General features: G+C 38.2%; 12 protein-coding genes and 1 long non-coding RNA gene across 14 annotated transcripts; 5 read left to right on the top strand and 8 right to left on the bottom strand.

The window, feature by feature from the left end:
- Positions 1 to 6949: 6949 nt before the first annotated feature.
- Positions 6950 to 13515, top strand: LOC121376746 (putative protein disulfide-isomerase DDB_G0275025). Its single transcript, XM_041504514.1, has 6 exons — positions 6950 to 7087; positions 7314 to 7464; positions 8746 to 8803; positions 10121 to 10247; positions 11057 to 11142; positions 13347 to 13515. The coding sequence occupies exons 1-6, from the start codon at positions 7075 to 7077 to the stop codon at positions 13365 to 13367; spliced, it is 456 nt and encodes a 151-aa protein (XP_041360448.1). The 5' UTR covers positions 6950 to 7074; the 3' UTR covers positions 13368 to 13515.
- Positions 13516 to 17576: 4061 nt separating this feature from the next.
- LOC121377993 (protein FAM8A1-like) lies at positions 17577 to 26995 on the top strand. The gene is given in 7 exon segments (XM_041506090.1): positions 17577 to 17985; positions 22114 to 22172; positions 22175 to 22236; positions 22583 to 22709; positions 24198 to 24346; positions 25591 to 25677; positions 25679 to 26995. Coding segments are annotated over 7 exon segments (948 nt in total). The 3' UTR covers positions 25734 to 26995.
- A 6512-nt stretch (positions 26996 to 33507) lies between these two features.
- Positions 33508 to 65049, top strand: LOC121376807 (smoothened homolog). The gene is made up of 12 exons (XM_041504581.1): positions 33508 to 34133; positions 34810 to 36242; positions 45063 to 45275; positions 46870 to 47048; positions 49560 to 49779; positions 50755 to 50878; positions 51791 to 51883; positions 52515 to 52623; positions 57892 to 58080; positions 59407 to 59543; positions 61702 to 61839; positions 64338 to 65049. The coding sequence occupies exons 2-12, from the start codon at positions 35784 to 35786 to the stop codon at positions 64970 to 64972; spliced, it is 2496 nt and encodes an 831-aa protein (XP_041360515.1). The 5' UTR covers positions 33508 to 34133; positions 34810 to 35783; the 3' UTR covers positions 64973 to 65049.
- Positions 65050 to 73447: 8398 nt separating this feature from the next.
- On the bottom strand, positions 73448 to 104076 carry LOC121377512. Its single transcript, XM_041505526.1, has 17 exons — positions 103850 to 104076; positions 102081 to 102164; positions 99889 to 100112; positions 97298 to 97372; positions 95002 to 95139; positions 93990 to 94169; positions 92807 to 92916; positions 88774 to 88879; positions 87330 to 87394; positions 86491 to 86652; positions 84583 to 84726; positions 82972 to 83073; positions 82127 to 82240; positions 80910 to 81056; positions 77603 to 77726; positions 77213 to 77287; positions 73448 to 74396 (listed from the first exon to the last, which is right to left on the bottom strand). Exons 1-17 carry the CDS (start codon positions 103872 to 103874, stop codon positions 74298 to 74300), a joined length of 1974 nt encoding a protein of 657 aa, XP_041361460.1. The 5' UTR covers positions 103875 to 104076; the 3' UTR covers positions 73448 to 74297.
- Positions 104077 to 106806: 2730 nt separating this feature from the next.
- LOC121377992 (neuronal acetylcholine receptor subunit beta-2-like) lies at positions 106807 to 115685 on the bottom strand. Its single transcript, XM_041506089.1, has 2 exons — positions 115274 to 115685; positions 106807 to 107240 (listed from the first exon to the last, which is right to left on the bottom strand). The coding sequence occupies exons 1-2, from the start codon at positions 115605 to 115607 to the stop codon at positions 106807 to 106809; spliced, it is 768 nt and encodes a 255-aa protein (XP_041362023.1). The 5' UTR covers positions 115608 to 115685.
- A 1866-nt stretch (positions 115686 to 117551) lies between these two features.
- Positions 117552 to 137046, bottom strand: LOC121377991 (acetylcholine receptor subunit beta-type unc-29-like). Its single transcript, XM_041506088.1, is given in 8 exon segments — positions 117552 to 117759; positions 119014 to 119123; positions 120612 to 120656; positions 121807 to 121877; positions 129889 to 130071; positions 130509 to 130866; positions 134864 to 135041; positions 136892 to 137046. Coding segments are annotated over 8 exon segments (1308 nt in total).
- Positions 137047 to 148907: 11861 nt separating this feature from the next.
- On the bottom strand, positions 148908 to 161041 carry LOC121377747 (protein disulfide-isomerase A6 homolog). 2 transcript variants are annotated; one of them, XM_041505833.1, is made up of 6 exons: positions 160955 to 161041; positions 160239 to 160389; positions 158297 to 158354; positions 157016 to 157142; positions 156285 to 156370; positions 148908 to 149101 (listed from the first exon to the last, which is right to left on the bottom strand). In XM_041505833.1, the coding sequence occupies exons 1-6, from the start codon at positions 160968 to 160970 to the stop codon at positions 149081 to 149083; spliced, it is 459 nt and encodes a 152-aa protein (XP_041361767.1). In that variant the 5' UTR covers positions 160971 to 161041; the 3' UTR covers positions 148908 to 149080. The 2 variants fall into 2 exon arrangements, with proteins under 2 accessions (XP_041361767.1, XP_041361768.1); XM_041505834.1 differs by having other exon boundaries at positions 160263 to 160389.
- Positions 161042 to 168162: 7121 nt separating this feature from the next.
- On the bottom strand, positions 168163 to 176667 carry LOC121377597 (ras-related protein Rab-20-like). The gene is made up of 5 exons (XM_041505656.1): positions 176508 to 176667; positions 174905 to 174998; positions 173255 to 173311; positions 171715 to 171827; positions 168163 to 168586 (listed from the first exon to the last, which is right to left on the bottom strand). Exons 1-5 carry the CDS (start codon positions 176525 to 176527, stop codon positions 168241 to 168243), a joined length of 630 nt encoding a protein of 209 aa, XP_041361590.1. The 5' UTR covers positions 176528 to 176667; the 3' UTR covers positions 168163 to 168240.
- A 512-nt stretch (positions 176668 to 177179) lies between these two features.
- LOC121377990 (peroxisomal acyl-coenzyme A oxidase 1-like) lies at positions 177180 to 206843 on the top strand. The gene is made up of 13 exons (XM_041506087.1): positions 177180 to 177722; positions 179652 to 179814; positions 182738 to 182898; positions 184007 to 184114; positions 190119 to 190138; positions 190741 to 190910; positions 192276 to 192438; positions 195344 to 195534; positions 195990 to 196142; positions 197858 to 197963; positions 201705 to 201851; positions 202799 to 203005; positions 206239 to 206843. The coding sequence occupies exons 1-13, from the start codon at positions 177602 to 177604 to the stop codon at positions 206326 to 206328; spliced, it is 1800 nt and encodes a 599-aa protein (XP_041362021.1). The 5' UTR covers positions 177180 to 177601; the 3' UTR covers positions 206329 to 206843.
- Positions 206844 to 213456: 6613 nt separating this feature from the next.
- Positions 213457 to 216876, bottom strand: LOC121377725. The gene is made up of 3 exons (XR_005958651.1): positions 216511 to 216876; positions 214749 to 214799; positions 213457 to 213514 (listed from the first exon to the last, which is right to left on the bottom strand). It is a non-coding gene; the product is annotated as an uncharacterized LOC121377725 (long non-coding RNA).
- A 10411-nt stretch (positions 216877 to 227287) lies between these two features.
- On the bottom strand, positions 227288 to 227872 carry LOC121377989. The gene has a single exon (XM_041506086.1). The coding sequence runs from the start codon at positions 227870 to 227872 to the stop codon at positions 227288 to 227290; it is 585 nt and encodes a 194-aa protein (XP_041362020.1).
- Positions 227873 to 240193: 12321 nt separating this feature from the next.
- LOC121377310 (peroxisomal acyl-coenzyme A oxidase 1-like) lies at positions 240194 to 267238 on the bottom strand. The gene is made up of 14 exons (XM_041505247.1): positions 267013 to 267238; positions 263328 to 263490; positions 262397 to 262557; positions 260780 to 260887; positions 259982 to 260101; positions 259316 to 259431; positions 258611 to 258780; positions 257311 to 257473; positions 256079 to 256269; positions 253082 to 253237; positions 247332 to 247437; positions 245566 to 245712; positions 242904 to 243110; positions 240194 to 242090 (listed from the first exon to the last, which is right to left on the bottom strand). Exons 1-14 carry the CDS (start codon positions 267128 to 267130, stop codon positions 242004 to 242006), a joined length of 2013 nt encoding a protein of 670 aa, XP_041361181.1. The 5' UTR covers positions 267131 to 267238; the 3' UTR covers positions 240194 to 242003.
- A 162-nt stretch (positions 267239 to 267400) lies between these two features.
- On the top strand, positions 267401 to 284135 carry LOC121377112 (EF-hand domain-containing protein 1-like). The gene is made up of 11 exons (XM_041504996.1): positions 267401 to 267522; positions 269340 to 269561; positions 270463 to 270613; positions 272328 to 272464; positions 273586 to 273813; positions 275179 to 275520; positions 276795 to 276935; positions 279002 to 279296; positions 280086 to 280176; positions 280858 to 281050; positions 282633 to 284135. The coding sequence occupies exons 1-11, from the start codon at positions 267475 to 267477 to the stop codon at positions 282708 to 282710; spliced, it is 1926 nt and encodes a 641-aa protein (XP_041360930.1). The 5' UTR covers positions 267401 to 267474; the 3' UTR covers positions 282711 to 284135.
- Positions 284136 to 288358: the final 4223 nt, after the last annotated feature.

Genomic DNA, 288358 nt, shown 5'->3' with positions numbered 1-288358 from the left:
GAGAGGAAACCCACTATATTTATCCATTAGTAGCAAGTGATCTTTTATATGCACCATCCCACAAGGCATGATAGCACATACCACGGCCTTTTATATACCAGTCGTGATGCACTGGCTGGAATGAGAATAGCCCAATGGGCCCAACGACGGGGGTCGATCCCAAACCGACAGCGCATCAAGCGAGCACTTTACCACCGGACTACATCCCGCCCCATGAAGCTACTTATTGATAATTGTAAAACTCGATAACCTAGCTATTACATGTCTTGCCATATACAGATGTGATATACAACTATAGACTTTCCCTTATTTTGTTCCATGTTGAGGGACATTACTTGTATCTTAGTTCTTGATTTGTTTTATTTTATTCAGTGTTACACATTAAATAAATTTAAAAAGATATAAGGGCTATTTCTTTTTAAAATGGGTGGGGATAAACCTGAAGATTTTTCTAAATGTGCGGAGGGATGTCTTTATACAAATTCTACTATGTTCACAATGATTTTAAAAGTAATGTCCCTAATAAAATTATAAACTGAAAATAGTCCAATATGATGGCAAAACCCCACTTCCTTGGAAGGAAGGAAGAGAAGGATTTTACGTGCACATTCAGAGCAAGCTGTTGTAGCGCACGCCTATACTGGGCACAGGGACCGCTTCCTTTTGCTCCTGCCGCTTTTATATTGCTGTTTTTGGCAGCATCTTCAGAAAATAAGAAATGGTAAATATTAAATACATATATACACCGCGAGCGCCGCAGGTGCGAAGCCCGTGGCGGGTGGTCGGGGGGCGTCCCCCCGAAATTTAAAAAAAATTGACCCCTTCTAGCGCTATTCTGAGGTGTTTTCTGCTGGCTAGCCGAGCTACTTTCTGACCACATTCACAGGAATGTAAAAAATCGGGATATGAAAAAACAAATTCGACCCCAACCCCCCCCCCCCACCCCCCACCCCTGCGCACGCGCCTGGTCTGTATATATATTTGTATTTACATTGTTTGAAAACATAGATGTTATGATCTGTCTGCTACAAATGATTATTAAATATTCGCTATAGTGTCTGTATGTCTGTCCGTCTGTCTCCCCCCCCCCCTCTCTCTCTCTCTCTCTCTCTCTCTCTCTCTCTCTCTCTCTCTCTCTCTCTCTCTCTCTCTCTCATACACACACACGTACATGCATATGTATACACATATTGTTTAATAAGTGCTTTATATACGAGTGTATAGCTTTAATTATGTATCGTTTATGTATATACAATAATACCATGTACAGCAATGATTCAAGGCCCCAACCTTGACCTTGCTTGTGTTTCTGAGGACAATTAAAAAAAAATTGTATGCCAGACACCCTTGTCGAAATAAACATACCTTACAATATCTGTTTGTTTTGTTTTGGAGGTAACATTTCGTTAGTTTCATCAAATCGTCCATTAATAGTGTGGGACTTATTCTCACAGGGGTGAAACTCCCCCTCGCAATGTAAAACAGGCCCCTGACAGGCCCCTCAGATTTGTCCCTTTTATTCTTTACATTTCAATTCTTCTTTCTTTTTAAATCTGGTTATCGAGTATTCTTACACAAGCACAAACACTTTTAATGTACATATATTTTTAACATTCAAGGAGAACCTGGTTAATTGTAAATAGGTAGGATTTTGACAAATAAATGGGGCACCCGGCAAATCGTCCGGAAATGCCCGAAACGTAAAATAAAAAAAATAAAAAATTTTTTTATCTGTCTTTGCTTTATGTTCCTAACTTACTTCTTTTCAGTTTTCCTTATTTTCTTTCCTTTCATTCTATTCTCTGTCACTTTTATTTTCTCTTAATCTTGATTCTTCTATGTACTCTTTCTTTCTCCTATAAGAATAAAACTATCAGAGAATAGGATAAAGGGAAGGAAAACTAAAAAGAAGAAATATGGACAAATAGAAAACAAAGATAATGTAGAAGAGAAAAAGAAAGAGACCAGGACAGTGAAAATAGGAGAAAGAAAATGTATACGAATCAGATAATACAAAGATAGACAGAGACAAAAGGAAATAAGATAAATAAACTACAGGCAGAAAGCGAAGAGAATTTAAGATAAAGAAAATCAAAATAATAAATAGGAATATAAAGCGAAGACAGATATAAAAAGAAAGAAGACAAAGAAATGTAAAGAACAAAAGAGAAAAATCTAAAGGGACTGTCAGGGGCCTGCTTTACATTGCGGTGGTGGGGGGGGGGGGGGGGGGGGAGTTTCACCCCTGGCCGGAGCTGACGTCACTTCGCCCCCAATAGTGCAGCGGATTGGTGAAAATTATAGAAGAATTGTGCCTTTGATGATAAAAGCATGAAAATTGGCATGAAGTAAGAACATACCAAAATAGTTATTTCTAGATATAAGGACATTGCAGATTTTCCCTATAGTTGCCATGGCGGCCATTTTTCAAAATGGCCGACATGGTCACAAAACAACTTGATGCGGGGGTTTGAATTTAGTTTACTTTTTGTTCTTTACACAATTAATTACGTTGATTTATAGATATACCTTTTCACATCATGTAGCGGTGCTGATAGAGGCAAATTCCAAAGACAAATCTAAAGTATGAGCCAAACGGAATTATAATAATTAAGAAACTATGGTGTCTATATGCTCTTTGCCAATAAATAGCTTATATAATTATAGTGCAACTATTTACAAGGTTCATATTAAACTGATTTATAGGTATGCCCATTCCACATACAGAGGTGTAGTTGTTAAACACCCCAGAACATATCCTGAATGAGAGAGAATTGTCTATGGGAAAGGGTAGCGTTTCTCCCCATTTACTATATTATGTGTTCCTTAATTAATCATTTCTGAATTTTAATTATGAATTTATAGTATCACCGAACTCAAATAGACAACAAATTATTATTTTTTAATTGCTTTCATTCACAATATATATGATTTGTTGTTTTATAAGTGGTACAGGACGTACAGTACTAATAAAAAAGAGTCATGACTGTGTCGTAATTTTGCACCTTCTTACAATGTTTCCGAATGAATACCTGTCGGTGAGTCCATTGGTCTATTTCTCGTTCCAGCCAGTGCGCCACGACTTGTATTTCAAAACGATCATTTGCTACTAACTGAAAAATGTAACAGGTGTCCTCTCAATGACTATTTAACAGAATTACCAAATGTTCTACATCCAATAGCCTATCAATGCCCTCTAATGGTGTCGTTAAAAAAAACACCTAACTTTTCTTTAAATTTTTCCATGCATACATCTTAAATCCTGATTAGGTGGCAATAATTACCCTGGATCAACCTTTGTATGCCACTGATAAACGAATTCGTGGTCCCGGCCAGTAAGTCACGATGAAGACAATGCTATTGTGTTCTTTGGTGCATTTCATATTGATATGACAGCCCTTATGGTGGTAAGGGATCTATTTGATGGCAGTGGTTGGACAGATGCCCGTGTACAGGTTGGAGCTGCCTCTGCAGTTATAGCAGATTCTTTCTTAAAATCTACAATGGTAACACATAGTCATAAAGCTCATCAAGTCACAGCTTGTAGCCTGCACATACTCCTACAAAAGGCATATACATGGTGCAGCCGCAGACTTGTAGAAGACAAGCATTTGATGTCTGAGTGGTGAAGTATCAGAGCTAAAGCAAGTCCCCAGTTTTAGTTTTGCTTCATAGTTCTTCAGCTGGAAGTGAAAGTGTTGATCTTTGTTCGAGCAATCCATGTGACAAAGTTTCTTTTGTACATTGATACATTGACCAACATTGTCCCATTCTTCTTTGCCTTACATCACACAAATTATGCCAGATGGATTCCAGTCCATTTGAGAGATTTGGTAACACTTAAAGAATGTCATCTTCTTTTATATTCCGAATTTTAGAAGGCAGGTTGATGGTCAAGAAGACTTTTCCCTGCTATTACCATTGATTAGACCCAACATAACGCTGCTGTGAAAGGTGATGGTGGAGCTATAAGCCTGACAGAGAATCCAACATCTCTTAGGTGCTGGATGGTATGTGGACCAGAGATAACTCGACTAATAGTTTGAGTCATCCATGGAGATGAGTCAGAAGAAGGCAGCAAATTCGGTATATCATGAACAGACCAAGCAAACACAGAAATTATTTCTTTCAGATGTCAAGTCACTGACAAATACCATAGAAGGGATCTATTTTGTGAAAGTAGTGATAATCTCCAGAAACTAGACGGCCTATACATTGCAGACCATTCTATTGTTTATACCATGTGCAGATTTGAGACGTTAGGACAGGATCAGTATGGAATATTTGTGAAAGAACAGCATGTTTTAGAGACAAAGTCCATTCAAGAACCAATCGAGAATTTCTGCCGCTCTTCAAACATCCTCCAGTTCGAAATAAATCCAAAGTACAACAGCAAATGTCTGCTCAGTTTCCCAGACTTGACGTATTTTGTCAGGTAAAGGTTGGCAACTTGGATGAGTTGTTTTAGCATGAGAATCAAGCCTGGCCATCATCACTGCCACATATAGGAAACCTGAGTCTGACCCCTTGTGTACTGCCTAGAGGAGCTTATTACATCAGACTGCAATATTAACAGACCTGTTGAGGTAGGCATCCTTGATGGTGAAGCTGTAAATAACATGTTGAAACCAGGATCTTTCTTATTCTTATGTAATAATTGATATTATTTTTGAAAATATCTCAGTTTCTACTATGCTTGAAGTTTTATACATAATTAGGTGAAACGTCCTGCACACCCAGCTCTAGCCCTGGCACACATCTTCAAAATGTCCTATGCAAACAGCCAAGAGATGTCACCAGTATAGTCCGATGTACCCAAGAGGAGGCAGACACACGAATATTGCTTCATGTAGCTGATGCTGTCATTGAAGAACACACTGGCGTCTTGGCGCCATAGCAACTGTTCAGTATCTTTCATGTCTTGGATTCAGACAGGTGCCTTTCATTGCCCATGTTTCATGGCTTTACTGTCTTCATTCGGTAGTAAGGGCAAGGATGGAAGTTGGGCCATCTGGAAAGTAGCAAATGAAGTCACACTAGTTGTTGGTGCCTTAACAACAACACCAAGCGCCACCTGTGCTTTTCGACCCTCCCAAAAAGAGTACTCGATCAAATACCTCCTACAAAGGCAACCCTTCTACAGTATGTGAAAAGGACAATGTACCAGCCATCACGCTGTTGGGGTCCGATGCTAGTTTGTGCACCAGAACTCCCACCACCAAATGAATAAGGATGGCATCAAGGTAACACAAGCAGCTGGTAACCAATTTGGACAACCTTGCCTAGGGCTACCAATGCATGTAGAGAACTCATTAGATATGGTTGTAGAAAAGGATGTGGAGCGCACTCTGAGTGTTTCAAGGCTGCCATTCCTCATCAGCTTCGGGGAGTGTTCAGTAGTTACTTCTGGCATTGTTAAGAAAGAAAGAAAGAAATGTTTTATATAACGACGCACTCAACACATTTTATTTACGGTTATATGGCGTCAGACATATGGTCAAGGACCACACAGATCTTGAGTGAAAACCCGCTGTCGCCACTACATGGGCTACTCTTTCTGATTAGCAGCAAGGGATCTTTTATTTGCACTTCCCACAGGCAGGATAGCCTTTGTTGAACCAGTTATGGATCACTGGTCGGTGCAAGTGGTTTACACCTACCCATTGAGCCGTGCAGAGCAGTCACTCAGGGTTTGGAGTCGGTATCTGGATTAAAAATCCCATGCCTCGACTGGGATCCGAACCCAGTACCTACCAGCCTGTAGACCGATGACCTAACCACGACGCCACCGAGGCCGGTCAGCATTGCTAAGAGGCACTTGTAACCACCTACTATACACCCCTACTACTGGCGGCTGTACTTAAGTGCACTGCTCTCTACTAGTTTGGTGGACACACTGACCATGAATGACTGCACACGTATGTATGAGGAAAACAAAAATAACGTCGTTTAGCTTATATTCTGGAACTGTCCCTGACATTTGTATAAAATATCACCTCTACATCATGTACAATGGACATAGGTATAAATCAGTGTAATTAGTTCTAAAAAGGACACAAAATATGGTAAATTCAGACACTCGCATTGGATCTTGCGTTAGTCATGGCGGCCTTTTTCAAAATGGCCGCCATGGCTCCCAGGGGACAAATCTGCAATGTCCTTATATCTAATTTTTGTCTCTAGGGTATTTCCTAGCATCATGCAAAGTTGCATGCTTTTATCATAAAAGGCACAATTTTGTCACATATCTGCTGGACTACAAGCTAGAGTACCTGACACGTCGAAAAAGAAAAGAAAATGGCTGCCCCCAGTTAGTAAAGTGTCAGTAGGGCCTATGTATTGGTGTTCCGGGTATACATCTTTCCAACACATAAAGCTCATGTTTGAGTTTACTCTCCCTTTAATGCAAGAGCAGTAGATGGGAAAGAGGCAATATATATAACAAACTGACCCGAAACTGAGAACCTAACTTCCGCTCCTTTGGTAACGCCTCCCAAGAAAATTCGTAGATGTGCTCCTGCATTCTTTCTGGGCCAACCTTTTTAGATCCTCTGTTAATCGAGTATTTTGATTTTGATTTTATTATTATTATTATTATTATTATTATTATTATTATTATTATTTAAATACGTATACGGTTATTCGTGTACAATTATTACTAATTGTTTTGTTTATTCAACTGTGTTATAATAAACTTATCAATTTCTGTAATTATTATTATTTTTAATACAATCTTATCGATTGTATGTGCTGTAACAGTGTATACGTGTAATGCATAAATATACGCATTTTTTCTGATATAATGTTAATATGTGCATATTTTATGCTGATATAATGTTAATATGTGCATATTTTATGCTGATATAATGTTAATATGTGCATATTTTATGTTGGTGTAATATGAATATCTTCGTCTTTTATGCTGGTGTAATGTGAACATGTGCATATTTTATCCTAATTTATTTGATAAATACAAAACTAACCAGTGACAAACGTCCACGGCTGTACGACACTATAATGTGATATGTACCTGAAAACTCGAAATTAGTTTGCGAAATTAGTTATTTGGAGAAAATGTTTTTGTTAAGTAAGTGTTATCCATATAAATTGTATCGAAAGCAAAACTGAGCATTGTCTTACTGATATGAAAAATAGTTGTTTTTGCAAATTAAATATATTATGATTATGATTATGATTATGATATTTTATTATTATTATTATTATTATTATTATTATTATTATTATTGTGAAACTGGCCAACAGGTAAAGCCTATAATATGACGTATATACTCTGTAAACGTTTCTCTTCCCAGTGCTGTGTCTAGGCCTAGGAGCGAGTGTGGCCATGGCAAGCCCCCTGTACCCAAACGAGAGAAACATGGTTCAGTTAACACAAAGCAACTTTGAAGAAGTAATTATCAAAAGTTATCAAAATGTATGGTTTGTGCTGTTCTATAAACCAGAGTAAGTACACACCTATATATATTTATATCTGCCTGTCTGTCTGTCTGTCTGTCATGTTATGTCTATCCATCCATCCATCCATCCATCCATCCATTCATCCATTTATTTATCTATCTATCAATCCATCCATCCATCCATCTGTTTGTCTGACCTACCAAGCCCTGACTCTGACCCCCATGCACACAGGCCCAAGATACAAACTATTTTAAACGTTAGACATGTTTAATTTAATACTACAGTTTGAAATAATTATTATGATGTAAAGCGCCACACATGAGCAACTCAAGGTTCAAACATCGCTGTCAATTAGTATTTTGGATTATTCCGTTTAAACTTAAAAACAACTTTGGTTGTTTGTTGTTGCTATTTTGGTGGTGTTTTATTTGGGGGGGGGGGGGGGGGGGGGGGGGGGGGGGGGGGGGGGGGGGGGGGGGGGGGGGGGGGGGGGGGGGGGGGGGGGTGTCTTTTGTTTTTTTTAGAATGAATATGCAAGTGCAAATTTGATCTGTTCAGTACAGTGGACATTATTTAATGTTTAAAAACACTCTGGAATCCCAGTAGGGATAAAAATCCATCCGAGATCAATAGTCCAATAAGGGTGAATAATTAAAATACTTGAAACATATTTAAAATTAACAATGAAAAGAGAATTAAAACAGATGTCAATCTTGCTGTTGATTCGGAGCTAACGCCCTATGACGTCACGCACCGTGGCCGCCATCTTTATGAGAAGGGTCTATAATCACCTACACCTGTCGCTTAATCAATTTAACAAATAATTCTATTTAGAAATGTATTTTACTCAAACTTTCGTGCCAGTATAAACGTAAACTAATTGCCGGTCCAACGGGACGTCAGGCAAACATTAAACATCTCCCGACCCATGCTGACGTGGACAGCCAAAAAGCGCTCGAGACGGCAGAATTTCGACTCCTGCATGCACATTGATCTCTTACCCTCAAATGAGGACCTGACTGGATGGACCGGCCTCGGTGGCGCAGTGGTTAAGTCATCGGACTACAGGCTGGTAGGTACAGGGTTCGCAGCCCGGTATCGGCTCCAACCCAGAGCAAGTTCTTAAGGGCTCAATGGGTAGATGTAAGGCCACTACGCCCTCTTCTCTCTCACTAACCACTAATCAACTAACAACTAACCCACTGGCGTTGACAGACAGCCCAGGTAGCTTAGGTGTGTGTCCAGGACAGCGTGTTTGAACCTTACTTGAAAATAAGCACGAAAATAAGTTGAAATGAAATGACTGGATGGTTTTGTGTATTTTAGCAATGCAGACTGTATAGATTTGGTACCGAAGTGGGACAGGTTTTCCATACTGATGGAGGTTGGTAGTTAATTAATTTTATTTTATTTTATTTTTCATTTTATTTTACTTTATTTATTTATTTAGGCCTATTTATTTACTACCAATTATTTATTTATTTATTTACTAGCATTTGTTTATATATTTATTTACTAGCATTTATTTATATATTTATTTACTAGCATTTATTTATATATTTATTTACTAGCATTTATATTTGCCATTTCAATTTTATGTTCACTTTTAACATTAATGTCAATTAACTTGTTGATAATCCATCCCATCATCCTACAAATTTTTTTGTGTCGATTGTTTTGTTTGGGGGGGGGGGGGGGGGGTGTTGTAAATAATTTCAGTTTGGTTTGACCTAAAAAGAAACGTAAATATGTTTTGGAAAAAAGTGTATATACACTATTTGTGTGTGCAATTTAGAAAACAATTGGCTCATAAATATATAAATTGTAGTAAAATCCACAGAATGAAACAGGCGTTCGTGTGGGACGGACTATAGATGTGTATTTATGTTTGATTGGTCTGTGTTGCTATTATACAAGTGGCACTATATCACTTGCATAGTACCGGCCTTGGTGGTGTCGTGGTTACGCCATCAGACATAAGGCTGGTAAGTACAGGGTTCGCAACCCGGTATCGGCTCCCACGCAGAGCGAGTTTTAACAACTCAGTGGGTAGGTGTAAGACCACTACACCCTCTTCTCTCTCACTAACCAGTAACAACTAGCAACTAACTCGCTGTCCTGAACAGACAGCCCAGATAGCTGAGGTATGTGCCCAGGACAGCGTGCTTGAAATTGGATATATAAGCACGAAAATAGTTGAAATGAAAATCAGTTAGTACTACATAGAACAAGTAACTTCAAACCGATGGGTTATTTAAATACTACATATAACAAGTAACTTCAAACCGATGAGTTATTTAAATACTACATATAACAAGTAACTTCAAACCGATGAGTTATTTAAATACTACAGAGGTCAACCTACTTGTAATCAACAAAGAAATACTTAGTATTTCAAAAGGCATATCAGAATTATTATTAATTTTATTTTTATTATTATTATTATTATTATTATTATTATTATTGTGGGTTTTTTGTGAGGACCTATTTTCTAACCCGGACTATATTAAGCTGCCCCAATTAACGACACGACAAATGGTGGGGTGGTGCTAAAGAACGTATATACTAGAATCAACTTCCATTGTCTGTACATGTATATAGTACTTGAACCACCATTTTCACATTTATGTTTGTGAAAGCAATGGGAGTGGATGGTAACTTTAGTCAAAAAATATATATTAATCTTGTAATCTTGCTACAGGGTTTTATGAAAACTGCTGTTGTCAATGCGGACGAAGAGAAGAGTTTAGTGGATAAATACAATATAAAAACGTTCCCGTCAATCAAGATATTTACTAATAATGAAGACAAACCACATGATTATAACGGTTAGCTTAATTAGAGTCAGTAAAGTTTTTTTTTTTAATCTCTCTCTCTCTCTCTCTCTCTCTCTCTCTCTCTCTCTCTCTCTCTCTCTCTCTCTCTCTCTCTCTCTCTCTCTCTCTCTGTGTGTGTGTGTGTGTGTGTGTGTGTGTGAGTGTGTTTGTGTGTGTGTTTATCCTGCAGTCATTATATATATTATAAAGATATGATGACTAGATAAATTTCCATATTTTGTCACTGTCCAGAAATATAGCTGTTTGGGACGGAACTACTTTATGATCAGCAAAGTTGATTGTTTTGATTTTAAAAAATCTTTTTGAGAACAATTCTTCATTTAAAAATAAGAAATAAATTGTTGTTATTTAAGAACTATTTTGGCTTGGTGTATAAATGTTGTAGTTGTTGATGATGGTGATGTTATTGATGATGATGTTGTTAAAGTTGTTGTTCATGATGATGATGGTGTTGTTGTTAATGATGATAATGTTGTTGTTAATGATGATGATGATGATGATATTAATGTTGTTGATGTTGATGTCGATGATAATATTGTTGTTGTTGATGTTGTTGTTGATGTTGTTATTGTCGACGATAATGATGATGTTGTTGATGTTGTTGTTTTTGTTGATGTTGTTGATGATGAACGTGATGATGTTGTTGTTGATGATGATATTGTTGTTAATGATGACGTTGTTGTTAATGTTGTTGTTGTTGTTGGTGATGATAATGTTCTTGTTGTTAATGATTATGTTGTTGTTGTTGTTGTTGTAACATCCACTGATACAGACTATGTGCAGACTTTGGTATCTTGCAGGTTATTATAGTACTATGAGCATGATGAAAGAGGTTGAAAACGAGTCGAAAATCGTCATGTATAAAAGAACGCCTGAATTAAACATGGTCAGATTTTTTTTTTAAACCATTAAACACATTTGTGTGATATGTTGTATACCAATTATATATACCATAATACTTGCATCATTACATTATTGAGTTTGTAATACTACTTTCATCAGTGTTATTCATTCCATACTTGTAGTCAGGGGACCAGAGGAAATGAAAAGGTTAAAAGATGCCCAGAAAGATATACATTTGTATCATACATTTTTTCTGAACCGGAAATACGCCCGGTCAATGCTACATTTTCATTTAACATCCTGTTATATAGAAAATAAGCCATGAAATATCTTTACTAAATACATTAGTAAGGTTTAGTATGCATATTTATGGACATAGTTTGGTACGTTAACAATATCACCTATTGTATTCTATTTGACATATTGCAACCTATATCGAATAATACAAAGTGTAAAAACTCTCAAAACATCGTTAATACATTGACGCTTTAAATACATATAGCTGAACTTTCATTTGAACAAATATTTTACAACAACTTTAATGTTTTCTTGTGCAATTTCTAGCTTGAAAGTGTCAATGGTCTTTGTACCTTCCTATCAAGCCTTCTGACCATGAATAAATGTTAGACGTCTTCTTCCTGCACTCCGCCATTCTACATACAAAATAAAAAAATTAATTTAAAAACCTCCCTCCCTACCTGGAAAGATTTAAATGGGCGGACGCTAAACAAGTGTTTTTTTATGTGGCCTAATTATTGCATAAAACTGGACTTAGCATCACAAACCAATTAGTCCTCGGTCCACAATAGCATTTTATCTTACGTAACCCACCACTATGTATTACGGCAATCCGTTTGGGGAGAAAATCTTTGGTTTTCATGCTAACCAATGACAGTACTAATGATATATAGAGGATATTTCTTTCTTTTTTTTCTCTTTTTTTTTGTCAAATATGATTTATATCTCATCTCGTGAAGTTTGCAATCATATCTGACGAGTCGCGCTTGCGCGACGAGTGTGATATGATTGCAAACTTCACGAGACGAAATATAAATCATATTTGACAAGAAACATGAAATTTTCTATTTATTATATAACTTTTGGCAGTTTACCTTTATTTTCAAAATGCCAGTCAGCAAAATAGTTCTGGCTTTCTTACAGTGAAGGTAATACTTTCTACAGTGAAGATAACACATTTTAGAGTGAAATAGTGAAATTTTCACTCTAAAATGTGTTGTCGTCACTGAGTGACTGATAACACTGATATTTTAAGATATTTCACTAAATGTTATATAATAATTTGGGTTTTAAAATGTATATCTTTTGGTGACACGTAAAACCCTTTTTGGCACGATAGCTCGATGTGGCCCCTTGACTATTGTATATGAGAGTTATTCATTCTACAACAATACTTGTATTCGAGTTAATCATTCTCCATGATACTACTTGTATAAATTATTCATTCTATAATAAACGTATTAAGAGTTATTCATTTGATGACAGTACTTATATTTTAGTTATTCACTATATAATAATACTTGTATTAGAATTATCCATTCCATGACAGTACGAGTACTTGTATTTGAGTTATTTATTAAGCAATAATACCCGCTTCTGAATTATATGTATTTATATCATACTAGTTATTATTTGTACATGGCGACGGAAGCGGGGGAGGGGAGGGGACACTGTCCACCTCTACTCTAAAGCTGGAGAGGGCCAGCCCCCCCCCCCCCCCAGTTGAAAGGCAATCTAAATAAGGATTTATCCACTAGAATGTAGCTCATAATCCATGCTTTAATATGAATGGAGTTGATTATAAACATTCTAAATTGGGTTATAATTACTATGTGTATATATTATCTGTGACCTCACATTTTATAACTGGCCCCACCAGTTTGCCCCACCCCTCCCCTTCACGCCACCCAGTTGCCGGCATCTTCTGTCGGCTATGTTAAATCAGTTAAAGAAAACAAGGGCAGATCTAGAGTTCTGACGGGTATTTTCCCCTATTATATTCGCCAATAGTATTTAACATATAATTCTATCGGAGAAGTATTTCGTCCATGCATACGTGTATGGTTCATGTATATATCAAAATAATGTATGCCTACTTGTTCTCATTGTGTGCTCCCTTTTATTTACGGAACGAAACCTTTAAAGGAGTGTCGACCAAGATAAGTATTTATGACTGAAAACATGCAAATTATTTATTGCTAACTGTTTGTTAATGTTCCTTCTTTTCAGTTTCAACATGAAGGCTTGTGATGACATGGCCGTGTGTTCTATGTACAGTATCTGACACCAGGACCAACCGACCAAAACATTGCCATTTTAAACTAAATATTATGAAAAGAAAACTCAAGTCACTGACTTATATCCATGATACATAATTTATAAAAACAATTTAAATTCCTACGTTTTTGTTGTAGCATTATGTAGTTGTATAAAGTCAGCTGAAACGTGCATAGCAATAACTGAACCGACAACATCCCTCCACCCTCTCTCTCTCTCTCTCTCTCTCTCTCTCTCTCTCTCTCTCTCTCTCTCTCTCTCTCTCTCTCTCTCTCTCTCTCTCTCTCTCACACACACACACACAGTCAGAGAGACAGACACAAACAGACAAACTGACATAGAATCTGACGGAAAGAAATAGGGAGAAATTAAGATGGAGAGAGAGAGAGAGAGAGAGAGAGAGAGAGAGAGAGAGAGAGAGAGAGAGAGAGAGAGAGAGAGAGAGAGAGAGAGAGCGAGAAAGACAGAGGTATAGAGAGAACGAATACTATATATATATATACACACAGTTTCAAAAAACCAAAAACGCGCGCGTATTCACCTAAACCTAAATATACACGTACACACATATTATACCAACATACATAACACAAAAGCGTATTCACATACACCTAAATATACACGTACACACATATTATACCAACATACATAACACAAAAACGCGTATTCACCTACACCTAAATATACACGTACACACATTATACCAACATACATAACACAAAAACGTATTCACATACACCTAAATATACACGTACACACATATTATACCAGCATACATAACACAAAAACGCGTATTCACCTACACCTAAATATACATGTACACATATTATACCAACATACATAACACAAAAACGTATTCACCTACACCTAAATATACACGTACACACATATTATACCAACATACATAACACAAAAACGCGTATTCACCTACACCTAAATATACACGTACACACATATTATACGAACATACATAACACAAAAACGTATGCACACACGACACAGGCTGCTCTATGGATTAACACCAAACATCTCTTATATGCATATTTACACAGACAAGACAGTACCAATCTGATTAAAATTGGCTCTACTGGTCTCACCTGTAGATCTAACAGCATTGCGTGGACTCCCATGTCCAGGTGACATTTCACCTATAAATAATAAGTTAAATATCGACCAATTACACTCCATGGGGGGGGGGGGGGGGGCAAATTCTAAATTTTATAAATAATTTTTAACATACTATAAAGATTAAACATTTCTATGCTATTACTGGAGATATATAAAAAAAAAAAAGGACAAGATTCTCAGGGGGGGGGCAGCTGCCCCCCCTGCCCCCCCGGAGGGTACGGCCCTGAATCACTGGCATGATTTTGCAAGTAAGGTTTTGATTGGTCGAATGAAAGGTCAACTGGACATGAGCTCCAACGGGCTGCTGTTAGATGTAATAGTGGAGCTAATTTTAATTAGATTGGGACAGTACATACCATGATCGTCATTGCCTTTGAGTTTTCTGACAACTGATTTTGCCGATCAGTTATATCGACACAAAAATCATAATACAATTTGTCAATTACTCATGGGTGGCCTTAGTGTCAGGAGACTTGGACTGAATTCAGCCAGACCAAATATAAAAGCGTCCGCTAGACTGGTTTATGCGCCTGACATTAAACCTAATGACTACTTCGGGAACCAGTCAAAATAGTTCGCAAACGTTTGCGAAAAACGGCTTGCTGAATAATTACCAGCCAGCCGTTGGTCACTAAAATGGGTTTGTTTAACGACACCACTAGAACACATTGATTTATTAATCATCGGTTATTGGCTGTCAAACATTTGATATTTTTTACATATAGTCTTAAAAAGGAAACCCGCTATATTTTTCCATTAGTAGCAAGGGATCTTTTATATGCACCATCCCACAGACAGGATAGCACATACCACGGCCTTTGATATACCAGTCGTGGCGCACTGGCTGGAACGAGAAATAGCCCGCTAGGCCCGCCGACGGAGATCGATCTCAGACTGACCGCTTAAGCGAGCGCTTTACGACTGGGCTACGTGCCCCCCACCCTCCCCCACTCACCCCCCACCCCCAATTCAGTTATTCAAGTTATTGCACACTATCAAACAATCTGGTGTCAGCAAACAAAGATAAGAAATATACAATATCAATAACAACAACAAATATATATGTATGTGTGTGTGTGTGAGAGAGAGAGAGAGAGAGAGAGAGAGAGAGAGAGAGAGAGAGAGAGAGAGAGAGAGAGAGAGAGAGAGAGAGAGAGAGAGAGAGAGAGAGAGACTATGTCAAAATTACCAAATGTTTGACATCCAATAGCGGATGATTAATAAATCAATGTGCTCTAGTGGTGTCGTTAAACAACAACAACAAAAAACTTTGGTGCTCTGGCTGGGAAGACAAATAGCCTAATGGGTCCACCGACGGGGGATCAATCCAACGCCGCCCGTGCGCCAAGTGAGCAAGACGCTGTACATCCTCGTTTTAGTTTAAGAGTACCGTACACTACTAGACAATATAATTGCAATATGCGGTACACCGTTGTTTGGAGTTTTAGGTTTTATTAACGACGCAATCAACACTTTTATTTACGGTTATATGGCGTCAGACATATGGTTAAGGACCACACAGATACTGAGAGAGGAAACCCGCTGTCGCCACTTCATGGGCTACTCTTTTTCGATTAGCAACAAGGGATATTTTATGTGCACCAACCCACATACAGGGTAGTACATACCACGGTCTTTGATATACCAGTCATGGTGCACTGACTGGAACGAGAAATAAGGAATTTAGACAAATATTTATAAAACTACACAATTTATAGTAGCCTATAACTTACAGCTAATTTTCTTGTGTAGTTATTATCATTCATTATTAGCATACACATCTTTAATTTGTTCACATGCTGTTGTATGTTTCTTTACTGATCACGTAATTTCGTTTACGTAAAACTACATCTAACGGCATCTTAACATGTAGCCAATGCTGTACAACCAACACTTCACATGTTGATTACACGTGTGTATATCCTTAACAATTAAATTAAGCTGAGTACCATGTATGTCCTTTACCAGGACTCATCCGAGCGAGCGAAGTGAGCCCAAACTTCGCTTTGACCAGCTTAACTTCGCCGTGTCAGTCACTTTCAGACGAAATCTGTGTAGCCTTTAAGAAAAATGGTGACCATTTGCATTGTACACAATCATGTCCAAACTTTGATTTTAACGTCTATGTCACTGTAAAAGCAATTGAACATAAACTTATAAAATAGACAAATCATTAAAAACATAAATATAAAACATGAAATAAAGCTTTACAGAGCTTCTACCCCAGTGGTAAAGCGTTCGCTTGGTGCGTGATCGGTCTAGGGTCGATCCCCGCCGGTGGGCCCATATGGCTAGCTATTTCTCGTTCCAGTCAGTGCACCACGACTGGCATATAGCAGGTGGGTATTGGACAAAACTTACAATCCCCTCAGTCGCGTCATCAACTGCACTGCCTACCTTATCTCGAGCGCTCAGGCCGTAGTCAAAGATTCCCCTTTCTAATAAAACAACAGTCCTATGCTTAATCCTCTTCTCTCTCACTAATAACTAACTACTAACAACTAACCCACTGTCCTGGACAGACAGCCCAGATAGCTGAGATGTGTGCCCAGGACAGCGTACTTGAACCTTAATTGGATATAAGCACGAAAATAAGCTGAATTGAAATAGGCCTACATTGATAATTTTCGATTTCACCGATTTATTTAACGTCAAACATAGTTACCAGGGCCGTAGCTAGCAGCTGCCCCCCCCCCCCCCCCCCCCCCCCCGAAAAAAATCCGGAATGCATTATAGAAACTTAAAGAAAATTCTCTTCTTAACTGTTTAAGGAGTTTTAGACTATTAACTACTCAGTTGCCCCCCCCCCCCCCCCAAACAAAAAATCCTAGCTACGGCCCTGGTTACATAGGATTGTTGTTATATTAGTGCGGGAATCTTTTACTACCGTTTGATAGGCACATATTGCGCAGTTTTGATATACGGTTTTATGTGGCCGTAATGAGAGCGTCATAACTGTCCAAATGTCCGTCTTTCGGAATAATCCGGCTATGCCTATCTAATCAAGGTGCTCCTCTAATAGGAGGGAAATCATATAGAATACAACAAAAGAAGATGGCTGCCAATGAGGAAAAAATATCTGTAGACGATTCTGCTAAGGAAACGTCAGCAGAAAATAGGAATTTCGAAGACGTCACTGCCACAGATGTCAACAGCCCATCAATTAGCAACCCGTGCGACATGCTGTACGGAAATCAGGGAGATGTGCGACCAAGATATCGAAATGCCCGAGAGTATGCGCAGGCTCTACAACCGTGGCTGTGGCAGTATCACCAGTACAACATGATGAACACATTTTTCGCGGCTATGCCACTTTACGCGATGAACTGTAACCCACCGACTGTCACGCCTTGGACCCAGACGCCGGGTGTGACGCCCTGGACACAGACACCGGGTGTGACGCAACAACCCGACATACGCAGTGGCTCTGTGAATGCGCAGAATGTTCCGAGGGGACAAGCAGGTACACCATCCCGAGTTCTCTGCCTTTCGAGACATTTGGTCGGTTATGACACTCTCTGGAATTTATAAATTATGTATCATTGATATAAGTCAGCGACTTGAGTTTTCTTCTCTCTCTAAGGAAGGAAGGAAATGTTTTATTTAACGACACATTTAACAGATTTTATTTACAGTTCTATAGCATCAGAGATATGGTTATGGACCACACAGCTATTGAGAGAAAACCCGCTGCTAACACTTCATGGGTATTCTTTTCAATTAGCAGCAATGATCTTTTATATGCACTATTCCACAGACAGGATAGTAGGGGTGCAACGATACGGTCAAAACCGTATTGCGATATATTGCGATATAAGAAACTGTATTGCAATATGTATTGCAATATAATTGATATTATTTATGGGTTGGGTTTTTTTTAATGAAAATAGAAGGCATAACTTTTTAATGATCTTTATTAGTTTCAGCTGTCAGGCTAAATGTTTGAGGCCAAATTTTTATTTTTTAACACAATACTAGTCTACTAGAACACTGGCGTGACGGTGTCAAACTATTGATGATGATGATGATGATAACTAATTTAACGTGTCCATATACCACTAGGGTTTCGAACACGCCCATCCCGAGTCTGGCCACCGGGGGGGGGGGGGGGGGATGAAAATGGGCAGAATTTTGAAAATAGCAATTAGTAAAAAAGTTAATAGAATAAAAAAAGAAAGAAAAAAAGGTTACAATCCAAAAATAAAAAAGAATTGACTGCTCGGCCGAATATTTATATAATTTGGAGCATTTTAGAAGGAAAGTCCAAAATTAAATAAGAGAAAGAAGAGAGGATTGGACTATTTAATAATATTTTTTAAAAAAAAGAAGTAATTTCGACATAAAATTTTGAATGCAGATCTAAAAGTTTAAAGTCCGATCGATATGTCCACGCGAGTGGCCTCGTTAAGGCCGTTTGGGTGCACAGCTTAAAGGGACGAGATAGGTTGCATCCCGTCAAGAAAACCCCTAGATTGACAGTCGATAGACGTTGAAGGTGTACTGCTGTGCTGAAATACAGATCTTGAGAAGCCGGATCTGTCTGAACGAGAGAGAGTATCAGACTAGGGTATAGTCCAGACTCCGGAGAATACGAGATGGTATCACTATAAAGCAAGGTAAAGTCTAGAAAAAGAGTAGTAGGGGCCGACCCCGCTTCCTATTTCTTCTTAGAGTGGGGCGGTCAATCTTCCAGTACTGCTAGGACAGGCTCGGACATGTAGAGACTAAACGCGAACAACCGTGGTGTTCTGCAGAATGGCCGCCATACGAGTCACGAAAAAAACCTGTCGACAGTCAGACGGAGAAATGACGTGGAAGCAAGGAATCTCGCTAAAAAAGAATCCAACCTGGTGGTGCAGGCTGTCGAAATGAGAAGCGTTCCAGCGTTCAATCAGTTCCAATGGCCGCATGCATTCCAGTCGAAAACTTCATTTCGCTGACAAAAACAACGAAACGAGGGACCCCCCTAAGTCGAGCACACGAAAGCACGTGCAGTGTGCACAAGCGAAACAAACACGTCTTACCGCGTGGAGCTCCAGACTGAATGGTCAAACTATTCATAAATTGTCACATTCGGAAATTCTTACTATCAGGCTTTTCCGTTGCTGCTCGCTTAACACGGAAATGTACGTATTGAGTCACAATGTTTCGCCAGATCGACCGAACCAGAGCCGAGGTTATTAGCCGAGGTATTTTGAACGATCGGCCGAAGTATTCCGAGTTCAGTGAAAAACAGCGAAGTGTGATTCTCATTTGTTGGTTTATTTCTTTGAAGATGATAGCCGTAGCCGTATTCCAACGTAAATGAACAACGAATGATAATGTGTAAGTAACAAAACATTTATTTGTAATTATCGTTAACTGGTTATTTTCACTGGACTTTTGACACGTTTTGTTTAGAAGTTAGAACCAAGTATAACCGACCTATCACTTCGTATGCCAACAAGTAAGCCGACTACGCTTGACGTGATTGTTACATTTCCTGTCATCACCAGTTAATAAAATGATGTGGTTTTTGTTTGTTTGTTTGCCTATTTCAAATCAAATAAGTTACAAGGAAAAAAAATCGCGGTACGCAAAACTGTACCGCGGTTCGTATCGAGCTGATCAATTATGCGAATGCTTTACCATTGGGCTACATCCCGCCCCTCTCTGCCATAAGAGATAATTGTATCGTTCAGAGTACTCAGACTAGTATGTACAACACTAGCCTGAGTACTCTGCCATTTGAAGACAGATATTTGGACGGTTATGATCGCTCTCTGCCAGAGTACTCAGACTTGTATCGCTAGAGTACTCAGACTAGTATGTACAACACTAGCCTGAGTACTCTGCCATTTGAGACAGATATTTGGACGGTTATGATCGCTCTCTGCCATCAGAGGTAACTCGTGTAGCAAAAATATGGGATGGCTGCCTACCACTGGGTAAGCAAAGATTCCGACTCTTAATACAACAATAACCCTATGTTTGACATGATTAAATACCATTACATTGATAATTTTCAATTTCACCAATAATACACACACTACAAGAAGAAACCTGACAGTACCTCCTTTGAATAATGTTCCGGTGAAATATGTAGACCTGAGCTGACAGGTTTCTTCCTGTAATTTGTGTATTAATGATTAATATGTAAAATATTTGTTATCAACTAAACAATTATCAGTGTTAATTGGTATTTATTGTCAAACATGGGGTTATGGTATTAGAGCAGAAATCTTTGCCTACCCTGTTGTGGGCAGAATTTCTCTGTTTTTGCTATATAGTTATCTCTGGCTGAGGGAGTGATCATGCCATCCAAATGTCCACTTCTACATGTAGCTCTTGAGGGACCTCCCAACACATCTAGTGATTTCCCTAGAAATTAGGCAAGGCATGGTAGACCAAACACTTTTGGGACATTTTCGGGGCACTTGTTTTTCATTAAAAATACACAAAAATTAATTAAAAATAAACATTAATGTAATTTATGTGCTTGCTTTAATAAATAAATGGCAAAAGATATGAAATGCATATTTTATTAATTAATAATACCTTTTTTGGTGTTTTATTAAGGCAATTTTAGAATTAATTACTGAAAAAGGCTTGTTTAATCTCAGGGCAGCATGGTGCTGATTAAGGCAAGATGGTGCTAGACTATTGAGGCATGGTGCTGCATCATGCTAAAACAAGCTAGGGAAAACACTAACATCCCATGGGTGGGGGGGGGGGGGGGATTAAGTTTATTTTGTTTAACAACACCACTACAGCACATTTATTAATTAATCATCCGCTATTGATTGTCCTGTTGTACATGTATGGCATTGGGTGGGATTAGAAAATCCTCCAATGGGTATTATGATGTTGATCAATCCCACATCCCATTGGACCAAAAGCAAGTTCTCTACTATTGATTCCTGAGAACTCTACATCCAGCTCTGGGTGAATAGAAACTATCACTAATTTACATGCATGTACCTGTATCTGATGGTAATGATACCCCATTCAAGTCTTTGAGCTTTACATGACATTGACTTGCATACATGTACCATTCAAAAGTATTTTTAAAATAAATTATTCAGTACAATTAAATATACATGTATGTACATGTACATGTTGGTCAATACAGTGAAAAATCGGTATTTCATTATTTGCACAAATTATTTTTTGTTTCAAACAAAATCTATTTAGGACATAACCATATGGAGTTTGTAGATTTGTGGGTGTTATTGTCTATTTGATCCCGCAAATGTCATTTTTGACTGAAGGCGTTAGTGGGCATGTCCATTGTAAACTGAATAATTTTTCTACAGAACTAACTGTATATTTGGCATTTCTTGAAAAAATTACCTTGAATCGTCAACTTCGCGTGTTCCAATTGCTAATGACGTCACTTTCTAATGACGTCATTAGCTTTCCGGGTGTTATTGTCTATTTGATCCCGGAAAAAGAATGTAATTAACCAATCACAATACCGAACACACTCCAGTCAGTTTACAATTCTCAATCAAGTTTTATACCTTTTGCAATAAAACTGGTCTTAAATTTATATTATTTTGAGCTACATGTACCACGACAACAACATTCTAATCTGATGTTTTTATTTCAGGTCGAGAATACAACTTGCCATCGTTTTGGAAGAGAGTTGCAGCCGAGTTGATTGATTTCACACACTTCTGTTCTACGTTAAACTTATCGTCACTATCGTAGTCATGAGAGAGATGGGTTACTTGTGAGTATATACTGTATGTTAAACTTATCTTTACTGTCGTAGTCATGAGAGAGATGGGTTACTTGTGAGTATATACTGTATGTTAAACTTGTCAGTAGATGTCAAAAGTTGTTTTCCAGACTCTTTTTTTTTCTTCAGAAGGCCTTGAGATATTGAGCTGAAATTTTGTGTGTCGCTTTATTAGATACAGTTACAGATCAAGTTTGATTTTGATGGAGAACTATGCCCTTGAATTTAGGGGATCTATAGGAAACATTGTGGAGCTCGGTGCGGGACACGTCACACGTATTGCTTTAACACTAGGCAGTACTCTGAGACTCAGAATGCTTGTTGTTTTGTTTTTCAGTAGTGGCACCCAAGTCTCGGAACTGTTCTTTGATCTGAATGAAATGGACTACGACAAGGCCTTTGCCATTTCATCGGAGGTCATTGCCATGGAGATAATAAACAGACTACTCATAACAGTTTTTGAGGTATGTTGTTTTATAGGTATTGCACAGGGCTTACTCTGGAATAAAATACTTCCAGCCAAAACATTAGACAATTTGGATTTTTATTAGCCATATAATGAAAATGTTTTACTTATTGTTTTGTGCAGTACTGTCTAGAGTATTTATATATATATATGAATATGAAAATGCATCTTTTCCAGCTAATTATGTTCAATCTGGAATAAATCTGTATAACAAAATTGTATGACCTGATCAAAATGAAAGACAGCAATGGGGAAAGGAGCAGTTAATACATTACTTTGATTTTTCAGACTGCACTATCTTAGAGTTGGAGGCCAGTACCCCCTGCAACTCTGTGGGATGGTGCATATAAAATATCCCTTGCTACTAATGGAAACATGTAGCAGGTTTCCTCTATAAGACTTTATATGTAAAAATTACCAAATGTTTGACATCCAATAGCGGATGATTAATAAATTAGTGTGCTCTAGTGGTGTCGTTAAACAAAACAAACCTTTTTAATCTAGTTCACCATATACCCTGTACGTTTATAGTGAAAAAATATAACTTTATTAAAATTGTGGTTGCATTATTAAGGAATAAATTGGCCAATTTAACTTTAATTTATATTGTCTTAAATGTCATGCAAATCAGTGTGCACACTGCTTAGTGTTAGTGTTAGAATTCCACCAATATACCCTTTGTGTTTATATTATTTGATGCTGGGTGGGCTCGGTCTTTACCATTCATTTTGATGTAGGCCCTACATGTAGCATTCTTTTACAGAAATCTAGTAAATTTTGGTGTAACATTCTTTTACAGAGATCTAGTACATTTTGGTGTAACGTTCTTTAACAGAGATCTAGTACATTTTGGTGTAACATTCTTTTACAGAGATCTAGTATATTTTGGTGTAACATTCTTTAACAGAGATCTAGTACAACCGCTGGTGTAACTACATGGGCTTCTTTAAGCAGAGGGATCTAGTACATTTCCCACAGGTGTAACATTCCTTTGTTGAACCATTATAGTATCACTTTTTGGTGTAACGTTCTTTAACAGAGATCTAGTACATTTTTGGAGTCGTAACGTTCTTTATACAGAGATCTAGTACATTTTGGTGTAACGTTCTTTTACAGAGATCTAGTACATTTTGGTGTAACGTTCTTTAACAGAGATCTAGTACATTTTGGTGTAACGTTCTTTAACAGAGATCTAGTACATTTTGGTGTAACGTTCTTTAACAGAGATCTAGTACATTTTGGTGTAACGTTCTTTAACAGAGATCTAGTACATTTTGGTGTAACGTGGTTAACGTTCGGTCTACAGGTGGAAAGAACATTTTGGGGTAACGTNCTTTAACAGAGATCTAGTACATTTTGGTGTAACGTTCTTTAACAGAGATCTAGTACATTTTGGTGTAATATTCTTTAACAGAGAAGTAAATTTTGTTCTTACATTCTTTAACAGAGAAGTAAATTGTTTGAAAATCTTTTGGTTTATGTGCAGACACTATGTTTACGGAAAGGGATTGGAACCGTTGGAGCAACACCGGGCAAGAGACTTCTGGGATTGAAGGTCGTTTCATGCACTGATATTTTCGAAGTTGCAAATGGAAGGGTATTTGTTGTTCCTGCTCAAAACATTGGAGTTGTTAAGTAAGTATTTATAATGTTTCTGTTGACAGCATGAATTTATTAAGAATAGAAGTATAGGTGGCTAGTACCATCGGCTATGAACGGCATGTGACCTAAACATACAGGTATTGGTATTAAGCCTCAGAATGCTGCAATTTCATTGATTATTGTCTTGACCTTAGGAAATAAAAAGGTGAGATAGGTATTATTTATTTTTGAGGCAACTGTATCAACTTTTAAGTTTAAATTTTGCATTTAGATCCCATTTCACACAAACTATAAATCCCAGGATAATGAAATTTGGTTTATAGTTTCATCTATGGATGTTCATCACAGTACACTGAAAACATTTACAGTAGGCAGGACATTTAATTCCATAAAATTCTTTTCTTAATTATTAACACCACAGGGCTGAAACTTAACAATTTGTCACCCATGGCAACTTCCCCGTTGGTGGACCCATGGCACTATTTCTCGTTCTAGCCAGTACTCCACAACTGGTGAACAAAGGCCGCTGTATGTACTACCCTGTCTGTAGGATGGTGCATATTAAAGATCCCTTGCTGCTAATCGAAAATAGTAGCCCACGAAGTGGCGACAGCAGGTTTCCTCTCTCAATATCTGTGTGGTCTGATGCCATATAATCATAAATAAAATGTGTTGAATGCGTCCTTTCTTCCTTTCCAAATAAAAGTTGTATAGTCAGTGGTGCGAATAGCTTCTATGCCAGATGGTTTTGACAAGTGATAACTGCATACATACTTGATGATGTGATCAAGATTAAAAAGAAGTTTGTTTTGTTTAATGACACCACTAGAGCACATTGACAGGGTATGCACTTTACAGTCGCCCGATCGCCCATAGCGAGTCAATATAGCGTCGGGCAAGTCAAAACCTTATCACGTGTCGCCCATCTGGCAACTGTAAATTTCCGCATATTGTATTATGTTATCAAAATGCAAATATCTAATGTTTGTAAGAAATCTGAAAGTTATTTTTTATTTATTGTTTTCAACTGGTTTTCTATTAGTATCTGTGCAACCAAACCCATATAGGACATAACAGCGAACAGTCTAAAACCATTCAGAATGCCTCAGCCGGTTTTGATTATATATTCGGAAAACCTCGACCATGTAAATGTATTGGTAGGTTACGGAATATACCGAGTCTACTATACCAAACACCCAATTGTCACTGCAAACGATGTCAACATAGATTGCTGTCAGCTTAGTATCAAATGAGTTTTGTCTTTTATTAAATTTCAGTGCACTTCTTCGCTCAGTGATCAAGAACTTCACAATTGCGTTTTTCTTTCCGGCATGTCTGACGATCTTTTTCTTCAAACACAACCATGTACGATGTCCTCAGCAAAACGATTGTTGTTCAGACTGTTGAAGGAGAACTGTAACAGTTGACTTAAAGAAGTGTATTTAAATATGTGACCAGCAAACCAGTGAATACAGGACACATGCCCGAGTGTGGTAAATATGAAACAGACTGATTAAAATGTGCAGGTTACACACCACCATTAATTACTCCATGCAGTTCATTACAATTTCTGTGTGAGAATATATTCTGTGAAAAATACACCACCATTGAGAGGATCATGGGACTACTAGTTTTAGGGAGTGCTCTCCCTTGATGAGTACTGTGTAACAAAAATCAACAGGTCGACTATAAACATTTTCAGTTAGCAACCCTCATGCCAAAGCACCTCCCCATGTTGCTGTTATACAAGTAGCACTATACCACTTGCACAGTTGTTGTCAGTTAGTACTACATATAACAAAAGTTTGTTAAAGTTTGTTTTGTTTAACAACACCACTAGAGCACATTGATTTATTAATCATCGGCTATTGGATGTAGTGCTAAGATCGCTTCATGGAACGGGACCCAGGTCTTTTTCTTTTGCATCAAAATAATTTTTAAAAAGAACAAGTAGATTGGATCTCATCTGAAATGCTGAAAACTTATTTTTGTTTAACTTTGGTGTGGAGTTTTCAGCTTGGAATGGGAAGGACAGGAAATCATCAGATTGTGTAATGTGTGACCACTGAGCGTGTTTAACTTTGGTGTGGAGTTTTCAGCTTGGAATGGGAAGGACAGGAAGTCATCAGATTGTGTAATGCATTACTACTTGGGGGCAGGATATTCATATGTACAAAATATAGACTTTAAATGCAACATTTGACTCTTCATTTTTTTTTACTAGCTGTTGGGCATGGTAATAGTATCACTAGTCATGGGAGTGGGGCTACCATTATCTAGAAGTCCTGAGATAACTCTCTTTACTAGTGACATAGTTTGTATGGTTTTCTCTTGACTAGTGACGTAATTTGTGTGATTTTCCCCATCTGATCTATAGTGTACATACTGAAAACATTAAAATGACGTCATGTAAATGGCGTCAATATTTTCGTATAAAGTTTGGAATGTTTAGTGTAGGTATTTTGTAAGAACCTTTGCAGCACTTACAAGAAAGCAAAATTAGAAATAATACATGTTGCTCATTTATGGATTATTGGGAATACAAATTGTACAGTAAAATTAATTTAAACTACACCTCATAGTTCATAATTTTATTACGTTAATTACAACACTCAGTCTAGAGATTGACAGAAGAAAAACTCATCCCTATGTAACCTCATCATCCACTGCAGCAAGATCTCTTTTATAATCATAATCTTCCTGTGGACTTCCCCATCTTTATCTATAGTGACGCTAGTACTGGGTAACATCATTAAAGTCATTTATGTCATAATGATGGCGTCTATATTTTCGTAGAAAGTTTGGAATCGTTTAGTATATCTATAGACTTTGTCAAGAAACTTCAATGTTTTAGCTCAATTCATTACATATTTTTTATCGAAAGCAAAAGCTAGGTGTTTTAATACTGTGTTGTTCATTTTTATGGATTATTGGATGAATACCTGTAGATAAGGGAATAACTGTTACTGTAAAATTAATTTAAAACTACACCTCATAGTTCCTAATTTCATTACAACATTAATTACAACACTCAGTCCTAGAGGATTGACGGAAAAAAACCCCATTATTCTATGTTTTGACCTCATCGACTAGCAGTAGCAGAGCTTTTGCTGTATAATCCATTAATACTTCCCTGTGGTGTCTAGCAGAAACAGGCTGGTAGGAACTGCCGTTCCCAGTGAGGCATTTGCATGATCATAATGATTCAAACAAAGGTCCTACCTACTAGCGCAAATAAAAGATAAATTGCTGCCTGTCGTTTATGTGTTTTAGCGGGTTTCCTCTACATGTCACATGACCATATGATCTATAGACTATGCCTATGAAAAATTGTGCTCATCGTCGTAACACGCTCAATGTTGTCAATTAAAACAGTCAAACTCTAATTCATTAAATATTCATATATTTTTTATCTGTGTGACTCATACCAGCAACAGCTCAGTGTTTTAATTCTGTTTTAATGTTTAAAACTTCATTTTATCAATGACGGTAATGAACAGATGAATGTACCTGTAGATATAGACTTACTTGTACACATGTATGTATGAGAGGATACTTTGATAGGGATGGGATGGGAATATAACAGAGCTATCTCAGGCATTTATCCAGGTATTCTGGGGGTCCGAAGATAGACCCCTTCCCAAAAGAAAGTGGCACTGAAAATTCCCAATTTCTATGATAAAAATATTGCCATCCAGCATTTTAATATAGATACACTGCCTGGCCGGATACCATAAATTACAGGCTGGTAATCTACACTGATATCCAAAAGAAGCTTTACAAGGCTTGAAATTGTATTACAGAAAACCAATAAATGGTATGGTGGAATATAAAAGTATCATGAAGTTCAACATCTAAACGTCACAATGCACTTTGTGATACATGCAAAATGTTTGTAAGGTGTTATTATATTGGTTCTTTTCAATTAGCAACAATATTTATCAAATTATTCAAATTTTCATTTGGACATCAGTATATATATATTTTACATTGTAAAGGATATGACACATTTATGAAGTTCACAATTATAGGATATTAAACAAGCTTCCATTTCATATCGGTAAAATAATTTTCAATTGTCATGAGCTTTAGCAAGTGACAATGAAAATTATTTCATGAGGGACATAAACATGATATGAAATGGTAGCGAGTTTAATATTCTATTTATTACCCATATAATCGATCTTATTTTATATCACTTAACTCATTTGGTTGACGTTCTTGTGCGGTTGTAGTGGATGACGTCGAAGTGTTACGTCCCACTTGGCGTTCTAGTGGGACATATCACTTTGATATGAACCAAGATATTTTTAACCATATGGGAAATAATTCCCATTATCATTCCTTGATAAACACACCGATACTTTGTTGGTTATTTCATTGTTCTGCTTGTACTGATACTTGTATGTATTTTATATTTAATCAGCTCACACAATTGGCAAGTTAAGCCCCCCCCACACTATATTGCTGGTCTCTGCATGTTCAGTGTGTGCATCCACTTTGATCGTGCACATCAACATTTTTTATTAGTTCACATTTACCGTGGTGTGCATCCACTTTGATCGTGCACATCAACATTTTTTATTTGTTCACATTACTGGATGTCAAACATTTGGAGCTGTACAGCAAAAGAAAGTTTGTTGTGTTTAACGACACCACAGACAGAACAACAAATACCACGGCCTTTGACCAGTGTTGGTGCACAGGTTGGAATGAGAAACAAAATCAGCTGAATGGATCCACTGAGGTGGTTCGATCCTGCCACACATGCACCTCAACATTTTGTGTCTATATGAAGTCATTTGGAGGCAAATTTGAAATCATTAAAGATGCCTTGCCTATATGGACAATATAAAGGAAAGCATTTAGGATACCAAGGCAAATGAGAGGCACCATGGCTAATGAGGAGAAACTCACACTCATATGGAGGACATAAAAACTAAATATATCCATCTTTTCTGTCCAACCCATGATTTTTAACAAAGTAAAAAAAGAGTGAGAAATGGAAAAAAGAACCAAAAAAACCCTCGCTGCATCAATGTTGGAACTTGTCTGACCAGAGATAAACTTTTCTTTTTTTGGCCTCACAACAATTATGTTTTCTTAATGTTTTAAAATATTTTAATGTTTTTCTCTGTACGGGTGTTGTTACATTGTTGTTTTTTGTTTGTTATATTATGTTATTTTAATAATGATGTAACAAAGTTATTTATATAATATTATAAGAATGTAATTTAATTTTGCCTGTGAAAAAATTTCTTTCTTTCGTACATAACTTTATCTCTGGACTTTGATGCATTTTTTCCTCCTGTTACAATGGACAGAAAAGATGATCACATGATCAGAAGTTAAAGTTTGTTTTGTTTAACGACACCACTAGAGCACATTGATTTATTAACCATTGGCTACTGGATGTCATACATTTGGTAATTTTGCCATATAGTCTTAGAGAAAAAACACTATATTCTTCCACATAAATGACAACACCTATCACAGACTTTGATATACCATAACGGAACATAGCCAAGTGGTAAAGTGCTCACTTGATGCACTGTCGGTCTAGGGTCGATCCCTGTCAGTGGGCCCATTGAACAATTTCTTGTTCTAGCCAGTGCACCACAACTGATATATCAAAGACAGTGGTATGTGCTATCCTGTCTGGGATGGTGCATATAAAAGATCCCCTGCTACTAATGGAAAACTGTAGTGGTTTTCATCTCTAAGACTATATGTCAGAATTACCAAATGTTTGACATCGAATGTTTGACATTAATAAATCAGTGTGCTCTAGTGTTATACCAGTCGTGATGTTCTGGTTGGAACGGGGAATAACAATCGGAGGATAGGACCACGCAGGGCTTTGACACACACACACACACACCCCCCCCAATACTCGAGCCAATGACTGGTTGTTGGGCATTAAGACCAGTCCATTTAGTAGTGAGAAAATGTGAAAACAAGCAACAAGCGAGGTTAAATATTCAAAATGTTGCATCGATGTTGAACAGACATTTATAATTGATTTGTTTATCATGATTTTCTGTGGTGTATATATACATACGTGTATGTTTCATATTGTAGTAATGTGCAATCTTTATAATGAACCAAATCACCCCAGACTGTGAAATAAATATTTATTAATATGTCACAATGTTTGTTTTGTATTTTTCATTTCATTTCATTTCAACTTATTTTCGTGCTTATATCCAATTACGGTTCAAGCACGCTGTCTTGGGCACACCCTCGGTTATCTGGGCTTTCTGTCCAGGACGGTGGGTTAGTCGTTAGTTAGTGGTTAGTGAGAGAGAAGATGGTGTAGTGGCCTTACACTTACCCATTGAGTCGTTAAAACTCGCTCTGGGTGGGATCCAGTACCGGGCTGCGAACCCTGTACCTACCAGCCTTATGACATGGCTTAACCACGACAAAAAATGATGTCATATATATGTTTATACACACAAAAGATGATACTTGTTATCGCATTACTATCTTATATTATGTACCAGGTTTGCACAGGTGTGTGTGTGTGGGGGGGGGGGGGGGGGGGGGGGGGGGAGGGAGTAGGCAGGCTGTTTTTTGCCCACATTAATTGAAAATGCCCGAATCTGGATAACAACATTAATTCATATTAGTATTATTACAACACAGCTATTTTGGGTTGAAAACGAATCACTACGCATTTTTGCATTGGGTTACAACTAATTTTGAGGGTTGATTGTTGGAAATACATGGTAAAAAGGTCTCCGGTGAATACGTTTTGACCGAATATCTGTATCAATTTTGCCCGAATTTTAGGTTTTGCTCCAGCACCACCCACGCCTGCACCCCTGTCTCTTACGCTTATTGGGAAAGGTACGTCTAAAACGAGCGCAGCGTGGTCTGAACCTAAGGGTTGAATGGTGTCTAATAGGAACCTAGCGGACACCTTTGTGGTCATTTTCCCTGGCCACATATGAATACTTTGAATAGCATAAAATTAATTATTAAAAAAAGAAGATTTTTTAGCCTCGGATGGGAAGTTCGTTCGAACCCCTCGACCCCACCCTAGTCTACGCCCCTGTAAGATGTGGATGCTGGGAGTACGAATTCCTTTCAAAATTCCGGCGTCCTAAAACCCCAGTGCTTGACAGTTGGATTTAATGAAATTATTTAATTTTAATGTGGCAGATGTAACATAATGGTCGGCTGACTGTTTTTGAGGAAGATTGCCCAACTGTATTGTATTTCTACATTATGCCCCTTTAAAGAAATGTCAAAACGTCGCACCCTCTTTATAGAAATATCGTACATCCGCTCATGCACGTATCTCGGAAACCAGGGTAAGTGATTAATTTGTAATTTTGTTGCAAGTATTTTATTTTGTTTTGTTTTGTTTAACGACATCACTAGAGCACATTGGTCTATTAATCATACATGTCAAACATTTGGTAATTTTGACATATAGTCTTAGAGAAGAAACCCGCTACATTTTTCCATTAGCAGCAAGGGATCTTTTATATGCACTTTCACACATACAGGACAGTACATACCACGGTCTTTGATATACCAGTCGTGGTGCACTGGCTGTGACGAGAAATAGCCCAATGAGCCCACCGACAGGGATCAATCCCAAACCGACCGCGCATCAAGTGAGCGCTTTAACACAAGGCTATTTCCCGTCCCCTATTTTATTCCGAGTACTAATGCAACTGAAGAACAAGTTTTTGCTTAAATTATTAATTCTGGCAAACCCAACGTGTTTCTTGTTTGTTGTGTGTAGTAGCTATAGATTTGTTTTATGCAAAACAAAAAGGTACGCGTTACAGATGTAGTGACATATAAAAAGTTGGTTTACGCCACCAAATCATTAAGGGAAAATTGTTTATAATGGTAGTGTCATTAGTCCCATGTAGGCTATCTCAATGCGGCCAAACTATCGGACTACCAGTTATGGCAATAGTTGTGAAAGCAAAACAAAATTGTGATACCCCATCCCAAATTGGTCCATAATTGCTGCATATCCTCAAATTCGGGCAAAAATTATATAGATATTCGGGCCAAATGTGCTAATCAGAGACCTTTTTACCATGTATTTCTATCATTCTATTAGTTGTAATCCATGTAAAAAATGTGTAGTGAAACAAACAAGTTATTTATTTAACGACGCACTCAACACATTTTATTTACGGTTATATGGCGTGAGACATATGGTGAAGGACCACACAGATAATGAGAGAGGAAACCCGCTGTCATGGGCTACTCTTTTCGATTAGCAGCAAGGGATCTTTTATATGCACCATCCCAAAGACAGGGTAGTACATACCACGGCCTTTGATACACCAGTCATGGTGCACTGGCTGGAACGAGAAATAGTCCAATAGGCCCAAAATGCGTAGTGATTCGTTAGCAACCCTACATATATATATACCTGTTTGGCAGTAATGCTAATATGAATAAATGTTGTTGTCCAGATTCGGACATTTTCGTTTATGACAACAGGCTTGTACAAAGCAAACAAAGGGGAATCAAATTAAGAAATAAATTAATTATAATTTTATATGCTATATTATTAATTTAATATCACAAATTAATCGATCCAACAAATAATCTTTGAATAGTTAACTCAACAGTGAAACCTTTCCACCCAGGTGATGTAAAAACATAATAAGCTGGTTTTGTGCCATTTTAAAACAAAATATTTTATCGTCTTTGAACTTTAAAAACTTACCTAACGGTAGAATGTACCAATAACATATAAACAAAACACTTTAGATACACATAAAGTAAGTTTATGCACTTCGCACTTCATATCTATTACAAAATCGCCTTGAATTCATAAATAGTATTATGCAGTTATAGGAATTTTATATTCTAATATTATGTACTTAAAAAAAAAATACAAAAAGCGAGAAAGCGTCTTCTGTAATTTTCTTTTTAAATATATACATAAATGATTACTTCTTTACGTGTTCATGTACATACTTTATTTGTTATACTTAAGTCAAGGTGCAGTGTTATGTCGCTATCTATTCACATATATTATACATGTATTAAATTATTTTGTGAAGTCACGCAAAATCAAACCCTTACAGATAATCAAGCGAGACGCAAATTATTCTGCTTCACCTTTTCAAAACGGTAAACTTGAAATTGGGCAGAGAGATTTTTCTGTCCCGGTTTCCCCATTGAATATGTTTGCAAGGTGCGCGGAATTAGACGCCCGCCGTCTTTGTTGGACGAGCCGATTCATTCGTGCGGAAACATGGAGGTATTGTACGGTTCATTCGAGCCAGGTGTAGCACCGCGTTTAAAAGTATCTGAACGCGCTCGCCGCGGGATGGGGAACACCGACCTATTTTTATTACGCACGGCAAAGGAAATCTGATCTCGCTACTCCATCGAAAAACAAAATGGACGATGGGTGAACAAAGTTTTTATCGAGTTGGAAAAGTTATGTTTTAGCGCAGTGTATTTCCGTGCAGTTAGGGTAGTGTTTATGTGTGATGGATAACTGTCGTGTGTGTGAGTTTTTTGAGACAGGTAGATGATATCTGTACAATTAACTGTTTTCCCTCAAGCGGAGTATGAAGGCGTTAGGAGCAGACGACCTAAAGGAATTTAGGACATGTTGGCATCTCAGGAAATAACGTTTAAACTATACTTTCGTGTTCTGTAGGTGTGCTAATTAGACTATTAGTTGGTGCTAATTATGCCTGCGGTGCTGATGGAACTGTTATAATCATATTTTTCATCCGATTTTAAAAGAAAGGTTTAAAACTTTCCTTCGAGTTTCGATTGTCTTTGTGAAGTTGTGTTGAAAGTTTCAAACGTGATCCACATGGTAAATATTTCATTGACACTTGTGAATTAATTGACAGTATTTACTGCTAGTAACAATAACTCATCGCCTTTTATAACTTGATAATAATTAAATTGTTGGATGTGACCATATCATACATAACTCGCCTGTAATGTGAAAATTTATGGAATATTTTAATATATTATATTTAAAACATATTTATACATTCACAAATACTTAACACATTTTGTGACTATAATTATCAAGTCGGTAATAGATTGCAGTTGTTAAAAACGTTATATCTTATATTCTAGGAAATAGTTTTTTGTTTGGATATACAAAACAACTGTAAACAAAAATCAGTAACATAGTATTTACGTCCAGTGGTTAAAACCAACACATGCTTTTAAACATTGTTAGATTGTCTGAACTTCTTTTTTACATAGGCACGTAAATAAAGTAACAGTATACTGTCTAAGACGTTTTCAACAACAGTATAAAGTAACAGTATACTGTCTAAGACGTTTTCAACAACAGTATAAAGTAACAGTATACTGTCTAAGACGTTTTCAACAACAGTATAAAGTAACAGTATACTGTCTAAGACGTTTTCAACAACAGTATAAAGTAACAGTATACTTTCTAAGACGTTTTCAACAACAGTATAAATGTTTGTTCCTACCTTTCTTCTAAAACATTTTTAAAATTATATTTGAAGATAAAGTGGACGAAGCTGAGGAGTGCCCGGTGATCGTATTTCATTGAATACCAGTCGGCTTCTCAGAGACACACTAAACCTGGATTCAACTTGAAGTTGGAGTGTGTAAAACCTCGCCTAGAATTGGACTACTCGAATGTGTTTGATTTTCGGCTATCCAGTGACAGCAGATCTGACTTTGCATTTCATTGCTGGATACTCGAAGGAATAATCCCACTCGGTGTTTGGTGTCCCCTGTGTGTGCCATTGTTTGTGAGAGGTTTCCTGGCCCGTCTCATGTGCAAATCATTTTGTTCCAGTCTATTTTCCTCTCGCATACACGTGATCTCCTGACCTGCCTGTAAAGAATTACCTGATTTACATATGATGGTGATCAGCTGGGTTGCCTATAAGGAATTTCTGTGATTTACATATAATGGTGATTTTGGAACAATTGAAAGCGTAGTTTTTATTCATTGAAATGCAGAATATCATAATATTTAATAGCTTAATATTTAAAGCAACCACTAGTACGTTTTGTCGTTTTTTATCGTTTGTTTCTGTTGACAAATGAAAGAAAGTTGCTACTTTGAAAATCAATGTGAAAAAAAAACATATGTCACTGTCATTATAATTTTAAAATGAGAAGTCATCAGTTTAAAATTAATTCATAAAAGACTTGTCTGTTATCCATGGTGAATATACATCAAATGTAAATAATAACTAGATGTTGATATATTCACTGGAGACAAATATACATTAATGTTTTAATTACAAATCTATAGTGCCAAAATGAAGAAACTCGCAACACGTATTCTGGAAGATTTTTACCATAACTAATTAATCTTGTGTTAGTTCTGAATATTGAAATGACTGCTAGAACAGTGTAGGATTCATTGTACCTTCAACAGTGTTGTTTATAGGATTTACTTTCAACATGAAGTGAAAACAAACAAACTATTCTTTAATCCATCATACATATTTACCAATCCCAAATGCGTGTGATCTTTACCATGGATGGATTACACAATCTAGCATTCCTTCTGCTCCTCCTCACCCTACCACCATTAGCATCATCTGTTGCTAACAGCAACTGCCAAAGACAGAACACCAGCTGCATTGCTTTAAACTCGACTCTGTGCATGGGAGTGAAACTCCCGTTCACCCACACGTCGCTGATGTTCGCCAACGACTCTGCGACTCTCGATGACGTCACGGACAAGCTGTACCTATGGAGCGGGTTGCAGAACGTGCCCCAGTGCTGGGCGGTGGTCCAGCCGTACCTGTGCTCCGTGTACCTGCCTAAGTGCGACGACAACACCATGGTTCTGGAGTACCCCAGCAGAGAGGTGTGTGAGCGCACCAGGGGCCCGTGTAAGATCGTCGACAACTACAACAAGGGCTGGCCGGATTTCCTCCAGTGCGACCAGCCGTACTTCAAAACTAACTGCGAGGTGAGATCTTCTTCATGTGCTTCCCCCTTCTCCCCCCCCCCCCCCCCTCGAGGGGACGGGACGTAGCCCAGTGGTAAAGCACTCACTTGATCAGCGGTCGGTTTTGGATCGATCCCCATCGGTGCGCCCATTGAGCTATTTCTCGTTCCGTCCAGTACACCACGACTGGTATATCAAAGGCCGTGGTATGTGCTATTGCAAGCCTATTCTGTCTGTGGCATGGTGCATATAAAAGATCCCTTGCTACTAATAAAAACATTTAGAGGGTTTCCTCTCTAAGATAATAAGTCAAAATTACCAAATGTTTGACATCCAATAGCCGATGATTAATAATTCAATGTGCTCTAGTCGTGTCGTTAAACCAAACAAACGTTTTGTTTCCTCATCCTGGGTTTTCTCCCGTCCCAAATACTGTGCCACAGCTAACATAGCAAAGGCTATGGTATGTGCTGTCCTATTTGTGGAAAAATTTGTTATTGTTGTCCCAAACAGAATGGATGAATGTACATTCAACAAATAAATCATTGGCCATGGTATGTGCTGTTCTGTTTGTGGGAAAATGTATATTTAAAGATCTTTGCTGCTATTGGAAAAATGTAGCAGGTTTTCTCTGAACTCAGCTGTCCTAGTTACCAAATATTTGACATCCAATAGCCGATGAGTAATTAATCAATGTGCTCTAGTGGTGTCGTGAAACAAAAACATTAATTCTCTCTCTCTCTCTCTCTCTCTCTCTCTCTCTCTCTCTCTCTGTGTGTGTGTGTGTGTGTGTGTTGTGTGTGTGTGTGACATGCATTGCCAGGGCAGGCATTGCCCACCCTTAATGTGGATGTCCCCTTAAATATATTATACTGGCTTCGCCTGTGGTGTGTACACCTCCACTGTAGTAAAGAAATAGCTTTGAAAAGTTATACCCATATCAGTCTGGTCATTTAAGGTCCACCTGTTGCATATAAAAAACACTTCCCTCTCAAACGTTTCCACTTAAATCACTGACCAATGATTTATTTGTCATTCATTCATTCATTCATTGTGCATGGAACAAAGATAGCTTTATGTTTTATTGAAACAAGAAGACGTACAAGTTTGTTTAGTGTTACTGGCGACAATCTGATTGTACTAGTAGCTACATGTATATGATAGTGAGACAGTAACAAGACGAAGGAAATGAAGATAGGTGGAGGAGGGGTGGAGGTGGTGTTGGAGGAGAGAGAGAGAGAGAGAGAGAGAGAGAGAGAGAGAGAGAGAGAGAGAGAGAGAGAGAGAGAGAGAGAGAGAGAGAGAGAGACAGACAGACAGACAGACAGACAGACAGACATCTCAAAATGAGCTATACGCCACCGAATGTGAATATTTCTAGAAATTATTTCTTCTATAGCTACCGCGAAAGTGCCTTCTCATCTCCATTTTGTGATCAAATATAGAATAACATGTAATTGTGGACTTCGGACATTTTACCTGGACCCCGTTCCAAGAAGCGATCTTAGCGCTAAGATCACCGTAAGTGAATAATATAGTATGCACATAAGATGATCTTAGTGCTAAGATTGTTTCGTGGAACGGGGCCCTGGCCTTAAATAATTAAGGGGGTGGGGAACTACAAGACAAACAGGGCACCCGAGGTGGGGGTGTAAAATGTGTCGCGCAAAGCCCGATGCCTAGCAGCAGGATGTCATGGGTCTCCTCTCAACTTAGAACAACAACAAAAACCCTTCTGGTACAATCTAGCTTATTTTTGGAGCTGGTAAGGTGTTCGCATGATGCGCCTTCAGTTTTTGATCTCTCTAGGATTGACCCCCGTCAGCTGGTCCATTGGTCCATTGGGGCATTTCTCGTTTCAGCCAGTGCTCCGCAAAGTTCTGGCCTAAGTTCAGCCAGCGAACATTTCGCTAACATTCGTGAACTATTTGATTGGTTCCCGACATGGCCATTTGATGTAATGTGAAGCGTATAAACCAGTCTAGCAGACGTTAGCGACAAGCGGTTGATTGAACTTACCCTGGTGTAACAAAGGCCATGGTATGTACTATCTTTTCCATGGTATGCTGCATATAAAAATTGCTTGCTTCTAATCGGAAAGACCTGTCTAGGATATCTCTCTGGAGAAGTCCGATATTGTGTCCACGACAAGCGTGCTTGAACAGTTATCTGATGGAAGCATTCTAAAATGTACTCGCACCACACCTAGAGTCGGAATGAGACGCGCATGGCGATGCGGAAGTGGATTTCAACTCATTATCAGTGTGGTCCACCATAACCGTTAATAGAAATATCTGGAGTGCGTTATTAAATAAAACATTTCTTCTTCTAGCTTCTTTTGTGATCAGTGTCCCAGCAGAGATTTTAAAGTTAGTTTGTTTTTGTTTAACGACACCACTAGAGCACATTGATTTATTAATCATCGGCTATTGGATGTCAAATATATATCGTAATTCTGTTTCGTAGTCATCAGAGGAAACCCACTACATTTTTCCCATTAGCAGCTAGGGATCTTTTATATGCACTTTCCCACAGACAGGAAAGCACATACCACGGCCTTTGTCAAGTTGTGGTGCACTGGTTGGAACAAGAAAAAATTAAATCAGTCGAATGGATCCACCGTAATTCGATCCTGCGACTGAAGCACCTCAGGCGATAGCTCAACCGACTGAGTAATCAGACCATAGGCCTATGCGTAGATAAAACTTCTAAACTGAAAAAGGCACCTGGGGGTGGGGGTGGGGGGGGGGGGGGGGGGTAAGTGCCTGTTTCCACCCCACCCCATGGTTACAGCCATGGCCTTGTGTGAAACCTAAAGTTCCGTCGGCAAATCTGAAAGGACGATCTCTCGTCGCGAAATCATTTGTACTAGCACAATGCTGAGAAATCATTCGAGTCCATACTGTCAGAGACACAATGTAGTATGTGTGTTTGATATGCTCTTCTACAACACCGAGGGCTTACTCCATTGTTGTTAATAAGAATCGCAAACACTAATAAAATATCAGGTTAATGCCATCGAGAAGGCGACGCAGAAAGAAAAAGAATTCATTGATCACTGTAAAAATATTGGTTCGAGTTACTTCCCTTTACTTGTCTTGATAGTAAATCAATTCTTTGACAGGCCAAAAATTAACTTATTCGAGTTAGAATTGTGAATAACGCCTGCTTTAGATAGTTATCTCCCTTATAATCGCACACGTTTGGCGTACGGACGTCATAAAATAAATATACTTATAGACAATAGAAGTACACGCTTTCATATGAGTCGAAAGATAACACAATCGGGGTTGGGTGGGTTGGGGGTTAAGGGCGTGACAGCTACATATTTATTTAATTTTTAGCTTGTGGCTATATACATTATTTTGAGATTTGGTCTCTCTCTCTCTCTCTCTCTCTCTCTCTCTCTCTCTCTCTCTCTCTCTCTCTCTCTCTCTCTCTCTCTCTCTCTCTCATGATTAATTAAATCTCGGCTATTAGGCCTAGATGTCAAATATTTGTTAATTCTGACTCGTCATCAGAGGAAACCTGCTACATTTTTCCATTAGCAGCAAGGGATCTTTTATATGCACTTTCCCACATGCCACGGCCTTTCACCAGTTGTGCACTACATTTTTGCATTTACCATTGTTTGACACCAAATAGCCGATGTATTTTTTTTGTGCTGGGGTGTCGTTGAACATTCATTGATTCATTCATTGAACAGTTGTGGTGCACTGGTTGGAACGATAAAAAAAAATCCAATCAGTTGAATTGATCCACCAAGGTGGTTCGATCCTGCGACGCAAGCACCTCAAGCGAGCACTCAACCGACTGAGTTAAATGCCGCCCGATGTTCACGAGATAATGGTCCCGCACCCACATTTTGTTTTAAATAGATGCATTTTCCCCCGTGCATTCTGGGGCATTTTGAATCAGGAATTTATGTTTCAATGACAGCGTTTGTCGATGTTATACTTCGAGTTTGATTAACGACACCATGCAAGGCCTTGTTCGAAGTCTGTCTTCACTTGGTGATTTGACATCCGATAGCCGATGATTAAGTAATCAATGTGCTCCAGTGGTGTCGTTAAATACACGATTATTACCCCTACCCCCCCCCCCCCACTGCACCCCCCCCCCCCATCCCCGCTAATCATCGCGTTATCACTGGTATGGATGGAGTGTTTATTTTTTGTGTTGGTATATTTGTGTCTGACAGATCCTATCATACAGGGGCCAAAACTGTGTGTTTGTGTTGGGGAAGGGAGGTGGGGTGGGGGTTCGTATGCGCCCCCGCACTGAGGTTAAAACAAATTTTAGAGAGCAATATTAGGTTGTTCAAAAAGAGTCCCCAGGGTTCATATTCAACATCTCCCCCATCCCCCCCCCCCCCTTGATCCAAACTACGCTACTCCCTTGCATATAACGATCACGTCCTTGTCTGTGGGTCAAAGAAAACTCGTCTGTTGTTGAATGGGAGGAGAGTGTTTGTACTGACTGTCAGATGCAGCGCGTAATGCCATTCCACGACATGTGCCACACGTTGACCTCTATACAGATTGTTATTAAGTCTAGCTAGCCCGGCATTTATTTACATCAAGAAACGCGTGTTGTGTTATAGCTTATACGAGCTGTGGCAGGGATGTTTTTTTAGGGATGGGGTGGGTGTGCAAATTCATATTAAAAAAAAAAAACGTTCATTCATTCATTCTGCATGGGACAAAGCTAGCTTTGTGTTTTATTGTATGGACAAGAAGGCGTATACGTTTGTTTAGTGTTGCTAAGTTTAACTAGTGGTTACATGTACATGGTAGTGAGACAGTGCCACGACGAAGGAAATGAAGAGAGGACGGGGAGGAAGAAAACACGGAGAAAGTTTTGTTTGTTTTGTTTAACGACACCACTAGAACACATTGATTAATTAAACATCGGCTATTGGATGTCAAACATTTGATAATTCTGACGTGTAGTCATCAGAGGAAACCCGCTACATTTTTTCTAATGCAGCAAGGGATCTTTTATATGTATATTCCCACAGCCAGGAAAGCACATACCACGGCCTTTGACCAGTTGTGGTGCACTGGTTGGAACGCAAGCACCTCAGGCGAGCACAAATTCATATAAGAGCATAGGTCTACAACACAACAACAGCATAATAATAACATGCATTAGAGTCTATATAAGGGCATAGGTCTACAACACAACAACAGCACAATAATAACATGCATTAGAGTCTATATAAGGGCATAGGTCTACAACACAACAACAGCATAATAATAACATGCATTAGAGTCTGTATAAGAGCATAGGTCTACAACACAACAACAGCACAATAATAACATGCATTAGAGTCTATATAAGGGCATAGGTCTACAACACAACAACAGCACAATAATAACATGCATTAGAGTCTATATAAGGGCATAGGTCTACAACACAACAACAGCACAATAATAACATGCATTAGAGTCTATATAAGGGCATAGGTCTACAACACAACAACAGCACAATAATAACATGCATCAGAGTCTATATAAGAGCATAGGTCTACAACACAACAACAGCACAATAATAACATGCATCAGAGTCTATAAAAGAAAGAACAAACTTGATGAGCCCATGAGTTGACCCACGCTTCCGAGGCCTCTGACCTACGTTTATGTCGCGCGTCCCAACGCCATTTACCAGTATGAAATACATATTTAACGACACCACTAGAGCACATTGATGTATTAATCATCGTCTATTGGATGTCATATAGTCTTTGAAGCCCGCTATATCTTTTTCATTAGAAAAAAAGAAATGTTTTATTTAACGACGCACTCAACACATTTTATTTACGGTTATATGGCGTCAGACATATGGTTAAGGACCACACAGATATTGAGGGAGGAAACCCGCTGTCGCCACTTCATGGGCTACTTTTTTTTATTAGCAACAAGGGATATTTTATATGCACCATCCCACAGACAGGATAAAACATACCACGGCCTTTGTTACACCAGTTGTGGAGCACTGGCTGGAGCGAGAAATAGCCCAATGGGTCCACCGATGGGGATCGATCCTAAACCGACCGCGCATCAAGCGAACGCTTTAACACTGGGGTACGTCCCGCCCTTTAGGTGTCAAACGTTTGGTAATTTTTACATAATTTATAGTCTTTAAAGGGACATTCCCGAGTTTGTTGCAATTTTTAAGATGTTATCGACCAACAGAGACATTTTGACGACTATAATTACATGTAAAATATATTTTTCTGCATAAAATGTTAGTGGTTGTATATTAAAGGTGTTTCTGATCGTTCTAATATTTGTACTTGGTTAAATTTTATTGTATTTCCTAAAAAATATTTGTTCGTACGTACGAAATTATTTGAAGACAAAATCCAGTTTGGGCTTCTTACAAATATTATAACGATCAGAAATACATTGAATATACAGACACTGATATTCTAAACAAGAAAATATATTTAATATGTAAGTTTAATCGTAGAAATATATCATCGTACAATGCAGCAAACTCGGGAATGTCCCTTTAAGAGGAAACCCACTACATGTTTTCGTTAGTAGCAAGGGATCTTTTATACGCACCATCACACAGACAGGATAGTACATACCACGGCGTTTTTGGTATACCAATCAAGGTGTACTGGCTGTGACGAGAAATAGCCTAATGGGCTCACCGACGGGGATCGAGCCCATACCGACCGCGCATCAAGTGAGCGCTTAACAACTGGGCTATATCCCGTCCCCATAGATGTGTTAAAGAAATGTAGTCTTCAGGTGGTGAATTTCTAGGTTTGTAAAGTATATTACACTTTGTTTAAAAAATAAAATAAAAATAAAAACATCCTGCCCGCCAACATTTTTTGGGAAAACAAGGACGCTCACTAATTTTTTTCTTTCTATTACTTTTCTATTTTTAATGCTTTGTTTTTTTGTTGTTGTTGTTGTTGTTGTTTTGTTTTTTTGTTTTTTTTGTTTTGTTTTTTTATCTTAGGCCTGTATTATATCAAGTACGTAGAAACCGGAAGGTGGGGGTTGGGGAGGAGGAATGTACCATGACTCCCAACATTATGTCCAGGGTCTCGTTCCACGAAGCGATCTTAGCACTAAGATCACCTTAGTGCATAAGGTAGCTGTGTACTTAAGGTGATCTTAGGGCTAAGATCGCTTTGTGGCACGGGGCCCTGAACATTACTTTGTTATTGTCTAACTATATAAACCCAAGCAATTGTGCTTATGTCCTCCATAACAGCGTGCGCACACCCAATTGATATATCGTTTCTACGGACTTGGTAGAGCAGTTGACTGTGGTGGGTGGGTCAAACAATAGAACCCTGTAGGCCTACCTATGATTATAAATATAATCTTTCTCCAGAACCATCCATCTGGCTTGGTTAATAGACAAAGGACAAGTTATTAAAACTGTAAGGTCAAAACATTTTTTGTTTCTTTTTTTATAACGACACCACTAGAGCACATTGATTTATTAATCATCGGCTATTTAATTGGTAATTCAAGTCAACAAGTTTATTTATTGCCTTAAGTTTTACAACTCATCAGCATACATGATAAATGCATATATATAATGGATGTCAAACATTTGGTATTTTGACATGTAGTGTTAGAGAAGAAACCCGCTACATTTTTCCATTAGTAACAAGGGATCTTCTATATGTACCATCCCACAGACAGGATAGCACATACCACGGCCTTTGATATACCAGTCCTGCCCCCTCAAGACTTTATGTCTTGGTGTTATTTTTTGCACACGTCACAGTTTTGACGATACCAACGGTTTGTAAACTTGTAGTTTTTCGAAGAAATGCACAATAATTTGTGAATGACCACTGGTCAACAGAAGCATTTAGTTGTCTCCAACTTAATGCCAAACGAACGTGTAAAAACTTATATATTCAAAGATGAAATGTCTGTAGATCCGGTAGAGCAGTGGACTGTGGTGCGTGGGTCAAACGATAGAACCCTGTACCAATGTTCTCTGATTGCTTTTTCTCATCACAGCAGTGCCCTATGACCGGTGTGTGAAATGCCGTGATATGTGCTTCGTTTTTTTTGTGTGGGAAAATGCATACAAAAGATTCCTTGCTGCTGATGTAAAAATACAGAAGATGAAATCTTGTTCCATTCAATAGCCAAAATTTAATTATTCTAGTAGTGTCGTTAAACAAACCAATAATAACTTTAACACATAACTATATAGTAGAATGCGCGTATGCAGACAATTTGTGCAGCCCTGGGTGGGGGTCTAGTGTTCAATGATCGAAGTTTATAAAGGTGTCGAGTCATGCTTCCCCTCAAAAAATATATTTTTAAAAAGAAAATTAGTTTTGAGCAAGAGGGGTGATCGGGATTCAACGGGCACGGCGGAAGCAAGTAGATATTGCGTGGGGTGGGGACTGAGATGGAGGGCGCAAAGCAAAGTTTCTAGGGGGTTCGGGGGTATGCTCCCCCGTAAAAGTTGAAAAATAGATGTTTTGAAATGCAGTTTCCTGCATTCCATAACTAAAATTCATCCCTGCCTTAAGATTTACTACCAATAATATTTTTGATTCAGAATTATTTGGGGGGGGGGGTCGGGGGGGGTCGGGGGGGTCGGGGGGGGTCTAGATCCCCGCTGCTCCGCCGTGCCTGTTCAACCCCTTCCCTTGAACACGCGCCTGAGTAGATGTGGTGAAAGATTCTAAACAGAAATTTTATACCAAACAAATTACAATGCTGTAAGAGGTCAGGTCAGGTCATAGGGCTTTACGTGCACATTCAGAGTACGCTGTTTAGCGAATGCCGTAAGAGGTCCAAATACTAGTGTCTTTATAATTATCTCTGTTTTGTGTTTTAGACGGACACCTACGAGAAGATAACGTTTAACACGACGGGTCGGTGTGAACCGCCGCTGATCGCCACCCGGAACAAGGAGAGTTGGTACGAGGATGTCGACGGGTGTGGGCTGCAGTGTCAGAACCCCCTGTTCACCGACTCGGAACATCGCCAGGTCCACATCTTCGTTGCATTCTGGGGATCAGTCTGTCTCATTACGACATGCTTTACTGTGGTAAGTCTTTGGTATAAACTAGTCATCCTGGCTACAGTCATACATGTAGGTGTAGGCGTCAGGCGTAAGTGTGTGTGTGAGAGAGAGAGAGAGAGAGAGAGAGAGAGAGAGAGAGAGAGAGAGAGAGAGAGAGAGAGAGAGAGAGAGAGAGAGAGAGAGAGAGAGAGAGAGAGACAGACAGAGAGAGAGAGAGAGAGAGAGAGAGAGAGAGAGAGAGAGAGAGAGAGAGAGAGAGAGAGAGAGATGGGTTTGAAGAAGTGAGCTAATGTATGTTGGGAAGGACGTAATAGTCGTTTAGCTGAGGGAGTTCTCGTATGCATGAAAGGTCCATAAAGTAAAAAAATGTGAGGGTAGACATTTGTCATGATGTGGTAACCCGCCAGTAAGTGTAACTTGTCAAATGACACCATTAGCCACATCCTCTGCAGACAAATTAGAACAATAATTTAGGGGTAAGGGAAAGTAAATCGACTGTATCTTCTAAACTACATTTAATATAACAGACATCACTCTTGCTCCCCATCACTTGCCTGAGTCAAGGAGAGTAATTTTTGGCATCCCTTTAGCAAGTGAATTTTAAAAAAAGAATTACAAAATTATTAAATATCAATGCACAATATCAAACGGCTCCCATACATGTAATCCAAGTTAGGGCAGAAACTGAAATAATGAAAGTTTGTTTTGTTTAACGACACCACTGGAGCACATTGATTTATTAATCATCAGCTATTGGATGTCAAACATTTGATAATTTTGACATATAGTGTTAGAAAGGAAACCCGAAACATTTTTCCACTAATAGCAAGGTATCTGTTATATGCACCATCCCACAGACAGAATAAAATATACCACGGCCTTTGATATACCATTCGTGATGCACTGGCTGGGAGTGAGAAATAGCCCAATGGGCCCACTGACAGGGATCAATCCTAGACCGACCGCGCATCGAGCAGCCACTTTACCACTGGGCTGCGTTCTACCCTCATGAAACAATGATGCCAAGATATGCGTTTTCAGAGCAATTTAGTTTTGAACATTGTGGATGATGAATTTAAAACCCCTTCCAAGTCATTAAAAAGGGCACTTTATTGGGGATGTACCTGTGGAATTCATCACTCCCCGAAAGTCTTTTTTCATGAGAAGGCCTGCTATAAATCACAAAATACCACTGAAAGTGTTGGTACTGAACTAATCTCTAATATTGTACATAATGTTTTCCCTAGACATTTGGACAAAGCATGGTAAACTAAGCACTTTTGGGGAATTTTCAAAAAAAAAAATGTTTTAGTTCATTAAAGAGAACAAAAATTAATTGAAATTAAAAATAAATGTTTATTAATATGCTTGCTTTAATAAATAAATGGCAAAATATATAACAGGCATATTTTATTAATTAATAATACATTTTCTGAACGTTCTATAATGGCAATTTTAGAATTAATATTAATTATTGAAAAAGGATTAATTGTTTAATCTCAGGGCAGCATGGCACTGATTAAGGCAAGATGGTGACTATTGGGGCATGGTGCCACACCATGCTAAAACTATCTAGGAAAAACACTATATACATTTCCGTTTTTTCTTTCTCTCTCAGCTGACGTTTGTGATAGACTGGAAGAACGCGAGTCGGTATCCCGCGCTGATCCTCTTCTTCATCAATGGGTGTTTCTTCATCGGGAGCATCGGCTGGCTGGCACAGTTCGCCGGCGACGCAAGGAACGACATCGTGTGTCGGTCCGACGGAACGGTCCGTAGCGGAGAGCCACAGCTGGGGTTAGTCTTCAAACTCAGATGTCGTTAAACGTTTGTTAGTCTTCAAACTCAGATGTCGTTAAACGTTTGTTAGTCTTCAAACTCAGATGTCGTTAAACGTTTGTTTGTCTTCAAACTCAGATGTCGTTAAACGTTTGTTTGTCTTCAAACTCAGATGTCGTTAAACGTTTGTTTGTCTTCAAACTCAGATGTCGTTAAACGTTTGTTTTGTTTAACGACACCACTAGAGCACATTCATTTATTACTCGTCGGCTACTGGATGTTAAATATTTGGTAATGTTTTGGCATATAGTCTTAGAGAGAAAACCTGCTACATTTTTCCATTAGTAGCAAGGAATCTTTTATATGCATCATCCCACATACAGGATAGCACATACCACAGCCATTGATATACCAGTTGTGGTGCACTGGCTGGAACGAGAAATAGTAAATGGGTCCACCGATGGGAATCGATCCCAGGCCGACAGGTGAGCGATTTACCTCTGGACTAAGTCCCACCCCTCAGATGTCATTAAGTCATCGGACATAATGCTGGTAGGTATAGGGTTCGCAGCCCGGTACCAGCTCCCAGTTTTAATGACTCAATGGGTAGGTGTAAGACCACTACATCCTCTTCTCTCTCACTAACCACTAACAACTAACCCACTGTCCTGGACAGACAGCCCAGATAGCTGAGGTGTGTGCCCAGGACAGTGTGCTTGAACCTTAATTGGATATAAGCACTAAAATAAGTTAAAATGAATTAATTAAGTGATTGAGTTTATCGTTATTTCATTTGTAGTATATGTATTACACATATCCATATATACAGTGAAACCTCTCAAAACCGGACCCTCTATAAACTGGAATTCAATCAAAACGGGATGTTTTTCACGGTCCCTTTTAAAATCTCTGTACATAAGAGAACCTCTCTAAACCGCATACCTCTTAAAACTGGACATTTTAGTTAGCCCTAGGGTGTCCGGTTTGGAGGAGTTTCACTGTAGTACTACTAGTTCAGTGAAACATGCTAAAGGGATAATAAACTCAGATATTATGTAACCACCGGTTCGCCAGAGGGCGTATTCACTGGGATGGTACAAAATGGCTGCACCCAGTATATATAACAGCCATCACATTTAACCATTTTACTAATTAAATATAATGATTTACTTGTTGATATTAAACAATAATGTGCATAATATATTGTTGAATATGCATACCAGTCCAAAAGCCTTGCGCGAGCATTCCTTTCAGCAGCCCTCAAAGGGAATATCAAAAAGTGTCCTTTTAAGACAGGTGGCCGCTAGAGCAGGTTTGAGTGTTATTTACATGACAGGTCTGACTATATGGTAATAGTACAAGTACATAATTATGTTATTCACATTACAAGTCAGAATGTATATATAATAAATTATATTACAGACTGGATCATATGTAATATTACTAATAATGTACAGATCGGATTGAATGTAATATTGTATTTATATTACCAATCAGACTATATCTAATATTTTAATTATTACCTATTATCTATGTGTAATATACTATTTATATTAAGCATACAGATCTTATATTACAGGTCAGACTACAAAATGTTGTTAATAAATACAGATTGAATTGTACAAAGTATGTTACTTATACTCAGTGGCAGATCCAAGGTGGGGGTTCAAGTGTTGACCCCCTCCCTTAGCTGAAAAGTAAAAAAGATGAGTCTATCTTCACCTGGCATCAGTACATGGCCCTTCCTTACTGACTGCACACAGTACAATACAACATTCTCAAGTGTGCTTGGTATTCTTTGTAGGTTTGATGCTGATGCCTAATTCAGTTTGACAGCCTAACTTACCAAACTTAGACCCCCTTATTAAAATCCTAGATCTGCCCCTGACACCATATACATGTTATTTATGTTACAGATATGACTTGCTTCTGCACAGAATCAGAACTACTAAAGTCGATATGATATTATTTTAATTATTATCTATTACAAGTAGCTGTTTAATATTACATGTATCAGTTACTTGAGTAATATTTTATTTATGCCATATGTAACATTCTATATGTACTATATGAACTATGTGTATAACTATGATATTACGTTACAGATCAGGTGAGACGGCCTCGTATACGGTGATCTTTCTGCTCGTCTACTACTATATATACTATATGTACTATATGAACTATGTGTATAACTATGATATTACGTTACAGATCAGGTGAGACGGCCTCGTATACGGTGATCTTTCTGCTCGTCTACTACTATATATACTATATGTACTATATGAACTATGTGTATAACTATGATATTATGTTACAGATCGGGTGAGACGGCCTCGTATACGGTGATCTTTCTGCTCGTCTACTACTATATATACTATATGTACTATATGAACTATGTGTATAACTATGATATTATGTTACAGATCAGGTGAGACGGCCTCGTATACGGTGATCTTTCTGCTCGTCTACTACTATATATACTATATGTACTATATGAACTATGTGTATAACTATGATATTACGTTACAGATCGGGTGAGACGGCCTCGTGTACGGTGATCTTTCTGCTCGTCTACTACTTCATGATGGCAGGGATCACGTGGTTTGTGATGCTGGCGTACGCATGGCACGTGACATTCAAGGCGCTGGGCACACCACGCGACGACCTCACCAGCAAGACAGCCTACTTCCATCTCATCAGCTGGTGTCTGCCGCTCGTGCTGTCCATCATCTGTCTCGCTATTTCAGAGGTTAGTCCATAGATGTGACAGGTTAGTCCATAGATGTGAGAGGTTAGTCCATAGATGTGAGAGGTTAGTCCATAGATGTTGAATGTAGGTCCATAAATGTTGGAGATTAGTCCATAGATGTAGGTTAGTCTGTAGATGTAGCAGGTTAGTCCATATATGTTGTATATTAATCCATAGATGTGGGAGGTTAGTCCATAGATGTGGGAGGTTAGTCCATAGATGTTGAATGTAGGTCCATAAATGTTGGAGATTAGTCCATAGATGTAGGTTAGTCTGTAGATGTAGCAGGTTAGTCCATAGATGTTGTATATTAATCCATAGATGTGGGAGGTTAGTCCATAGATGTGGGAGGTTAGTCCATAGATGTTGGATGTAGGTCCATAAATGTTGGAGATTAGTCCATAGATGTAGGTTAGTCCATAGATGTAGGAGGTTAGTCTATATATGTAGCAGATTAGTCCATAGACATTGGAGGTTAGTCCATAGATGTTGGATGTTAGTCCATAGATGTAACAGGTCAGTCCATAGATGTAATAGGTTAGTCCATAGATGTAGCAGGATAGTTCATTGATGTAGGCTAGTCCATAGATGTAGGAGGTTAGTCCATAGATGTAGGAGGTTAGTCCATAGATGTAGTAGGTTAATCGATATATGTTGAAGGTTAGTTCATAGATGTAAGAGGTTAGTCCATAGATGTTCAAGGTTACTCCGTAAATGTTGAAGATTAGTCAATAGACATTAAAGATTAATCCATAGATGTTAGAGGTCCATATATATGAGATTACCGGTAGTTCATAGATGTGGGAGGTTAGACTATAGACATTAACAGTTAGACCACAGACATTAGGTTAGTCCATATATGATAGAGGTTGTCCATGGACATGAGGGTAGTCCATATGTGTAAGAGGTTAGTCCATTATGACGGTTGCTATTGACAGCGCACTGTACAATACTCTCAGTAACTTTTTTTCCCAGATTGACGGGGACTCTCTGAGTGGAATTTGTTTTGTTGGCTACACGAAGAATGGCGTGCGAGCTGGATTTGTGCTAGGACCAGTGGCAGTGGTTCTAGTTTGTGGGATGTTCTTTCTTATCAGAGGTGAGTCGGTCAGGTCAGGGCTAGCCTAAAGTAACTAGGGGTGCACTTAAAAAACAAACAGGGGCTCCCTAATATAGGTCTTCTCAAGCCTTTGGCCGCAAGTCAGACCACCGGCCATCCATTGGGATAGATGTGCTGATCCTCTTGTGGGCACGTTAATAGATTCTGTGTCTGTGTCCAGCCTTTGATTGTCTGGGTCACAGGTGTTAGTGAAATTCAGAAAACTCACTGTGGGTTGGGATTATATGAAGCCAGAACTAACCAGCCTTTGACTGCCAGGGTTGAACTTGAAGATGAAGAAAACTCATGCCAACATATAAGAAATGTTTAGCACCCCGTTTTAGTATCAGGTCCTTGCTATCATTGATATATATTGAAGATAAAATTATTTATCCTGTAATTACCCATAATATCCACGTCATAAACCCATTTGATATTTTCCATTATTAACTCTGTTAATAATGTTTTGCTGTCAAAGTGTGTTACGTCATGTTACTGATGAAGCAACTTCAGAACTTTAATTTACTAAATATTGAATTAATATGTTATTTTAGAAGTGTTATAGGATAAATTGAATTTGCTACTCGTGTTTTTTAATATGTAAAATATTAACCTCGTCTAGTTAATTGATATTTTTCTGGGCAGAGCCTCAACAAATACCAGTTAACATAGACTTGCTTGATATTTTCCATATTAAAAAAGCACTCATGACGAATCCTCTGTATGCAATGACAGAAGTATTTGGACTAATACTGGGATATGTGAATACAGAACTTACCAGCTTGCATTTGCAATTTGTCCATAGTCTTCAAGAATATCAAAATATGAAAATATTTTTTTATTTGCACAATTTATTATTAATATCCTTCCCCAAATAGCAGAGATTAAGAAAAAAACCTGTATCCATTTCAGGTTTGATGACGTTAATTAAGATAAGGAAGGATGTCCCAATGTCCGTCAGTGCCAAAGCTACCTCCAAAATACGAGAAACAATTCTGAGACTAGGTAAGTACATTTATATGTAACAGAAAAATTAACCTCCACTTAGGGGATTTGATCCATGGACTCTCAGTACGAAGGTCCAGCGCTCTACCAACTGAGCTAATAGGGAAATTCCCACTAGCTACTGCCAGTAGGAGCACTTTATACCAACACTACTACATACTCCCTGCTCGAGTGAAGCTTTGTCCCAGAGCTGTGGGGCAGTTGAACTGTTATGGGTCCTGACTGTGTTATAATTGTATTCTTGTGTTAAGAACACACCCAGTACCTATGTCAACCTCCACTGAGGGGATTCGAACCACAGACTCCAGAGTCCAGCACTCTACCAACTGAGCTAATAGGGAAATTCCCACTAGCTACTGCTAGTTGGAGCACTTTATACCAACACTACTACATATAGTTACATATACACACCGACTGCGATCCACAGCAAGTATTGTTACTGTCAGAATGATATCTGAAGGGGGGCACACAATATCTAGTGGAGGGTGGCACACGCTCTAGTGTGCTTTATATGGTGTATGTGCAATACTAAAATTAAATAATGTTTTGCTGTCAGAACTGTCTATGATGATGGATGCAAGATGACTGAATTGATCTTGTATTAATGATAAACATTCTTCTTCACTTTCAGGTATTTTTGCATGTTTGGCATTTTCGTTTGTCATCATGACCTTTGTGGTTCACGTTTATACATTTGCTAATGAGGAGAAATGGAGAGAGAGTTTCCGAGACTACATGTAGTAAGTATGATCTGTAAAGTAAAACATTTCCTGTAGGGCCTTCATGAGGCCAAAATATTGGACTCGAATACTTGAGGGTCAAACTCAACTTGGACCCGAGTACCAGACACTTGCACTAGACGATGATGAGACTAAGGAATAAAGTAAAATAGTATTATGCATCTTAATTCCAGCACTCAACATGGATGCCAAATCATGCCATTGTATTGCATTCCACACACTGTCATAGCCTTATAAGGTAATCGGTGATAAGCATATGGCAAAATGACATAAAAAAATATATAATTAAATGAGAGTGCTCTTCCTTGTATGGGTACTCGAGTCCTGAGAATGGACTCAAGTCTAGCAGACTCTGCTCGTACCCAAGTACTCGAGTACCTGTGGAGACCCTAATTTCATGATATTTGGTCTCTTTTACATCCTATGGAATTGTTTCTCATAATTTTAGGACCCAGTAAATTTTAATTGTATTAAGATGTAAATTGAATAATAATGTTACCATATAGTACTGACCTAGCATATCATTAAGTAAAGTTTGTTTCGTTTAACGACACCACTAAAGCACATTGATTTATTAATCATCGGCTATTGGATGTAAAATATTTTGTAATTTTGACAAATAGTCTTGGAAAGAAAACCCGCTACATTTTTCCATTAGCAGCAAGGGCTCTTTTATATGCACTTTCCCACAGACAGGACAGCACATACCATGGCCTCTGATATACCATTTGTGATGCACTGGCTGGGACGAGAAATAGCCCAGAATGCACATCAAGCGAGTGCTTTACCACTGGGCTACATCCTGCCCCTAGCATATAATTAAATCAGAATAGTGTCTCTAGTCAACAAACTAGATTACAAGATTACAAGATACATGTTTATGTTATGATGGTTGACTTGTCCTGTAAGACTAATGTCATTCCGATTAAGGTGTTCTCACAGTAGGTGAGCCATATAATTAAATCAGAATAGTGTCTCTGGTCAACAAACCAGATTACAAGATTACAAGATACATGTTTATGTTATGATGGTTGACTTGTCCTGTAAGACTAATGTCATTCCGATTAAGGTGTTCTCACAGTAGGTGAGCCATATAATTAAATCAGAATAGTGTCTCTAGTCAACAAACCAGATTACAAGATTACAAGATACATGTTTATGTTATGATGGTTGACTTGTCCTGTAAGACTAATGTCATTCCGATTAAGGTGTTCTCACAGTAGGTGAGCCATATAATTAAATCAGAATAGTGTCTCTGGTCAACAAACCAGATTACAAGATTACAAGATACATGTTTATGTTATGATGGTTGACTTGTCCTGTAAGACTAATGTCATTCCCATTAAGGTGTTCTCACAGTAGGTGAGCCATATAATTAAATCAGAATAGTGTCTCTAGTCAACAAACCAGATTACAAGATTACAAGATACATGTTTATGTTATGATGGTTGACTTGTCCTGTAAGACTAATGTCATTCCGATTAAGGTGTTCTCACAGTAGGTGAGCCATATAATTAAATCAGAATAGTGTCTCTAGTCAACAAACCAGATTACAAGATTACAAGATACATGTTTATGTTATGATGGTTGACTTGTCCTGTAAGACTAATGTCATTCCGATTAAGCTGTTCTCACAGTAGGTGAGCCATATAATTAAATCAGAATAGTCTCTCTAGTCAACAAACCAGATTACAAGATTACAAGATACATGTTTATGTTATGATGGTTGACTTGTCCTGTAAGACTAATGTCATTCCGATTAAGCTGTTCTCACAGTAGGTGAGCCATATAATTAAATCAGAATAGTGTCTCTAGTCAACAAACCAGATTACAAGATTACAAGATACATGTTTATGTTATGATGGTTGACTTGTCCTGTAAGACTAATGTCATTCCGATTAAGGTGTTCTCACAGTAGGTGAGCCATATAATTAAATCAGAATAGTGTCTCTGGTCAACAAACCAGATTACAAGATTACAAGATACATGTTTATGTTATGATGGTTGACTTGTCCTGTAAGACTAATGTCATTCCGATTAAGGTGTTCTCACAGTAGGTGAGCCATATAATTAAATCAGAATAGTGTCTCTGGTCAACAAACCAGATTACAAGATTACAAGATACATGTTTATGTTATGATGGTTGACTTGTCCTGTAAGACTAATGTCATTCCGATTAAGGTGTTCTCACAGTAGGTGAGCCATATAATTAAATCAGAATAGTGTCTCTGGTCAACAAACCAGATTACAAGATTACAAGATACATGTTTATGTTATGATGGTTGACTTGTCCTGTAAGACTAATGTCATTCCGATTAAGGTGTTCTCACAGTAGGTGAGCCATATAATTAAATCAGAATAGTCTCTGTAGTCAACAAACCAGATTACAAGATTACAAGATACATGTTTATGTTATGATGGTTGACTTGTCCTGTAAGACTAATGTCATTCCGATTAAGGTGTTATCACAGTAGGTGAGCCATATAATTAAATCAGAATAGTGTCTCTAGTCAACAAACCAGATTACAAGATTACAAGATACATGTTTATGTTATGATGGTTGACTTGTCCTGTAAGACTAATGTCATTCCGATTAAGGTGTTCTCACAGTAGGTGAGCCATATAATTAAATCAGAATAGTGTCTCTAGTCAACAAACCAGATTACAAGATTACAAGATACATGTTTATGTTATGATGGTTGACTTGTCCTGTAAGACTAATGTCATTCCGATTAAGGTGTTCTCACAGTATGATTCAGCAAGGCTTCTAGAATTTGTATAAAATCCACTAGCCCTGGGATCAGTGATTTTAAACATTTACTAGCCACAATTAAAACTTCACTAGCCCTACTTTACTTTAAAGTTAATACCATTTTACTAAATAATAATCAAATATGTCACCTAAAGAGGGAGATAGAGTTTAAAAACACTAACATTGGTGGGATTGGGTGGGTGCAGGATATTCATATTTACAAAATAGACTTCATAGCAACATTTTACAAAAACAATTCACTAGCCATCGGACATAACAATAGTAGTTACTAGCCCAACATTGAATATCACTAGCCATGGGAGTGGGGCTACCATAATCTAGAAGCCCTGGATTCAGTATGCAACAAGTTGATGTAACAAACAAATTGCATAATGAAAACGCTGCAGTTTTAGTGTTTAGCTCTGTTTCTCACCAAAGTCCTACGTAAAAGATCCCTTGCTGTGAGAGTTGCCGATATAGCAGCAGCAGGTTTCTCTCAGTTTCTAGATCAAATGTTGAATCAAATATTCGATTTAATTCTACAGAATATAGATCAGGAAAATGTACTCAGTCTTTTAAGACATTTGTTTTTTCTAAATATTTATTCTTTCAACTATGCTGCTGTCAACTGTTTTATCAGTATTATCAAACAGTCGATCAAATGACAAGGATTAATTAGGAATATGTAATGTTATAAACTGTTGTTTTAAAAATATTCAGCTCTTGAGTAAAACAAAGATAAACAAACAATTGACTCAGTCTGTTATGGCTTTTGATTTTGGGTGAGAAAAGAAATGAGCTTACTTGTTTCATTGGTTTTATTCAGTTGGGATCTGCTTGTTTGAGTATATTTCAGTTACTTATAATACTTTCAGTACTAATTATTAAATAAATATGATCAAGTATTTGATTCTTAAAATATTTTTGTATTGTGTTTTGTGATGTTGATATGACAAAATTTATTTTAGCTAATAGTTCTAATTAACATTCTTTTTTTCTTTTTTGACTTATATCAGCTTAGTTTTTGAGTCCCTACCTAATGGGTTAACCTTTGTGTTGATTATATACTGCATTTCCAATGAAAGTCCTCCAATTTACACATGTATGGAAATTGGGTCACACTATACTCAGTATCAGTGCTAGTACTGAAATGTATTTCACATTTTAAGCCATTCACACTCAAATTATTACAAAGTGACATCATTGTGATGTCATCATTACACTGAAGTTAAAGGTTAAAGGTTAAAGTTTGTTTTGTTTACTGCACCATTAGAGCACACTGATTTAAACATTTAACAGTAATGCAATGTTTTGTTACATATTGTTGTAAAGTGTTCACACAGCAAATAAGATCCACACATTTTCATTGTATCATTATTAAAATGGTTCACTTATCATTGTAGCTGTAGTGGAGTCTAACCAATGTAGGAGCTCTTTAGTGTGAACAACTATATGGCTATTTCATTTTATTTCAACTTATGTTCGTGCTTATATCCAATTAAGGTTGGAGCACATTGTCCTGGGCACACACCTCAGCTATCTGGGCTGTCTGTCCAGAACAGTGGGTTGGTTGTTAGTGAATAGTGAGAAAAAAGAGAGTGTAGTGGTCTTACACCTACCCACTGAGTCATTAAAACTCGCTCTGGGTGGGAGCCAGTACCAGGTTGCGAACCCAGTACCTACCAGTCTTATGTCCGATGGCTTAACCACAACACCACCGAGGCCGATTATATGGCTATAAGGAGCTGGATCAGTTCCATATCAATTATATATAATTACAAACTTCCCACTGTTACTCTCTTCTCTTCTCATTGGGGCAGGACATACATGTACATGTAGCTCAGTGGTACAGCGCTCGCCCGAAGAGCAGTCAATCTAGGATCAATCCCTGTTGGTGGGCCCATTAGGCTATTTCTCGTTCCAGCCAGTGCCCCACAACTGGTGTAATAAAGGCTGTGGTATATACTATCCTGTCTGTGGGATGTTATATATAAAAGATCCCTTGCTGCTAATCAAAAAGAGTATCCCATGAAGTTGTGACAGCGGGTTTCCTCTCTCAATATCTGTGTGGTCCGTAACCATATGTCCGACACCATATAACCGTAAATAAAATGTGTTGAGTGCGTCGTTAAATAAAACATTTCCTTCCTTCCTTCTATTCTCATTGGACAACATCACTAAAACAATGAATGTTATCCTTCGATAAACCTCAGAAGATGGTCATTACGTCGAATGGGACGTCATTATGTAAAACAGGTCATGGAAATGACGTTAGAAACTGATTTATTTGTTAATTTATTGATGTATAACAGTCGCAAATTTAGTGACTTATACATCAATAAATTCTTTATATTTCTATATACTTACCTTTTCTGACACCCAATAGCCGATGTGTATTATTATGCTGGGGTGTCATTCAACATTCATTCATTTGATAAATTCACAAAATATTACAAATTATTGTCATATAAACTGTGTTGTGAAGACAGTATATCGTATGTTTGTTTGTTTTCCAGCTGTGAAGCGAACGTCACTCTCCTCCAGTCGACCACCAACGCCACCGCCCAGACCTGCGTGGTGACAAACCGACCCAGCCTCATCGCCGCACAGATTCATGTCTTCGCGTTCTTCGGGGCAGGCATCGCCATGAGTTCATGGTCCTGGAACAAAGCCTCGCTTTCTTCATGGGAAAGATTCCTTAGAAAGTAGGTCATGTAGAAAATTAACGATAGTCCGTCCCACAGGGAACGCCTTTTTTCATACTATAGAATTTACTACAAGTTATTTATATATGAACCAATTGTCTTCTAAATTGTACACAAAAATAGTATTATTTTGTTATTTCTAAAACAATTTTTCTTTTCTTCTTATGTCAAACCTAACTGAAATTATTTACAAAAAACATATTTATCAAGATACTAAATGTTGTAGCCTCCTTTGTATAGCAATTGGCCAGTTTGGAAATGGGCCGGGTGAACCCTGTAGTATTACATTCATATAGGTTAGTTTCAAGATTGGAGTAGAACCAGATGATGAACCTAAAGTTTGTTTTGTTTAATGACACCACTAGAGCACATTGATTTATTAACCATCGTCTATTGGATGTCAAACATTTGGCAGTTCTGACTCATAGTCATCAGAGAAAACCCGCTACATTTTTCCATTAGCAGCAAGGGATCTTTTATATGCACTTTCCCCCAGACAGGACAGCACATACCACGGCCTTTGACCAGTTGTATTTCTCATTTCAGCCAGTGCACCACAACTGGTATATCAAGGGCCATGGTATGTGCTATCCTCTGTGGGATGGTGCATATAAAAGATCCCTTGCTACTAATGAACAAAATGTAGCAGGTTTCGTCTCTATGACTGTCAAAATGACCATGTGTTTGACATCCAATAGCCGATGATTAATAAATGATTAATAAATCAAATGATTAATAAATCAATGTGCTCTAGCGGTGTTGTTAAACAAAACAAATTTTAACATCATCCAGATACCATATGTTCCATTTTATCCTTTAAAAAACATTATACAGTAAAAACTAGCAAGTATTTTAAGTTCTATTTCAAGCATTGAATTTGCAACTGATATTTGTTTGCCAGAACTCATTACTGATGACTGTATATCCTCTATACAAACTGGGGCAGGGCGTAGCCCAGTGGTAAAGCGCTCACTCGATTCGCGGCCGGTCTGGGATCGATCCCCGTCGGTGGGCCAGTTGGGTTATTTCTCGTTCCAGCCAGTGCACCACAACTGGTATATCAAAGGCTGTGGTATAATATGCTACCCTGTCTGTGGGATGGTGCATATAAAAGATTCCTTGCTCCTTATCGAAACAAGTAGTCCATGAAGTGGCGACATCAGGTTTCCTCTCTCAATATCTGTGTGGACCGTAACCATATGCTGATGCCATATAACCATAAATAAAATGTGTTGAGTGCATCATTAAATAAAACATTTCCTTCCTTCCTTCCTTCCTATATACAAACTAGAAATAAACAAAATGTTGTTTTTATTTTTACTTCAGGGTATTTAGAAAGCCGTCCAACAAACCAGTGAAACTGAAAAAACACAAAATGATAGCGAGAGCGTTTGAGAAAAGAAAAGACATCAACAATGGAAGAATGTCCATCAGTTTTCACAGCACACACGATGATCCCCTTGGTAAGGGAGCATTCATTGTAAAGTTAAATCCATTAAAGAGCTCTAGGTGCATGCTTCTTCATTTTATTTGCTTTTATTCCTGTAATTCAGTTACAGTTCAAACACACCGTTTCCTGGCATGCAGGCCATCTACATGTATCTGGGAGTCTATCCAAGACGAAGGATAATTTTGTTTTAAACAATATTTATTCAACTAAATGAAATGGATCGTCAAACAGAATCATAATGATTAGGTGTTAGTGAGAGAGATGTTGGTGTTGCAATTCACATCAAGTTGTTAAATCTCACTCTGGGTTGGAGTGGTTAAATTTCCTCCCAAAAGGCAGACAACCCATTTGGAAGACGAAATGCTTATACGTTACATAACCAACGTCAGTGTTTTGTTCTGCTTTAATGCTAGACTCAGACTACCAACTGCCAGCAGAAAGTTGGTCAACGTTCTGCTGTCGCGACCTCTACGACTATCCATTTGCTAGTCTGAGCGATTTTACAACTTGATTCTCGTCATATAACCCATTAGTTAATCTGAGTGCATCCATCTTAAGCCGGGAGTTTGAGAAATTACAATGTAACCATCGAGTTGGTCAACTTTCTGCTGGCAGTTGGTAGTCTGATCCTAGCATTAGAGAAAACACAACACTGAATTGGGTTATGTAATGTATTCTGTACACCCATGCCTCTTGTGTTGTACACTTAAACAGTCAGTCTGTTCGGTCAGCATTGTTCATCTGATGAATTTCCCACATTAATGATTAATTGCACATTATTGGTACTTGTTTACACTCTTTTTCTTGTACCGTATATCGCTGTGTATTAGCCGACTTTTCAAGTCTCTAAATACCAACAAGAGAAGAGGGGTTAGCTAATACATGGAATCAACAAAAAATGTCTAAAAAAATACAACAAAATATTGGCATGTACGGAAATACGATACTAACGAAAATGCGTCTGTCAATCTAGGCTTCGAAAACGTAGCGTTGCATTATTTAACCAGAATTTTTAACAGCCTCTATTAAGTCTCATACCAGTGTCTATTTGATTGTTTGATACACACAATAAAAGTTATATTTTATTTGAGACATAAAATAAAATTTATTTTATTTTTATTGTGTCGACAATTTCCGGCAAAGATTTAAGCCACTGACAAGTAGTACCAGTATTTGTCACCAAATGTGTCTTCTTACACACCCATCGGTGAGAACATCATACATTATTTTGATAACATATAGTTGTTTACACACACGTGTTAACAATTTTAAAACATACGACTTGCTGCTCCTAGGTGATGGTCACCAATGCTATACATCCAATAAAAAAACAGCAGGGTGGAAATCGATTACACTGTGATGTATAGTTAACCTGACAATCATGGGTCTGTGACGCATAAGTCAGCTACAAGTGCAACAGCTGTAAATAACTTTTAGTAAAAACAGATGTTAAAATTTGCGTAAAACTAAAATTTTTTTAGGATATGTAAGAAATAGAATAATACATTCATGTCCGTTAGATACCATTTATCTCACAATTAGTTGTTTAAAAATGTATCAAACACACGTTTGCTCATTAGATACATTTTGAAACAACTCGTGAGATAAATAGTATCTAACGGCCTCTCATGTATTATTGTCTATACAAACAACTCGTTGTGAGATAAACGGTATCTAACGGCCACTCATGTAGTATTCTCTATATAAACAACTCGTTGTGAGATAAATAGTATCTAACGGCCACTCATGTATTATTCTCTATCTAAACAACTCGTTGTGAGATAAATAGTATCTAACGGCCACTCATGTATTATTCTCTATCTAAACAATTCGTTGTGAGATAAATGGTATCTAATGGCCACTCATGTATTATTGTCTATACAAACAACTCGTTGTGAGATAAATGGTATCTAACGGCCACTCATGTATTATTGTCTATACAAACAACTCGTTGTGAGATAAATGGTATCTAACGGCCTCTCATGTATTATTGTCTATACAAACAACTCGTTGTGAGATAAATGGTATCTAATGGCCTCTCATGTATTATTGTCTATATGTGATATCGGAATGGTCACTAAGTCTTTTCATGACCGCTGTATTTCTGTCCTCAGTTGCAGATTGTAATATGTTATACCAACCAATTCCTACATGTGTTTTGTTTTTCACAGGGATGAAACTTGATCTCAACAGTGTAAGTTCACACAGTGTCTCATCAACCTTTGCCGCAGCAATGCCAAAACTAATCAGACGGAGAGGTGGGGTCACTGCACCAGTTGCCGGAACGCTGAGGAGATACTCGGACTCGGGTACCCAAATATAAAACACTAAATCTTTATATTTAATCAACTTCTTCATCACTACCATGACATCATCATCAGATCTCCAATCCATAAATCCACCCTCTGACTCGGGTACCCAACTAGTACAACACTAAATCTATATACAATGTATTTAATAAACGTCTTCATCACTACAATACACCTCTTGAATTTAACAGAGGCCATGCATCAAATTGCCATAATGCCCTAGTCGTATACCCCAATGCTCTCAGAATTAAACATTGTCTCATGGCCAAACTGGCCACGCCTTATTTTACATGGTACTAACTGGCAATCATACTCAAAAACGACTCCTGAAAGTTGTTTTATTATGAAACATGAAACCATTCACACTTCTTTATTTTAAATGTGTGCTGTTGTGTTATATTTAGATATTTGTTGAAGTTTTCCTTGTTGGCCTGCTTTCTGGCCGTAATGCCCTCAAACAATCTCCATTGGTCTAGAACAAATGGCCTTGCCCCCTAATTTGAGTCCTGATTAGGTTGCCACATCCACCCTCCATAGCACTAGGTTGTTAGTTTAATTATTTCCAAATCCAAGTACTTTGACCATTTTGTAGTTATAATACATGTAAAGGCAGTTTATTTCCAAATCCAAGTACTTTGACCATTTTGTAGTTATAATACATGTAAAGGCAGTTTATTTCCAAATCCAAGTACTTTGACCATTTTGTAGTTATAATACATGTAAAGGCAGTTTATTTCCAAATCCAAGTACTTTGACCATTTTGTAGTTATAATACACGTAAAGGCAGTTTATTTCCAAATCCAAGTACTTTGACCATTTTGTAGTTATAATACACGTAAAGGCAGTTTATATCCAAGTACTTTGACCATTTTGTAGTTATAATACACGTAAAGGCAGTTTATTTCCAAATCCAAGTACTTTGACCATTTTGTAGTTATAATACACGTAAAGGCAGTTTATTTCCAAATCCAAGTACTTTGACCATTTTGTAGTTATAATACACGTAAAGGCAGTTTATTTCCAAATCCAAGTACTTTGACCATTTTGTAGTTATAATACACGTAAAGGCAGTTTATTTCCAAATCCAAGTACTTTGACCATTTTGTAGTTATAATACACGTAAAGGCAGTTTATTTCCAAATCCAAGTACTTTGACCATTTTGTAGTTATAATACACGTAAAGGCAGTTTATTTCCAAATCCAAGTACTTTGACCATTTTGTAGTTATAATACACGTAAAGGCAGTTTATTTCCAAATCCAAGTACTTTGACCATTTTGTAGTTATAATACACGTAAAGGCAGTTTATTTCCAAATCCAAGTACTTTGACCATTTTGTAGTTATAATACACGTAAAGGCAGTTTATTTCCAAATCCAAGTACTTTGACCATTTTGTAGTTATAATACACGTAAAGGCAGTTTATTTCCAAATCCAAGTACTTTGACCATTTTGTAGTTATAATACACGTAAAGGCAGTTTATTTCCAAATCCAAGTACTTTGACCATTTTGTAGTTATAATACACGTAAAGGCAGTTTATTTCCAAATCCAAGTACTTTGACCATTTTGTAGTTATAATACACGTAAAGGCAGTTTATTTCCAAATCCAAGTACTTTGACCATTTTGTAGTTATAATACACGTAAAGGCAGTTTATTTCCAAATCCAAGTACTTTGACCATTTTGTAGTTATAATACACGTAAAGGCAGTTTATTTCCAAATCCAAGTACTTTGACCATTTTGTAGTTATAATACACGTAAAGGCAGTTTATTTCCAAATCCAAGTACTTTGACCATTTTGTAGTTATAATACACGTAAAGGCAGTTTATTTCCAAATCCAAGTACTTTGACCATTTTGTAGTTATAATACACGTAAAGGCAGTTTATTTCCAAATCCAAGTACTTTGACCATTTTGTAGTTATAATACACGTAAAGGCAGTTTATTTCCAAATCCAAGTACTTTGACCATTTTGTAGTTATAATACACGTAAAGGCAGTTTATTTCCAAATCCAAGTACTTTGACCATTTTGTAGTTATAATACACGTAAAGGCAGTTTATTTCCAAATCCAAGTACTTTGACCATTTTGTAGTTATAATACACGTAAAGGCAGTTTATTTCCAAATCCAAGTACTTTGACCATTTTGTAGTTATAATACACGTAAAGGCAGTTTATTTCCAAATCCAAGTACTTTGACCATTTTGTAGTGGTGTCATTAAACTACACAATCTTTTAACTTATCTAATTCTAAATAATGTAAAATGCTCAACGGTAATAACCTGTTCATCCTCTTTACCTTTTCTTCCTTCTATTTTCCCCGTCTTTGTTAGTAAATTTCGAACAAGTTATAATAATGTTTTATTTTATTGCTTGTAATTCATATTGTAAAATGTTGGGAGAGACCTTTATACAGGCTAACACCTGTTGGTCAATCCCCAGACCACTGCTGTTTTCGAACGGCAATAAATATTGTTTAAACCAACTTGTTATTTCAGACATCCAGTCTCTCAAGTCCCACAACTCTCAGCTAGGCTTCGCTATCGGTCAGGTTGGGATATCGGACAGTGAGGAATCCCGCGAGCCGGTGAAGAAACGGAAGAAGAAGAGGAAGAAGAGGAGAAGGAACAAGATCCAGCCGATCATCGCGCCGGTCCTCAATGCCCTGCGAGCTCCGCGCGGTGGCCTCATCCGCCGGGGAAGCAACGGGTCGATGATCAGCCGCGCCTCTGCCCACAGTGTCCGGGTGTCCGTGGAGCGACAGAGCGTGGAGGCCGTGTCTGTGTCGTCCATGCACAACCATTCCGGGATAGAAACCATCGACCTGGGTCAGGAGCAGCAGACGGCCGCGGCAGACAGGCCAAAACCCGATTTTTCATTATTTACAGCTAGTGCATTCCTTCCCGAGAATAACGGGAAAAAAGACAAGTCCGGAGGAAATAGCCGAACGTATCACGTGTCATCGAGGCGAAGCCGCAGGTCAGAGATCACCATTGAGATGGAGACCGCGCGATTCTTCCCCGCACGGATGCTGCACGGGATGGGGTCTCGGCACGGGCGGCGACGCTTTAATCAAAACATGGACTCGACAATAGTTCAGATAAATCCTGAGAAAGGATCACAGTCAGAATAACTGTTATATGGTTTAATCAAAACATGGACTCAGCAATAGTTCAGATTGATCCCGAGAAAGGGTCACAGTCAGAATAACTGTTATACGGTTTCAGGAGCAGCAGACATGGACTCGACAATACCCGATTTTTCATTATTTACAGCTATCATTCCTTCCCGAGAATAATGGGTCAAAAGACAGTCCGGAGGAAATAGCCGAACGTATCACGTGTCATCGAGGCGAAGCCGCAGGTCAGAGATCACATGGACTCGAGACCGCGCGATAGTTCCCCGATTGATGCTGCACGAGATGGGGTCACAGTCAGAATAACTGTTACACGGTTTAATCAAAACATGGACTCGACAATAGTTCAGATAAATCCTGAGAAAGGATCACAGTCAGAATAACTGTTATACGGTTTAATCAAAACATGGACTCGACAATAGTTCAGATTGATCCCGAGAAAGGGTCACAGTCAGAATAACTGTTACACGGTTTAATCAAAACATGGACTCGACAATAGTTCAGATTGATCCCGAGATAGGGTCACAGTCAGAATAACTGTTACACGGTTTAATCAAAACATGGACTCGACAATAGTTCAGATTGATCCCGAGATAGGGTCACAGTCAGAATAACTGTTACACGGTTTAATCAAAGCATGGACTCGACAATAGTTCAGATTGATCCCGAGATAGGGTCACAGTCAGAATAACTGTTACACGGTTTAATCAAAGCATGGACTCGACAATAGTTCAGATTGATCCCGAGATAGGGTCACAGTCAGAATAACTGTTACACGGTTTAATCAAAGCATGGACTCGACAATAGTTCAGATTGATCTTGTACACTGAGAATAGAGTTACAGGTGCAGATCCAGGTGACCTCATACCTCTTATGTTAAATGTCTCATCTATTACAGTGAAGCGTGTGTTTAACAGTTACTTATTCACTGTGTAGACTACAAATAACTTAATACACATTTGCACGTATATGAATTCACTTGTGGATTATGGGGGATGCCTTTATATTTTGTACAAAATATAATGACAATGTACTATGCATTTATTTTTGTGCTTATATCCAATTAAGGTTCAAGTATGAGGTCCTGGGTGCACACCTCAGCTATCTGAGCTGTCTGTTCAGAACAGTAGGTTAGTAGTTAGAAAGAGAGCAAAGGCAGTGTAGTGGTTTGCACCTACCTACTGAGTCGTTAAAATTGGCTATGACTCATGAGTGGGAGCCAGTACTGGACCCATCTTTTTGATGCAGTCATATTAGTGATGTCATAACCTATGATGGTTTTACGATTTGGTAGTGCTAAGATCGCTTCGAAAATATGTGCCCTGGAAGCAATACCATGTACACCAGAGGGTGCACCAATATCAGTTAAAGTTATTATCTTTTCGAGTTTGACATACTGTGCTTTGTTTTAAGTGCTATTTGTATTGGAGGGAAATACTGATGGTCTTTCTTGCAATTTTAATCTGTGTTTGCCTCATGAACATTAAGTTACACAAAAATAAAAGAAGAAAAAACACAAGAAAACAGATGTGATGACATAAAAAGTTTTATAAGCATGAGATCCTGCATTATGTTTGTTAACTTCAGCCAAGTGAGCTAAATGTTTGTGGGTTTCATGTTATTTTATACTGGTGTATTTTAGACTCCATATTTGAGCCAGGGGTTGGTTTTAACATTAATTACCTTAACCAGTGATTAAGAGGAATTTTCAAAACAAACGACTGAATCAGTACAAATAATAAATGGAGGCATAAAGTTGAAGCTTGATTTAGGACAACCAAAGGTACTAATACATAATCACATCTAAAATTTATTTTGTATTTTATGCAAAATAATTAAAAGGAAAATATTAGACTAACCCAGGATTAATTTAACAATGCTTTGAACAACTGAGCTCTGAATTTTAATACTTAAAAAAAGGGGCCAGTTATTTTGCATAATACTCTAGGACAAATGTTTCAATATAACAATTTGCATAATAGGTTATTTCTGTACTGCCACCAATAATAGTTTATGATCTTTGTTTCCTGTTCATTTAATATTTGGTGCTGCTGGAAATCACAAAGACACTACAAAGAATGTTTACGTATAATGTTCATATGCATAATACATGTACTTAATTTCTATGAAATTCAGCTTGTCATACATCAACAGTACTTTGTAATGTGTATGGAAATTTAAACAAAACAAGCATATTACGAAATGTTTTGTTTCCATCAATATTTATGAATCATTTACAGATGGATTCAGGAACAAAGTTTAATCTGTATTTAACACCGTCCAATTTGAGTCCAGACAAAGATTTTATAACCATGGACCTTTAAGTGATTATATATGCATAATAGTTCAGTTTCTACTTGGTGTTTTTTTATATGAATTACTCGGTTTTTAATGTGCTTGTACATGTACTTCGTAGTGTTAGAAATTTAATAATTACATTGGTATTTTCTTACCACCAAGTGCCTGGTGTTTGTATACATGTGTGCATAATAGTTCTAGCTTTCTATCTTAAATTATATGATTACTATATAGTGGTTTTGTTTTAATCTGTCAAGAAAAATTATACTATGTATATTTTCTCATCAAGTGCTTACAGTTATTCTAAGAATGAATGCATAATGTTTCAGTTTATACCATTTCCCATCTCAAGTTACATCTATATTTTTTTTTTTGGTGCATATATTTGTGTAATATTGAGATTTTTCTCAGTTGTACACATAATACACTGCAATGTAATTATCATAGCATGTGGGCTGGAAACAAAACCCCAACATAGCCTGGTGTATATATATATACAATGTATATACAAGTAATTGTAGATTATTTAATAAGTATTTGTACATTTAATGTTCAAATAGGGATGTTTCTGGAATTTAATAATTATTTGTACATTTAATGTTCAAATAGGCATGTTTCTGTATTTCAAAAGACCATTGCTCCAAAGGTTTCAGAACATGCCTATACCATAGTTTGAAGTCCACTATAGTAGGTGGATCTAAGGGGAGGCCCCAGGAGTTTGGGGTCCCCCTAAATTTTGTGACAGTTATTTTTTTATTTACGGTTTTAATTTTTTACATTGAAGAATCCAAGGAATCCCTTTGGGAATGTTTGTAGCCTTCCACCACGTTATTGGGGCCCCCTATTGGGATTTTCTGGATTTGCCACTGTTTATGTTTTGGAGCAATGGGCTTTTGAAATAACAAATGTTCTGAATTGAGTAAACACCTTCAAATATGTCAGTATATGCCTTTTACATTTAATACTATTCTATGAAATTTATGCTTTTATCAGTGTAGTACTTTTATTATCAACTTGGTTTGGTAACAGTGTATGTCATATGAGATCCATTGTAACATCATAACATGCATTGTACTCCATAACATCATCTTCACACCATGTTTTAATTTCACTCTTCAGTTTTTATCTTGATGTTGATCATCAATTCACGGATTCATTTACATTAGTTCGACACCTAATAGCCAATGCATTTTTCGTGCTGGGGCGTCATTGAACATTCATTCATTCATTCTGTAGTTCATGCTGGGGTGTTGTTAAACATCCATTCATTCATTCATTCATTCTGTAGTTCATGCTGGGGTGTTGTTAAACATCCATTCATTCATTCATTCATTCATTCATTCATTCTGTAGTTCATGCTGGGGTGTTGTTAAACATCCATTCATTCATTCATTCATTCATTCATTCATTCTGTAGTTCATGCTGGGGTGTTGTTAAACATTCATTCTGTAGTTCATGCTGGGGTGTTGTTAAACATTCATTCATTCATTCTGTAGTTCATGCTGGGGTGTTGTTAAACATTCATTCATTCATTCATTCTGTAGTTCATGCTGGGGTGTCGTTAAACATTCATTCATTCATTCATTCTGTAGTTCATGCTGGGGTGTCGTTAAACATTCATTCATTCATTCATTCTGTAGTTCATGCTGGGGTGTTGTTAAACATTCATTCATTCATTCATTCTGTAGTTCATGCTGGGGTGTTGTTAAACATTCATTCATTCATGCTGCAATGTGAGCCACTGCAGTAAATAAACTCTTTATAAAAAAAACCCACATTAAAAAGAACTGTAGAAGTTTGAAAAAATTAATATGTTAAGAAAAACATGGTAGTGAACTATGCAAAGTTTTTTCTTTGTGTTGCCTTATTGGCGACCATCGCAAGTCACATTACACAAACTTCACATCAGTTTACTGTACAGTAAATAACAATAAATAAAAAGTAGTGATAATTAAGAAGTGAAATGTTTTAACTGATTCAACATAATCAATATACCCGGTATGTAACTATTGGTATATACAATTCACATCAGTTTACCGTACAGTAAATAACAATAATAAATAAAAAGAATTAAGAAGTGAAATGTTTTAACTGATTCAACATAATCAATATACCCGGTATGTAACTATTGGTATATACAATTCACATCAGTTTACCGTACAGTAAATAACAATAATAAATAAAAAGAATTAAGAAGTGAAATGTTTTAACCGATTTAACATAGTGATTTATACTAATGCCGTCTACAATTCCATCTTAATTTATTTTTGACTGCTTCTGCCTCTTGTGTGAATACATTTTACTTTCTCTTTAAATCTTGCATGTACCACAAAGTTTGTTACCAGTATTTTATTTTCTATATATTACTTGGATGTTTTCTAATGTGTGAAGAGGAAAGCACTTTTTTCACAGATCTCGTTAGCATGCGTGAAAACTGAAAACACAAACAAAAGTCATGCATTGTTAATAAAATTATGATTGTGTTTTAAAATTTTCATTTTCCTTAGATTTTTATACATTTATGGTTTAATATCATAACTTTAATCATACAGTTCTATATAATATACATGTAGATGTAGATATATAATTATGCTTGTACCTGACAAGTGCATTCTGAAAGTTTGCTATGCAACAATGTTTTTATTATATCATTCAAATTATTGAGTGAATGTGTGTATTCTTTGTCACTTAGATTACATGTATATGTGTTTCAAAAATTTACATTTCTTTATTATCAATATTTAGATCTTTTTAAACTCCCAAAGTGCATACAGTTTATTTTTCTAAAATAAATTAAAATGCTATCATTTTATGTTTTATTATTATTTTTATTACTGTTCAATTTCCTAATTAAAGTAGGAGCATTTTGGCTGTTCTTTTATTTTTAGTTGATGGATTTTAGAACAGTTAAATTTTGGTTTCAAGAACATTTTGATTTATAGTGGTTTCAGTTATTTTTGTTTTTCCTTTTTCTGCAAAGTAATTAATATAAAAAAACTAAATACATACTCACCACAAAGTTATATTTGTTATATTACCCGTTTATCAAGCAGTAAAATGTTTGACAGTGAACAGAGTGACAGCCCTTCCTGTGTCACATGACATATTATAACCAATGAGATGACAGATTCTCTGTGACCTTGACTCGACCCCCACAAAAATGATACAACATATCACTGTTACAAACTAGGTATGATTATTTTGTCAAATAGAATTCCAGGCCTCGAATCTGGCAAATTAGAGGGCAAGGCCATTTGACTTAGACTGTTCAAATTAGAGGGCAAGGCCATTTAACTTAGACTGTTCAAATTAGTGGGCAAGGCCATTTGACTTAGACTGTTCAAATTAGAGGGCAAGGCCATTTGACTTGCGACTGATCAGATTAGAGGGCAAGGCCATTTGACTTAGACTGATCAGATTAGAGGGCAATGCCATTTGACTTAGACTGTTCAAATTAGAGGGCAAGGCCATTTGACGTAGACTGTTCAGATTAGAGGGCAAGGCCATTTGACTTAGACAGATCAGATTAGAGGGCAAGGCCATTTGACTTAGACTGATTAGATTAGAGGGCAAGGCCATTTGACTTAGACTGATCAGATTAGAGGGCAAGGCCATTTGACTTAGACTGTTCAGATTAGAGGGCAAGGCCATTTGACTTAGACTGATAAGATTAGAGGGCAAGGCCATTTGACTTAGACTGATCAGATTAGAGGGCAAGGCCATTTGACTTAGACTGATAAGATTAGAGGGCAAGGCCATTTGACTTAGACTGTTCAGATTAGAGGGCAAGGCCATTTGACTTAGACTGATAAGATTAGAGGGCAAGGCCATTTGACTTAGACTGATCAGATTAGAGGGCAAGGCCATTTGACTGTTCAAATTAGAGGGCAAGGCCATTTGACTGTTCAGATTAGAGGGCAAGGCCATTTGACTGTTCAGATTAGAGGGCAAGGCCATTTGACTGTTCAGATTAGAGGACAAGGCCATTTGACTTAAGACTAATCAAATTAGAGGGCAAGACCATTGATTTGGACTGTTCAAATTAGAAGGCAAGGACATTTGACTTGGACTGTTCAGATTAGAGGGCCAGACCATTTGACTTAGTCTGTTCAAATTAGAAGGCAAGGACATTTGACTTGGACTGTTCAGATTAGAGGGCAAGAGCATTTGACTTAGTCTGTTCAAATTAGAAGGCAAGGACATTTGACTTGGACTGTTCAGATTAGAGGGCAAGAGCATTTGACTTAGTCTGTTCAGATTAGAAGGCAAGGACATTTGACTTGGACTGTTCAGATTAGAGGGCAAGACCATTGATTTGGACTGTTCAGATTAGAAGGCAAGGACATTTGACTTGGACTGTTCAGATTAGAGGGCAAGGACATTTGACTTGGACTGTTCAAATTAGAAGGCAAGGACATTTGACTTGGACTTCAGATTAGAGGGCAAGACCATTTGCTTAGTCTGTTCAAATTAGAGGGCAAAGTTATTTGACTGATCAAATTAGAGGGCAAGGCCATTTGACTTAGACTGTTCAGATTATAGGGCAAGGCCATTTGACTGTTCAGATTAGAGTGCAAGGCCATTTGACTGTTCAGATTAGAGTGCAAGACCATTTGACTAAGACTGATCAGATTAAAGGGCAAGGCCATTTGACTTAGACTGTTCAGATTAGAGGGCAAGGCCATTTGACTGTTCAAATTAAAAGGACAAGGCCATTTGACTTGGGGCACACAACTAGAGCATTGCGGCAATTTGCTGCATGGCCGCCATTAAATTTGAATCCTGAACTACAAACATAAAGGGTATTCACTGTTACGAGATCTTCATAAAAAATTAAGTGCTCTAAAAAGAAGATATTTTTAACATAAATGAAATCCAGGGTTGCCACCAGTTTTAGCTGGGCCACAATGTTGCCATCCGTTCATATTTCATATATACATGCTATTTAGCCATGAAAATCCTACTCTTACAAGTGCTGTATCAATGTTTACAACATGTACATGTGTATATGTTAATTGTGTTATTGTTTATTTTTATATATTTTTTGTAACTAAGATTTAAAACTTGTAAATCTTTCAGATCTGGATGTAGACATTTTATATTTGCATTTGTAGGGTTTTGTCTTCAGTTTTCAGTGATAGATTAAAACCCTCAAACTATTACTGCAGTTTGTTGTTTGTTACTTGTTACTAGGGCCTCCGTGAGTCCAAAACATTGGACTGTAGTACTAGAGAGTTAAACTCGACCCGGACCAAAGTACCAGTCTTACATTAGATCATAATGAGACTAAGGAACAAAGTAAAATAGCATTACACATCTTAATTCCAGCACTGAACATGGATGCCGAATCATGGCATTGTATTGCATTCTACACATTCCACTTTTTGTTATAATTCCCTCCATATCTTATAACCATATAATGTAACCGGTGGCAAGCACATGGCAAAATGACGTAAAAAAAATAGAATTAAATGAGAGTGCTCTTTCTTGCACGGGTACTCAAGTCAAGTCTTGCTAGACTCGGCCCACGCCCGAGTACTTGTTACAGATATATTTGTTTGTTCATTCAGTCTATAATGTAGTCACTGTGTTGCCAAATGTTTTCCAAAACATGTTGGTGACATGGGCAATTTCTTGTTTTCATTTTACTTGCAGCTAGTAAAGTAAAGTAAAGTTTGTTTTATTTAACGACGCCGCTAGAGCACATTGATTTTTAATCTTATCATCGGCTATTGGACGTCAAACATATGGTCATTCTGACACTGGTTTTAGAGGAAACCCACTGTCGCCACATAGGATACTCTTTTTTACGACAGGCAGCAAGGGATATTTTATTTGCGCTTCCCACAGGCAGGATAGCACAAACCATGGCCTTTGTTGAACCAGTTATGGATCACTGGTCGGTGCAAGTGGTTTACACCTACCCATTGAGCCTTGCGGAGCACTCACTCAGGGTTTGGAGTTGGTATCTCGATTAAAAATCCCATGCCTCGACTGGGATCCGAACCCAGTACCTACCAGCCTGTAGACCCATGGCCTGCCACGACGCCACTGAGGCCGGTTTACTTAAAGCTAGAAACAATAGCTCAGTATTCTTTTAGACAACTATTCCTTGAAACTGTTCCGATCATGTGTGGCTGTGTGTCGAGACCATTTTCAAAAACAAAAACGAGGTACAGTCGAATCCACTTTATTGTATATCAGTTTATAGAATAAATCAGTTATTTGCATATTATTAAATGTATAATGTTTATTCATATTTGAAAAAATAAAATTCAATACTATTATGCATTAAAATTTCATGGTCAAAAGCAATGTCAGCATGTAGTATAACAGGACTGTAGATGTAAATTTTGATAGAAAGCACATGGTATCACAAAATGTGTGATGATAATTACCTGAAATAAAATATCAAATATGAGATGCATGTACATAAGGCAGTTCTAGCATGCAATGAAATCTTAAATTCTCTAAGGAAGAACATTAAATATTAGACACAAGTAAGGCCCAATTCTAATAGTACATGAAGTATTAAATATTAGACACAAGTAAGGCACAATTCTAATGCAACATTAAGTATTAAATGCTAGACGCATACATGTGTACTGTGGAATAATCACTGCTATTAAATATGGAAAGATTTCTTCCCACACCCATACATTATGTTTTACACAAATTAACAATCTAAGCTGGGATTTGAACCCATAGCCCTTGGCATGATGCACAGGTGTTTTCTGGAATGGGTTGGGGTGAAGATTTACCTAAAATATTCATTACATAATCAAATAGTTCTAGTCGAATAGGATTTCTAATAGTTATAAAATATAAGCTCCTACTGTAAATGTCGGGAAGTATTAAGTGTTGAACATAAAAAACAGTTCTGGGAGGGGCACAATTCAATATTGGTTTACAAATATTTAAGGCATTGATCTGGTATTGAAACGAGTAAACATTACACATGTTTAAGTTATAATTATGACATCACATAAACCTTAAAACCCGTCTTCAAAAAACCCGTTTACGATTACAAATGGTGCTGTATGATAACAAATGGGAGTTTACGTAACATTATCCACTGCACTAACTGTTTCGCTTCACCCAGCAGTATCTTTTCCAACACAAACTGAAATAAAACAAAGAAAATTACATAAATAAATTATCTGTACAGCTGTATATTTGGTCCATGTGCCAATCTGATATCTGTACAATAAACAGTAATTATACTACAGTGATCCCCCCACCCCTAAATTTAGGGACGCCTTAATTTCAGGATCTACAGTATTCAACACTCGTAACAATGTTCTGCTGTTCTATAGTATGATGTTTCGATACAGATTGTATCCGAGGCACTAAAAACTTCCCACAGTAGCACCCCCCTACCCCCCTAGGGCCTCCATGAGTCGAAAATATTGGACTCGAGTACTCGAGGGTGAAACTCGACCCGGATCCGAGTACCCGACACTTCTACTAGATGGTAATGAGACTAAGGAATAAAGTAAAATAGCATTATGCTTCTTAATTCCTACACTGAACATGGATGCCAAAACAAGCCATAGTATTGTATTCCACACATTCCACTTTTATTTATCCTCCATGTCTCTTAGCTTTAGCCCTATAATGTAACCGGCAGCAAGCCTATGGCAAAAATGACCTAAAAAAGATAATTAAATAAGAGTGCTCTTCCTTAAACGGGTACTCTTAGTCCTGTGAACAGACTTCAATCTTGTTAGACTTGGCCCGTGCCCAAGTACTCGTGGAGACCCTACCCACCCCCCCCCCCCCACCCCCATCAATTGAAAGTTATACGTCTTCTATTTATGTACAGTAAAGTACTCTTATAACAAACCAGATAGTTCGTTATAGTAGTAGTTCGTTGTAAACATCTGCATAAATCGGTTATCAATATATGGGGAGATAAAACAGGACTTTACAATCAGTTCATTCTATGCAGTAGTTCGTTCTAAGCATGTTTGTTATAAGTGTACTTTACTTAGTTGCATTTTGCAAAAAGTCCTGGATCTGCACATTCATTTGCACACTTGAATCCTGACTAGTGTAAGGTCACTCCAATCAGTGTGCACATATTAGTATTTTATATATAGAAGGAAGAAAAACATGGAGAAAATATATTTGAAAGAAACTGACAATTTTTCTTAAAAAACAAAACAAAACATTATGCCTAAAAACCCACCAAAAGTAACAACATGCATGTTACAGTGATCTGAAAGGTAAAAAATATTTCTTTGACATCCCAGCACATTTAAACTGTGTCTATTTGGAGTCTAACACATGGTTATTTGAACACTTTGTGAGAAGAGTTAAAGAAGGAAGAAACCTGCTGCCATCACATTCATGTAGACTTACTTTGATGGCATAATGAGTATAGTGGGCTCAGATATTGGACTTACTTTGATGGCAGTGAGTATAATGTGCGAAGATATTGAACTTACATTGATGACAGTGAGTATAGTGTGTGAAGATATTGAACTTACATTGATAGCAGTGAGTATAGTGTGCAAAGATATTGGACTTACTACAATGGCAGTGAGTATAGTGTGCGAAGATATTGGACTTACTACAATGGCAGTGAGTATAGTGTGTGAAGATATTGAACTTACTTTAATCGCAGTGAGTATAGTGTGCAAAGATATTGGACTTACTTTAATCGCAGTGAGTATAGTGTGCGAAGATATTGAACTTACTTTGATCGCAGTGAGTATAGTGTGCGAAGATATTGGACTTACTTTGATCGCAGTGAGTATAGTGTGCGAAGATATTGGACTTACTTTGATCGCAGTGAGTATAGTGTGCAAAGATATTGAACTTACTTTGATCGCAGTGAGTATAGTGTGTGAAGATATTGGACTTACTTTGATCGCAGTGAGTATAGTGTGCGAAGATATTGGACTTACTTTGATCGCAGTGAGTACAGTGTGTGAAGATATTGGACTTAATTTAATCGCAGTGAGTATAATGTGTGAAGATATTGGACTTACTTTGATCACAGTGAGTATAGTGTGTGAAGATATTGAACTTACATTGATAGCAGTGAGTATAGTGTGCAAAGATATTGGACTTACTACAATGACAGTGAGTATAGTGTGCGAAGATATTGGACTTACTACAATGGCAGTGAGTATAGTGTGCGAAGATATTGAACTTACTTTAATCGCAGTGAGTATAGTGTGCGAAGATATTGGACTTACTTTAATCGCAGTGAGTATAGTGTGCGAAGATATTGGACTTACTTTAATCGCAGTGAGTATAGTGTGCGAAGATATTGGACTTACTTTGATCGCAGTGAGTATAGTGTGCGAAGATATTGGACTTACTTTGATCGCAGTGAGTACAGTGTGCGAAGATATTGGACTTACTTTGATCGCAGTGAGTACAGTGTGCGAAGATATTGGACTTACTTTGATCGCAGTGAGTACAGTGTGCGAAGATATTGGACTTACTTTGATCGCAGTGAGTACAGTGTGCGAAGATATTGGACTTACTTTGATCGCAGTGAGTATAGTGTGCGAAGATATTGGACTTACTTTGATCGCAGTGAGTATAATGTGCGAAGATATTGGACTTACTTTGATCGCAGTGAGTATAATGTGGGAAGATATTGGACTTACTTTGATCGCAGTGAGTATAGTGTGTGAAGATATTGAACTTACTTTGATCGCAGTGAGTATAGTGTGTGAAGATATTGAACTTACATTGATGGCAGTGAGTATAGTGTGTGAAGATATTGGACTTACTTTGATCGCAGTGAGTATAGTGTGTGAAGATATTGGACTTACATTGATCGCAGTGAGTATAGTGTGTGAAGATATTGGACTTACTTTGATCGCAGTGAGTATAGTGTGTGAAGATATTGGACTTACTTTGATCGCAGCAAGTATACTTTAGAACTTAAAACATGAACGTATCCGAGATTGCACTTACTTTGAGAGCTAATTGCATTGAGATACACAGTAATTCATAAGCAGGAAGTGACATCACCAGAAGACAAAGTTTAGCCTGTGAGAGAGTAGGAAGAAAGTAAAAAGACAAAAGTTGAAAAGTAATGAAATGAGCAGAAAAAGATAAGTGGAACATTAAGCAGAACAGAATAGGGTTAAAACTGACATTGTAGGAGAAATACGAGAGAGAAATACGAGAGAGAGAGAGAGAGAGAGAGAGAGAGAGAGAGAGAGAGAGAGAGAGACAGACAGACAGAGAGAGAGATTGAGAGTGGTTTTCATTAATTATAATTTTGATAATTATAAAATATTATTATGTAAGATGTTTTGAAACATGACCCAGTTTAATGACTACAATAATGTTTGTGTCTACCTTGCAGTAGTTGACAGTTTTGGGTGACATCGCAGAGTAACCTCCGACTTTAGCAAGCTGTGCATTAACTTCACTGTCATCTTTGCCAACAATTGCGAGGGTGCGCTCCTTCAGTTCCTCAAACCTAAACAAGACACCACAATTATACCTGTCTATGGGGTAGGGGCTATTAGTGATGTTCCAATCATCGATTCTAATCACAAGACGATTGGTTTACTAATGTGATCTATTAAAAATCCATAATCGATTGTCATGCAAAATGTTAGCCAATGATGGAATTGACGTTAACATAGGCGTATGGGCTCCCATTTTTGTAGAGGGGAGTAGACTGGTTTTTCCCCGAATAAAAAAAAAGAGCCCAAATCTGGATAACAGCATTTATTCATATTAGCATTACTACCAAACAGCTATAGAGAGTTGTGTTATGAAGCACTGCACATTTCTACATTTCTCATATGATTATGGATGTTAATATTAATATTGTTATTACCATGCAGCTTCAACCTACAAAGTTTCAGAGTTCTCCATTTAGAAATATTGGTGAGAAATTTCGAAGAAAAAGAGCATTTCCACACATTTAAAAGGTCGAACAAGCATTGTAACGACACATATCAACATAACATGATGAACTGCCAATAAAAACATGTATCAGGTTCCCCCTCAACAATAAGCATCACAGTTGCCAAATGGCCGACACCCAATAGTTGATGATTAATAAATCAATGTGCTGCTGTAAATACTCACTATTTTCCATCTTTGGGTGAGTATGTTAAAGTTTGTTTAGTTTGTTTCGTTTAATGATGATGTGACACCCAATAGCCAATATATATTTTTGTGCTGGGGTGTCGCTAAACATTCATTCATTCATTAATTCTTGTTTAGCGACGCCACCAGAGCACATTGATTAATTAATCACCAGCTATTGGATGTCAAACATTTGGTAATTCTTACAAGTATAGTATAGTCATCAGAGAAAACCCGCTACATTTTTCCTAATGCAGCAAGGGATCTTTTATATGCACTTTCCCACAGACAGGAAAGCACATACCACAGCTTTTGACCACTTGTGGTGCACTGGTTGGAATGAGAAAAAACACAATCAGTTGAATGTATCACCAGCTATTGGATGTCAAACATTTGGTAATTCTTACAAGTATAGTATAGTCATCAGAGAAAACCCGCTACATTTTTCCTAATGCAGCAAGGGATCTTTTATATGCACTTTCCCACAGACAGGAAAGCACATACCACAGCTTTTGACCAGTTGTGGTGCACTGGTTGGAATGAGAAAAAACACAATCAGTTGAATGTATCCACCCAGGTGGTTCGATCCTGCAATGCAAGAATCTCAAGTAAGCATTCAACCGACGTAGCTAAATCCCACCCAGTAGGTATGAATGAATGAATGAATGAATGAATGAATGAATGAATGAATGAATGAATGTTTAACGACACCCCAGCACAAAAATACACATCGGCTATTGGGCGTCATAAAAGGTAAGTACCCGGTATATGAAAATATTCCTAGGTGAATATGAGACTAGGATGAGCAACGCTCTTTATCATGGAGAGGCCCCCGTTCAATGAGTCAGTGGGGAGGTTAAAACTAACAACTGTATGTCTTTGTACCTAACTATTAACAAACAGCTCAGTTTAAAGCAATGAAATGTATGCCCAGGCCTGTGCATGCGCATACTTGAGTTTTAGAAAACAAATTGACATGCACAAAAATAATACACTACAGTGACACAGCTACATGTAGTGTGTTCTTCAAACCATAATCCATTCCTGTCGCTGTGTAGTTTAGTTTTTAACAATCTACAGCTGATGTGAACAATGTAAATAAAATTTTCTTTGCGTTCATGTAGTTAAAAATGTTATCCTATAACTTGCCCATAATATTCACGTCATAAAGCCATTTGATATTTACCATTATTAACTCGGTTAATGTTTTGCTGTCAATGGGCCAATTGTTTACGGCAGAGAGTGACGTCAAACTACATTTACACTAATCGTGATGACGTCATATTACCAGTCAGGTGACTTCAAAACTTTGATTTACTAAATATCATATTAAGATGTTATTTTAGAAGTGTTATAGGATAAATAGAATTCGCTACTTGTGTTTTTTAATATATAAAATATCAACCTTGTCTAGTTAATTGGTAATTGTCTCGGCAGAACCTCAACAAATACCGATTAACATAGACTCGGTTGATATATACATGTATGTGATGAATCCTCTTTTTATCTACATATATATGAAACAAAAAAAAGAAGAAAAAAGAAAAAAATATTAAAGAGAAATTAAGGCAAAATATTTTATCAGCATGCAGTATTGGATGCTTGCAGATTTCTATCATGAACATAAAACTTTTTTTTCTTCAGAATTTAATTACTACATGTATTCTTAAATATTCCAGTAATTTTGTGGTCATGACAAGCTTTTGGTAATTTTAACATATAATCTTAGACAGGAAACCCACTCCATTTTTCCATTAGCAGCAAGGAATCTTTTATATGCACTATCCCATAGACAGGATAGCACAAACCACAGCCTTTGACATACCAGTTGTGGTGCACTGGCTGGAACGAGATATAACCCAATGGGCTCACTGTCAGAAATTGATTTCAGACCGATCGTGCATCAGTTGAGTGCTCTACCACTGGGCTACATCCCACCCCTCCACAATCGTAAATTTAAGATGAGTGTAGAAAACTATAAACTATACCATTTTGAAGGTGGAATTTAAGATGTGTGTAGAAAACTATACCATTTTGAAGGTGGAATTTAAGATGTGTGTAGAAAACTATAAACTATACCATTTTGAAGGTGGAATTTAAGATGTGTGTAGAAAACTATAAACTATACCATTTTGAAGGTGGAATTTAAGATGTGTGTAGAAAACCATACCATTTTGAAGGTGGAATTTAAGATGTGTGTAGAAAACTATACCATTTTGAAGGTGGAATTTAAGATGTGTGTAGAAAACTATACCATTTTGAAGGTGGAATTTAAGATGTGTGTAGAAAACTATAAACTATACCATTTTGAAGGTGGAATTTAAGATGTGTGTAGAAAACTATAAACTATACCATTTTGAAGGTGGAATTTAAGATGTGTGTAGAAAACTATACCATTTTGAAGGTGGAATTTAAGATTTGTGTAGAAAACTATACCATTTTGAAGGTGGAATTTAAGATGTGTGTAGAAAACTATACCATTTTGAAGGTGGAATTTAAGATGTGTGTAGGAAACTATACCATTTTGAAGGTGGAATTTTAAGATGTGTGCAGAAAACTATACCATTTTGAAGGTGGAATTTCCGCATCTGGACACGAGGTGATGAAATTAGCTTCTTCTTCCATTTTCTGTTGCCGCTGTGCAAGGAGTTCTCCAGAGTGGAGGTAATCGAAGCATTGCAGCTTGACCTTGAACTTCATAAACCTCTCTCTGAAATTAATGGTTACGTGTCACCACTCAAGTTACAAAGACATGAAATAATCAAAGACAAGTCCACAGAAAGAAGACATATATATGTCCTTTGTCATCCATTAAAGCTTTTGTAGGAGATATCTCTGGCACTATAATTTGTGATATCTCCTGCGATATTCTCCTAGGAGATATCGCTTCTTTTTGTTACATCACTGTGTATGCTAAACCTTAGTGTCCTTAGTGACATCATGCCACTGTCGTTCTACTAGTTAACGAGTCTACCGTTGCCAAATATAGTGGCATTCAACCCACATTTTCGCAAATGAAAAGAATGATAATGGATGATAAAAAGAATACCCCCTTGTGTCTTGTGATACCATAATTTATCAGCACTTGTTGATAAAAGTATAAAAATCCTCGCCAAACCTTGGATTTCATACTTTTATCAACACTCTTGTTCACCTCATATGTTTTCACTCAGTGAGATATAACCATAAGCATACAAGATGAGGGCAGGACAAATCCTCAAATTAGCGCAAAAACGATAGAGATATTCGAGAGAAATGTGCTAACCTGAGACCTTTTTACCATGTATTTCCATCATTCTACCCCAAAAAAATTTGTAATCCATATAACAATCAGTAGTAATTCTTTTTTACCCCTATATATAGCTATTTGGCAGTAATGGTAATAATTTAGAATAAGTGTTGTTATCAAGATTCATGCATTTTCATTTAACTCGGGCAAAATCCAGCCCCCGCCACCATTATATAAATGGGAGCCTGCATGTATGACTATGGATATAATTCATATCTGACACACACAAAAAAAAAATTCTCTTAATATATATATACATATACGTGTATGTTTATGTACATGTATATGAATGGGGCTGTAGCTAGGATTTTTGTGTTGGGGGGGGGGGGGGGGGGGGGGAGCAACTGAGTAGTTAATAGTCTAAAACTTAACAGTTAAGTAGAGAATTTTCTTTAAGTTTCTATAATTCCCCCCTCTCCACCCCCCCACCCCACCCCCCACCCCCCTCCGCTATCTACGGCCTTGTACTGTATGTATACATGCATACATACCTTTCCAGGCTTGACAGTTCATTTTCAACTTCTCTCGCTTCGTTCTGCTTAATTTTGTTGAAGTTAATTTGAGCATTCTCAACTATTCTTATCCTATTGTCTGGTTTGGGTTTTCTGTGAAAATAAAAGTCAATTATTGCACAGTGCACATAAACACTGAAAAAAACCCAACAAAATATGAATTTATATAGGTAAAAAAAAAAAAAAATCTTGAACATCAAATGTTTGTCATCTGCTAGCGTGTTCAGCACAATAAAAATGGCAAACACAAGCTGTTAATATTTGTGTTAATGACTGTGTCAAAATTGATGGTCAAGATGGAATCAAGTTGTCTAGTACTGATTGACCATGATATACAATTGAAAACACACTCGTTGTAATGTAAATGGTCTCACATGGGAACTCGTTTAGTAGTCTATAAATGTATTGTTTCTGGTCTAACTAGAAAACAGAGCCATTCCATTGTAATATACTGCAGTGCTTGCTTGATTAATAAACAGTTGTTTGGTACATGTATGCTATATATTATTGTTATGAATAAGAAAAAAAGAAGTGTGGTTTATATGCACGGCAGTTACCATACAATTCATAAATAAAGTACACCGTTTTATAAACCGCATCTTGCAACTGACAGTAAAATAGTAGCGGCCTAAAAATACAGAAATACAAGATGTGCACAGCCTAGGTCACCAGACATATTAAACTGAGATATTTCAAGTCATGAAATTATCCATTAGATGGCATGATTACAGGTATGTATAACTGTATGTAAATATGTAAATATTATAGTATAGTATATGACGCAATATTTTTGTTCTTGAAAACAAATGATGAAAATACCTTACCCTTTGTCGACGACACTTGTGGATTTTTCACTGGCTATTTTCAACCAGATAGGCAAACCTTTTTCCTCAGGTGATTCTGAGATATTTCGATGCATACTCCCTCTTTTAATAAAAAAAGAAAAAAAAAGAAAAGGCATAAAAAAGAAATAAATCAATAGATACAAAAGGAATATTCAGATTCACTGGGGAAGGGGCAGGAAGCATATTAACAACCAATTCACTTATTCAAGTCCAGATTCAATGGGGTAGGGGCAGGAAGTGCTGGTGCTGTGTTAACAAACAATTCATTTATTCAAGCCTATATATGGTATCCTGTTTGCCAATTAAACCCTAATTTTTGGCTGAACCTTGCAGTTCGGCACCGACAATTGTTTTTTGTGGTGTTTTGACCGTGCTGATGGAGAATCTGAAAGGTGCAAACTTGGCACCCTGGAGCATTTTGAAATATTCAAGATTGCTGCCATAATTTCACACAACTAGCAATATCTCAGATTATTTATGACCTGTGACAAAACAATTGATGTCTGTTATGGTGTTTTAGGGATCACGGCATTCATTTAGAATGGACCACACAGAAACTGAGAGAGGAAACCTGCTGTTGCCACTTCATGGGTTACTCTTTTCGATTAGCAGCAAGGGATCTTTTATATGCACCATCCCACAAACAGGATATTAGACACCACTGCCTTTAATTGCTACACCAGTTGTGGAGCACTGGTTGGAATGTAAAATAGCCCAATGGGCCCACCGATGGAAATCGATCCTCGATCTATCGAGCATCAGGCGAGCGCTGTACCACTGAGCTACATCTGTCCTATTTTGATGTATAGCAATTGAATTTTATGGTCCAAGGAATGCATTTAATATAAGACTCCATCATATGTGGTCGAACTAAACTTGATAAAAGTAAAACACTGATTAAACATAGTTTTAACGTAGAAATATCACATTATAGACATATTGACATAAGGAGGCACTGTCTTTTTTAAACAAAATAAATTGTCAATAGGTACACACTAGTACAAATTGGTGTTAACAAATTAATTAAATATGAGTTAATATAGGAATCGATACATGGTCAAAATAGGAATCGATACATAAGCAAGGGTATCGTATGTCATATTGTCAGCAGTAGTATCGTGTTGTCAGCAGTAGTATCGTGTTGTCAGCAGTAGTATGGTATTGTCAGCAGTAGTATCGTGTTGTCAGCAGTAGTATCGTGTTGTCAGCAGTAGTATCGTGTTGTCAGCAGTAGTATCGTGTTGTCAGCAGTAGTATCGTGTTGTCAGCAGTAGTATGGTATTGTCAGCAGTAGTATCGTGTTGTCAGCAGTAGTATCGTGTTGTCAGCAGTAGTATCGTGTTGCATCGATGCATCGTGACATCCCTATTGCCTAATGAGTGAGTCATTAAATAAAACATTTCCATCCTTCCTTCCCTATTGCCTAGGATAGTTTGCTTGAACCTTAATAGGATATACGCACAAAAGTAAGTTGAAATGAAATGACTAGATTAAGTAAAAAATGTATGAATGATTGAAACAGAGAAAAATATGTTTACGTAGAGAAATAAACTAATTATATGTGTGTTAAAAATCCACCACTGTAATTACCTTGCCATTGCTCTCAAAGTCGAGTACTGTATCTGGGTTTGTGACTGTCCAACGGTGAGATCAGACTGCACGGATGTAGACACCAAGTCATCCCAGGTTTCTATCTTAACGGGCTGATCAGCTGAACATGACTTATGAGACTGTCTGAAAGAAAAGAAAGAAAGAAATGTTTTATTTAATGACGCACTCAACACACTTTATTTACGGTTACATGGCGTCAGACATATGGTTAAGGACCACACAGATTTTGAGAGGAAACCTGCTGTCGCCACTTCATGGGCTACTCTTTCCGATTAGCAGCAAGGGATCTTTTATTTGTGCTTCCCACAGACAGGATAGCACATACCATGGCTTTTGTTGAACCAGTTATGGATCACTAGTCGGTGCAAGTGGTTTACACATACCCACTGAGCCTTGCGGAGCACTCACTCAGGGTTTGGAGTCTGTATCTGGATTAAAAATCCCATGCCTTGACTGGGATCCGAACCCAGTACCTACCAGCCTGTAGACCGATGGCCTAAATACGACGCCACTTAGGCCAGTGAGACTGTGTGAAATGCAGGTGCTTAATAATGACTAATAGTATGATTTCACAATTATATGTAGTCGTTTAGTGATTACTTAAAGGATTTCACATTTATTTAAGGTGGATTAGTGATTACTTACAGCAGAATTTCACATTTATCTATGTTTATAGTGGATTAGTGATTATTAAACATGTGGTAATTTTGACATATAGTCTTAAAGAGGAAACATGTTTCCATTAGAAGCAAGGAATCTTTTATATGCACTTTCTTCTCACAGACAAAACAGCACATACCATGGCCTTTGATATACCAGTCGTGGTGCTCTGGATGTGACGGGAAGAAACTCAATTAGATAATGGATGCACCGAGGTGTTTTAAATTGATCCTATGACACTAGTACCTCGGGGGTAATATGAGTCCTTTTTGTCAGTTAATTAATTGATCTCGTCATTTAGTAGGTAGATGACTATTAATTAATTGCTATTATATCTATACATGTACATGTACCTATTGATTACATCATTCTGTAGAACACATACAATGCAATGAATTATATAATAATTATGCTAAACTTATAGGACTGATTTTAACTAGAAATATTTCTGGCCCTCATCCTTTCGTAGATGGGTTTTCTCGACACTCATCTCCTGAAACTCTATCTTTGCGGCTCACTAAAGCTCACTCCTAAGAGAGATTTTCTTGAGATGTGCATCTTCTACAAAAAGACTCGAGCCAGAAACTATGAGGGGTCCAGATTATGAGGGGTCCAGATTATGAGGGGTCCAGATTATGAGGGTTCCAGATTGCATCAAAGTCGATGCGATAAACATTGTATCCAAAACAATCATGCACAAATTGCGTACAAACACGCTGACCTCGAAATATTTCACTTCAAAACCACGGAAATCTTTAGTTAATTTAATTACATTAAAATAACATGTCTGAACACTGACAACTCTCCAGAAGAGCTGAACTATAAAACAACCTCCGTGTGCTCAGACCAGACAATCGTCCCGTTGTGGCCAAATTAGTGAGACCTATAAAGTCCTATTACTGAGGAGGCAACCAACCCAACCCCCCACTGCCCTTACTAACACAAACTGGCTACTGGAGCTGGTTATACTATTTTATTTAACATAATTAAACCCTTTAACAAACCTCTAGACCCACTCTGCACAAGACGTCCTCAACAGAATTAATACAATTTCAAATGATTTATAATAAAATGGTGTGGCATACATTGGACAACATACTAAGAACATTAAAATGGTTAAATCAGATATATAGTAATAGTAATGTTGGTAATGGTTGGAAGAATGAATACTACACTGAAGACTAAAACCTGTGGACGATTAAAGGCCCGGATTATAGCCGTCCTCACTTTTCTTTGCTTCCTGCACCGATGAAGTGAATGGATCGCCTGCACTTGGGGGGTCCACAGAAGACCGAGGGGCGTGCATTGTCGCGCCGCGAGTTGTCCAGGGTGGACGATGATGACGGGTCTCCACCAGATAACCGCTGGGACTGCATCTTAGAAAAACGACTGCAAATCAAAACGAAACATTTCCTTACTATGTTAGTCACAACCCCTGCAGTTGCCCACGGCAATCGACAATGCCGTGGAGTTTTTAATTCTCTACGGCATTTTTTTGCCTTGAACTATATTCAGGTGTTTTTTCCATAGACATTTTCTTAATTGCAGGGGTTGTATTCATCAGACACGTGTGCAAATTAAGGCATGGGGTCGACACCACCCCCTCAAATTTTATTTTTTTTAAATATATTTTGTAACAAAAAGATTTTCAGTGTAAATAAAAAGTTTCTTACCAAATGTATAGATTAAATCACATTAAATTTTATAATACAGGGATGCACTTGAATTGTTGTGTAACAGTGGCTGTTCCAGCAGCTGCCTTCATATCCCTGTATCAAACATTATATTTGTTGGTAATCTGTTAACAAACTTTTTATTTGCACTGAGTGTTTTTTGGTAAAATATTATACATATATATATATGCATTATAAACTTAATAATTTTTTTATATGCGTTTTAGCATTACTCGTAACAGTTTCATGACAATTCATTTGTTCCTTTTTGACAAACAACTGCTCCGTATACAGAACCATTAATAATTATTCTGAGGTTGAGAAATGACACAATCATGCATAATGAGTCGTATATAAACAGAAGCTTGTCTTGTGAATGACAGTTGTATTTACATTTGAGTGTGACGAGACATGTAAGTCTTTTTCAGTTCTCTCAGTATCCTGCGGGGAATGGGTTTCTGAAAAAAAAATAACCACAATCATAAACATTTGAAAAAAGCATTTATCCCATAAACACATTAAAAGCTAATTAGTGTTGAATTCTGGCTGATGCAGGGAACATTTTGTTCAGTATCACGTTGCAATTCGCTACACAAATTTCAGAGATCGCTACACAATTTTATACACTAAACAGTAGTTTGTAATCAATTTTCAGTTGACTAGGAATATCGCTTATCAAGATTTTCAAAACAAAATGTTTGCTAGCTGTGACGTATGAAATGAAATGAAAGGAATGTTTGTTTAACGACACCTCAGCACATTTTAAAGGCATGCATACTGTCACAAATTTAAGAACCTTATTTTTCTAAAAATGGATAATAAATCAAAATTACATTAATTTTTGCAGACCAAATCTAGCTATTGCATCACTTTAACTACACCATGATGGAGTGAAATCCATGTCAACCCTCTCAGCAATGTTAGTTTTTGAACCATATTGTGGTTACGTAGATGATTGAATAAAGTAAATTTAGGGACAAATCAAATATATATATTTTCAGGTAATACTTTGCTAGGCCATGTAATAGGTCAGTGGTCTGTGACAATATGCCTTTAATCTAGGGCTATCTGGTGCTTATAACATGGTTATTTTGACACCTGATCAATAGAAAAGCCCAGAAACCAACTGCATGCTGTCACATGGGCTACTAGCTCCCACCTAATAAGCAGAAAGGGATCTTTTATATAAACTTTCCCATATACATGTACAAGACACTACATGCCCTCTTATCAAAGTGGGGCGGCAGGTAGCTAGCCTAGTGGTAAACGGCTCACTTAATGTAATGTGTGGTCGGTTTGAGATCGATCCCTGTCGGTGGGCCCATTGGGCTATTTCTCGTTCCAGCCAGTGCACCACGACTGGTATATCAAAGGCCGTGATATATGCTACCCTGTCTGTGGGATGGTGCATAGAAAAGATCGTTTGCTAATAATGCAAAAATGTAACGGGATTGATTCCTCTCTAAGACTATGTGTCAAAATTATCAAATGTTTGACATCCAATAGCCGATGATTAATAAATCAATGTGCTCTAGTTGTGTTGTTAAACAAAACAAACTTTTTCATATTTATTGAGTCATAATAATTTATTTGGTTCATATATATTGCATGTATAGTATTTTTAGCTACAAATATATGTTAACATTATCATATACGATGTTTATTTCTTCTTCTCTTAAGGTTTGAAAGAACTATAGCCCCAAACTGGATTTTTACCTCGATCCCAATAATTATGTATGAATGAAATTTAAAAAAATTAATTAGGCAGTAAACTAATTTCTAGATGTCTATTGTTAATGTTTCTCATTTTGACGTATGTCGACTACAACATACATACCTTATTTCTGAGATGTCTATTGTTAATATTTCTCAAGAGAATTATGATGTCGTATATACACTGTAGAAAGTGCATCTGGTCTCGTTTTAATCGTTCTTTCATTGCTCTAGAAGGTAAGGAACATTTGTTTAATATTTTAAATCAAAGCTAATTGGTCTTCATTGAGAGAGAGAGAGAGAGAGAGAGAGAGAGAGAGAGAGAGAGAGAGAGAGAGAGAGAGAGAGAGAGAGAGAGACAGAGAGACAGAGAGAGAGACAGAGAGAGAGAGACAGACAGACAGACAGAGAGAGAGAGAGAGAGAGAGAGAGAGACAGAGAGAGACAGAGAGAGAGAGAGAGAGAGAGAGAGACAGACAGACAGAGAGAGACAGGACAGACAGAGAGAGAGAGAGAGAGAGAGAGAGAGAGAGAGACAGACAGAGAGAGAGAGCATTTAAAATGTATAATATGGTTTAGAAGATTTTTCTAAAAATAATTTCCCTAATTAAACAGGAATTCATTAAACTTTAAATGACTATAATTAACTAATAAAGAAGTCACCTTCATAACATTATTGGGTGGGGAGGAGGGTTGGAGTGGAATCTTTTCTGCATGAAACATATATTCATATATTATAAAGTTTCCTTCATTTTTTTTCTCCCTACCCCCACCTACACACCATGCAAGCCTATGTTGAGCCAGCTGTGTTTACTAAACATTTCCAGACTGTTTTCACTGCTTTAAAATGCAGGCCTGTGACAATTGCGAGAGCGATATAGTTTCGTTCGTGCATCGCTCACGTAACTGTATAGTTTGCATAACTCACTTTTCATTCGCACAATGAATTTATGACATCAATTACATGATCATAATGGGTTTAGTAAAAACGAAATGGGTTACCTGAATTTTGTTTTGCGTAACCGATAAATGGTTTATGCAAATATTCAATGCTCAGAGACCTGAATATGTAGCGTGAAGGTCAGTCTAGCAAGTGTCACTGACGAACAGCTGGCTGTCCTGAATATGTAGCGTGAAGGTCAGTCTAGCAAGTGTCACTGACGAACAACTGGCTGGCCTGAATATGTAACGTGAAGGTCAGTCTAGCAGGTGTCACTGACGAACAGCTGGCTGGCCTGAATATGTAGCGTGAAGGTCAGTCTAGCAGGTGTCACTGACGAACAGCTGGCTGGCCTGAATATGTAGCGTGAAGGTCAGTCTAGCAGGTGTCACTGACGAACAGCTGGCTGGCCTGAATATGTAACGTGAAGGTCAGTCTAGCAGGTGTCACTGACGAACAACTGGCTGGCCTGAATATGTAACGTGAAGGTCAGTCTAGCAGGTGTCACTGACGAACAGCTGGCTGGCCTGAATATGTAACGTGAAGGTCAGTCTAGCAGGTGTCACTGACGAACAGCTGGCTGGCCTGAATATGTAACGTGAAGGTCAGTCTAGCAGGTGTCACTGACGAACAGCTGGCTGGCCTGAATATGTAGCGTGAAGGTCAGTCTAGCAGGTGTCACTGACGAACAGCTGGCTGGCCTGAATATGTAGCGTGAAGGTCAGTCTAGCAGGTGTCACTGACGAACAGCTGGCTGGCCTGAATATGTAGCGTGAAGGTCAGTCTAGCAGGTGTCACTGACGAACAGCTGGCTGGCCTGAATATGTAACGTGAAGGTCAGTCTAGCAGGTGTCACTGACGAACAGCTGGCTGGCCTGAATATGTAACGTGAAGGTCAGTCTAGCAGGTGTCACTGACGAACAGCTGGCTGGCCTGAATATGTAACGTGAAGGTCAGTCTAGCAGGTGTCACTGACGAACAACTGGCTGGCCTGAATATGTAACGTGAAGGTCAGTCTAGCAGGTGTCACTGACGAACAACTGGCTGGCCTGAATATGTAGCGTGAAGGTCAGTCTAGCAGGTGTCACTGACGAACAGCTGGCTGGCCTGAATATGTAACGTGAAGGTCAGTCTAGCAAGTGTCACTGACGAACAACTGGCTGGCCTGAATATGTAACGAGAAGGTCAGTCTAGCAGGTGTCACTGACGAACAGCTGGCTGGCCTGAATATGTAGCGTGAAGGTCAGTCTAGCAGGTGTCACTGACGAACAGCTGGCTGGCCTGAATATGTAGCTTGAAGGTCAGTCTAGCAGGTGTCACTGACGAACAACTGGCTGGCCTGAATATGTAGCGTGAAGGTCAGTCTAGCAGGTGTCACTGACGAACAGCTGGCTGGCCTGAATATGTAGCGTGAAGGTCAGTCTAGCAGGTGTCACTGACGAACAGCTGGCTGGCCTGAATATGTAGCGTGAAGGTCAGTCTAGCAGGTGTCACTGACGAACAGCTGGCTGGCCTGAATATGTAACGTGAAGGTCAGTCTAGCAGGTGTCACTGACGAACAGCTGGCTGGCCTGAATATGTAACGTGAAGGTCAGTCTAGCAGGTGTCACTGACGAACAGCTGGCTGGCCTGAATATGTAACGTGAAGGTCAGTCTAGCAGGTGTCACTGACGAACAACTGGCTGGCCTGAATATGTAACGTGAAGGTCAGTCTAGCAGGTGTCACTGACGAACAACTGGCTGGCCTGAATATGTAGCGTGAAGGTCAGTCTAGCAGGTGTCACTGACGAACAGCTGGCTGGCCTGAATATGTAACGTGAAGGTCAGTCTAGCAAGTGTCACTGACGAACAACTGGCTGGCCTGAATATGTAACGAGAAGGTCAGTCTAGCAGGTGTCACTGACGAACAGCTGGCTGGCCTGAATATGTAGCGTGAAGGTCAGTCTAGCAGGTGTCACTGACGAACAGCTGGCTGGCCTGAATATGTAGCTTGAAGGTCAGTCTAGCAGGTGTCACTGACGAACAACTGGCTGGCCTGAATATGTAGCGTGAAGGTCAGTCTAGCAGGTGTCACTGACGAACAGCTGGCTGGCCTGAATATGTAGCGTGAAGGTCAGTCTAGCAGGTGTCACTGACGAACAGCTGGCTGGCCTGAATATGTAGCGTGAAGGTCAGTCTAGCAGGTGTCACTGACGAACAGCTGGCTGGCCTGAATATGTAACGTGAAGGTCAGTCTAGCAAGTGTCACTGACGAACAACTGGCTGGCCTGAATATGTAACGTGAAGGTCAGTCTAGCAGGTGTCACTGACGAACAACTGGCTGGCCTGAATATGTAGCGTGAAGGTCAGTCTAGCAGGTGTCACTGACGAACAGCTGGCTGGCCTGAATATGTAACGTGAAGGTCAGTCTAGCAAGTGTCACTGACGAACAGCTGGCTGGCCTGAATATGTAACGTGAAGGTCAGTCTAGCAAGTGTCACTGACGAACAACTGGCTGGCCTGAATATGTAGCGTGAAGGTCAGTCTAGCAAGTGTCACTGACGAACAGCTGGCTGGCCTGAATATGTAACGTGAAGGTCAGTCTAGCAAGTGTCACTGACGAACAGCTGGCCGGCCTGAATATGTAACGTGAAGGTCAGTCTAGCAAGTGTCACTGACGAACAGCTGGCCGGCCTGAATATGTAACGTGAAGGTCAGTCTAGCAAGTGTCACTGACGAACAGCTGGCCGGCCTGAATATGTAACGTGAAGGTCAGTCTAGCAAGTGTCACTGACGAACAGCTGGCCGGCCTGAATATGTAACGTGAAGGTCAGTCTAGCAAGTGTCACTGACGAACAGCTGGCCGGCCTGAATATGTAACGTGAAGGTCAGTCTAGCAAGTGTCACTGACGAACAGCTGGCCGGCCTGAATATGTAGCGTGAAGGTCAGTCTAGCAGGTGTCACTGACGAACAGCTGGCTGGCCTGAATATGTAACGTGAAGGTCAGTCTAGCAGGTGTCACTGACGAACAGCTGGCTGAACGTATCCCAGCTGTGACTGATTTGTTAAATGGGAATGAATGAATGAATGAATGAATGAAAGAATGAATGAAAGAATGAACAAATGAACAAACAAATGAATGAATGAAAGAATGAACAAATGAACAATTGAATGAATGAATGAATGATTTCCCCGACACACCAGCACAAAAATACACATGGGCTATTGTGTTCTTACAAAGTTTCAAAAGCAGGGTCAAACTGCTTCAATGTCGGGATGGCCAGATCCGTCTCATCAAATTGAACTGTGAGATTTGCTTCATCTGGTGACGTCTCATCCGAAGCATTCTGAAAAGACAACTAACATATCAAGTAAACTAATGAATGAAGTTATACTTGACAAAGTAAAACAATGAGTTATAACCCTGCATGGCACTACCTTATTTGTTTCTGGTGTTAATTAAACTTTATTATTTAACAAGAGTACTGGTGAGATACATGATACGCCCGTCAGGAGTTTGATGGAAAATCATAGATATTAAGGAATATGTTACGGGTATGATTCATTTCTAATTATATGTGAAATTTTTGCAATGGGATGGATGAACAGTTTATTTTGAACCAACTACTGATGATACTGTATCCATTGGAGAAGGTGCTGTCTGATTAATGAAGTTATTTGTTCTTTATTAGAAAGGGAAATTTTATTTAGTATGAGACACCCCGCCATCCCAAGTTGTTCCTACATACGAGGTTTGATGGTCCTATATGCAAGATATAGCCCAGACAAGGATTTATTGCCATGTGCAGTAGACCGTGAAAAGTAGGTCACAGTGACCTAGTAATTGTATGTAACACACCACCATCCCAATTTGTTCCTACATGTGAGGTTTGATGGTCCTTTATGCATCCGTATGCAAGATATGATCCGGACAAGAAAAAGTTAACAAACAGATGTACGGACAAAGGGACGTCATACAATAATACGACCCATCATTGACAGGCGTATAAAAACAGATATTATTTTGCCAAATCCAATGTGTTTTTAGTCATTCTGGTGTCTGTGGTACCTCAACATTAACTTCATAATAAACAGATTATTACTATTATTAAGTTAATGTTGAGCTGCTACAGACACCAGAACAACTAAAAACACATTGGATTTGGTAAAATAAAAAAGTTATAAATAATGTATAAGTTAAGGGTAAAAACAAATGGGTGGAGTATTCTGAAATATTTTGCTCTATACATCAGCCCTCTATGTAAGCTAGATGGCGCCTACTTGTATTTTTATATAGATATAGTATGAAATGATTTAGTCACCAAATGAAAACAAAGGTCGCATATATGTGACCAAATCGGTGGCAATGTTGAGGGCCATTGTACATCATAACTAGGGTGAGCAGTTTCAACTGAAATACCTCTTCACTCTGTTCTTGGCTGGAGACTGACTCTTTGGATGAAGAGGCCCCCGCCATCTCTACTGCCGCCTCTCCCTGTTCCAGGGGCTCCAGCTGAGTGTGTATGGTGCACAACAGGTCCAGGTCAGACAGTGAAATCAGCACCATTGTCGGCTCAAGCTCCTCCACTGGTTTCTTCTCCTGCCCATCGAAAAAATATAACAAGAACATAACATATCTTAAAAACAATGGGCAAATACAAGTCCATGCACACACAAACACGCATGCGCACACACACACACACACAAGAAAAACATGTAAGACACACACTGAATGAGAGAGAGAGAGAGAGAGAGAGAGAGAGAGAGAGAGAGAGAGAGAATTTTTATTTATGGTTATATATGGCGTCGGAACATATGGTTAAGGACCATACAGATAATGAGAGAGGAAACCCGCTGCCGCCACTTCATGGGCTACTCTTTGCGATTAGCAGCAAGGGATCTTTTATATGCACCATCCCACAGACAGGATAGTACATACAGGTACCATGGCCTTTGTTACACCAGTTGTGGAGCACTGGCTGGAACAAGAAATAGCCCAATGAACCCACCAACGGGGATTGATCCTAGATGAATCACGCATCAGGCAAGCGTTGTACCACTGAGCTATGTCCCGTCCCACAGATAGAGAGAGACACAAAGGTATGGAGAGAAATCAGTCAAAAATCACAATGAGGTGTGCTGGCCAGAGGATGTGCCATACATTAGGGGTGATCTATAGTCTAAGTGTTTTCCGTATGCCTACATGTATATCAGGGAATATTGTGTTTTCTAAATGTTGATTATATATAGCAACAGTTACTAACCAACTGAAAATTGATTAGCAACTACTATTTAAAATTTTAAAACTGCGTAGTGACCTCTGAAATAATAATTGTGTAGTGAATCGCAACGCGATACTGAACAAAATGTTGCCTTGATATTGTGCAGTGGAGATGACTAAACCTCGAACCCCACGTCAAGTTGTCACTTACTTCAAAGAACGTACTGTCGTAGATTTTGCCAGCCTTCACGTCGCGAATCCTGTTCCTTGATCTCTTGATGGCCTGCTGTATTTTCTCCATTCCCCCATCGGAACGTTCATCGTTGTCAGCAATGTCAATTAACTCAGGCTGGAATTAAAGGGATAATTCTCATTATAATATAATGATTATTACATAGGCATTAAGAAGAAGTTTGTTTGGTTTAACAACACCTTTGAGCACATTGATTTATTAATCATCAGCTATCGGATGTCAAACATTTGGTATTTTTGACATATACATTTTAGAGCGCACGCACTCCTTTCACTCTCCTGGAGAGCCAGAGTACTCTGCACAGCAATGGAGTGAACGGGCACACTGTCCAGGACTTACTCCACCTCTGCCAGTCGATGACGTGGTGGAACGGGCACACTGTCCAGGACTTACTCCACCTCTGCCAGTCGATGACTTGGTGGAACGGGCACACTGTCCAGGACTTACTCCACCTCTGCCAGTCGATGACATGGTGGAACGGGCACACTGTCCAGGACTTACTCCACCTCTGCCAGTCGATGACTTGGTGGAACGGGCACACTGTCCAGGACTTACTCCACCTCTGCCAGTCGATGACGTGGTGGAACGGGCACACTGTCCAGGACTTACTCCACCTCTGCCAGTCGATGACGTGGTGGAACGGTCACACTGTCCAGGACTTACTCCACCTCTGCCAGTCGATGACTTGGTGGAACGGGCACTGTCCAGGACTTACTCCACCTCTGCCAGTCGATGACTCGGTGGAACGGGCACACTGTCCAGGACTTACTCCACCTCTGCCAGTCGATGACGTGGTGGAACGGGCACACTGTCCAGGACTTACTCCACCTCTGCCAGTCGATGACTTGGTGGAACGGTCACACTGTCCAGGACTTACTCCACCTCTGCCAGTCGATGACGTGGTGGAACGGGCACACTGTCCAGGACTTACTCCACCTCTGCCAGTCGATGACTCGGTGGAACGGGCACACTGTCCAGGACTTACTCCGCCTCTGCCAGTCGATGACGTGGTGGAACGGTCACACTGTCCAGGACTTACTCCACCTCTGCCAGTCGATGACGTGGTGGACCGGTCACACTGTCCAGGACTTACTCCACCTCTGCCAGTCGATGACTCGGTGGAACGGGCACACTGTCCAGGACTTACTCCACCTCTGCCAGTCGATGACGTGGTGGACCGGTCACACTGTCCAGGACTTACTCCACCTCTGCCAGTCGATGACGTGGTGGAACGGGCACACTGTCCAGGACTTACTCCACCTCTGCCAGTCGATGACGTGGTGGAACGGGCACACTGTCCAGGACTTACTCCACCTCTGCCAGTCGATGACTTGGTGGAACGGGCACGCTGTCCAGGACTTACTCCACCTCTGCCAGTCGATGACTTGGTGGAACGGTCACACTGTCCAGGACTTACTCCACCTCTGCCAGTCGATGACGTGGTGGAACGGTCACACTGTCCAGGACTTACTCCACCTCTGCCAGTCGATGACATGGTGCAGCCAGAAGATAAGATGGCGCGCAATTCAAGTTTTGTTTTTCAGGGAAGCAGAAATTAATAATTAGCTAACCAAATGAGAGTAAAAAAATCAAAAGGACTAGTTAAACAATATAACCACCAGTCCAACAGGCGACATCATTGTTCTGATTGACTGTAGACTGCAGTTTAAAGCGATTATTTTATGTTGAATACTTGAAACAAATGCGTTCAGCCAGACCGAGCGGAAAAACGTCAGTTAGACTGGTTTATGCGCTTCGCAGAAAACCAAATGGCCAAGTTGGGAACCAATCAATTAGTTCGTGACCATTAGCCAAACGTTTGCTGGCTGAACTTGGGGCTAGTAAGACACCTAAACAAACTTGACTGTAAAGAGAAAATGGAACCAACAACTAAACAAACTGTTAGTAAAAAAAAACATTTTTGTTTGCTTGTGTTTTTTTGTTTTAAACTTGGACACACTGTTACTGGCAAATTGGTTATTCTTTCCAGTAAATAGTAAGGGTTGTTTTATATACACTAATCCATATACACTTAGTAGCATATGACACATAAATCTATATTCTAACAGTGTTGATAAAGATAAATCCACATTTTTCTGGCTCAGCCTGTGAAATATGGCATTTTAAAACGTGTATTGGTCAGGTTTCCTTTAGCATTCGGTTTATATGTTATAACCGTACATAATAATTTCCTGATTGTCGATCAGTATAATTTCCTGATTGTCGATCAGTATGGTTTCCTGACAGTACTCACAAACTTTGAAGGTTCTTCAACAGGAGGCACAGCTTCTTGCTCACTTTCTGGTATGAACGAATGTATCTGATATTTCTGAAACATAGTAGCATTTATTACATACATAACCATTAAACACACACATGTAAACACATACATGTAAACAAACACATGTAAACACATACATGTAAACACATTAAAGGGACATTCCTGAGTTCGTTGCATCGTAAGAGGTTTCCAACTAATAAAATATTTCTACGATAAAACTTAAATATTAAATATATTTTCTTGTTTAGAATATCAGTGTCTGTTTATTCAATGTTTCTGGTCGTCTTAATATTTGTAAGAAGCCCAAACCGGATTTTGTCTTCCAAAATATATTTTAGGAAATAAAATGAAATTTAACCTAGTACAAATATTATAACGATCAGAAACACGTTTAATATACAGCCACTAATATATTATGCAGAAAAATATATTTGATATGTAATTACAATCCTTAAATAGTCTCTGTTAGTCGATAACATAATTGCAGCAAACTCAGGAATGTCCCTTTAACAGAAGATAAATTAACATAAAACGACAGGTGTGGGGTAGAGATGCATGGTCACAAGACAGAAAAAACAAAAGTTGTCAGAATGAGAGAAAAAAAAGAGGAAAAACTGTTTTATTTAACAACATTTTTAATCACAGTACACAAAAAAACACTGTTTTGTTTAACAACACCACTACAGCACATTGATTAATTATCGGTTATTGGATGTTAAACATTTGGTAATTCTGACTCATAGTCAATTAACTGAGGAAACCCGCTACATTTTTCCTTATATCCAGCAAGGGATCTTTTATATGCACTTACCCACAGACAGGATAGCACATGAGTCGGCCTTTGATATACCAGGTGTGGTGCACTGGCTGGAACAAGAAATAGCACAATGGGCCCACCGACAGGGATCGATCCCGCACTGACCGTGCATCAAGCGAACACTTTACCACTAGGCTACGTCCCTCCCCATATTACGGTAATTATAATGAGATATGAAACTCACTGCTGCAGAGCATAAAATACTCTTTCCAATTAACAGCTAAGGATCTTTTATATCCAGCTTCCCACAGACAGGATAGTACATACTATGGCCTTTGTTACACCAGTCGTGGAGCACTGGCTGGAATAATTTTAGACTGACTGCACAGCATATTGACTGCATACTGCATTCAGCTAACCCTAAACAGTAGATAACATAGAGCTGACCCCCTGCAGAACTACCTGTACATTTTGTAAATGCATGTGCAGCCTGCATTTTTGTAAATGTGTAGCCTGCATTTTTTTTAAAATGTGTAGCCTGCATTTTTGTAAATGTGTAGCCTGTGCATTTTGTAAATGTGTAGCCTGCATTTTTAAAACAATGTGTAGCATGCAGTTTTGTAAATGTGTAGCCTGCATTTTTGTAAATGTGCAGTCTACATTTTTGTTAATGTGTAGCCTGCAGCTTTGTAAATGTGTAACCTGCTGTTCTACAGTTTTGTAAATGTGTAGCCTGCAGTGTTGTGAATGTGTAGTCTGTAGTTTTGTAAATGTGTAGCCTGTAGTTTTGCAAATGTGTAGCCTGTAGTTTTGCAAATGTGTAGCCTGTAGTCTTGTAAATGTGTAGCTTGCAGTGTTGTAAATGTGTAGCCTGCAGTGTTGTAAATGTGTAGCCCATAGTGTAGCCTGTAGTTTTGCAAATGTGTAGCCTGCAGTTTTGCAAATGTGTAGCCTGCAGTGTTGTAAATGTGTAGCCTGCAGTGTTGTAAATGTGTAGCCTGCAGTGTTGTAAATGTGTAGCCTGTAGTTTTGTAAATGTGTAGCCTGCAGCTTTGTAAATGTGTCACCTGGTGTTCTGCAGTTCTGCAAATGTGTAGCCTGTAGTCTTGTAAATGTGTAGCCTGCAGTGTTGTAAATGTGTAGCCTGCAGTGTTGTAAATGTGTAGCCTGCACTGTTGTAAATGTGTAGCCTGTAGTTTTGCAAATGTGTAGCCTGCAGTGTTGTAAATAATGTGTAGCCTGCAGTGTTGTAAATGTGTAGCCTGTAGTTTTGTAAATGTGTAGCCTGTAGCTTTGTAAATGTGTAGTCTGCAGTTTTGTAAATGTGTAGCCTGTAGTTTTGCAAATGTGTAGTCTTGTAAATGTGTAGCTTGCAGTGTTGTAAATGTGTAGCCTGCAGTGTTGTAAATGTGTAGCCCATAGTGTAGCCTGTAGTTTTGTATATGTGTAGCCTGTAATTTTGCAAATGTGTAGCCTGCAATGTTGTAAATGTGTAGCCTGCAGTTTTCTAAATGTGTAGCCTGCAGTTTTGTAAATGTGTAGCCTGCAGCTTTGTAAATGTGTAGCCTGTAGTTTTGTAAATGTGTAGCCTGCAGTTTTGTAAATGTGTCACCTGGTGTTCTGCAGTTTTGTAAATGTGCAACCTGCAGTTTTGTAAATGTGTAGTCTGCAGTTTTGTAACTGTGTAGCCTGTAGTTTTGTAAATGTGTAACCTGCAGTGTTGTAAATGTGTAGCCTGCAGTTTTGTAAATGTATACCCTGCATTTTTGTAAATGTGTAAATTTGTAATCGGTTGAAACCAGCTGACCTTTGTGACCATGGAGTTCTCGAGTGTCTGAAAGAGGAGCTCCTTGGTGTCGAGGATGACCTCTCCGGTGGCCCGGTACTGGTGGGCGAACGGCGTGAAGAAGCCTCTAGACAGGTTGTCTTGGTGCCGAGTGTACAGTTCCTGCCACAGGTTCGCGTGTCGCCACTCTTCCACCCTCCCGCCATCCTCACGCCACACCTTCCTACACTTGTAAATAGGCTTGTCTGCAAATAAACAAGCAAGTTTAAAGTTGTTTTTGGTTTAACGACATCACTAGAGCTCATTGATTAGCTACTATCGGATGTCAAACAATCGGTAATTCTGACATGTAGTCATCAGAGGAAACCTGCTACATTTTTCCTAATGCATAAAAGTGATCTTTTATAATGCTTTTCCCACAGACAGTACAACACATACCACAACCTTTGACCAGGTGCACTGGTTGGAACAAGAAAAACCCCAATTAGTAGAATGGTTCCACCAACTGAGCCAAATTAATCCCTCTCCCTAAAAAGTAAGAGAACAGTGTTTCATGAATTCTGTCTTGTCACCCACGCATGGCATGATCAACACTGTCAAATTGAACTATTATATATTTCCAATGTACAATAAATTAATGGAAGGTATATACTTATGGGTGGTTATGGGTTTGAAATACTTCGAAATTGAACGCTTCTTTTCAAGTGCTTTGATGAAGTTTAAATAGCAGTGAACTGTTTTCTTACTATAATCTTTCTTAAAATTATTAAAATGTGTACATTAATTCACAAGATTTTAGAGTATGTAATTTTACCCTTCGTACCCTCTGGCAGAAAGCCTCCTTACATGTATGACTTTAGATCAAATACAAATTTTATTATCAAGAACAACAGAATAAGTTTTTTTCCTAAATCTCATGCCAGAGAGCTTTTGTTTGATTATTCTCTCGAGTCCAGTCTTGATATTAAAGTTAAATGTCATTAACCAGTACCAACGTGTCTCGTGGGCACACCCTTTGCTATATGTCACCACAAGAATGTAAAGTGCATGTTCGTTTCGCATAGGGGCGTCGGGTTTCTTCGTCTAGCGTTGGTACTGATTAACAACATGTAAGTTTAATGTCATGACTGGACTCGAGAATAATCAAACTAAAGCGCTGTTGTATCAGATTTCGGAAACAATGTGTATTTTAGACACAGTAGTTTGCAACTATGTGGTTGTTGATGATTGCCAAAGCATTACATAGAGTTTCCTCTAGCCTTCCCCTACATATCAATATCAATAAGGGGAGGGCTGGAGGCGACTCGAGCTAATTACTAATATGGGCATTATCGATGGCCAGTTTGGCCGTGAGACTGTTAGACTAGTTAAACTACGGCATTGCAGCAATTTGCGCATGACTGCCATTAAATTCGAGCCCTGCGGTAGCAGGTACATGCAGTAGTCCGAGTACTCTGACAGTAACAACGGTAGATGAACATTGGGACAGCTAAAGAGCGTGATAACTGTCCAAATGTCCGTCTAGCTCCAAGTCGTTCACTGTCAGAGTACTCGAGCTAGTACATGCAGTAGTTCGAGTACTCTGTGCATGCCAATCTGATTAAAATTAGCTCTACTGGTCTACCAGTAGATCTAACAGCATTGCGTGGACTCCAATGTCCAGTTGACATTTCATCTATAAATAACAATTTAAATATCGACCAATTACACTTCGCTGAACACACTCCAACCACCAGGACAAGTTCTCTGTCATTCGAGAGCTAAACAGACAGCATCCCCTTTAAATAATGTTCCGTTTAAATACATAGGTGCTGACGGGTTTCTTCCTGTAGTGTGTGTATTAGTGGTGAATAACCAAAATATCTGTTATCGGCGAACTCCAAAATTATCAATGTAAAGGCATTTAGCGTGAAACTTAGAATTTTTGTTGTACTAGAGTGGGAATCTTTGTCTACCGTGTGGTAGTCTGCCAGTCCACCTTTTCACTATAAAATGACCGAGAGAGTGATTTTTGACGGAGAGAGTGATCTTTGACCGAGAGAGTGATCTTTGACCGAGAGAGCGATCGCACATAACCGTACAAATGTCCATCTAGCTCTCGAACAGCAGAGTACTCAGGCTAGTACATGCAGGTGCTGTTGGGATGGACAGAAAACAGATAAATTTCGAAGGAAACAAAAGCAGGAAAGTTAGAATAAAACAAAAATACTTACTGTCCTGAGAAAAGACTTTCTTTTTGATGAACTTGCCAATGGTGGGCCTGCAGTGATGTGGGGGTTGATAAACAGTCATACTGCCTAAAAAGAAGGAAGTGAAATATTTGTTTAATAACTTATCGGAACATTCTTAAAGTACGGCTATTTGGGACATTCATTAATGAGGTTATTTTGACACTAAGTCTATTCAGCGAGATGAAACCCGCTGTTCTTACATACTCCTAAAAATAGGATCAAAGGATGTTTTGAACATGCATTTTTACACTGACAACTTTGCGTTGAGGACATGTACTAAAATAAGATCTATCTCACATTCAGCATAATTTGGTTAATTATTTGTGGTTATTAGCAACTTTTGCAAAATTAAAAGCCTTTAGGCTATATTTCTCGTTCCAGTCAGTGTGTCACTACTGGTGGGGAGAGATGACAAGTTTTACATGTCATTTGTTTAAAACTAGTAACAGCTCTAGTTTCTCATGTTGTCATGCAGCTACAACAGGCATCAATTAATGTGTGCTAACTTGTGTACAGAAGAAGTTTGTTTTGTTTAACGACACCACTAGAGAACATTGATTTATTAATCATCGGCTATTGGATGTCAAACATATTGTCGTTTTGACACAGTCACAGAGAGGAAACCCGCCACATTTTTCCATTAGTAGTAAGGAATCTTTTATATGCACTTTAATATACCAGTCATGGTGCACTGACTGAAATGAGAAATAGCCCAGTGGATCGATCCTAGACTGACTGCACATCAGGCATGGGCTTTCTCACTGGGCTATACGCCCCCGCACCTCCCCCGTGTACAGATTAACATGAACTAAAGGCTTGGTAACTAATACCAGTATATATAGGTTGCAACACATTAAAATGTACAATTCCCATTGTTATTACCATAAAATGCCTTCACAGACAGTAATTGTGTTTTAATCATGTACATCACTGTTCTTGTGGTTCTGATACCTGTATGTGTATTTTATATTTAAATAATCAAATTATACAAAAATAAAATTCTGTTCTGAATCTTGGGGGTACAAGTGCCCCTCACCTCCCCACCCCCCCCCCCCACCCCCCATTGCTGACGCTCCATATGTGATGCTGTACAAATTCATATATTCACTCTGTCTCCGTCTGTTATGTCCATACATGTAGGTATATGGGCTCCCATTTGTATAGCTCTAGTCACCGCCAGCCCTCCCCTTATTGATATTGATACATGTATGTTTTTGCCCAAATATGGGTAACAACATTTAATATTCGTCTTAGCATTAACCTACTCTATTGGAGTAGCAAACGAATCACTACGCATTTTCACTAATTTTGTGCATAGAATAATGGAAATACATGGTAAAAAGGTCTCAGGTTAGCACATTTTGTTCGAATATCTGTATCGTTTTTGCCCCAATTTGAAGATTTTCTCTATCACTGGGGTGGGGAGGCAGTCCCTCCCCCCAACGTCTCGTATACTTATGCTCATATCTATTAGGCTAATGTCCACAATTAGCCTAATCAGGGCCGTACCCTCCGGAGGAAGGGGACAAGGGGGATGGGGGGGGGGGAGTTGCCCCCCTGAGAATCTCACTTCTTTTTTTTTTACTCCAGAAAATAGCATACACACCTCAGGGTTTAATTTGTATTGTTTCATTTGTTTATAAAAGTAGTGCCCCCCCCCCCCCCCTTTCCAGGATTTTGATCAGGGCACGGTCCTGTTAATTCACCAAAAGGAAGAGAGTTGTGGGTGAATATAAAACTGTTAAACTTACAACCCAACGCAGAATCGGAAGCCATCACTGTCGGAAAATGTAAACTTATCCCACTGACAAGATTTAAAAGTTAAAAGAAACACACAAAAAAAAGAGTGGGCTGGGTTAAAATCTGTTGAACCTGAAGGCAGACCAATCTGTACAGATTCTTGGCAAAACAAGATAATAAAAAAAATCTTAATGAAACCCACTGAAAAAATGTATTGCTTTAAATTATGGATGTAAATCACGTGACTAGTTTTGACGTCATATATTCTTTTTGACAGGAAATGACGATAGGAGTGGGTCGCGATTCAATACGTATCTCGACATCGCAATTTACATAGTATCACACACGCACACGCACACAACACACACACAACACACACACATACAAACACACACACACACATTTTATAATTTTATAAAAGGACACATTTTGTAAATGATTTCATAGCAATATAGGCCTAGAATGAATGAATGTTTAAGGACACACCAGCACGAAATACACACCGTCTGTTAGGTGTCAAACAAAGGTAAATATATGAATGAATGCATGAATGAATGTTTAACGAAACACAGCACATAAATACACCTCGGCTAATGGGACGAAAGAAAAAAAGAAAAGAAAAAAAGAAAAAACCCGAGACTATAAGTAGGCCTATTGATTATGAATGACAGCGTGCGTTGCAACAGCTTGCTCTGAATGTGCACGTAAAGCCCTAGGACCTGATGAATGAGCTTCCATGCAAAACGTTTCAATTCTGACAAGATAATCTCCTTTCTCTACCCCCACCCGCAATTTTATATAATAGGTATTTTCGTGCTTATAGCCAATAAAGAGCCAAGCACACCTCGGCTATCTGGGATGTCAGTTCAGGAAAAGTAAGTTTTTAATTTTTGGTGGTTAGTGAGAGAGAAGTCGGTGTAGTGGTCTTACACCAGACCCGTAGGACGGATTTTCAAAGGGGAAGGGGGGTAGGAGGTGGGGGGCTAATTTTTATGATTGTTCTATCGTCAGGTTTTCGTTTTAGCATTATAAGACATTTTAAAGTCCCGAAATAAAAACTGGTGAAAAAAGTGGGAGGCTCCCCGGCTCCTACGGGCCTGTACACTACTTGTCAGCCTTACGTCCGATGGCTTAATTGACACCCAATAGCCCGTGATTAATAAATCAATCTGCTCTAGTGGTGTCGTTAAACAAAACAAATGTTTTCCCGATGGTTTAACCGCTACACCTCGACACAGGTACAAGACGATGAACCGTGCTACGTCTAAATCTAAATCCACATTGCACGTAATTAGTACTTAAGCAATTTGTGGGAAGGAGATGTTTTATTTAACGACGCACTCAACACATTTTATTTACGGTTATATAGCGTCGGACATATGGTTAAGGACCACACATATAATGAGAGAGGAAACCAGCTGTCACCAATTCATGGGCTACTCTTTTCGATTAGCAGCAATTAAGGGATCTTTTATATGCCCTATCCCACAGAGAGAATAGTACATACCACGACCTTTGTTACTATTTTCAATTAGCAGCAAGTGATCTTTTATATGCACCATCCCACAGACATGATAGTACACACCACAGCCTTTGTTACACCAGTTGTGGAGCACTGGCTGGAACGAGAAATAGCCCAATGGGTCCACCGACGGGAATCGATCCTAGATCGATCGCGCATCAGGCGAGCGCTGTACCACTGAGCTACGTCTCTCCCCCAATTTGTGGGATTCAACGTTCATTCTTAGATAAGTGAACAATCTCCCACACGAGTTGACGAGTTGAATATAAAATCAACCTTCATGGATGGAACCATTATATTTTAAATCAAATAGAAACATAAAATTATTGTGGCTTCATGAATCATTCATTGGCTGACCCAGATATGACTTTATATTTCAAATACGCTGATAAGAAGAACATCAGTCTGTTTTTTTAAGGACAATCCAAAAATTAGAGAAAGAAGTGAGGATTGGTCTATTTAATAATATAGAAATAGAGAGCAATTTTGACGTAACATTTTGAACAAAGGTCTATAAGTTTAAAGTTCGATCTATATGTCCACGTGTGTGGCCTCGTTAAGGCCGTTAAGGTGCACAGCTTGTAGAGACGAGATGGGTTGCATCCCGTCAAGAAAACCGCTAGAGTGACGGTCATTAGATGTGGAAGGTATAGTGCTATGCATTTATACCAACTTTTACAAAGTGTACTGGTCATACAAACATAAAAAAATATATATATATATATAATTATGCGAGTGCGTAAAAAAATATTATAGCCTACGTAAAATATAGACTTGGGGAGTGCATATTATTTAGAGGAGTGCATATTATACATATACTATAGACTGGAGGAGTGTATATTACATGTATAATATACATTGGGGAGTGCTTATTCTACGTATAATGTTGACTGTGCAATTTATATATGACACCTGATTCGTCTGAACAAGAGAATATCCGACTAAGGTATAGTTTAGTCGTCACGGTTGGTATAGTGATGTAGACTGGCCCGGCTCCGGAGGATACGAGATAGTAGTAATATAAAACAAAACAAAGTGGACCCCACTTCCTATTTCTCATTAGAGTGGGTCAGTCAATCTCCCAGTGCTGCTAGACAGGTGGAGGCTTAACGTGAACAACTAAACGACTAAAACCAGCCGAAAAAATGACGTACAGGCAAGGAATCGTGTTAAAACAGAATGAACCCTGGTGTCGCAGACTGTCGAAACGAGTAGCGTTCAGTCAGTTCCAGTTGCCGCATACATTCCAGTAGTAAACTGCATTTCGTTGACAAAAACAACAAAAATGGAGGATTTTAAGGAGACACTTTATACATTTTATAAATAACATTAAACACCCTCAAAAAGGTTTGTTTTTTTCTTCAAATTACATCCGTTCGTGAAACACTTGTGTTTACATGGCTGTTTTTCTAAATGAGCAAGAAGAAAGAAATATCCTTCATTTGTTTAGCTATGGACATAAAAGAATATCAGAGTACTGGACGTAAGAATGCACAAGCCCAACACAGACATCCTAAAGAGAAATGAATTGAGGACGACGGCGAATTCTCTGTAAGACAACTTCTTGACCTCGATAAACCCGCTATGCCTGGACAATGACCGTGACACCGGCCTTGAACTTGAAGAACCTCCAGTCTGGATCATCATGTTTTGTACATTCAGGTTTTCTCTCACTGTGACGTCACTGGGTGGATCTTTTTGCAACCTGTTTTTTATTCGACAGGGATTGAAAGTTGCTACAGGTGCTATGAAGTACTTTGTAAACGTATGTAACGCAAATGAGATGTGGTCGGTTTCCTCCGTGTTGTGAAGTGATAAAAGCCCAATGCTAAAAATAGTTACCACAGTTCCAAGGACCATCAGGCTTGAAAGATAAATATCTGAAAAATATCAAAATCAAATTAAAAAATTTATTCAAATGCAAGACATGTTCCAAATGATATTTAGCCGTGGTACTGCAAATACGAACAACGAAGGAATGGCATGTTTTATTTAACGACGCATTCAACACATTTTATTTACGGTTATATGGCGTCAGACATATAGTTAAGATATTGAGAGAGAAAACCCGCTGTTGCCACTTCATGGGCTACTATTTTCGATTAGCAGCAAGGGATCTTTTATATGCACCATCCCACAGACAGGATAGTACATACCACAGCCTTTGTTACACCAGTTGTGGAGCACTGGCTGAAACGAGACGAACAACAAATGCAGAATACTCATCTAGAATACATCGCCACAAATTATCTTAACGCAGAAATGTATAAAATGCTGCAATTAAAGAGACATTCCTGAGTTTGCTGCAATTTTAAAGATGTTATTGACTAAAGGAGACTTTTTAACGCTTGTAATTACATATCAAATATATTTGTCTGCATAAAATATTAGTGGCTGTATATTAAACGTGTTTCTGATCGTTCTAATATTTGTACTAGGCTAAATTTCATTTAGTTTTTTCGTACGTACGAGATTATTTGAAGACAAAATCCAGTTTGGGCTTCTTACAAATATTAAGACGACTAGAGACACATTGAATATACAGACACTGATATTCTAAACACTAAAATATATTTAATATGTAAGTTTAATCGTAGAAATATTTTATTAGTCGGAAACATTTCACAATGCAGCAAACTCAGGAATGTCCCTTTAATGATAGACAATCACTTAAAAATATTCATATAGATAATAAATGAAAAGCATACATGAACGGGGAAGTTAAAACGTTCAGCATCCATCTTTATAAATATACCGTATTTAGCAGCTTTAAACAAAATTAAAATGTGAATTTTACGAATGATCACAAACTGCCTTCAGTTACTATGGGATGACCAACACAAATCTATATTTATAATTTATATTTAAAAAAATGCACGTCCAATGAGGTAGCCAATTATATACTGAGAGACATAAATAACGCAATGTGTTTTTTCTGATATTTTTTTTATAGAAATGTTATGTCATCTATATTAAGCATGCAGACAAATGAGATATTGGTAACAACTGTAACTGAAAGAAGATATTGTTCAAATCGGGAAAAATATTGATTAAAATGTGTATTGACACAAAAAACGTAACTTTTTTTCAGTAACAGAATGTTTTTTAAAGCATTACTTATCGTGGCGTATAAAAAAAAGCCAGAAAAAAACTAACCATAGTCGCTTTTATAGGGAGACGAGAGCAGGCAATGCACGTGCAAAACGATTTTATAAGCTGCTGTGCTGTTGCAATAAACATCCAATTATGCTTTTTCGCTGCAAACTAATTTAATTCCATATTTTTCTGATTTCGAACAAAATCATCTTTCACTTACAGTTGTTACCAATATATAATTTGTCCGCATAGGCTACTCAGTATATATGTTTTGACATTTCTATAAAAGATTATTCAGGAAAATACCCATTGCGTTATTTATGCCTCTCGTTATATATAAAACACAGGATGGAATCATTGCTTTTGTCATCAATGGCGTGCGAATTACTCTTTTATTTATGAAACACATTTGTCAAAATAGTTCCAGTGGTTCAAAACAAGAAGTCAAGGAATATTTTTGTTAAATTGTATGTCTATTTATAAAGACCGAACATCTAAAAATCGGATAATATATCTAATATTATTTGTACAATCACGGATCCAGATTTTGTTTTGTTATTTTTAAGTATTATTTTTTAAAAGCAGAATTGCTTCTCAAGAAAGGCACTAACAATTTTCGGTAAACCGGTAGTAAATTCTCTGGGGTTGTATTTGGACACATGCAGAACTAAGTAGCGGGTATATCCCCAGTTTAATTTATCATGATAATCGATATGTCGATATTTTTTTTTTTTAATACAGTAAACCGCCATTCCCAACCACAAGCGTGCGATCCGGGGGCGGGGGAGGGGGTAGGGGAGAACGGGGGTGGGTGGAAATATTTAACTACTAGATGTTATATCATATTTGGTCAAATTAACCACAAATTTGCAGTTTCTGTTTTAAAAAATGGTACATGTATTTAGTGTCTGTCAAAAAGAGTCTGTTCAGTGTAACTCAAACGTAGTGGTGCACATACCGTTCTGGTAGTGTGTACAACGTGGGCATCGACTAAGCATAGCTAAGTTTGCTCATAGATGTGTGCAATATTTTCACTATAAAATACCTAGTAGGGCATTCATACTACTAACTGGAGACCATCCATAAAGTAATTATTTTATCAAAATCAATTATTGTTTTATCACCTCTCCTCAGGTACATGTTTTGTACATTTGATCATTATAACCTTCTAGCTCTTAGTGGGGTGGGATCTAGCTCAGTCAGTAGAGGATTCACTTGGGGTGCTTGAGTTGAAGGATTGAATTCCTTAAGTTAACTCAAGCTATGCTTGTTTGTGTTTTCCCGTCTTAACCAGTGCCCCATGCCTAGTACACCAAAGGAAAGCTATTGCGGTTTCCTCTTATATTATATGACAAAATTTTTGACATCCAATAGCCGATGATTAATAAATCAATGTGCTCTAGTGGTGTCGTTAAACTTTAAAAACTTTTTATATTATTTGTGCACAAAGCTTGTCATTTGTATTTATTTCAACTTATTTCCGTGCTTATATTTCAATTAAGGTTCAAGCACGCTGTCCTGGACAATCATCGGCTATCTGTGGCTATCCAGTGAAAAGGTTGCGTGGTGACCAGTTGATATCCGGATACGAACCCCGAGAACCTACCAGTCTTAAGTCTTAACCACCGACTACAGCAATGATTCGGGCATGTCTTGTGACGTCACACACCCCGACATTCATAGCGTCCCCACGCTATCTCGAGGACAAGAAGTGTCTGAACACATTCTGGGATGACTCATGGCCATCGCCGGGCACGTTTAAAACACCGTGGAATTTTCCACTCCCCGTTGACTCACATCTGGTTGACACACACACACACGTCAAAACGATTAAACGCACGCTATCTTGCCATCCGATAGTCATTAACGACATCCATGGGCGTCATTTGCAAGGAAAAAGTAGGGGGGGGGGGGGGGACAGTTGGGTTCTAACAATATTTCGTGCGACTAATCGCGAGCGCCCTAGGCGTGAAGCGACTCTAAGGAGGTCTGGGGGCATGCCCCCCCCCCCCGAAAATGTTGAAAAATGAAGGTCATTGTGGCTGTCTGAGAACATTATTTAGAGTAAAGTGGGGGAACATCAGATATTCTGTCCCCCCCACTGCTAAAAGTGGGGGGACATGTCCCCCCCCTGTCCCCCACCAAATGACGCCCATGACGACATCCGTACCATCTGTTTAGACCCCCGACAGCTACCAAACCCATTAAACACATGCTATCTTGCCATCTGATAGCCATAAACTTCCGCACCGTCTGTTTCTGTACATCAAAGGCCCCTGCGTGTGCTGTAACCTGACCGTGGTGCAGGGATGTAACATTCTCTTTGAGGATGGCCAATACAGCACAAATTGAAATTTTGAATAAAAGCCAGTATCTATCTGTGATATTTGTATTTTTGCACAGTTCTTTACACTGTTTTTATTTAAATCTTGAATTGTTATATTGATGTTGTTGCATTACCGTAGTTCGACACCCAATAGCCGATGTATTTTTCGTGCTGGGGTGTCGTTAAACATTCATTCATTCATTCATTCATTCATTCATTGTACATCAAAGGAACCCCGACAGCTAACTCTATTAAACCCACACTATTTTGCCATCTGATAGCCATTAACGACTTCCTCATCATCTGTTTCCTGTACATCAAAAGACCCCCGACGGTTAACACACCCATAAATCTGGCCAATATCCGGTGTTTCCTGACACAGAGGTCAGGTTCCCACGCCCAAGTCATTAACCCAGAGGTCTAAGTACTCGAAGCAGGTCAAGGTTAGCGTCTCCGTGTCGTCACACCCACGCTTAGAGGTCAGCCAATCAGAAGAGGCCACGCCCAGGTCACGTGACCTAGCTCATTTGCATACATGCCGGTCAAGTGCCGGAGGTACTACTAGCATACAAGAAAATGTATACTACTCGAAAGAATTTAAGGGTCAGACGATATTTCGACATTATTTTCTGAATGTCAATTATATTAGCTAGACCATAATGTCACGCATGGTATTGTTCCATTTTGACGAAAGTGGGTCTAAGCAACCCATAAATGAATTAAAATCCACTGTCATTGACACTGTCGACTAGTTCTAATGGCGAAAACATGCTTACATTTGCACGTAAATTAGGGCGAAAGCGAAAGGTCTGCTAAGTGCCCATAACTTGCTTTTTCACAAAGCGCTTTATTTGCACGCTTTGCACGTGTATTCCATGTTCCCAATGCTGAATTTCCGTATAATTGGAGCTTGCGTTCGTGTACGGTGCACACTCCAAATTCGACAATGGTACGACTTCAACTGACTATCGAAGATCGAGGAAGGGCTATTGCTTGGCTTCAGGATGGCAATACGCAAAGAAATGTTGCTCTGAGCCTTGGTGTTAGTCAGAGTGTCGTTGGCCGACTGTGGCAACGGTACCAAGCAACGAATTCTGTTCGAAATCGTCCACGTTCGGGAAGACCCCGAAGCACTACAAATAGAGAGGACCGCTACATCACCAATATGGCTCTACGTCAACGCACAACCACTGCACGCCGATTACGTGACAATCTGCGGACTTCGACTGGAACTCGAGTGTCTGATCAAACCATACGCAATCGTCTGAGAGCCAATAATCTACGCTGCCGTCGCCAGGCTGTTCGACCACCACTCCTACCACGTCACAGAACGGCCAGACGTCACTGGTGCACACTTCATCTGCGGTGGCAACGTGTTCAGTGGGGTCGAGTGATGTTCACTGATGAGTCCAGGTTTAGTCTCCAGTTCAACGACGGTCGAGTTCGTGTCTACAGACGTCCTGGGGAGCGCTTCGCTGACGTTAACGTTAGACAACGTCACCGGTTCGGTGGTGGCAGCGTCATGGTGTGGGGCGGCATCTCTGTCCACCACAGGACCCCCCTCTATGTGGTGGATGGCAATCTGAATGGAATCCGCTATCTGAATGAGATTATCCGGCCGTTGGTTCTCCCAGGCCTTCAGCAGATTGGTGGCGGGGCAGTTCTGCAGGATGACAATGCCAGACCCCACCGCGCCAGGGTGGTAACGGACTTTCTCAGACAACAAGGTATCGCCAGGATGAATTGGCCAGCATATTCGCCTGACTTGGCCCCAATAGAGAACGCCTGGAACGAATTAGGCAGGAGAGTTCGGGATAACCATGCCCCTCCGGCCAACCTTCATGATCTGGGTCAACTTCTTATGGCAGAGTGGCAGGCCATTCCCCAAGAGTTCTTCAGACGTCTGATCAACAGCATGAGGCAACGATGTGTCGAGTGTATTCGCGCCAGGGGTGGATTCACACACTATTAAACGAATGTTCTAATGTGTAAAATCCATGTTTGATTGATTGAACTAAATCCCACCCCACTGAGAGCTAGAAGTCAGTGTGGAAAAGTCTACCGTAGGTCATTAATGCATGCAGAAAATTCCATTCATGTCGCTGCAAAAAATGGTGTTGAAATGTTTCAAGGCTTTTCTATCATGCAGATACATGTCAGTATGTTAAACAGGCAGATCCTGGGGTACAAGGGGTAATACTCTTTATATGGCATACTAGTATTTCCTGTATTGTGACAGGCTGTCAAAAACTACTTTTTTAAAATGCAGCAAGGGGCCATCATTAACGTACATTTGCCCATTTGGGGAGGGATTTGGGCATTACAAGGGGAGGGAGTACATACGCCAAAATACATTATTTTATTGGTGTAAGATGGAAAGAAAGAAGTGTTTTATTTAACGACGCACTCAACACATTTTATTTACGGTTATATGGCATCAGACATATGGTTCAGGACCACACAGGTTTTGAGAGGAACCCCGCTGTCGCCACTACATGGGCTACTCTTCCGATAGGCAGCAAGGGATCTTTTATTTGCGCTTCCCACAGGCAGGATAGCACAAACCATGGCCTTTGTTGAACCAGTTATGGATCACTGGTCGGTGCAAGTGGTTTACACCTACCCATTGAGCCTTGCTGAGCACTCACTCAGGGTTTGGAGTCAGTATCTGGATTAAAAATCCCATGCCTCGACTGGGATCCGAACCCAGTACCTACCAGCCTGTAGACCGATGGCCTGCCACGACGCACCGAGGCCGGTGGTGGTGTAAGATGGATGCGATCAATGCTCCTAATTGTATCTGATGTACTTTTCAGCGTGGAAGATCAACGTAGTCATCAACATGCGTGTGTGTGTGTGTGTAGTGTGTGTGTGTGTGTGTAGTGTGTGTGTGTGTGTGTAGTGTGTGTGTGTGTGTGTGTGTGTGTGTGTGTCTTTTCAAATGTACAAAACATTTTCCTGTAGAGGGATGATAAAACAATACTTGATTTTGAAAAATAATTACTTTATGGATGGTCTCCATTTAGTAGTATGAATGCCCTACTACCTATTTTATAGTGAAAATATTGCACACATCTATGAGCAAACTTAGCTATGCTTAGTCGATGCCCACGTTGTACACACTACCAGAACGGTATGTGCACCACTACGTTTGAATTACACTGAACAGACTCTTTTTGACAGACACTAAATACATGTACCATTTTTTAAAACAGAAACTGCAAATGTGTGGTTAATTTGACCAAATATGATATAACATCTAGTAGTTATATTTCACACCCACCCTCCTTTTCAAATTTATATATCCGCCCCAACAACAATGAAACAAATATTTACTGACGTTTTAATGTAGTTTACATGGCTTCCTTTCTTTTAACATGCTACTAGCCAGTATTTTAAAGACAGTATACAGTGACACATTATTTCAATTAGCGCCTTGAACAGATTTATACTGGTGACCTTTAGTGACCTCAAAATTACCTTGATATTCGTTAGAAAAAATGGCATCATATTTTTTTCTGAATTTGTATACAATAATGATTATTAATATCATTGGTTCCAAAAATTAACATGAAATTCCCACGGGATCTATTTTAGCTACATATGCCCCTACACTATTATTGCGAATTAACGCCGTAAATTATGGCGTTAATATGCCGTAAAATAGGGCGTTATAATGCAGTAATAGTGCGTTATAACGCCATTTAGAGGGCATTATAACGCTGTAATACGGCGTTATAATGCCCTATTACGGCATTAAAACGCCATACTAAAAGTAGTGATTTATTTGTTTTGGCGGAAATCAGCCACCGTAGTAATCCTCCAATTCAGGAAAAAACAATAGAGAAATTTGGGCAAAATGACCTGGCCTGAACACTTTTCACCATGTATTTTTATTATTTTACTCTATATTAGGCTAGTTGTAACCCAAGTAAAATGCGTAGCGATTCGTTTGCAACCCTATACAGCTGTTTGGCAGTAATGCTAATATGAATACACGTAATTCAGATTCGAACACTTTTGTTTAACATTCAGGCAAAAATCAGCCTACTCCCCCCCCCCCCCCCCCACCACTACAATAATTGGAGCCCGTACGTCTAAGATTCGAATCACAAATAGTAGTTGTAATCCCTGTAAAATGTGTCGTGTTTTGTTTGCAGCCTTATATAACTGTTTGGCATTTTATTGGGGTGAAAATCAGTCTGCCCCTCTTCTCTACAAAAATGGGAGCTCGTTCGCCTATGCCCCCAACCCGAACCACCTCTGGATCTGCCACTGTACATACATTACAATTATCGACTATTGGACAAAAGATGCTTGAATTATCTATAACGAAGTTTGTTGACAACGATCCCCCCCCCCCCCCTAAAAAAACACAAAAAAACCCAAAAAAAAACACCAAAACAACAAAAACAACAACAAAACCCCAAAACAAACAAAAAACAAAAACAAACAAAAACAACCCCAGAACAACAACCCCGCATTTCTTACGTAACACGGATGTTCTTGTGGAGATCGGAGGCAGGTTGTTGGTCACTATGGTGAGTAGAACCACGTAGGCGAGTAGGACCGTCAGTGAGAAGGTGAGCCGCTCGCCGGAATCTATGGGCAGGAGAAAGGCGGAGATCATGAGAATCGAGTTGAGTATGATGGGCAGTAGCAGGTACTGACTGTAGAACTGCCAGCGACGTCTGAACGTCAGAGAGAACATCAGCGTGCGGAACGTGCTGATGTCGTCCGTGTCGTTGTGGAGGTAGACCGAGGACGAAACGAAGCTCCACTCACCGTGGCGAGCATAAAACTTTCTGTTGACGGACACCGGCATTTGTGGCAGAAGTTCAACCTCTTTCTGCAAAGATAAACACCACTGTTGTACTCTACTCTAATCTAATCTCTTTTAGCGTGCCCCTTTAGGAACACACCACCATCTGTCATGTCGTTACTTGATGTAGCAGCTTAATGAAGTCCGGTTTACGAAATAGTTCCTCATGAATTATTTTTTTAAATACTACAAATTCTGATATGCTATTTGAAATCTTTGTTTGATGATCACACGTAGGATGACCTCTGTAGTATTGAAATAACCCATTGGTTTGAAGTAACTTGTTATATGTAGTACTAACTGATAACAACTGTGCAAGTGGTATGGTGCCACTTGTGTAACAGCAACACGAGGCGGTGGTCGCGCATAAGGGCCATTAATTGAAACATTCCCTGGTCGACCTATGTTGATCTTTTAAGCGGGACATATCAATTGAGAGCACTCCCTAAAATTAGTAGTCACGTGACCCTCTCGACAGTGTTGTATTTTTCACAGAATATATTCTCACATAAAAATTGTATTGAAGTTGAACTGCATGGAGTAATTAATGGTGGTGTGTAACCTTTACCTCTATGGTTTTAGGCACGTTCTTTCCAGGCCATATCTCTGGCAAGGTCAGTGAGCTGGCATAGGACGGATAAATTTATTTTAATGGGCAAATTTTGATAATTGGCCCAGTGGTTTAGAATCGATCTCTGTCTGTGGGCCTATTGGGCTATTTCTCGTATATCAAAGGTCGTGGTATGTGCTGTTCTATCTATGGGATGGTGAACTAAAAGATCCCTATCTACTAATGAATGAATGAATGAATGAATGAATGTTTAACGACACCCCAGCACGAAAAATACATCGGCTATTGGGTGTCAAACTATGGTAATGCAAATAAATAAAGTGATGATTAACATCAATATAAAAATTCAAGACTTAAACAAAAACAGTGTAAAGAACTGTGCAAAAACACAAATATCACAGAATTTTACGGATACTGAATTTTACTCAAAACTCAATTTTGTGCTGTATTGGCCATTCTCAAAGAGAATGTTACACCCCTGCACCACGGTGAGGTTACAGCACACGCAGGGGCTATCTACTAATGAAAACATCAAGCGGGTTTCCTCTCTAAGACTATATATCAGAATTACCAAATGTTTGACACCATATAGCCGATGATTAATAAATCAGTATGTTCTAGTGGTGTCGTTCATCAAAAACAATCTTTAATGTGTTACAGTTAGGCCAAAGAAAATAATAGTTGTACCGATTTTCCTACCGTCCCTAGGAACTATCAGGGACACGTTTTCGTATTTTCTGAAAGATCACCTGCTATTTTACAGCTCTTTACACGTGTTATAGTTCCTGTCCCAACCAGTGTCCCTCTACTGGTATATCAAAAGTTGTGGTATGTGATGTCCTGTCTGTGAGAAAATGCATCACAAAGATCCCTTGCTGCTAATGGGACAATGTAGCGGGCTCCCTCTTAAGATTATACGTCAGAATTACCATATGGCTTACACCCATAGCCAATTAGGCCAAACAAAATATTAGTTGTGGTTCCGATTTTCCTACCGTCCCAAGAAAAACCGTGCTACCCTAACGTTTTCAAAGAAAAAAAAATTGCCGACCGATCGAATCTAAATTTATATCAGCAACATGCAGTTTTGTTTTGTTTAACTTTTGCACAATATTCAACTGAGAATTAAATTACGTTCAGTTTGCTCTCTTTCTACATATATCTTAATAATAAAATAGTTCAGTCTTTAAAAAAAATAAAAAAATACAATGCCTACCTACCCTAAATAATTTGCTTCAAAAAATAAAATTAAAATAATAAAAAAATAATAAATAGTAACAATGTTTTTTAAAATTGAGTCTACATACTTATTCTATTTTTTCTGGCTTATGTAATCAGAACCACATACATGTATATTATTCTGTTTGGCCTTAATTTTAGAGACCCACAAAAGCACCATGACTGACCGTTGAATATCCCCACCCACTGAGCTGTACCGTACAACTCTGGGTGTCGAACGGGTAGTTCTGAACGTCGATATCGCACATCGTGTTCATGGTGATGGGTAACGACCACAGCACGAACCCATCGAAGAACACTCGAGCTCGCCCTTCAGTGTTGTCGATCAAACCAGACGCTTGGATTCTGTAATTATCGAACCCCTCCCCCAGTTAAAAAAAAACAAAAAACAACAACAACAACAAAACAACAACTTTTTAAATCAATCATAAAACTTACATAGATTAATATCCGTTGGTACTTATTAAACTAATGTATTAAAATATACAGTTACAGTTTGTTTGTTTAACAACACCACTAGAGCACATGGATTTATTAATCATTGGCTGTTGGATGTCAACCATTTGGTAATTCTGACATATAGTCTTAATGATGAAACCCACTACATTTTTCCATTAGTAGCATTGGATCTTTTATATGCACCATCCCACAGACAGGTAGCACATACCACGGCCTTTAATATACCAGTCATGGTGTCCTGACTATAACGACAAATAGCCCAATAGGCCCACCGACAGGGATCGATCCTAGACGGACCGCGCATCAAGCATTAGGCGAACATAAAGTATCAAGCGAGCATTTTACCCCCTGGCTACGTATTAAAACTCACTATACTCATCTACTTAACTTTGTACTTAGCTTTGTTTAACATCCAACTGACGATGTATTCATCCATCCAACCATCCACCCATCCATTCATGCATTTATTTATTCATTAAAGCATAAACTGGAATACAGTTTTCTAAGGATTGACCTCGCCGTTCAATGTCAGTTTTTAAAAATCTCACAGATGCATGTGTGTTTGTGTGTGTGTGTGTGTGTGTGTGTGTGTGTGTGTTATGCTATATCTACCGGTACTAGATGTTATGTCAAATTTGGTAAAATTCACCACAAAGTTAAAAAGGGGTATTTAGTGTTTGTCAAAGAGCGTCTGTTCAGTGTAACTCAAAACCTTTCTGCTAGTGTATGCAATGTGGACATTGACTAAGGCGCAAGTAAGTTTGCTAAGAGATTAAGAGATATGCGCCATCTTGTATATACTTAATTAGAAATAGCTGATAACATGTTTTATGACCCTGTATACCATATTCATACATAATAATGACTTATTTGTACAATACTCGCAACAAGCTATCCATTGATATACTACATGGCCATGTTGTAAAGAAAAAGCACCTTTCACATCGATGCTTTAAGTCGATTTTGGGTACTGACCTCGAACAACGTCAAAATTACCTTGACCTTCACTAGAAAAAAAATGGAACCATATTTTTGTGTGATTTACACACTATAACAATTACAATCATGGATGGTTCCAAAAATGAACATTCAAGTCCCACGGAATTAAATATTATGTCCCTACACTAATATGGCACGTACTCGTTTTTTACGATGAGGGACGGCTTCCAGATCTTTTTGTGGCTGAGAATGATTTCTTCGATGTAACTGTAGTTGTTTGGATCCCATTGCAGACGACTGTCAAACCAGTTCTATAACACCAAGAGTATTAAATTACAAAATGATTGTTCATTCATAGACTGGAGAATCAAAAAAAGAAGAAAAAAAAATGATGATAAAGAAGGAGCCGTATCTAATACAAAACTACTAGGACCGGCCTCGTTGATGTTGTGGTTAAGCCATCGGAACATAAGGCTGGTAGGTACTGGGTTCGCAGCCCGCTACCGGCTCTCACCCAAAGCGAGTTTTAACGACTTAATGAGTAGGTGTAAGACCACTACACCCTCTTTTTCTCTCACTTTACCACTAACAACTAACAACTAACCCACTGTCCTGGACAGACATCCCATATAGCTGAAGTGTGTGCCCAGGACACCGTGCTTGAACCTTAATTGGATATAAGCACGAAAATAAGTTTAAATAAATAAATAAATGTAAATAATGACTCACCGTATACCAGATAGCCGTCAGTGACACGGAAGAACGTGACAGACTGACTCACCGTATACCAGATAGCCGTCAGTGACATGGAAGAAAGTGACAGGCTGAGTCACCGTATACCAGATAGCCGTCAGTAATATGGAACAGACTGACTCATCGTATACCAGATAGCCGTCAGTGACATGGAAGAATGTGACAGACTGACTCACCGTATACCAGATAGCCGTCAGTGACATGGAAGAATGTGACAGACTGACTCACCGTATACCAGATAGCCGTCAGTGACATGGAAGAAAGTGGCAGACTGACTCACCGTATACCAGATAGCCGTCAGTGACATGGAAGAAAGTGACAGGCTGACTCACCGTATACCAGATAACTGTCAGTGACATGGAAGAAAGTGACAGACTGACTCACCGTATACCAGATAGCCGTCAGTGACATGGAAGAAAGTGGCAGACTGACTCAACGTATACCAGATCCGTTAGTGACATGGAAGAAAGTGACAGGCTGACTCAACGTATACCAGATCCGTTAGTGACATGGAAGAAAGTGGCAGACTGACTCAACGTATACCAGATCCGTTAGTGACATGGAAGAAAGTGACAGACTGACTCACCGTATACCAGATAGCCGTCAGTGACATGGAAGAATGTGACAGACTGACTCAACGTATACCAGATAGCCGTCAGTGACATGGAAGAAAGTGACAGGCTGACTCACCGTATACCAGATAGCCGTCAGTGACATGGAAGAAAGTGGCAGACTGACTCACCGTATACCAGATAGCCGTCAGTGACATGGAAGAATGTGACAGACTGACTCACCGTATACCAGATAGCCGTCAGTGACATGGAAGAAAGTGACAGGCTGACTCACCGTATACCAGATAGCCGTCAGTGATATGGAACAGACTGACTCATCGTATACCAGACTGCCGTCAGTGACATGGAAGAATGTGACAGACTGACTCACCGTATACCAGATAGCCGTCAGTGACATGGAAGAAAGTGACAGACTGACTCACCGTATACCAGATAGCCGTTAGTGACATGGAAGAAAGTGACCGACTAACTCACCGTATACCAGATAGCCGTCAGTGACAGGATCTGCGTGCTGATGTCCTACAAAACACAAGAGAGTGTTACTCGGAGTTGTCCAGTGTGTTAAAGATGCACATGCTAGGAAGAGTAATTTTGTAGGTGCTTCAACAAGTAAACATTCAAAGTGAAATATACCTAAATTATCATATTAAATATGTATCTAGGTCATATCAGGATCATACTCTTTTTTTTTCTGTATGATAATCGACCAAATATATATATATATATATATATATATATATATATATATATATATATATATATATATATATATTCGTCCCTGGGTCACTTTTAACATTTGTCGTCATATCGAAATTGCTGTTATAAAATTTTGTTTTATTTAATAATACCACAAGAGCACATTGATTTTTTAATCATCGGCTATTGTGTGTCAATAGTAGCAAGGGATATTTTATATGCACCCTCCCACAGACAGGGTAGCACATACCACAACATTTAATATACCAGTCATGGTGCACTGGCCCCTGCGTTTGCTGTAACCTCACCGTGGTGTAGGGGTGTAACATTCTCTTTGAGAATGGCCAATACAGCACAAATCCCCTTGTTTTCTTCGAGATACAATTGAAATTTTGAGTAAAGGTCAGTATCTATCTATGATATTTGTATTTTCTGCACAGTTCTTTACACTGTGTTTTTATTTAAATCTTGAATTTTTATACTGATGTTGATCATCACTTTATTTGTTTGCATTACCATAGTTTGACACCAAATAGCCGATGTATTTTTCGTGCTAGGGTGTCGTTAAATATTCATTCATTCCATTTCATTCATTCCATTGGTGCACTGGCTGGAATGAGAAATAGCCAACGGTGGGGATGGATCAGAGAATATATATATATATATATATATATATATATATATATATATATATATATATATATATAGTGAAACCCCTCTAAACCGGACACCCTCGGGACCAAGTAAAATGTCCGGTTTTAAGAGGTATCCGGTTTAAAAAGGTTAATTTATTTTTGTACTGAGTTTTAAAAAAGAAAAGTGAAAAATGTCCGGGTTTTGGAGAATTCCGGTTTATGAGGGTCCGGTTTTGAGAGGTATATATATTATTATATTCTTACATTTTACTCACAAGTTTGTTCAAAGATATCATCACCATTGTGGCATTAACTATTGTTTTTGTGGATGGACGTACATCGATCTCGTACCCAGCGAGGATGGCAGAGCGCACTGCCATTTCATCTGTGGAATATTGGCACCACACCCCTGTAATGACGAATGAACAGTCTCCATATAATGTATGCTCCTCAAAAAGAGGTTTAAATATCGTCATTGATTTTGTTTTAATAACAAAACAAAACAAAAAAAGAAGAAAAAGAAAAAAAGAAAAGAAAAAAGACCAACAAAAAACAACAATCAAACAAATAAAACAAACAAAAAACAGTTATCTCACCGGCATCGGTGGTGTAGTGGTTAAGCCATCGAACATAAGGCTGGTAGGTATTGGGTTCGTCTACCGGTACCGGCTCTCACACAGAGTGAATATACGACTACGTGGGTAGGTGTAAGTTCACTACACCAACTTCTCTCTCACTAACCATAACCCACTGTCCTGGGCTGACAGTCTAGAAAGCTGAAGTGTGTGCCCATGACAGCGTGCTTGAACCTTAATTGCACAGAAGCACGAAAATAAGTATAAATGAAAACAATTCCACCCAAAAAACCCAATTAGCATTGGTGCTTTTTTTGATAGGGAGTAAAGACAGTAATTGGATCATATCCAGCGATGGAAGGTTGTAGTTGCCCCTCTGAAAAATACAAAACAAAAAAACAAAACAAAAAAACAAAAACCTGTATCCGTTTTAGTTCAGAAGAATACTTTTAGTCTAGCCGGAGAAGACCCTATATTACTATTCCCGAATTGTTATTACAGCTTCCCCACCCAATGTATTGTAGCTCAGATACTTCCACGGTAGTTTACAACAGTAAAATTGACAAAGAGAGCATTGATACTGGTCATTTCGCACCTTGGTCGTTTAGTACCTAAACTTTATACAATTTTGTACCATATTATTGTGACATACCTGTCTGAAGCAACACACACGAAAGTAACAGCCACAAAACCTCTGCCTTAAGCATGTCCGACTTCTGCATAAACGTAAGTATTCGTCAAAATGAGACAAAACTACTTGACATATGTCAGAACAACTGGCATCACTTTGCTAGTATGTTCAAGTGTTTACCAATAATAGCAGGTAATAAAGCAATACACAAATCGCTGCAATGTTCCATGTACTTGAACTGTTGTGACGAGAGAATTGGCCGACGGTTCATGCATAGCTAAACTTGTTTACCGGCGTTTCATTAAATGGCAGCTACACCGGTTCACTGCTTTCGTATCAGCAATTTCAGCATATGCGATGCCTTACACTTGACTTGTATCATACGCCATCAGACTACAGGCTGGTAGGTACAGGGTTCGCAGCCCGGTACCGGCTCCAACCCGAGTTCTTAAGGGCTCAATGGGTAGGTGTAAGGCTACTACACCCTCTTCTCTTTCACTAACCAACTAACAACTAACCCACTGTCCTGGACAAACAGCTCAGATAGCTGAGGTGTGTGCCCAGGACAGCTAGTTTGGACCTTAATTGGATATAAGCACGAAAATAAGTTGAAATGAATAAAAAATGAGACAAAATGTTTTTTTGTTTTGTTGTTTCTTTGGGGCTTTTTAAAAAATATTTTTAGGTTAGATAGTGATTAAAATAAACATGTTTGTGCCTACTGAAAGTGTGTGTGCGTGTGCTCGCGCGTGTCAATTTAAAGTTATGAATGTGCTACATTTCGTAGAATAATAATAAACTATCTATACAATCTTATAATCGATTTATACCATATACAATAACCATGTCATATAACATGCATTGAGTCAGTTTTAATCATTTTACCTACCACAAACTCTGTTCTATGCAGAATATTAAAATCGACGTCTGTCTAGATTTTTGCATTATATACTGTATTTAATAGAGGCGTCATTTGTCAGTATAAGTAACAGGAGATTTTCAATACAAAATGAAACGTGTGACTGTCACGTCGTGATATGGTGCTTGGGGGTCCATACACAAACATCTGAAATGTTTTAGTAAAGTGTCTGAGCACCTTGGGCATTGCATGTTGACAACGGTAGAACGTCGGCTCATGTTTATGATGAGACGGTGGATCTCTGGAATAGTGATAGAGATCCATTCATGAGTTAAAGCATGTTTAAGGTTGTGGACGTTGTCAATATGCGGGTGGGAAGTTATTTCGTTTAGTACTACCTGAAAGAGTTTAGTGCATCGCTATTGTTCCTGTGAAGAAGTGCAGGTCATTAGTCTGGCTGAATTGTCCTGTTGACACAGAACGCCTGGATGCTGCTACATGAACGGAATGACAACTGGTGTGATGATTTCGCCACTGTAACGTTGAGCATTCAGATTCCCGTGAATTATGAAAATGAGGTTGTTTTGTCCGATGTCATGCATTCCTGCCCAAGCCATGACGCTACCACCACCACATCGGTCACGTTCAGTGTTTGAGGCGACATTGTACCACTGTCAATACACAATGTGCTCACACACGCTACTGACAATTTTCATAACCTAGCGAACCATTTTGTCTTCATTTTTCCTGGACACATGTATATGAATAGATAAATATTACCACTGTAAGCCTCAGCGGGTAGTGTGGGTTTGTCCGACCTGCCCCCTCCCCCCTCCAGCTTACTCCCATGATAACAGCTCCATTGACGAATGTCATACTGAAGCTAGAAAGATGTATTGTATGTAGGTGTCATATGACGAAAACATTAAGGCAGGCGCGTGTGCAGGAATTGTAGGAGGGGAGGGGTCTATACTGTGGCAAGCGAAGTTTATAGAGGGGTCGAGACATACTCCCCTGGAAAATATATTGGAAAAAAAAAGACAAAAATATGCTTGAGCAAGGTGTGGGAGGTGGTCGACCCCCAAAATCCACCCCTTCACACGCGTCTGTAAGGGCTCTTAGTAAATGATCAACACCACGTGACAAACGAAATCAAACCTCCAACCTTGATTCACAAATCAATAAATTTGTAAATATTCTGGTGAAGACAAACGTTTATCACATTTTATTCATATATGTTTACAAAATTCAAATGACATACCGCAAGTATTTCACCAAAATATATTTCTTATTTACAGAACAATCTATTTTAAAGTCACCGGCTACGTACTTTCAACGTAATCAAGCCATTTCTAGACAGCATTGACCTTTGGCCGGATGTGTTTCCGCAATGTCGCAGTTTCCGGTCTATTGCTAACTTTTTTGACTAAGTATATAATTATCCAAAGGCTACATACATATAGCTGGGGACGGGATCTAACTCAGTCGGAAGAGCGCTTGCTCGAAGTGCTTGGGTCGGAGGATTAAATCCAATTGTGGACCCATTCTCTGACGAAATCCCCCCTCCCGCCTGTCCCAAGTGCTATATCAAGGGCCGTGGTATGTGCTGTCATGTCTGTGGGGAAGTGCATACAAAAATAGTTTGCTAGTAATGAAAAATTGTAGCGGGTTTCTTCCAAGTTCACATGTCAGAATTACCAAAAGTTTGACATCCAAAAAACGATTATTAATGAATGAATGTGTTCTAGTGGTATCGTTAAACAAAACCAACCAACATATAGTTGTGGCTGTATAAATTGCCACCTACATAAATACATACAATACCAATTTTTAGTCCCTCCCCCCCCCCCCCCCCCCCTCCACCTCCCCATCTCATACGACCACCCCAATTAGTATTTTAGCTTGTAGATTTTGCATGCGTTCAATTGATCAACATTTTAATGATGGTACACCGCCTTTCACCATCCCAATCGTACACTGTAGGCTACACAAATACGTCGAAAAAGGTGACTCCCCATTATTGCTGTACATCGTTATCCAACATCAGGATATATTGTTACCGAAAACAAAGGAACAAGTGGTTACCATTCAACAGTAATGACTGGTCTAAGGCCAGGGGAACAGTTACTGCTATATTAATGCCAAACCACTGATTTCTTTGTGAATAATTTATCAAAGTGTGTGATGAGAAAAATCAACTGTATCTAGTGATGTGCAACATCATTTATAGGTACGAATAGGACGAAACATGAACCTATTAGAATTTCCCCATTGTTACCAACCACAGGACGAAACCAATTTATAAAACGTTTATTAAAGTTTGTTATGTTTAACGACTCCACAAAAGCACATTGATTTATTAATCATCAGTTATTGGATGTCAAACATTTGGTAATTTTAATATATAGTCTTCGTAGAGGAAGCCCGATACATTTTTCATGAGCAACAAGGGATCTTTTATATGCACCATCTCAAAGACTGGATAGCACATACCTTTGATATACCAGTCGTGGTGCACTGTTTGGAACGAAAAACAACAAAAAAACAACAATTAAAAGTCAAGTATAGATTTATTGGTTGGATGATATATCTTATATTTATGCAAGATAGCTGCCAGGTAATATGTTTACAAATGACATCCCATACATTTGATCAAATAAACTACCAGTATATCAAGTGACATTGGTTTAAATTTCACAACAAACTCAATTAAATACTATTAAAAAGAAGACTTGGGTCATTTCTGATGAAGAAAAAAAAGAGAGAGAACATAACAGCTAAACGTTCTTGACATTGGTAAAGAAGTTACTATTGTCAACAAAACAAAATAAATTAGAATTAAAACGCAACAACAACATAATCTTGACATTTGTAAACATGTTGCCATTGTGAACAGAACCAATTAAAATAAAAAAAGCAAACGAAAAAAAAAACCACACAAAAAAACCCACAAAAAAACAACAACAAAAAACAACCCCACAATGTATGTTTAAAACGTATATATTTTACATATTAAACAATTCGGTGAACAAAACAGTCCGTCTTCACTATAAATTCAGAACAGCTATAATATTTTGCTTAAACCTTTTTTAATTTCATTTCATTTCGACTTCTTTTCGTGCTTATATCCGATTAAGGTTCAAGCACGCTGTCCTGGGGACACACTTCAGCTATCTGGGTTGTCTGTCCAGGACAGTGGGTTAATTGTTAGTTGTTCGTGGTTAGTGAGAGAGAAGAGGGTGCAGTGGTCGTACACCTATCCATTGAGTTGTTAAAATTCACTCTGGGTTGGAGCCGGTACCGAACTTTATGTCAGATGACATTAATCACACCACCGAGGCCGGTACCGTTTTTAAATGACGCGACTGATGATGCATAAAACATTCATACACGTTCTCTAATTGCAAACATGAATGCTAACACAAAACAGTAAAAGATATAAGCGTCATTTTTCACTAGTCCACCAGATAAGTACATCTAGACATCTACTTGTCCACCCATAGTTTCACTTGATCAAATAAGCTGTTAAAGGGACACACCCTAGTTACGGCTAGTTGTTAACCATTACGGCGTTGATTTTCGCTATTAAACCCATTTTTTCACAAATAAAATTGCACTTTACTTACCGTTTATTATTTAGAATATACATTTCCATTCACCTGAAGTGTTTTTTGGTAATCCTGGTAATCCTGGTGTTTGTACTACCACAAAATGCATTTTTCGTATTTCTGAAAAACGGACGCACGTTTGAGAAAAAACCGTCGAGCAGACAAGGTCTAATCTATTTTTAGACGGGATATTTCCATTTCAATGTCACAGACGTTGGTATACCACGTGACCGTTATCATTTTGGTTCGGTTTGTTTTCTCGTGCACGGTTCGCGCAATCAACATCCGATTTGTTGTTGTTCATTTGTGAGATTTTTCTACACAGTTCGTGAACATTTTCAGTAACAATAAAGTTCAGACAAGTAAGTATCTCAATACAAAACGTTACAAACCCTTAAAACCAAAGTCTTACGATATCTGGAGAGGGGATATAACCAGGACAGAACAGTTGGAACATGTCCAGGAGAGGTGAAAAGAACGCACCCCAAGTCTGTGAAATTTGTCGTGACGTAGGCATTGTTGTGCTTCGAGCGACATCTACCGGTGACATCAGAATACAAACTTTCACAATTATTTCAAGCAATTGGGACATGGGGATTCCCATGGTATTTATCGATATAAAACCTGCTTTTTCACTCCATTTGATAAAAACGTGATCTAAGTGTGTTACAGGTTTGTAGATTAACCAAATTATAATTTATTTTCGCTGGATGGAACTAGTGTGTGCGGCTTTAATTTTATTCAAATGCAAGGACAAAGTATTTTATTGCTCAAAATAAAACAGCATTATAAATGTTTAATTGTGTTCTGGACAACCACTGAGGCACAGTTTGCTTGTCAGAGCAAATTATCACTTGTCAGGACAATCGTACAAGTGCTTATTTCGAACGCTGCATAAAACTGTTCTGAATAGTCAAAATAGAACTGAAGCCAAAGTTGATCGTAATACACCAGATATGACTGCCTCGGTAGATAATCCGGACGTCTTTTCATCTCAAACTTTAAAAAACTGAGTGACACCCCTCCCCGTCTACATGACAGTCGCGTGACAAAGAGTGACACCCCTCCCCGACTACCTGACAGTGGCGTGACAAAGAGTGACACCCCTCCCCGTCTACCTGACAGTCGCGTGACAAAGAGTGACACCCCTCCCCGACTACCTGACAGTGGCGTGACAAAGAGTGACACCACTCCCCGACTACCTGACAGTCGCGTGACACCCCTCCCTGACTACCTGACAGTCGCGTGACAAAGAGTGACACCCCTCCCCGTCTACCTGACAGTGGCGTGACAAAGAGTGACACCACTCCCCGACTACCTGACAGTCGCGTGACACCCCTCCCTGACTACCTGACAGTCGCGTGACAAAGAGTGACACCCCGTCTACCTGACAGTCGCGTGACAAAGAGTGACACCCCTCCTCGACTACCTGACAGTCGCGTGATAAAGAGTGACACCCCTCCCCGACTACCTGACAGTGGCGTGACAAAGACAAACACAGGGTCCCGGGAATGCCACAGTAATAACATTAATTTTCTACTTTAACCTGGTCATCGCTTATAGTATATCAAGTGGACAACCATAATAAAGTAGCAACTGAATGATAAACACATATTTCAATAAACTCTTTGCAAAATCAAACTTGATATGATAAGTGGATAATGTGAAATGTCTACAGAAATCCACACTCTTTTCCAAACAGTTCATCAAGCACACACACACACACACACACACACACACACACACGCACGCACACGCACACAGAGAGAGAGAGAGAGAGAGAGAGAGAGAGAGAGAGAGAGAGAGAGAGAGAGAGAGAGAGAGAGAGGAGTGTCCTGGAAAATAGAGTAAAAATAAATTGTTTTTGTAGTTGGTATCTCATAGTTGTAAAATCATAGAAATTGATGCAAATGTCCTATAACAATAACAACAAGTCTTAAAGGAACAGATCCTAGTTTTTAAACACTAAGGCATATTATTCACTATTAAAGCCGTTTATGATCATTGAAATCAAACAGGTCATCCTGGTGTTTCTAATATCATAAAATGCATTTTTCATATTTAAAAAAAAAAAAAAAAAAAAAGCACGTGCGTCTGAGAAGTAACGTTTATGGAGACGCATTTTAGTCTATTTTCAAAGGTATGTCAACGTCATAGACTCTTGTTTCACTCTGTTGTATCCAAAAAATTTAAAGGTTTGTAAATTAACCAAACTAAATGTCCACTTTTAGTGTTTAAAAACTAGAGTCTGCCCCTTTAACACTGCGCTTGAATACCTCACCGAATGTCAACATTCATTCCGTAGAGCCTAACGGCGAGAGTGCCTGGAATCGGTCTACATTAGAGTGCCTGGAATCTGTCTACATTAGCTGATGACATCTCTGGGGCCCTAAAAGGACGACTAATTTAGATATATAAAATAATACTGTATTCATTTACTTGGATACCGCTAAATGGACAAATTCAGAAGAATCCATCGCATGCTGCGAAATGCTCCTAGGTTTTAACTACAAAGAATAAGATGGTAGTTAGTGTAAGAACAAACAAGCCAAACAAAGACACTCTGAAGAGGAATATGTCGAGGACAATGGCAAATTGTTTGCACGATAGAGTCTTGTCTTTTTGTGGAGCCCAAGCATCCTTTTTTAACGGGGGGATTACTTGCGGAGTTTCATATTCAAACTTCATGTTTTTCTTATCATCGATTCTGATAACATTGTCTTGCGGTTTTAAATCGTTAGGCGTACGATTTCTCACACTAATTTTGCTTTGACAAGACGTGCAAGTGATGGGTCCAATAACGTAGTCTGTAAATTTCTGTAAACAGAACGATATTCGCTGTGTTTCATCTTTGTTGTAGAGAGTCAAGACCCAAATACTTAGCAGTGTTGTAACTGTGCCCAGAATCATCAGGATTGAGAGGTAGATCTCTGAAAAACAGTGAAGTTTGATACTATTAATTTCTAGCTAAATACAACAGAAATGTTTACACAGAGCATTTTAAAAATTATATTAATTCAGCAGTATGCCTGCCCGAAGATTTAAAAAAAAAAAAACTTTTCTGGAAGTCTTCACTTGATATGAACACAAAATGTAATTCAAATTGCCACAATCCCAGTTTTGAAATGAGAAAAGGTGGGGGTTTTGGGTTTTTTTTTAAATAATCTAGTATGTCACGTAATAATAATAATAATAATAATAATAATAATAATAAAAATAAAATAAATATGAATAATATGCATAGTTATTAATATGAACAGTATAATATAAATAATCCTTTCTACATAGGTTGTGTATGTAAATGAGACTGAAAAAAAAAACACCAGAAGAAGAAGAAAATAATTTAAATAATTATACTACTTCTTACGCAGTACTGATGTCTTGGTAGAGATGGGAGGCAGGTTGTTTGTTACTATGGTGAGGAGAACCACGTAGGACAACAGGACGGTCAAGGAGAATCCCAGCTTCTCCCCGGAGTCTAGCGGCACGAGAAACACGGAGATCATCAGCACGGAGTTCATCATGATGGGTAGCAGAAGGTACTGGCTGTAGAACAACCAGCGACGCTCGAACTTGAGCCTGAACTGCAGGGTGCGGTATGTGTTCACTGGATCCGAAATGTTGTTCAGAAGGACGGAGTACGACACATAGCTCCATTCCCCCTGTGGAACATACAGCAATGGATTGACAGCCAACCCATCTAGTGGAAGAAGATCCATTTCATCCTGGGGGGAAAAAACGGGAATGAATACAACTTGTCGTGTAGAATAACCAGCTATTAGCACAGACAAATAATGCTATTTTAAAAGTGTCATTTGGGTTTAATGGCACAGATAAAGGCCAGTAACGCGGTTAACCTTCTAACACTAAGCATAAGGATTTTGATTGAAGTCACTGTTTGCCGTCATTTCATTTCAACAGATTTTCGTGATTATATCCAATTAAGGTTCAAGCACGCTGTCCTGGGCACACACCTCAGCTATCTGGGATGTCTGTCCAGAACAGTGGGTTAGTTGTTAGTTGTTTAGTGAGAGAGAAGAGGGTGTAGTGGCCTTACACCTACCCATTGATCCCTTAAGATCTCCTCTGTGTTGGAGCTGGTACCGGGCTGCGAACCCTGTACATAAGCACTACACCACAGAGACCGGTGCGTTCTATCAATGAGCTCCATCCCACTCGGAAATAAACAAACTGATGCCGAACGATAGTTTGTCAGGAATCATATTTAATATATGTCGTAAAAGTAGCACAGGATATGGGCAATGTAATAAAAATATATGGAACAAATAAAATGATAAAAAAATATCTCGACCCCAAGCTGACTTGAATTTATAATCATATAAACTAGTAAATGCTTTGATAAGATGGTGGAACTATGTACAAATTGTATTATCTTTAGGTTCAGTTCGGACAGACAGGGCTCACTCTGAAACAATTTTTAGTTTAGCCAATTTTCAGAAATGTAGAATATTTCCTTGAAATTTATTACAATGTGGTTAATTTGGGGAATACTTATTAGCCAAAGACTAAATTCTGTAGCCATTTTCCATAAAAATTAGCAATTGGCTAAATTGGCAATGCACAGGGTGAGCCCTGACAGATAATCCTTCCAAATAACACTGATTTAATATCTAAACTACTACTGTAAAAGAACATGGTTGGGCTACTGTAATGGTACAAAACAGAAACAAAGGTGGAGAGTGCCTTTAAAAGAGTGGTCACAGCTACAATAAGGATTATCACAATTATGTCTTGTGTATCAGTGCAATCTAAATTAAGTCTACAATGGATTATTTGATTTGAGCGTGATCAAAATTCTAGAAAATGTTTATATGGAACACATGTATGGGCCATATTGCCTTTTTCAATTGGTTATGAACGTTTAACTTTCTAATACTAAATAACAAATGCCTTCTAGTCATGAATTGCTGATGGCAAGACTAATTTCTTATACATTTCGAACTGGATACTTTGTCACTAAAGATGACAGAATTAAGAATGTTTAATGACATCCCAGCACAAAATTACATCAGTCATTGAATGAATGAATGAATGAATGTTTAACGACACCCCAGCACGAAAAATACATCGGCTACCGGGTGTCAAACTATGGTAAAGGCAAAACTTAGTGATGGTCAACCTCAATATAAAAATTCAACAGTTAAATAAAAACACAGTATAAAGAACTGTGCAAAAATACAAATATCACAGATAGGTAATATTAAAATTTAGAATAAAAGTCAGTATCTCGAAGAAATTGTAATACAAGTTCTGGATGGAATCGAAAGGATTCCATCACAGTTCTTTGTCCAAATATATCTTTTAGAATTTCTGTGAGATAAGGACACTACACCAAAAAATGGCGTACCGTCAGAGTACACTGACAGTGCTCACACTGAGGTGGAGGACGTTTCTTCAAAATAAATGAATGGATCAAGTAGGTATGACCGATGCGAGCATGACACAAGACTATTTCATCCTTCCTGCACTGCTTATAGGAGGACTGCCACTCTCCAAAGACTGGCTTGATAGCATGAAGCTTATTCACAACCACACCGTCCAAATCATGTTGCCAAGTCGAAAAGATAAATTGGTTGATGTTATGTTTAAAATTAGTATAAGGTACACCAACTCTGGCATGAGGCAAAACCAAAGCAGACTTGGCAGCTGAATCTGCCTTTTCATTACCCCTGATGCCAACATGGCTGGGCACCCAACAATAATACACTATCTTTATTGGCAAGCAATAAAAAGACACTCTTTCGTAGCACTTCCCAATTAAAGGACTGCCCAGGTTCATATTTCATAAAGCTTGAAGACACATAAAAAAAGTGTTTGTATACAACAGCATCTGTACGATCTTTCTCCAGATGCGCAAGATCAAACACAATTTTATGTGGTGTAATACACCAAGGTAGTAAAACAAAATATGAAGGAGTTTCGAAAGTCAGTTATTTTAATGTTGGAAAGCGATAAAAAACACTGAATGCGAAAACCAAATCGTGTAGGATGTTTTGGTAATGATTTAATCTTGGTGGCATAGTGCAGAGAACGCTTTGCACGTCTAGCACCCAAACAAGGTTCATGTGCATCAACATACAAGCTCTCTACAGGAGACATTCTAAATGCACCAAGACAATGCCTAAGTCACGAGAGATCTATACAGACGGAGCATAACCTTTCGGTCTGCTCCCCATTCCGTATTGAGCTGTTGAGTTCCTTATGTCCGATGGCTTAACCACGACACCACCGAGACCGGTCAACATTTTAAACTAATTGTTCATAATAATAATGCCATTGCCCATCATTCTGAAACGTTATACCAAGATTTTTGATACCCAAATATTCGTATTTGACCTCTTATTTTTGAACAACTTAAATACACATCTGATCAGATTTGAGTTTGAAGTTTCCTTGAAAAGGTAATTGATTCTGTTTTACCAGATGAGGAAATTAATCTGCCATTTGTCTACCTAACAGGAGTTGAGCCATAACGAAAATTAGGGTATTACTGACACATAATTATCCGTATCTTGGCAGAGAGAAGTGGGGAAAGAAAAATGATCTTTCCCAGGGAAAGAATAAACATTTCTCCCCCTAGATACGTGTTGACGTCATAATCAGTGCTTAAATATAGGCTTTGACGTCACAACTGTTAGGCAACAACAAACAACCATAACTATTTTTTTTATCTTAGGTCTCACTACACAGATGTCATCTGCCATTGAAACCCATGTTAAATTGCCCAACTTCAAATTAAGATTGCCAATAGAACGGGTTCTCGTTGGCACTAACAACATACACCATTGTGAACATACACTATATAAGCATTTATTTTTACTCTAACATTGAGAACCTTTCCGTCTCAATGTTTTGCTATATAACCGCATCTGGGTGTAGTACCAGTCCAAACAGGCGGTTCATTAACTGATTCACTCCGGCTGTCTCTTGCACTATACTCCCATGTCCCAAAAGGTCAATGCACAATATCATTATGGGCAAAATACAGCCAGAAGGCTTACCATTAAACACACATATTGCTTAATTCTTCACCATTTTCTACAAGTGAATATGTGAACCATAACTTGTGTCACAATTAGGAACTATAGTGGATCAATCAACTCTCACCCGGAAATGTGTCTGTGTAGTGAGACCTTAAGTCATCAGCGATAGGTGTGTCACAGCTATAACGCAACGCTGTTTCTTGTTCTCAACTTGCAAAGTTGTTTTCAATAACAGTATGGTTTGAAAATCTTTCATATATATAATCAATGGGTAATAAATAGAATACGCAACTCGCTACTCGTGATTTGATGTTATCCTTCTAGAGCCTTTGGCTCGGGAAGGACAACATCAATTAACTCGTGCAAGATAAACGGTATTGCCTCGTAGCTCGTTGAGTATTCTCTAAGTCACACAGTGGCATCAAAACCATATTTTATTTTGCACAAGGCAGTCTAAAGGACAGTAGAGAAGGAAATCCGAGAGGGCAGTCTGAGCTGGGGGCTGCTGGAGAAGCTGGAAAAAGACAGGCAACAGTGGCGATCTCTGGTTACAGCCTTATGTGCTTCTTAGCACGAAGGTGATTAAGTAAGTAAGTAAGTAAGTCTAAAGGACGTTTTAATAAAGTCGTCTTTGCTATCGGGATCCATTGCCACTTCCTGTCAACAAGAGGACGGTCACACTAAAACATAACGTAATGGATTGAACGTTAGACGTTACCGTAGAGTATCCCCACGGAGCGAGTTCCACCAAGCACTCCTGACTGTCGAACGGGTAACTCTGGACATTCACCTCGCATACCGTGTTCATCGTGATGGGAGAAATCCAAATAACAGCGCCGCTGCTGAAAATTCTAAGAGGTACCACGGCTTCCGATAGCATACCAATCTTGTTCATTCTGATAGAAAAATTAATTACTAGTATTATATACATAGCAATGAAATATATAGATCTACAAAAAAACAACATAAAAGTGATATCCGGTGAAAAATCATAATTATGTTCACTGTATTTTAGTTTTAATGAAAATATAGAAATCGTAATTACTTTTTTTCTTACACACTCGTTGGTGAGAACATCATGCGTTATTTTTGATAACACATGGGTTGTTTACACACGTGTTTGTGTTAACAATTTCAAGTCATATGACTGGCTGCTCCTAGGTGATGGCCAGGTCACCAGTGCCATGCATCCAATGAAAAACAACACGGTGGAAATAGAATACACTGTGACGTATAGTTAAGCTGACAACCACGTGTCTGTGACGCGTAAATTAGCTACAAGTACAACAGCTGTATATAACATATACTAGTTTTAGTCGAAAAAGATGTTAAAATTTGCTTGATACCTCGTTTTTGAGGATATGTAAGAAATAGAAAAATACATTCGTGTCCGTTAGATACCATTTATCTCACAACTCGTTGGTTAAAAACGTATCAAACTCGCTTTCGCTCGTTAGATACATTTTAAAACAACTCGTTTTGAGATAAATGGCCACTCATGTATTATTCTCTATGTAAAATTTCAGGATTAAATTATCTCCCTTTGTATCGTTTCTTCATATATGTCTGATGATTACTAATGCATCTGATCGTATTTAAAAAAAAAAAAATGTAATTTGAACACATATACCTATACAAAAAGGGATATGAAGTGTAATTACGATAAACTATCTAGAACAAATTGAATACGAAGCTAAGTAATGATGACACAATTTCCTGTCATTGAGTGTAAGTTAAAGGGGCATTCATGAGTATCACATGTATCACATTACATATCAAATATATTTTTCTGTATAAAATATTAGTGGCTGTTTATTAAACGTGTTTCTGATCGTTCTAATATTGTACTAGGTTAAATTTCATTTTATTATATTTTTCGTACGTACGAAATTATTTGAAGACAAAATCCAGTTTGGGCTTCTTACAAATATTAAGACGACCAGAAACACATTGAATATACACACACTGATATTCTAAAAAAGAAAATATATTTAATATGTAAGTTTAATCGTAGAAATGTTTTATTATTTGGAAACATCTTACAATGCAGCAAACTCAGGAATGTCCTTTTAAAATTTAACGGCGTTCGATTCCGGTTTTTGGGGCGGTGTTTTTTTTGTGGGTTTGTTGTTATTGTTTTTTTTTTTTTTGGGGGGGGGGTTGTTGTTTTTGTTTTTTGTTGTTGTTTTCTTCTTTTTTTTCTTCTTTTTTTTTGGGGGTGGGGGTTGGAGGATCGCTTTGGCAGCTCGTTGACATAAAAATCGTATATATATATATATATATATATATATATGTACGGGCTCCCATTTTATGTGTGTGTGTGTGTGTGTGTGTGTGTGTGTGTGTGTGTGTGTGTGTGTGTGTGTGTGTGATTGTGTGTGTGTGTGTAGGGTAGTGTGTGTGTGTGGGGGGGGGGGGGGCTGAATTTTGCCGGAATTAAAAAAAAAAGTTCAAATCCAGATAACAACATTTATTCATATTTGCATTATTACCAAACAAGCTATATAAGGTTGGGAACGAACTATATGAATTAAAATTCATTTGGAGGTGGGGTGGGGGTGGAATGACGGAAGTACACACTATGTTGTATGAACATTGATACTGAATGAATGAATGAATAAATGAATGAATGTTTAGCGACACCCCAACACACAAATACATTGGTACCACTGAGTCACAAAGTTAGTAAAGACAAGACAAAATATTCAACTCGGTCTTATACAGGGACATTAGATGTGATACGTACTCGTTTTTGACAATAAGTGGTGGTTTCCAAATCTTGTTATGGCTGAGGACGAGTTGCGTGATGCCACCGTAGACTGCTGGGTCCCAGATTAGACGAGTATCATGCCATACCTACAACAGAGCGGTCAGTGGCGAACTAATTCCATTGTAATGCATATCATAACGTCACTTAGCGCACAAACAACAGTGTACACGGAATAAATACATTAATGTTTGATGTTGTTTTGTTTTAGTTTTGTTTAGTGCAGTAACACTGGCGTAGGAAGCGGGGGGGGGGGGGGGGGGGGGGGGTAGGCAGGGGTATGTGATCGCCACTTTTTAGCAACAGCGATGGTGTTTATATATTTATACATACATACATACATACATATACATACATACATACATACATACATACATACATACATACATACATACATATACATACATACATATACATACATACATACATACATACATATGCATATATATGTGTGTGTGTGTGTGTGTGTGTTACTTACGTACGTACATATATACATATATACATATACATATAGATACAGATACAGATACAGATACAAATACAGATACATATACATATAGATACAGATACAGATACAGATACAGATACATATACATATAGATACAGATACAGATACAGATACAGATACATATACACACACACACACACACACACACACACATATATATATATATATATATATATATATATATGTATGTATGTATGTATGTATGTATGTATATATGTATATATATATATATATATATATATATATATATATATATATATGTATATATATATGTATATATATATGTATATATGTATATATATATGTATATATATATATCTATATCTATATATCTATATATATATATATATATGGTTTTACGTCGGACATTAGGAAACCAAATTAAGGGTTTTTAGATTATTGAAAAATTACATATTGTTTGTTAGTTAGATTTTGTTTTATCTGCCACAAAATATGAAACAATGGGGTATGAAGAGAAAAGTTATCTCTGGATCCATTAATTTGGCGAAATGTTTTGAAAACATAAGAATCAACTTTTAAAGAATCAACACGCATCTTGAAAGTTCTATTACAAATAATATTATAAAGTTAAAGTTTGTTTTGTTTAACGACACCAATAGAACACATTCATTTTTAATGATCGGCTATTGGATGTCAAACATTTGGTAATTGTGCTTATATTATTATATATTGTTATATGTTATAGTCTCAAAGAGGAGACCCGCTACATTTTTCTATTAGATCAGGTCAAGTCAGGTGATAGGTTTAACATGCACCTTCAAAACAAGTTGTTGTAGCGCACGTCTGTCATGAGTGCAGGTGTCGACCTTTTTCATTAGTGGCAAGTAATATTTTTATATGCACCATCCCACAGACAGGATATCACATACTACGGCCTTTGATATACTAGTCGTGGTGGACTGGCTGGAACGAGAAATATCTCAATGGGCCCGTCTACAAGGCTCTATCACAGACTGACAGTGCATCAGGCGAGCGCTTTACCACTGGGCTACGTAGTATCATAACTACCACTCCCACTTACCGTGTACCAGAACGCTGTCAGTGACATCGATTGTGCACTCATGTCCTAAAACGATTGAGAAAGAACACATACTTATTTATTCCACATTTCCTTATCTCACATAAAAAAAACATCACGATTAGAAGTTCTCGTTTTTTAACACCATAATAACACAAGCGCCTATGCAGGAGGTGGGTGTTGGGGGTCAAAACATCTTTCTTCTGAAGCAAATTTTCTTTTTTTTTCTCTCAATATTTTCTACGGAGGAGCATGACTCGACCCTCTCCCCAAACACAAAGTTCTGTCGCCACAGCCTAGACCCCACCCTTGCTAAATTCCCTGCATGCACGCCTGTTACAGCTTCGATTGTTGATAATATTAATATGTTAGTTATATAAGAACAGTTTTATTTTCGAAAACCAGTGTTTTCATTAAATTATGAGTGTTGCTCAAAATGTTTTACCAGTTTGTTTAGTGCCATCAAACCCAAAAATGTCGTCACCGTCGTTACTGCATACGGGCGAATATCGGTGTCGTATCCAGTGAGAATTGCAGCTCGCAGGCTGGTTTCGCTTGTCACATACTGGCACCGTACCTCTGTGGAAGTAGAGAGATTATTAGCCTGAATTCGTAGCATTAGTGACGTTACAATAATTTATCTCAACCGTCAGATAAAAATTTGAAATAAATGAGTCAAAGGGAATTCTCAATGCATTTATCGAATATAACACTTCGTAGTTCAAACTGTTAATGGGCTCTACAACCCAAACGTGATACATACCTACATACTTACATACATACATACATACCTACATACCTACATACCTACTACATACCTACCTACATACCTACCTACATACCTACATACTTACATAAAGGATTTAATTATCCCTTGCGCCAGTGCGTTAATATCTATGTCGACCGGCCTCGGTGGCATAGTGGTTAGGCCATCGGTCTACAGGCTGGTAGGTACTGGGTTCGGATCCCAGTCGAGACATGGGATTTTTAATCCAGATACCGACTCCAAACCCTGAGTGAGTGTTCAGCAAGGCTCAATGGGTAGGTGTAAACGACTGGCACCGACCAGTGTTCCATAACTGGTTCAACAAAGGCCATGGTTTGTGCTATCCTGTCTGTGGGTAGCGTAAATAAAAGATCCCTTGCTGCTAATTGGAAAGAGTAGCCCATGTAGTGGCGACAGTGGGTTTCCTCTCCAAATCTGTGTGGTCCTTAACCATATGTCTGACGCCATATAACCGTAAATAAAATGTTTTGAGTGCGTCGTTAAATAAAACATTTCTTTCTCTCTTTCTTTCTTTAATATCTATGTATGTAACAGTCAACCTCGACATACATACAGTATATAGATATTCATACATCAATACATACTAGCCAGTGCCAGGTTTGCCCACTGTTTCATGCACGTAAGCGGGATCGACCGCGTAGATTGTAGGCCCTATGCATGTGGTTGAGTTAAAGAGCATCCTTTTTATGGATGACGCGATAGCTCAGAGCGCATCGTGGTTAGTCTGCAATTTGCGGGCGAGTCGGTGCCACAGGTTCGAGTCCCAACAACGGCATGGGACAATTTATGAGGCCAGAAAGGATTTAATTATCCCCTGCGCCAGTGCGTTAATATCTATGTATGTAACATTGTAAAATGACGGCGAGTGCGTTCTGTATTGTGATTAGTTAATTACATTATTTGTCCGGAATCAATTAGACAATAACACCCGGAAAGCTAATGACGTCATTAAAGGTGACATCATTAGCAATTGGAACAGGCGAAGTTGACGATTCAAGGGTCTACAGTTAGATTGTATCCAGGTATTTTTTTCAAGAAATACCAAATATACAGTCAGTTATGTAGAAAAACGATTCAGTTTACAATGGACATGACAATATTGAATTTTTAGATTTGCGGGTGTTATTATTGTCTATTTGATCCCGCAAATGTTTAATTTTTTACCTCAGGCTAACGCCTTCGGTCAAAACTAACATTTGCGGGATCAAATAGACAATAACACCCGCAAATCTAAAAACTCAATATGGTTATCTCCTAAGTCATCCTCGACATACATACAATATATAGATATTCATACATCAATACATACATATTAGTATATACATATACAATGTATAATATATATAAAAGTTAGTAAGATTACAGTACCGTTTTGAATCAGTGTCAGTAAAAATATCAACCACAAAAACATCGCCATGTATACACCGCTGTATATGGAATGCTAACTCTAGACATAAGTTGGCAAAGTTCTCGGTTTTTTCATACCAGCTGAACGACTTTGTGTGCGGATGTTACCCATTGGTCAATGGTCGTTAGTGGACTGGACACAATGGCTATTTTGACTTGGACGTGCCGGCACCCACACCTGCTGACCTTGTTTACAGCGGGGCAGTCGTTAGCGTGTATTCAGTTGTCATAATAGGTATTGTCACAACAAGGTATTGATCTATTAAAGAAAGACGATTGTTAGTGGTATAATAACTTTCAACTTTTAACCTTCACTTTGATAATACATATAATATATCGTATTCATTTAGGTTGTTTTTCCTTCTCCGCATTCACCGTTCATAGTGTCCACAATAATTTATGTAGGTGCAAGGTTTTTTTTTAATTTATCCCTTCATAAGAAAACTACTGTAAAGCCACTGAACCCAGTACGTTTCCTGTTTCGCATACAATGTATTTTGAGCTAACACACACACTAGGTCAACCAAAAACACAATCGAATTGCCAAAATCGATCATTTATGCCAGAAGTTGTAAATAATGTATAATTTAAAATGTAAAAAAAAAACCCCACCCTTTCTAATAGCCGAAGCTATGTTACCTTTCCTTTTATAATGTTTTTAAAAGTAATACATGATGTGAAATGGTATATGTGCTATCCTGTCTGTAGGAAAGAGCATACTATAAAATACCCCTTGCTACTAATGGAAACATGTAGCTGGCTTCCTCTGAAGACTACAAGTCTTGTCAGAATGACCAAATGTTTAACATCCTATAGCCGATGATTAATAAAGCAATATTATCTAGTGGTGTCGTTAAACAAAAAACAAACTTTAATGTGTTTATATATCGCATCAAATACGCGGAAAAATGCACATTCAGTGCCAGCTCCATACTAACCAACAATGCCAGCTCCATACTAACCAACAATACCAGCTCCATACTAACCAACAATGCCAGCTCCATACTAACCAACAATACCAGCTCCATACTAACCAACAATGCCAGCTCCATACTAACCAACAATGCCAGCTCCATACTAACCACAATGCCAGCTCCATACTAACCAACAATACCAGCTCCATATTAACCAACAATGCCAGCTCCATACTAACCAACAATGCCAGCATATGCTGCAAGGGGCGGAAAGTAGCCCAGTGGTAAAGCGCTCGCTTGACGCGCGGTCGGTTTGGGATCGATCCCCATCAGTGGGCCCATTCGGCTATTTCTCGATCCAGCCAATGCACCACGACTGGTACATGAAAGGCCGTGGTATGTGCTATCCTGTTTGGGATGGTGCATATAAAAGATCCCTTGCTGCTAATCGAAAAGAGTATCCCATGAAATGGCGACAGCGGGTTTCCTCCTTCAATATATGTGTGGTCCTTAACGATGTCCGACGGCGTATAACCGTAAATAAAATGTGTTGAGGGCGTCGATAAATAAAACATTTCCTTTCCTTTCCTATGCTGCAACAACAGGTATCTTCGCTGTGTTTAACATGGACTGAAGCAAAAGTGCGCTCGCTTGAAGTGCTTGGGTCGAAGGATCAAATCTCCTCGGTGGATCGTTTCTCTTATTAGATTTTCCCAATCCCAGTTTTGCTCCACTGGCTTATGTGGTGTCCTGCCTACGGAAAAGTCCATATGAAAGATCCCTGACTACTAATGGAAACCTTATACCGTGTCGTGGTTAAGCAGTCTGGCATAAGGCTGGTAGGTACAGGGTTCACAGCCCGGTAACAGCTCCCACCCATAGCGAGTTTTAACGACTCAATGGGTAGGTGTAATACCACTACACCCTCTTCTGTCTCACTAACAACTAACCCACTGTCCTAGACAGACAGCCCAGATAGCTGAGGTATGTGCCCATGGCAGCGTGCTTGAACCTTAATTGGATATAAGCACGAAAATAAGTTGAAATGAAAAAGGTATATATTCAAATTTTATCCAAATGTAATCAGGACGAAATGGCCTTTGCCGCGTGTCTTCTCCAAAAATTTTACCTTTGCATCGTATTTGGCGTCATCAACTTCTAGAACTTTCCCAATAAACCAATCACTTTCATATACTACTGCAAGGTATTCATTGATGGTAGGTATCAAGGCAGATCTTGGGGCATTTCTGGTTGTCAACCGTGTCTCTATCGGTGCCTTTCTCCTTGAGGTAATTTGATGACGCCGCCAGTCCACGCATAGGTTCTTCTCGTGAAGACAACCGGCGCAGTAACAGGAAACGTCTCTTTAGTATAGAGCACCGTCTTTGGCAAAAATTAAATGAAATTTCATCGTACCTGGTGTGACCTTTGCAATGGAAGCTGATTGCTGCTGTGATGTTTCATTAATGCTATTGGAAGAATAAAACCGATAGTTGATGGATTTCTGGATGTCTATTGCCCATTCGCAGAAATCGTGAGCATCTTGGATGCTTACTAACCTGGTTTCACTGCATCAGATGCTTGGCGTTTGCATTCCCCCCGAGTCCATCGCACGGGCCTTTTCCATGTCCGCTTTCAAAATAATTTTTGCGAGCTTCTATACCAAATAGCTCGGTGTGGAAAATGTGCCGAAGATGGACTATCAGTCCAATAGTGCACATACAGCATGTCAGGAAATGTAGCCGCCTTCAGTTCAGGTAGCAACTTTTTCAAATTGTAAAAACTGCGATTGCATTGTGTTGGTTGTCATGGGATCCGGAAATTATCAAATACAACCATTTTCTAGTAAGTCGACACATTGCTACTATCAGTGCAAACAATATATGGCTAGTGTGAAATCAAATTACATTATTAGCTGATTTCTCGTCAGATACATTAACTAGTATTTCAGATACGTTTACTGCCATATTATAATTTATGCTGTAGCTAGGGTCATGATCATGTTGGTTGAATGTAAAATAAAAAAGTATGTTCATTGCCAGAAGATGTTTTAACATTGTTGAGTTGTTTCTATACACAGATTATGTCATCCTATTTCATGGCAACCATTGAAGTAATAAACATTAAAATACACTATGTGAGCAATGTCAGACACAGTGTCAGAACAAAACGGGATAGATATGATGTTACACACCATCAGATTTTCTTACTTGAATTAAATCTTCAAACCTCTGCATGTGCTCCAAACAGAAACAGCTCGTATCTATACTGGTCATGTGTGGTAAGTTTTAATTTTGGTGCCAATATTCCATATGTATTAGAAGTGGTTATCGTATCTGATGAATACGTATTTGACGACAAATGTGCAAATTTCAGACACAATAATCCAATATTCTCCTATTTTTATAAACGGCGACGTGTTTTGTCCATATGTGTATTGATGTCTTCATACCGCCATCAAAGGGGACACATCTGATGTTTTACACGCGTTACATGATGTTTAACGTTAACGAATCTGATAGAAATTAAACATACCTTAGCTATGAGTATCGTAACCGTAGATCTTTTTTGGATATTGACACTGCACACTGACATGACGGAGGCATCTAGCACATGGTCTATGTATACGCCAATTGTAATATATACTAGTATGTTTTATGTACACTGTTTTTCGGACAATATATAGAGCTGATAACATTATTTAACGTATCTGATAGAAGGTTTGGTGTCTTCACACAGCTTAAGCCCATAGAGAGTCAACATAACCTAGCCAGAACCACCCAGATGCTTTCTCTTTAGTCCGGACATAGTTCCATTGACCCAAAAACCACAATCCCCCCAGATTTTAAATAATATGCCCAAACATGATCCACGGGACTAAATTATTTGCAAATGTTCATTTATCTGAGAATGAGCGTCAAGTTACCAGACTAGTAGACGGTTATCATTCGTTTCATAGTTTAACAGATCTATGAAACTAGTCACAGCAATAGGGCGATAACGGATATGATTTGTTGGATCTTTAATATGCTTCAGAGTAGGAAATACAATTGCTTTCCTGCAATCAGAAGGAACGTCTCCAGATTGAGAAATCCAGATTTGATTAAACACATTTAAACGAACAAAGGTTATTGAGGTAAGCCAGTGCAACACGACTGGTACATCAAAGGCCGTGATATGTGCTATCCTGTCGCTTGCTGCTAGTCGAAAATAGTAGCCCATGAAGTAGCTACAGCGGGTTTTCTCCCTCAATATCTGTGTGGTCCTTAAGCATATGTCCGACGCCATATAACCGTAAATAAAATGTGTTGAGTGCGTCGTTAAATAAAACATTTCCTTCCATTATCTGAAACAACTGGAACGTGGTCCCTGCTACAACAGTTTGGGCCTACTTACTGAAAGAAATCAACAAAACTTGATGGATTACAAAGAATTAAATGAATGAATAGGAAAGAACCATTTGGAGAATGAAAGTATGTACGACATATCATGAAGTAGAATGAAATAATGCTTGACAATTAAATATTGTAAACTTGTTTACCTCTGATATTGACGACCTCGCAACTCCACAGTGTGTGGCGACCATTAAATTCTCCCACGAGAATAAAAAAAAAAAAAAAAATGGTAACGACGTACTCATTTTATTTATGGTTATATGGCGTCAGACATATGGTTAAGGACCACACAGATATTGAGAGAGAAAAACCGTTGTCACCACTTCATGGGCTAGTCTTTTCGATTAGCAGCAAGGGATATTTTATATGCACCAAACCCTGACAGGGTAGTACATACCACGGCCTTTGGTATACCAGTTGTGGGTCCAAAGGATAATACCTTTTGATATGGGGCGGGACGTAGCTCCATGGTACAACGCTCGCCTGATGCGCGATTGATCTAGGATCGATTCCCGTCGGTGCGCCCTTTGGGCTATTTCTGATTCCAGCCAATGCTCCACAACTGGTATACCAAAGGCCGTGGTATGTACTTCCCTGTCTGTGGGATGGTGCATATAAAATATCCCTTGCTGCTAATCGAAAAAAGTAAAATGTGTTGAAGTTTGTTTGTTTTGTTTAACGACACCACTAGAGAACATTTATTTATTTATTATTGGATGTCAAACATTTGGTCATTTTGACATAGTCTCACTGAGGAAACCCGCTTAATTAAAAAAAAATCCATTAGTAGCAAGGGATCTTTTATATGCACCATCCCACAGACAGGATAGCACATACCACGGCCTTTGGTATACCAGTCGTGGTGCACTGGCTGGAGCGAGAAATAGCCCAATGAGCCCACCGACGGGGATCGATCCTAGACTGACCGCGCATAAAGCGAGCGCTTTCCCACTGGGCTACGTCCCGCCCCTTCAAAACGTGATGGATTACAAAGTATTAAATCAATGGACAGCAAAGAACGATTTGCAGAACGAAAGTATGTACGACTGAAATCATTTCTGACAATTAAATATTGTAAACTTGTTTACCTCGGATATTTACGTCCACGCAACTCCACAGTGTGTGGCGACCATTAAAATCTCCCACGAGAATAAAAGGTGTTGGGAATTAAACAAAAACATTATACAAAGACGGAGTGGGAGGGGTGGTCCTGAATGGCCGCACCCCCCATCAGTACATAGGGTGCATTGACTAATGATAACAATGCACCCGCCCCCATTTAATGGCCCAGCACGTACTCTAAACAAGGAATACCGGTTCCGAGTACCCAGGGGAAGCTGGACAAAAGAATACCAGCCTACCCTATCCAACACCCAAATACTTGCTGCTGGTAGTCTAACTTGGTACTTGGTGACACTGAAGAGGAGGACGCCGTGGACCACTTCATCAACACCTAGACAAAACCCGGGTTGTCATGCCACGACCAGAAGAGGTCAGGCCCTTTCTAAAGGGCTCTATGGGCAACCTAGGGAGACACCACAGCATCATAGAGGTCTAAGTAACGAGCTACTCTCGATTCACTAATGTCAAAACCTATATTAGCTCTGCCATTTTCCTTTTGACCGACCGTTCAAAATTGCGCCCAAATTCCTCAATCAAAATTGCGCACCTTTTCTCTTTGGCATATTAACTACTCCATTCAAAATTCCATAGCACCACCACCACCCTCCCCCGCCTGCTACCGACCTTGGTCGGGCTGCTGGTGCTCTCTTGCACCTGCCAGTGCAGGCGGTCCCTCCTCTCCCCCCCCCCCCCCCCCCACACCTTTCCTGTCATGGGCGGAGGAGCCGGCTCTTGTGCCCATGACAGGCGTGCGCTACAACAGCTTGTTCTGAATGTGCACGTAAAACCCTATGACATGACATGACACAAGACAAAAACATCCTGGAGATCTCTAGGATTAAAATTGGATGTCAAACATTTGGTCATTTTGACATAGTCTCACAGAGGAAACCCGCTTATTTTTTTTCCATTAGTAGCAATGGATCTTTTATATGCACCATCCCACAGACAGGATAGCACATGTCACGGTCTTTGATATACAAAGTGGTGCACTGGCTGGAACGAGAAATGGCCTAAATGGGCCCACCGACGGAGATCGATCCCAAACCGACCGTGCATCAAGCGAAAGCTTTACCACTGGGCTACGTCCCGCCCCTAAAATGTGTTGAGTGCGTCGTTAAATAAAACATTTCTTTCCTTTTGTTCGCCCACGTAGTGAACACATACGATACATGCATTTGTGTTTACATGTACATCTTGTATTTGGAGGGGTTGTTGGATATGGAAGTCAAAGCACCAATATATTCTGGGATGGATGGCGTTATTTTAATGCTGACATTGCAAAACGCAGTTTCTTTGAGCAAGCACTTCGAGTTGTCCCGGTGCAGCATGGCCTATCGTTTAATTCGTTAACGCTTTTTGGATCGTCGTCCACACCAATGAGCCCGTTTTGCACAGTGGGGCGGGACGTAGCTTAGTGATAAAGTGCTCGCTCATGCGCGGTCAGTTTGGGATCGGTCCCCGTCAATGGGACCATAGAGCTATTTCTCGTTCCAGCCAGTGCACCACGACTGGTATAACAAAAGCCGTGATATGTGCTATCCTGTTTGTAGATGCCTTGCTATTAATGGAAAAAAATGTAACGGGTTTCCTCTCTAACGACTGTATATCCAAATTACCAGATGTTTGACAATACTTAATAAACCATTGTCCTCTATTGGTGACGTCAAACAACAACCAAAAAAATCTTTGTTTACAGTTGTGTGCACGTTTACGTGCAAAACTAGGTTTAAGATGTTTGCTGAAATTGGGCCCTGAACTTTATTACACTGGCATCAGATTACAGTTATCTTCCCATTTGGTTGTCCAAAATCCGGAAATTTGTCCGCACAAGTAGTCTGCTGTTTGACTGTGATTATTTCATGGCAGACAGCTATGAAGTGGCAACTATTTGACTGAAGTTGACAGGGGAGAGCATGTAGTTTGTAAACATGTGTAACTTGTTGACACTGAAGACTTGTTTGTGGTAATTCTGGCACATGCAAAAGTAGTGCTTTTTGTTTAAAGTTGGTGTACTCCGGCCTGGTTTAGAGGGTGCGTTTGTTTAAACCAATATGCTGGGAGAAAGAGCTGGACAACAGGAGTTGCCCTTTCCAGAGTATGTGTCCATAGAAACATATAGCGAAATTAATTGTGGTCTGTGGCCCACTCCTGAAGGCCGTTCTGAAACGGCGTTAGAGGAACATACATAATCTGATTTCAAGTTGTTTGTTTTGTTTAACGACACCACTGGAGCACATTGATTAATTAATCATCGGCTATTGGATGTCAAACATTTGGTAATTCCGTTACGTGTTTCCTAATGCAGCAAGATTTAGCTCAGTGGGTTGAGTGCTCGCCCGAGGTGCTTGCGTAGCAGGATGGAATCACCTCGGTGGATCCATTCAACTGACTGGGATTTTTCTTGTTAAACCAGTGCACAACAACTGGTCAAAGGTTGTAGTATATGCTTTCCTGTCTTTGGGAAAGTGCATATAAAAGATCCCTTGCTGTTAATGAAAAAAATGTAGTGAGTTTCCTTTGATGATTAAGTCAGATTTACTAAATGTTTGACATCCAATTGCCGATGATTAATTAATTAATGTGCTTTAGTGGTGTCGTTAATCAAAACAAACTTTAACTGATATTCTAAATAAGATAAATAGTTAACGTATAAGTTTAACCTATGGAATTTGGCGCATTCTGTGTCAACCACTTCGTAACGTCGTTATGTGAGGCGGATGTTGCAGACAAGTTTGTTTCCAATAACACTTTCTTCCAACTGATAAATACAATTTGAAATGTTTATATGTACTCAAAAAGAATCCGAAATGATTTTACTAATGTAATGCTTTATATTTAAAACTTTAAAAAAAAAATTTATTTTAATAGCTATAGACTTAATGTAAACCGATCCTTGAACAATCAATATGTTGTTATTGTATAATGTTCATTTCGAAATGATGATGTTTTGATGTGCCAGTGTCGCTGCCGTCGGCTGTAAATGATTATTATAATCACAATTCGACACGAGGAACCTAAAAAAGAAATACTATTAATTAGCATCAACATAAATGGTGCGTTCAATCATAAGTACATGTACTAGTTTTACAGTAAAAGAAATGTAAACAGGCTGACAAGTAGAGACCGACAGACAGACCGACAGACTGACAGACAGACAGACAGACAGACTGGCAGACAGACAAGTAGAGACCGACAGACAGACCGACAGACAAGTAGAGACTGACCGACCGACATGCAGGCAGACTGGCTGACAAGTAGAAACAGACTGGCTGACAAGTAGAAACAGACCGACGGACAGGCTGAGAAGCACAGCCAGACAAACAGACATACATACTGACAAGTAGAGACAAACAGACATACTAGCTGACAAGTAAAGGCAGATTGACAGACATGCCGACAAGTAGAGACAGACTGACATACTGGCTGACAAGTAGAGACGGACAAACAGACATACAGGGTGACAAGTAGAGACCGACAGGCAGACTGCTAGACAAGTAGAGACAGACTGACAAGTAGAGACAGACATACTGACAAGTATAGACAGACAGTCTGACAAGTAAAGACAGACAGACAGGCTAACAAGTAAAGACCGACAGACAGACAGGCTGACAAGTAGAGACAGACATGCTGACAAGTAGAGACAGACAGACAGACAGGCTGACAAGTAGAGACAGACAGACAGACAGACTGACAAGTAGAGACAGACTGACATACATGCTGACAAGTAGAGACAGACAGGCTGACAAGTAGAGACCGACAAACAGACTGGCTGACAAGTAGAAACAGACCTACGGACAGGCTGAGAAGCAAAGATAGACAAGCAGACATACTGACAAGTAGAGACATATAGACAGACAAGCTGATAGTAGAAACAAGACAGACAGATATGCTGACAAATAGAGACAGACAGACAGACAAGTAGAGGCATACATACTAGATGCCTAGCAGAGACAGACTGAAAGACATACATAATGACAGACTAACTGGCTGACAAGTAGAGACACACAGACCGGCTGACAAGTAGAGACAGACAGACATACCGACTGACAAGTAGACACAGACAGACAGACTGGCAAGTAGACACAGACAGACAGACTGGCTGGCTGACAAGTAAAGACAGACAGACTGGCTGACAAGTAGAGACAGACACACAGACTGGCTGACAAGTATAGACAGACAGACAGACCGACTGACAAGTAGACACAGACAGACAGACTGGCAAGTAGACACAGACAGACAGACAGACCGGCTGACAAGTAGAGACAGACACACAGACTGGCTGACAAATAGAGACAGACAGACATACAGATATGCTGACAAATAGAGACAGACAGACAGACAAGTAGAGGCAGACATACTAGATGTCAAGCAGAGACAGACTGAAAGACATATATAATGACAGACTAACTGGCTGATAAGTAGAGACACACAGACCGGCTGACAAGTAGAGAGATACACACAAACTGTCTGACAAGTAGAGACAGACAGACAGACCGGCTGACAAGTAGAGACAGACACACAGACTGGCTGACAAGTAAAGACAGACAGACAGACCGGCTGACAAGTAGAGACAGACAGACACACAGACTGGCTGGCAAGTAGAGGCAGACAGACACACAGACTGGCTGGCACGTAGAGACAGACACACATACTGGCTAACAAGTAGAGACAGACAGATAGACAGACATACCGGCTGACAAGTAGAGACAGAAATATAGACATACCGGCTGACAAGTAGACATAGACACACAGACTGGCTGACAAGTAGAGACAGACAGACTGGCTGACAAGTAGAGACAGACACACAGACTGGCTGACAAGTAAAGACAGACAGACGGACTGGCTGACAAGTAAAGACAGACAGACAGACCGGCTGACAAGTAGAGACCGACAGACAGACTGGCTGACAAGTAGAAACAGACCTACGGACAGGCTGAGAAGCAAAGATAGACAAGCAGACATACTGACAAGTAGAGACATACAGACAGACAAGCTGACAGTAGAAACAAGACAGACAGATATGCTGACAAATAGAGACAGACAGACAGACAAGTAGAGGCAGACATACTAGATGTCAAGCAGAGACAGACTGAAAGACATATATAATGACAGACTAACTGGCTGATAAGTAGAGACACACAGACCGGCTGACAAGTAGAGAGATACACACAAACTGTCTGACAAGTAGAGACAGACAGACAGACCGGCTGACAAGTAGAGACAGACACACAGACTGGCTGACAAGTAAAGACAGACAGACAGACCGGCTGACAAGTAGAGACAGACAGACACACAGACTGGCTGGCAAGTAGAGGCAGACAGACACACAGACTGGCTGGCACGTAGAGACAGACACACATACTGGCTAACAAGTAGAGACAGACAGATAGACAGACATACCGGCTGACAAGTAGAGACAGAAATATAGACATACCGGCTGACAAGTAGACATAGACACACAGACTGGCTGACAAGTAGAGACAGACAGACTGGCTGACAAGTAGAGACAGACACACAGACTGGCTGACAAGTAAAGACAGACAGACGGACCGGCTGACAAGTAAAGACAGACAGACAGACCGGCTGACAAGTAGAGACCGACAGACAGACTGGCTGACAAGTAGAAACAGACCTACGGACAGGCTGAGAAGCAAAGATAGACAAGCAGACATACTGACAAGTAGAGACATACAGACAGACAAGCTGACAGTAGAAACAAGACAGACAGATATGCTGACAAATAGAGACAGACAGACAGACAAGTAGAGGCAGACATACTAGATGTCAAGCAGAGACAGACTGAAAGACATATATAATGACAGACTAACTGGCTGATAAGTAGAGACACACAGACCGGCTGACAAGTAGAGAGATACACACAAACTGTCTGACAAGTAGAGACAGACAGACAGACCGGCTGACAAGTAGAGACAGACACACAGACTGGCTGACAAGTAAAGACAGACAGACAGACCGGCTGACAAGTAGAGACAGACAGACACACAGACTGGCTGGCAAGTAGAGGCAGACAGACACACAGACTGGCTGGCACGTAGAGACAGACACACATACTGGCTAACAAGTAGAGACAGACAGATAGACAGACATACCGGCTGACAAGTAGAGACAGAAATATAGACATACCGGCTGACAAGTAGACATAGACACACAGACTGGCTGACAAGTAGAGACAGACAGACTGGCTGACAAGTAGAGACAGACACACAGACTGGCTGACAAGTAAAGACAGACAGACGGACCGGCTGACAAGTAAAGACAGACAGACAGACCGGCTGACAAGTAGAGACCGACAGACAGACTGGCTGACAAGTAGAAACAGACCTACGGACAGGCTGAGAAGCAAAGATAGACAAGCAGACATACTGACAAGTAGAGACATACAGACAGACAAGCTGACAGTAGAAACAAGACAGACAGATATGCTGACAAATAGAGACAGACAGACAGACAAGTAGAGGCAGACATACTAGATGTCAAGCAGAGACAGACTGAAAGACATACATAATGACAGACTAACTGGCTGACAAGTAGAGACACACATACCGGCTGACAAGTAGAGACAGACAGACAGACCGGCTGACAAGTAGACACAGACAGACAGACTGGCTGGCTGACAAGTAGAGGCAGACAGACACACAGACTGGCTGACACGTAGAGACAGACACACATACTGGCTAACAAGTAGAGACAGACAGACAGACATACCGGCTGACAAGTAGACATAGACACACAGACTGGCTGACAAGTAGAGACAGACAGACTGGCTGACAAGTAGAGACAGACACACAGACTGGCTAACAAGTAGAGACAGACCGGCTGACAAGTAGACACAGACCGGTTGACAAGTAGAGACAGACAGACCGGCTGACAAGTAGAGACAGACACACATACTGGCTGACAAGTAGAGACAGACAGACAGACAGAGCGGCTGAAAAGTAGAGACAGACAGACCGGCTGACAAGTAGAGACAGACACACATACTGGCTGACAAGTAGAGACAGACAGACAGACAGAGCGGCTGAAAAGTAGAGACAGACAGACCGGCTGACAAGTAGAGACAGACACACATACTGGCTGACAAGTAGAGACAGACAGACAGACAGACCGGCTGACAAGTAGAGACAGACACACAGACCGGCTGACAACTAGAGACACACAGACTGGCTGACAAGTAGAGACAGAGAGACAGACTGGCTGACAAGTAGATACAGAGAGACTGAGTGACAAGTAGAGACAGCCAGACAGACCGGCTGACAAGTAGAGACAGACATACAGACTGGCTGACAAGTAGAGACAGAGAGACAGACTGGCTGACAAGTAGATACAGAGAGACTGAGTGACAAGTTGAGACAGCCAGACAGACCGGCTGACAAGTAGAGACAGACATACAGACTGGCTGACAAGTAGAGAGAGACAGACAGACCGGCTGACATGTAGAGACAGACACACAGACTGACTGACAAGTAGAGAGAGACAGACTGGCTGACAAGTAGAGACAGACAGACTGGCTGACAAGTAGAGACAGACAGACTCGCTGACAAGTAGAGACAGGCACACAGACTCAGTCGGTTGAGTGCTGGTTGACAAGTAGAGACAGACACACAGACTGACTGACAAATAGAGACAGACACACTACTGGCTGACAAGTAGAGACAGACAGACAGACTGACTGACAAGTAGAGAGAGACAGACAGACCGGCTGACAAGTAGAGACAAACACATAGATCGGCTGACAAGTAGAGACAGACACACATACTGGCTGACAAGTAGAGACAGACAGACAGACAGACAGACTGGCCGACAAGTAGAGACAGACAGACTGGGTGACAGGTAGAGACAGACAGACTGGCTGACAGGTAGAGACAGACAGCCTGGCTGACAGGTAGAGACAGACAGACTGGCTGACAAGTAAAGACAGACGGGCTGACAAGTAGAGACAGACAGACAGACTGGCTGACAAGTAGAGACAGACAGACATACTGGCCGACAAGTAGAGACAGACAGACTGGGTGACAGGTAGAGACAGACAGACTGGCTGACAGGTAGAGACAGACAGCCTGGCTGACAGGTAGAGACAGACAGACTGGCTGACAAGTAAAGACAGACGGGCTGACAAGTAGAGACAGACAGACAGACTGGCTGACAAGTAGAGACAGACAGACATACTGGCCGACAAGTAGAGACAGACAGACTGGGTGACAGGTAGAGACAGACAGACTGGCTGACAGGTAGAGACAGACAGCCTGGCTGACAGGTAGAGACAGACAGACTGGCTGACAAGTAAAGACAGACGGGCTGACAAGTAGAGACAGACAGACAGACTGGCTGACAAGTAGAGACAGACAAACTGGCTGACAAGTAGAGACAGACAGACAGACAGACTGGTCGACAAGTAGAGACAGACAGACTGGGTGACAGGTAGAGACAGACAGCCTGGCTGACAGGTAGAGACAGACAGACTGGCTGACAAGTAAAGACAGACGGGCTGACAAGTAGAGACAGACAGACAGACTGGCTGACAAGTAGAGACAGACAGACATACTGGCCGACAAGTAGAGACAGACAGACTGGGTGACAGGTAGAGACAGACAGACTGGCTGACAGGTAGAGACAGACAGCCTGGCTGACAGGTAGAGACAGACAGCCTGGCTGACAGGTAGAGACAGACAGACTGGCTGACAAGTAAAGACAGACGGGCTGACAAGTAGAGACAGACAGACAGACTGGCTGACAAGTAGAGACAGACAAACTGGCTGACAAGTAGAGACAGACAGACAGACAGACTGGTCGACAAGTAGAGACAGACAGACTGGGTGACAGGTAGAGACAGACAGACTGGGTGACAGGTAGAGACAGACAGACTGGTTGACAAGTAAAGACAGACAGACGAGCTGACAAGTAGAGACAGATAGACAGACTGGCTGACAAGTAGAGACAGACTGACTGGCTGACAAGTAGAGACAGACAAACAGACTGACTGACAAGTAGAGACATACATGCTGACAAGTAGATATAGACAGACAGGGAGACAAGTAGAGACAGACTGACAAGTAGAGATAGACAGACAGCTTGGCTAACAAATAGAGACAGACAGACAGACTGGCTGACAAGTAGAGACATACATGCTGACAAGTAGAGACAGACAGACAGGGAGACAAGTAGAGACAGACTGACAAGTAGAGATAGACAGACAGATTATCTGACAAGTAGAGACAGACAGACAGGCAAGACAGATATACCGAATACACAAAGATGAACAGAGAGTTTGGCGGAAATGGAGTGGGGGAAGTAGATGGGTGAAAGATTTGAGGAGGTGATGCGTAGGGTAGCCTCTCCTAAATCCTCCTCTGCTAATTAGAGAGAATTATGACGTGTTCGACCTCTATCGTATTCCTGGGGGTTGTTGTTTTTGTATTTGTTAATATTTTCCATTATTATGATGATGATGATGACAACGCTGATGATGAAAAGTTAAAGTTTGTTTTGTTTAACGACATCACTAGAGTACATTGATTAATCATTGGCTACTTGATGTCAAACATTTGGTAATTCTGACACATAGTCATCAGAAGAAACCCGCTACATTTTCCCTAAAGGATCTTTTATATTAACTTTCAGGCAGACATGAAAACACTTATTACGGCCTTTGACAAGTTGTGGTTGTTGGAAAAAAAAAAAAAAAATTAGTTGAATGGATCCACCAAAGTGGTTCGATCCTGCGACGCAAAGATTTCAAACGAGCACTCAACCGACTGAGCTAAATCCCGCCTACACTGATACTGATGATAACAACGTTAATGATAATGGTCACTGTGACAACAACGTTAATGATAATGGTCACAGTGATAACAACGTTAATGATAATGGTCACAGTGACAACAACGACATTGATGATGATGATGATGATGATGATGAAAACTATATTTTCGTAATTTTACTTGTGTTTTCCAGCCAGTGCACCACGACTGGTATATCAAAGGTCGTGGAGGGTGCATATAAAAGATCCCTTGCTAGTGATGGAAAACATGTAGCGGGTTTTCTCTCTAAGACTCTATGTCACAATTACCAAATGTTTGACATTCAAGAGTCAGTGATTAATAAATCAATGTGCTCTAGTGGTTTCGTTGAACAAAACACACTTTTTATTTATATTTATGTGTGGTGTGCGATATTTACATCATCAGCTGGTGTCAGTCGGCCGTGGACGAGTTCTGTTGTTTTCATGTGAACATCGTGTAGCATAGACTTCACTCGACGAAGACCTGTAAAACACAGATAATTCCTCACAAAGATTCTTAATATGGAAAATATCAACCGAGTCTATGTTGACTTCATGTGAACATCGTGTAGCATAGACTTCACTCGGCGATGACCTGTAAAACACAGCTAATTCCTCACAAAGATTCTTAATATGGAAAATATCAACCGAGTCTATGTTGAATTCATGTGAACATCGTGTAGCATAGACTTCACTCGGCGATGACCTGTAAAACACAGATAATTCCTCACAAAGATTCTTAATATGGAAAATATCAATCGAGTCTATGTTGACTTCACGTGAACATCGTGTAGCATAGACTTCACTCGGCGATGACCTGTAAAACACAGATAATTCCTCACAAAGATTCTTAATATGGAAAATATCAACCGAGTCTATGTTGACTTCATGTGAACATCGTGTAGCATAGACTTCACTCGGCGATGACCTGTAAAACACAGATAATTCCTCACAAAGATTCTTAATATGGAAAATATCAACCGAGTCTATGTTGACTTCATGTGAACATCGTGTAGCATAGACTTCACTCGGCGATGACCTGTAAAACACAGATAATTCTTCACATAGGTTTTTAATATGGAAAATATCAAGCGAGTCTGTGTTAACCAAATGATGTTAACCAACTGACCTGTATAATCCCTGGCTTTGTCTTCGTGATTTAAAAAGATCTTGACAGTAGGGAACTCTGTTATTTCGTATTTTTGGACTAATGTCTTCTCTTGATCAGCATTGACAACACCAGTTCTCAGAAGACCCTGATTAAAGATTAATCTATATATAATTACAGTAAAGTACACTTAGAACGAACACGCTTACAACAAACTACTGCCAACTTCTTCAAATGTGTACAACGAACTACCACTATAACGAACTAACCATCATGGTCCCTTCCAGTTCGTTATAAGAGTACTTTACTAATATATACTGATATAACGAACCAACCATCGTGGTCCCTTCCAGTTCGTTATAAGAGTACTTTACTAATATATACTGATATAACGAACCAACCATCATGGTCCCTTCCAGTTCGTTATAAGAGTACTTTACTCATATATACTGATATAACGAACCAACCATCATGGTCCCTTCCAGTTCGTTATAAGAGTACTTTACTAATATATACTGATATAACGAACCAACCATCATGGTCCCTTCCAGTTCGTTATAAGAGTACTTTACTAATATATACTGATATAACGAACTAATCATCATGGTCCCTTCCAGTTCGTTATAAGAGTACTTTACTAATATATACTGATATAACGAACTAATCATCATGGTCCCTTCCAGTTCGTTATAAGAGTACTTTACTCTATATGATATATCACAATAGACGTCGGAAGACAGCCGCAACAAGGGGCGGGGTTGCGTGATCAGTTATATATTAATTAGTCTTTCAACTGGTGGATGCATAAACGTATAAACGTTGGGGGGAGGGGAAGGGGCACGACCACGCTTCCGACGCCTACTTGTATATTGTATATGTATATTTTGAAAATATGAATTTTATATATTATCTTGTATAATATACGCACGCACAAATTGACATTTGACAGACGCCATTTAAATTAAATTTGCATCATCGGAATGAAATGTAGTTATAATATTTTCTCTCTAAAAATCCAAAGAAAAAATGCGTACTATTAGGCCTATTGGTATGTTTGAGCACAAACGACCACCCACGATAAACAAGTGATAATTTACTTTTCTTTGGGACTACGTAATTGGTCAGTTCAATAATTTTAGATGGGACAGTCTACTAATCAATAGTATCACAAAATTATTTACAATATAATAAACCATGTCGGTTGATGTCTATTAAAAAAAGAGACAAAACTAATAAATATGTTTTTCTATGTTCCCAGAAACAAATATTTCTTTTAGCTCTAACGTATATACAACTATCTACCTGTAACAATTCTGAAAACCTCTTCCATACTGGTGCAAATTCCACGCAGACCTTATTCCTAGAATATTGACAAGAATACAATAACATTAGGGACGTAATAAAGTGTAGTGTTTAAAAAAAACCACACCCACCCCCCTCCCCTAAAAAAACCCCGGAAAAAACAAAACAACTCCAAATCGACAGTTATGAAAAATTTAGTTTTCACCAAATCGACAGTTATGAAAAATTTAGTTTTCACCAAATCGAGTTATGAAAATTTTTGTTTTCACCAAATCGACAGTTATGCAAAATCTTGTTTTCACAAAAATGGCGAAAGCATATATATTGGGTAACTAAAGACCACATACAGAGAACTAAATTGAAAAAGACAAACTGATGAATCCAACTGAATAGAATTATAAGATATATTGATATAGATAATCTCTGTTCACCTTTCTTTGTATATTCCTTCCATAATGTGTCATCCTGCTGTACTGATGAAACGAATAGTTTTAGCATCATTTAAAGCCAACATTAATCAAACAATAATGATAAACAGTCATTAATTTTGTCAAAATGTCCACTAATAAAATCTGCGAAACATTTTGGGTATTGCAAAAATGCACAAATAATAGTTTTGAGGGGATGGCATAGTTCTCGTTTTACCCTCTGGCAGAAACCCTGGTAGAGCGCTCAGTGGTCATGGATTATGAGCGATGGATCGAAGTGTCTATGATATCCCAACAGATGGACCTACTGGCCAATGTCCACGGCTGGTGGGTTTAAAATATAAAGTTTATTTTGTTTAATGACACCGCTAGAGCATGACCGGCCTCGGTGGCGTCGTGGTTAGACCATCGGTCTACAGGCTGGTAGGTACTGGGTTCGGATCCCAGTCGAGGCATGGGATTTTTAATCTCAAATGGCTGCCCATAATTGTTGATTGTCAGTAATACTCGTGTTTGTGCATATCTCTGACTACGCATATCTCTGACTACGCATATCTCTGACTATGTGCCTGCATTCTCAGCACACTAACTGGCCTCGGTGGCGTAGTGGTTAGGCCATCGGTCTACAGGCTGGTAGGTAATTATAGGCTGTTCGATGTCAAACATTTTGTAATTCTGACTCGTAGTCATCTGAGGAAATCCACATTGTTTCATTAGCAGCAGGGGATCTTTTATATTTACCGGCGTCGTGGTTAGGCCATCGGTCTACAGGCTGGTAGGCACTGGGTTCAGATCCCAGTCGAGGTATGGGATTTTTAATCCAGATACCGACTCCAAACCCTGAGTGAGTGCTCCGCAAGGCTCAATGGGTAGGTGTAAACCACTTGCACCAACCAGTGATCCATAACTGGTTCAACAAAGGCCATGGTTTGTGCTATCCTGCCTGTGGGAAGTGCAAATAAAAGATCCCTTGCTGCTAATCGGAAAGAGTAGCCCATGTAGTGGCGACAGCGGGTTTCCTCTCAAAATCTGTGTGGTCCATAAGCATATGTCTGACGCCATATAACCGTAAATAAAATGTGTTGAGTGCGTCGTTAAATTAAAACATGTCTTTCTTTCCTTTTTTCCGCTAGAGCACCTTGATTAATCATCGACCATTGGATGTTGAACGTTTGATAATTCTGTCTTCAGTGGAAACCCAGTACATTTTCCTATTAGCAACAAGTGTCTTTTATAGGCAGTTTCCCATAGAGAGGATAACACATACCTCGGCCTTCAGTTGATATACTAGTTGTGAGGGGGAAAAAGCCTTATGGGTCCGCCGAGGAGGTTCGACCATATAATCCAATCGTCTCAGTTGAGCGCTCTATCGACCAAGCGAAACCTTTCGTTGGGATGTTGGTTTAGTGGGGGAAACCCCGAAGCATTCACAGAGGGCAGGTTGTGGCTGTGGCTATTCTGGGAATGCCTAACTCCAAAGTACATCCCGCCCAACAAATGATACGAGTACTTACTCTGGGTTATAGAACTGTACAAACCATATAGCTTGGTAACCCAAAATAACTTCGTCGTTAAAGTTGCTTTGTGTTAGCTGGACAATATTGGCGGCATCATCGTACAAAGACACGGTGTTACACAGACAGGTACCAAGATGCAGGATGAACACTGGCAAGAAAACAAGTTTGTTTTGTTTAACGACACCACTAAAGCACATTGATTGATTGATTTATCATCGGCTATTGGATATCGAACACTTGGTAATTTTGACATACATGTTGTATATATAGTCTCAGAGAGGAAACCCGCTCCAGGTTTTCATTAGTAGCAAGGGATCTTCGATATGCACCACAGATACTGAGACAGGACAGCACACACCACAGCCTTTGATATACTAGACGTGGTGCACTGGCTGGAACAAGATATAACCAGTGTGTATGTGCATGTGTATGTGTGTGCGTATATATATATATATATAGTTTCATGCTTGTATCCAGGACAGTGGGTTAATTGTTAGTTGGTCAGTGAGAGAGAAGAGAGTGTAATGGTCTTACACCTACCTTTGAGTCTTTAAACCTCGATCTGGGTGGGAGCCGGTACCAGGCTGCGAACCCTGCACCTACCAGCCTTATGTCCGATGGCGTAACCACGACACCACCGAGGCCGGTAGGATTGTAGCCAACAAATTTCGTTTTCATTTAAAATATACTGTATGTATTTATAAAATACTTACCTAACAAAAACATCATATAAACGTGTTTCAAACAAGCGATGTGAAATCTGCAACTTATATTGTATTGTAATTTATTACAATCGTGGATGTCTGTCATTGGCCGATTTTGTCGTTACAAAGTCAATTAGCATAAAGTATTCATCTATTCACAGTACATCAATTAGCATAAAACGTAGATCTATGCATTTATGTCGTCTGCGTGTGTATACTGTTTTAATGATCGATACTTCTGGCTATGACCTAAAAACATTGTTTCTGGGAATGTGCCGGGAAAAAAACCTAACCCACTAATTAGGGTAGTTCGGCATTTCCCTCTTTTATTTATTTATTTTGCTACTGGGGCGGATCCAGCTTTCCTGATGGGTCCAGATAAAATGTTACGTATGTACTCTTTTCACCTACAAAAGAACGCCCCCCCCCCCCCTTCCAAAAACAAAACAAAACACAAACGCCCCCCCAAAACAACAACAACAAAAAACACCACCAAAAAAAAACCCCACCTCAACCCACCCACCAAACCCCCACCCCCGAAAAAAAAACACCAAAAAAGAAACCCGAATACAGGATGATTTTTTCACATCTCACTTCACCAAAACACGAATGTCTTCTGAATTTTGAGATCATCAGTTGTCTAAACTAACTATGAAGTGAGGCAGCTGCGATTTGATGAACTCTACATATCGTGGGTAGGTGTGCTACATGTTATGAAACTACCCACGTATCCTTTTGTAGCAAATATTTCTACAAGAAGCAAGAAATAAAAACTACTTGTTCTCGTCGATTAGTTGTGGACAGTCCACTGTATTTGTTTTCAAAAAGTGGTGTCAGCATTATAGTCAGGGTGTAGATGGGGGCGGGGTGTCACCTGGAAGGGGAATTTATACGGGTAGTATTTTTGTGTAGCAGACACTCTCCAGATATAGGATCTGCCTGTTGATCGTATTAACTAGGGGGCAAAATTGCATTTTAGCCTGTTTTAGTGGGACCGGCCTCGGTGGCGTCGTCTTTAGGCCATCGGTCTACAGGTTGGTAGGTACTGGGTTCGGATCCCAGTCGAGGCATGGGATTTTTAATCCAAATACCCGACTCCAAACCCCGAGTGAGTGCTCCGCAAGGCTCAATGGGTAGGTGTAAACCACTTGCACCGACCAGTGATCCATAACTGGTTCAACAAAGGCCATGGTTTGTGCTATCCTGCCTGTGGGAAGTGCAAATAAAAGATCCCTTGCTGCTAATCGGAAAGAGTAGCCCATGTAGTGACGACAGCGGGTTTCCTCTCAAAAACTGTGTGGTTCTTAACCATATGTCTGACGTCATATAACCGTAAATAAAATGTGTTGAGTGCGTCGTTAAATAAAACATTTCTTTCTTTCTTTTAGTGGAGTACCCCACTCATTTAACATCTTACTTTTTCATTCATACACAGATGTTTAATAGCCATGTTCTCCATGCTCAGTCAGATAGCTACATGCAGTAGCTTTCCAATGAGTATAAACACTTGACCTAGAATGCATTCTTTAAGTACAAACACACTAGAAAAGAAACCCTACCCCTTAAATTTCAAAAAGTCACCTTTCAAATGATGGATTTGTTGTCGATATATCAATATTTTTTAGTTAGGTCAATGTGTCCACAGTAAAATGCACATCTTGTTTGAAGGTATACACCGCAACACAACGCGCTTTGACGTAAAGATGTTTATGCGTACCCATATGAAAACCGGCTAAAAATGTGGCATTTGTGTATTATTGTTCATGCATATGCACTGGCTGTCATTCATTTTAGTTAAAAGTTTGGTATCATACAAATTTGTAGTTGTACAAGTTGTTCCTACATGTGGTTTGATGGTCCTGTATGCATCTGTATGCAAGATGTATTCTGGACAGGATTTACTGTTATGTGCAGTAGACCGTGAAAAGTAGGTCATAGTGACCTAGTAATAGTACAAGACACACCACCATCCATAGTTCCTCTTACAAGTGAGGTTTCATGGTCCTGTATGCAAGATATGGTCCAGACAAGGATTTATGTTATGTGTAGTAGACCATAAAAAGTAGGTCACAGTGACCTAGTACTAGTACACAACACACAGCTGTCCCTACATGTGAGATCTGATGGTCCTGTATGCAAGATATGGTCTGGACAAGGATTTACTGTTATGTGCAGCAGACCGTGAAAGGTAGGTCACAGTGACCTAATAATAGTACGTGACACACCACCATCCCAAGTTGTTCCTACAGGTAAGGTTTAATGGTCCTGTATGCAAGATATGGTCCAGACAAGGATTTAATGTTATGTGCAGTAGACCGTGAAAAGTAGGTCACAGTGACCTAAAAATAGTACTTGACACACCACCATCCCAAGTTGTTCCGATATGTGAGGTCTGATGGTCCTGTATGCAAGATATGGTCCGGACAAGGATGGACAACACCATACCATTATACGACCCATAGATGGGCGTATAAAAATCACAACACCCCCCACAAAAAACAAACAAACAAACCAACAACAAACACATGACTTGTTGAATATATATTGAACATTTATTTATTTATTCCATAAATAAATATTTATTCCATAATTATTCAATCACAGTTTTATGGCACTTATGTTGTTAAATATTTGTGTTTGAACATTTCCTACACACTTGTTGCTGAAAACATCATTCACAATTACTTATGTTATAACACAGAAGTATCGATTTAAAGACATATGATTGGCTGCTCTTAGGTGACGACTCAGTCACCACTGTCATACTATCATTCCTTCATTCAACTTATTTTCATGCTTAAATCCAATTAAGGTTCAAGCATGCTGTCCTGGGCACACACACATCAGCTATCTGGGCTGTCTGTCCAGGACAGTGGGCTAGTGTTTAGTGACAGTGTCTTACACCTACCCATTGAGTCAGAGAGTCTTATACCTACCCATTGAGTCAGAGTCTTATACCTACCCATTGAGTCAGTGTCTTACACTACCCATTGAGTCAGAGTCTTATACCTACCCATTGAGTCAGTGTCTTACACTACCCATTGAGTCAGAGTCTTATACCTACCCATTGAGTCAGTCTTATACCTACCCATTGAGTCAGAGTCTTACACCTACCCATTGAGTCAGTCTTACACCTACCCATTGAGTCAGAGAGTCTTACACTACCCATTGAGTCAGAGTCTTATACCTACCCATTGAGTCAGTCTTATACCTACCCATTGAGTCAGAGTCTTACACCTACCCATTGAGTCAGTCTTACACCTACCCATTGAGTCAGAGAGTCTTACACCTACCCATTGAGTCAGTGTCTTACACCTACCCATTGAGTCAGAGTCTTATACCTACCCATTGAGTCAGAGAGTCTTATACCTACCCATTGAGTCAGTGTCTTACACTACCCATTGAGTCAGTCTTATACCTACCCATTGAGTCAGAGTCTTACACCTACCCATTGAGTCAGTGTCTTACACTACCCATTGAGTCAGAGTCTTACACCTACCCATTGAGTCAGAGAGTCTTACACCTACCCATTGAGTCAGAGAGTCTTATACCTACCCAATGAGTCGGTAAAACTTGCTCTGGGTGGGAGCCGGGACTAACCAGCCTTATGTCCGATTGCTTAACCACGACACCACCGAGGCCTGCAGACATACCATCCATTGAAACAAGTATGATCAAAATTGACTGCTCCATGGCATATAAATTAATCCGAAACTGACTGCTCTGAGTAGCATAAGTCAGTCCATCATTATAAAATAAATCCCAGATTGTGTTTTGCTCAATATGCAGCATTTACAATATCCTGGAAATATAACATTGGAAATTAAACAACTAATAACTAACCCACTGTCCTGGACAGACAGCCCAGATGGCTGAGGTGTGTGCCCAGGACAGCCTGCTTGAACCTTAATTGGATATAAGCACGAAAATAAGTTGAAATGAAAATTAAATTTCCCTTCAAGCCCTCCGGTCCAATTCGAAAAACAACAACCGAATTTGAATGTTAATCTTGCATTTAATTATAACAAGTAGCCAATCAGAAGCCAACTAACACTCTCTCACAAGTTTTGGGCACACAGACTTTGAGATATATACTATCAAAGATTTTGCTGATATAATAAATAATAGGTTTTAGAATACTCATTCTAATGATTATAATAGGGCTCTACCGCTAGGCTTGGTTGAGTCCTAATGATACTAGTCCCCAAGCCCATTTAGCTTCTTGTGCGATTATTCTGTAATCATACTACGGTTGGGTTTTCCCACAATCGGTCACAAATGGTGCACATCTTTCATTCACATGGTTCAAAATCAATAATGGGTGGGGAACTAGTGGTGGATGCCAATAACTATTGTAAATAAGTTACATGTACTAGTCCTGCAGATCGGTGTAAATATTAAATCTTTTTTATACTTGTTGAACGAATGTGATATCAACTCATTTAGTGAAATATCTTAAAAGTGAAATAAAAGTGTTATCAGTCACTCAATGACAATAACACATTGTAGAGTGTTATCTTCACTGTAAGAAAGCCGGAACTATTTTGCTGCTGGCATTTTAAAAATAAAGGTAAATTGCCAAAGTAGAATATTTCATGTTTTTTTGTCAAATATGATTTATATCTCATCTTGTGAAGTTTGCAATCATATAACACTCGTCGCCCAAGCGCGACTCATGAGATATGATTGCAAACTTCACTCGATGAGATATAAATCATATTTGACAAAAAAACCATGAATTATCATCTATATTGTATCCAATCAACAGAGAAAAAACCCGATAGTTAATACAAATTTTCGCCACGACCGGCCATTCATATCGGCACCAACAAAATATATCAATTTATTATATACATAGGAATGAAATATATAGATCTACGGAAACCATAAGTGATATCGGGTGAAAAGTCATATTTTCACTGTATTTTAGCTACAGTGAAAATATACTGAGGATATTTCATGTTTTTTTTGTCAAATAGAAAAATGTAATTTAAACAACTGTACCTATAAAAATGGGATACGAAGTGCAGTTACAATAAAATATCTAAAAAGAATTGAATATGAAACTAAATAATGATGACACAATGTAGTGTCATTGAGTGTAAGTGTAAGAATTTAACAGCGTTCGATTTTGTGTGTGTGTAGGGGGGGGGGGGGGGAGTTTGGAGGATCTTTGCTATGTAGGCTGTGGTCAAATAAATTTTCTGGAAGTTCCATAGGAAGAAATATATCATGGCGTTACATGTTTTCGATAGGATAAGCCAAATATATTAACAAAAAGCGAAAGATATTGTAAAAAATTAGGAAAGATGTATATAATAAATATACCATTTCATGTTTGTTTTTTCGAATATGATTTTATATCAACTCGTGAAATGTGAAAACCATATTTTCACTCAATGTGCTTCGCAACTGGAGAAAATATAGTTTTCACACATCACTCGTTGACATAAAAATCGTATTACAAAACAAAAAAACCCCCATGAAATAGCCTCTAGGCCTACATGTATATATCAACTCGAGTAAGATCAATATAACAGTACTCGACTGTGTGTGAGTGGGCTCGAATTTAACGGTGGCCAATCTGCAAATTGCCGTAATGCCCTTGTTATATGCCCCAAATGCCCTCAAAATTAAACATTATCTCGCCTTCATGTAAAATTCTTTACTCTCATTGGTTGTTTGCCGTTGGACAAATCCCTTATACCCCTGTGGGCGGAGCCAAATTCTCTTATACCCCGCCTGTAATTTCCAGCCACCCCAGTTAATGCTAAAGCAATAATTAGATTATAAATAACATTGATAATCAATCAAGTACACACAATTAATTTGATTTTTACTATAAAATACACTATTTCAATACTTTTAAAAGCTGCAGTGTTGAACTCGGCCACCTAATTACGGTCGTGGTGTTATTGTATTAATGCGCGATTCTTGTTTGTTTGGTTTTTTATTAATATCTGTTTCAGACAATTTCGTATTACAAACATTTGAAGTTAAAAACTCGTTTATCGATGGAACTATTTTTCGTCACTGGCAAGTGGTTTCGTTCGCGTCCGTGTGGTACGGCTCGGGGTAAAAGAACACACAGAGGGTACATAAAAAGCCATATACCCCTCGTGATGTTTCTACAACTTATATTATCCCACAGCCTTATTTTGCATGATACTAGCTAACTGGCAATCATACTCAAACACCACTCCTGAAAGCTGTTTTATTATGAAAACATGAAACCATTCACACTTCTTTATTTTGAATGGTTGTTGTTTGTGTTATATTTAGATATTTGTAAATTGTTAAGTTTGCCTTCTAAATCGTCCTGCTTTGTGGCTGTAATGTCCTAAACATATCTCCAAATTCGAGGCCTGTATATGTACATGTATAGAAATTATTACATGAGCTTGTGCTCTCGCTCGGAAAATACATGAATCCTGACATGAGTTTCGTAAAATCAATATGATTCAGATACGATAGTAATAATTTCTTTATTATCCACATTATCCATAATATTATTTTATGAATAACAAGCTAGTCCGCAACCATGTCGAGACTTTTCAAACGTAACTAAAAGGAATCAACGAAACAAAGTCATTTTTCAAAATGGGACGCTGCATTATGTTTTGACATTGCTACGCAAAATTACGTGATGCACGTGAAATCATTACACGTGTGTCATACTGGCGATATTTCCCTGTATATGATGTACTATGTGGATAATAAATATGTATGTCACATATACAGAACTTCACATACGTTGTTTTCACTTCGTATTTATTACACAAGTTTATTTTGTGCAAGAATATATACAAGAATATACATGTATATGTTCTTTTGCAAAATAAACGAGTGCAATAAATAGGAAGCGAAAACAACATATGTGAAGTTCTGTATTTATTACATACCTTCTTTTATGTTTTACAAAAACGGTTTTTAATTTAACGTCATAACAACACTTTGTTAAATCTATGATCAAAACTCCTTTCATGGATTCATTTAACGTTAAGAATCATACTTGTGTAATGTTTCAAATACGATATGACGTCATTTGTAAATCATATATGACGTAAGTAAATAAAAGGCACTACCTGCAGTAAAAAGAAAAAGGGGATTCCCCATTTAAAAGTCCGGGTCCAGATTGCACATACATGTGCGATACAGAATAAATTTATTGCACGGTTTCAAAGGGCCTTTATCACTATAGTAAGATTGAATAGGTATATAATAAAATTATTTATTACAGATTATTTGGAAAGTGCACAATCATTTCACATGAGTAGCAATGAGTTGATACAACTTCAACAACACTTCTTCTTAGAACTATTTGTCTTAGTCGATTCATACAAATCAACAGTATTTGACACGTGCTGATTTTTTCTTTGGGAATCGGAAAGCGGTAAACAGTGCTGAAAAACAAATTCAAAAACATCTTTAACATTGTGACCATTCAGGCTTGATGTCTCAAAATAAGGTGGCCTGGAAAGTGTACTAGTGTCGATATGTTCGTTCAGTTCCATGGACAACTTCTTGCCTTCTTCCACTAAAATCTCACGACTTTCGGGAGTAACCAAATCCAGCTTGGTTCCTACGATGACCACAAGACAGTCCTTATTGGCTGATTCAAGAAGAGGCGTGAAGCGAGCCCTAAAAAACAAAGCAATTCAGTCTTCATTAGTTGCTGGGGTGGGACGTAGCCTATTGGCAAAGCACTCACTTCATAAACGGTTGGTTTGGGATCGACCTCATCAGTAGGCCCATTGGGCTGTTTCTTGTTCAAACCAGTGCACCACGATTAGTATATCAAAGGCCATGGTATGTGCTATCCTGTGCGGGATATGCATATAAAAGATCCCTTGCTACTAATGGAAAAATGTAGCGGGTCTTCTCTTTAAGACTATATGTCAAAATTACCAAATGTTTGACACCCAATAGCCGATGATTAATAAATCAATGTACTCTAGTGGTGTTAGTGGTGTCATTAAACAATACAAACTTCTTCTTTTTTCTCAGCTGATAACTTAAGATGACAGGTAGCAATTCTTAGAGATTGCTGCCACCATCATAGCTACATGTATCTACTTGTGGCCATCTACCTGTCGCGGCTGTCTACCTGTCGCGGCTGTCTACCTGTCACACAGTCGTCTACCTGTCACACAGTCGTCTACCTGTCACACAATCGTCTACCTGTCACATAGTAGTCTACCTGTCGCGGCTGTCTACCTGTCACACAGTCGTCTACCTGTCGCGGCTGCCTACTTGTCACACAGTCGTCTACCTGTCGCGGCTGTCTACTTGTCACACAGTCGTCTACCTGTCACACAGCTGTCTACTTGTCACAGCCTTCTACTTGTCGCGGCTGTCTACTTGTCGCAGCTGTCTACTTGACACAGCTATCTACATGTCGTGGCTGTCTACTTGACACAGCTGTCTACTTGTCGTGGCTGTCTACTTGTCGTGGCTGTCTACTTGTCCCGGCTGTCCATTTGACAAAGCTGTCTACTTGTCACAGTTGTCTATTTGACACAGCTGTCTACTTGTCGTGGCTGTCTACTTGTTACGGTTGTCTCCTTGACACAGCTGTCTACCTGTCTTGTCTGTCTACTTGTCACACAGTCGTCTACCTATCGCGGCTATCTACTTGTCACACAGTCGTCTACTTGTCGCAGCTGACTACTTGTCACAGCCGTCTACTTGTCGCGGCTGTCTACTTGTCGCAGCTGTCTACTTGTCGCAGCTGTCTACTTGACACAGCTATCTACTTGTCGTGGCTGTCTACTTGACACAGCTGTCTACTTGTCGTGGCTGTCTACTTGTCCCGGCTGTCCATTTGACAAAGCTGTCTACTTGTCACAGTTGTCTATTTGACACAGCTGTCTACTTGTTGTGGCTGTCTACTTGTTACGGTTGTCTCCTTGACACAGCTGTCTACCTGTCGTGTCTGTTCACTTGTCGCAGCTGTCTACTTGACACAGCTGTCTACTTGTTGTGGCTGTCTATTTTACACAGCTGTTTACTTGACACAGCCGTCTATTTGACACAGTTGTCTACTTGTCACACTTACAGTTACACACCTCATTATAGCCTGCTACATTGTATATATTTTCAACGATAATGACATTGTGGGAATATATTCCATTTGTTTTCAATCTATCATAGTATTAGATGGAAACATTCTTCAGTTGTATGAATAGACATATTGTTCTGAATAAACAAAGCTCTAAAGTTTGTTTTGTTTAATGACACTACTAGAGCACATTGATGTCAAATATTTCATAATTCTGACATATAATTTTAGAGAGTAAACCTGCTACATGTTTTTATTATTAGCAAAGGATCTTTTGTATGCACCATCCCACAGACAGGATAGTACATACCACGGCCTTTAATATACAAGACATTTCAGAATAAACATGTTCAGTAAATTATAATCCATTGTTGGTAATTATCCAAGCTCAATACGCACAGAGAATTCATCACAAGTGTTTCTCACAGGTTAACTTTATAATAAAATAAAGTTAAAACCAGAAAAAATATTGTTTTGTCAAGTTTGTAGTCAAATATGTTTTAATTCATTTCCAATACGGCCAAATAAAAAATACATGTGGTTCTAGCTACCCGAACGACTCATCAATATTTCTGCCATTATCGCTGACCCTAAATTCCTCCCCCAACCTACTGATCTTCAAAACAGTGAGAGGATGCAACATTTGTTTGAAATGTTACTTTATATATTGCTGTTTGCTAAGACCAGTTTGACAGATCTGAGGAATTAAAAAAAAAAATGTTATAGCCTACCGGTACCTAAAAAAAGTCACATGTAACTATAAGTCAAGTCATATTTTTTTATTTGGCCTAAAGATTATAAAAATTTCATAACAAATATTGAAAATCCTGCATTTTGATTGCCTTTTGCTGAAAGGGAAAATGAGCTACAGTGATCTCTTGAATAGTACCATGATAATTTGTATGATTGTATGATCTATACGGCTTAGTGTACGTAGTGAAACTGATATCTATAGATAGACATCAGGGGCATAGCTAACAGTGGAAAAAAAATCTGGAAAGCATTATAGAAACTTAAAGAAAATTCTCTTCTGAACTGTTTAAGGAGTTTTAGACTATTAACTACTCAGTTGCCCCTCCAAACAAAATATCCTACCTACGGCCATAGACATCACATACATTGTATAAAGCGTACTTGTTTTCAATAAAGTTTTGAACATTTAGCATACATATATGTATTTTGAAAGATGCTTTGCAACACTTACATGTATTCGAAAATACAAACTGAAAGTATACAGTAAAATAGATATATACTTTATAGCTCACAGATTAAACATTTTTATTAGGTAGTTAACCTTTAAGTTGGCAGATGGTGATTTTCAGTAGTTACTACTACCATAACAACTGCCTATTTTTCACGCTAATAGTTGTACCACTAGCTAAGCTCAGTACATACAGCCACCTACGTTTTTCAAACAGCACTAGTTTATTTTTGATGTAAGGATATTCTCAATGACATCATTTCCTTTCAAGAAGACACCACCGTCACATACAAGTATTCTTACATCATTTTAATTCCAAGTACTACAATTTTTATTCCTAATATATTATATTGACGATAACGAAATACATTCTGGTAATAACCTCTATTTATTTGTTGTGGTTTATCTCTGTTAATTCTGTTAATGTGGTAGCATTTATTATTATTATTATTATTTAGGTTTTTTTACTTTGCTCTTTTCAAATTGTGAATACGAACCAGTACCTACCACAATGATTCAAATGTTTTCACATTGTTGATATCGAATGCCAAAATGGCAACTCCGGCATTCCGGCAGTAGAAGTTTGAAAGTCCTGTGTAACGTTCATCCCCTGCAGTGTCCTAACAGAAGAGGAAAATACACATTAGTATACACACATTAATTCTGCTTCAACAATGGACACTAGTATAAGAACCGCCTGTCTCTATAGGAACAAGCATTCAAAGAGTACTACTAAAGCAAAAATACATGTCCCCTAATATCTCCTAACTTCAAATGCATAACTCTGTAAAAAAAAAAAGGGTAAATTGTGATGGAAGTTACATGTGATCTGTAACACACCATGATAAAGCTACACATGTATACACAAATTAGCAAATAAAAACTTTGGAAAACAAAGTTTCACATTGCCTAAGTTCAAGGGCCATAACTCTGTCAAAAATAGGTAGTTATAAATCATCATAAAGTCAAACTTGATCTGTAACAGTAAGTTGTAAAGCTATATGCAAACTTTCAGAGATGAAACCCATAGTTAAAATAAAGTTTGTTTTGTTTAATGACACCACTAGAAAGGAAACCTGCTACATTTTTTCATTAGTAGCAATGAATCTTTTATATGCACCATTCCACAGACAGGGTGCACCGAGGTGGTTTGATCCGAAGACGCAAGAACCTCGAGCGAGCACTCAACTGACTGAGCTAAATCCTGCCCTAAACAAACATGAATTTATCTATATTCACAGGCAGGGCATCATATACCAGTCTTTGATATCCTAGTCGTGGTGCACAGGCTAGAATGAGAAATAGCCCAATGGGCCCACTGACAGGGATCGATCCCAAACTGACCGTGCATCAAACGAATGCTTTAAATTCCCACCCCTGAAATCTATAGTAGGCTACCCTCCAGTTGCACTAATAAATAAATTAATGTTTAAGGACACCCCAGCACAAAAAACTGACATCAACTACATGATGGTTATATATAGGTTACGGAAGAGATCGATAAGCCTGTGTATCATGGCAACCTGAAACACTGGTGGTGGCAATGGACCCCACACCCCCCAAACATGTGACGTATCTGCACTCTGGTGAAAAAATTGGAATTGAATGCAACCACAGTCAACAGGGGGGTATGGGAGACCTCCCCTAGAAAGAAAATAGGTTAAGTTTAGGGTTAGGGTTAGGGTTAGGGTTAAAAAAATCTAACCTTTAAGAGTAATTAATTTGGTCAAAAAGTGAACTTAAAAAAAAAAAAAAAAAAGGGTATGGTGCCATACCCATTTTACCCTTTAGAAGAAACCCTGTTAGGGGAGTGATTAATTACTCCACTAACGTAGATTATGGGGAGACATTTAAACTATTACCATATTGAGCATTGGCATTTATGGTAATCCTTTTGTACATGGTAGTATGTTGTTTTTTTAAACTTCCTATGCTGATAGGAGCTAAAAATGACTCTTCTCAGGACAGTGATGGAGAGCTACTGTGATAGCTCCCCTTAAACAAACAGGTCTGCTTACAAGTGCAGAATCACAACAAAATGTCTTACCCACACTGCAATATTATACGGTCCCCACTGTTTTAGGAAAAAAGCAGCTCCAATTGTCTGAAATAAAACATAATAATTAATATCCTTTACGGTGAAAATGCTGAATTAACAATATTATATATAGGTTAGGTACATATATAAGTTCATTACACATACCCTGGGTCAGGCCACTGGTCATATCAGAGACGGGACCCAGGATAGACATGCCTGAACCTAACGGATGTAGGCATGGAAATATATTTTGGATTTGGACTTACTAGTAACTACATCATGTACATTTAGATGGCTTACCGGGTAATAGTGAAAATAAATCATTCCACCATTTAAAAAGTAGATAGAGTGCATCTTAGTCTAACACAGAGACTCCTTTAACATTTTGTAACATAATTCAATAACCCTATTTCATTTAGAGCATATTACATATCTACACTATTTTCCTTCATATACAGTGAAACCCCTCTAAACCGGACACTCTCAGGACCAAATAAAATGTCCGGTTTAGAGAGGTTATTTTTTGAGTTTTAAAAAAAGGACCATGTAAAATGTCTGGTTTTGAAGGAATTTCGGTTTACAGAAGGTCCGGTTTTGAGAGGTTTCACTATTGTACAGATACACAGGTACATGCAGCTGAAATCTGTTTCAAACAATCAAATGTCTTTATATTTGTTAACAATGTCTTACCTTGCTCTGGTATTATGTGTATGAATACAGAGAAGTGCAATTTAAAGAATATGACAAAAGTTATGAACTTGATGAAAATTACGTTCATATTAAATATTAAAGCAATCCTAGACTGGCATGAGCAAATGATTAGAATGTAACAAGCACTGGGGACACAAGCCTCACAGTATTGAACACTTGTGTATTGGAAATAATTTATGATTACGCAAAACCAAATTCACATAACCCATTTCATTTTGTATAACCCATCCAGGGCTCACACACCGAATTTTAGTTATTGCCAGTTTTCTGATAATGGAGTATTTCCATGAAAATTATTAAAATGTGGTTAATTTGATAAATACATGTTGTATTAGCCAATGACTAAATGATTAAAATGTGTTTAATTTGATAAATACATGTTGTATTAGCCAAAGATTAAATGCTGTAGCCACTTTGTAGACCTAAATATTAACAGTTGGCTAATTTGACAATGCATGGATACGGCGAGCCCTGCCGTTAATCACCATGTATTAATGCTATGTTTTAAATTTAATGTATGAACAATAAATGGCTTATGAAAAAGCTAGAATTGCATGAGCAATACACGAACAAAATGATTGTTCTCACAGGTACAATGACCCAAGGGGTGTGCAGTGGAAAGACTCACAGAACACTCACACCAAACAGGAAAGCAATACACGAACAAAATGATTTTTCTCACAGGTACAATGACCCAAGGGGTGTGCAGTGAAAAGACTCACAGAACACTCACACCAAACAGGAAAGCCATGATCCTAAAGAAGAATTACTAGTTGAAAACAACAAATGGCCTTCACCTTACGGTCATCGCTGTCAAAATACTATAATTATGGTTTTAAATTCTTTAATTTAATTAATAAATGCTTATTATCAAAAGCAATACATGCCAAAAGATTTAGCCAGTAACTCGGACATCGTATGACCATGTCTTAATGTTAATGAACTTACTGGCTCCTGGGTCTTAAACTTGCCCTCAATGTATCTGCAGATGAACGATGTTTTCCCCACTGCATAGTCTCCCATTATTATTACTTTCAAGTCTCTGTGGAAAATAAACATAACATTTAAGATATGACACATACATGTATAATTCCTGCAGTTATCATTTCATTTTGATGCACGCTAATGAAAAGTTAGGGCAAATTAACAAAAGGCCCATTTTTTGGCCAATTTTTTTTTTATCCCATGTACGTGTAGATATACAAATGTAATTCTGACTAGAGCTGTAACAATACGGGAGGTAGCAATATGATATGTATCCCGACACATGGGTTGAGATATGATATGTATCGTGATACATAACTTTTCATATCATTGATCATTAAAGGAGCTCAATCACGGATTTAGTGGGCCTTGTTTCTCTAAATATGCATTATAACTGAAACTTACATTCCTTTGGAATACCAAACCTAGTTACTGTATGATTCAAAACATTTTAATTGAACTACGATCAAGGGAATTCCATGATATGCTTCATTTTAAAAATTTGGAACTCTCTTCTTGTGATGATACAAAAAAAAAAAATACAGCAAAACAGACTCGAAATGATAAGGCTATATATATACGACATAATTAAATTTTCTTTGCGTCTATACACTTTAAGGCAATCTGATTGGTCCAGACGTGCTTTTTTTTCCCGTTCATATCTCGATGAACCCAACAAAATTAAGCCACGCCTACTACCCCCCCCCCCCCCCCCCCCCCCCCCGACTCGCACTACTTTAGTGCAACAAGCCGGATTATTCTGGCAATCATATTTAGATATTTTGAAGAAAACACACATGAAAGCTACAAAAAATGTATACGATAAATTAATGGAAAATGCTATAGCAGAGTAGACATATGGATCTATACGCATTGATTAAAAAAAAAAACACAACAAAAAAAAAACTCTTCGCTAATCATGACATGAGACTGTGTCGTTGGCCAAAGAAATCATGTAGGAAACTTCACGTCTGTAACTTACTTGTAAGCAATGTTCAACAGCTGTTGGCGAAAATTAAATGGTTCCACCGACAGCATAAATGTTAAGACACGTTCCCTTCATTCACTTTCATAAAATATAAACTAAACACGAATAGGACCTTCCAATATAGGCCTAACTAAATGATCCGTAAAAATGCACAGCAACTAGAGGAAATGACGTCATTTACAAAAAATCACCTGATTCAAATAATAGTGAATGAACGTTTGCATTCTTACGCGACATAAGTATCATTGAAGTTTACAAAAACAATACTACAGGCATATTTAAAGCTGAACAAAATAAATTCAGTTATGTATTGTTAAAGTATGCATATAAATTTAATTATAAGATTTGACCACAATTATTTTTTGGTTCATGCAAGTGTAAACCGAAAAAAACGATGTGCACACTTTTGTATGACCCTCTACTACACGAGTCATACAAAAGTGTGCACATCGTATTTTTCGGTTCATACTTGCATGAACAAAAAAATAATTGCGGTCAATTCTTAAATAATAAATGCTCTTTAAAACACTTGTAAAACTACAAATCAAATTTTGTCATCTTACTTATAATACAACTTACGCTTTCTTTTTTGCTGCCATTTCAGATGTGTCAAACTACACTCAATTTAAATAAAATAAAACTCATTATTTATTGGATTTTTCATTGTAAATACACAAGATCAACTTAAAATAACTTTGACACCCATTCCAATTACTTCCTGTTTACTCAACCAATTTTGGCAGTCTACTACGCTTTGCATTACAAAAATCACCAACGACGGAACAGTCTATAGGGGTGATTGTGACACATTTTGGGTTGCATAACACCAAATGACATCGTGACTTGATTAGTGGTTTATAAGTTGTTAGATTCAGAAATTGCCTGACCAATTTTTTGTTTTTCTGCGAGGTCGTTTACCAAAAAAGCGTGATTTTAAGAATCTTTTGAAAGCAGCAGAAAACACACCAGGATAGCGCTAAAGACTCAATTTAAGAGGGGCCAATATTCCAAGATTTTCGGGGGGGGGGGGGGGATACACCCATCACAGGATTCGCACAGACGGCGCTCGCCTCGTCGTGTAACGCCCTCCACACTAGTTCAGGGCCGTAGCTAGGAGTTTTTGTTCGGGGGGATGGGGGGGGGGGGCAAGTGAGTAGTTAATAGTCTAAAAGTCCTTTTCTTTAAGTTTCTATAATGCTTTCCGAATTTTTTCTGCCCCCTGCTAGCTACGGCCCTGTAGTTCCATCAGATACAAAGTCGACCCCCTCCCCCCTCCACCGCCACTTGACATGCTGGTTACGGGCCAGCATTCTGCACCAACCTCCGTGTCATAGGTTGAAAACCTTGTTAGTGACCGCAATGTGTGAAATCTAAAAATCAATGGATATAGGATGCATCACTGAAGAAATATATATATTTTTTTAATAAGGTTAGCGGTACGAATCGACCCTGGTCAGAACGATTCGGCTGAACTAGTAATAAGGGCGGGACAACCTGTTACCCTAGAAAACACTGCACCTCGAGTTGTCCACCCTGCCTTTTGGTTGAAATTTTTGGCTTGGCGCTGTATTTTCACCCGTTATCTAACCTACACTGAACTTTGAGTTGCGTTCTTTAATATTGGACCTCATCATTTAGGTAAACTGCAGTAGTGTCAGGTGGTTTAATTTGTCATGAGTTCCACAGTAAATCCAGATCTTGTCCGTGAAAGGAAAAATGCAACTTTTGACACCTTGCAGTTAACGCATTTCCTGTATAACGGCCCGGAACGAGTGCGAAGGAAACGATACCTCCGTAAGTAAACTACATAGGCCCTATATTATACGTGACGTAGTTCGGACGTCTTACTGAACACAGGATCGAAACGAAATTGTACACCCCCCCCCCCCCCCACACACACACATGAATTCAGCAGTGATTTGTTTGAAGTAACCACTTTACTGTGATAAATATAATAAATTGCCTTTTATAGATTATAAAGACACGACAACTGGTATATCAAAGACCGTGGTATGTGCTATCCTGTCAGAGATGGTGCATATGCAAATATGAAAGACCTCTTGCTACTAATGGAAAAATGCAGCAGGTTTACTATCAAAGACTACATGTCAAAATTACCAAATGATTAACATTCAATAGCCAATAATTTAATTAATGTGCTCTAGAGGTGTTGTTAAACAAAACAAACATTATTTTTAAACAGATTATAAAGATTAATAACACACACCCATCATCCATGTAACCAATCAAAAAGCCCCCCCCCCCCCCCAGGCAAGTCACCCAAAATAACTTAAGGTGCTTTTGATTGAAAAGGGAAAACACAAGAAACCACCTGTCCCTGCAAATGAGAAAGAAAGAAATCTTTTATTTAACAACACACTCAACACATTTTATTTATGATTATATGGCGTCAAACATATAGTTATGGACCACATAGATAGAGAGGGGAAACCCGCTGTCGCCACTTCATGGACTAGGGACCTACTCTTTTCAATTAACAGCAAGGGTTCTTTCATATGCACCATCCCACAGATAGGGTAGTACATAACACGGCCTTTGATATGCCAGTCGTGGTGCACTGGCTGCTGCAAATGAGAGATATTGTCCTAACTGTCCCCTAGAAGTTGAAGACTAATATCATTTCCGTAACAAGTGCTCTACATATAATGCTTAGAAATGATTTACATCATAAAGAAATAAAACAAGAATCACATTTTTCTTATCTGACTAATAATAACAAATTCTTATTCCTTGCACACAATAATATTCCGGAATGATGCTCTTATTTGCAATTATCTAAATAGGTGCTCCAAGTTGCGTGAATGCATTCGAGTCGTAAGTAATTTCGAAATATTTGCATTTCATATCTGTACATAATATTATTGAATTTTTTTATTAATTGGGATGTTCATGGAATTAATGTATATATTGTTATTGTTGTTTATATAAATATATATAATGGTTTTTGCTCTACCCATATATATTAGGGTGTTACTCAAATAAATTCTTGTTTTTATTCATATATAATTTTTAGAAAGAGCGGGGTAGGGATTGGTGCCAGTGCTTGCTTGAGCTGCTTGCGTCACAGGATCGAACCAACTCGGTGGATCCATTCTGACTATCTGGAGAGTTTGACATTGTAACACAGGGATTTTCCCAGAGGTTCTGTGGATCTGAACATACATGTACATGTGAAAACCCCTTCCCAAAAGAGTGGCACTAACAATTCCTTATTTTATGCTAAAAATTCCCATATATATATTTAATTATGTCGATTCTAATAAATTAATTTAACAATGGTGATCTGCATTATTCAATGGCCAGAAAAAATAACCCAAGTATGATTTACTTGCACTAATTTTGCCAATCCTATCAGACATGGGACGCTGGTAAAAAATCCTGGATAAATCCCTGTGATATCTGTAATTGTCAGTGTTTCTGCCAGAAAGAAATGTTTGGGTATGGCACTATGGAATTGAATGCAACCAGTCAACAGAGGGTATGGGGGGCCTCCCCCAGAAAGAAAATGGGTTATGTTTAGGGTTAGGGTTAAGAAAATCATACAGTATTGATAAGAGTAATTAATGGTGTCAGAAAGTTAATTAAAAAAATAAAATAAAAAAAATAATTGGATATGGCGCCATACCCATTTTACCCTCTGGCAGAAAGCCTGATTGTGTTCATATAAATGACCCTAAGTTCTCTTCATTTTGTTCTCCACAGAGTCGCTTGCCCTTGAGGACCCTTGTATTAAAAATAGCCCGGACTGGAATACGTTGTCAAGAGAAGAAAAATATTCCGAGGCACTTCGAAAAAATATTTATTATGTTGAACAGGTCAATAAATTGGGACTCACCGACCCCGCAGAGATGTTTCTTTTCAGACAGTAAGAGTTATCCCCTCTTCTTTTGGTTTACTCGTAATATTTTGACAAATTTCATTGTTGATTTAATTTGTTTGGGTTGGGTTTACATCTACAGTTTATATGTTTTAATTAAAGTAGAATTGGCAATGTTTACATGTGCCTGTGTTGGTATAATGCAGTATTTATAATATACACCCAGGGCAGACTTTCAGGAGCAGTGCTATAGAAATATAATAATGACATACACTGGTGCAGACAATTCAATTTTTTAATTACAATATGTACTATTCAGATAATTTGATGCACACAATTATATATACATGTACCATTTCAGTGTTACATGGTTTGATGAACATGCAGCTAAACATATGTAGGAAGCAACTTGTCTTGAATTTCATTATTATGTACAACGAACATGATTAGGATAGTTGGGATGGGAAAACCCCACTGGTTCTGAGGTAGTTCAATTAGAACTATGACCCAAGCATCTTAGATTTGCACTAAATTAGTGTTGGGGCATTGACATTCACGTGGCATTCTTAATTCAACAATTACACAACCAGTGTGTGTCCCTCCCTCAACATTTTGTAACACGTCATTTGACCTACCACTACAAGTTACGAATGGCTCTGACATCTATGTTAACTTAGCGTTACGTTATTTAACTAGAACGGTCCCAATGTTGTTGATAAAAAATATACAACTCCGACAAAATCTGTCATTACAAATGACTTTATTCCGAATGTGGGATGCCATAATAAAGATAATCTAAAAAAAACCCCCATAATTTTATACACCATCATAAATGCACAACAAGTTGTCAAGTAGACCAGTGTGTGCATGCAGCCAGAGTTCAGAGTAAAAATAATCTGACCCCGATAGCTCTGATTGGTCAAAATGCCACAGAATACTGTGCATCAATCATGTTCCAGGCACATGGTCTGTGACTTTCTAACACACGTTTTGAAACAAACAAAAATTGAATAGTAGGTCATGATTACTGTTAATTACTAAAGTTTGTACATATATAAATAACAGATGTGCATTCATAACCTCTGGCTGAAATACAAATATTTAAATGAAGTTTTATTAGATTTTGTTTAAAGATAAAAAAGGGAAAAATAATAGACATAAAAAGGGACTTTTTTTGTAAATGAGACCTAAACCTATTTTTATATACCTATTATCATTTTCTTTCTTTTTATTATTCCGTCTGCTTTTAAATTCTCTTTGTCTAAATTTCATTTCTTTTTTATAGAAAGTAGAACGTTACACGCTTGCCATTTTTGGGACCTCACAGTTATGAACTAATCAAGACGTTCTGATTTCCATAACAAGTTTATTTGTGTATGCTACGGAAGCCACTGTTTAATTCAATTCCAATTGTTTTTCATAACTATATGAACAGTTTAAATGAGTTAGCCTTATCAGACGTTGTAATCTATTACCATACACAAGTGGACTGTTTCTAATTAATAATAAATTAAATAGGCAAAGGAGTTCTGATCGGATTGGTACGTCTTCAAAGATGTCTATTAAACCAGTGTTTTCCCATTTGTGTAGCAAAGATAAATACCAGTCATATATTAAAAGCTTGCATGGACGTTGCCATTCTCATCACATTTTTTTTTTTTTCTGGTATTATTAAACAGGTTTTTCAATCAGCTACACATGGTAAATAATGGCAATCAATATACAACATTATTTTACGTGAGCTGTTTGTTAAGTGTAATGTGTGTTATTTTTCACACTCGCTAGATTGAAATTATGTGTGCTGTGCGAGCGCGATCGCACCTACGCACCTTAAAAGACAAAGTCTGTTATTGTAATTGCAAAAAGGCTGTTGGTTGGACATATTTTACAGAGGTTTGCAAATTCATGACCATTTCCAGGGCAAGCTCTGGGTGAGCAGAAAAATTCGCCAAATCATCTATTTCAACTTCAAAAATTGCAAAAACCCCATTATTTTGTAATAAAATAACAATTATTACATGAAATTTATTTACCAAATTAAAATAAAATTCGCCAATTGTTTTTAAAATTCGCAATTGGCGAATTTGGCGAGTGCCTGAACTAGCCCTACATGCATTTCTTCAACCAAGGATCACTTCTTTATGCTAAAACTTGGATCAGACAAATTTTAATGGTTTCTTATTAAAACAATTTTATTGGTGGGAAGAACGTCAAATATATATGTCTGGTAGTGATAATGCAGGCGTATGTGTAGGAAACTGGAGGGTGAGGTTTCTAGGGGGTTTTGGGTCATGCTATCCACAAAAATATATATATATATATATTAAATATAAAGAAAATTCACTTGAATCATGTGGGAGGGGATTGACCATCAAAACCCCCTCTCTGCACACGTCTGTAATGGCTTAGCTGATCATTGAAGGAGTTCTTAAAGTCTTTATAATATAACAAAACTGTTAAGAGCTCAGCATGAAGCTGGATTTAAGATCTTTCCATGCAGCTAGAGCTGGGCGGTATTGTATGTATACAATACTGATACCGATATCAAGCGGTATTTTCATTATACTTGGCTTTAAATGCATGCCTAAGTTAAGTTTTACCGGCGGATTTCATCTAAATAAAATTAAATTCCATACACAAAGCCCTTATCTCTCTCCTCTTTTCTGCTATTTTGTTCATCAGATATATTGTTAGTGCTTTACTAAATGGTGGGAAAAAAATTTCAACGCCAAAATTTCTGTATTTTGAGATTTGCTCGGTACTGTAAATTGGTATTGACATAATACCGATATCGAACTGTATATACGGATATACCGCCAGCTATACATGCAGTACTCAACTTTTAATCAAGTCGGGTAGCCCAGTATTCATAAAAAAATAAATACTTTTTTCTTTCTTTGTTTTATTTTTAAAAAACAATTTCTTACTACAGTATGTATAAATTATATTTTATTTTATCAAAATATTTCAGAGCCATTGCACCACACGAAACGTTGCCATTTGCCCTTCACACTGGAATGTTCCTGACTACTATAGAGAGGCAAGCAACGGAAGAACAGAAGGCAAGATGGCTGCCTTTGGCTTACAACTACCAAATGATTGGCACGTACGCTCAAACTGAGCTGGGCCATGGTTAGTTTCGTATTACAGATTAATATCTTCATAAATGTTCATGTTACAAAGTTTCAATGTAGTCTTACTAAACTTAGCAAAGGTGTTGGACGTGTGGGTGGAGGGGTGAGGCTGAAGTCAGAATAGGCATAGGAATTTTCTTTATTAATTATATTAATTAGAGATGCGCATCAAAATTTTAAAGGCCCACTATTTAATTTTTGGATGTAAATTTCAAAATTGTCCGCTTACTTTTTTTTCTGCTCGAAACTCTAGTGGTATATGAGCATGTAAAAATTATTCACTCTCATTGCCTGTTACTCTATTTGTTCAAAAACAAATTATAATAACTCCTTCCCCATCCAGTGTGCTGGTATTTACTGATGTCTATATGCTTAGTCTTTTATTAATTAGCGAAGATGTTGGAAGCATGGATTTGTTGTGGTGGGGAAGTCTGTTTTCTGGAACTGCCTTCATCATCATTAGATCATTAGTCCATTTTTGATTTCAATGTAAAAAATATGAACATCAGAAACAGGTTCTAGATGTAATTCCTCACAGCATTTTCAACCAGTAGATTTACAATTACCAGCTGTTACATGATCGAAACACATTAAATGATGCATATAATACAGAAATATTTACTTGTGTTCAAATATATACCAAACAAACTCGTAGCTTTGATTAATAAAGTATAATTTAAATTACCATGTGGATTATTTTTAAGTGTGATAACGAGACGTTTGACTGCACATGAAGTATTATTTGTGTAATCTCTTGCATCACCATTTTGTTCCTTTAATTTTTTCTCATATTCTTTTGTATATAATATATTTCCTTCTTCTGGTTATTCTTGACTGTTTAAATGTAGTTTCAATTTACAGTTATGAAATATAAGTGGCCATGTATTGTATGGGTATAGAAGAGGGCCTCGTAAGTTGTCAAACTTGTGCCTGATTCTTTTGTTCTTTGTACAATAAACTACGTTTTAAGTCAATCAATCATTAGATTTTTATAAACTTTAGAACCAGTGAAAATTTATGTAGACAATAAGAAGAGCTAAAATAAATTTTAAAATAGAAATACTGTTAGAAACACTAAAATAAACTTTAAAAATTGATCTTTTCAGGCACATTTGTTCGTGGTTTGGAGACTACTGCGACCTTTGACCCAAAGACACAGGAATTTGTGATAGACACTCCAACCCTGACTTCAATCAAGTATTGGCCAGGAGGATGTAATTTGTTTCAATAAAAAAAATAAAATAATAATAATAATAATAAAAGGATATAAAATCCATCTTAATTAAAAGAACTCTGTCATTGTTTATTAATGGTGGTTTTCTTCAAAATATATTTATTACTTTTTCTTTTCAAATGAGCATATATTTGAAGGTGTAACATTTGCATTTAAAAGTAAAAGTTAATTAAAAAAATTGGTGGGAAGACGTCATAATATTGTACATCTTTGAGATTGCACCTTTTAAATGGTGATGTGCTGTTAAATATAATAGTCCCTTGCCTTCCTTTGCAGGGGGCTGGATGTAGCCCAGTGGTAATGCGCTCGCTTGATGCGCAGTCGGTCTGGGATCGATCCCTGTCGGTGGGCCCATTGGGTTATTTCTCGTTACAGCCAGTGCACCACGGCTGGTATATCAAATGCCAATGTATGTGCTATCCTATCTGTAGGATGGTACATATAAAAGATCCCTTGCTACTGATGGAAAAATGTAGCGGGTTTCCTCTCTAAGAGTCATATAACACATGTTCCTGGTACCTATACGTGATATGAACACCCATGAAGTTTTACCTGGTTAGTGCAACAGTTAAAGGTCAAAGATGGATATTTTTGTTACCTTAAAGTAACCTCAAATTTGCTTAATTATAGCGGTTTCCTGCCAAAACTGTTTATTGACTTTTGCTTTGAATTTAAAATTTATACTTTCATCTTTCACATAGAAACTATTATAGCAAGTTCTGGACTATCCACTCTCCACAAGTTATAATGCTTCACTTTCACATAGAAACTATTATAGCAGGTTGTGGACTATCCACTCTCCACAAGTTATAATGCTTCACTTTCACATAGAAACTATTATAGCAGGTTGTGGACTAGAAACTATTATAGCAGGTTGTGGACTATCCACTCTCCACAAGTTATAATGCTTCACTTTCACATAGAAACTATTATAGCAGGTTGTGGACTATCCACTCTCCACAAGTTATAATGCTTCACTTTCACATAGAAACTATTATAGCAGGTTGTGGACTATCCACTCTCCACAAGTTATAATGCTTCACTTTCACATAGAAACTATTATAGCAGGTTGTGGACTATCCACTCTCCACAAGTTATAATGCTTCACTTTCACATAGAAACTATTATAGCAGGTTGTGGACTATCCACTCTCCACAAGTTATAATGCTTCACTTTCACATAGAAACTATTATAGCAGGTTGTGGACTATCCACTCTCCACAAGTTATAATGCTTCACTTTCACATAGAAACTATTATAGCAGGTTGTGGACTATCCACTCTCCACAAGTTATAATGCTTCACTTTCACATAGAAACTATTATAGCAGGTTGTGGACTATCCACTCTCCACAAGTTATAATGCTTCACTTTCACATAGAAACTATTATAGCAGGTTGTGGACTATCCACTCTCCACAAGTTATAATGCTTCACTTTCACATAGAAACTATTATAGCAGGTTGTGGACTATCCACTCTCCACAAGTTATAATGCTTCACTTTCACATAGAAACTATTATAGCAGGTTGTGGACTATCCACTCTCCACAAGTTATAATGCTTCACTTTCACATAGAAACTATTATAGCAGGTTGTGGACTATCCACTCTCCACAAGTTATAATGCTTCACTTTCACATAGAAACTATTATAGCAGGTTGTGGACTATCCACTCTCCACAAGTTATAATGCTTCACTTTCACATAGAAACTATTATAGCAAGTCTCCACAAGTTATAATGCTTCACTTTCACATAGAAACTATTATAGCAGGTTGTGGACTATCCACTCTCCACAAGTTATAATGCTTCACTTTCACATAGAAACTATTATAGCAGGTTGTGGACTATCCACTCTCCACAAGTTATAATGCTTCACTTTCACATAGAAACTATTATAGCAGGTTGTGGACTATCCACTCTCCACAAGTTATAATGCTTCACTTTCACATAGAAACTATTATAGCAGGTTGTGGACTATCCACTCTCCACAAGTTATAATGCTTCACTTTCACATAGAAACTATTATAGCAGGTTGTGGACTATCCACTCTCCACAAGTTATAATGCTTCACTTTCACATAGAAACTATTATAGCAGGTTGTGGACTATCCACTCTCCACAAGTTATAATGCTTCACTTTCACATAGAAACTATTATAGCAGGTTGTGGACTATCCACTCTCCACAAGTTATAATGCTTCACTTTCACATAGAAACTATTATAGCAGGTTGTGGACTATCCACTCTCCACAAGTTATAATGCTTCACTTTCACATAGAAACTATTATAGCAGGTTGTGGACTATCCACTCTCCACAAGTTATAATGCTTCACTTTCACATAGAAACTATTATAGCAGGTTGTGGACTATCCACTCTCCACAAGTTATAATGCTTCACTTTCACATAGAAACTATTATAGCAGGTTGTGGACTATCCACTCTCCACAAGTTATAATGCTTCACTTTCACATAGAAACTATTATAGCAGGTTGTGGACTATCCACTCTCCACAAGTTATAATGCTTCACTTTCACATAGAAACTATTATAGCAGGTTGTGGACTATCCACTCTCCACAAGTTATAATGCTTCACTTTCACATAGAAACTATTATAGCAGGTTGTGGACTATCCACTCTCCACAAGTTATAATGCTTCACTTTCACATAGAAACTATTATAGCAGGTTGTGGACTATCCACTCTCCACAAGTTATAATGCTTCACTTTCACATAGAAACTATTATAGCAGTTGTGGACTATCCACTCTCCACAAGTTGTGGACTATCCACTCTCCACAAGTTATAATGCTTCACTTTCACATAGAAACTATTATAGCAGGTTGTGGACTATCCACTCTCCACAAGTTATAATGCTTCACTTTCACATAGAAACTATTATAGCAGGTTGTGGACTATCCACTCTCCACAAGTTATAATGCTTCACTTTCACATAGAAACTATTATAGCAGGTTGTGGACTATCCACTCTCCACAAGTTATAATGCTTCACTTTCACATATATAGCAGGCTTCACTTTCAACTATTATAGCAGGTTGTGGACTATCCACTCTCCACAAGTTATAATGCTTCACTTTCACATAGAAACTATTATAGCAGGTTGTGGACTATCCACTCTCCACAAGTTATAATGCTTCACTTTCACATAGAAACTATTATAGCAGGTTGTGGACTATCCACTCTCCACAAGTTATAATGCTTCACTTTCACATAGAAACTATTATAGCAGGTTGTGGACTATCCACTCTCCACAAGTTATAATGCTTCACTTTCACATAGAAACTATTATAGCAGGTTGTGGACTATCCACTCTCCACAAGTTATAATGCTTCACTTTCACATAGAAACTATTATAGCAGGTTGTGGACTATCCACTCTCCACAAGTTATAATGCTTCACTTTCACATAGAAACTATTATAGCAGGTTGTGGACTATCCACTCTCCACAAGTTATAATGCTTCACTTTCACATAGAAACTATTATAGCAGGTTGTGGACTATCCACTCTCCACAAGTTATAATGCTTCACTTTCACATAGAAACTATTATAGCAGGTTGTGGACTATCCACTCTCCACAAGTTATAATGCTTCACTTTCACATAGAAACTATTATAGCAGGTTGTGGACTATCCACTCTCCACAAGTTATAATGCTTCACTTTCACATAGAAACTATTATAGCAGGTTGTGGACTATCCACTCTCCACAAGTTATAATGCTTCACTTTCACATAGAAACTATTATAGCAGGTTGTGGACTATCCACTCTCCACAAGTTATAATGCTTCACTTTCACATAGAAACTATTATAGCAGGTTGTGGACTATCCACTCTCCACAAGTTATAATGCTTCACTTTCACATAGAAACTATTATAGCAGGTTGTGGACTATCCACTCTCCACAAGTTATAATGCTTCACTTTCACATAGAAACTATTATAGCAGGTTGTGGACTATCCACTCTCCACAAGTTATAATGCTTCACTTTCACATAGAAACTATTATAGCAGGTTGTGGACTATCCACTCTCCACAAGTTATAATGCTTCACTTTCACATAGAAACTATTATAGCAGGTTGTGGACTATCCACTCTCCACAAGTTATAATGCTTCACTTTCACATAGAAACTATTATAGCAGGTTGTGGACTATCCACTCTCCACAAGTTATAATGCTTCACTTTCACATAGAAACTATTATAGCAGGTTGTGGACTATCCACTCTCCACAAGTTATAATGCTTCACTTTCACATAGAAACTATTATAGCAGGTTGTGGACTATCCACTCTCCACAAGTTATAATGCTTCACTTTCACATAGAAACTATTATAGCAGGTTGTGGACTATCCACTCTCCACAAGTTATAATGCTTCACTTTCACATAGAAACTATTATAGCAGGTTGTGGACTATCCACTCTCCACAAGTTATAATGCTTCACTTTCACATAGAAACTATTATAGCAGGTTGTGGACTATCCACTCTCCACAAGTTATAATGCTTCACTTTCACATAGAAACTATTATAGCAGGTTGTGGACTATCCACTCTCCACAAGTTATAATGCTTCACTTTCACATAGAAACTATTATAGCAGGTTGTGGACTATCCACTCTCCACAAGTTATAATGCTTCACTTTCACATAGAAACTATTATAGCAGGTTGTGGACTATCCACTCTCCACAAGTTATAATGCTTCACTTTCACATAGAAACTATTATAGCAGGTTGTGGACTATCCACTCTCCACAAGTTATAATGCTTCACTTTCACATAGAAACTATTATAGCAGGTTGTGGACTATCCACTCTCCACAAGTTATAATGCTTCACTTTCACATAGAAACTATTATAGCAGGTTGTGGACTATCCACTCTCCACAAGTTATAATGCTTCACTTTCACATAGAAACTATTATAGCAGGTTGTGGACTATCCACTCTCCACAAGTTATAATGCTTCACTTTCACATAGAAACTATTATAGCAGGTTGTGGACTATCCACTCTCCACAAGTTATAATGCTTCACTTTCACATAGAAACTATTATAGCAGGTTGTGGACTATCCACTCTCCACAAGTTATAATGCTTCACTTTCACATAGAAACTATTATAGCAGGTTGTGGACTATCCACTCTCCACAAGTTATAATGCTTCACTTTCACATAGAAACTATTATAGCAGGTTGTGGACTATCCACTCTCCACAAGTTATAATGCTTCACTTTCACATAGAAACTATTATAGCAGGTTGTGGACTATCCACTCTCCACAAGTTATAATGCTTCACTTTCACATAGAAACTATTATAGCAGGTTGTGGACTATCCACTCTCCACAAGTTATAATGCTTCACTTTCACATAGAAACTATTATAGCAGGTTGTGGACTATCCACTCTCCACAAGTTATAATGCTTCACTTTCACATAGAAACTATTATAGCAGGTTGTGGACTATCCACTCTCCACAAGTTATAATGCTTCACTTTCACATAGAAACTATTATAGCAGGTTCTGGACTATCCACTCTCCACAAGTTATAAACTATTATAGCAGGTTGTGGACTATCCACTCTCCACAAGTTATAATGCTTCACTTTCACATAGAAACTATTATAGCAGGTCTGGACTATCCACTTATAAAGTTATAATGCTTCACTTCCTGGGAAAAATTAATTTGTTTATATTTACCACAACATGATTTGCAAAGACTTTCACATAGAAACTATTATAGCAGGTTGTGGACTATCCACTCTCCACAAGTTATAATGCTTCACTTTCACATAGAAACTATTATAGGTTGCACCAGTTGTGGATCTTTGGCTGGAATGAGAAATAGCCCAGTGGGGATCGAACCTAGATGAACTGTGCATACGGTGACTACTTTGTCACGTGGCTATGTCCCGCCAATTCACTGTGCTTTTTCTTGTTTCATCCAGTGTGTCACAACTGGTGTAACAAACATATTTTATATTATTCTAGTTCAATCAACCAGTAGAAATGTACCAGAAAGCTGTGCTGTCTGGCACGCATCCCCTAGACGTTGTTGTTTAGGATCTAGACGACCATTGCTACTTGTTCATTATACCATTCCATAATCAAAGGTAGAACATGACGTCATGCAATATGTAAAACTCCATGCATTCCTTCTAGTGATGTCATATATATATATCGGCTGTCAGCAGGGTCGTGACGTTATGGTACAGAAATAAAATGCAGTAAATTTTATAATAATTCTACTAAAATTATTACTGATTGAACTAGAAAACATTTCTCGCATGAGTCCTTTTGTAGATGGTTTTTTCTGACGCTTGTCTCAAGAAAATCAGTCCTTTGAGCTCGCTAAAGCTCGCTCCAAGGATTGATTTTCTGGATACTTGTGTCAGAAAAACCATCTACAAAAGGACTTGTGCCAGAAACCATTATTCTGTCTGTGGCATAGTGCATATAAAAGATCCTTGCTACTATTTGAAAAGAATAGCCTATGGTGTGTGGTGAAGGCAGGTGTTCTCTGTCATTATCTGTGTGGTCCATTCTAATCCTCTAGAAACATTGTTTTTATTCAGGGGGTCTGTTAATGTTAATAGCCATCTTGTTTCACTAGGTGATGGAGGATGGGACATACATCCAGCCAAAGAACTCGAAGGTTGTGTACGGCACCATGGTTTTTATCCGCTCGTCCATCTGCATCAATTGTGCATACAGTCTTGCTCATGGAGTTACCATAGCAACCCGCTACAGTGCAGTCAGACGGCAGAGTGAGCTGGAAGCAGGGTGTGTAGATTATTATAAATATTACCTTCTCCATCTTATTTCCATCTCTGCACTCATTCCTATTTCCGGCCTCAGTGGCATCGTGGTAGGCCATCGGTCTACAGGCCGGTAGGTACTGGGTTCGGATCCCAGTCGAGGCATGGGATTTTTAATCCAGATACCGACTCCAAACCCTGAGTGAGTGCTCCGCAAGGATCAATGGGTAGGTGTAAACCACTTGCACCGACCAGTGATCCATAACTGGTTCAACAAAGGCCATGGTTTGTGCTATCCTGTCTGTGGGAAGTGCAAATAAAAGATCCCTTGCTGCTAATCGGAAGAGTAGCCCATGTAGTGGCGACAGCGGGTTTCCTCTCAAAATCTATGTGGTCCTTAACCATATGTCTGACGCCATATAACTGTAAATAAAATGTGTTGAGTGTGTCGTTAAATAAAACATTTCTTTCTTTCATTCCTATTTCACTGAGTGGTAAAGTGCTAGCATGATGTGTGGTCGGTCGGGGATCGATCCCTGTCGGTGGACCCATTGGGCTATTTCTCGTTCCAGCCAGTGCACTATGACTGGTATATCGAAGACCGTGATATGTGCAATTCTGTCTGTGGGATGGTGCATGTAAAAGATCTCTGGCTACTAATGGAATAATGTAGCGAGTTTCCTCTCTAAGACTGTGTCACAATTACCAAATGTTTAACATCCAGTAGCTAATGATTAGTAAATAAATGTGCTCTAGTGGTGTCATTAAACAAAACAAACAAACTTTCAAACTCTATTATATTAAAGACTGTTGCATGTGCATGATCTGTCTTGTCTGTAAGAAAATATATTTGAAAAAACCCTACGTACATATACCTGTAGTCGAATTAACTCAGATGTGTGCCCAGGACAGTATGCCTGAACCTTAATTGAATATAAGCATAAAAATAACTATAAATGAAATTAATTAATTAATTTTCCAATACTGTTGAGCTAAACAATGCTTATTCTAGAAACTACGGGGCGAGACGTAGCCCAGTGGTACAGCGCTCCCTCTTGATGCGCGGTCGGTGTAGGATCGATTCCTGTCGGTGGGCCAATTGGGCTATTTCTCACTCCAGCCAGTGCACCACAACTGGTATACCAAAGGCCATGGTATGTACTACCCTGTCTGTTGAATGGTGCATATAAAAGATCCCTTGCTGCTAATCGAAAAGAGTAGCCCATGAAGTGGCGACAGCGGGTTTGCTCTCTCAATATCTGTGTGGTCCTTGACCATATGTCTGATGCCATATAACCGTAAATAAAATATGTTGAGTGCGTCGTTAAATAAAAACATTTCCTTTCTTCATTCCTAGTATTTTATGTATTATTGTACTTTTTGTTCTCAGAAATGGAGAGGCTCAGGTCATTGATTACCAAACACAGCAGCATAAGATATTTCCCGCGTTGGCCACGGCATATGCTCTCTGGTTTGCTGGACGTCACATAATGGAGATTTATCTAAAAGTCAGCTTTGAGATGGACAAAGGATCCATGAAGGAATTGCCAACGGTATGTAGTATTGTCACCCAGATAAAAATCCTTGGAATGTTTTAGAAAATCGGGATGTTAGCAATCTCTGAAAATTGGTGTATCAAAATCCATGATCGTACATGTATTTGCTGTCCTATTTATTGGAAAGTGTATTTGCTACTAATGGAAAAATGTAGACTACATGATTATGTATTTGTCAGAATTAGCAAATATTTGACTTCTAGTTGTCGATGATTAATTAATCAGTGTGCTCTAGTGGTGTTGTTAACCAGAACAAACTTTAGCTTTGATGAGGGTCACTGTAACCCAAGGTTTATGCTATCATTCACAATATCGCAAAATGTAAATTAAATGTGAATTTGATGAATATATTGACTAATTTGCTGAAAAGAAACATGCATGTATAATTCGAACAGTGTGTGTTGTCTTAGATCTGGCTGTGGCTAATTCAGGCATCGAAATCATCATTGTGTCTGGTAACCCATATACAGGTTACCACAAAATATAGCCTGGTAACCTATAGGTTACCACAACTATATGAATGTTAGAATTGAATTCCTGTTACTACTAGTTTAATGCCCATACATGTGTCAGATGATTATTGTAGTATACATGTATTTATGATTCATTCTTTATCTCACCGGCCTCGGTGGCGTCGTGGCAGGCCATCGGTCTACAGGCTGGTAGGTACTGGGTTCGGATCCCAGTCGAGGCATGGAATTTTTAATCCAGATACCGACTCCAAACCCTGAGTGAGTGCTCCGCAAGGCTCAATGGGTAGGTGTAAACCACTTGCACCGACCAGTGATCCATAACTGGTTCAACAAAGGCCATGGTTTGTGCTATCCTGCCTGTGGGATGCGCAAATAAAAGATCCCTTGCTGCCTGTCGTAAAAAGAGTAGCCTATGTGGCGACAGCGGGTTTCCTCTAAAAAAATCTGTGTGGTCCTTAACCATATGTCTGACGCCATATAACCGTAAATAAAATGTGTTGAGTGCGTCGTTAAATAAAACACTTCTTTCTTTTCATTCTTTATCTTATCACTGTTCTTAATGTATTACATGTAAAATGCGGACGTTCTGAAATTGTATCAGTGCGCGCAAACATCAGTACGAGAAATGAAATCCGGAAGTAAATTTATCTAGTGGAATGCATTGCCTGGTTTACGTTTGGAAACGAAACTACCATTCACGCTGAAATGTTTGTCGAGAACGAAACACCGTTCTCGACTTTTCTTACATGTGGTAACCTCCCGGTAACCTGAACAACCGTTCTCAACTTATTTCGATGCCTGTAATTGTAATATGAATTTAGCTACAGGTTTTCTGACAAATTCACTAAATAGTAATTTTTGGGCTCCAGTTGAAATCCGGGTAACGCTTTTCTTCTATTTTTGTTTTTTCATCCAGTGTCTCATTCATTTGTATTGTCCGTTTTATTAAATAGAACAACATTGCAGTCTTGAAATTAATTCATAATTCCATGAAGAAGTTGAAAACGTATGAAAACACAATAAACTTAACAAATAAAACCATATATTGAAGTATATCATAATGGTGTCAATGGTGAAAAACAAAACTTATTGTGTTACATACATTTATCGTTACATCCGTCCATTTGTCCATTCATCCACCCACCGACTATCCATGATTTCACCCACCCGACCATCTGTTCATCCATCCGTCTATCTGTCCATTTGTCCATTCATCCACCCACCGACTATCCATGATTTCACTCACCCGACCATCTGTTCATCCATCCGTCTATCTGTTCATTTGTCCATTCATCCACCCACTGACCATCCATGATTTCACCCACCCAACCATCTGTTCATCTATCCGTCTATCTTTCCATTTGTTCTTACATAAAAAAAAAGTCCATTCACACATCCATTCAAACATCCATCCATCAATCCATCCAAAAACCAACTCACTAATCAATGCATACATTTATTCACTCCCCACCCCTCCATTCATACAACCATCTACCCATTCTGGTCCATTTGCCCAGCTGTCCCTCCGTCCATCCATCCATCCATCCGTCCATCCACCCACCCACCCACCCATCCATCCATCCACCCATCCATCCATATAAAGGGTAATCAGTGATTCTTTGATTATGTGTCCGACTTTTGTTGAGTCATTTTGTTTCCTTTGCAGTGGATTCATTAGCTTTTGCTTTGTCTCAACCAGTGCGCCATGTCTGGTATATTAAAGGCTGTTCAATGTATCGTCCTGTCTGTGGGAAAGTCGGGATAAAAAAGATCTCTTGCTGCTAATGTGGAGAGATTATTCTGAAGACTACTGTGAAATCACTTTTATTCACGGTGGTCTAATTTTAATCTAATTTGTGGTGTAGTGCGGTCAATGAATGTAAGAACACAATGAAAATGTAACACATGTATATATAATACAGATTTATAATAATACCGTTTTCGATCCACAAATATAAGTGCCTGATGGCAAAACCACACAGATTTAAGCCCACGAAATAAAGGGATTCAAATTGGGTGGGATGTAGCCCAGTGGTAAAGTGCTCACTCGCGAACAATTCGATATCGATCCCTGTCAGTGGACCCATTTGGCTATTTCTTGATCCAGCCAGTGCACCACGACTGGTATATCAAAGGCCATGGTATGTGCTATCCTATTTGTGGGATACTGTATATAAAAGGTCCCTTGCTACTAATGCAAAAATGTAGTGGGTTTCCTGTTTAAGACTATATGTCAAAGTTACCAACTGTTTGACATCCAATAGCCCATGTTTAATAAATCAATGCGCTCTAGTGGTTTTTTATAAAGTGATTCACACTGTATGTGTCAGAATTATTAAAATGATTGACATGCAGTTGCTGATGATTAATTAATCAATGTGTGCTAATGGAGTCATTAAACAAAACAAGCATTACTTTTTCAATCACAGCTCCATGGAATGTCTGCAGGGGTTAAAGCATTGTCATCATGGTCAATGGCGTCCTTCCTGGAAACGTGTCGAATGGCATGTGGAGGTCACGGGTTCAGCAACGCCAGCGGCTTTCCCAAAATCTACCGGGATGCATCGCCGGCTGCCACATACGAAGGAGAAAACACTGTGATGATGTTACAGACTGCCAGGTAATACTTACTGTATTAACACACAGATTGGTGGAAATATATCTTAATGTATTTAAACAATAAATGGATTAGGCAAACGTTTTCCAACTTAGTAAAGTCCAAACGAATGAGTTGAGTGTGTTATTAAATAAAACATTGTGGGTCGAATTTATAAAGCCTGTTTATGTCTTATACGAGTGTAACTACATTAATATACAATGCTTAAGCACGTGTGTTTAAGAAAAACAGTCTTAATAAATTCAACCCTGTTGCTTTCCTTAACTGTTTTAATGTTGTGATTGTTACGGCGCTCGGAGTTCCTCTATCAGTTTGATGTCACAAAAAAGCTCGTTCCATGACGTTATTCCAGCACAGAAACAAAAAGGTTATGGTTTACTGATTTTATGTTATGTATTGTATTGATTTACCTACACGGCGTGGTATGACTCAGTCTTTTAAAACTTTTCAATTTACAGGTTCCTGCTGAAGTGCTATGCTCAGATGAAACATGGAGAAAAGCCGATTGGAATCATGGCCTACTTAAACCAGCCACTAGGGGGCAGCAGCCCACTTAACAGTGACCTTGATCTTGCAACCTTGGTTTCTGCTTTTGAACACAGAGCTTTACGGTAACGACCTCTGTAGTTTAATATACTGACCTCCAAAAGAAACAATTTTACTATACTAAGAAAAATTTATTTAATTTCCTTTATAATTTGGATAATGGAAATAAAATGGTTGTTAAATATGTTTCTGCCTTTATGGAATTAAAATTTTGTTCCCAACATGCCAAAACACCACTCTCATAAATATATCTTTTAAACATGCAAAATATTTAGTTTTTTCTTCAGTAGTCTCTCAAGAGTATTGGCCTCGGTGGCGTCGTGGTTAGCCATCGGTCTACAGGCTGGTAGGTACTGGGTTCGGATCCTAGTCGAGACATGGGTTTTTTAATCCAGATACCAAGTCCAAACCCTGAGTAAGTGCTCCGCAAGGCTCAATGGGTAGGTGTAAACCACTTGCACCGACCAGTGATCCATAACTGGTTCAACAAAGGCCATGGTTTGTGCTATCCTGCCTGTGGGAAGCGCAAATAAAAGATCCCTTGCTGCCTGTCGTAAAAGAGTAGCCTATGTGACAACAGCGGGTTTCCTCTCAAAATCTGTGTGGTCCTTAACCATATGTCTGACGCCATATAACCGTAAATAAAATGTGTTGAGTGCGTCGTTAAATAAAACCTTTCTTTCTTTCTTTCTCAAGAGTATTGGTATAGTTTCTTTTGGACGGCACTATATTAGGTATATTGCTTACAATTAGTAAGTGACCTTGACCGTGACCATGCCACTATGATTTCTTTTCTTGAGCATTGATTAATATAAAATGTAAATAAAATATTATATAAAATGTAAATATGAGAACAGTCAGACATTGCTTGACTAAATGTTTCTTTATATGACATTGCATTATATAATTTAATTTAAAAATAAAATTGGATGTATTTTTCATGGTTGGCACAATAAAGCATAATTATACAACTTGACTGCAGTGTAACATCGTTTCTGATGGTTTGAAAGCTTCTAGAAAGGTCTTGAGATAGTCTGGTTTGAAGGAATGGCATTGTGGAAACAATGGGATTCCACGCTCGTTCTGAAAGGGCTGTAGAAATAGCTCAGTGGTAGAGCACTCGCCTGAGGTAGAATAGGTTGAAATTCAAAATCTAGTCTGAAGTAAACGAGTCGAGTTGGGCTTTTGTCATTTTACCTATATTTTTGGTCACTAACCAAAGATATGGAAATTTATATTGTCATCTTGTGTTGTCAATGTGTACAGTGAATTCATTATAAATTGGTATATACATGTAGGACTGCTCATTAAGCGTTGATTAAACAATGTGCTGGGGTGTTGTTATTATTGATTTCCTTTATTTTCTTTTGACATTTCAACTTATTTTAGTACTTATATCCAGTTATGGTTCAAGCATGCTGCCCTGGACACACACCTCAGCTTTCTGGGTTGTCTGTCCAGGACATTGAGTTAGTTGTTAACTGTTAGTGGTTGGTGAGAGAGAAAAGGGTGTAGTGGCCTTACACCTACCCACTGAGTCGTTAAAACTCGCCCTGGGTGGGAGCCGGTACCAGGCTGTGAACCCTGTACCTACCAGCCTTGTGTCTGGTGACTTTACCACAACACCACCAAGGCTGGTGACTTTCTTTTAGTGTTGTATGTTTTGTTTCAGTATATATCGGTTTATGTAGGACTGCTCATTAAGTGTTGATTAAACAATGTGCTAGGGTGTTGTTATGACATACATTCCTTTCCTTTAGTCTCATGTGTTTTGTTTCAGGTTGATTGATGAAGCCGCCAGCAGTGTTGAGAGACTTGTTCTGTCTGGCATGTCTCAGACAGACGCCACAAACCGGTCTGGGGTCCGCCTCGTTGCCGCGGCAATGGTAGTGTATCTCATCCTAACACATTACAAACAAGTTAAAAAAATCTTTTTAACGATACCACTAAAGCACATTGATTTATTAATCATTGGCTATTGTAAACCGATGGCGAGTGTGTTCTGTATTGTGATTGGTTAATAACATTAATTTTTCCGGGATCAAATGAAAATAACACCCGGAAAGCTAATGATGTCATTAGAAAGTGACGTCATTAGCAATTGGAACAGGTGAAGTTGACGATTCAAGGGTCTACAGTTAGTTTGTAGTCAGGTATTTTTGTCCGAAAATACCAAATATACAGTTAGTTCTGAAGAAAAACGATTCAGTTTACAAAGGACATAACCATATGGAGTTTTTAGATTTGCGGGTGTTATTGTCTATCTGATGCCCACAAATGTTTCATTTTTGACCTCAGGCTAACGCCTTCGGACAAAAATGACATTTGCGGGATCAAATAGACAATAACACCCGCAAATCTAAAAACTCCATATGGTTATCTCCTAATTGGATGTCAAACATTTGGTAATTCTGACATATATCGTACCGTCATACAATTTCGATCGACATATGTTTTCGATACTTTGTTTGTAACTGCATGTATCGCAAGATATTACATCACTATCAGCCTGAACATAAACAATGAAGTGTCTTTTACCTCACAATATTAAAAATGCTTCAAGTCAAGCTGCCAACTTTATGTTTTAATTATAATACCATAAATAGTGTGCATGTTATCAGTTTTTCGTAATGCAATATTTTCGTACTAATGAAATGCCTCACATAGCGAAATCCTGGTATCACAAATCCCTGCAAAGTTATCGTCTGCAACACTGACATCTGACTTGCCAAAGTTTGAAGATATACCACATGATCATTACACTGAACAATAAAATTTATGGAAGGCTGGTTGGGTTACCTCTTATGTTATTCACAGCAAAGATTTTTTTGGTAATTTCTGGTGGGGGCATGTTTACATGTGCATTTACATTTACTACAAATAAAGGTGGTTTGGTGGAATTCGATTTTTTGTACTTAAGGTGACATACTGAATTTAGGTGTCGTTGATACGTATAACAAGAGGATTAGACATTAGCCTATGACGAAAACATAATGTAAATATGTTTTAAGTGAACACTGTCTATTGGTCTGAAGATTATTCAATATTTTTTACAAGTTACAAACATTATATGATTTTATTTTCAAAAGAAGATTTTGATGTAAATTATTGCACGGAGTATAGATCCTTCACTGCCATAAAAAGGACAAAAATAGACGGCCAATGAAACTATCGAAAACATATGACGTTTGTGAAAATATAGCGGAAACACCTGTACGACTTAGCAGCTAGTGTTTTTGGAGGAAAATTTGGTGTTCATGGGAAATTATCATTGTTTTTTCACAATAAACTAATGTGACTTGAGAAAGGTAAAGTAGTATTGTATGTACGAAGTATTCTTTTTATTATATTTTAATTTTTTGCTTATCGTATCGAAAACATATGACGCCAGGATATATAATTCTCACATGCTGTTTAAATAAAATTACAAACGCAAGTATGGGTACAATGAAGACATAGATATGAAAAGTTTTTGTTTTTTAACGACACTACTAGAGCACATTGATTTGTTGATCATCAGCTATTGGATGTCAAACATTTGGTAATTCTGACATATAGTCTTTAGAGAGGAAACCTGCTACATTTTTCCATTAGTAGCAAGGGATCTTTTATATGCACCAGCCCACAGACAGGATAGTGCATACCACAGTCTTTGATATACCAGTCGTGGTACACTGGCTGTAATGAGAAATAGCCCAATGGGGCCACCGACAGGAATCGATCCTAGACCGACCGCGCATCAGGCGAGCACTTCACCACTGGGCTACATCCCGTCCCCTGACATAAAATAAAGACAAAAGTCAATGGAGATATAGGGGGGGTCCCAGCCATTGCCCCTTTTACTCTCTTAATGAACTTCCCATGTAATATGTTATTACTGGTTCAAAGTTATGGAACAAGTTTGCAAATTGTGTCATACATTTTGTACAGCTTATGTGTAAGTGTCATTACTTACTATGAAAAATGAAGGTGTCTAAAAATCCAGAATGTGAAAGACTGTAGGGTTCCAACCATCAAATGAAACCCCACAGACAACAGTGATAATAAATGTAGATATAGCCATTAGCGGATTCTGAGGGGATCACAGTTGACACTCCCTCCCCTTCGGCCCATTTGAAGTGCCCCTTTTCACACATTTTTTATTACACAAAATGTTCCAAACTCAAGTAGCAAAACACCACTAAACTGCCACGAAGAGGTGTGTCAGTATTTTTATTTCAAAAACTGTTCTGGGAGAGTAAGAGCCCCCTCCCCCTCCCTGGTACAAGTCTCATTCCCTTTGGAAGGTCGGCTCATTTCCTTTGGCAAACTCAAATATGCCATTTTTAGAATTTTGGGACCCTTCCCTTTTCAAAATTCTGGATCCACCCCTGTATAGCTAATACTTGTAGTTTTTAAATCAACATATATACCTTACATATAACACCACACACCTTAAAATTAATGAAAGAAATGTCTTAATTGTGAGACAAATTAAGTTGCTCTTTTTTAAATATTAGAAGCATTCTTTACTATTATAGTTCCATACAAAAATTGTGGAAATCTCCTCCAGTGAAAATCTTGTTGGTGAAAACCTATTTTTGTTAAAAATCTTCTGCCATAAATACAGGTACTCCACCCCTTGGTCAAATCATTATTTGTTAATATTTCCTTGCTTAAAAACAGTGCACCATGACTTGTATATCAAAGGCCATGGTATGTGCTTTCCTGTCTGTGGCAAATGGCATATATAAAAGATCACTTACTGCATTTAGAATAATGTAGTGGATTTCCTCTGATGACTGTGTGTCAGAATTACCAAATGTTTGACATCCAATAGCTGATGATTAATTAATCAGTGTGCTCCAGTAGTGTCGTTAAACAAAACAAATGGAAATTGCGGAAATGTAAGAAAAGTCGGAGTTGATACACACAATGTATAAATTTGCACTATACATACTAATCTAATATATACATGTATAATATAATTATTATACCTTTGCATCTTTTAATTGATGTAAAATATGTTGGCACTTTTTCATTTTGAGGTGGTTTTAATTGGAGTTTCTTTCTTCTGAAGATCTTAAGTGGTCAGTAAACATCTATTTTATTCTGAAGGTTTTGACAGTTGACATGGTTTTGACCAGAGCCCCATTTTACAAGTAATCTTAGCGTTATGCACTTAAAGGCGTATTGTCACAGACCACTGACCTATTTAATGGTCTAACAAAGTATTACCTGAACAAAAATAATTTGATTTGTTCCTAAATGTACTTTATTGAACCATCTTCATAACCACCATACTCCATTTTTTAATGACATTTTGTAAAAATAAATGAATTATAGCAGTGGTCCATAATTCAAAAACTAAAATTGCGGAGAGGGTTGACATGGATTTCACTCCATCATGGTTCAGTTAAGGTGATGCGATAGCTAGATTTGGTTTCCAACAATTAAAATTAATTTTTATTTATTATCCATTTTTAGAGAAATAAGGTCCTTAAATCCGTGAAAATATCTTAGCAGTAAGACTACTTTGTAAAACGGGGCCGATTTTTTTTTTTTTTTTACCTATGTTTATTTTAATGATTACAGTACTTATTATTTTATTTTAATTTTTTTTAAATGTTTAAATTTTGTTCTCTCAGGCACACTGTCAGTGTTTTGTTTTGTCTGCCTTCGTTGAGAAAGTGTTTGACCCCCAGCTGGACTCTCGGACGAGAAGTGTTTTGAAATCGGTCTGTCAGCTGTTTGCCGTGTACACCATGCTGGAAAGTCTAGGAGAGTTCATGCAGGTAACCGCTCACCTTGTACGACAGACTTCATAAGATTGTTCACTCGTGCATATTCATAAACACTATTTATGGCTAAAGCATATTCATAAAACAGCTCTTTGGAACATTGCATATTCCTCAGCTGTATTCCACATGGTCTTAAATATTTATAGTTAAATTTTCTTTGCGTCTATTCACTTTACGGCAGTATGAATGGCCCAGAGGTGCTTACTTTTTTCATTCAAATCTAGATGAACTGACACCACAGTGGAGTCATACTTTCCATCAGTTCTTAAATAAGCTGTCTTTTAGGTTTTGCATATTCATAAACTGCATTTTAGTTCTTGTATAGTCATAAGCTCAAATTTGAGTAAGTATTCATTCATAAGCTGGTTTTGATGACTTTTGGTTGTTCATATATACTTTCTGATTGACTTTTGTATATTCATTAAGATTTTAACTGCATTTATGTTTTGGTGCATGCTAGTATAAACCATAAACACAGTGTACAAACAGTATGACTTGGCATAGTGGGCCATACAATAGTGTGCACATCACTTCTTTTTTCCAGTTCATACTTGGACAAACCTACAAAATGATGGTGGTCAAATCTTATAAATTAAATTTATGTGCATATTTTAACAATATATGTCTGAATTTGTTTTGTATAGCACAAGAACGAAAATGTTCATTCACCATTGGTCAAATATCTTATTCCATATTTTACCATTGTTATATTATTGTGCTGGGGTGTCATTAAACATTCAATTATTCATTCATCAATGTTTCACCCACCCATCCATATAACCACCCCACCCCCCAAAATCCATAAAACATACCCACCCATCCATCTATGCATCCATCCATAAAAAAAATCCATATAACAAACCCACCCATCCATCTGTGCATCCATCTATTCATCCATCCATCCATCCATCTTATCTCATGTTTTCTGCTTATCATTCCAGGACAGCTACATCTCGCAACTGCAGGCGTCCATGTTGAACTCCAAGCTGTGCGATCTTCTTGCTGAAATCCGCCGCAATGCCGTCCCTCTCGTCGACGCGTTCGACTTCCCCGACCAACTTCTCGGCAGCGCTCTCGGTCGCTACGACGGAAATGTGTACGAAGCGCTCTTCGAATACGCCAAGAACTCGAAGCTGAACAACTCTGATGTAAGTTGACAATTTGCAGTACTAGGTCCTGTTATATTAAGCAATCTTAGCGCTGAGATCATTTTAAGTTCATTCGGTAGTTATACTAGTTATGCGTTTAAGGTGATCTTAGCCCTGAGATCATTTTAAGTTCATTAGGTAGTTATACTAGTTATGCGTTTAAGGTGATCTTAGCCCTGAGATCATTTTAAGTTCATTAGGTAGTTATACTAGTTATGCGTTTAAGGTGATCTTAGCGCTAAGATCATTTTAAGTTCATTAGGTAGTTATACTAGTTATGCGTTTAAGGTGATCTTAGCCCTGAGATCATTTTAAGTTCATTAGGTAGTTATACTAGTTATGCGTTTAAGGTGATCTTAGCGCTAAGATCATTTTAAGTTCATTAGGTAGTTATACTAGTTATGCGTTTAAGGTGATCTTAGCCCTGAGATCATTTAAAGTCATTAGGTAGTTATACTAGTTATGCGTTTAAGGTGATCTTAGCCCTGAGATCATTTTAAGTTCATTAGGTAGTTATACTAGTTATGCGTTTAAGGTGATCTTAGCCCTGAGATCATTTTAAGTTCATTAGGTAGTTATACTAGTTATGCGTTTAAGGTGATCTTAGCGCTAAGATCATTTTAAGTTCATTAGGTAGTTATACTAGTTATGCGTTTAAGGTGATCTTAGCCCTGAGATCATTTTAAGTTCATTAGGTAGTTATACTAGTTATGCATTTACGGTGATCTTAGCGCTAAGATCATTTTAAGTTCATTAGGTAGTTATACTAGTTATGCGTTTAAGGTGATCTTAGCGCTAAGATTGCTTCGTAAAACGGGGCCCAGAACATTTATTTCAGTCGATGTTTATACAGGGCTTATAGAATTTTTATAAAATCCACCAGCCATGGAATCAGTGATTTTTTTAATTTACTAGCCACGATTAAAAATTCACTAGCCCTACTTCTTGTTAAGTTGATAAAATGTTACTAAATAATAGTAATAATCAGATATGTCACCTAAACAGGGAGATAAAGCCTAAAAACACTAGGATTGGGGGATTGGGGTGGGGCAAGATATTCATATTTACAAAATAGACATAACTGCAACATTTGACAAAAAAAATTTCACTAGCCATCAGGCATGGCAGTAGTAGTTATTTACTAGCCCAACATTGAATATCATTAGCCATGGGAGTGGAAGGAAGGAAGGAAATGTTTTATTTTAACGACGCACTCAACACGTTTTATTTACGTTTATATGGCGTCAGACATGATTAAGGACCATACAGATTGAGAGAGGAAACCTGATGTCGCTACTTCATGGGCTACTCTTTTCGATTAGCAGCAAGGGATCTTTTATATGCACCATCTCAGACAGGGTAGTACATACCACGGCGTTTGATATACCAGTCATGGTGTACTGGCTGGAATGAGAAATAGCCCAATGGGCCCACCGACGGGGATCGATCCCAGACCGACCGCGCATCGAGCTGGCGCTTTACCACTGAGCTACATCCCACCCCTCCATGGGAGTGGGGCTTCCATAATCTAGAAGCCCTGAGTTTATTGTTAGTTTAATTGTCAGTCAAACATACATGTAGGAGGCAGGATCTAGCACAATCGGTAGATGGTTCATCTAAAGTACCAGGATCGATCCCCACCTATTTCTCATTCCAGCCAGTGCTCCACAACTGGTATATCAAAGGCCGTGGTATGTGCTATCCTGTCTGGGATGATGCATATAAAAGATCCATATCTACTAATAGCAGGTTTCCTCTCCAAGTCTATATGTCAGAATTACCACACGTTTGACATCCAATAGCTGATGATTAATTAATCAGTGTGCTCTAGTGGTGTTGTTAAACAAAACAAACTTTAACTTTTTATCCGAGGTGGTTTGGAGGTAGGATTGAATCCCCTTGGTGGACCCAATCTCGGATTTATTTTTTCCCATCCCAACCAGTATCCCAAGACAGGTAGTTTAAAAAGCTGTGGTATGCCAATGGAATATTCCTTGCTACTAATGAAAAATTGTGGCAGGTTTCCTCAAAGAATGTATGTCAGAATTATCAATTGTTTGACATCAAATAACCAATTGCTTAATACATCTCTAGAGGTATCATTAAAGTTAAAAGTTTGTTTTGTTTAAAAATGCTATATTTTTCCATTAATAATAGTAGCAACAGACAGGATAGCACATACCATAGCCTTTGATATACCAGTCATGGTGCACTGGCTGGAATGAGAAATAACCCAATGGGCCCACTGATGGGGATCAATCCCAGACCGACCGTGCATCAGTCGAGCACTTTACCACTGGGCCATGTCCTGCCCGCATCATTAAAGAAAACAAACTTCAGCTTTTTTCTCATTCTCTAGAGCAAGTATCATATATGTCATACTGTCTTTGAGGAGAGAAAACCTTGTAATGTATACAGCCAAAATTGCAGTTACCGTATTTGACAAGAAATTAGCCCATGTCTTTGAATAAGCCCCTCTCAAGGTACAAGGTTTTGACTCCTGAACAACGATATGTGTAACATCTGTAGTTTAAATGTGAAGATGCATCATTAAACAAACATCTTCTCTTAAATGGCTGCCCATAATTGTTGATTGTCAGTAATACACACGTGTTTGTGTATATCTCTGACTACGCATATCTCGGACTACGTGCCTGCATTCTCAGGACACTACTTTAATGTAGGATATACATGACCTCTGTGCCAGTGAGACTGTCCATTTAATAGTGTAACACTTAGCATTTATTTTGTTTAGTGACACCAGGCATGTGTGCAGGAATTTTAGCGGGTGAGGTCTAGCATCATGCTTCCCCACAAAATATATTAAAAGAAAAGAAAATCTGTTTGAACATGGGAGTGGTTCGACACACGACCCTCTTCTCCTCACACACCTCTAGAGCATAATGATTTACTAATGATCAGCTGTTCGATATAAAACGTATGTTAATTCTGACACATATTCTGACCCAAACATCCCCCCCCCCCCCCCCACCACATTAGCAGCAAGGGATCTTTTATACACACTTTCCCACAAACTTGATAGCATATAGCACTGATGGGGACAGGAAAACAAACAAAAACCCAATCAGAGAATGGGTGCACCGAGGGGATTTGATCCTGACTCAAGCATCTCAGGCGAGTGTTCTAACGACTGAGCTAGATCCCACCCCTATTATTACAGAAACCATTTTCTAGTGATTGATTTAGAATGTAACATTTGTGTTGTCTTCCAGGTGATTGATGCATATTACAAGTACATGAAGCCGTTTATGGAGGAGCAGAGACGAAACATGCAGGGAGCAGCCATTGCATCAAAGTTGTAAATAACAACACCCATGCTAATACACAAGGGGACCAGTACTTGTTTAAAGAGTGAACTACCAGTGATCTTTAAGATTTAACGTGGATATTAATTTATTATTTTTAATTTGTGATTGTTACGGACATGTAACAGGTTTATATAAATATTATATGTATATAAAAAAAACTGAATGAAAACAAGCTGTGTGGCCAAAATGTGGACTCATATTAAAAGATCACAATATTTTCTAATAGTAAATAAACAGAATATTAAGGTCGGCATATTTTCTAATAGTAAATAAACAGAATATACTAGAAATCCTGTGATTTAAAACCATGCCTTGTGGTCTATTTACAGAAGTGGCTATATTTACCAGCAATGTTAAATCAACAGCCTGCATTTGTACTGAAATTAATATAGTGTGTAATTGAAACTGTTCATATTAAAGATTACAATAGTAACAGTAAATAAACACAATATTAAATGTCGGCATATTTTTTAATAGTAAATAAACATGATCTACTAGAAATCCTGTGATTTAAGACAATGCCTTGTGGTCATTTACAGAAGTGGTGTTTGTACTGGAATTAATATACCGTGTTCGTGAACGGCTGAAAATGCATTCTCGTCACACCATTATGTGATGTAGTGTGGGATTTGAGAAGGGAACACGTTCACACCTCTTTAAAACGTTTAGGAACACATTCCCAGCACCAGAACAGAGTACAGAATACACAGCTTAATGCTTTAAATTTGTGCTGTTCTTTATTTAACCAGAAGAGACTAGAACTACCTCAATCTATTGTGTCCACCTGAGGTGCATGGATCATAGGATCAAACCCCCTCAGTGGACACTATGTTCATCTGTCCCAAACAGTGCTCCACGACTAGTGTATGAAAAGAGGTAACCCTGTTGTATGTGCTATCCTGTCTGTGAGAAGGTGGATATACACAATGTAAGGAATTACTTACCGTTAATGAAAGGGATTACTGTTAATGAAAAAATCTGGTGTTTTTTCTCTGAAGACTGTCAGAATAATCAAATATGACATCCAGTAGCCAGGCCGATAGGAGCTGTGGAAGGAGGTGCTGTTTCCCCCCCCCATTTAAGAATGAAAAAGTAGGTGGTTTTTTTTCACCCTCTGAAAACATGGAGCATTTTGTTCAGTATCGCATTGCAGTTCGCTACTCGCAGTAGACTCCGTCAGCCAAAAGGCGCATCATTTTTTTTTTTTAAGACTAAATGGAAAAGCACATTTACGCATTTCCTCGTAGCAAGTTTCAGATTGCTACAGTTTTAAAACAAACATTAGTTGATAATACATTTTCAGTTGACTAGATACAGTAAAGTTCTCTTGTAACAAACCAGAAGGGACCATGATAGTTTGTTAGTTATACATTAGCATAAGTTGGTTATTAATATATAATTCCAATCTCTAAAAATGCCTTTGTTATAAACCCTTGGATTGGTCAAATTCGTATCACGTGATGATAAAAACTGACATTCATAGCACCATGAATCTCAGTTTAGCGCTATTTTTGGCTTATAGCCGGAACTACTTTATGAATTATGTCAACAAAGGAATCCCCGAGGAATTTCCTTGAGATTCTATTTTTAGACATCAAACGGTAATCGTCTGCTGTCAAACTTACAAGTGTCAACGTTAGACATCGTAACATGTCAGATGTTCCTATACAATATTTTGGAGATTTTAATTTAAACACGTTAAATCTCACGAATACTTGTGTCGCACCACTTGAAGTCACACACGCCAAAACCATCTTGTGGAGTAAACACAGAAACTCGCGACACACCTGTTTCATCCATTTCCGGAAACATTGAAACCACTTTCTCCATGTCAAATCTATCAACATATGGAATTTTCACGCACTCAAATGTTGATAACTGTAATTTCAATGTCGTAATTGGTAAATCTGGCCTCAGATTACAGTTATCTTCCCATTTGGTTGTCCAAAATCCGGAAGTTTGACCGTGCAAGTAGTCTGCTGTTTGACTGATTATTTCATGGCAGACAGCTATGAAGTGGCAACTGTTTGACTGAAGTGACAGGGGATAGCATGTAGTTTGTAAACATGTGTAACTTGTTGACATTGAAGACTTGTTTGTGGTAATTCCGGCCCATGCAAAAGTAGTGCTTTTTATGTAAAATGGGTGTACTCCGGCCTGGTTTAGAGGGTGTGTCTGTTTAAACCAATATGCTGGGAGAAAGAGCTGGACAACAGGGGTTGTCCTTTTCAGGATATGTGTCCCCCATGCAGGCAAAGGTACATACAAAACTTCACGGGCCTTCCGATATTAATGAAAATGTTATAGCCACTAAGGCTATATAGAAACATATAGCGAAATTAATTGTGGTCTGAGGCCATCTGGACAGTAATAAAAAAAAAAATGGCGCCCATGCAGTTCGTAGTTACATGTAAATATTCATACACCAACCGCTTCACATATAAATTATACCATACAAAATAGGTCGCTTCAGACATTTTTATTACAGGTTAAAAGTTATTGAAATTACTTACGTTATATGTTTATAGTGAATTCAAAATGTTTCTAGTTGGTATTGACATTTAATGCAAAAAATTTAATATGAATTGTATGAAAATAGAGTTCACTTTTTTATTTCAAAGAGCTTTACATTAATGACATGGTTGTGTTTGGAATTATAAGAATCGAACGCTACGCCATTCATACAGTGTGTAAAGCGGTTTTGCGTTTCATACTAGATAAAACAGGACTTTACGATCAGGTTGTTCTATGCAGTCGTTCGTTCTAAGCATGTTCGTTCTAAGAGTACTTTACTGTATATCGCTAATCAAGATTTTAAAAACAAAATATTCCCTGGGAAAGATGAAATTCTGCCACCCGTTAGAATTTAGAGACTGTCCCCCTCCCCATACTCAATAGCTTATGATTAATCAATGTGTCGGTAAACAAAACACACACTATTTAATCAGCAAGAAAAGTTTGCCCTCTTGCCTAATGATTTTGATAAATATTTTTTATATATATAATGTGTTTGTTATACACAACCCTATGTGTTTATTATGCAGTTATTTTGCTCTGTGTAATAATCAAAGCCCATATTTTTGAAGCCATCATAGAGCTACGATATCATAAAACTGTCGGGGGGCTATGACGTGTCGTAGTGATTTCTTAGCTTACGATGGTTTTACGTTATTGGTTTTATGATATCTTAGTGCTAAGATGCTTCGAAACTATGTGGCCAGCTGTTTAATTGTTACATATTATAGTTTATAATTTAGTTGTAAAGATACTTACACTTTTTTATTCCAAATATGTCAAGTGATGCAAAGGAATTATTTATTGTTCTATAATAAAAGTGTTTTAAGATACAACCATTTTTTATTATTTATGTTTAGCAATTGATGTCATTACATACAGGGTTGCATGTTTCAGTAAAAGAAAATGAACCCCTTCGCACAGTTCCGTTAATTTACTGCAGGTAACAATGTTTTATTCAACGATGCACTCAACACATTTTATTTACGGTTATATGGCGTCAGACATATGGTTAAGGACGACACAGATAATGAGAGAGGAAACCCGATGTTGCCACTTCATGGGCTACTCTTTTTGATAAGCAGCAAGGAATCTTTTATATGCACCATCCCACACAGGGTAGCACATACCACAGCCTTTGATATACCAGTCGTGGTGCACTGGCTGGAACGAGAAATAGCCCAATGGGCCCACCAACGAGGATCGACCCCAGACCGACCGCACACTGTACTATTGGGCTACGTCACGCCCAATAAAATGATAAAGTTGAAGATATGTACAAAAAAGATTGTTTTATTTAACGACGCCACTAGAGCACATTGATTTTTTATATTATCATCGGCTATTGGACGTCAAACATATGGTCATTCTGACACTGTTTTAGAGGAAACCCGCTGTAGCCACATACATGTAGGCTACTCTTTTTATGCCAGGCAGCAAGGGATCTTTTATTTGCGCTTCCCACAGGCAGAATAGCACAAACCATGGCCTTTGTTGAACCAGTTATGGATCACTGGTCGGTGCAAGTGGTTTACACCTACCCATTGAGCCTTGCGGAGCACTCACTCAGGGTTTGGAGTCGGTATCCGGATTAAAAATCCCATGCCTCGACTGAGATCCGAACCCAGTACCTACTAGCCTGTAGACCGATGGTCTAACCACGCCGCCACCGAGGCCGGTAAAGATATGTACAAGTCATCACTGTCCTATCATATATAAACAGTAAAATGGTATATGCATAACCAACAACAATTTGTTAATTGTTAAGTGTGAAGTTTATGTTGTATACACATTGCAAATAATTAAAGCTTTTTTAATAAATAAAATTTAATATAATTTAAAAAACAACTTACATTTTTTTTATGTGCACTACACAACATGTTGCACATCCATTTTGTTTTGTGACTTTAATAAGGTGAGATTTAAGTCTGGTCAGTAGATGGCTTAAAAGTTAAATGTCTCAAGTTTGTTGATAAACATTTTAGCAGAGTACTCTGACTGTAGAGGGCTAGACGGACATTTGGACAGTCAGAGTACTCGGGCTAGAAACATTTACACTACCCTTACCGAAATGACTTATATTTTTCACTTATAAGTGAAGTATAAGTCGTTAATACTTTTCAAGTATAAGTGACTTGTAAAGTATTCAAGTATAAGTGACTTGTAAGTAAACGATTAGGATTTTGTATGCAAATGAGGTATCACTTATACAAAGTATATGTGACATATAGGTGAAGTGTCAACTATACTACTCAAAAGAATTTAAGGGTCAGACGATATTTTCGACATTATTTTCTGAATGTCAATTATATTAGCTAGACCATAATGTCACGCATGGTATTGTTCCATTTTGACGAAAGTGGGTCTAAGCAGCCCATAAATGAATTAAAATCCACTGTCATTGACACTGTCGACTAGTTCTAATGGCGAAAACATGCTTACATTTGCACGTAAATTAGGGCGAAAGCGAAGTCTGCTAAGTGCCCATAACTTGCTTTTCCACAAAGCGCTTCATTTGCACGCTTTGCACGTGTATTCCATGTTCCCAATGCTGAATTTCCGTATAATTGGAGCTTGCGTTCGTGTACGGTGCACACTCCAAATTCGATAATGGTACGACTTCAACTGACTATCGAAGATCGAGGAAGGGCTATTGCTTGGCTTCAGGATGGCAATACGCAAAGAAATGTTGCTCTGAGACTTGGTGTCAGTCAGAGTGTCGTTGGCCGACTGTGGCAACGGTACCAAGCAACGAATTCTGTTCGAAATCGTCCACGTTCGGGAAGACCCCGAAGCACTACAAATAGAGAGGACCGCTACATCACCAATATGACTCTACGTCGACGCACAACCACTGCACGCCGATTACGTGACAATCTGCGGACTGCGACTGGAACTGGAGTGTCTGATCAAACCATACGCAATCGTCTGAGAGCCAATAATCTACGCTGCTGTCGCCAGGCTGTTCGACCACCACTCCTACCACGTCACAGAACGGCCAGACGTCACTGGTGCACGCTTCATCTGCGGTGGCAACGTGTTCAGTGGGGTCGAGTGATGTTCACTGATGAGTCCAGGTTTAGTCTCCAGTTCAACGACGGTCGGGTTCGTGTCTACAGACGTCCTGGGGAGCGCTTCGCTGACATTAACGTTAGACAACGTCACCGGTTCGGTGGTGGCAGCGTCATGATGTAGGGCGGCATCTCTATCCACCACAGGACCCCCCTCTATGTGGTGGATGGCAATCTGAATGGAATCCGCTATCTGAAAGATTATCCGGCCGTTGGTTCTCCCAGGCCTTCAGCAGATTGGCGGCGGGGCAGTTCTGCAGGATGACAATGCCAGACACCACCGCGCCAGGGTGGTAACGGACTTTCTCAAACAACAAGGTATCGCCAGGATGGATTGGCCAGCATATTCGCCTGACTTGGCCCCAATAGAGAACGCCTGGGACGAATTAGGCAGGAGAGTTCGGGATAACCATGCCCCTCCGGCCAACCTTCATGATCTGGGTCAACTTCTTATGGCAGAGTGGCAGGCCATTCCCCAAGAGTTCTTCAGACGTCTGATCAACAGCATGAGTCAACGATGTGTCGAGTGTATTCGCGCCAGGGCTGGATTCACACACTATTAAACGAATGTTCTAATGTGTAAAATCCATGTTTGACAACCTTCAACTTTGACAGCATGTCATGTGACTTTCTTGTATACAGTGACGTTTATTTGTGTAGTTTACATCATCAATCTAATACACTCTGAAACTTATTTGGTTATAAATTTTTGACCCTTAAATTCTTTTTAGTATATATATATATATATATATATATATATTATATATTATATATTAATATATATTAATATATATTAATATATATATATAAATATATATTAATATATATTAATATATATTAATATATATATATATATATATATATATATATATATATATAAAAAGTGAAGTGTAAGTCATTCGCTTATATTTAACAGAAGTGTTAGATATATAAGTGACTTATAAGTGAAGTATAAGTGTAACAAACTGCTGTATAAGTGAAATGTAAGTGAAGTATAAGCGATTCACTAATATTTTACAAAAAACACTGTATAAGTGAAGTATAATTAGTGAAATACAAGTGATTCACTGATATTTGAGAGATACTGCTGTATAAGTGAATATCTATCAAAGGCAGTGGTATGTTCTGTCCTGTCCAAGGAAAGATCATATGAAAGATGACTTGCTGCTTTTGAAACATGTAGAGAGCTTCCTCTGAAGACTATGGGTCAGAATTAATTATCAATTTAATTTTTTACATCCAGTAGTCGGTAATGAACTAATCATTAAACAAATGAAAATAGGTAGCAATCTGTCCTTGGAGGCCACATTTCAATATTCTCGGGCAATTGCTGTATTAATGCCACTGCTTACACACCCTATCTGTAAACTAGCTGTCCACAAAACATAAAAATTGAAGCACAATAGTCTTAACAAACAAAGTGATGTTTCATTCTGACTCACTAATATATCTGAACAGTATTTGCAAACAATTATTTTATAAATAATACATATATTTATTTCCAACTGTTAGATTGGATTCTCTCACATCCATTTTCCTCAGTTATGTCCTGTTCAGTGTCATCTTGATATGTCATCCAACATTCAGATGGGATTCTGAAAAACAAATGTAGTATGGATAGATCTGCTATGTAATTAGCTATTGTTTATTATTAATGTAAACATTTGGTTCTTTCCGTTAGTTTTAAAAAGACTACCCTAGAGAATCATAGCCTACCAAGTTTCAGGTGTGGGGAATCAAAACTTCAAGAGAAAACAAATTTTCAGTTAATTTTCAAGTTTATTTTTTTACCTGGTATCAATCAAATCTCAAGGATAAAACAGACTTTGAAATATTCAATCTTGACCTTTAATTTTAATTATGAAGAAATCAAAAAATCAAATACATGATATATATTTGAATCTAAAGAATCTGTACCAATTTTCAGGCCTACAAAATATAAACTATTACGAAAAGATAAAGGGTGTTGGACTGGGAGGGGAAATAATGAAATTAAAAAACAATAATGCATGCATTTGTCTACATGTATTAGTTTGTACATGTATACTACATGTATATCATATAACTGCATGCAACTCCTTTCAAGCTATAGGGGTAAAGCGCTCGATTGACCCATGATCGATCCCTGTCGATGGGCCCTTAGGGCTTTTCTTGTTCCAGCCAGTGCACCACGACTGGTATATCGAAGACTGTGGTATGTGCTATTCTGTCTGTGGGATAGTGTATATAAAAGATCCCTTGCTACTAATGGAAAATTGTAGCAGGTTTCTTCTCGCTTAATTAATTATCGGCTATTGGATGTCAAACATTTGGTAATTCTGACTCTTAGTCATCAGAGGAAACCTGCTACAGCTTTTCTAATGCAGCAAGGGGTCTTTTATATGCACTTTACCACAGACAGGAAAGCAAATACCAGTCTTTGTCCAGTTGTGGTGCACTGGTTATAACGAGAAAAAGCCCTGCATGCTTGTCAGTGACCATACATGGTGATGTCAAGATGCTGTTCAAATGTAAACTGGAAGTTACTTTTTTTATTATTAAAATGTTTAATTCAAGATGCTCACTCAAGAATATGGGCGGACAAGGAAGAATTAAAAAAAAAAAAAAGTTATTATCCTGAAATAGACGTTTTAAAAATTACCAACCAACTGTCATACAGAGATTGCATTTCCTACTAACCTGATAACACATGTTAAAGTTAATTTCCAAGTGATCTGGTATAATCAAATTTTTTTGAATAATTATGTATAATGGCTTGTGACATTGAACGACCACCTCTTATGCATCAAGTCATGCATCTTAAAACAAGATTGTTTGCTAAATACATACCAGTCACAAATATTTCAATAATATGATGACCAGAATGTGCTGACGATTTTTCTGAAGAAAAAAAAAAAAAAAAAAAATTATATTTATATTTATATTTATATTCACACACACACCCACCACACCCACCCCACCCACCACACCTTGTTTCTTGTAATCAAAGTAAATGTCCATTTCATCCTCATGCAAACCAATCCAGGTATGTCAATATCCTATCCAAGAATTTCCTGTGTCAGTTTAAGAGTTTTATAGTTTTTTTCAAAAGAGAAGACAAGCATTTTGAAAAGAAATTAACTGGCATGGGGCGAAAAGGCTCGATACCACACCCCAGTCAAAGTAATATGAAATAATGTTTATAATATAAATACAAAATGCAACCAAAGATGTGTTGTAAATATTTGGGGGCATCCATACCGACAGTTGGGGGTGAAGTGAACTGAGTAAACAAGTAACACAAAATATAATGGTATAAATATTTTAATTTTATATATATTCTCGGCAAACAATAAGTATGCATCCATCGATCGGCAATTATTGCACGATTTCGTATGGTATTTCATCTTGGTAAGTGCTATCCTGTTGTGAGATGGTGCATAGATAATACATTGCTACTAATTAATTTTTAGCAGGTTCCCTCAAAAATTATATGTCAAAATTACATGTTTGACATCCAATAGCCAATGATTAATAAATCAATGTGCTCTAGTGGTGTCTTTAAACAAAACAAACTTACTTTTTGTCTAGACAATGAATCCATGACGTTTTGCCCCCAGTTTGACCTGTTCGACCCATGTACATGTACAAGTTCGCCCCCAAATCCCCATTATTTGTTACTTTTAAACAATTACTGTATTGTTTCTTTAGAGGCATGTTAAATAGTGTGTGTGTGTTTCTTTTCTTAGAGGGGAGGGATTGTCGTCTTTCCACGATTTGGTTGATCCTGAGTCAGTCCGGGCACATTTGACATAATCACCAGTTTAATTAATTAATACATGTAAATCTTTATGGGGCGAACTGGTTAAGCACGTGAGGGCGAACTGACATCCGTTTTCGGGGCAAACTGGCTTGGGGGCAAACTGGCTTGGGGGCAAACTGGCTTGGGGGCGAAACGTCTGGTACCCTAAACAATTGAGGTTTATTGGAGCCCAAACCAAATTTTACTTTCAAATAATTAATTTTGTCTGTACGAAAAAAATATGAATGCATAACGTGAGCCCAAGCCTGATCACAAGAAAGGATTATGAAATATACACGTTATGTTGCTTAAAATTATAAAACAAAATCTTTTATAAGCTTAGGCCAAAAAAAAAGAAGAAGTTTGTTTCAGGTAACATGGCCAAAAAAAGTAGGGTAAGTAGGTAGGAAATTTCTTCTTTTTTCTTTCTTTTTTTTTCTTTTTAGTTCAAAGAAAAGTTACCCTACGTTAAATGTGTTTGCCAGAGAAAAACAGTCTCAAGATGAAAGACATGAAGGCAAGCTGACTGAAAAATCTTAGTTTGCAAAGTAGACCGAAAAATAAAAACAATTTCACTGTCAAGCGTTGGCTCAGCAGTTGATAGGCCTATCTACATCACTGGCGTAGGAAGCGGCGGAAGGGGGTACTTTGTAGCAGCATCGATATATTAATTTTATACGTGTGTGTGCCCACCCAACCCACTTTTTGGTATCTTCCTACAGGCTACACCCGTGTATATTAAATTCTGGGTACTAGGCCTAAGCAGTAGCCAACAACGAAAATTGTACCACGTCTTCAAATGACCTTCACCTTTGCATGCGGGAAAAAAACGCGATGACTTGTAGTAGTCTGTGCATGTAGTATCGAGAAATCCTTGATGTTTTTGTTGAGATCGCACGTTGTTTTGGGAAAATAAACCTACAATGTATGATGACTGGAGTTACGATAATACGATATATTTTCCTCTATAGGCCTACAGTATTTAGCAGTTTGTTATAATTACCTTGAATGTTGACATCAAATAGCCAATGATTAATATTTTAATCAATGTACCCTAGACTAGTAGTGGTGTTAAAGAAACAAACTGTCTTGTTTTCCATGTAGACAGATCTGGAAAACAGGGTGGTTAGCAAAATGTGTATTTTTACACCTAAACTTGTACATATAAAAATATACACATGGAAATAAGTCCACCCCCCCCCCCCCCCCCCCCTTAGAAAAATGATAACCAGTCCTGCAAAATGCAAATATAATTGGTAAAATCCTTAGCTAAGATGAGAATATTTGCTAGTGGTGCAGAGCAACCTGTGTCATAGTTTGAAATTATTCTCAAGGGTATATCACATAAAGACTCGGGTTGTCTAGGAAATTTGCCTCAAATACCTTTGATCATGTATTAAGGAACTTTCTAGTGCTCATTTATTGTAAAATTGGGGATGGATAACTTGGTGATTAAAACTAACATAAGTCTCGAAAAACCCTATATAATTTCAGTATTTACAGACACATGTCAAAAGTACTCCAGGACATGATTCCTATATGAATATGTATCTTTTTTGTTTCTTCTTCATTTGGTGTTTTGACGTTTTTTGTTTTAAATCATCAGGTACGAAGAGCTACAAACAAAGAAAAAAACACAAAATGGCTGACGATCCAGGTCACAAGGCGGTGTTGCATTTCTTAGAGACTTTAAAGTACAAATCGGTCCCCTTGACCATTAGCCAGCTGGCAGGACGATTTGGCAGTCGCAATTTTACGTCGGAGATGCGCACGGCCGCTGTAGGCAATGAAGCTGGTCTAAAGAAATTTCTGAAATATCCTTCACTGTTCACTGTCAATGGAAACCTTGTGAGTGTGAATGATGGAACTGCTCTTGGGGAGGACTTTCGAGAAAGCAGCCCAGCTTCATCAGGACAAGCACCGAGACCGAGGCTGTACAGTACTTTCAGAACCGGATGATAAAGAAACGCGAGATCACCATGCCAGTTGCCAGTCTGGCTGGACACCTGTCGCAAGCATCGCAAGCAATCTGCGAATGTGTTGGACTGCAGAATAAGTTTCTGGAATGGCTTCTTCGTCATCCGTTAATTTTTGACATCAAAGATGATATGGTCAGTCTGAAGGATAATGGGCAATTCCACGGTAACGGAATTACGAGTTGGAGAGATATTTCAGGCATTAAACTCAGCTAGTCCACATAAGAAACATTATCATAATGGTGTAACTATGTAATACACTAGTACTGCACTAGTGCTTGTCATGGGCAGAAGTGAGACTCCCTACTGCAAGGTGTAGTGCATGAGTACTTAATTAAAGTTTGGTAACGGAATTACGTAAAAACGGACACCATTTTTACGGGCACCGCAAAACATCAACAAACTCTGAAGTATGATGATGAAATAATTATTTATCTTCATGATGGAATGATGACCTAATGACTTGTGATTAACAAATTATATTACATATTATCTTTTCATAATTTTGTTGTACAACATTGAATGCCGGTAACGGAATCAGTTCGGTAACGGAATTACCGCTCTGAATTTACTTTTGAAAAACAATATTTACTTTATAAATTTGATTTGTAAATATGTTGCATAATTTTTATGAGTTAAATAATAATTCTGTATACTTGTTTTAAGCATTCATATTAATATTTCAAATGATAATTTCAATATCAGTAACATGTACACTTACATGTATATGAGTGGAGATTTTAAACTAGCACTAAACCGTGTACATACTAAGTATTACATAGTAAATGTTTAAAATGTTTGACAACAATTGAAAAAAATTCTTGAACATTGACATTGTTAATAACAAAGAATGACACCAGTCAGAACAACACAGGCCAATTAAAATTATATAAACTGACTGTCAAACATCTAAATTGTATTATGGCAAGTGATGGTAAGTGAAAGATATTATGCCTAATAATAAAATTCCTCATCTATCTGAGGTTATGGTAACATACATAACATTCAAAACACCAGTATTTTCTTTTTTGGCCAACCAAACATGCCATCTTTCCATTTTAAGAATTTTACTCAGATTAGATTTCCTTGTGAAACAGCATTAATACTATAAACGGTTGCTTTCTTTTTGTCCATTTTATACATTTAAAAGCATAATGTTGCTAATTAGAATGATACTTTCCATTTTCTGGATATCCGTCACTTAAATATAAATTATTAAATACATGTACAGTCAATAAATGCCTTTGGATAAAGTAAAATTAAAGTTGCTTCAAGTAAATATGTTATGTTACATTTCCACTTTCTGGACCCTATATATGTTTAAAGATATATGTACAGGGCTTGAAATAGTGGCCTGTAAAAAGTGAAAAGAAGTCTATTTTTAAATCTTGCAAGTGAAATAAACATTCACCTGCTAAAATAATTGTTACATTTTAATTTTATAATGCTCTAAGTAGTTTAAGGGGTCTTAATTTTCCACACATTGTCCCAAACCCTACATTCATGATGTGTTGTCTTACATTCCCAAACCCTACATTCATGATGTGTTGTCTTACATTTCTAGCAGGCCATTTGTTTCACAGCAGGCCATATTTCTTTTAGCCTGCTATTTAAAAAAAATAATAATGGCAGGCCATATTTTACATCATATTTCGAGCCCCGATATAATTCTAGTAGGTTTCGATTATAACTTGAATTTTGTCATGGATTTGCAGAAGTTTAGTCATCATAATGAAGCTTTTAAGTAGTACTGTTTGGTTAAAGTGTATCAGATTTCCTTAATTTCTATATTGTTAATGGATGACATTTATATTTGCTATGGGTGTTCCACAAATGCATTTGGAGCCACTAGTACTATTACCATATGGATTTAAAAAAAAAGATTTTGTACATCTTCCTGTTGTTACATCACTTGATGTACTGGTATATATGGATAAGAGTAGCATTTTAGTACTGTGTAGGTTATATTAAAGTGTTTCTTAATATATACCAAAGACGGTAACGGAATTACAAACCTATGGTAACGGAATTACATATGTTTAGAGCTATATAATTTTACTAATAATGTATGAATTTGAAAGTAAATGCGTCCGATTATGTTAATTAACATATACTCGGAGAATATGAGTCGATTCCTTGATTACAAATGAATACAATCTAACTTTTTGTTTGTTTTCGGTAACGGAATTACAAACTGATTCTATGTTTTCTAATTTCCCCTAAATGTAAAAATAAATAAAAATTCATTAAAGTGGATTATGAAGTGTAGTACTTGTTAGTGGTAAAACAAAAACACTAATAAAAAGAATATTATCTTCAATTACATGGCTGCTGTACATAAATTCATAGTGTGTATTATGGAAGTGTCATATTTTTAGTGTAACGGTATCCTCAAAATAGCTAAGTCAAACACATCCATTTATTTTACAATATTTTACTTACCAGATTTGGATTCTCCAGACATTTTTACGTTAAAAACAATCTTAATATATAAGGAATAACATGATTTGATTTTTTCACTCCATGTCCACTTTAGCGTGGAATTGCCCTAATGTCACGTTCAATGCTATGAATCCCAACTCGGAGCCCAACTCGGAGCCAATTTGAAAATGACATCTGCAAGTCAGAACTTTATTCTGCTGCCTAATAGCACACCCCCTAAATTGAAGAGGCCAAAGTTACAAGACCCAAGCGGCAGTAAAGACACCATCCAGTTCGAGTTCCAATAATTATGTATAATGGCTTATGACATTGAACGACCACCTCTTACACATCAAGTCATGCATCTTAAAACAAGATTATTGTTTGTTAAATACATACCAGTCACAAATATTTCCATAATATGATGACCAGAATGTGCTGACGATTTGTTTTAAATCATCAGGTACGAAGAGCTACACCTGGACGAGGTCAAATGTAAATTCAAACCGCCATTTCTTCTATTCGAGAAAAAACTTCAAAAGTGCAGCCACTAGATCTGTTGTTCAAGAGTGCCAGTCCAAAATAAGCAACAACCAAGAAATGAGCTATGAGGACATCATGGCAGTAGTGACGAGTGCCGCAAGTCAGCTGAATGCCGAGAAGACCAGACCAGCCAAGGCCGCAAACCCAAACGGTATGTCTGTTCTTCACACATTATTCACACATTATCATCAGCTACTACTGAAGGTTTACCTACGACAGCCAAAAGGACCGACATTCCGTGATGTACGAGATTTTATCCATCATACAACGAATGAAAATGTTCATGACGATGAAGGATTCGCCTTAGGGCCTCTTGAAATTAAAATGAAAAGACAAAAACTTGCCCTAGAAAAACTAACAGTAGCTCAGTATTTCGAGGGGTCACTCAGAATCATGAAAGAAATGATCGAGAACGATGGCATGACTATAGACGGTGTCAAAAAATATGTTGACTATTTAATCAAAGTGTCCACCCTTGCTCAGGCTTTTAACTGGAATTCTGTTGCCAGATATGATCATGCATACAAGACCAGCATGCTGAAGGCTTCCCATGGGCATCGGATAACACCTGATGCAACTCCATTTCCGTGGCAAAAATGAAAGTACCAACCAGTCATCCTGTGACGTCACGGAACAAGAAAGACCCCAAGACGGGAAAAGTTGTATGTGAAAGATGGAATGGGCGAAGGGGGTGTTCGCTGCCAGAGTGCAAGTTTGCTCACGTGTGCTTCATGTGCTACTCTACCGATCACGGCGAATTCAACCACCAAAGGCCGGTTTCAGACAATACCGCAACAAAAAACTAGATACTTCACACTCTAGATCACACTCTAGATCAGAGTTCTCCGATCTAGGTTGTAAACTGGGGAAATGGAATACTGAACTAGAAAATGATCCAGATAAAGACTTCATCTTAGACAGAATTATTAATGGATTTTCTATAGTAGACGATGCTGATATAGTGCCAACCCCAGTTAAAGTTGCAAATTCAGGCTCGGCTTTAAAGCATGGAGTCAAAAAAAATAAAGTTGAACAGATATGTGCGGAAATAAAGAGGAAACTATATATAAGGGTTAACTCGCCACCTCTCGTGATTAGTTCAATTAGTGCCGTCCCCAAACCAGACGGGGACATTAGACTTATTCACGACTGTAGCAGGCCAATAGGGCAAAGTGTAAATGATTGCTGTTAAAGAGCCGTTTTCTTGCGATTCTGTTAACGATGTATTAAATGCTATAAAGCCAGGCTGGTATATGTCGAAAGTGGATTTAAAATCTGCTTACCGATCAGTAACTATACATCCTGCCTGTTACAAATATACTGGATTAAGCTGGTTCTTTAATTCTTCAAAACATGAAACTTATTTTATTGATAAGAAACTTCCCTTTGGTACTTTCTAGTAGCTGCGGAATCATTTGAAGAGTGTAAAATTGCTTACAATACACTAATCGGGTTACTTCGAAATTTAGGTTTCAAGATTAACTGAAAAAGTGACTGACCCATGTACAAAATTAACATTTTTAGGTATTGCTATAGATACAGTAGCGGGGTACAGTTTCCCTTGAAAATGAACGGGTGGGGAAACTCTGCGATTTGTTGAGAACATTTACTTTTAAAAATCGCGCAACACGAAGACAGCTAGAAAGTCTAGCGGGTAAGTTGAACTGGGCATCTTTTGTCATTCCATGGGGGAGACTGCATATTAGACGAACGTTTGATCTAATTTCATTACTCAAGAGTCACACCATAAGTGCCGCTTGCCAAGTATTCAAGATGATATTCGGTGGATGATGTTTCATTTGCAACATAGCAATAACACGAAGTTAATCTGGGACAGTCGCCCTGTTGTGCCGGTAATTACCGATGCGTGCATAAATGGGGGTGGAGCTTTCTGCTTGGGGGACTGGACTTACACTTCGTGGTTGATGGACACGCCCAACATCGCTAATGAACATATTAATGTTAAAGAACTGGCTATGACTATAATGGCGGTAGATAGATGGGGGCCCCTTTACTTAAGGGACACCACTTCGTGATTCAGACTGACAACACTGCAGCGTGCGCTATTATAAATGCAGGATCAACCAGAAACAATATAGCTTTAAAACTTTTAGATTAAAATAATATTTATGTTTAAAGTATAATTGTAGAAGCTCAGTACATCATTTTGTTTACATTGGCGACCATTTTGGTCGCAACGTACAACACTGGTTAATGATTCCAATTTCAAATAATTAGTTATGCTCATGCTCATATCCATTCAACGTCCAGGCGTGTCTAGTCTGGGTCCAGTCTCTAACAACGCCAGTGACTGGGTTCAGGGCACGGCGTAAGAAGGTGCCGAAAAGTGGAGTGGGGGTGTATACAAACCATTGCTGCTGCCCCCCACGCACACACACACCTCAACCTCCATTTAACACACACACACACCCGACGTGTAAGAGTTATCCTACTCGAGTACGTCCGTCGTCTGCTTTGTCGATCCGCGACCACAACTTCTGTGCGCTTCCCCCCCACCCCCACCCCAGCAGGAAAAAAAATAATTCAGGGTCTGTGGCAAAATTTAGGGTCGGTCGGGTAACCGGAAACAAACGATTTTTTGTTTTTGGCCTTTAAAAAAAGATCAAAAACTATCTCTAACCTTACATTAATTGAACTGACATCCGATATGGGGGGCGAACTGGCTTGGGGGCGAAACAACTGGTACCCTAAACAATTGAGGTTTATTGTAGCCCAAACCAAATTTTACTTTGAAATAATTTTGTATGTACAAAAAAAATATGAATGCATGACGTGAGCTCATGCCTGATCACCAGAAAGGATTATGAAATATAAAATATACACATTATGTTGCTTAAAATTATAAAACAAAATGTTTTATAAGCTTAAAAAAAAAGATCAATAACTATCACTAACCTTACATTAATTCTAACAAATATTTTTTAAATTTGTTGGGGGGGGGGGGGGGGATAAGGAAGACTTGCCAAACAACCAATTACTTAAGCCAAAATCATTTTTATTACCTAACATAATATTAGGGGAGGGAGCGAACCCTCTAATAGTTGGGGGTGAACTGACTGGGGTCGAACTGGTTTGGGGACGAAACATATGGTACCCAAAAACAATATATATTACTAAGTAAAATGAAAACTGACTGCTACTTGTGATACTTTTAATTTATTTAATTTAAACTAAATTAATTTGTAAACAAGACTGCTGACCTATCCGAGTACGTGAAACTGGTCATGTGACCTAAATCGCCCCCAAAAAGCATTACTATCGTTGTAAAAATCTGTACCCATCGGTGAAATAACATTTCTGTAATAAATGCATCAATTTGGCATCTTAAAATATTTATTTTGCATTTAAATGTATTATTTATGATGTCAACGTGATCTATGTGTATTTAAATTGACCCCGAAAGATATGTCTTGATCGGCCATTTTGGAAATTTTCTGTGTCGTGACCCAATGTTGTGTAACCGTCCTAAATCTAGAACAATAAGACATCAACGAGGACGGAACGGCCACGAGTGAGCGTCAATCTCCCCTCAAGCTCAACAAGTGAATGTTGACAGGAAATGGAGGCTCCCTCACGGGCGCTCATCCACGCAGATTCGAAATTCATCCGGATGCCGTAATACTACATGTAATAAAACACAAACACCAATTGAAATAATATTTAGTACATAATTATCAAAACACAAACATAGCATATAATCGCAGTGTTCACTGTCGAATATATTAAATAACAGCTACAGTAAATTACGACCACCCCCAGCCCCAATTAACCTAACGTTTACTCATACTATTTTACCTACCGATCCAATCACGTTCCCAGCGGAAGACCCCGAACACTCAAGGTCAAGGTCAAAGGGTTTTACGTGCACATTCAGAGCAAGCTGTTGTAGCCCACGCCTGTCGTGGGCACAGGTGCCGGCCTTGGCCGGCCTCTGTCCAAGACAGGAAAGGTGGGGGGGGGGGGGGGGAAGGAGGAGGGACCGTCTGCACTGGCAGGTGCAAGGGAGCACCAGCAGTCCGATTGAATCGGTAGCAGGCGGATGGGGATGGTGGTGCTATGGAATTTTGAGTGGAGCGATTTAAACCAAAAAGAAAAGGTGCGCAATTTTGTTGAGTAAATTTGGCGCAATTTTGAACGGTCGGTCGAAAGGTAAATGTTTGAGCTAGTATAGGTTTGGAAATCGAGTGTAGCTCGTTATTTATCGACCTTCATGATGCTGGTTGTCTCCCTAGGCTGTCCATAGGGTCCTCAGAAGGACCTGACCTATTCAGGTCGTGGCATGACAGCCCAGAGGAGACTCGTGCAATTTGTGTAGACACTGGCAGGCAAGGCAATTTGTTCCGGGGTGGTCGAAGCGCTGGTGTTGATTTGGTCTTCAGTTTCCTCCTCAGTGACACCAAGTACATTTTCCAGCAGCAAGTATTTTGTGGTATTGGGGTGGGGGCGGCCGATATTCTTTTGTTCGGCCTTCCCCGGGTGTATTGCAATTGTGTACTCGGAACCGGTTTTTGTCCGGTTCCTTATTTGAGCACGTGTTGGGCCATTAAAAATGTGGGGCGGATGCATTGTTATCATTAGTCAATGCATCCTGTGTGCTGTTGCGGTGAGCATGCTGTCTGTGTGTAATCCTAGTTTTGGTGTTTAGGTTGTGCCTATTGCCTTACGTCCCTATTCTAGTGTATCCAACGGTCATCATGACCACCCCTCCCCCCCTGCCTCCGTGTAGCTTGGTTAACACAGTGGCTGGGGGGGGGGGGGATTAGTCTATTCTAGATATCTAATTTGAAGGGCACGCCCTTGTAGTATGTGTATTGATTAAAAAGCCTAGTGCGTAGCATATTATTTTATCATACAATGAAAGAGAGAGAAGAGAGAAAGAGTTAGTTGATTAGTAATGAATAATCACATACATCAGTCATCCTCTGGCATGCTAGGGTAGTAGTGGCTTATTAATTTGGTTTCCCTCCCCCGCAAAATTTAACAAAGTGATTATCGCTATCTATTGGTAACTGTATACTAAGTTGTTTGTGGGCTAGCGCCCTTAACTATATTGATCTTACTTGGTCGGTCTTCTATGTTCTGTTCTCTAGATGTCTTTCAGTGCCCTAGGTGACTTACCGCGTCTGCTAGTTTTATTCATTACTAAGTGCATGGTGCGAAATACATGAAAATGTGCGGTATATATATATGTGGTATTCTGGTTGTGGCTGGCTGGCTTGGACCTTTAGGCGGGCTGAAAAAAGAGAAGTTGGTAGTTAGTGGTCCTATCCTGTTTGGTATATAGGCTTGGGATGGCTGGTTAGTTTCCTGTTCAGATGTGTTACTGCGATCACATATGGAGTGGTATGCACGAGTTTGCCAAAACTCGTTTTGAAGAGTAGTTAATAACCTGTTGTATTGACATTAATTTATTCAGAAGTTCGCTACCTCCCCACCTTTGGCCATTTGCAGTAGAGTGCATCGTTTCCGAGTTCTAATTGGTAGCAGCTCTTACGCAAGGGCTTATGGGCGAGTGGTTTTGAATAGTCCCTATATATATATAATCTATTCACAGGTTTATTTTATAGTTTTGGTTTTGTGGGGGCTATTTGCACATGGTTTATTTTATACATGTATTTGGTTCGCTACCTCCCCACCTTTGGGGTAGAGTGCATCGTTTCCGGTTTCTAATTGGTAGCAGCTCGTACAAGGGCTTACAGCGAGTGGATTTTAACATTCCCTATGTATTTCTATAACAGGTTTATTTTAATGTTTTGGTTTGGAGGGCCGGTATATACATTGCTAATAATTTAATAACATGATTTAATCTAAGGAAGTTCGCTACCTCCCCACCTTTGGCCACTTTATAGTAGAGTGCATCGTTTCCGAGTTCTAAGTGGTAGCAGCTCGTACAAGGGCTTACAAGCGAGTGGTTTAGAACAGTCCTTACATAGTAGTCTAATTAACATTTATTTTATGTTTTTTTTTGATTTTATTAACATTAATATTTTATTATTATACAGTATTATTTTCGCTTATTTCTTTTAGTTTCGTTTCCGAGTTCTTTTTTACAAGCGAGTTTTCACAGTTTTCTTTATTTTTTTTCTTTTTTTTTTTTTTTTTCTTTCTTCTTCTACTTCTCTACCGGCCCACCTTTGACCACCTGCACCCGAGTGCCTCGTTACCGAGTTTAAGGGTTACAGCTCTGGTGTAGGGGTGTACAAGTGGGTGGTTTTGAAGATTTTATTTATAACTCTGGTTTGGTGGACTGGACGAACCGATAAACTGCTTTGAAGGTTTTATGCTTTAGGCATTTATCCGGGTTTAGTAGAAAGTTAGGCGTTATATGTTTATTATGGTTACCTTCGGTGATTGATTTTAACATTAGTTGTCTCTGGGTGGTGTGTAGCGTGCAATCCAGGAGATAGTGTTTCATATCTTCCCGGGTGCCACAATCACATTCTGGTTTTAATTTGGTAAAGGAGCAGCTGTTTAGTTTTGAAGATTGTCCTAGGCGTAGTTTGGTGATTAGCTTATCCACATACGTGTTTACGTGTTTTTGTGTTTAGGTCTTATAGAGTTAACTAGAGGCTTGATGTTATAGTGCCATGTGTTTTTAGTTAGGTCCCAGCTAGCTTGCCATTGATTTATGTAGTGTTTTTTTGCTTTTGACATGAGCTCTGCTCTGTTATTCCTAAAGGTAGTGTGGTAATTGTGCTGGTAATTGAGAGTGCTGTTTTTGCTCCATAGTCGGCAACTTCGTTACCAATTATTCCTACGTGAGCTGGGACCCATTCGAAGACTGTTAATTTAAGTTGGTTTAGCTCGTTGAGCACTTTGTGGATGGCTGCTAAGATGTCCGGCCTAGTAGATCTGTTAGTTTGTAGAGATTGGATTGAGCTAAGGCTATCAGAGAAGATGACGCTTTTAGGGTATTGTTTACTTCTAATCCAGATTAGTGCCTCGTAGATGGCTGTCAGTTCTGCTGTGTAGACTGATAAGTTGTCTGACAGCCTGGCGTATTTAACAAGTTTAGCGTGTTTGGATATCTTTTCTTCTACTACTGCGAAGCCAACCCTGCCGTTGTCCGGGTTTTTTGATCCATCTGTGTAGATGTGGATGTGCTCTGGGTAGTTTTCGTTGGCTGCTGCTTCAAACAGGACTTTTTTAAAGGGCGGAAACGGTGTTTCGTCCGTGGCTTTTTTAATTAGGTACGGAGTGTGGCATTCCATAGGTTGATTAATGTTATATAGAGCTACTGGTGTGTTATCAATTCCGACTTCTAGTTCAAGTTTACTGGCCCTAGTGGCAAATGAGTCGTTAAGCTTTTTATTTTTATTAAATTCTAGCCCTGGTTTAGCAATTATAGGGGTAAGTTCCTGAACTGGGTGGTCTAATTTAAGCGAGTGGATTTTTAGGTGGTATTTAAGATGTTGTAAGTTGCGGCGGTATTTAAGTGGCATGATGTTAAATTCTACCTCGAGGCTTTGGCCGCTGGTGTTACGTGGGACTTTGGCTATTGTTCGTAAGGCTTGGTTTTGTATGATATCTAATTTTTGTAGCAGTTTGGGGTCGGCGCAGCTGTAGGCTTGGGCTCCATAGTCTATCCTGGAGAGGATACATGCTTTGTAAACCAGAAGCATTGCTTCCGTTTGCGCCCCCCAACTGGTGCCTGAGATTGCCCGTAGTAAGTTTAGCGTGTTTTTAGACTGTCTGATTACGTTATTTATATGGTCGCTAAAGGTTAGTTTTGAGTCGAATGTTACTCCCAGGAATTTAAAGGTTTTGACCCTTGGGATTGGTTTGTTATTTGAGGTTATTTGGTGAGTATCGGATGAGTTGACCTTATGGAATAGCATGCAGACTGTTTTAGTTTCTGATAGTTTTATGCCCCAGTCCTGGGCCCAGTTATTGAGTTTATTCATGTCGTTCTGCATGAGGCTAAATAGTTGTTTGGTTACTCTGCCTGTGCGCCAAATGGCGCAGTCGTCGGCGAAGAGGGCTGTATTTAGAGGAGTGGTTGATTTAATTTTACTCTTGGCGTTGAGCGCTTTGGTTATGTCATTGATAAATATGTTGAACAAGGTTGGTGATAGGACTGAACCTTGTGGGATACCGTTTATTATTTCAGTTTTTTGAGAGTAGTGTCCGTTTACTCTGACAGATATTGATCGGTTGTGAATAAAATTATTAATGAAGTTGAACATATTGCCCTTAATACCGTTAGTTCTTAGTTTACTGAGGAGTCCCTGGCGCCATACCATATCAAATGCTTTTTCAATATCTATAAAAATTGCTAGTACTTTATTGGACTTGCGGAAGGCGTCATTTATGCTATTTTGTAGTCGAACTATCTGGTCAATTGTTGAGTGTTTAGTTCTGAATCCGCTTTGTACGTTAGTAATTAGCTTATTCTCTAGGAGGTAGTTATTTAGTCGCTTATTGATAATGGTTTCTAAGGTTTTGCATAAGTGCGACGTGAGTGTTATTGGTCTATAGCTACCCGGGAGCGAGTGGTCCTTGCCCGCCTTTGGGAGGCTAAAGCACTCCGCGTGTTTCCACGCTGCGGGCATGCGACCCTCCTCCCAGATCCTGTTATAGAGCGACAACACTACTTCAAGGGTTACATCTGGCATATGTTTTAGCAGCGTATAGCTGATTTGGTCTGGCCCTGTGGCGGTGCTTTTTTTAGATTTAATGGCTGCTTTTAGTTCAACTAGTGTTAGCGGTTGATTAAATTCTAGGTTGTCCGTATTAGGCTGAGTATCACTCTTAGTATTATTTGTTGGGAGGTTGTTATCTTTCTTAAGTTTATTAAAGAATATTTCAGGGAAGTTTTCGTTGCTGCTGTTTTTACTAAAAGTTTGACTGAGGAGGTCTGCCTTTTGTTTATTTGTGGTGGCTAATTTATTTTTTTGGAGGACTGTAGTGAACGTGCGTTGTCCTTGGATGGCATGAACCTTCTTCCACATTTCCCTAATAGAGGTTCTGTTGTTGATTTCCCCGCAGAATGTCTGCCAGCTAGCCTGTTTAGCTTCCGTGATTAGTTTACCTATTTCTTGTTTTGCTATTTTATATTTAGTGTGGTATTCTGGTTTACCCGTTTTCTTAAAGAGTTTTCGCATCCTATTTCTGAAGCTGCATTTCGCTTGAATTACGTCCGTCCACCAACTGACAGGTGACTTTTTTGTGGGTTGTTTGGTTTTAGGTATATGTTTTTCAGCTATTTGGATTATTTCGTTGGTGATTTTAGTGGTTGCATCGTCGATATCTATGTTAGGTACTAGTTTAAGTTTGCTGCAGTCGCTTGTAAAGCCTGCCCAGTTGGCTTTACTAAATTTGAATTTTGGTAGGAATTTTTGTTGTTCAGTATAGGCTATATTACTTTTATAGGTAGTTAATATGGGTAGGTGGTCGCTATTTAGAGCATCTAGTACCTCCCATTGGGCGTTCGCTCCTATGGTGTTAGAGGTTATGGTAAGATCGATGGCAGAGGAGGCTGCTAGATGGTCGTGAAAGTAGGTGGGGCTGCCGTCGTTGAGACATACTAGGTTGTTTATATTGATGAAGTTTTCGAGTATGTCACCCTGTGTGTCGGAGTGCTGGCCTCCCCATAGTGGGCTATGGCTGTTGAAGTCTCCTACTAGGATTAGGTTATTATTTGGCGTAATAAGTTTATTGTAGTCGTTTATGGTTAGTTTTTTGAGGGCCGCTCCTGGTGGGCTATAGACATTGATGACGTCTATAGGCATCTTTTTATTTAGTACCGTAAGTCCTAGGACTTCCAGATTGGTATTTAAGGCATCGGTTTTAATTTCGCTGTGTGGGATGGTATTTTTAATGAGCGTGGCTAGGCCACCTCTAGTGCTATTCTCACGGTGTTTATAGTAGGTTGTATAGCCCGGTATTTTAAATTGTTTAGTTGTTATTTTGTTATTATTATTATTTTTTTTGGGGGGCCCAGTCCCTAACCAGGTTTCCTGGATGCATATTATGTCCGGCTTGTTGTTATTGGTGCTAACGAGTTGAATGAGTTCAGCACCATGTCCCATTGAGTGGAGGCCTTTAGCGTTCCACTGGAGAACACTAAGGCCTTTATTGTCTGGTTTACCATTAATTTTTAGCGGTGTGTGGAGACTTGTCTCCCATTGTCTGTCCTGGAGTTAGGTTTAGTTATTTAGGCAGTGTTTGAATTTTAGTTAGTTGACCGGTTTAAGTTATTTTTGAGCTCGGCTACCTCTTGCGCTAGTTTTTCTAAAATTTTGGTTAGTTCACTAATTTTGCCATTTTCTTTGTTTTTGACCATTTCGGCGTAAGAGATGGTTGTCGAAATTGGTTTAGATTTAAAGGTTGTCTGGCTTATCTGGTTTATTTGGTTGGATTGGTTTTTTTTTTAGTTATTGAGCTGCCGCATCGCTCTTTGGAAGTGGTGACAGCGGTTATCATGGGCCATGTGCCGGCTGAGGCAGTTAGGGCACTGGATGGGTCGTGTACATGGGGAGTTTAGGGAGCTTCTGGGGTGTCTTTGGCCGCATCTGTGGCATGTTGGCATCTCTCGGTGATGTCTGCATTTGTTAGCTCCGTGGCCCCATTGTTGGCAGTGATGGCATTTAGATGGTTTAATTTCATACTCTTGTAATTTATGCCGGCGACCTGAGATAGAAATCGAGTTATCTGTGGTAACATCTGCCGTGATTAGTAAATAGCCGTTGGTCCAAATGGTAATGTTATCTATACTAAGTTGGGGGTTTCCAGCCTGGAGTGCTGTTTTAGTCGTTTCCTGGGGGGGGGAGTGGGTGGAGTTTAACTAACCATTTGTTAATGGGTTTGGTTGGTTGGCTGCTTGGAGGGATGGCTCGGGTCGTGGGTGGTGGGATATCGGGTGACGACCGGGTAGGGGTGGGTGCATGGGGGGTTGGGGTAGGGTTTAGGTTACGGCTTGGGGTGGGAGTTAGGGATGGCAGGGTATCAGTGCAGGTGGTATTTTGGGTTAGGCTAACGGTAGGGGTGGGGGTTGGAGGGGGGGAGATGGTGGTTGGGTTGGTGTGGGGGGGGGGTGTGTGGTAGGGGTGGGTGTTGGGGTGAAGGAGGGTGGGGGGTGGCCGTTGAGAAGGAGATTGAGAGTAGGGGGGGGGGGGGGTAGGTTTGGAGGTAGAGGTAATCGCTTTGGTATAGGGTTTGCTGGTTGTCCTTTTTCCGTGTTTGGTGGTCTTATCGCTATGTTGGGTGGGTATTATCTTTTTGCTTTTTAGGAAGTTTATACTTTTAGCCGGGGTTCGTTTTGCGTTCCTGTCGTTTGTGGCCTTGGTTGGTGGGTATCGTTGGTGTGCTCTGGTGGTTTGGGTGGGTCTCATTTGGGGCCGGCTACCTGCGGCGGTTTTGTTGGTCGTTGATTGATTTGATTTCAAGTTATTTTCGTGCTTATATCCAATTAAGGTTCAAGCACGCTGTCCTGGGCACACACCTCAGCTATCTGGGCTGCCTGTCAGGACAGTGGGTTTTGTTAGTTTGTTAGCGAGAAGTGCTCTGCGGTACGGGCGCGTTACCTACCAGCTTCGGGCTGGGTGTGTTGGTCGTTATGCTGACTCGAGAGTGGCGGACGCGGTTACTTCGGTGGGGTCCGCTCTCGTTGTTGGGTTGACCGTTTGTGAAATTGAGAAGTCTAACTTTTTATGACAGGTTTTGGGTGTGTTTCCTGCCGTTAGGTTGTTTCGGATTAGTATGTGGAGATTTTTACTATCAGCGCTGCTTTGGCTGGTCTCCAGGGTGGATGCTATCACTTCATGCTCGGTTATTTCCTTGTTTACGGTTTTTAATTCGACGTTATCTTTATTCCCGGTTTGTGGGTTCATTTTTAGCCTGATTAGTGGCCCCAGTGCTTCCAACGTTGCTTCTTCTCCTTTAATGTACGACGTCCCATTTGTTAGTTGGGTGTGGTAGGCTTTGAGGGGGTTGGTTGTTGTTTTATTGAGGAAATGTTGCCAGTACACGTACTGGTATGGACTGGGGTTAGCTCCGTTAATGAGGACTTGCCTTATTCCTTTAATGCTATCGGTCTGGTTGGCTACTTTAACTTTTTTATGGCTTCTGCCCGGGGTGGCTAGGGCATCGAATTTGTTTCGAACGGTTACGTCTGGGTGGATATCATGGATATCCATCTCGTCGTCCGGGTCGCTATCTGAGAACAGGTTAGCCTCTTGGCTCAGATTGAGGGATCCGAGCCGTTTTACTGCGCTCCTAGGAGTCGCGGGGGTGGGGCGACAGGTAGATTTTTGGGCGAGATTGAGCGCCAGCTCCTTTGATTTAAGGTGTGGGTTGAGGCTGACGAATTCCGTGTCTGGGTTTACCGCCTTGTCGATTACGCATTTTCTGGTTTTCTTGGAGGTGGCGGGTTTACTGGGCTTACTGGGTTTGGGGGGTGGGGTAGGAGATTTCGGGGAGGTGGCGGGCTTACTGGGTTTGGGAGGTGGGTTAGGAGATGTTGGGGAGGGGGATGGTTCCTTATCGTCCTGAGTTGATACGTGGATTTCTTCATCGGTTATACCGGGCGTGGCTTCACTGTTATGTTTTTGGTCGACCATTGTGGATTGTGGATTTATGTTAGTTTGATTTAACTTAGACGGAGTCCTTTCTGTGCGGACCTGAACGGAGCCCGCAATATCGTTAGTTGGCTATGATCGTTATGGCTTTATCTGCGTTTTGTTAGCGTTTCGCTCTAAGTTGCTAAGTAACTTTGGATTTTTAGAATAGAGAATTGAAACAAGGTTGGTATATAGAAAATATACTACAGAAAAAAAAAAAAAGAGTACGGAACGTGTTAATACATAATCAACAATTCCTAAAAAATAAAATACGCAAAACGTTATTGAGTCCTAACGGACTCTGAGAAATAGGTTTCGAGTTATGTTTAAAGAAAATATACTTACCTTAGTTTTTAGTCCAAGTATCGTACAGTTCCTAGGGCTATAACCATCCTATCTTCGATGTGTGAGTGATCCCCGAACACTCGTCGCTAACCGCTTTTATTTGTCTCTCACTGCAGTGCAGCCGTCTCCCATTGGCTGGAGATCACTGCCCTCGCAATGCACGTGCGACCGTATAATGCACATAATGAAATGCATTGCAGCCAGTAAAAATAACCCAGACTTTCCACTAGTCTATTTCATTACAGACAATAATAGACTTTCCACTGGTCTGTTACAGTTGCACCATGTAGAACACGTTACATTCGTTCGATTGTCATCAAGCATCACATAATATTAGAACAAATACAGTTAAAGATGTCAACTTATATATTAAAGGTGTCTAGAATAAGTAAGAAAATAGTAAAATCATGTTTACCTTTTTTCCCTTCCAAACGTGACGAAAATAGTAGGACATCCGAAACTTGACCGAAGTTCTTCATTTTTCGCCATAGCCAAGTATTCGGTAATAAACTGTGATTGTTTCTGCTCAATCAAAATTATCTCAAATTCAATTCATAGTGCAAAATACACAATGTTTTGTCATTATTTATTATTAAATTTATTTTGGCAAACTGCAAATGGCGCGTTTTTTCCTGTTGTTATCTCTAAGCCAATCAAATCCCAGGTATGACTGTTCAGGAACCGACCAATCATATTATCGCTTTTAACCTTCGTTCGTCTTTTAAGACGACACAGACTTATAATAATAATAATAATAATTATTATTATGATAATTATGTACTAATCTAGCGCCTTTGTGGCCTTCTGTCTATTAAGCATTATAAATGATTACTCTGCATATAATGAAATAAACAATGTAATAACAAAACACAACGTAATTATCCAGATTCCAATTAATTGAATTATAAATAAATAAAATTTAAACGTACAGATTCCTGAGTAAAGATTTTACTAAAATTTTTCAAGAGCCAGTGTTATGCATAATTTTATACTGTCTTTATTATATTATAAATGAAAGTAATTACGTTTGCAAATAAATTTTAAAACAGACTTACGCTGACCGATCTAGTCGGATTATGTATGCGACATAATACAGGTCCGTACGCAGGGTGGTGTGTGTGTGTGTGTGGGGGGGGGGGGGGTGCGATGAGTGCGTATGGCATCACCATTTTTTTTAATAATTTTGTTTTTTAATACCAAAGCTCATATTTTTCTAGCGAATATAGATGTTACCTAAAGGTGTGGGTATTTTATTTTTTTTTTTGGTGATGATCCCATCACGAAGAATTGCCCCCCCCCCCCCCCCCCCCCCCCCCCCCCCCCCCCCCCCCCCCCAAAAAAAAAAAAAAAAAAAAATAAAATAAAATAAAATAAAAAATCTTGCCTATGGATTGTAGTTTCTATAAATGGATTTGTGAGGACCAGGGATGGGAGTGTCATTTAACATTCATTCATTCATTAATTAAATTTTCCTTACATGCATTAATTGCAATATAACGTAAAATCATTGGCCAGGCATATAATCAAAGGGAGTTTGTTCCTTTTTTCATGAACGTAAAAATTGTGTCTTCTGGGAACGTCGTACCTGATGACGTCATTTTATATGGGCAAATAGTTGTCTTATTGAGCATTATTGTTTATGGGCCAAAGTTAATTCAAAATGAAGTATGAAGTTTTAGTGTTATTATTAGCAAGTATGATTCAAATTTAATTACAAGTACTGTCTGTTATTTCTTTTACGTTCATCTGGGTATGAACAAAACAAATCATCTGGTACTTATGTGAGAATGGCTTCGCTGATTCCCAGTTTGTGGATGATTTTTTTGGTTCATACCCCGATGAACGTAATAATAATAGTAATTATAATAACATATTTTTTTAGTCACATCATATCTTTCCATGTACATGTATATACAACAGATAAACATGTTTCTTTTTAATGTTGTATCCACTGGCAGTTTTAGCCCGATATGGTACGGTTTATTCCGTTACATGTATTTGAACTTCACGAGCACTCGAATAACGGCATTTTATTTTCACAATTCTGTCCATAAGTTTGGGCATGATAGTACGTAAATACCATGTGGATGTGTATGTTGTCATCCAATGACACCAGAAGCAAGTCATAAATAATTGTTCCAAATACTGTCTTACCTCTTCGTACATAGAAGATTGTATTCTACGATGTCGTTTATATGGAGTTTCTTCAAAATCACACCCACTGAATTTCACTAAAAGTCATTTTTATGTAGGCCTACAGTTTAACAGGTTGAATAACCCCTTTAAAGACCTCAGCTTCTTAGAGATGAATAGCAGGCAAATAATGTGGTCGTCTTTTTCTGCTGATACTTTACTGAAGTTTAACTTCTAATGTGGACCTAATGTTGGTTTTAAAATGAGTTTCATGAAGGAAAAAAAAGTATTTGTTTTATTGTCATTTCAATGGTAAAAACGTGTTCTTTCCCTCCTCACCACCATGCATCTTTGTTTAGCAAAGACCAGTCTTCTACAAAGCAAATCTATTTTATAAAATGGTCACATGTTTTATTGTCATTTCAGTGATGAAAACATGTTCTTTCCCTCCTCACCACCATCTTTGTTTAGCAAAGACCAGTCTTTTACAAAGCAAAACTTTTTAATGTAATTAGTAAAATGGTGTTTTATTGTCTTTTCAATGGTGAAAATGTGTTCTTTCCCTCCAGACCACCATCTTTGTTTAACAAAGACAAATCTTCTAGAAATCTAATTTAGAAACTGGTGTTTTATTTTAATGCAACACCATGCATAGTCATCTTGCATGTCCATGTATCTGCTCAGGGTTCCTCCAGACTGTTAGTATAATGTTAAATCTACGGTGTTATTTAAAAAAAAAAAAAAATTTCAATAATAATATGCACCTTTTATTTCCATAAAAAGATTGATATATAATTCATGAAACCTTCTATAGTGGGATCTCCTTTGATTGGTCATGTTGTCTGTCGATGAATTGATTTTTTTTTTTTACAGGTAATAACAGAAGCTCCTGTTATTTCCAACAACTAAACTTCACTACGTGTTTAAATTGTAGTGTACATAATTTCCATTGCATGTCTTGTCTTCCTCAGCACATTTTATTCAATGTGTATGTCATACGCTGTTTTTTGGTGATACACTTCCTTTTTTTGGCGATACACTTCCTTTAAAACACTTGGATTTGCCACGTCTTGAACATATTCATTTTACACCTGGAAGAGGTCAAATGTGAATTCAAACTCCCTTGGTTTCCTAATTTCGATACAAACACAAAAAAAAACCCAAAATGGCTGACGATCCAGGTCACAAGGTGATTTTGCATTTCTTAGAGACTTTAATGTACAGTTCGGTCCCCTTGACCATTAGCCAGCTGGCAGGACAATTTGGCAGTCGTAATTTCACGTCGGAGATGCGCACGGCAGAATAAGTTTCTGGAATGCCTTCTTCGTCATCCGTTAATTTTTGACATCAAAGATGATATGGTCAGTCTGAAGGATAATGTCACGTTCAATGCTGTGAATCCCAACTCCGAGCCAATCAAAGATTTGAAAATGAAAATGGCCTTCTGTCTATTAAGCATTATAAATGATTACTCTGCATATAATGAAATAAACAATGTAATAACAAAACACAACGTAATTATCCAGATTCCAATTAATTGAATTATAAATAAATAAAATTTAAACGTACAGATTCCAGAGTAAAGATTTTACTAAACATTTTCAAGAGCCAGTGTTATGCATAATTTTATACTGTCTTTATTATATTATAAATGAAAGTAATTACGTTTGCAAATAAATTTTAAAACAGACTTACGCTGACCGATCTAGTCGGATTATGTATGCGACATAACACAGGTTCAGTACGCAGGGCGGTGGGGTGGTGGGGGGGGGGGGGGGGGGGGGGGGGGGTGCGATGAGTGCGTATGGCATCACCATTTTTTTAAATAATTGTTTTTTTAATACCAAAGCTCATATTTTTCTAGCGAATATAGATAACGTTACCTAAAGGTGTGGGTATTTTTTTTTTTTTTTTTTATGATGATCCCATCACGAAGAATTCGCCCCCCCCCCCCCCCAAAAAAAAAAAAAAAAAAAAAAAAAATATTGCCTATGGATTGTAGTTTCTATAAATGGATTTGTGAGGACCAGGGATGGGAGTGATACACCAGTTTACTTTATTTTTCTTCCTATTATTTTGTGTGTGAAAATTCAGATTAAAAAAAACAAAACAAAATCAATCTTAATAAATAATAGTAGACCAAAAGTAATGATACCTGAAAGGAAGGGGGGCACAATCTGTTATAGTAATATCAATTCATTTTAATTTGGTTTTTGTGCCTATTTACACACAATCTGGTAAAAAAAAAGGTGGTATTATAATAACAACAAATTAACAATAATTATGATATTTTTTTTTAAACAAGTTTTATTGACTTTATTTTTTTTAAATTATTTATTTTATTATTTAATTGAAATTATAATTATATTATTATTTAGCAGCAATATATATATATATATATATATATATATATATATATATATATATATATATATATGAGATGTGAGTGGTAGCCTACCCTGTAATATTTCATTTTTTTTTTTTTTTTTTTTTTTTTTTTCAATTATCGTAAATACTATCTAAATCTGCTACATGTATGTTTGGTTGTTTAGCCACTTTTCCCAATGAATTCGATAAATCCTTTGAGAAGTTATGAATTTTTTAAAAATAACCATGAAAATGTTTTGGACTTAGTTTTTCCCCCGTTCATTTGGAACACATCATTTCCTTTGCAAAAGGACTATCTCCAAACTAATATTTCACTTATATTTCACTTGTAGAAACAACAACAAAACTATCTAATTCCAGTTCACTTATACCACTGATAAACCACTTATAGGTGAAATATATGTGGAGTATCAGTGAAGTATCAATTAACCATTTTTTTCACTTATACTTATACACACTGATACTTCACTTATACCAATATATTGGTAACTTATAAGTGGCGTATAAGTGGCGTATATTCCACTTATAAGTTTGTATAGGTTATTTCCGTAAGGGTAACCTTAACCCGTGACGTTCACATTGATTAATAATCATTGACAATTCGATGTCAAATATTAAGTAATTCTGTAGTCTGCAGAGGAAACCCACTCTGTTTTCTTTGGCAGCAAAGCATCTTTTATATCCACTCAATCCTGAATAGGACAGCACATACCCCAGCCTTTGCTATGCACGTACCAACCATGGGGCACTGAAGGAATGTGGAAAACCCAATCAGAACATTTTATCTTGCAACCCAAGCAAGAACTTCACTAACCGAGAGGATTTAGCTCAGTTGGTAGAGCGCTCGCCTGAGTTGTTTGTATCGCAGATTCGAACGACCTCGGTGGATCCATTCAACTGATTGGAGGTTTTCTCGTTCCAATTTAGTGTGCCACAACTGGTTAGAGGACGTAGTATGTTGTTTCCGGTCTGTGGAAAAATTGCATATAAAAGATCCCTTGCTGCTAATGAAACAATGTGGATTTCCTCGGACGACTACGAGTCAGAATTACAAAATGTTTGATTAAGTAATTATAGGCTGTTCGATGTCAATGTGCTCTAGTGGTGTTGTTAAACAAAACAAACATTAAACTTTTTACTGACAAAGTTAAATCCTACCCCTATATCCTATCAACGATAGAAAACGTGGCTTTTTTTAAATTATTATTCCACAGCATCTACAAAGAAACATTTGGGTGGGAAGTGGCTCATTGGTAAAGTGCTCGCCTGATGCGTGGTCAGTTTAGGATCGATCCCCATCAGTGGGCTCATTGCACCACGACTAGTATATCAAAGCCAGTAGTATGTGCCATCTTGTCTATGAGATTGTGCATATAAAAGATCCCTTACTACTAAATTAATGAAAAAATGTAGCGGGTGTCCTCTCTAAGACTACATGTATATGTCAAATTTTCCAAATGTTTGGTATCCAATTGCCGATGATTAATACATTGATGTGCTCTAGTGGTGTCATCAAACAAAACAAACTAACGTCCTACAACGGAACACTACCAGAGTAACTGGTGTAGTGGTTTGCTACAATCAAAGACTAATTCCCCCACCCCACCCCACCCGTCCCTTTTTGGTTGTGTGAGGGGCAATATTTAGTTCAGTCGGCTTCGGTGATGTCATGGTTAAGCCATCGGGCTACAGGCTGGTAGGTACAGGGTTCGCAGCCCGGTACCGGCTCCCACCCAGAGTGAGTTTTAACAGCTCAATGGGTAAGGTGTAAGACCACTACACCCTCTTCTCTCTCTCACAACTAACAACTAACCCACTGTCCTGGACAGACAGCCCAGAGAGCTGAGGTGTATGCCCAGGACAGCATGCTTGAAACGTAATTGGATAAAAGCACGAAAATAAATTGAAAAAAAGAAAATGTTCAGTTGGTAGAGTACCTGCCTGAGATGCTTTGAATGTAAGAACGAATCTACTAGGCAGCCACATTGGGGGTTTTTCCCATCACAACCTGTGTGATATTGAAGATGAATTTAACGGAACAAAGAATTGTCTTCCAGGTGGTCTCATTAATTTGTTAACAAAATAAAATTAACAACAATAATAAAGTGATTATTTAAATTATTTTAATAAAAATATATAATACATATGTATGTATATACATGTATGCATGATTTAACAAAGTATTTCACATATTTGCATAGTCAGCAGATTTAACAATATATCATGTGTTGATTTTCTGTATAACAGGTATGAATAAGATTAATACAATACAAATATCAGTGTTCAAAATAAGCACTCGTCCGTTTGTCCTGACAAGTGAAAATCTGCTCGGACAAGCAAAATGTACTTTGGTGGTTATCCGGTCGACAAATAAAAATGTTCAATGCAGTTTCATTTTGAGCAATCAAGGACATTGTCCTTGCACTTGAATAAAACATCATTTATTTGCACAATTCAATTATAGGTGGACAAGTAGATTTCTAGATTTATCTGTTATGTGGACTAATGAAAATTTCTGCTTATTTCCATCACTGAATATGTATATGTTCAATATTCCAGGTAATACAAATACGTACATAAAAAATATCTAATTATAGAATTAAGGTTGAAAAATTTATATTTTATTAGTCTGCTGTTCATGTACCGGTAAGTCAGTAAAAATTCACACCAAGTGTAGTCTGTTAGCCAACAGCAGAATATAATATTGATATTAAATAATAAAACTTCAGTGTTCACTCATTGAATCAGGTTTTTAACATACCGTATATCATTTTAATTGCAATATTTTATTTCACTTTATAATTGTATGTGTAAAGTAAAATTGTTGAAACAAGGGTAATAAATAGCACAGTAACTATAATAAGAAAAGAAAAGAACCAAACTGAAAGTAAAACTGGTATCGGACTAATCTAAAGTCTGAATCACTTTGTTAACAACAAAGATGAATTATTCTCCATGTACCTTTAAATACTGTTAAATTTAACCCACATTTTGTCCAAACACATATCTTAAAAAAGCCACTACAATGACCCAGATTCCACATACTCTATCATTAATTTTGCAGCCAGCCTGTCGAATTGATGGTTATATTTTTTAACTCGTCCATCAGTAGTTTCACCTACAAACTCATTTAATCATACATGCAAAAATATAGTCTAACTAATGCAATAACATTCCACTGATGTTTCAATTTCAATTTACTGCCCAATACAGAACAATCTGGTGTAAGCAAACAGAGATAAAAATTATATAACATCAATAACAACAACAACAATTAATAATAATAACAATATCACTGTACAGGCCAGACGGAGACCCAAAATTTGTATTGTATTAATAGTAATAAAATTACTATAATAATAAAGTGTATATTATAAAAATAAAATGGTCAAAGTACATGTACTTGGAAATACACACTGTAATTAAATTAAATTACTGCCCCATTGATAGCCGGAACCAGAACTCTACGTTTAGAAATACAGCTGTCAATCAATGTCACCATTATTGTATGACATATACATGTAAGTTGCAAAATACAGTGTAAATTGTTGCCTTTCAACATAATAAATAGGACAGTCTTGATGTAAATTGTTGCCTTTCAACATAATAAATAGGACAGTCTTGATGATAAATATTAAGTTGAAAACATTAATTTGTTAAAATACCGGTATTTTTAAAAACAATGATTCCATATGAAATGGCAATTTGGCCAATATGTAAGTAATTTAACAGAATTCTGAAAAACCTGAATTCTGAAAAACATGAGTTATGACGTCAGTGGTCATAAAAGAGTTACATGTACATGTATGCACTGGTATATTTAGAAATCGTCTCGCCCTATGATCAGACAGGGTTATCTAGCCCTGCACAAAAGCTGGCTAATTCAGTAGATGAAGCCAAAAACAAAACTCTGTTCTCATAATCTGGACAGAATCTCCGGATCAACTTTCAACTTCATCGACTGCATGAATGGCTTTAAGTATTTGTAATAGGAGTCGTGAACCTGAAAAAAAATAAAAAATAAAAAATACGATAGCTATTCAATAAATAGGTATGGTAATGCTCTTTGGAGGGGGGGGTGGGGGGGGGGGTGGGGTGTTAACGTGATTAGTTACATAACATTTTCAAACAATTGTCTAATTTTTATTTATAAAGTAAAATGCAACCACTTACTGCTATTTTGTTCTTTAACAAATGAGTTTCTACATGTATGTGTATTTAGTATGTATAACACAATCAAACCAACATATTTATACTAATGAAAAAAACTAATAATATTGGTCAAAATATGTAATTATATGACAAGCCCCGTGCTTATAAAACGTTGAGAGTCCAGCTTTGATAGTGTACTCATCTTGGTACCGACTCCCACCCGGAGTATGTTTTATTGATTTAATGGGTAGGTGTAAGGTCAATACACTGTGCCTGCTCTCTCACTATCATTCCAGTCAGTGCTTCATAACTGGTATAACAAAGGCAGTGGCATGTACTATCTTGTCCGTTAGATGCTGTATATAAAAGATCCCTTGCTGATAATTGTTAAGAGTAGCCCATTGTGTGGCTGCAGCAGGTTTCCTTTCTCAATATCTACAGTATGCTGTCTTTAACCATATGTCCGATGCCATATAACCGTAATTAAAATATGTGGAGTTTGTTGTCAAATAAAACCTTCCTTCCATCATCTCGCACTAACCCCTAACTAAGCACTAACCCACTGTCCTGGACAGAGACCCAGATAGCTGAGGTGTGCCCAAGTAGTAGAATTGAATGCAAGCATATAAATAAATGCTTGTGATTGCAGAATACAGTTACCTACCTCACTTTCATTCAGTTTTGATTGTTTGGCATAACCTAGCAACGCGTCGTAGACGTTTCCGTCGAAGCGCCCCAGTGCACTGTTTAACACAACGTCAGGGATGTCGAACGCATCTACCAGCGCAACAGCATTGTTCCTCACATCTGCCAGCAGCTCATACAGTTTCTTATCAACCAGTTCGGTCTGCTGTCTCGACATGTAGCCATCCTGAAATAGACATTTCATTAAAGAAGATGACTGTAGTCTTTATCTATCTATCTATCTATCTATCTATATCTATATCTATATATATACACATGTATATATATAAATTTTTATTATATACATGTATATGCAGAAAAGAGCTATCCCATGAAAGACAGCTACATTTCTCTTTTTCATGAGGTATGAGGTGTTAATGTTTAACAAGCATTCTGAGATTATTGCTAAGCAAATACATGTACCGGTCTCCTACCAGGCACAACAAATATCCCAAGTTCAAGGGCCATAAATCTGTGAAAAATGGGTAAATCAACATGAAAATCAACAATCTGTCACAGTACATGATAAAGTTCATCTATTTACAGGGCCGTAGATAGCGGGGGGGGGGGGGGGGGGGGGGGGAAAGCATTATAGAAACTTAAAGAAAATTATCTTCTTAACTGTTTGAGGAGTTTTAGACTATTAACTACTCAGTTGCCCCCCCCCCCCCGAAACCAAAAATCCTAGCTATGGCCCTGATTTAAACTTCAAAAATTGCAAAAAAAACCCAGTTATTTTCTAATAAAATATATGAAATTTACTTGCAAAATTAAAATAAAATTAAACAATTGTTTTTAAAATTTGCAATTGGCGAATTTGGCGAGTGCCAGAGCTAGCCCTGTGTGGGACAGACAGACAGACAAGAATGGAGATGAAACCTAGTCTCCTCCAGATGGACTGGTAGGGGGCTAATGAAGAGAACTAACTATAATGTCTGTGGTTGTCAAAAATTATTTCAAATTGATATTTTTAAAATTGAAACCTGTCTTGTAAAAATTACCTTGTGAAGTTACAGTGTTTGATTTATTTATGATAAAATAATCAAATAAAAAAGTAACATTTTCAGCCAACACTGTTTATTCATGCAAAATAATTGTTTAGTACCTCAGCTATTATATATGTTTTATATCCATGCTTACAAATGTAGATAAAGGAAGAAACGATGTTGATAAATTTACACTCTGTTCTGAGCATTGCTATAAGTCTTAGTATTTTATTCATGATCACAGATCAAAAACCAAAGTTCTATTTTATCTGCACATTTGGTTACATATTTAACAATAAAAACCAAGAGATATGAATACAAACTCCTTAAACTGTGTGATTTCATTGTGTATAAGGGGACGGGACGTAAGCCAGTGGTACAGCACTCGCTTGGTGCGTGGTCAGTGGGGGATCAATCCCTGTCAGTGGGCCCATTTGGCTATTTCTCGTTTCAGCCAGTGCACCACGACTGGTATATCAAAGGCCGTGGTATGTGCTATTCTGTCTGTGGGATGTTGCATATAAAGGACCACATGCTACTAATGGAAAGATGTAGCAAGTTTCCTCTCTAAGACTATATGTCAAAATTACCAAATGTTTCACATCCAATAACTGATGATTAATAAATCAATGTGCTCTAGTGGTGTCGTAAAACAAAACAAACTTTCATTGTGTATAATTGCTAAATCACGACAACATATATTTAATATCTACAAAGTCATTGTTTGTGAGCTCCAAATTGTCCAATAATTAATGAATACTGTATGTTATGCAGTGCATGGTTAGTTCTCAGTGACATATTATAGTTTATATTTCCCCAGTTATGAGCGTCCGCTGGAGTAATATTTTTTACCATTACGGCTTTTTGACAGTTAACCTAACTATTACTTACAATATTTTGATTAAATTATTAATGTTAGCAAATCCATTATTTGGTTGTCCTAGTGTTTGTGCCCGCTCAAAGTTAAAAAAGAAAACAGGTATGAACCTTTGAAACTAGAGTCAGCTGGCTTGAAGAACTGAACAGTGGTTCAGTGGATAAGACGCTTGACTGTCAAGTTAATAACATTGGTTCGAAAACCATTAAAGTTGACTCACACTTTCATTCATCTTACTCAACAACCCATGAGTGTAGTCTTTTTTACCTCTTTTTTTTTGTTAAATATCCCACTGCCTACTTTGTTTTCTCTCCCCTGAAATCCATCTTATTTCTTGCCAATCTGGCTGCTCCTCCCATCTTTTAACTTCCTTCACTGTCCACCTCCACACCCCAGTCCTTGTCTCTCCAACCGCGACAGGTGCTTTCCTTTCGTGACCATCCATGCCACACACCTGCCATTTCCCATTAGCTTTAGCTGTGGGCTTAGTTTGACCACTTCAGAGAGTGTTCAGTAGTTACTTCTGGCATTATTAGGAGGCAGTTATAACCACCTACTATACTCTCCTACTACTGACAGTTCCACAGGTGCAGTCTTTATGTACCTGCCAACATCCTTGTCCTATGCAATTATTATTTTTCACCCCAACCACCCAGAAATTCAAGTTGAATGTGTGATGAATCATGGGAACAATCACACCCCTTAAAAACAGATAGCCCAGCATGTGTTAGTCATACATAACAACAAAGGTAAATGAAAATGAGAGGAAAAAACCTCACCTCAAGGAAGTCACCGAGATTTTTGTGGATGCCGTACACGGCGTAGAGCTGACACAAAGTGTGAAGGGTGTTTTTCACATCCGTGTCAAGATCTTTACTGTGAACCTTGTCCACAAACATCTTCAGAACAAACATGTGGCAATGGCCCTGTTAATAATAACATTTAATAAAAACAAATTAAATTCAAACAAGCTATATACGAGAATTTATTTTATGGATCTCTTAAAGGCATACTGTCACAGATTTAAGGACCTTATTTCTCTTTTAATGAATAATAAATCAAAATTACATTATGTTTTTTACAGACCAAATCCAGCTATTGCATTACTTTAACTACATCATGATGGAGTAAAATCCATGTCGACCCTCTCAGCAATGTTAGGTTTTGAATTATGGACCACTGCAATAATTCAATTATTTTTACAAAATATATGTATCATTAATAAGTGGAGTATGGTGGTTACGTAGATGGTTGAATAAAGTATGTTTAGGGACAAATCAAATATATATATTTTTAAGTAATACTTCATTAGGTCATGTAATAGGTTAGTGGTCTGTAACAATATGCCTTTAATAATACGGATTTTAAAGTTTTAAAACTCTATAATAAGAATTTTCTAAGTTCTAACATGTGGCAATATCCCTCTTAATTAAAAACAATAAAAAATGGACTATTTACAATGATATTCTTAGATTGATAATACATTTTAAGGTGCTAGGTGAACATTCACATGAAGTGTCAATTAATATTTATTGAAAACATTGTTGCAAGGCGATCAAGTTCTGGCTCTCCTAATATTGTCTAGGTGAGTGTGCAGTGGAGTGCAAGTAATCACTTGCCTTTCCTGGTGAAGACTTATAGTTATACATTTATTCATATCCCAACAGAGAGATAAGCTATTGAAATTTGAGTAACTTAAAGCTGCTGATTCTAGTTATTAAAACAATGTAAAATATTTTCAGCTATTACATTTTTTTTTACCATTAGCTTACACATTACTTAAAACATGTTGTTTAAATATCAATTTGGCAAATTCAACGTGTTTCTAATTGTCTTAGTGTTTGTGGTATCTCAAAATACACTGTACGTGGAACAGAAAGGATAAGTATCTTGGGTGCTAACCAGGGTCCGTGACGTTAAAGGTCCATGTCAAAGTAGAAACTACAATATTTAGATATTTTCACATTTATTTGTAATAAATAACAACAAATTAATCAATCTCAAATAATAATTTTTAAAAGTCTTGTACTGGACAACAAGAGGGGTTTCCTGAATTTATTTGTGGCTATTCATAGCATGGTCACCATCTTTGTTTCTTTGTCAGTTGTCTGCTGTAACATCACTAATGTAATTCACTCAAGATTCCCACCTAAAATTAAAATTTGTACTAGTAAATAAGGTATAAATTTTATATTTCAATGCAAAAATTAATAAACATACTGATTGAAAGAAATAAAGGATCACACAGATAGCAACAAGAAATAATGACTGCATCAAAAATCAATTCATATTGTCAGAAGTTGACTGGGAACATATCGGCAGCACATTCAACACTACAGACATTCAATCCCACATTACAACTTGGTATGAAATACAGACATTACTACGCTAGTAGTAAATTAAACTTGGTCTACAATTTGATGTGTTCCCTTATTTCTTTCCATCAGTATATTATTGGTGGGAACCGCCATTATTGCAACTTTGACATAGCACCTTTAACTCTACAGTGATTTACTGTACAATGTAAGCCTAAGAAAGTCTATACCATCGCTGCCTGACAGAGCATCACACCGGACTGGTTGGAGGCGTGGCCGACAGTCTTCCCACGTGTCAAGTGATGTTCAATACTTTCTGCAGCTTTCGCTATTAATCTGAACAAAAGAAGAAAGGAATATTTGTTTAACAACATTCTGTGAATGAATGTTCCTCAGGGAACGTCTTTTTTCATACTATGGAATTTACTTCTAAATATTTATTTCTGAGCCAATTGATTTCTAAATTGCACACAAAAGTAATATTTTTTTTATTTGCAAAACACTTTTACTTTCAGAGCTCACACTAGAACAAATTTTGGTTTAGCCAATTTTCAGAAATGTAAAATATTTCCTTGAAATTTATTAAAATGTGTTTAATTTGAGGAGTATTTATTAGCCAGACTCAATTTTGTAGCCATTTGTATAAAAATTAGCAATTGGCTAATTTGGCAATGTACAGGGAGAGCCCTGACTTTTAATTATTCTCATGTCAAACCAAACTGAAATTATTTACAAAAATACATTTTTGTAGGAAGATGGTAGAGACGATATATATCATGGTAATTCGGTGTGTAACGGTTGATTAGACACATGGTTAAGGGAGGGGAAATGTGTAACGTTACTACTACATATCATATTTGTTGCAAACTGCAGCAATACAAGGGTATTTTATATACCGTAACTGTTTTTTATAAACAGGAGGTTCATGCCATGGCCTTTGATGTACAAGTTACAGAGTACCAAAGGGGTGTATCATATAATTGGTTTTATAAACAGGAGGTTCATGCCATGGCCTTTGATGTACAAGTTACAGAGTACCAAAGGGGTGTATCATATAATTGGTTTTATAAACAGGAGGTTCATGCCATGGCCTTTGATGTACAAGTTACAGAGTACCAAAGGGGTATATCATATAATTGGTTTTATAAACAGGAGGTTCATGCCATGGCCTTTGATGTACAAGTTACAGAGTACCAAAGGGGTATATCATATAATTGGTTTTATAAACAGGAGGTTCATGCCATGGCCTTTGATGTACAAGTTACAGGGTACCAAAGGGGTATATCATATAATTGGTTTTATAAACAGGAGGTTCATGCCATGGCCTTTGATGTACAAGTTACAGGGTACCAAAGGGGTATATCATATAATTGGTTTTATAAACAGGAGGTTCATGCCATGGCCTTTGATGTACAAGTTACAGGGTACCAAAGGGGTATATCATATAACTGGTTTTATAAACAGGAGGTTCATGCCATGGCCTTTGATGTACAAGTTACAGAGTACCAAAGGGGTATATCATATAACTGGTTTTATAAACAGGAGGTTCATGCCATGGCCTTTGATGTACAAGTTACAGGGTACCAAAGGGGTATATCATATAACTGGTTTTATAAACAGGAGGTTCATGCCATGGCCTTTGATGTACAAGTTACAGGGTACCAAAGGGGTATATCATATAATTGGTTTTATAAACAGGAGGTTCATGCCATGGCCTTTGATGTACAAGTTACAGGGTACCAAAGGGGTATATCATATAATTGGTTTTATAAACAGGAGGTTCATGCCATGGCCTTTGATGTACAAGTTACAGAGTACCAAAGGGTTGGGGGGTGGGTGGGTATACTGCCCTCACCCACCCAGGGACGACACAGTGTAAAACATAGTGGTACGGCCAGTGGTTGAAAGACTCGTTTCAAATTACCTGTGATGCACATTTTCACAGATTCCATAAATATAACCCAGAAAAGAACAGAGAAGTGGTACGGCATGGCCTTTGATGTACAAGTTGCAGAGTACCAAAGGGGTATATCATATAACTGGTTTTATAAACAGGAGGTTCATGCCATGGCCTTTGATGTACAAGTTACAGGGTACCAAAGGGGTATATCATATAACTGGTTTTATAAACAGGAGGTTCATGCCATGGCCTTTGATGTACAAGTTGCAGAGTACCAAAGGGGTATATCATATAATTGGTTTTATAAACAGGAGGTTCATGCCATGGCCTTTGATGTACAAGTTACAGGGTACCAAAGGGGTATATCATATAATTGGTTTTATAAACAGGAGGTTCATGTCATGGCCTTTGATGTACAAGTTACAGAGTACCAAAGGGGTATATCATATAACTGGTTTTATAAACAGGAGGTTCATGCCATGGCCTTTGATGTACAAGTTACAGGGTACCAAAGGGGTATATGATATAATTGGTTTTATAAACAGGAGGTTCATGCCATGGCCTTTGATGTACAAGTTACAGAGTACCAAAGGGGTATATCATATAATTGGTTTTATAAACAGGAGGTTCATGCCATGGCCTTTGATGTACAAGTTACAGAGTACCAAAGGGGTATATCATATAATTGGTTTTATAAACAGGAGGTTCATGCCATGGCCTTTGATGTACAAGTTGCAGAGTACCAAAGGGGTATATCATATAATTGGTTTTATAAACAGGAGGTTCATGCCATGGCCTTTGATGTACAAGTTACAGGGTACCAAAGGGGTATATCATATAATTGGTTTTATAAACAGGAGGTTCATGTCATGGCCTTTGATGTACAAGATACAGAGTACCAAAGGGGTATATCATATAACTGGTTTTATAAACAGGAGGTTCATGCCATGGCCTTTGATGTACAAGTTACAGGGTACCAAAGGGGTATATCATATAATTGGTTTTATAAACAGGAGGTTCATGCCATGGCCTTTGATGTACAAGTTACAGGGTACCAAAGGGGTATATCATATAACTGGTTTTATAAACAGGAGGTTCATGCCATGGCCTTTGATGTACAAGTTACAGGGTACCAAAGGGGTATATCATATAACTGGTTTTATAAACAGGAGGTTCATGCCATGGCCTTTGATGTACAAGTTACAGAGTACCAAAGGGGTATATCATATAACTGGTTTTATAAACAGGAGGTTCATGCCATGGCCTTTGATGTACAAGTTACAGGGTACCAAAGGGGTATATCATATAATTGGTTTTATAAACAGGAGGTTCATGCCATGGCCTTTGATGTACAAGTTACAGGGTACCAAAGGGGTATATCATATAATTGGTTTTATAAACAGGAGGTTCATGCCATGGCCTTTGATGTACAAGTTACAGGGTACCAAAGGGGTATATCATATAATTGGTTTTATAAACAGGAGGTTCATGCCATGGCCTTTGATGTACAAGTTACAGAGTACCAAAGGGTTGGGGGGTGGGTGGGTATACTGCCCTCACCCACCCAGGGACGACACAGTGTAAAACATAGTGGTACGGCCAGTGGTTGAAAGACTCGTTTCAAATTACCTGTGATGCACATTTTCACAGATTCCATAAATATAACCCAGAAAAGAACAGAGAAGTGGTACGGCATGGCCTTTGATGTACAAGTTGCAGAGTACCAAAGGGGTATATCATATAATTGGTTTTATAAACAGGAGGTTCATGCCATGGCCTTTGATGTACAAGTTACAGGGTACCAAAGGGGTATATCATATAATTGGTTTTATAAACAGGAGGTTCATGCCATGGCCTTTGATGTACAAGTTGCAGAGTACCAAAGGGGTATATCATATAATTGGTTTTATAAACAGGAGGTTCATGCCATGGCCTTTGATGTACAAGTTACAGGGTACCAAAGGGGTATATCATATAATTGGTTTTATAAACAGGAGGTTCATGTCATGGCCTTTGATGTACAAGTTGCAGAGTACCAAAGGGGTATATCATATAATTGGTTTTATAAACAGGAGGTTCATGCCATGGCCTTTGATGTACAAGTTACAGGGTACCAAAGGGGTATATCATATAATTGGTTTTATAAACAGGAGGTTCATGTCATGGCCTTTGATGTACAAGTTACAGGTACCAAAGGGGTATATCATATAACTGGTTTTATAAACAGGAGGTTCATGCCATGGCCTTTGATGTACAAGTTACAGGGTACCAAAGGGGTATATCATATAATTGGTTTTATAAACAGGAGGTTCATGCCATGGCCTTTGATGTACAAGTTACAGGGTACCAAAGGGGTATATCATATAATTGGTTTTATAAACAGGAGGTTCATGCCATGGCCTTTGATGTACAAGTTACAGGGTACCAAAGGGGTATATCATATAACTGGTTTTATAAACAGGAGGTTCATGCCATGGCCTTTGATGTACAAGTTACAGGGTACCAAAGGGGTATATCATATAATTGGTTTTATAAACAGGAGGTTCATGCCATGGCCTTTGATGTACAAGTTACAGAGTACCAAAGGGTGGGGGGGGGGGGGGGTATACTGCCCTCACCCACCCAGGGACGACACAGTGTAAAACATAGTGGTACGGCCAGTGGTTGAAAGACTCGTTTCAAATTACCTGTGATGCACATTTTGACAAATTCCATAAATATAACCCAGAAAAGAACAGAGAAGTGGTACGGCATGGCCGTATCGGCCGTACCATCTGCACCGCCCCTACCACCCCATTGATCCTGAAACCCACTTCACCACAGATGAGTCCTCTACCACTGAACTACATCCCACAACTAAAACTAAATTTCATTACATTCTTTACAATTTAACGTCATCCCATTGGCCCAGCCATAGAAACGCGAGTTTGTTCATTTCTCATGACATCGGATGACATCACTTTGTATTAATTTGAAAGTTTGTCTTACTGAACATTATTGATTAACAGCCCAAAAATAAATCAAAATAAAATATGAACTTTTAGTGTTATTAATAAGCATGTTTCAAATTTAATTCTAAGTACTTTAGATCATAAACCAGTACTTATTTTCTTAACATTTCATCTGTAAATGTAAACAATATAGGTGCATGCAACGTTATAGTTTTAAACAAATTACAAATGGGGCAAGAATTAACAGATGAAGTAACATTCTGAATATCAGCATATCTAAATCAACACTGTAAGATGAAAAACATATTTGGTACTGATAAGTGATTGTTTAATTTTCACATTGATGTGAATCATCCAAAGTGTACGATGCATGGACAAAGAGACGAATGAATAAATGATAGAATGAATGAATGGATGGATGAATGGATGGATGGATGGATGGATATGGATGGATGGATGGATGGATGGATAAAAGAAAACTGTTTTGTTTAACACCACCACTAGAGCACTGTTTTATTAATCATCGGCTATTGGATGTCAAACATTTGGTAATTCACAGTGTTAGAGGGGAAACCTGCTACATTTTTCCATGAGGTCAGATCAGGTCATAGGTTTTAAGGTGCACATTCAAAGCAAGCTGTTGTAGCACACGTGTGTCATGGGTGCAGATGTCGACTTGTGCCAGCTCCTCCGTCCAGGACAGGAACATTTTTCCATTAGTAGCAAGGGATCTTTTATATGCACCATCCCACAGACAGGATAGTACATACCACTGCCTTTCATATACATGTACCAATTGTTATGCACTGGCTGCAACGAGAAATAGCTCCATGGGCCCACCGACGGGGATCGATCCTAGACCAACCGCACAGCAAGCAAACTATGTCCTGCCCCATATAAAAATTAAATACAGTGTAAAATGTTGGGACAAAAAGACAAATTAATGAATGAATGGATGGATGGATAGATAGATAGATGAATGAATGAATGAATGAATGAACATACAGGTATGTATGTCTGATAACACCTTGATACAAACAAAAACAATCTATAAATAAAACAGATTTCATTCAAATAATTTAAACTGGTTTCCAGAGATGATGTTAAATTCTCACAGTAGTGAAAATACCTGTGTGCCCGATGTTCGTACATGTCTACAAGAGATGATAGAGAAAGGTCACTTGATAATGAACACCTACTGCCCTCTAGTGGCCGGTTGAGGTAAGAAACAAATCCTGTGAGTTGCTGCCCTTGTTTAACTTGGGAAAAACACTTCATAAGGAATCTGGAAAAAAATAAAATAAAGGTTGCACACCACTATAAACTTCTGCATAATTTCAATATAATTATTACTGTCATGTTTTGTGTGAAAAATAGGACAATGTTGAGAGAGCTACATTCCTGCTATTTTAAAGAAGTACAGTTGCTTGATAACTACCATGCAAAAATTAGTTGTACACCTTTAAACTAGAGCACCACCTGCATGGTTTATTGTCAAGAGTTTGCTTTGTTTAACAACACCACTAGAGCACATTGATTAATTAATCATCGACTATTGGACGTCAAACATTTGGTAATTTTGACACATAGTCATCAGAGGAAACACACTACATATGTTCTAATGCAGCAAGGGATCCTTTATATGCACTTTCCCACAGAGAACAAAGAACAAAGCACATACCACAGCCTTTGACCAGTGTGGTGCACTGGTTGGAACGAGAAAAAACCCAATCAGTTGAATGGATTCAGGTGGTTCGATCCTGTGACACAAGCACCTCAGGCGAACACTCAACTAACTGAGATAAATCCTGCTCTCGGTTTAGTGTCAAGTGGACAGAAACAAGATGATAATGCAGTCAATATTAGTTGGATTGTTTAGACTGTAAGTTTTAATAGTGGAGAAAGACCAAAACGTTGAGTCCTGCATGATAAACATGGGTTGAGTACACAACCAGAAAAACAAAACAACATAATACACAGGGTGCAATATTGTGAGTGAAATTCTGATATGGCAATTAAAATTCACAAGACACTTGTCTTTAGGCAAGTAGGTTATCTTGTCAGTGTCTGAGCCTGTGGTTATATTATAAAACTTTGAGTCTCGACTCGAATCTCTAATGTCAATGAAATTGTTCTTCACTGCTGGTGATTGCATCTTCAAAGCAGTCTCGCAAAAAAAATAAAAAATATTGGTGTTTAAACGTCTTTCAAATGTTCAAGTAGATAACATTATTAATACTTATATCTTGCATGAAGAGTAACAATCACGAGTCGGCTAGTGATTTCTTTCAGTTACAAGCCAATTAGTGAGTAAATATAAAGTGCTGTTTGCGCCCCAATACATGGTGATGAAGTGGTGGGATGGAAAAGAAAGAAAGTTTGTTTTGTTTAATGACACCACTAGAGCACAGGGCGAGACGTAGCCCAGTGGTAAAAGCACTCGCTTGATCCTCCCTCAATATCTGTGTATTCCGTAACCATATGTTCGACGCCATATAACTGTAACTAAAATGCGTTGTTAAATAAACCATTTCCTTCCTTCCACTAGAGCACAGGGCGAGACGTAGCCCAGTGGTAAAAGCACTCGCTTGATCCTCCCTCAATATCTGTGTATTCCGTAACCATATGTTCGACGCCATATAACTGTAACTAAAATGCGTTGTTAAATAAACCATTTCCTTCCTTCCACTAGAGCACAGGGCGAGACGTAGCCCAGTGGTAAAAGCACTCGTTTGATCCTCCCTCAATATCTGTGTATTCCGTAACCATATGTTCGACGCCATATAACTGTAACTAAAATGCGTTGTTAAATAAACCATTTCCTTCCTTCCACTAGAGCACAGGGCGAGACGTAGCCCAGTGGTAAAAGCACTCGCTTGATCCTCCCTCAATATCTGTGTATTCCGTAACCATATGTTCGACGCCATATAACTGTAACTAAAATGCGTTGTTAAATAAACCAGTTCCTTCCTTCCACTAGAGCACATTGATTTGGATGTCAAACATTTGGTAATTTTGACATATATACATGTAGTCTTAAAGAAAAAAATTGCTACATGTTTCCATTAATTAGTAGCAAGGAATCTTTTATATGCACCATCCCACAGACAGGATAGCACATATAACGGCCTTTGATATACCAGCCGTGATAACGAGAAATACATGTAGCCCAATGGACCCACCGATGGGGATCGACCACAGATCGACCGAGCATCAAGCGTTCACTTTACCACTGGGCTACGTCCCAGCAGAAGGTGAGATGGAGGTTTTAAAGCTAAGTTCAGAAAGCGTTACCTGGCAGTCTGCAGTAATAACACTGTGTGTTCGCCCTCGTACGTGCACGCTGCACAGAACGCCTGATAGATGGAGGTTTTAAAGCTAAGTTCAGAAAGCGTTACCTGGCAGTCTGCAGTAACAGCACCGTGTGTTCGCCCTCGTACGTGCCCGCTGCACAGAACCCCTGATAGATGGAGGTTTTAAAGCTAAGTTTAGAAAGCGTTACCTGGCAGTCTGTAGTAATAACACTGTGTGTTCGCCCTCGTACGTGCACGCTGCACAGAACCCCTGATAGATGGAGGTTTTAAAGCTAAGTTTAGAAAGCGTTACCTGGCAGTCTGCAGTAACAGCACCGTGTGTTCGCCCTCGTATGTGCACGCTGCACAGAACCCCTGATAGATGGAGGTTTTAAAGCTAAGTTCAGAAAGCGTTACCTGGCAGTCTGCAGTAATAACACTGTGTGTTCGCCCTCGTACGTGCACGCTGCACAGAACCCCTGATAGATGGAGGTTTTAAAGATAAGTTCAGAAAGCGTTACCTGGCAGTCTGCAGTAATAACACGGTGTGTTCGCCCTCGTACGTGCACGCTGCACAGAACCCCTGATAGATGGAGGTTTTAAAGATAAGTTCAGAAAGCGTTACCTGGCAGTCTGCAGTAATAACACTGTGTGTTCGCCCTCGTACGTGCACGCTGCACAGAACCCCTGATAGATGGAGGTTTTAAAGATAAGTTCAGAAAGCGTTACCTGACAGTCTGCAGTAATAACACTGTGTGTTCGCCCTCGTACGTGCACGCTGCACAGAACCCCTGATAGATGGAGGTTTTAAAGCTAAGTTTAGAAAGCGTTACCTGGCAGTCTGTAGTAATAACACTGTGTGTTCGCCCTCGTACGTGCACGCTGCACAGAACGCCTGATAGAGCGCGGCAAACGCACTGGCCCCGCTGAACCCGTGTCCGCCACACGACATTCGGAGAGTTTCCAGCATGGAGGTGGCAGTCCACGTACCAAACGCCTTCAGGCCGGCAGATATCATATGCAGCTGAAACACAACACTGCTTGTCAGTAGAGGATCTACATGCAATGGCGTAGCCAGCATGAGGCAGACGAGGCACTTGCCTCATCTGGAATTTCCCCAGATTTATTTTATTTTTTCCATGACACTGATATTTATTTTATAGGTCTGGGTTTGCCTCAGCATTTTTTCCTCTCTGACTACGCCCCAGACATGTATCCCAAGTTGTAAACATTGTAACTTGTTTTCGGTCTATATCTTTTTAATTATTAACATTACAATAGTCTTAAATTTTGTTGAGAATATGAATATCTAAGTTTATATTTAGTGCATTTCTGGCCATCCAAGTTTCTAGCAGCTCGATCAATATTAGTTTTTGCCTACATAGTCTGGACTATTTTGGGTGTTTGCATTTTAATAATGTTTTGATATTTGGAATAACTACATGTAGATTTTAAAAATTATTTAATATAGTCCAAAGAAAAATAAATCCAATAGTGGCAATTTTCCATCACAATGTTTGGTGGCCATTTTGATTTTAAAATGTCAGCTATGTCAAATCCATATGGGTCACTATCATATTTTATTTTAGTGAGGTTATCCAATCAGAATCCTATAAATTAATTGTGCAGAAACAAGTGCAATAGAAAAGAACTTGTTTTATGAACTTTTCCATGAACAAGACTAGATACCATGGTCTTTGACAATGGTAGTTTCTAAGCTGTAAACTATCTGTGGTAGTTTCTAAACTGTAAAATATCTGTGGTAGTTTCTAAACTATAAAATATCTTTGGTATTTTCTAAACTGTAAAATGTCTTTGGTAGTTTCTAAGCTGTAAACTATCTGTGGTAGTTTCTAAACTGTAAAATACCTGTGGTAGTTTCTAAACTGTAAAATACCTTTGATATTTTCTAAACTGTAAAATGTCTTTGGTAGTTTCTAAACTGTAAAATGTCTTTGATAGTTTCTAAACTGTAAAATACCTGTGGTAGTTTCTAAATGGTAAAAGATCTGTAGTAGTTTTTAAACTGTAAAAGATCTGTGGTAGTTTCTAAACTGTAAAATACCTGTGGTAGTTGTTCCATTGCACCTTTGTCCATTTCCTTGGTAACCTGATGGAAGAAGGTTTGCAAGAACTTGCCAGAGAACCAGAACGCATACGCTGTTGCAAGGCAAGGTAGCAACTTGAATTGTTGAGTCTGATAGTCTAACACCTGGGCCTCTTTGCCACTACAATACATGATTGTATGTTTATAAAACCTCATCAGATTGGTCCACTACAATACATGATTGCATGTTTATAAAACCTCATCAGATTGGTCCACTACAATATATGATTGCATGTTTATAAAACCTCATCAGATTGGTCCACTACCATACATGATTGCATATTTATAAAACCTCATCAGATTGGCCCACCACAATACATGATTGTATGTTTATAAAACCTCATCAGATTGGCCCACCACAATACATGATTGCATGTTTATAAAACCTCATCAGATTGGTCCACTACCATACATGATTGCATGTTTATAAAACCTCATCAGATTGGCCCACCACAATACATGATGATATATGGGGGTGGGCAGTTACCACCCTAAGAATCTCACTTTTTTTACTCCAGAAAATAGCATACACATTTCAGGGTTTAATTTGTATAGTGTTTCATTTGTTTATAAAAAGTAGTGCCCTCCCCCTCCCTAGGATTTTGATCAGGGTACGGCCCTGTCTGCTGAGACAAATACCGATTAACTAGATGAGGTTGATATTCTATTTATCATATAGCACTTCTAAAATAATATTTTTGTTCAATATTTAAATAAATCTTAGAAAAACGTTATGCTGAGGTATACAGGTCTTGTTGACTTGTAAACAAATGACTCATTGACAGCAACACATTATTACTTAGAGACCTTGCATACCATATTGTGTGTCGTACTGATTTTACGTAACGTGTCAGGATTTTTGTATTGCCCAAGCGAGAGCAAGGGTAACACATGAATCCTGACACAAGTTTCGTAAAATTAGTTCTTTATTATCCATATTATTATTGTTGTTGTTTTCTTTATGAACAGCAAGACCCAACTCAAAATGTTTCAGCCACAACCAGAAGGAGATGACAAAATGACGTCATATTTCAAATACATAGTCTGAGCTAGGATGAGAAGCAACGTCATGTTATGTCACAATTACGTCATCACACTTGTTATTACACGTGTGCTTTGTATGATTTTTATTAACTTGGTTATGTTGAACCATGTGGATAATAAACTAAATTATCAAATGGGTTTATGGCATGGATATCATGGGTAAGTTATAGGATAATTATAATTATTCTATAGTCCAACTATTATATTTGAATACCCAGGAGTTATTTCCACTTGTCTTCGTACCGCACTGTACCGTATTGCTATGGTACAACCTTTAGCCAGAGCGAATGCTGCAGCATTCATCAAAGCAGCTCGAATGCTAGTCATTGAACCGTAAGCCATTTTTGGATTCTTTGGTTTCACAAACGTGCCATCCATTAACACCTGAAAATAAAAATGTAAAATGAAAAGTTAATGAGGGCACACTGATTTACATGTGTATTAACCATCAGCTATTGGATGTCAAACATTTGATAATTCTGGAATAGCAGGCTTTGAATTTTACCACAGTATCTATGCCAAGTGTCCTAGTTGCCTTTTTAACTTGCCTTTGTGACTTAAAAATCGGATTGTTGGCAACAACAACATTATAGGGGCAGGCTGGTTTTTGCCCGAATTAAACAAAAATGCACGAATCTGGGTAACATGTTTTTAAATATATTAGACTTACTGCAAAACAGCTATACAGGGTTGCAAACGATTCACTATGCATTTTTACATGGATTACAACTAATTCTGCATGTAGAATGATGGAAATACATGGTAACAAGGCCTCAGGTTAGCACATTTTGCCCAAATATCTATATTGTTTTTGCACAAATTTTAGGATTTGTTCCAGCGTTAAGGGAGCAATTGCCCACCTCCCGTTTTGTATGTTTATGAACTAAGCACAAAAAAACCTACAGTCCGACCTGGTTACCTGCGAATGACGCATCAACATGTAGTTCCGTGGTATTCTCACACTTTCAAGTTTGAGGAACCCGTTGTCGATACCCCCAAAAGAAAACTTGGTTCCAATATCTCCAACAGTGACCCCTAAAACAGTAATATATTTATCAAATAGTTTAGGTTCTGAAAACAGCTTTTAGGATAAAATTCCTGCAAAAAGGTTTAATAACTGCACAGAAATATTACTACTGAAGCTTGCATGATACTGAAAATAAAATATTTCTCTTGATGTCCCTTACATTTCACCTTCAAGAACTGTTTTTCATTTTCTGGAAAATATGTCAGCATACAGGTATAACAGTAAAAAATTAAGTATAAAATTCAGTATAGATAAATAGATAACTTCTCACAGAAAACATAAGTTGAAGAGTTCATTACCAAAATGTGATATATTAATTTAGGTCATTTTGTTAAAAACATGATTTAGCTGCAACATGAAGCACAGTTTTAGCATCCTAATTAATGACATAAGAGTTTCTGTCATATTGCTGAATTATACCAACATCAGTATAACTTCATTGCCATATTGAAAATGAAGTTAATTGGTGTATAGCATTTTGGAACTGAACTCTTCGATTCAAATATAACAGGCAAAGTTGAATGATTTGTCCACAAATAAAGACCAATCCATATCTACCAGGCAGAGTTTCATGTGTGTCGAAGTCGCGCAGTGGTACGATGAAAAACTGGAGACCGTGATGCTTTCCTCGAGTGTAGAGCTGAGCTGCCACTACACAGATGTTGCACAGCTTGGCCACTGGAAAATAAAGTTACACTTTGTTTTGTTTAACATCACCACTAGAGTACATTGATAAATTAATCTTTGGCTTTTGGAAGTCAAATATTTGGTAATTTTGACACATAATGTTCCTAAGAAAACGTTTTTAAAGTTAAACTCTGTTTTGTTTAACACAGTCACTAAAGCACATTGATTTATTAATCATCGGCTATTGGATGTCAAACATTTGGTAATTTTGACATATAGTATATAGAAAAAAACTGCTACATTTTTCCTTGGAAGGTGATCAATTCTATGACTAAGCCACACGTACATTCCAAAGCATTATCATTATTATTATTGTTACCCATATGGTTGAAAATATCTTGGTACATATTAAAGTGATACATCCCACTAGAATAACAAGTGGGATGTAACACTTCAACATCAGAGACTGGCGCACTATAACCTTACAGGAATGTCAACCAAACAAGTTGAGTGGTTTGGGTAATAAATAGGATATTAAACTTGCTAACATTTTGTATCATGTTTATGTCCCTCATGAAATAATTTTCACTAAAGCTTGTGATAATTGAAAAATTTTCACTTGGGACATAAACATGATATGAAATGGAATCTTGTTTAAATATCCTATAATTATTAAATGCATCCAATGTATTTTGGTATGTGTACGTGTAGTTCAGTACTCATACTTACATCCGCCTGGCCAAAATTTGATGGATGTCAGTGTTGGGGAGTTCAAAACGAATTCTTCTGTTGTGGCATCGTATACTGCAGTAGTTTCGAGTCCTCGGATGTTCGACCCTAAAATACAAAAACATATTATAAAAAGAAAATCATCTAACAGTGGATTTAAAAGTGATTTGTCATCAATCTTCATGTATCTCGAGAAAAAGGGGGAAGGGACAGGCGAGAAATAAAGGGAGAAAAGTTCATGTTTGTTTGACGACACCACTAGAACACATTGATTTATTAAACATGGGTATTAGATGTCAAACATAAATTTGGTAATTTTGATATACATGTATAGTTAGAGTGGGAACGCACTATATTTTTCCATTTGTAGCAAGGGATCTTTTATATGCACCATCGCACAGACAAGATAGCACATACCACGGCCTTTGATATACATGTACCAGTTGTGGTGCACTGGCTGGAAGAAGAAATAGGCCAATGGAGTCACAGATGGGGATCCATCCCAGACCAACCACGCATCTATAGCTACATCGGGGCGGGACATAGCCAAGTTGTAAAGCATTCGCTTGATGAGCAGTCAGTTTGGGATCGATCCCCGTCAGTGGGCCCATTGGGCTATTTCTCGCTCCAGCCAGTGCACCACGACTGGTATATCAAAGGCCATGATATGTGTTATCCTGTCTGTGGGATGGTACATATAAAAGATCCCTTGCTGCTAATCAAAAAGAATAGTCCATGAAGTGGCGACAGCGGGTTTCCTCTCTCTATATCTGTGTGGTCCTAACCATATGTCCGATGCCATATAACCATAATTAAAATGTGCTGAGTGCGTCATTAAATAAAACATTTCCTTCCTTTCCTTCCTATGGCTACACATGTATGTCCCACACATAAAGGCAAAGGGCAGGCATGGGGAAAGGCTATCACATGGGGAAAGGCTATCACATGGGGAAAGGCTATCCCATGGGGAAAGGCTATCACATGGGGAAAGGCTATCCCATGGGGAAAGGCTATCCCATGGGGAAAGGCTATCCCATGGGGAAAGGCTATCACATGGGGAAAGGCTATCACATGGTAGAGGGACAATGGGGAACAGGAAGGGAAACAATGTAACGTTATGGAAAAGGACGAGAAAGCATGTACATGTAATAGTGAAAGGCGGAGGAAAATGGGGAGGGATGAGAAATACGTAATATGGAGATATAGGATCAGATACTGCAAGGGGTCATGCAGATATTAATCTCTGGCTGTACCATTAAACAAGACAACCTTTAGCTTTATAACAACATCCAAAAATAAAACAACATTTGGCTTACTGTAAACTAACCAACCATGTTTTTAAGTGGGGTTGTCAAAATGTTAACATGACAATAGTTTCATGGTCCTGATAATTCAATTTATCATTCTTATAATTATCTAATTTCTAACCAATATATTGTGTAATCAGAAGTTGATCAGTTGTCAACTGATTATAACATTGATCACGGTAACAACCACTACAGCTTTTGACTCCTTCGTCAAGTTTGATCAGACGGTAAGAAAACCAACACAATTTAATTATATATTATAACAGCTCTGTAACCTGAACATTTATTAAAATATTAATACAACACGAACCATGGCCGATCTCTGTTTGAGCATATGTTCCAAAGATCTGATAATTGTTTCCCAAAGGCAGCCATTTTGCTTTTTGTTCTTCGGTTCCCTGACTGATAATGGTCGGAAGGAAGGCAACTTCATGCAGGAATGCTGGATTACCTAACTCGGAAAAATACACCCTGAAAACAGAATTAAAACTATCATTTTAAAAATAAAATATGAAATGAGCTTTTAAAAGCTGAAAAGCATATCACTTGCAAAGTTATAACCCTGCAAAATTATGACCCTACAAAGCTATGATCTGTAACAAAGATATGATCTTACTAAAATATGCTCCTATAAAGATATAATCCTACAAAGCTATGTCATGCACACCTACATGTATGACCCAACAAAAGCTAGGATCCTACAAGCACTATGCTCCTACACAGCAATGATCCCACAAAGCTATCATCACACAAATATATGATCCTGCAAAGCTATGTAGTTATAAAGTTACAATCCTGCAAAGCTACAATGTTATAAAGTTTGATCCTGCTAAGAACTACAATGTATATGATCCTGTAAAAAAAACCTATGATCGGCCTACAAAGCTATGCATGCTAAGCCACATCTAACTATCATCTTGGAAAGCTATGATCCTGTAATCTTAGGCTTCTACTCCAAAAGTTCATCATTGAAAGTAAATGGTTTGATGTATGATGTAAAAATTATTTCTCTGTCTCTCTCTATCTTATTTTTGTCAGTCTCAGAAATAATGTTCTTAATTGAATATCAATTGTTTATTTATATATATTTACTTTAAAAAAAAAAATTGTTGCATCTGTATTTTATAATGGATGGAGAGGTCTTAAACTGGCAGGCACTAGCTGCCTGTTGACCAATCCATTACGGTTACTAACCACTACCATACAATTTGGTAACTGAATATTGTTTAAACCAATCTTACTGAGTGAAGTGAAACAAATCGATCGGTTTAGTAAGTCCAAGTTCTTTCGTCTGTCGGTAAAAGTTCATAGTTTGTTTTACACTGGCATCGTAGAATTCTTCTCGCGTCAGTGTACAAACTGGCGGGCCATTTTTAAAATGAGGATCTTCACTTGCCAATGCCTCTGAAAAATATTAATATTATAATAAATGAATATTAAGAATCTCAGATCAAATTCAATTTGAAAACAGGGGTAGCTGCAGGACTTGTCTAGGAAGGGGTGCAATGCATGTTGAAAACCCCCCATCTAAGTACTGCAAAATACACTATACTATTAAAATACATTAATACTTTAATCCAGAATTTTACATCCAGTCAACCTACATTTGTAAATAAAGTGAAACCTCTCAAAAGTGGACCCTCTGTAAACCGGAATTCCCTCAAAGCCAGACGTTTTTCATGGTCCATTTTTAAATATCTGTGCAAAAGAAAACCTGTCTGAACAGGATACCTCTTAAAACCGGACATTTTACTCGGTCACGAGGGTGTCCGGTTTAGAGGAGTTTCACTATATTACATCTTTAACATTAACAAGAAAACCAATCATTACTTTCACAGATTAGCATCAGAAGAAAGTACATGTATGAAAGAAAGGGAAAAAGGTTTTTATTTACCGACACTCATTAACTCCACATATATTTAATTACTGTTACATAATGGCAGCAGACATGTATGTATGCTAAGGATCACAGAGATAATCAGAGAGGAAACCTGTTGCTGCTACTATGGTACTCTTTCCAATTGGCAGCAAGATATCTTTTATATGCACCATTCCACAAACAGGTTGTAACATGCTTCGACCTTTGTTATATACCAGCTGTGGAGCACAGACTGGAACGAGAAATAGCTCAATGGGCCCACCGACGGCATCAATTGATCTAAGTTACACCAACTACACAGAAAATGAGCACTGTAGCCCTCGGGTACATTCTATCCATTCTTTTAGCCTTAATCAGAAATGCTACATTGTGACTGACAGAACATTATTTCTATGACATCAAGACCTGATGACAGCTGGTCAGTAACTCTAGCTGGTCAGTATGGTTTGGTACAAAGAACATTTATTTTTCCTAATGACACTCCTTTAATGTGGTCAAGTATTGTAATAATATATCTATAGCTAAGTTTAAATATGAATATCGATATCAATAACAAAAATGTTCAGTATTCCAATGTCACTGTACATCTGTTTACAATAACAATAAACCCCCTTTCAATGTTAAATAATATGTAGGTGCCAACAGGTTTCTTCCTGTAGTGTGTGTATTAGTGATTAATAAGTCTAATATTTGTTATCAGAGAACTTGAAAACGATCGATGTAAAGGTCTTTAATGTCAAACATACATGTAGGATTGTTGTTGTATTAGAGTGGGAATCTTTGACTATATCGTTTGGAAGGAAAAGACTGCACAGATTGCACAGGTTTGATATGCAGTTTACTCTGGCTGTAGTGCAGCCAGTAAAGTTTGTTTTATTTAACGATGCCACTGATTTTTTTATCTTATCATCGGCTATTGGACATCAAACATATGGTCATTCTGACACTAGTGTTTAGAGGAAACCCGCTGTCGCCACATAGGCTACTCTTTTATGACAGGCAGCAAGGGATCTTTTATTTGCGCTTTCCCACAGGCAGGATAGCACAAACCACGGCCTTTGTTTAACCAGTTATGGATCACTGGTCGGTGCAAGTGGTTTACACTTACCCATTGAGCCTTGCGGAGCCTTGTGGAGCACTCACTCAGGGTTTGGATCGAGTTGGTATCTGGATTAAAAATCCCATGCCTTGACTGGGATCCGAACCCAGTACCTACCAGCCTATAGACCGATGGCCTAACCACGACGCCACCGAGGCCGGTCATAGTGCAGCCAGAGTACTCTGACTGTAAGAGCTCTAGCTAGATAAGACATTTGGAAGGTTATTAATACGGCTAATAACCGTCCAAATGTCCGTCTAGCTTTCTTACAGTCAGAGTACTCGAGCTAGCTGTAATAATATTAGTGCAGGGTGCACATTAAGTCAACAGGGCTCGAACTTAAGAATGTGTTGAAATGTTTTTGCCATCTGTAAAATGTTCACTGATGGCAATTTTGAGCTTGCAATTTTAAATTGGTAACTTTATCAACAAATATTTATTAAAAAAACCCCAAAAAACAACAAACAAAAATAGTCCCTTGAACAGATGCAATAATTTTTAACCGTCGGCAAAAACACTGCCATCGGTGAAGCCTCTGACTGATGGCAAATCATATTGACACTGCGGCAATTGTTGTCAGTGCCGTCATTAAGTTTGAACCCTGAGTCAATACTTAATGGAAAAAATGAAAATTGTAACAGGTTTCCTCTCTAGGACTATAATTATGTCAAAATTACCAAATGTTTCAAATCCAAATCTATGTGGACTGTTTTGAAAACAAAAACAAATGATCATGATGAAAACGTTATATATTTTTTATTACTGAAGTAAAACTTTAAGTAAATATTACTGATGTAACAAGCTAGGGTAACAATACTGAGCTTGCACATCCAGTGTTTCTGCCAGAAAGAAATATTTAGGTATGGCACTGTGGAAACGAATGCAACCAGAGGATATGGGGGGCCTCTCCCAGAAAAAAAGGGTTACGTTTAGAGTTAGGATTAAGAAAATCATACAGTAATAATAAGAGTAGGTCTAATTAATTCTGTCAAAAGGTTAATTAAAAAAAAAAAAAAAAAAAAATTTGGGTATGGCCGTTTTACCATCTGGCAAAAAACCCGACATCAGACATTTTGAATTTCCTTTATTAGGACAATTTTTTAGTAGGCCTAAATGAGCTCAGGATATTGCTATTTTATAAAATACACAAAATGTGAATGCTGGTCAACTCGCCCCAAAACCAACTCACCCGTGTTTGGACAACTCGCCCCGAACTTAAATACTGTCCATAGATAATTGTGATGAAATTAAAAATGGACGTCTACAACTTTGGAGTAATTTTATTTATTAATATTACAGTTATTACGACTATGCATTTATTAAAATGGTTTTATATTGGGTAACCCTATCTAGCCTATTTTAACAACGTTTGTGCGTTTGTCCCATATATCTTTATAAAGGAAGGTAGGAAAAGTTTTATTTAACGACGCACTCAACACATTTTATTTATGGTTATATGGCGTCAGACATTATGGTTAAGGACCACACAGATATAGAGGAAACCCGCTGTCGCCACTTCATGGGCTACTCTTTTCGATTAGCAGCAAGGGATCTTTTATATGTACTATCCCACAGACAGGATAGTACATACCACAACCTTAGTTACACCAGTTGTGGAACACTGTCTGGAACGAGAAATAGTCCAACGGGTCCACCGACAGGGATCGATCCTAGACCGACCGCGCATCAAGCGAACGCTTTTGCTTTACCACTGGGTTACGTCCCGCCCCCATCTTTAAAGAATGATCAGACAAGGCTTTTGTACTCCGACTGGTGTGCATATTCAACAATATTTAATGCACATTATTGTTTAAAATAGTGGTATATTTAATTAATAAAACGGTAATGATATGAGAATAATGAGTTGAGTAAACCGCTTGGGCGAGTTGGTTCTGGGGCGAATTGACCAGCTTCACAAAATGTGACATGTTATAAAAAGTAAACTAACCAATATATCGCTTTCTGCGAGTTTCTTGGGAGCCATTGTACAACAAGTGAGTTAATAACAATGGATCAAATGTTGCTCTTTTCCTCTCACGAACAAGCTCTGGATTTACAACAGCCATTTTCGTTCTGGACTGGGGATCAAAGGTCACTGTTCAACTTAGGACATAATTTTATCGGTTTCGACCATGACCTTTGAAGTTTGATAGTTGGAATAGCAGTAACTGAGAGCATGGGAATCATATATAATAAAATTATAAAATATAATTATGTCGAAGGGTATAGTTATTATTTTGTTCATCAGTTCTGTATATCGGTATAGTTCGTATAATTCCGGAAAATCCAAACGTTCTGAAAGGAAGTCTCGCGAGACTTTGTATCCCCGTAGCAACGCTTGGCAACGAAGACGCGAGGTGGGATTTATCAACAAGCAAACGACTACGTTATCACGAACTCAGCAAACAAAATGGAAGGACTCCCATTTCTTCCAGGAAATAGCTTTAGGGACCCAACAGTAAGTAGAAAAGTTAAAATAATTATCATATCTTAGTTACAAATAATGAATTGTAACCTCTATCTATGGAGTAAAAAACTGATTCAAAATGTTAAACATGAATTTAAAATTGTGTCTGTCTGTGTCACTGTTACTGTGTGTATCTGTGTATCACTGTATGTGAATTTTACAGAATCACTTGTCACTTAACAAACTATCCTGTAATGACAGTATTATGTAGCTAGAGTGACCTCTGACCATATCTTGTTCATATGTAAGGGTAATTAAATTAAGAATAATAAATGAGTTATTAAATTTATGCCCCTTGTGAAGTAATTTTCACTTTTCACTCCTGCTAAAGCTTCTAACAAACAATTCTTATATGATACTACTTCTGCATTTGAGTTAGTTCATCAAGATAAATGTCTCCGGCACGATATTTATTATTGTGATGTTTACTGCTGTGCTAGAGGTCCAATAAAATTTGTTAAAAAATGGACCGTAGATGTTTACCTTGGTGAACTACATTTGAGTCATTATTTTGAGTGTGCTCCTAATTAGAATTTCAATCATCTTTGACTTGAAAATAGCATTTGAAATGCACTTCATCTCCGAATTATGAATTGCAAACTTGGAATATAGACTCTACCCGAGTGATCACCACCTTTGAATTTAGAATAGTCTTTTCCACTACCGTAGTCCCTGGGTGTGTGTTGAGATACATCTGTAAACAGGGGATCTGTGAATACATATGTGGGTTTTTTAACAAATAAAAACAAAATAAAGCATACATCTAAGATGTGCCATTAGAGATTACCAATCTTTGCAAAATTGGTGTGACTACTAGTATTTTTAATATTGCAAATGATGTTATTCATAATTTATAAAAAAAAAAAAAAATTCTTTTAATAAGATGCATTTCTTTCATAATATTAGTACAACAAACTGAATTTTTCAGTTACATAGGCCCTACATGTACATTGTTATTAACTGTTTTAATGGGACTGAAACCTACTTTTGATACAAGTGCATCTGAACTTAAAAGGTTGGATTCCAAAGTTTACAACTGTGAAATATCAATTTTCGATCACACCGAATGTAGCATCAGTAACATTTCACCCGTTAACATTAGAAATAAGTCAAGAAGAGTCATTCAGGTTACCAGCATGTTACCACATATTAATTAAGAAGGAAGAAAATGTTTTTATTTAAGGACACACTCAACACATTTTATTTACAGTTATATGGCATTGGACATATGGTTAAGGACCACACAGATATTGAGAGAGGAAACCCGCTGTTGCCACTTTATGGGTTACTCTTTTCGATTAGCAGCAAGGGATCTTTTATATGCACGATCCCACAGACAGGGTAGTACATACCATGGCCTTTGGTATACCAGTTGTTGTGCACTGGCTGGAACGAGAAATAGCCCAATGGGCCCACCGATGAGGATCGATTTTACACTGACTGCGCATCAAGCGAGTGCTGGGTTATGTCCCACTTCACATCAATAAAGTCAACAACAGTTCTTAGTTCTACACATCTTATTAAACTAAAAAAAACGTGTGCCAGAATTTTTATCAGTTGAATGTTATTTAGATACACAAACAGTATTAACACAGTGAGAACAGTGACACAAATGAATAACAAAATATCAGTGAACTTGAAGGGATTTTATAATAATAATAATAATAATAATAAATCATAACAATCTAAATGTCACTGCAGGTCTGTATTTTGTGATAACCTGTACAGATTGCTTATTTCAATGCCTGTCCTCTTTTTAAATGATGACATATGAATTTTAATATTATAATAATATTGTTTGTTTACAGAAAGGAAAATATCACCGCGCTCATACGCTGAGTTACAGAAATGGTATTGCTACTCAAAAACGACCAGAAATTGGAATTGGAGGTGATGCCCTAAATTACAACAATCTCTCTGCTGCAGAAATTGATGAGCTTGCAAACTTTGACCCGACCTTGACCTACGGCCAGGCAAAGCAAGCTCCACCAGAAGATTTTTTACCTGGACATGTAGCTTGGGATAAAAAGGTAAATAAATTTAAGACGAGTACATAAGCCTATAATATTATGTAAGATAATTCTGGATATGGCTTCAAGAATTACCACATAGTCTGTTTTACACTGAATTGTCCTATTTCTGTCAGTAAATTGATCAGTTTTGACTGTTCATTTTTAAAGTTCTAAGTAAAGATTTCAAGAATAAACTTTATTATGAAATGTGATTTAGAGGCCGAAATACTCAGCTTATAGTGTTATAGAACACTGAAGTGTAATCACCACTTTAACATGATAACTTAGGGAAGGAATATTTGTTTAATAGTTCACTTAAGCACATTTTAAATTAGGGAGCTATTTGTTGTCTCGAGATTTGATACAGCGACAGTCAGACAGAAATTGATGGTTGAAACCCACTGTTACCACATAGAGTACTCGTAGCTAAAACAATGCAAGTGATATTTTATTTGCATTCATTTTCCCACAAACAGGACAGTACATACCATAGCTCTTGTTGTACCATTTTATATGCACTAATTTCCCACAAACGGACTACATACATGAACTTTATACATACCTGTACCTATGGTATCATGATGGACTTGCTAGAATAGGGAAAAAAACTAAAACAACTGCAATGAAATGTAGAACAAAATAGTGTTTAATACTTTTGCAAATATGTTGCATAAGACTTGTACATGTAATGTGTTGCAAGCTTAAAAACTGTCAAATTAAGTTAGCAACTGTCAAATAACATTGACAGATGGCTACATGCATGTACATTCATTACATTGCAGATTAATTTAACTGGTGATTTGGAAGGTGCTTAACATAGTGATCTGTTTTGAATATGCATCATCCCACTTTGAAAGGCAATAAACACCCTGTTTATATAAACATAAATAAGACGTTTTCTGTTTTTGTCTGTACACAGGTCCTGCGATACTATGCCTACTTCAAACAGACTGTGCACGAGTCCCCGAATGAGTATTACCGAGTGCGCCCGGTCGATATATACTACTACTTGGAGGATGACAGCATTGCCGTGAATGAGCCTCATGTTGAAAACAGTGGAATACCACAAGGTTTGTCATGTGCATCATTCAACCTATATTTCACTCCTTACTTTTTGTCAAATTTTACTACAGTCCATTTTAGGAATTCCTGCATTTTTTTTTTAGAGCTGGGCGGTATACTGTATAGCATTCGGTATTGGTATCATGTCAGTACTGATTTACCATACCAAGGAATTTCAAAATACAGAGATTTCAGTATTGAAAAATGTTTCCAGCAAGTCAGTAACGCACTAACAATATATCTGACCAGAAAGAAAGAAAGAAAGAAATGTTTTATTTAACGACGCACTCAACACATTTTAATTACGGTTATATGGTGTCAGATATATATATATATATCTGACCAATGCAAAAAGGCTGAAAACAAGAGCGGATGGACATCATTCTTCCTCAGAATTGACAGAATAGCATGTACATGCACTTTGTATCAACGGAAAGTATGAAATTAGTGGGTGAGCCTTAACTCAGGGATGCATTTAAATCCGAGTATACCGAAAATGCCACTCAATATCAGTATTGTCAATACTGAATACAGTACCGATACCGAGGTAAATTACCACCAAAATACCTATACCAAATCTGAAATTGCAATACCACTCAGCTGTACCAATTTTTATGTCAGTTTGTATATCATAGGTAATTACTTGTTTTCAAACTACATATACTCGAATTATTTGTAATGGAACCAGAATTACAGTGAATGGCACTGGACGTATCATCAGAGGTGGGATTTAACTCAGTCGTTTGAGTGCTCGCTTGAGGTGCTTGTGTTGTAGGATTGAACCACATCGATGGATCCATTCAACTCACTGATTGGGTTTTTCCTCATTCCAACCAGTACACCACAACTGGTCAAAGGCCGTGGTATGGGCTTTCCTGTCTGTGGGAAGATACAGATAAAAGATCCCTTGTTGCATTAGGAAAAATGTAGCAGGTTTCCTCTGATGACTACATGTCAGAATGACCAAATGTTTGACATCCAATAGCCGATGATTAATTAATCAATGTGCTCTAGTCGTGTCGTGAAACAAAACAAACGTTTACATATTAAATGTGTTTTCTAACATTAGGTCTTTGACCATATACATTTTATTGCAAATTCCGCCCACCTCCAACTTACCTTCCTCCTCCTGTCCCGGACATCATAGTCACTGGTGATGTCAGAGGCCAAGCCCGAGATAGGCGTGCTTGAAACCTTAGTGGTATGTAGGCACGTAAAAACTGTGTCGTAGTCGTGTTTTCTACCCCAATATCAGATGTGACTCAGTCTGTGTATGCTATTTATACATGGGAGTTCAAGACTCAGTTTGTGTGGTACATGCATATTGATAGGTTAACAAGTGTTGTTTTTTACATAGAATAATGCTTAAAAGTTCTGTTTTATATCATTAGATCTTGTTGTAGTGTGTTATAGGAAAGCAAATAAAGCATTATTGGTTATTTTAAATTAAATCATGTTTTAAACTGTTATTTTAAACAAAACCAATGATGCTTTATCAGCTTTCCTAAAGTATCAGTGGTTTGTTTAAAATTTATCATGTTTTCATATTTTAGGAAATCTGATAAAATGTCAGCATTGAAGAATGACTCTAGTTTATTTCATATTAAATCATGTTTTAATTATATTTTATTAAAAAGCTGGACCAATAAAGTGTTAGTGATTACTGAAGAATGACTAAGATTTACTTCATATTAAATAATGTACGTTGTAATTTTGTTTCAGGAAAGCTGATAAAACGTCAGCGGCTACCGAAGAATGACCAGGGTGATAACTGGCACTGGAAGGACATCAATGTGGGCATGAACATCGTCTTCTACGGCAAATCGTTCCACATCATCGGCTTGGACAAATTTACAAGGGTGAGCAACTTCAGTTTTTACTGTTAAAATAGCATTATCAGATGCATTGTGTAATATTAGGATTGTTGAAGAAATCATCATATCAGGGGTGTGGGGACAGCTCTCTATGTTAGCATTTTGGTCTAGGAGCCAGATGGCACCATCTTCTATTTTTTATATAGACAGTATGAAATTTTCAGTCACCAAATAAAAATAATTGGTAGCATATGCGACCAAATTGGTTGCAGTATAGAGGAATTGGGTTGGATGGATGTGGGTGCTATCCCGCCTGTGTGAAGTGCAAATAAAAGATCCCTTGCTGCCTGTCGTAAAAGAGTAGCCTATGTGGCGACAGCAGGTTTCCTCTAAAAAACAGTGTCAGAATGACCATGTGTTTGACGTCCAATAGCCGATGATAAGCTAAAAAATCAATGTGCTCTAGTGGCGTCGTTAAATAAAACAAACTTTACTCTTTTTTTTATGTCGATTGATACGCTGCTTGTAGGAATTTTAGCCACATATTTTATTATTGTCTTCTATAGGATTTGATTTAGTAGTATATACCTGTATATGCAAAATGGAAGTAATTGCCATAAAAATCTATACCATTAATTGTGTTGTTAGCAATCTATATGTTGCAGTCTTTTAGAAATTTTATAAAAAGATCCAGTTGGAGACTTTGCCCAAAAAATGTATATCTTTAAATATCATGCAGAATGTATACTTAATTATAAGCAAATTGGTATTTTTTCAATTATAATAAAAATTTGAATTTTTATCATATTAAATTTGAGTAGATTATTAACTTTTATTAATTTTTCAACTTATTGTGTATTCATAAAAAAAACTTTGTTTGCATTGTACATACCTATGCTTGTGTTACACAAAAAATGTTTTTTTTGCTACTATACAAACACCAAGAAGACATCAAACACATTTGATGTGCCAAAATTAATAATTTAAGCTAAAACGTTATAAATAATATGTAAGTTAATGGGGGAAAAGCTGCAATAGTGAAACTATTGTATACTACCAGAAACTAACTACATGTGGGTTCAGCTACATTAAATTTCATGTATGTCTATTAACTGTCAAGCATCCATTCAGGGTATTTATTTGCGCAAATTGCTGTTATTTTGCAGGACTTCATGGAAAGTGAAGGTCTTGAAGTGAACGCACCCGAGTCACTGCCCAAGGACCCGTACATTGAGAAGAGAATCCAGGCGACAGCACTGAAGACCTACCAATCGCCAAGCTCCTTCGACAAGACAAGACAGTTCCTTGAACTAGACCGCAAGGTTCTTCGCTTCTACTGCATCTGGGATGACAGAGACAGCATGTTTGGGGAAATGAGAGCCTTCATTGTTCATGTAAGTCAGGCTTACAAGCCTGTACATACGAGATTTAAAAAAACAATCTTTAGGGGACAGGGTCATAACTCTCAAAAAAGGAATTTTGTGCATGGTCACTGATTTCAATCTTGTTTCCTATAGTTGACCCCACAGCAGGCACATACAGCATGTGCTATCCTGTTTGTGGGATAGTGCATATAAAATTCACTTGCTGTTAATCGAAAAGAGTAGCCCATGAAGTGGCAACAGTGGGTTTCCTCTCTCAATATCTATGTGGTCCTTAACCATATGTCTGACACCATATAATAGTAAATAAAATGAGTTGAGTGTGTTGTTAAATAAAACATTTGCTTCCTTACTGTCTTAAAGGTGTGTCAAAATTCATTGATGCCAAAAAACAAAACAAATTTATCGTCTGGAAATGGGAGGGTATGTGTTACTACGTAAATCACCTCCATATCATCTTTTGCTACATATTTTATATCAGTCAGCTTTTCATAAAAACATCAGCAAATATAGATGAGATTTGAAAGAAAAATCTGATTCATCTCAACATTTGTAATTTGCAGAAACATGCATGCTCATGCTCATTAACCAAATGGTACAAATGCACCTGGCCCTGTGTATAGGGCCCTCCAAAACTATTTTAAGCTATTTAGTACTAACTGTGTACATGTATAAGCCTAGATTTTATACGAAATAAATGTTGATGCCAATTACAAATACATCTTTTGAGAGTTGTGGTGGTGGGTTCAAGGATAGACAAAATAATTTCATTTTAAATTTTAGAAGCATAAGAGCATCAACTATGGAGATTTGTAAAACATTAAACATTTTCCATGACCTATGTATGAAAATCTTGGAAAGTTTTGGAATCTGCTAATTTAATTTTCTAGGCCAGGAAAGGGGTGGAATTTTGAAAATGAAAATTGATTCAAGATAATTTCCCGTCCATTTAAAATAAAAAGCTCGTAAAAAAAAAAAAAAAAGATTCTTAAAAATCCTGAAATGGTAATGGAAGATTCCTTTAGAAAGTTGTGGAAAAAGTTTGTTTTATTTAACGACACCACTAGAGCACATTGATTTATTAATCATCAGCTATTGGATGTCAAACATTTGGTAATTTTGAGATATAGTCTTAGAGAGGAAACCCGCTATATTCTTTTGCATTAGTAGCAAGGGATCTTTTATTGGACCATCCCACAGACAGGATGGCACATACCACGGCCTTTGATATACCAGTTGTGGTGCACTGGTTAGAACAAGAAATATCCCAGTTGGCACACCATCGGGGAAAGTCATGGAAAGACAATATATAGTAATAGAGTTTTGAATCCTGTTTAAGATTTGTATAAATATATTTTTTTAAACTTTATATTTCAGTTTTACCTGGTTGATGATACCCTGGAGGTTCGGGAAGTTCACACAGCAAACGACGGGCGGGACCCATTCCCGGTTCTCATTGGTCGTAGCAAGGTGCCCAAGGACCGCCACGACGTGCCCACCTCATACCCCGCCGTTGTCATGGAGCTGTCAAACAACGAGGTTAAGGAGTACTTCACCCCTAAAGACTTTGTCATCGGCTGCACTGTGTCACTCTATGGGCGGCGATTCCTCATTTACGACTGTGACAACTTCACCAAGTCTTTCTATTACCATAACTTTGGAGTCACCGAGTTCAACACGGTTGATGTTAAGGACTATGTGAAGGATCTACCAAAAATGGTGAGTTGTTGTTGAAGCTACTGACCCAAGTTTCAGACGTGCATAGACGATTCGTCACAAGTATTTTTTAATATGGATAATATCAACCGAGAAGAATACCAATTAACTAGACATGGTTGATATTTTACATTTTTAAAAACACGAGTAGCAAATTCTATTTATCCTATAACACTCCTAAAATATAATTTTAATTTAATTTTTAGTAAATCACAATACTAAAGTGCCAGCCATCGGTAATATGACGTCGTCATGATTAGGACAAATTATTTTGACATACACATTTTAACTAAATTTTTGAAAACGTTTCGCTCAGGTATACACAGCTTGTTGGCTTGTTACCAAATGACTTATTCACAGCAAGACATTACCCAGAGACCTTGGAAAGTTGCATACCATTATTAACCAGGTTAATACATTAAATTATCACATGGGTTTGTGACATGGATATCATGGGTAAGTTATAGGATAAATCCCTTTTCTGTTTTGGATAAAAGTAATAATATAATACTGAGCTACTACAATCACCATAGGGCTCGAACTTTAGAATTTGTCTCCCATGGCAAGTTTTAAAAGAATTTCCCACCAACGGCAATTTTGAGCCTGCTTATGGCAATTTGTTTTAAAGTGACATTTGCGGCAAATAAACATGACTGTATGAAGACCTATTTCAAATGTGCAAATGTTAAATATCGGCAGATAATGTACATTAGGTGTATACATTTCACCGTTGTTGAGGAGCTTTACTGACGGCACAAAAGTTCTGTCAGTGATGCTCTCTACCTATGGTAATTTATATCTCAACGACGGCAATTGACGTTTTATAGTGCACCAGCAGGCTAACTCTGATGGTTTTCTTTTGCCTTATTTTGTCCATACATGTCAGTTATCTCCCCTTATATATATATATATATATATATATATATATATATAAAACCAATTGTTTGTAAAAAAAATTGTGGATTTATCGATGTGTAATAGTCACAAATTGTATAAAATTGCATAGCCTAGTGAAGCAATTTTATACCAAATCTTTTACTGTTATACATTGATATTGAACTTATTTTGTTAAAAATACACAAAGAACAATTTCTAGAGTCCATTCCATGACCTGTTTTATGTAATGACATTGCATTTCATGTAATGATGTAATTTTCTGAGGTTTATCAAAGGATAACATTCAGTTTTTCTATGACATTGTCCAATCAGAATATCGTAAATCATATAACAGCGGGAAGTTTGTAATTATAAATTTATGCTGTGTGTTGTCATTTTAGGAAATTCCACCGTTTAACAACATGGGATCATTGGAAGATTCCCTTCAGTCTTGCTTGTCCCTCGTCCCACAGCCGCCCAAGAAAGACTTCATCAAGATGTTGGAGAATGACCACAAAGTGCTCAGATTTGAGGCAGTTATGGTGAGTTGAGTATAGTGTCCAGTTTAACCCACTTTGGTTCACTGGCTGGAACACAAAATAGCTCAGTGGGCTAACTGTCCACTTTTCCTTCAAATATGATACATAGTTTTCAAAACAATTTGCCATAATCATAACCATATTTTTGGTCTGGCTTTCCCTTCCATTTGAAATGTATAAATATGGTCATCATGTACAGGTACTTCTCCATTTCCAGGGTTAACTTACACAGTTATTAATCTCAAACTCCATGTTTAACTTTACAGTTATTATTCACCATCTTCATGCTTAACTTTACAGTTATTATTCTCAAACTCCATGTTTAACTTTACAATTATTAATCCCCATCTCCATGTTTAACTTTATACAGTTATTATTCCCCATTTCCATATTTAACTTTACAGTTATTATTCCCCATCTTCATGTTTAACTTTACAGTTATTAATCTCAATCTCCATGTTTAACTTTACAGTTATTAATCTCAATCTCCATGTTTAACTCTACAGTTGTTATTCCTCATCTCCATGTTCAACTTTACAGTTATTAATCTCCATCTTCATGTTTAACTTTACAGTTATTAATCTCCATATTCATGTTTAACTTTACAGTTATTATTCACCATCTCCATGTTTAATTTTGCAGTTATTATTCCCCATCTCTATGTTTAACTTTACAGTTATTATTCTGCATCTCCATGTTTAACTTTAGTTATTATTCTCCATCTCCATGTTTAACATTACAGTTATTCTACATCTCCATTTGTAACTTAATTTACAGTTAGTATTTTCCATCTGCATGTTCTTTTTACAGTTATTAATCCCCATCTCCATATTTAATTTTACAGTCATTATTCTCCATCTCCATGTTCAACTTTACAGTTATTAATTTCCATCTTCATGTATAACTTTTCATTTTTAATTCTCCTTCTCCATGTTTAACTTTACAGTTATTATTCTCCATCTCCATGTTTAACTTTACAGTTATTATTCACCCATCTCCATGTTTAACTTAATTTACTGTTAAATATTCTTCATCGATCTGTATGTTTAACTTTACAATCAGTAATATCCATCTCCATCTTTACAGTTATTATTCATCCATCACCATCTTTAACTTTACAATTATTAATCTTCTTCACCATCTCCATGCTTACCTTTACAGTTATTCACTATCTCCATGTTTAACTTTACAGTCATTATTCACCATGTCTGTGTTAATGTTAGTCATTATTCACCATGTCTGTGTTAATTTTACAGTTATTATTCTCCATCTCCATGTTTTATTTTAGTTATTAATCTCCATGTGTAACTTTACAGTTATTAATCTCCTTCACCATCTCCATGTTTAACTTTACAGTTATGATTTTCTCCTCCATGTTTACAGTTATTTACAGTTATTAATCTCCATGTTTAACTTTACAGGTATTCATCATCTCCACATTAATTTTACAGTTATTATTCTCCATGTTTAACTTTACAGTTATTCATCATCTCCATGTTAATTTTACAGTTATTATTCTCCATCTCCATATTTAATTTTATAGTTATTAATCTCCATCTCCATGTGTAACTTTACAGTTATTAATTTCCATCTCCATGTTTAATTTTACAGTTATTATTCCCCATCTCCATGTTTAACTTTACAGTTATTATTCCCCATCTTCATGTTTAACTTTACAGTTATTATTCCCCATCTCCATGTTTATCTTTCCCTCTCGTAATGGGATGGTGCACATATCGTAGCTATTAATTACTATACCTACTATAGCTTCCTCAGTCTGTTACGTAAACATCCCCAATAGTATAATGTACATACACCATGATGTAATTAGTATATGTATGACATATTTCACTCATAATGTACTGGGGTATGATTGAAAACACACTTGTTGTGATATAAACGGTCTTACATGGGAACTCGTTTAGTGTTCTCTATGTGTCTGTGTAAGAATGACATCACAGACTTTAAGCCATTTCATGATGTTATACTATTAATACATATAGCAGCATCCAGCATGCTGTCATTTTGCTTTGTAAGGGTTACTTAATATGAAATGTTTTTTTTTACAGGAATCAATGAAGCCGGAAGATGCAGGTCGAAGATTCATAATTTCCTACAGACTGGCCGATGACATGATGACAATCTACGAACCGCCGGTCAGGAACTCTGGTATTATTGGTGGGAAGTTCCTCGAAAGAACGCGCGTGGCCAAACCGCGCTGTGATCCGGATAACCTCGAATACTACGGTCCGCAGGATATGTACATCGGCGCTCTCATCGAGGTCTTCAGCCACCGCTTCCGAATCGTCAGCGCTGACGAATACGTGCTGAAGTACATGGAGGATCACAGCAGCAAGTTCCCAGGTGCAGTGAACTAAAGACCATTCATAACCATAAATCAACTATTTAATCATTAATACAATTAATGTAATGATTTACTGAATTATAACAATTTTTTATATAATTATTTAATTATAATTTATAATTGATATAATTATTTAATTATAATTTATAATTGATATAATTAATTTATAATTAAAATTAATTAATTTAATTATTATGATTTAAATATTTAAACAATAGTATAAATATATTAAACAGTTTAATTACAATATAATTCCAATCTGTAATGATGTTTTTGTTTTTTTACACACTGTACATGCATTTTTACTCTTTTCACCTACATATTAATAAATAAAAAGCAAAAAATACATATAGAAGAAAATAATTATTTTGTAGGTACACCATGGGTTACCGAAAACACACAATTTCTTTTTTTTCACCTATCAAGATGAGTATGGATGTTTTGTCATCCAATATTATGGATGGGACGTAGCCCATTGGCAAAGTGCCCTTTTGATGTGCATTCAGTTTGGGATTGATTCCTGCCGGTGGGCTCATTGGACTGGTATATCAAATGCTGTGGTATGTGCTGTCCTGTCTGTGGGATGGTGCATATAAAAATCCCTTGTTACTAATGGAAAATCTTTAGCAGGTTTCCTCTCTAAGACTTTACGTCAAAATTGCCAAATGTTTGACATCCAAAAACAGATGCTTAATAAATCAGTGTGCTCTAGTGTTGTTGTTAAACAAAATAAACTTTGAACTAGTCATCGCGTCATATTTATATGCTGTAGTATGTTAATCTTTCAGAACGGACAATCCAGTCACTACGAGACACAGTTGGAGCGACGATGAAGGCAAAAGAAACAATCAAGGGAGGTCCTATGAAAGTTAAAAGAGAGTAAGTACAAGTTTTGTGAGGGGTGGGGGTGGGGGATTAATAAGTAACCCTCCCCCAAACAGCTTTATAAATGAAAGACATCTATTGCTGATGAATCAATGCCACAAAACCCCTATTCAGTCAAATTAGCACCCTATCCTGGCTTTCTGCCAGAAAATAATTTGAGGGAATGCAATAAAAACTAAACAGATCATAAGTGTTACTAGGTTGTTATGGCTTTGAAATCTTTTGAAACTGGACACTGCATTTATGTGCTTTGACAAATTTTACACAGCATTTTTCTAACAATAGCCTAATCTTTCTAAAAATTATAAAAATGTATCCATTAATTTCCAAGATTTTAGGAGACGTAATGTCACCCTTCAGACCCTCTGGCAGAAACCCAGCTATCTGCAGAAAGTCCTGACAAAAACCCCACTTCTCTGATATGTGTGAAGCTAATTTCTTTTGATGTGGTTTCACTTGATTAACTGGAGAAAGAGTTAATACGCATTGCATCATACATGTATATTTATACATATGTTATGAATGAATGAATGAATGAATGATTTTTAAGCAGTGCTATTTAAACAAAACAAAAATAATAATACCTGTTCATTTATTTAAAAATTTACTTTAATTATTTTAATTAATTTCCTTAATTACATGATGTATTTATAATATTTTATTTTACTTGAACAGACCAGGTGACCTTGAGAACTTGGTGAAGCAGGTTCGAGCTCAGTTGAAGAAGATCGCGATCACCGACAAGACGCGGGTCGACGAGATGTTCCTGCGCTACAACTCAGACCGCACCGGCTACATCGACGCCAACAACATGCGAGACCTCTGTCACCGGCTTCAGCTGCCCATCGACGACGACGTCCTCAACTGCGTAAGTTGTACAGTCGCGTCACACCACTTCAAACGCCAGGTCAATAAGTACATCACGACTGGTGTATCAAAGGTCGTGGTCGGTCTGGAATCGATACCCATCAGTTGGGCCCATTGGGCTATTTTTCATTCCAGCCAGTGTGCCATGACTGGTGTATCAAAGGCTGTGGTATGTGCTGTCCTGTCTATGGGAGAGTGCATGTAAAATAACCCTTGCCACTGATGGAAAAATGTGGCAGATTTTTTTTTCACTAAGATTAAATGTCACAATTACCATATGTTTGACATGCAATAGCCGATGATTAAAAAATCAATGTGCTCTAGTGGTGTCGTTAAACAAAACAAACTTTTTTACAATTCAGGTGGTGCTTAATTAATTACGTATAGTTTATCTTGGAAAGAAAGACATTTTTCTCAAACTGATGGTCACCTGACCCGCTAGCTTTGTAAAACATTGTGTCACAAGTAAACCTATATAGCTCCCCTATATAATCCAACTCGGCTGTTGTGTTCAGTCATGTTGTATGGAGTGTGTTGACAAATAACTACACAATAGAGATTAACAACTGTCAGCACAAACAACTTTCTCCCGGAGGTTTAGGGCGTCCACAGCCATAGGCGTACGGGCTCCCTATTTGTAGGGGACAGGATGATTTTTGTCCAAATTAAATGAAAATGCTTAAAATTGGATGACATCATTTAAATTCATATTAGCATTACTGCCAAATTGTTATGTAGGGTTGTAAACAAATCGCTATACACATTTTCACATGTATTAAAGCTAATATTATATGTAGAATGATGGAAATTTACATGGTGAAAAAGTTTCAGGCAAGCTCATTGTGCCTGAATATCTGTATTTTTGGGCCTGAATTTGAAGATTTACTTCAACCCTGGTGCCCCTGCGCGTGCTGTAACCTCACCGTGGTGCAGGGGTGTAACATTCTCTTTGAGAATGGCCAATACAGCACAAATTGAAGTTTAGAGTAAAATTCGGTGTCCGTAAAATTCGGTGATATTTGTATTTGTATGTTTGCACAGTTCTTTACACTGTTTTTGTTTAAACCTTGAATTTTTATGTTGATGTTGATCATCACTTTATTTATTTGCATTACCATAGTTTGACACCCAATAGCCGATGTATTTTTCGTGCTGGGGTGTCGTTAAACATTCATTCATTCATTCATTCATTCAACCCTGGTGGGGCAGTTACCCGCTGTCTCGTACACTCATGGGTAATACAACTATGTTACTTTGGTATATTTGGTATTTGTTGTTTGTCACTTGTGTCACATGACAGGTAAATGCCATGATCACAGCTTTCGACAGCAGGGAACATTTTATCCAGTATCACGTCACAATTTTCAATACAAAAGTTTCAGTGGTCGTTACACAATTTTAAAACATTAAAACACTAGTATATAGTTGCTAATCAATTTTCAACAGTGACTAGAAATATTGCTAATTAAGATGTTAAAAACAAAATGTTTCCTGTACATACATGTACATTTAAAAAGTTAAACTGTCATATTTTATGCTGAAAATTTTATCGGTAATATAATTTCTTTTAATTTTTATTGCAGCTCGTTGCGGAATGCACAGCGGATCCTGAAGGAAAAATAAGTCTAGAGGATTTCCGAAGATTTGTTGAAAGTTCATAAGAAAAACTCGTATCAATAAATACACTGTGTAATATAAAAACTTTTGTAAATACAAGTATTCAAATGTCCTCATGAAGGAATCATTTCATAATCAAAGGAAAAATGTGATATTAAAACAAAATGAAAAAAGAAAAAACTTGTTGCATTCATCAAGAATAAAAGCACCTGTCAAAGTCATGAGTACTTGCATTCAGTATTGCATGTAGAGTGTTATCTTGCAGTACGTGTAAAACATGAATTGTTTGCTACATGAAAATGTGTAAACATAATTCTTGAATTTTTGATATTGTTGTTAGTATTGGAGGATATATATATATTGTTTTTACATTTACTGTTTTACCACGCATATGTACAAACAGTTTTAAAGATATTCATTTGAACATACCTGGTGTTTATCACCTGAATTAACACAATTATATACACAGTCAACATAAAGCATAAATGCAGCACATAGGTCAGTGTCAGTGCAGCACAGTTTGCAACGTACTGGAAGCTATGATGTAAAAAAGTAAAACAATTGTACTCTCTGTATGCTATTGTCCCTCATTCAGTATTGACAGAAGAAAAGGAAGCACCAGTTAACACGAATGCAGCATTGAGGGCAGAGTTTGGGTCCCCACCCTAGTTGCCCCATCCCTTGTAGCAATGGACTACCCTGTTGATTCTTAGTGTCCCTAATTGTTTTTATTAAATTCATTAAAAAAAATTCTTTCAATTTTGCATTATAATTTGTAGTTTTTTCTATGTAGTATAATTGTTCCAGTCGGTCCATTTCCAGCTGCCCCCTCCTCTCCCCTGCACCTTTTTAATTTTCTGTCTCCCTTTTTCATATTTGTATTCTTTTCATGTTGCACTTTCCCTATATCTGTCCCTGAATATTCCAGGCCTGGTGCTTATACAACTTGTGGAGTCTAGACTGAGTCTGAGACAGTAACGTCATGACAACGCCATACAAATTGTATGTGTGTGACGTCATTAGATATTGAGTCTGAGACAGTAACGTCATGACAACGCCATACAAATTGTGTGTGTGTGACGTCATTAGAGATTGAGTCTGGACTCTAAACGTTTTATAAGCACGGACCCTGTAATACTAATAAAGTTCCATATGTTTCAAGTATGTTTGTTAGAGCATAAATGCAGTATCAAAACTACCAGTACAAACGGTATTTGTATTGTGTTCAGATAGCCTTATCTTGTGAATAAACACATTGCAATAATTTTTTTTTTTAAAACATGGCTAGAACAAATAGCAACACTTTCTTGTGAATAAACGTTTTTTTGTACAAAACTGTGTCAAAGCTTTTACCATTAATTTATTACTTTTTAGTAAAACGTTTTTACAGATCAATTACTATATTGTGTTTTATTTTGTATTGTTTATTTAATGTCATGATATATCTCGTTAATACAAATATCACCATTCCACGCTTCTGAATTGTTTTATCCTATTTTAGATGTGCAACAAATTCTGTAACATAACAATAAAAACCACAACCAGAATTCACAGACCACAAGTTATATTTGGTGGGTTGGTCCAGCATATATCCATTATACTCGGACTCCATTTCAACTTGATTTTTCAAATTAAGGTTCAAGCATGCTCTGAGATATCCAAGCTGTCTGTACAAGGATGGTGTTTAATAGTTAAAGTACTAATCAAAATTATACCCAGGTGATTTTTCAGTGTTATATATTAGTTATGAAAATCCCTGGAATAAAAACCATAAAAATGTGTCAGTATTATCATGACCTGTTATGGTATTCAAACAACCAGTACCTAAAATGGCAATAAATGACCTGTTGTAGATAGAAATATGAGATTTATTTACAATTTTACTGCAAAACATATGTAATATGAAATAGACTATAACAGCAAGTTTGATATTGAACACACCTGAGACCACCTCTCTGCTTAGCTTAGTAGTTGTGATTTCACCTGTCAAGTGTAATCAATATAAACCTGGGTGTTATAGTCCAAACCTTACTTGCAGAATACTGCCAGTGATTTAAAAATAATTTGAAAACATTCCGAATTATCCTGAGGGTATACATGTTTCGTGTGAATTACGAATGCCTTAAAACATGTTTTATTTTATAAAATAAATAATTTGTAATGTAAAACTGAAGACTGATTTAGTTTTTTTAAATTTTATAAATAAATAAATAATTTTTAATGTAAAATTGAAGACTGATAACCCACCCCGTACGTATTGGTATGGTTCGCTGTACTGCGGCCACTAAAATAGACTCGCCCGATATTTTTAAAATTTGTATGCTCCCAAATAACGTTATAAAAGGCGAAGTGTGATTGGTCAATATTTAAATTATTATTTACAGACGAAATGTTACCTGGACATTGGGTACTACGCAGTGTTGTTAGTTTTAAATCACTGGCAGGATTCTGCAAGTAAGGTTTTGATTGGTGGACATGAGCTCCAACTGGCTGTCTTTAGATCCACATGTAATAGTGGAGCTAATTTTAATTAGATTGGTACAGTGCTCGCTTGAGGCGCGATCGATCTAGTATCTATTCCCGTCGGTTATTGGGCTATTTTTCGTGCCAGCCAGTGCCCGCAATTGGTGTAACAAAGGCCGTGGTATGTACTATTCTGTCTATGGGATGGTGCATATAAAAGATCCCTTGCTGCTAATTGAAAAGAGTAGCCCATGAAGTGGCGACAGCAGGTTTCCTCTCTCAATATCTGTGTGGTCCTTAACCATATGTCCGACGCCATATAACCGTAAATAAACTGTTGAGTGCATCGCTAAATAAAAAACATTTCCTTCCTTCCTTGCTGAAGATAATCCTTTAATCTTAATCGTGTAAGGCATGTGTCAGTACCACGACACACCCTCTTTCCTGGTGCTGGAACCGCTCCGTGGTCAAGAGGAGCCAAGTGTTTTCTGTCTTTTTCTTCAGTTTCCTTCAGTTTATTTATGAAGTCATTATTGCTTGGGAATACTGGTTTATCAACATTGTTTATGAGGGCGTTTTAAAAATGGCTATTTGGTGATTGGTATATGGTTATTTCAAAAGTTGGTAAATACGCAATAGGCACCATTGTGGCATCAGACAGTCATTCGACTACAGATGATACCACACATCAGGACTAGTATAAAACATGTCATCCATGAACAGTCACTGATTATTGTAGTGTTCATGTCTTCGTTAGTTAGTGTTATTTCTCGTGAAAGACCCCAAAGACTATTTTTATACTCCATATGGTGTGTTTAAACCGACCAACGTGATTTACGTGATTATATCCACTGAAGGTTTCGGCACGTCCACTCCGAATAACACCTCCGACAAATGTCGGTTGTATCGATCGGAACAGAAAGTGGGTTGGTCACTTTTAAATGAGGTGTCACGTTTTGTACTCAACTTTAGCTCTAGGATTATAGGACACTCAAATTGTGCTCACTGTAATCTCTTATCCAGTTTCCTTCTATGTTGAGCTGGTCTAAAGTATCCGATAAACGTATCTTTCAGGAAGACCAAAACGAAAGCAGGCGTGGATTTAGCCGTAGGCCCAAAGGACCCAATCCCTCTATTATTAGTCAAATAATTAAGTTTGCCTTCGTGTACGATAACAAATCGTGTTTATTAACTTGAAACTTTTGAAACTTGAAACTTTATTTGGATACACTCATGCTGTTAAACGACAGCATATGACAAATGATCGTGCAATGGGTATTTACATTGACAAAATGACAATAGGGGTTCTTCACAGACATAATTCAAAATAGCTATACACACGATTTTAAACGCCACCAACTACATTACATTAATGTTACAGGTTTTCGTATTAAAATGGCAAGATCAGCGTCTGGGATAATAGAATTATGATTTGTTGCTGAATCTCACTTACCTGCGGCTCTTTTGACGTTTCTCAAGACGTCCAGAACAAGATCGTCCTCTTCAATGGCCGAAACTGCTGCGTGAGCCAGGAACAGGACCGCAGCAAAAACGAGAAGCGTCGAGTTCATGATGACACAGGTCTGCGATACGTTTTGGGATGGTGAACGTAAAGAAGCAAGCTGTATTTTATAGGAGATTTGGTGACCTTATTTATGATTTTTTGAAACCGAATGTAATCATTAACGTGAGAAAAACCACGTTCAGTCCGCACAGCTTATCTAACTGGACGATTTTTTTTAGACTTGAACATTCTGCATGTAAACAGCAATTAAAAAAAAAAAAAAAATTCTGATAAAAAAATTACAGAATGATTAAAAGAATACCTAATATACTGACAGCACTCATTTATTTGTCTCACCTTTTTGTGTGGAGATGCGGTCTGAAATATAGGGTAGAATAACTGCATCGGGATGGAAGGTTGCGTTAAACCGTACTTTGTGCACGTGCTGAAGCATGTTATTGTTCAGGAGCAGAATTCTTGAAAACCTCCAAAACGCACGTGCAAGTCATGCCACTGGCACTTTACAGTACCAATTCTACAGTTATAAAGCCGAGAAATTGAGTTATCAGATTCACATGTTGTGACCGACCTTAGGTTAATGCAACGACGTTCACGATGCCGCAACTTTCTGACATTGAGAGGATGTCTTAGAGCTGGCTTGTCGGCGAGAAAAGTGGCCCGTAGATTTAATTGCCACAACTCTACGATTGTGAGACTGCAACAACGCCTACGACAAACTGGCATTACACGTGATCGATACCGCCCTGGTCCACGACGTCTCAGTACCTGCCACCAATTTCGGCAAATTTACTTGTCTCACCTGCATAACAGATTTCAACCTGCAGCTAGGACAGCTACTACCACCCATGGCCCGAACGGTCCCATCAGCCAACAGACCGCACGACGCCGACTACGGGAGCAGGGCCTGCAACCAAGAAGACCCTACGTTGGACCCATCCTGACACGGCGGCATCGACAAGAGCGAATTCTGTGGGTTCGAACGCATCGTCGATGGACACAACGTCATTGGGGACTGTTCCTCTTTACAGACGAATCCAGATTCCATCTCAACTATGCCGATGGGCGGATGCGAGTGTGAAGACGTGGTGAAAGATATGCCAACTGTTGTGTCCATGAGGTGAATCGCTGGGGAGGTGGTAGTGTGAGGATATGGGGAGGAATTAGCATGCAAGGTAGGACAGACCTTCACATCTTCCAAGGATATTGCAACGCCCAAACTTATAGAGACGAGGTCCTCCAAAACCACGTCATGCCCCCACATGGCAGGTATCCCTCATCTACAGACTTTACAACACGATAACGCCAGACCTCACACGGATAGACTCATCATGGCTTATCTGAACCAGCAACACATCAATGTTCTTCCATGCCCATCTCTATCACCCGACCTTGCTCGTACAGGGTCATCTGCTCCATGAGATGTCGCTGTGATGCCATATTGGATGCCCATGGTGACCACGCCCGATATTGACATTTTGTAACACATTACCAGAAATTCTGTTTGGTACCCCACGCACAGTAAGTGCTGGTTAATGGAATTAAAGGATGTTACCAACCTCTTGGACTGTCATCTCTTTGCACAATAGTGTCTTTCTTGTAATACAGTGCCTGAACAGAATTTGCTTGCTACTTTCACTGATTTAATGACACTTGAGTTGGTGCTGCGTTTTCTATGACTGTCAGTATAGTTTAAAAATAGATTTC

Source organism: Gigantopelta aegis, chromosome 7 (assembly GCF_016097555.1).
Source record: "Gigantopelta aegis isolate Gae_Host chromosome 7, Gae_host_genome, whole genome shotgun sequence".
In the NCBI taxonomy this organism is placed as follows: Eukaryota; Metazoa; Mollusca; class Gastropoda; order Neomphalida; family Peltospiridae; genus Gigantopelta; species Gigantopelta aegis.
The sequence above is the reverse complement of the archived record's forward strand: the minus strand, read 5'-3'. Positions and strand labels throughout refer to the sequence as shown.

Bases quoted from the DNA above. Each gene is read 5' to 3' on its own strand.
- LOC121377112 (XM_041504996.1), top strand. From the start codon at position 267,475: ATGGAAGGACTCCCATTTCTTCCAGGAAATAGCTTTAGGGACCCAACA. The intron at 280,177-280,857 runs GTAAGTACAAGT...TTACTTGAACAG, and splicing joins CCTATGAAAGTTAAAAGAGA to ACCAGGTGACCTTGAGAACT. The intron at 281,051-282,632 runs GTAAGTTGTACA...TTTTTATTGCAG, and splicing joins ACGACGACGTCCTCAACTGC to CTCGTTGCGGAATGCACAGC.
- LOC121376746 (XM_041504514.1), top strand. The intron at 8,804-10,120 runs GTTGGTAGTTAA...ATCTTGCTACAG, and splicing joins GGTTTTCCATACTGATGGAG to GGTTTTATGAAAACTGCTGT. The intron at 10,248-11,056 runs GTTAGCTTAATT...GGTATCTTGCAG, and splicing joins CAAACCACATGATTATAACG to GTTATTATAGTACTATGAGC.
- LOC121377992 (XM_041506089.1), bottom strand. From the start codon at position 115,607: ATGCCGGTGTCCGTCAACAGAAAGTTTTATGCTCGCCACGGTGAGTGG. The intron at 107,241-115,273 runs GTAAGAAATGCG...GATATTTTTCAG, and splicing joins CACAAGAACATCCGTGTTAC to ATATTTATCTTTCAAGCCTG.
- LOC121377990 (XM_041506087.1), top strand. From the start codon at position 177,602: ATGAGTTCCACAGTAAATCCAGATCTTGTCCGTGAAAGGAAAAATGCA. The intron at 177,723-179,651 runs GTAAGTAAACTA...TGTTCTCCACAG, and splicing joins GCGAAGGAAACGATACCTCC to AGTCGCTTGCCCTTGAGGAC. The intron at 192,439-195,343 runs GTATGTAGTATT...TTTCAATCACAG, and splicing joins CCATGAAGGAATTGCCAACG to CTCCATGGAATGTCTGCAGG.
- LOC121377747 (XM_041505833.1), bottom strand. The intron at 158,355-160,238 runs GTAAGTACTCGT...TCAATATTCTAG, and splicing joins GTACAGTTCTATAACCCAGA to GAATAAGGTCTGCGTGGAAT. The intron at 157,143-158,296 runs GTAGATAGTTGT...ATCTTTAATCAG, and splicing joins GGTTTTCAGAATTGTTACAG to GGTCTTCTGAGAACTGGTGT.
- LOC121377989 (XM_041506086.1), bottom strand. From the start codon at position 227,872: ATGGAATGCCACACTCCGTACCTAATTAAAAAAGCCACGGACGAAACA.
- LOC121377597 (XM_041505656.1), bottom strand. From the start codon at position 176,527: ATGGCAGCAAAAAAGAAAGC. The intron at 174,999-176,507 runs GTAAGTTGTATT...TATTTTCCACAG, and splicing joins ATGGCAGCAAAAAAGAAAGC to AGACTTGAAAGTAATAATAA. The intron at 171,828-173,254 runs GTAAGACATTTT...CTCTTCTGTTAG, and splicing joins CGTATAATATTGCAGTGTGG to GACACTGCAGGGGATGAACG.
- LOC121377310 (XM_041505247.1), bottom strand. From the start codon at position 267,130: ATGGCTGTTGTAAATCCAGAGCTTGTTCGTGAGAGGAAAAGAGCAACA. The intron at 262,558-263,327 runs GTAAGATTGGTT...TTCTGTTTTCAG, and splicing joins GATTTGTTTCACTTCACTCA to GGTGTATTTTTCCGAGTTAG. The intron at 258,781-259,315 runs GTAACCAGGTCG...TTTTATTTTCAG, and splicing joins TGTTGATGCGTCATTCGCAG to GTGTTAATGGATGGCACGTT.
- LOC121377512 (XM_041505526.1), bottom strand. From the start codon at position 103,874: ATGGCTTCCGATTCTGCGTTGGGTT. The intron at 97,373-99,888 runs GTCAGCTGGTTT...ACTATGTTTCAG, and splicing joins AGAACTCCATGGTCACAAAG to AAATATCAGATACATTCGTT. The intron at 77,727-80,909 runs GTATAGTTTTCT...TGTCTTGTTTAG, and splicing joins GAAATTCCACCTTCAAAATG to GTTTGAGGAACTGAAGGAGC.
- LOC121376807 (XM_041504581.1), top strand. From the start codon at position 35,784: ATGCGTGTGATCTTTACCATGGATGGATTACACAATCTAGCATTCCTT. The intron at 52,624-57,891 runs GTAAGTATGATC...TTTGTTTTCCAG, and splicing joins AGTTTCCGAGACTACATGTA to CTGTGAAGCGAACGTCACTC. The intron at 61,840-64,337 runs GTACCCAAATAT...TTGTTATTTCAG, and splicing joins GAGGAGATACTCGGACTCGG to ACATCCAGTCTCTCAAGTCC.